The sequence below is a fragment of the Miniopterus schreibersii genome (genome assembly GCF_964146895.1).
Source record: "Miniopterus schreibersii genome assembly, chromosome: X".
Taxonomy (NCBI): domain Eukaryota; kingdom Metazoa; phylum Chordata; class Mammalia; order Chiroptera; family Miniopteridae; genus Miniopterus; species Miniopterus schreibersii.
In genome coordinates, this window is record NC_138104.1 from 15,496,417 (window position 1) to 15,784,774 (window position 288,358).

Sequence of the window (288,358 nt, forward strand, 5' to 3'; positions counted from 1 at the left end):
GTCATCTGCAACTTGGAAGATGGCTCTCACCAGAACCTGACTGTGATGGCACCTTAATCTTGGACCTCCAGCCTCCAAGACTGTGAGAAATAAATTTCTGACATTTAGGTGAGCTCAGCACTGACAATACAGGACATCTATGGTAGGTAAAATTTAAGTAAGACTGAAAGTTTAGTGGAAGCAGGAAATTAGTGGCAGGAGTGACCATGAGAACATATGACTGAGGAATTCTCAGGAATTTTGTGAAGAATACATTTCTTCTAAAACATATTTTATTTGTCTATCAAAGAGTAAGGTTTCTTCAAATAATAACACGACACTGGTAGCTAATGAAATCCAGGGAGCACCAACATTCAGTTCTTGTACTTGACCTGGATTTAGTCATAGGAGAATATAAGCAGTTTAACACATCTAAAGCTGTATCCTAATAATTTGAACCACATAAGCTACAAATACATATATGTATTCATACATATGAATATATACACACAGAATTTTACTAATAAGATGTTTTTAATCTGCTTTGTTTGCTCAATAGTATGTCATGAACATTTTATCTAAAAAATAATTCTAAAGTTATCATTATTAATATGCTCTATTATCAATTTATAGGCTAGCCTATGATGGATTATGGTAGTACATAGTCATCACACTTTAATTCAATTATTCGAAAACAGTTGTGTAATGCCTACATTGTGCCACACAATTCTAGACCTATGGCAGACAGATTACCTCAGGAAGTTTACAAACCTGAGCAATAATTTTCAAGAGTAGGCTTAAGTAAATATTCCCATTTTTATTCCTTTTAGTGTCATTGTCTTTATTTTGTGTTTGCTTTTGTCATTGATTAGCCTCAAGTAAATACAAGGTTACCATAAAATCAAAGGTAAAGAAAATCAATAAACTCTTAAAATTCAAACAAAATATACTGAGAAACACTGATCTAATGAGAGAAAAATATTTATCAGAAAATGCTTATGCAGAACCTTAAACTTCTGGAAACTCTTAATGACTTCAAAGTTCAATCATTTCCTTGCCTCATTGTAACTCCATGGCATGCCTCAGTCACAAGAAAGAAGAGACAATGTGGGAAAATGTTTCCTTACTAATAAATAGAAATGATTATATTTAAGGAAAACAATGGAAGGAAATGGTTTTAAGGTTATTAGCTATTACATTCAAAGTCTTTATGACATTGAAAATTTAATGGTACAAACAACATAATAGATCTTTAGCTACCATGACCAAAATCTCCAGTGGATTTAGGGCTGTGCTTGGCAATTATAAAGTTGCTAAATGACTGTTTAACCAAGGCTACTGTGAACTTCTCTTATCATAAATGATAAAATATTCTACATTTAATTGGTAATAAAATGAACAATTACTAGAAAACCTTATAGATAATACAAAAAAGGGGGGGTGTTAATCTATCTGATTCTTAATCAAGTTATTTATAGTTTAGGACCAGCATTTGTAAGCATATGCAATAGAACTTAAATCCTGCCTTCAATCTAGTTGAGGAAACTAGACAAACTTAGGACAACTTCAAACAATACTGTGTTGTAAGTATATAATTAAGTCCTAAGTTTTATGATACAGGTTATAAGTAGTCAAATTGTTCAGAAAAATAAAAAACAACAACAACAAAGAAACCAGGAAAGATTTAATTAAAAGTATAGTATTGTCATTGGCTCCTGATATATGAATGATATTCTTGTGAAAGTAGATGTTTGACCATGATTCTGATCCAGAAAATACCCTCAGTTACTTATACACCATTGCTCATTTTCTGTTTTTGTTGGCCTCCTGTTCTGCAAACTGGCTGTCTCCAGGAACTGCCTCCACTTTCTCCTCCATTATGCTTATATTTAGCTCAGTTATCATTTTATAGGAGGAATAGCCTCAAGAATCTATTTACATTAATGCAATACTCATTGAGCTCCTATTGTATGCCCTGAATCAGGAAAGGTAGAAAGAAGACATAAACACAAAATCTATGCCATCAAGAACTTTATCATTTTGTTGAGAAAAAGAAGACTAATGGAGATAATGCAATGGTATATCATGTTGCAAATCAAAGATCATAAACCATGGCACATATACCCCTGGAGATACATGAAAATCTATCCAAAGCGTTTGTAGGAAAATGGAGATTTTTTTGATAATTAATTTTAAACTTTCAACTTCCATATGAATTCTTTCTTACTAGTTATCTACCTGAGACTACACCTACAATCTGCAGATTCTCTTTCTCCAGCTCCCTATTCACAAACCCCTTCTCCCACTTCAACAAGGAAAAGCATACCTCTCAGCCATCAATGATTTTACTATTGTGTATTGCCACAGGATGGAAAAACTGATGTGCCAAACAAAGAGACAATTTGAAATTATGTTAATGAAGTTGATAAAATGAATGACTAATAGCTGAGTAATATCCTTGTGCAACGTAGGTAATTTCTAATTCTTTGCTTTTAACAAAATTGAAGGAGAGCCTAATTGAATTGTCAACTGACAGATCATTAAAAATAATTTCTGATGATAAATTAGTCCAGTCATGCATCACTCAACAATAGGGATAGGTTATGAGAAACGCATTGTTTGGCAATTTTGTTTTATGAACATCAAAGAGTGCACTTACACAAACCTAGATGGTACAGCCAACGACACACCTGGGCCATATGGGGTAGCCTATTGCTCCTAGGCTACAAACCTATATAGCATGTTACCGTACTGAATACTATAGGCAATTACAACACAAGGGTAAGTATCTGTGTATCTAAACATATCTAGATATGGAAAAAATACAGCATAAAAAATGAAAAATGGTATACCTATATAGGCCACTTACAATGAATGGAGCTTGCATGTCTAGAAGCTGCCCTGAGTGAGTGAGTGAGTGGTGAGTGAATAAATGTGAAGGCCTAGGACATCACTGTGTACTACTGTAGACTTTATAAACACTGTCCCACAAACCCTCCCCCTACTTCCTTCTGATGGGGTCAGAAACAGAACATTGCATCTTGTCGATGTGGCTCTAGGAACAGGGATAAGGGCTGGACTGACTGGAAATATTGACAAACTGGGTGGGCAAGGCATAGATCACCATAAGTGACTGTCAGAAGGGAGTGAAAGGTGGCCTGAAGGTCAGTAGGAATAAGAAGTCAAGATGGAGTGATAAAGACACATATGGGATTGCCATGGCAATATAATTTTGGGCTATTGTATGTCAGTATTCTTTCTGGTATTCATAAAAAGAGGGTGTTCAGTATGGAGGTTCCTCAAAAAATTAAGAATAGAGTTACCATATGACCCAGCAATCCTCTCCTGGGTATCTACCCGAAAAACTAAAAAATATGTATTTGCAAAGATATTTGCACCCCTATGTTCATCGTAGTATTATTCACAGTGGCCAAAACATGGAAACAACCAATGTCCTTTGATAGAGGACTGGATAAAGAAGATGTGGGCTCAGCCATAAGAAAAGATGAAATACTGCCATTTGAGATAACATGGATAGACCTTAAGAATATCATGCTAAGCGAAATAAATCAGAAATAGTTAAAAACCCATATGATTTCACTCATATGTGGGATGTAAAGTGAAAGCGACAAATGAACAAACAAGAAAAATAAACAAAAACTTGTAGACACAGATAACAGTATGGTGGTTACCAGAGTGAAGGGGGCCGGAGGTTAGTAAAGGGTAAAGGGGGCTAAGTATATAGTGATGGAAGAAGATTTGACTTTGGATGGTAGGCACACAATGCAATATACAGATCATGTATCATAGAAAAGTATACTTGAAACCTATATAATCTTATTAACAAATGTCATCCCAATAAATTTAATTATTTTTTAAAGGGGGTATTTAACATGAAGAGGGTGTAGAAGTTAGGACTCAATATTTTTTGACTTTGGACATTTGTTTTTGGTTCCATTGATCCTATCTGGCACAAATGGCTCTCTCTGGCTTTGAATTGATGGAAGAAATAAAACTTATCTGTGCTTTATGTCATTGCAACCTGAAAATATTTCCAAAGTTCAAGGACAGGTTGGCTCCTCACCACAGAAGGCTTTTACTATGTGCAGTGGTACTTAATATTTGTTAAGGTAGCTCCTGTGGACTTGTGTCCTTGTACAGAATCTTAGGCCCTCAAGAAAGAATTTACAGCAATGTCCTCTGAAAACCATCAAGCTAGATCTCAGAGGACTGACTGTAGCACCCTCTGAATATGTAGTGATAGGAGAATAGGCTCCTCTGTGCTGAAACAGGTCAGTGGCTGACTGATGGGGATGTGATCTGTGCACTCACAACTGAGGTGCTCTGAGTGAGAGGGAATCTGTTGTCAGGCTCCACAAATATTGTGCCCATCAGGGAGAAAAATTCCTCCTGAACCACATATCCTTCTATTTCTTGCAGGAAATTCAGCTCCATTATAATCTTATGAGTCTACAGTAGTATATAGGGTTCATCAATGACCAAACATTATTTTACAGTGCATGACTGTATATGATTTTGGGAATTCAAAGGATTAAAAGATATGGCTATGAAAAAATTATTTTCATTCACATCTAATTGTCTAGGAGAACAATTTTCTCTATGCTTACATATTCTATCCAGCCTGTGGCTGGGAGCAAGGGCATACCACTTCTTGTCAAAGTGCTGCCATCTTCCCTTCTCCCATATTCTAAAAATAAATGCAAAATTAGAAAAAAGATAAAATCTTTCTCATGCTCATAAAAAATAAAATTCATCTACAAATTTAAAAAATTAATTGAAAAAACAACACCTGTAATTTCATTAAAAGATACATTTCCAAAAGAGTTTTATTTTTTAATTATCTCTCAAAGGGTTGATAAACTTCAGTTGTTTTGATCAGCTGTGCACTAAAATTTTGTAATGATAGCTCATTCTAGTACAAAAAAAATCAACATATAACTTTATAAACACAGAGAAAAATTAAATTCATATACATATTTTAGAAGAGAAATATAACCAACATGGTTTTCAAAGCACTAAAACATATAAATTAAGATAAAATACTGTAGGAAGTGTAAAATAAAAAAGTAAGTTAAAAAAAAATGGCCCTAGCCAGTTTGGCACAGTGGTTAGAGTGTGGGCCCAAGGACTGAAGGACCTGGGTTCGATTCTGGCCAAGGGCACATTGTACCTCGGTTGCAGGCTCAATCCCCAGCCCCAGGTGGGGAGCATGTGGGACGCAACAAATAGATGTGTCTCTCTCACATTGATGTCTCTCTTTCTCTCTCCCTTCCACTCTCTGAAAAGCAATGGAAAAATATTCTCGGTGAAGATTTAAAGAAAAAAGGAAATGAATGATGTAAACCTTTCAAGTGTTAATGCATTTTGAACTTGTTCATGTATATTTCAAATAGATGATGGTAAGAATCAAACATTTTAAAATTTTAAAACATTTAAAAGAGGGATATAATTATTTTATTTCAAAATATAAATACTTACACTATAACAAATCACATCCTGTGCAACTATTTAAAGTTATGATGAATATTTTTTAATATTATACTAGGTATCTTCCCTGTGCCCACATAAATCAGTTCACTACTCTTTTCCACCCTCTTCTACAAATAGTGTCTATACATAGACTTACTCCATAAAATAATGTTTCGTTGACTAGATAGTATCACTTTCTCACTTAGCATTTCGCACACACACACACCCCAACATATTGGTAAAAAAATATGAAACAAAATAATAAAATATTACTTTATTATCTTAAAGCAGTCATTTCCCTCTTTTTAAAAACAATGTTCAGTATAGAGAAGTACATATAAAAATGGGGACTTTCATAAACTACCATTCAGAATGTAAATTAATAACTCTCCCTGAGAGATAATTTGAAAAATGAATCAAAAGATTAAAAATGCCCATACTCTTTGACCCATAAAGTTTACTTCTGAGATTTAGCCTAAGAAAATCACCATGGATAATCACAAATATTTAACTATAAATGTGTTTATCAGAACTACATATAACATTTAAAAGCAAACTAAATATCAGAAATAAGAAATGAAGGCAGTAGCTCCAAATAGGGGGATATTATGTTAGTCACAAAAGAGGCCACAAATATGCACAGCATGCTGCCAGTTTTATAAAATATATTCAGTATATATATGCACAGGCATAGGCATAGAAAATAACCCAGAAGGACAATGACCAAAAAATTAACACTGGCTAACTCTGTGTTGATTTTCTTTTGATTCCTTTTGTTTAACTGCATTATTTAATTTTCTCCTCCAATGAGCATGTATCACTTGTGTATTTTAAAAATTATTTTAGAAGTATGTATTTTAAACTTCCATCAAAATAAATCAATATACATAAGATAATATTCCATGAAAAGTTACATTAAAATGTAAACTGTTTATCTCTAGTTGTAAGATTATGGATCACTTTTTAGGTTCTTCTTGCCATTTATCTCTGTTTTCTAAAATTACTATGTGTTATTTAGATATTTAAAATAATATAAATTATAAAATATAAAGCCATTTACCCTGGGATCTATTATTTAATACTATTAAGGACTCATTTAATTTTGTTAAAACAGGTTTAGAAAGACCCACTCCAATATTTTGTTTTGGTGGTGATGGTGGTTCTGTAAAAGAGAGAAGGATGGAAGGAGGGAGGAAGAGAAAGGGGAGAGAGAGAGAGAGAGAGGGGGAACATGTGTATTTTGTATCAGAATTTGAAAATGTTTAGGTGAGGTATTTTTCACAACCAACTCAGGTATAAAACCAGCTTGGCATTCTAATTGTACAGGTCACAAACTCAGTTCCAGAATCCTAGAAGTAAAATAATTCTGGTCCAGACAGGAACAAAAGGCTATGGTTACTATGGTGAAGGATAGTATTGTTCCCTACTTTGGGAAAGGAATGAAGAATTGGAGTAATGTATTTACAGATACATTTTTCATTTAAAGACTGGCACAGGACTTGAATTAGAAGAAAAAGAATAATATAAGGTGTTATAATTCCTGTTCTGTAATGTAGAGGAAAGGATAAACAAAATCAAATCAAATAGTTTAGGAAACAAATGAGAGGTCAGCATATGGTATAGTATAGTGTAACAACATAAGCTCTACAACCAGACTTTTTGGATCCAAATACTGCTATTGTTTCTTATTAGATATATAATCTTGGATAATTTGGTTGACTTATCCAAGTTTATAGAGCTTATTTAACTTGTTATACAAAACTGTGCCTCAGTTTCCCTATTTGTGAAATGGGACAATAATAGTAGTTACCTCTTAGTATAGTCAAGAAGATTTGATTCAACAAATGCTTGCTAATAATAAGTTTTGCACAGAAAAAGTACAGAATGATATGCATGAGCCCAGACTTGAGTTTATTATCTGTGTAATCCAGGTCAAATGAATTAAACTCGTTATGCTTCAATTTCTAACCAGTAAAATTGGTCTAATAAAAAATTCCCTCATGACATTATTATAAGAATTAAAGGAAATAATATATATAATGGATCTGACACACCATACAAGTTAAATAAATATAATTGCAGACCTAGCTTCACTCTCTATTCTTCTCTATCTGGCTTTCTGCCTCAGAAGGCTGATGTGTGTGGACATCATTGGACTACATCATTGAAATCACCTACCCTCTGACTTTCAGTTGAGTTCAGCCAATGGATAGCACCAGCAGAAGAAAAGAGGGAAAAGGAGTAAGGTCAGAGTATTCATTACCTTTGTTCCCCCCTTATGAGGTTTTACTCTGGCTGGCTGTCTCTCTCAAGAGAAGTCACTGTTCTTAAAGTATCAGCTTTATGTGAACCTCTCTCCATCTGGATTACAGTAACCACCCCCTACCTTTGTCTCTTAGAACTAGGGATGGTAATATTGTCAACTTCCCTTGGTTCTTGCACTATCTCTTGTGGTTCTCATATATTCTATCCATACCTTTGTGAATAGCTCGTTTTTAAATAAACCCTCCTCAAATTACTGTACTATGAATGTTGCATTTGTTTCCTGTTGCAGTCCTGACTGACTCAGAGAGTATGCTGTAACACATAATGAATCCTGATCATTTTATTATTCAATAATTTGAAGATTTTTTGTTAATGAGATTTACGCATTTAAGAGGACTTGAAAATCGCTTTGGCCGTACATTTGCTGTATGAGAAAAGCAAACAAAATGGGCTTATGGACTCCAAAAGAAAATCAGTTTAAGGTGGAGAAGTGATGAAAGGTCGAGATAAACTGAAATCGATCAGCCAGTTATCCCATAGACTGGAGGATTTCATGGACATCTTACTAAGAAGACCTGCATAGTAAAATATCCCCACTAAATGGAAGATTACTGCTGATACCAAGATCACATCTCATCAGGAACATCTGAGAACCCTGTCCTTATTAGTAAGCAGAGACACTTTAAAATAGCTCATAATAAATAAATAAAAAGGAAGGGCAGCTTGATTGATGTCCTGGTTTCCTGCAATTTTATTGTCACTCTCTGGGAACCATTTTGTTATTTTCATCCTTGCTAAAGAAAACACTAGAGTAAAGAGTTAATGTGGCTTCCATAGCAAGGGACCCAAAAGTTCAGATATGCTCAGCGATACTTTCAAGGTAAACCTCTCAACCTTTGTTCTTGATGTGGTACCCAGAGAAAAGACCTTCATTTAGAATTGTTTTTTATGTATTGCTAAGTTAGTCGATACCTTTAAATGCATTAATAATTACTAAACTCCAGTGTGTCAAATTATCTTCTTTATATAAATAGTTTGTGTGGATTACACTTGCCACTGGCAACCTTGTCGAGGTAGAACATAAGCTCCTCAAGGGCATATGCATTTTCCTCTTGTTCAATGGAGCATTGCTAGAATTTAGTAACTGCAACATTGTGTGCAGGTAAGTAACCTTTATATTGCATAAAAAGCCTCAAATCTTTTAAATCTCCTAAATGAGGTAACTGCAATCAGCAACCAGCTTTTGTGCATAGGGAACAATTTGGTGATTTTCCCTAAATGAGCCATTTCTGGACTTTACTAAAAGCCAGGAACTGGTGTAAGTAGATGTCTCAATAAAGAAAATCTGACAGAAAAGTATACATGCCAGGAAAAATGAATTAGCACAAAGTATGCATGGGGAGCACCTAAAAGACAACATTAAAAGGAAGTAAAAAGATGAGATAAAGTCCTCTGACTTTTGTGTACATTAAATAAATATTAATTGAGTATACTTTTGGCAAATTGCCTCTTATAACAACTGCCATCTGGAGTCATACATGCAATACTAATCCTAAACAAAGAATAGTACACTATGATTCAAAGCATAGAACTCATAGCATTCTCTTTAATGTATGATTTATAAGTGAGCACCATATTAAATTAAGCTACAGTTAAATGTACTTTTATAGAAAATTTAACTTTTGGATAGCTTTTTTTCTGCCAAGATAAGTGGATACCTCCAAAATCAGTAAAACAAAGATAAAACTGTCCATCACTTCAACTTTGAATTGTAAAGTATTTAAATGCCTCTTTTACTTGCTATTCATTAGAAAAATATTTTATGGATTTTCAAGACAGGAACTCTATATGTGTTTTAAAACATTTGCTCAGTTTTGTTATCCAAGAAATACTTACTTCATTGGTTCCATGACACTTCTTAACTGTAATTAAACTGTGTCCCAAATCATACTATACCTGGAAATTGAACTATTCATGCTGCAAATTGAATTCCTCAAAGTGAATCCTTTATAAATAATGCACATTAACATAAAAAAACTATTTAAATTAAATGAGGTCATTTCTATTTCTCAGAGGAAGCTTGATTTGCAACTCCATCAACTCCAATAAAACATAACAGAATCAGCAAATGGCAAGATGAACCTCGATCCTATGGAAATTAAAATCTAGCTCTTTCTTAAAGGGGAAAGTTACTGCACAACTACTGTTTACCAAATTTTAGAAATTTAAAGGCCTTTAGAAGTCATACATATGACATCTCCCCCCATTTTACAAACCAAAGGACCAAGAACAAAATAAACCATAAAAAGCACATCTATATAAAACATCTACCTAACCCCCACAAACACAAACAAGAAGAAACAAAAATAGATACTAAAAATACTAGTGTAAGATTAAATTAGGAAAGTATACAACCTAGTGTCAAAAATGGAAAGAAAAATAATGACATATGAACCTAGTAGAGAAAGCAGACTGGAAACAGATACGTAAATCCTATGCTCCTGGACACACCCATGCATTCTGCCATTACTTCAGTACAAAACAATATAAAAATGCATTATAATATAGTACTGGTAATAGAAGAGAAATTGCCAATTGAGGGACACTTTACATAACTCTGGCCTAGGGCAAAATGTCTAATAAATATACGTGTTGGGATTGAGGAGAATAATTATGGGGTAATTTGTCAGGAATGGAGACTACCATATCATTTTTCTGTTTCCTATGTCAGATCTAAGAGGAGAGATTCAGAAAATTATATTATAAAAATATTAAGCCAAAATATTCAGCTACTAAGTATCCAAATCCTACAGATATCTAGATACATTCTCTGCATGATTCCAGATATTCAGCTTGATTTATATGGGCCTTGAATTAGCCAAATGATTCAATTTGTACTATTCCTCATTTGTTTTATAATTGTTTTTAAGCCCTATTATGAGCTTGTTTTCCCAATCCAAGGAAAAAAACTTCAATGTGTAGTTCCTATATGGCAAATAAAGGACTAACTACATGATGACAATCACTACCAGAAACTCAGTAAATGCTTGATTTAATCATATTACTTCATTCATTTATTAAATAATCTCTTATTGAAGGCTTCTCGTGTATCAACTACTATACTAGTTACTGCTTTTTTGTTGTACTGTTTCTGTAACCCTTCTCATGCTTTTCACTGGATATAATTTCATGACATTGTTTTTACAATCTATCAGAGGAGAAAGAAACTGTGGACATTTTATAGATTCCCTAACTCCAGGGTATCCAGTACCAAGTGAAGTAGCATAAGATCTTAGAGAATACTCATCATACTAGGAGAAATCTATGACCATGATTGTCAATCACAAAATAAATACAAACTTACAACAGAACAGAATATCTTGAGAAAGAAGAACAAAGTTGGAGGGATCACAATACCAAATATAAAACTATACTACAAATCCATTGTAATCAAAACAGCCTGGTACTGGCATAAGAACAGGCATACAGATCAATGGAACAGAACAGAGCCCAGAAATACACCCATGCCTTTATGGTCAATTGAAATTTGACAGAGGAGTCAAGAGCATACAATGGAGTAAAGAGAGTCTCTTCAATAAATGTTGCTGGGAAAATTCGACAGGTACATGCAAAAAAAAAAATGAAATTAGACCATGAACTTAGACCATATACAAGAATAAACTCAAAATGGATAAAAGATTTAATGGTAAGTTGCAAAATCATAAAAATCCTAGAAGAATACATAAACAGTAAAATCTCAGATATTTCCCCCAAGAATATTTTTGAAGATATATCTCCTAGGGCAAGGGGAACAAAGGAAAAAATAAACAAATGGAGCTACATCACACTAAAAAGCTTCTGCACAGCAAAATAAACTATCAACAAAATGAAAAGGGAACTTACTGTATGGAAGAACATATTCACCAATGATACATCAGATAAGAGGTTAATTTCCAAGATATATAAAGAACTTATATAACTCAATACCAGGAAGACAGTCAATACAATTAAAAAATGGGCACCCCTGGCCCGGTAGCTATGTTGGTTAGAGAGTAGTCCCATACACCAAAAGGTTCCAGGTTCGATTCCTGATCAGGGCACATACCAAGGTTGCAGATTCAATCTCTGGTCAGGGAGAGCATGGGAGGCAACCGATTGATGTTTCTCTTTCACATCGATGTTTCTCTCTCTCTTTCTCCCTTCCTCTCTAAAATCAATTTTTAAAAAAACATATTCTCAGGTAAGGATTACATTTTTTAAATGTTCAATGTCACTAATCATCACAGACTTACAAATTCAAAGTATAATGAGATATCACCCCATACCTGCCAGAATGGCTATCATCAATAAATCAATAAACTACAACTGCTGGCGAGGATGTGGAGAAAGGGGAACCCTAGTACACTGCTGGTGGGAATGCAGACTGGTGCAGCCACTGTGGAAAACAGTATGGAGATTCCTCAAAAAATTAAAAATCGAACTGCCTTCTGACCTAGTGATCCCACTTCTGGGACTATATCCTAGGAATCCTGAAACACCAGTCAGAAAGAATATATGCACCCCTATGTTCATAGCAGCACAATTTACAATAGCTAAGATCTGGAAACAGCCCACGTGCCCATCAGTAGATGAGTGGGTAAAAGAGCTGTGGTATATTTACATGATGGAATACTACACAGCCATAAAAAGGGAACTCTTACCTTTTGCAACAGCATGGAAAAACCTAGAGATTATTATGCTAAGTGAAATAAACCCATCAGAGAAAAACAAATACCATATGCTCTCACTTATATGTGAAATCTAATGAACAAAATAAACTGACAAACAAAATAGAATCAGAGGCATGGATACATGGAACAGACTGACAGCTGTCAGAGGGCAGAGAGGAGGAGGAACTGGGTGAAAAAAGGTGAAGGGAATAGCCAAAGAACATATATGCATAAGCCACAGACACTGACAACAGTGTGGTGATGGTCTGCGGGAGGGGGGAGCAAGGGCTACATGGAGGTAGGCAAAAGGGGAGAAATAGGGACATCTGTAATAGTATCGACAATAAAAATAAAGTAAAAAAGAGAATATTATATTTATATATATTTATATATAATAGTATATCTATTTTATGTGTATAATATGTATAATATATATATGTATTTTCCTTTGCACCCAAATTCTCTTAACTGCTCACAACATAGAAAACTTGTCCTAATTACCTGCCTCACAATCCTGAATAGGATTAGAAAACTTCCATTTGAAAAGTAACCATGGCTCACCCAGAGCATAAAAATAAATGGTACCTGGAATGAAGTCAGCTGGAAAAAAAATGGACCTCAGTTCTTACGTTAAGAAAATAAACAAAAAATTACATTCTTCCTGGGGAAATCAGCAGCAGCTTTTTGCCAAGCTCTTCCAGGGAGGTTGAATATTTTGATTCAAGTAAAAAGACTGTGGATTTCCTGAGGTGATTAATTAGCAGAGCAAGCAATGCAATTTGCTATGATTTCAAAGCAAGAACATCTTTAATTTATATTTCTCAATAAACAGAACACAGCAAAAAATCCCAGTGTCACCAGATCTAGCGTTAATATTACTTGTCATTACACAATTGTAACAGCAGTATTTTCTGATACAGGAGGACAGCAGTTATGGGCCCTATGTCCATCCCTAAGACTTCTAGGTCTCTAGCCTATTAGTTATGATGGTCAATGTTTTGGCTTTAAGACAGACTGAAAATTTCACCATAGTTTATTGTGCACCATTATTCCATAGGGGTAGTTCTCACTCCTGCCTCAACTGGTCATCAGGATAGGCACTATACCTGATGTGATGCTTACTCACCCTAATACTTCCATTACTTTATATGTGAAACATATATGAGTAAGTTACTACTAAAGCTTTGGGCCTACCTTGATTTGAATTTTTGTAACACTTGAAAGAATTAAAGCAAAAAAATGACATTACTTTTAAAATGTCCTTGTGAGGTGAACTTGATTGTCCCTGCTATCCATTTTAACACAGAGACTAAGTACTCTCATGAGAGTGGGATATTTTAGGGCCAACCTTGGCATGTTGACAGCCCTGAGGATCTCATTTGGCTCAGAACCACAGAGACCCACCAGAAATTAAAAAAACAAAACAAAAAAAAACACCTCCTATTTTATCTCAAGAGAAAGAATATTATTTTAGAACAGGCTTTTCAGCATAGGAGGCTCTTCGACTAAGAATAACCCAGGGCCAAATTTATGTCCTATTATTTAACAGAGAGCTTTTAATAACCTTTTTATTCATAGACAGAAATTAGAAATGTAAATGAAGTTGTGGGTTCACTTCCCTGTCCCCAGTACTAACAATAGGGTAAAGAAACCACTAAGATGAAAATGAGGGGATGAAAAGCAGACTTTCACCTTCTCCAGTTCTATTTTTAGCTCATAGCTCAGTCAGCAAGAGGCACAAAACAGGACTATCTCCAAAGACTCTTGGCTTCAGGATTAACCATGCCCAAAAGAAATATAAGAAAACTGAAACACTAACAGGACGAAAAGATCATAGAACAAGACCAGCCAACCAGATATAAAAGATTCAGAATAAGAGCTCTGAGCTTTTTGGAACCTTCTCTAAGAAGTCTTACCTTACTACAAGCACTCTATGTTAATGTCACTTACTCTCAACACATTGTTACCAATTAGTACAACATGGATTGACATTTATACTGACTAGTATGTTTTTAAAAGAAAGCAAACTACTATTTTGTTGTGTGCCTATGACATACAAGACCTTGTTAAACACTTTATCTTATTCATATTCATTCGTATTCATTTGTCTTTCATATTCATTCATTCATCTAATATTTATTGAGTGCTTACTATGTCCCAGGAACTATTCTAGGTGCTGGGGTTACAGCAAGGAACAAAACCACCAAAATTTCCTGCCAGTAGGAACTTACATTCTAGTTAAGACAGATAGACAATAAAAAACATAATACAGATAAATTATATTGTATGTTAGAAGGTGATAAAAGTAATGTAAAAAAATAAAATGCAGGTAAAGGGAATTAAGTGTATGGGGAGAGGGTGAGTTACAACCATAAAATAAGGTGAACAGGGTAAGGAGGCCTTATTGAAATATTTGGGAAAGAGTATTCTAGGAAAAAGGAACAGCAAATACAAAAGTTAGCATGCAGAGAGGAATGAGCAAATAGAAGGAAAAACTGATAATGTGAAAAAGAAAGGAGAAAATTGTTGAAGTAATGTTCTTGACAAAGTAAAAACATTTAGGGTCTAGTATGAAATTGGAAAGATCGATATTATTAATAGCACTGGGAGTTCATCTATTCTAACTTTCAGAAAGGCAAAGAATAGGAGTACAGATTCTGGTAGGTTGGTAGATATGGTGATAAGAGTCAATAGAACCTACTCAGAGGCCAAGACCAGGCTTTATGTTCTTTCCATCAATCCTTATATCCATGCTCCACCAGAATGACAAATAGTACTAGCATAGAAATAGCTACACAAATCAATGCAACAAAATCAAGACCCCAAAATCCACACATGTATGGTCAACTTATTTCTGACAAAGTCACCAAGAAATGTTCAATGGGGAAAAGATAGTCTCTTCAATAAATGTTGCTGGGAGAAGTGGACAAGAATGAAAAAGAATTAAATTGGACCCCATGATACATCATACACAAAAATCAAATCAAAATGGATCAAAGACTTGAACATAAGATCTGAAACCATAAGACTCCTAGAAGAAAACATAGGGTATAAATTCTTTGACATTGATCTTGACAATGATTTTTTTTTTTTAATTTGATACCAAAAGCAAAGGCAACAAAAGCAAAAATAAACAAGTAGGACTATATCCAACTAAGAAGCTTTTGCACAGCAAAGGAAACAAACCATCAACAAAATTAAAAGGCAACCTAAAGAGTGTGAAAAAAACATTTGCAAACCACATATCTGATAAGAATTTAATATTAAAAACATAAGGAACTCATAAAACTCAATAACAAAAACAAATAACCCAAATTAAAAAAAATGGGCAAAGAAACTGAACATACATTTTCCCAAAGAAGACATACTAATGGGCAATAAGTATATGAAAAGATAATCAACATCACTAATCACCAAGGAAATGCAAATCAAAACCACAATGAGATATCACCTCATACCTCACACCTCATACCCTAACAGGTCTATAATAAAAAAGACAAGAGACAACAAATGCTGGCAAGGATGTGAAGAAAAGAAAAACTTTGCGCACTGTTTGTGGGAATGTAAAGTGGTAAACTATTATGAAAACCAGTATGGAGGTTCCCAAAAAAATTTTTTTTTAAGAACTACCATATGATACAACAATCTCAATTCTGGGTATATAGCCAAAGGAAATGAAATCACTAGGTCAAGGAGATAGCTACATCCCCAATTTTTTTAGTATATATTCATGATATAGCCAAGATATAGAAACAACCTAATTGTCCATCAATGGATAAATGGATAAAGAAAATGTGATACACGCCCAGCTGGGCATGGCTCAGCGGTTGAGCGTCGACCTAGGATCCAGGCGATCAGGGTTCAATTCCCAGTCAGGGCACATGCCGGGGTTGTGGGCTGCAGCCAATCAATGACTCTCTCATCATTGATGTTTCTATCTCTCTCTCTCCCTCTCCCTTCCTCTGTCTGAAATCAATAAAGATATATTAAAAAAAAAAAAAGAAAATGTGATACACAAAAAACACAAACACAAAATGGAATATTATTCACCCTTTAAAAAGAAGAAAATCCTGCTACTTGTGACATGTTTGAACTTGGAGGGCATTATGCTAAGTCAAATAAGCCAGGTAGAGAAATACAAATACTACATGTCTCCATTTATATGTCAAATAGAAAAGAAAAAAAAAACACAAAACAGAAAAAAGTCAAATTCATAGAAATAGGTGAATAGTGGTTGTCAGGGGCTGAAAGGGGAAATGGAAAGAGATTGAGAAAAGGGTTATAACTCTTAACTATAGCAGCCATAAGATACGTAAGTTATGAAGATTTAATGTATAGCATGGTGGTTATAGTTGGTAATACTGTATCATATAACTGAAATTTGCTGAGAGTAGATTTTAGGCTTTCTCACCAAAAAAAGGGAGTAACTATGTGAGGTGATAGGAATCCATTCATAATGCATACATATATCAAATCATCATGTTGTATACATTATATATATATTACAATTTTATTTGTCAATTATACCTCAATGAAGCTGGAAAAAATATTTAATGTAATACACATGCACACACACACACACACACACACACTGTCCACAGGTAGCCATCATCAGTAAAATGGAAAGAGGGCTGGACAATTAAAAATAATGTGTTTGAGTTCCAGCTCCACAATTTACTATTTTGTGATTCTAGGCAAATTACCTCAATTATCTGATCTTCTGTTTTCTCAACTGTAAAACGGGATAACTAAGACAATTACTGGGAAAATATATGAAAGTACTTAGTGACTAAAGCTAAATGATTTTGAAAATAATAAAAACATTCTTCTAAATCCAAACTGATGTAAAAAAACATAACACCAAGAACAATGTGTAAGGAATTGTGCTTAGCATTTGAGACATCATTCCATTTAATCTTCACAACCTTTCAAAGTCAGCATGATGATAGATTATCATAGATTTTTTAAAAACTAAGGTTCCCAAATATTCATTCATTTACAAAACATCTGAGCACCAGCTATAAGTTTTGTGCTAAGAAATCCATTATAGTTGACATCTGCTGTTTCTGCCTGATTTTGACCCATTCTTCTTTTGACAATAGCACTTCTATTGTTCTATAGAAGATCACTATACTCCAGTCACTGTTCATAGATTTCTGGTAGACTGACACCACTCAACCCTCACTCTAGACAAGAGCATGTGACCAAGACTTGGCTAATTGGCATATTCCATCCCTCTAGTCTCAGAGACTGGTTCAGAATTGGGCATCCCAGGACATTTTATGGAGCTTTTGGCAATGAGAACTCTCTTCCACTGCAACTCTGAGGTTATAAGCCTATAGAGCTAGAACCAGCAACCTCATGGAGAATGTCAGGTAAATAATGAAGCAATCCAAAAGAGGTATGGTCACTAGATTGCAGTGAGGGCTTGGAAAAGCATAGGAAGGACCAGAGACGTAATCTGGATTTCTCATTTGAACTTCTAGATCAGACTATGCTGAAGTCAATACTACCTTTGGATTTCTCACATAAATAAAGCAATAAATTCCCTTTTTACCTAAACTATTTTTGAAATTGGTTTCTTTCACTGAAGCTAATCAATCCTAATTGGTTATACATGCTTCAGGTATAAAGCTATCAGATAATAGTGACTTAATTTGAACTAAAATCACTGGCTTTAAAATCTCTGCCTTTTTCTATTTTGCAATAGTGAATCCTCAACATATTTACCAATATGTATCTTTATTCAGTTATTGGTGTGCTGCAAGAAAAATCTAAGTTTAGCATTTACTACTCATTCTTTCATTTGTTTAGCATGAATATTACCTGTTAAGAAACCATTGTATTTGGTTCTTTGGAAAGCATAACAAAACAATATTATAGTTGAGCTGAGTATATGTGTTCCTTACCCTTAAGGAGTTTTTAGACTTGATGAAGAGAAAATTTGCAGAAAGTTAAACATGTACAAGCAATACAGGTAAAATATGGAACAGGCTAAGAACACAAGGGCTAAAAGATATAGAATAATTGATTGGTACAAATATTGAGCACAGACCTCCTTGTGAAGAGAATCAGATAGAAAAAGGGCAGCTAGTTAACACCCTGAAATTCAAATCCAAAGACTGCACAACATATGGAAGTTTATTGCCATTTACCATTCAATGTGAAATTAACACCATAGTACACTGTCACTCATTCAAGTGATGATACTGTCTACAAAATCTTTGCTGAAATCACTGTGCTTTAGTAGGCCATAAGCCCTACCTGTCAAACATTTTCTTATAAAAACTATTACCATCAGTTATGAAGAATAACTTGTAATTGTGCCCTAGATCTTATTAGCCTCTTTTTATAGCTCATTATATATCCTCTGTTTTTATTTTATTTTTTATTAAAAGAAATAATGTCCATCACTTGTGAGTTTATAAAGCAATAAACTGCTCGTGATTACTCAGCATTTTCACAGAAACCATTCCTGGTAAGTACATAGTAGTCAAAAATAAGTAAGTAAAAGTATCACCCTTATACTAAATTTAACTTAAAAGAGACACTTCCCTCTGTATTTTCTTAAAATTTGAATTATCATGAAAGTTGGATTAAGAAGAGTTAGCTGATTTTCATCTCCATCAATTAAAACTAAGCCAACTGGAAAGAAAAGCTACAGATGGACTCAAAAGGAAAAAAGGCTATACCTTTGTGAATAACTGAAGTAAACTGATTTTAATAATCTTTAAAATACAGTGGAAGTTTGCACTTGTTTTCTCTGCCTGGAATCTTCTTTCCCCAGATACTCACATGCCTCGCCTCCTAAATTGATTCAGGTCTGTGCTCAGGTGTCACTTCCTCACAGGGACCTTTGACTTCCCTAACTGAAATAGCTAAGATATACATCACTCTTTATCTTCTGACTTGCTTTATTTTTCTCCTTAGCACTTATCATTAAGAGATCTTATATCACCTATTTCTTCAATTATTTGGTGGGGGGAGGGGATCAGGAACTTTGTCTTTTTCCCCAAGAGCTAGAAAAGTACCTGGAAAATAAAAAAATAATAATAATAAATATGTGTTGAGTAAATACATAAATTCAAGAACCTAGTTTATGGATAATTCAGCTCTATAGTTTCTTCTAAATTTTTAGTCCCTTCACTGATTATTAGGATCCACATTTAAAATTCAATAAAGGAACTAAAAGAAAAGAAAATAAGCTCTTCACTAGGACTGAAACAGGGATTTTAAAAACACAAATATGAAATGCCAATAAAGATTTTCAAATATCTCATCACATTAGTACTCATATGAATGACAAATTTTAAGAATAAATTACAATCTTTCATTTGCCAAATGACTGAAGTCTTTTTCCTGTGTTATCAAAACTCCCAGTGTTCTTGAATGTATGAGAAAATGGGCAACTTTAGACACTGATGGGGACTGTATTATCAATGCAATATTTCTTCTGTGAAATTTGACAATAAGTTTCAAAATATTAAGTGCATAGTGCCTAATATATCCAGCCTAATCTATACAGGTTCTCCTAAGAAAATTATTGTTCATATGTTCAAATATTAAGCTATATGGACATTCCTTGTAGTACTGTTTATAACAGTTAAAAAATTAATCCAGCTGGTGTGGTTCAGGTTGAGCACCGACCTATGAACCAGGAGTTCACAGTTTGATTTCCAGTCAGGGCACATGCCCAGGTTGCAGGCTCAAACTCCAGCGGGGAATATGCAGGAGGAAGCTGATGTATGTTTCTCTCTCATTGATGTTTCTGTCTCTCTCACTCCCTCTCTGTTCCTCCCTCTGAACAGGTGCAATTACAGGAATATAAACTATGTACAGAGGAAAGAGCAATTAACTCTAGGTCTGGGAGGGCACTTCCCAGAGGAGGTGATATCTCAGCAGGGTTTTTAAGGATGAATAGGAGTTTTCCAAGTGGACTGACAAAGGGATCATTATCATTGCTTGCCTCCTGCTGACACCTCTGGCCACACATTGCAAACTTCCCTTTCCCTTTTGCTGACTATGCACTTTTCCTTATGAGTTCCTTTCAACAGTCTGTGCTGTTCCAATTGCCCAAAATGTTCTTTCCTTCTTTTCCTTGACTATTCCCTATTCAACCTTCAAGTCTTGCCTTAATGAACTATCCCTTCCTTAGACAGAGCTACAGTTCCCTCTTCTTTTTAATCAAGAAGTTTACATTACCTCCCTCAGTCACTAGTTCAGAAAATCTAACTTTCTTTAGAATTTTCCCTGTCATAAGTCATGCTTAGTGATTTTCACTGGGTCACGGTAAGTGAATAGATTGGGGAATCTGATTAGATTAGAGAATTTGATTAAATTAAGGATCTGATTATAATAGAGGAGTTGTTTGGATTAGAGGAGTCACTTAGATTAGAAGGGTTGATTGAATTAGAGGAGTTTATTAGATTAAGGAATTGGGTAGTGAATTTTTGCTAAGTCATGGTTAGCAAATTGCACTGTCATGGTAAGAAAAAATCGCTGAGTCATGGTTAGAAAAAAACACTGAGTCGTGTTTAGCGAATTTTGCTGAGTGATGGCTAGCAAATTTTGCTGGATCATGGTTGGGGGAAAAATCACTGAGTCATGGTTAGAAAAACTGCTGGTGTACAGTCAACCGACAGATATTTATTGATCATTTTCTATAAACAAGTTATCTTCTGAGGGAGATGGGGTCAAAATAGATTTAAGATGTCCTCTACTTCATGAAGCACTGAGAGGTGATCCGAACAAACACATACCAAGTCTAAGAATAAGAAGACAAGCCAGTGTGTACTAAGTTTCAAATGGGAGACACCCGGAAGAAATGCTTTTAGTTAGTTGTTGAAAGGAAGGCAAGATTAGTGAGGGCTGGCATAGTCAGAGAAGACTCCCTAAACAAGATGAAACCAATGGAATCTTAAAGAATAAGTAAGATTCAGAGAAGCAAAGAGGAGAGTAATGGAAGTTTAAGAGGGAAAGAAGCCAAGAGAAAAATCACAGGGTCATCAATGTGTTTGGCATTCATGAGGCACAGTGAAAATATGACTATGGTCAATGTTAGAAAAATTTTAATAATTCAGATATCATATTAAAAATCGTAAATGGGCATAATTTTGCAAATAATGCTTTCTTTTGTAAAGTTTCAAGGTCTCATTTAGAAGAACAATTCAAGTCTAAAATCAGTATCTTTCATAAAGCAAAACTTGATAAATTAAGAATACCTTCAGCATGCTTTCAACTGTGTCCTGTAAGTAATTACTGTATACTAATAGGATCCTTTTTAAGTTTATTATTTGATGTAGAATTAGTCTGAATTTTAATTTTTGCATTAAATTACCTCATTCTGTTTATTAGCACCTGTTTATATCAATCTATAACATGTGGTATATTTTAAAATTAAACATTTTAAAATTGCAATTTAAGCCAGACTGGCCTTTCCCTAAGATTCTGAAGTAGGAATATTTGTCTGTAACTCAAATTCTCCATCTGTAAAACAAAGAAATTAGAATAGATTTGTGGGTTTTAAACCATTTTTTAAAAACCAATGCAATAGCTTTTTAAAATAAAGCTTATTCAAAGATACAATAGAGAAAATAGATTAAACTATATCTGTTCTACCTAAACAATGGGAAGCGAATCCAGAGCTATCTCTGTTATTCCTTTTCTCTGCCCCTATACTGGCCCCAAGACATTTTTTTTTTTTTCTCAGAATCACAAGGTTTCAGGGAACATAATTTGAAAACCACAGAGTCCTTGATGCTTCCTAAGGATCCTTGCAGTTCTAAATGTCTCCCATCTTAAGGAAATACCTTCAAAAGATTCAGTCAGTGTATATCAATATGTGTACATTTTTATAACAATCTTTTGACTAAAAGCTAGCTCTGAAATCTATAAAGAGTTTGGCAAAATCTATTACACGGATGATTTGTCATGCTTCCTCAGGAATTCATAAAGGGAAGATTGTATAGGAGGAAAAATCAGTCTTTGACTGGGCTCACTTTCCTTTTTGTCATATTTGGACCTGGCATCCCAGAGTACACTCCTCCTTCACCCCTCATCTTATCTCAACAGAGGTGGCTAGTTAAAGCCTAAAATACCCTAGAAAACAATCCATTCTCCAGAACTCTCTTTTATACCAAAATATCTTTGTCCTACGTAATATTTCCTCTGAGAATTACTCCATCTGACTACAATTAACTATCCTCAATGAACATTTGACTGCTAATATGACAATGGACATTGATGAGTGAAGGCCTTAGTCTATCCTGCTAATGTTTATAGACTAAATACAATATTGCTATTATGAGAATTTTTGAAACTATTCTTGGTCTGTGGAGGAGAAAATTTGGAGAGGTAGGTCGTTCAATGACCCTCAAATCATAACACATTGGTGGTGATCTGCTTTACTTGTGCATAGGAGACTTTGTTTAATAACTAAAATGATTGAATCTTCTGGGGAAAATGTAATTATTTAATTTTCATTTTTCAATTTTATTGTATATATATATATATATATATATATATATATATATATATATATCCTTAAAAGCCTTTGTACATGAAGACATGGCATCATCCATAGATAGTTCCCTCTTCTTTTTAATCAAGAAGTTTATATTACCTCCCACAGTTACTAGGTCGGAAATCTAGTTTTCTTTATAAAATTCACATATGGTGGGGATAGTGTGGACTGGAGTATAGAAAAGAACTTCCCAAACAGGCACACGATGTTAAAACCCCATTGCTAGTGACCTGGTGCAAGCTGTTATATGTACCATGCCATTGTTGCACAGCACACGTACATGAATGAAGAAAATCTTTCTAAAATAGGATATCAATATCAAAGCAAAGATGATTTTTCAGGAACAACAGGAGAGTTTCTGCCAATATCTAAGTTAAAATACACATATACACACACATACACTTAGGCATTTAAAGAATGATAAGTACCAAGTAGTCATCTTGACTTACTCTATCACCATATGGGGCCAGAAACAGAAAAGTGAGCTGAGATGTCTCAAATGATATAAAGGAGATTCTCATAAGCATAAACCAATCTCCATATTATAATTTTTGTATAGGGATACGACAGATACTTACTATTTAATTAGGGAAACTAGTCAAACAAAATGAAACAGCCCAGCTGGGCATGGCTCAGCAGTTGAGCATTCACCTATGGTCCAGGAGATACGGGTTTGATTCCCAGTCAGGGTACATGCCCAGGTTGTGGGCTCGGTCCCCTAGACATGCAGGAGGCAGCCGATCAATGACTCTTTCATCATTGATGTTTCTATCTCTCTCTCCCTCTCCCTTCTTCCCTCTGAAATGAATAAAGATATATTTTTTAAAAATGAAATAGTGTTAATTTAAATCAAGGAAAACTTTCAGGGATGGATCTCTGGAACCTCTGATTGCATCCGGTTCCCCTACTTGTGATTCCCTCTGACACTGACCTCAGCTTATCTAATTACTTCTTATCCACATGGATTTCCTTAAGGCCTACCTTCTCTGCAATTCATTCACTTCTAGTTCATACTGATAAAACATTTTCTACAAACTGCTACTGAAACAGAGAAATAACATACCAAATTTTACTTTACTGTTCTCTGTTTTCAGTGTGATATTTACCTCTCTATTCAAATAGATTACATGATCCTTAAGAACAAGAACAATTTTTTAAATTTTAATATGCTTAATAGTACTATTTAATGAAACCCAATTAATAGTTTTGAACTCTACCTTAAGATTTATGCTCAACCTCTACAAGTTGGGAAGCATCAGAAACCAAAATGCTGAACTAAAGTTAGCTTATACATGGCATACAGGAAACTACACAGAATCTTGGATTCTTACTGCCAGTAAGGACTGCAAGAGGTTATTTGGCCTAGCTCATCTTCAGGCAGATGGGTATCTAAGCGAATTTGTTTTCTTACTAAAGAACACAGAGACAGAAACATCCAAATCTCACCTCAAATGTCTATTGCAATATCCCCCCACCACTAGGTAAAAAGTCCTACCTAATTGAAATCTCATACATTAATTTACACTATCTCAGTGATTCCTTGATTATTTCTTCTTCATTTAAATTAACTGATTCACTTTGATATTGTTGGCAGAGGAATTAATGGGCCAAATTTCTCAGACATGAGTGGGCATGAGGTTCTTTGGGTACCACTGAAATAAGCATCTTCAGAAGCCCCCACGGAAGAATGAGATGTGGTAAAGGGCTTTATTTGCATGGAGTTACATTCTTTGGGTTGCAAAGTCCCATGCCCCTTAACCCAGTCCTGAAAGAGGTACAGCTGGGTGGGTAGAGTCAACAGTAAGTCCAATGTCCAGAGCTTCCATTCCATGTTGCAGCTGGGTCCAATGAAGCATCAGTTAATTAAAGTCCATTAGTCCATTGTGTGAGTCCCACATGGCTGTGGGCCAGATAGTTGCATGCGAGAGTGTCCCCTGCAACAGAAGTCACAGAAGCGCAGGCTAGCAGGAGAGGCTAGAGCCAAAGGGTGTGCTCCTTTGTTCAGAAGTTTAAATATTCAGGTTTCTGCCCTTGCAGTGGCCACGCCATGACCTCATTCCCAGGTGTGGTTGACAGACATGTAGGCACCTTTCCATGTCACTCAGACCTTACTGGGCATGCCTCTAAACTGCCTTTGTCCAGCCCCTTCCCCCATTGATCAGAGGGGAACAGACTTAGAGAGTTCTAAATGCACCTTTTTGACAAAGCTGTATAAATGGCATGCCTATATTATTTGATCTCCCCTTACTCCTTTCCTGTTAAATAATAACCAGGTTATTACAATGGTATCAATACAAAATAGGTTCCCTTTTCATTTTAATTACTTTCATTGAATACATGTTTACTGAGCTCCTAGTTATATACCCACCAGTGGGTTATACACATGGGTAATCAAAAGAAGATATTGCCTTTAACAATACAGTATTCCCAATATTGTAAGGGAGATGAGGCATTTCACATGCAACCATTGCAGAACTAATATATTACTAAACTTTGGGTATAAATTTTCTATTTCTTGACTAAAGCACATAGGCATACTTTTCAAATAATCTATATTGAAAAAGAAATAACAGACCCAAAATGGAGCCATTTTCCACAGGGATGACAAACTAAGACTTAATTGCAGTTTCAACCTCTCCCAAGAATGTGACCATTAAAAAGTCAATCTGAAATTTCCTAATGGGCACTAGTAAGGTGATCTGCATGATTACCCTTCCCTTCTCCCTAAAAAGATGATGTCCTGGCTTGAAACAATCCTTTCTTTTCTTTTGCTGGTAACTTCCTTTCCCCACCCTCCTCCCGCTTATAAAAACTTTTCATTTTGTACAGCCTTTCGGATTACCTCTCTACTTGCTAGATGGGATGCTTCCTAAAACATGAATTGTTCAATAAAGCCAATTGGATCTTTGAATTTACTTGATTGAATTATTATTCTTTAACAGATTGGTGGTCCAGTGTTTGGAAGTCCTTTTCCCCAGTTCCAGTCCACTATCTCCATTTACTTCAGTCTGCGGTTTTAGTCTGTGGATGAAAAGGGGCCACATACTAAACCTGACAAGCTCAGGGGAGGCCTGCATGGTAGCCTTATAAACTAGGATGATCTGAAATTAAAACTTTCTAGCTAAAAGCAGTTTATGGTGGGTAGTCATGTCCTAGGCTAGAATCTTCCCTGAAAAAAGTCAATCTTTACCTTAACTGAGCCTGTCTATTATCTTTTTGCATCTATAAAAACATATTTGGAATGTCAAAGTAATTTCCTTTTTCAGGACCCCCTCAAAGCATAGGCACTACACTAGCAACTTGAGACCACAAATCCCCTCATTGTTATTGTTATTATGTTAATTGTTGACTGTTAACTATCCTGTATCACCTATTTAAAAGAAGTATGTGTCAATCATTTTACTATTTATCCAATCTTAGAGCCCCTCCCCCCACACACTTTGGTTTCTCCCACCTCCCTAATCTATCACCAGTGGCTTTCATGTAACCCACTTACACCTTCTCTTTTGATTGTAATGGATAAAGCACAGTACAAAACTGCCATTTTCTAGAGCATTTTTTCAGTCTGTTGAGATTTTGCAATTGTCATCAGTTTGGCTCAAATAAATTCACAAAAATTCTCTATAGGTTTGAATGTTTCTTACATTGACAAGTCCATGCTGGGAATGGCTAGAAGTGCACACAGAGCCTTATATTGGCCAGCCTTCAGTAACATCTAAACCTTGGTTCTATCCCCAGATACTATGTTGGAAACTACTGATGGCAGCTGCAATTCTCTGTTTGGTTGGAATCTGTCCAGTCCCAATTCTTTGAGGTCTGCTGGTTCAGTCCTTTCCCCTGTACCTAGTTCTTTGGTTACTGTTGCTCTACACAGTTCCATTTCCCCAGTTACTGTTGTTTATTGTTAATGTGCACATAAGGTAAAGGCTATTGCTAAATGGAGACCTCAGAAATAAAAAACCCTTAGGTATTAATTTGGCTGTGAGAAACACATAGGCCTAGCTAAAAGAAACAGGATGCTTTATATCCAAAGAGTTGAACACATCACCTTCTGGCACACCTGCATATTTTGTGTTTAAGAACTATACTCTCAGAAGCTGCAGATATCTATAAAGTTGGCAAAATTTTACTAAAAATAAACTAGAATTACCATGATCATTATGGGGAATCTTCTAATTAGACAAGATCGTTCATTTAAGAAGAGCACTTGAGAGCAATGGATCCCAAGTTGAACAAACAAAATGGAACACCTATTCTAATTGGTATGCAGTAGCTTCCAAAAGGCTTCAAGACTCCAAAACAGATTCATTAAAAGACACATTATAAAAGGCTAATGAAAAATTAAGGACACAAGAAGTACCTAGAAGAAAAGCAGATGGGACTGATGTAATTCCTACTGCTTCCCCCATCCTTTTTACCTGAGCACTCATGTTTTATTAATTCTCTGTCTGAATTGTTTTTCTACTCTGAAAAGACTACATGACCATAAACAAATGTCCATCAAGTTATCCAATGGCTAATAAATAGCACCATAAATAGTTACCACAATATCATTGACTATATTCCCATGCTGTACATTACATACCATTGCTATTTTGTAACTACCAGTTTGTACTCCTTAATCCCTTCACCTCTTTCTCTAAGTCTGACCCCCCTCCGGCAACCACCATCTGCTCTCTGTGTCTATGAGTCTGTTTTGTTTGTTCATTTATATTGTCCTTTAGATTCCACACATAAGTGAAATCATAGGGTAATTGCCTTTCTCTGACTAATTTATTTCACTTAGCATAATACTCTCTAGGTCCATTGGGGGGAATACTTCATAAAGTATATGATTGTCAAACCACTGTGCTGTACACCTGAAACTGATCAAAATAATATTGAATATAAACTGTAATTGAAAAAAATAACTTTTTAAAAAGGGCTGTCAAGTTAGTGGTCTTACAGGCACCCCTATATCTACCTTTGAAGGAGGGCCCCATAAGAGCAACTCCCAGAGTTGGCAAAACTATTCCCTTAAACAGCCAAGGAAAGATAAAATTAAAATTAAAAATAATTTCATATTTCCCCTTCCTTTCCAAATACAGACCCACTGATTATATTGATCCTTTCTCTCCCAGGAAGAGCTATTGCCTTCTTATTTGTCTCATTCTGTGTCCTATAAACTTGGTTTAGCCTTCCACTTGCCTGGAACATGAAGGCTGTCAATTCCTTCTTTTGGCTATCATTGAAATAACTCTTGATCTTGATAAGGTAGTAGCCTCTGTACCCCTTTTAAGCATACCTCTTGGGTCCATTGGATGTTTAATACTGCTGATCCCAGCTGAAACTTGAGCTTTATTATCAGAAATGTGGACAAATTGGAAGTTGATATACAAACCCTAATAGGAATTTTTTAGGCACTCGTCCTTCAGCTAAAATAAAACTATGTACCCAGAGGTAAAGAAGCAATTTGGAGGTAATGTAATTGGAAAGGTAGATCAGCCTCTTCATCATTGAGGTTGTAATCCAGTTCCTTAGGGAACAGGAAGCAACTATCTTGTCTTACAAATCTCTGTATGGCCAGAGATGTGGTTCTCAAAAGTGGTTCAAAATTTACCTGTCTTCCTGCCAAACCCCAAACCTCTCCTATTCATTTTAAAATGCTTGTAGATATTGGGACATTGGAAACAGATTTGTCTTGCACTTAAGAAAAAAAAGGAGTCCGGCCAGGCGTGATTCAGCGGTTGAGCATCAACCTAGGATCCGGGTAGTCAGGGTTCGATTCCTGGTCAGGGCACATACCCAGGTTGCAGACTCGATCCCCAGTTGGGGACATGCAGGAGGCAGCCGATCAATGACTCTCTCATCATTGATGTTTCTATCTCTCTCCATCTCCTTTCCTCTCTCTGAAATCAATAAAGATATATTTTTTAAAAAGAAAATAAAAAAAAGGAAGGATTTAAATTTCCCTACACCTCTGATAATAGGCAAATATACCCCCAAAACTCCATTTTAGAGAACACTCTCAGATACTTATTTGGTGCCTTTGTGATACAGGATTTCTGCTACCATCTTCTCTAGTTCCTAAGAGTCATTCTTTAAAATGCAAATATTTTCATCAGTTAAATAAAGGAGGCTTTAGCCATCTGAGGGATAAACAAAACTTTTTCCAAACTGTGAAAACAAAATTTAGATCCAGCTATTCTTTTGTGACTGGTGGTTTTGTATTATTGTACCTGATTACATGATTTATGGCTGGTGTGTGCTGTGTGCATTGTACATATGTGGTATTTTCTACCTCTGGATGGTATTACTAAAATTAATTTTAAAGAGTCCTATTTAATTGGCTCAAAAACAAATAATTGATTATATATATTAAGAATTGGGTAGCCCGGCCGGGCGTGGCTCAGCGGTTGAGCGTCAACTTAGGATCCAGGCGATGGGGGTTCGATTTCCGATCAGGACACATGCCTGGGTTGCGGGCTTGATCCCCAGTCAGGGGCGTGCAGGAGGCAGCCGATCAATGACTCTCATCATTGATGTTTCTCTCTCTCTCTCTCTCTCTCTCTCTCTCTCTCTCTCTCCCTCCCTCCTTTCCTCTCTCTGAATTCAATAAAGATATATTAAAAAAAAAAAAAAAGGATTGGGTATTCTAAAACTCTCAGGAATAGAAAAACTAACCCAAAGGTTTCTCAAGTTCACATAATCAGGATTAATCTTTGGTAAGCAAAGGCTAGTTGAAGCTCATTGGTTCTATTATAATAGGCATTTCTTCAGAATTATAGCATTAAATGCAATGCAGATAAACAACTTTTATTCTACCTGGGTTTATTTGTCAAATTTACGTTATCTATGTTGCAAATTTGTCAGTAAAAAATAACTTAGAATGATGGCTGATTTTGTCTAAAGTCTCATGAAGTTTTCATTTTAATGTAAACAAAATTTGGGGGAACAAATTATTTAGATAGATGTAAGTGGAATAAGAGTTTACAGAAAAAATTTTAGAAATAATAATATTGTAGAGTATGTGTATTTAAAATGGCCCCCAAACAAAAAGAAAATTTAAAAAAATAAAAATAAAAAAATAAAAGGGCTCCCAAAATATTTTTGGTATCTTGAAACTTGAGAGTTTTGCAAAGTTAAACAAAGGAGAGTAATTCACTGCCTAGGTAATTTCCAAATAAGATGAAATAGTGAAACATTCTTTACTAGGTTTATCTACTTTTGGCTTCTTGTTACAGAGAACTAAAGATATTGGGTCTGTTAGGAAACCTGTCTTGTTCCACATTGAAAGACTATACAATTTAAAAAGGCAGATTTTTCTAGAAATTATAAAATGTATTCATAAATTTGCTTAGAAATCTGACACATCCTGGTAAAATGTTATCACTCAGAATTCTAGTTATTACCTTAGAATGTTGTGTGCTACAGAAATACTTATCATTTCCATTGAAAATCTTCAACTTCGGCCAACAAATAAATAACATATTTTCTAACCTTCTAAAAGTGCTGTCATCAAAATTGAGGCTCACGCCCAGCTGGCATGGCTCAGTGGTTGAGAGTCGACCTATGAACCAGGAAATCACGGTTCGATTCCCAGTCAGGGCACATGCCTGGTTTGAGGACTCAATCTCCAGTAGGGGGCATTCAGGAGGCAGCTGATCAATGACCCTCTCTCTCATCACTGATGTTTCTATCTCTCTCCCTTCTCCCTTTCTCTCTCTGAAATCAATAAAAACATATTTAAAAACAATAAAAATGAAAAAAATTGAGGCTCACACTAAAAGGACTGAACCTAAGTATCAAGGAAATACCCTAGCTCACTTTCATGCAAAGGCAGTGCAACAAAATCTATAAATATTATGGCACGTGTAGATGAAGTCTATTCTGCTAATGCAAATATTGACCCCTTATTACCAGACTTTTACCATTCTGAAGTCCTTGTAACATGGCAGCAGTCTGCTTCTGAATCAGAAAAATGAAGATGGGTAAACTATGGCTGTACATTAAACAAACAGTCAGAGCTATGGGAAACTCAAGATGGCCACTGGTTCTTCCAAGTCCCCTGACAAACCCCATTTTTCAGGTTTTTTTCATTCCTTTATGCACTATAGTATATTTAAGATGATTCAAAATGTGAATAGGCATTTCTAGGGCCAACACCACCTGATGCACCTGGATTAACACTTCTGGGGAAGTTGAAACTCAGTTACATAAGATCACTGAGCACGCCACTTGACTTAAAAAATGTGACTTTCAATGGGGTCTTGCTTTGACTAATTTGGTTTTGATTGGTTGAACTCTTGGGGACCATTGCTCTGAAGTGCACTCCAAACACTGGGAAGTGTCTTGCTTATAATTATATTAATCTCCTTAGCATATTGTATTGTCTCAAAAGCTTTAAATGTATATTTGCAGCTGCTGACAGGCTAATGTTCTTCCTAAGACTAGAACATTAAAAAAAGGAAAAAAAAGAATGAAGAGAATGATCAAACTAAATATTATGAACCTGGAAGATGACCTGTGAATGTCACAGGGATTAAACAAAATATCATGACCTGTAGATACCACACCAAGGATCAACAAAGCTATGAGAACTATAGAGTAGTAGCTGAGAGTGGCTCTAATGCCTTACATTTTGATCACATCTCTCGGTTAGGCTGAGTTTGGTCTAAAGAGGGGAATTGTTAAAAAAGAATTAACAAGTGCTTGTAGATGAGATGTTGTCCAATTCATGGATCATTTAATAAAGCCAATTAAATCTTCAAATTTACCCAACTGAATTTTGTTCTTTATTATCCTTCTTTGAGAAAGCTATATTCATTCCACATTTAATTGTATTCATGAACTCAACTGCTTCCTGAATTTGACAGACAAGAAAATGCCTCCAATAGAGCACCATACTTATTGCAATTTATGTGTTTTAAGATGCATTTTACTATTGCAGTCTCTCCAGATATAACAACATTGTTGCATCATGCTCAAAGTTGTGTTTTTATAACATTCCTTAAAGTTATCAAATGAACCCGGTCATATAAATATATCAAAATTCTCATCCTCTTAATAATCAGTTAAAAAATGTAGATGCCATTTTTGCTCACAAAATTATGAAAAATGTTTTTAATTATATTATTGGATTGAAGAGGGAAAGCATACAGAAATTTCCTTAATCACTAATAGTTCGATAATAAAATGTTATAATCTTCTTGGAGAGTAATTTAAAATCGATAACACAAACATCTACTAAACGTGCATACTCTAATAGCTATTTCAGCATTAAATTCAGCATTTAACTATCATGGAAGACAATATCTAGTTCTCCTCCACTTTGGGGCAAATGGGAGCACCGCCTTTCTCTACCCCTTTGAGGTTAAATGTGGCCATAGGACTAGTTCTAGGCAGTGAAATGTGAGCATCTATGTTTCACTTCTAAACAAAAGCATTTAAGAGCCAGTAAGCTATTTTTTATATCCTCATCCCCTGCCAAGGTGTTTGTGAAAGCACATGTTGAAAGGGAAGTGTCAGAAAATGATGGAACCTCAGTAAGTTTGGGTCTCTACTTGATGATCAGAATGCTCCTTTCAACCTGTAATGTAGTTGTATAAACAAGAAATGAATAACTGCTGTTTAAAGCTATATAGATTTCCAGCTGTTTGTTATCAGAATATAACCTAGCCTATCCTGACAGATAGAGCAGTTTATCCTAATACAATAAGTATAAAGTTGCATAAATCCATTTTTAAATAATGCTAGAAAATTGGAATCAACCAAAAAGCCCCACAATATTGGAATTTAAGATTACATATTGTTAAATACTATGTACCCACTAAAAGTGATATTGTAGATATACTTATTGACAAGGAAAGATATTTATAATATAACATTGAGTGAATGAAGCAAGTTATTAAAAACACACAATATGATCCAAGTTTTGTTACATATACATATACATACATACAAACATATACATATATGTACACACACACAACCAAAATGTTAACACTCATTATCACTATGATGAGCTTATGGTGATTTTTTTCATCTTTCTGCTTGTCTGATTGTTTTTTAATCTTCACCCGAGTATAGCTTATTGATTTTAGAGAGAGGGAAAGGGAGAGAGAGAGAGGGAGGGAGCCTGACAGAGAGAGAGATTGATGAGAGAGAGTACATTGATGAGAGAGAATACATTGATTGGTTACCTTCCATATGTGCCTGGACTGGGGATCATACCTACAACCTGGGTATATGCCCTGACCGGGAATCGAACCGGCAATGTTTCAGTGCACCGGACTACACTATAACCTGAGCCGCACAGGCCAGGGCTTGTCTTATTTTTTAGTTGTCCAGAATGAACATGCATTACTTGTATAATAAAACAAAATAAAACATTAGTTTTTTTAAATGAGCCAGGGTATAAGACTCAGTTACACAAGATAAGTACTAAAAACCTACTGTACAGCATAGTGCCTATAATTAACAATATTTTATTGTATACTTAAAAATTTTCTAACAGGGTAGATCTTATACTGTGTTCTTGTCACACATACACACCAAAAAAAAAAAAAAAAGAATAATAAATAGAGAGCAAGAAGTCACCTCTGGAGGTGATGGCATAGATTATAGTGGTGGTTTCACTGGTGTATATTTATCTCCAAACTCATAAAGTTGTTCACATTAATTATGTACAGCTCTTTAGGTAAAAAATAAATATATATAAATAAATAATAAATAACCAATTAAAAAAAGATCTTGGTCACTAGTTATTCAAAGACCTCACTGAGGTTGATTCATTTTAAGAAACTAAGATTTTTTTGCCTTTATGACTAGGAAATAAATTCTATCTTCATATAGTTTAAGGAAAGGTAAAAAGAATTTTTTTAAGGCTACCCCAGATTATAGATTTTCAGCATAAAACAGATAAGTCTGATTTATTTCCTTTCATTTTCCTAGCAGATGGGCAGCTGTTCTTTTACTCATGAACCTCCTGTTACAAGTAGGAGATTCAAGCCAAGACCCTGAGGGGTGATTTTTAATAATTTATGGTGAGCTCTGGGGAAGAACAGAGACTATTGTTATGCAACTCACAGAATCACTCAACTTTCTCTTTGCAACTTCATTTTGGCTCCACCATTTCAAGTTTCACATACTAGCTGCATTTTGAAAGGTGATTCTAATATAACAGGTATCTTTTAGTAGGCATAAAAAATTCCTTCTAGCCCAGCTGGTGTGGCCCAGCGGTTGAGCATCGACCTATGATCCAGGAGATCATGGTTTAGTTCCCAGTCAGGACACATACCCGGGTTACGGGCTCAGTCCCCAGTCAGGGGAGTGCAGGAGGCAGCCGATCAATGACTCTCTCATCATTGATGTTTCTGTCTCTCTCTCTCTCCCTTCCTCTCTGTGAAATCAATAAAGATATATTTTTAAAAATTCCTTCTACTTAAGAGAGTTATGCCACTGAATGCCCATATCAGGGTGACAAATTATGCCTCCTACTATTTCCACAATGCTTCACTACCAATTCCCATGGTGGAGGGGGAAACATTACATGTCATATTTGAAAAAACAGGACATATTATTATAGCATCAGTGGATATATACACATGAGCAATTAGTTTGATGCTTTTATTTACCACCACCACCCCCAAAATCAGAAATGCCAAGAAAATTGACACACTATAAAGAAATTCACAGAGTGAGAATGTCTAAAGTCAACAAGAGCCATACTTGGGAATATTCTACATTAACATAATCTTCCCACAACTAAAAATCTGTGTTGATGCTCAGATAGCTAAGTTAAAAAGGGGAAGGTTGTCTGGCTGGTATGGCTCAGTGGTTGAGCATCGATTCATGAACCAGGAGGTTACGGTTCGATTCCCAGTCAGGGCACATGCCCAGGTTGCAGGCTCTATCCTCAGTAGGGGGCATTCAGGAGGCAGCCGATCAATGACTCTCTCTCATCATTGATGTTTCTATCTCTCCCTCTTCTTTCTTTCTCTGAAATCAATAAAACATATTTTTTAAAGGGGAGGAAGCATAACAGTCATTCAAAAAGCATTTACTGAGTATCTACTATGTGATACAGTAGTAAACTAAAATAGACATGACCCCTGTCCTTCTGGTACTTACAGGAGATAATAAAAGGTTATAATAGCTATAAACCAAAATATATACATAGAGTTATGGGTCTTTGGTGATGAAGGGTGATGAGTGAGGAGCAGATTTGTGATGCATAAATATCACTTTGTGTGAAACTGTGGAGAATAGGTTGAAGAATTGAAATAATAAAATCAGAGAGACTGAATTAGAAAGTTATTGCAATAGTTAAGTCAATAAACAATGAATGCCTAATATTAAAAGGCATTGGCAGTGGAGGTGGGGGAGGGATGGGAATGGAAGATATATAGAACATTGATTTCAACAGAACAGTTGTATACTAAAAGATTTGGGACAGACAAAAATTAAGTACACAACATAGATTTCTCGATTTGGCAACTAGTTGGATCTAAGTGTCCTAAAATAAATAAGACAGTACTGGGGGGGGGGGGGGGACGGCGAGGAAAGAGGTTATACAGAAAAAGGGAAAAGATAATGAGTTCAAGATATATTTATATGTACTAATTACCAACCATGATTCTCAATGTTGTTAATACAGCTTGTCCTCCTCCAAACTTACCATCTTTCATATAACTTCATTTCCTTTCAAGCATTTAACATATTTGGTGACTATCTTATTTCATCAAATAGTTCATTGTAATGCTTACAAATATTTTATGTATTAATAGAAAAGAAAGAAAATGCTCTTGTTACAATAATTCTAGGACACATCCCAATTACACAGATTATATTGAAATATGAAAGAAATGGGGATCTCAGAATGAATGAAATGAAGAATTACGTTTATATATTTATTTTGTTATTTGTTATGTTCCACTTGAAAGAAACATAATGGAGACATAGGCATTGTTTTTTTGCTTATTTTTGCATTCATAGCAGCTAGTACAGGGACTGGCACAATAGTATCTGTTCAATAAATATTTGTTGGCTTTGAAGAAGGGAATGGAGAGGAGGGTGGGAGAGAAGAGTAAGCAAAGATAGGCATGGTCTCTGATCTCATGGAGCATATATTTTATTCAGCCAATCTGAAGGACAGATGTGATCAGGTAATTTTAACGGACCAATGCAGGATGTGGGGAATGTATAAAACAGAGAACAAGCATAATTTGAAGGGAACCAAGCAAGGATGGTTTCCTGAAAAAAGTAGTAGTACTTCACCTTCATCCTGAATAATAAACAACAGTGAGTTAGATAAGGAAGATGGGAAATGAGTGTTTTAACCCACAATATATGCAAAGGTCATGAGATAAGAGAGAACATGGTATGTTTGAGAAACTGAGAGAAGACCATTGTAGCTGGAGTATAGCAAGTGAGAAAGAGTCAGGAAATGAGAGTAGAGGGTAGGCAAAGACTAAATTTTTAAAAATTGAGGTATATTTAAATACTATAAATACATGCTTTAAAAGTATACAATTAATTGCTTTGTAGCATGTTCATAAATTTATATAACAGTCAACACTATCTATTCCCAGAACATTTTCATCATTCCAAAAAGAAATCCCATACTCATTAACATTTACTTCTCCTTCCTCCCAATCTCTGTCTCTATAGTTTTTGGACATTTCTCATAAATGGAATCATACAATATGTGACCTTTTGTGTCTGGCTTCTTTCATTAGCACAATGTTTTCGAGGTTCTTACATGTTGCAGCATATATCAGTAATTCATTCCTTTTTACAGTTGAGTAGTATTTCTTTGTATGAATAATATCACATTTGTTTATTCATCAGATGAGGGACACTGGGCTGTTCCTACTTTTTGACTATTATGAATAATGCTTCTAAGAGCACTTGTATACAAGTTTACATGTGGACATGTTTTCAATCTCTTGGGTATAAACCTAGGAGTGGAAATGTTGGGTCGAATGGTAACTATTTAAATTTTTCAGTAAGTAAAGGGTCAGATTTTATAGTTTAAGGTAGACTGTGGAATGATTTTGCATTTTACTCTATAGGACAATAGGAAGCTAGTAAAGGATTTTTAGAAAAGGACATGAATGATTTAACTTACATTTTTAAAACCTTCTTTGACTACTGTATGGAGAATGGGTTGAGAGGCAAAAATGGATAAAGAAAAATTAATTAGAGGCTCATTGCAAGACTCAGAAACTGATTGTGACTAGGGCTAGAGAGGGTAGTGGCAGTGGATCTGGGAAGACACAGATGTATTTGAGAAATACATGGCAGTAAAATTAACCTAATGTCATCATTGATTAGATATTGTGAACAAGAGAGAGGGAGGTGTTAAAGATGATTCACAGGTTTACAATTACTAGTGACCTCTGCCATAGCAATTTCAATAGATTGGTAGGAGAAAAGGCCAGATTAAAATGTGTTCATTCAACAAATATTTATGGAGTACCTATCATGTACTAAGCACAGCAATGAAGACAATAGACAAAAATCCCTGTACTCATAGAGCTTATAATTTGTCATGGAAATAGAAAGATTGTGAAAATGAAGTCAAATCAATCAATCATGCAATATGTTGGAAAGTGATAAGTGCTATACACACAAATGAATTGAAGTAGTAAAGCTTATCTGGAAAGGAATTATAACAACAAATATTTAAATAAAGCTATGTGCTTTGTATATATTCACTCATATAAACCTTACAACACTATGAGATAGGTACAATTATTTTTCCCATTTTACAAATGAGGAAACTAATGCACAGGTTTTTTCTTAAGTAAGCCCAAGTTTACACAGTTTGTAATTGGAATGACTAAAATTCAAACTAAGACATCTGGCTCCAAAGTTTGGGCTTGTAAACTAACTACTACTTATACTGAAAAGAGAGGTAGAATACTATCTATCTTAAAATGTAGCACCAAAGGAAGACTTTATTTTTAACCAAAGCTATATAAGTATGTTTACAGGATAAGGTATAGGAGGTAATAGAGACTGAAATCATTTATAAAGGAAATAATTTATAGGAAAAAATATTAGGACGTTAAGAGGACTTAGAGAAGAAGATGGAGTTTGGGACACTTCCTAAGGGTAAAAGTATCTTATGTATATTACCTATTTCTAATTTTTGAATATGGAGGACTAAAAGAAAGCTTCACTCTGGCACTTTGGGTATCTTTCTGGTCAACTTCTCTAGGTTTTTCTGTCTAAATTTTTTTATTTCTCAAAAAATCCACATGGAAAAAGGAAATATATATAAGAAAGAAGAGATAAATTTAAGAACAGGCCTGAGTTGATGCCCAAGCAGAATAATCAGTTAAGTTACAGTAAGATGCCACAAAGGGAAGAAAAACATTGGATGCAAAACTTTTCTCTCTTCATGATTTTTTTGGGGAAATCCTAGAATAAGGTCCAGAGGTGTGAGGATCAGTCAAGGACTGTCTTTCCCCACTTCAATTCCTATGTCCCATTTCTTAGCCAATATTATAACTAATATTACCAAGATGACTCCCAACACACCAGACCTCAATTCAGCTGCTTTCTTTGATTTTGGAATGCTGTGACTTTCTCCTTTATATACTGATCTGGATATGCAGAGGGAGTGAAGGTGAATAGTTGTGGTCAAATGAGAGGCCACAAAAACTCAAGAAAAGAAAAGTCCCCCCCCCCCAAAAAAAAAAACTGCACTAAAAATTAAAATCTACTACAGTAAGTGAAGGTTTGCTAGATGTTAACTCACAAACAGGCATCTGTACTACCAAGCTAGAGAAAAATGCTGAGGCACGAATGTGCCCTTTTTGGTCTCGCAATGTTCAACCCACCATCTGTCTATTCAATGCATAATTTCCCGGAAGGACCAGGAGAGAGCAAATCTCTTGATTTAAAAGGAACAGGGAGAAAAAAAGTATGACAAACATGGGGATATGCTCTATAAAAACTTTGTGGATATTAGTACTCTCTATTTTTATTCTTAAACTGACATGAATCAGCCTCCCCCTACCAGAGGAATATGCTTGCAAAGCTGTCTGCCTATTTAATCACATCAAGATTTGAAAATCTGAAATGAGTTTGGAAAGAGTTGATTTTTATTGAGGATGGGTAGGTGAAGGGGATGTATAAGGAATGGTAATGGTAATTCTCTTCCTCATATGGCAGACTTCTATAACCTGTATCAATTGCAGGCTCTCAGGTGTTGATCTCAGTGATTGGCTAGTCCCAGTCTCAGTAAACCCAGGTCACTTTAAGAGGAAAATAGGAGCAGCTGCCAGTATGACCTGCAGCAGGCAGGTTTATTTACTCCAAGATAAACAATTCATTGCTTGGAAAAATATCATGTGTAGAATAATAAAGGAACAAAAACTGTTGTAAAAATGAAATGCTTGCTGCATGAAAATATAACTTATACATATTTATTGCTGAAAGACTAAGGGCTGAAAGGATCTATACTGTGGGAAGCTATTTTTCTAACAAGAATATTAAGAATTTTAAAACCTACAAATACTAGTGTGCATTTTTATAAACACCTCTTTTCTCTCTTCTCTCCTCCACTCAACTAAATGTTAACCTGCCTATCCCAATTTTATTTATTGTATTTGCTTGGACTATATAATAAAAGGAGATTAGTGGGCTGAAGAAGGTGTGTTTTTTGTTTTGTTTTTTAGTGTTGCAGGTAAGAAATTTGAAACACAGAGAAAATATCTTATTGGCTTAAGATCTGGTAAGAAATTAATAAATTTTGACCCTCAGCCTGTTTTTACTTTTCTTGATTTGAGTAACAAATCATACTATGTGAAATATAAGAGTATGAATATAACCTAAAGAACATGGACCTGAGGTATGAGTGCAAAAAAAGAAAAAGGAAGAAAAAAGGCTTCCAGAATCTTCTTTCTTTTCCCTCCAATGTTTCCAGATTGTATTTGCAGTTATTGTTGCTTCAGTATAATTCTTTCTATCTCTGTAAAGGAGTATGGCTATTCTGCTATGAGAAGGCAAAAAAACAAACAAACATATAGATCTGACTGCTTTTTGACTATTATTGTCTATTATCTGAGAATAAAAAGGACATAATTTTCTCACTCCTTGACCCCGCCCCCTAGAAGAGCTGTAAATTACTTTATTCTTTTATTTTTAAGTTGTAGGTAGATAGTTGAGAGTGTTCCCTCTGGTTTTTAATCTTGGAAAGACATCCAAAGTGAATTGAAAACAAAAGGAATTCTAGCCAAGAGCTGCAGGCAGATGCCTCATGTTTGCATCTATGGTGACATAAGCTTTGAATCTGAGGTTGTCTCTTTATTAAAGAAGTAGTTACACTCACTCACTACATCTGGTTTTTCATATATAATAGTCATAATGGTATTTGCATTGGGAGAAACGCAAGTTTAGAGTTGCTATGATTTTTTGTATTTTGTTGGACAACTATACTTGAGTTCTCCTTCACTATCCAATGATTTCTTTATATATCCATGACAACTAAAATGAGCCGTTTGGTTAGCTTGTGTGCATATTTATATTTGCATGTGCAAAAAGCTCCAGCCAGTTATATTTCTGGAACAAGCAATTTAATAATCTAATGTTGAAATTGTATGCTTGTTTCAACTGATAGAACTATTTTTCTTCCTTACTGAATTTTTAGTTCTGCTGCCATCTCAATAAAACTGAAATGCTTCTTGAGTGGAGCATAATGCTCATAATAGGGAGAAACAGGAAAATACAATATAATGACAAAAAATTTTGGGCTGATTAGATTGGTCCTTAGTTCACAACTGAAAATGTTTCCTGTTTGCTTTCTTCATGTGTGTGTTTATGCAAGGTTGTGTGTATTATGGGGAAATGAATTTTGCAATGTGATGAGTGATTCACAAAGAGAGAGGCTCCTAGACCTTTAAGATGTCTTCCCTTTGCCTGTCTTATTGGCTTCTCAATGGCACTAGCCCTGCTGATATTGTAGGCATGTTTTAAGAACTGCTTCCTCAGACAGGAAGAGAATCAAAACTATCTTCTATGTTACAAACCAAATCCTTCTTTAGGCTTGTCATACTGTAAACTTGAACCTGTGTTCCAGAACAAGTTTCGTTATTTGCTTAGATTTCCGAGCAAATAACATTCATATTCTTTTGTATTTCACATTTTATGATACGTTTCCCTAATAGTTGAATGTAAATGGAATTTTGTTACTCAAATCATGAAAACTGAAAAATAGACTGTTGCTGGGGTCAAGAATTTATTAATTTCTTAACAGATTAGGCAAATCACATATATTCTCTGTGTTTCAAATTTCTGACCTGCAAATTTTTTTAAAAACACACCTTCTTCAGTCAACTGATCTCCTTTTTATCATGTAGACCAAGCAAACACAATCAATAAAATTGGAAGCAATCAGTAAAAGTTGTGAAAGAGCAGATAAAATAATCTATCTCGTCATTTTAAAATAAATAATATGGCATAATACTAAAAGGGGTGGGGACTACCTCTGGTACAAGTGAGTCTCCTGTCACTAGAGGTATCCAAGGACAGGTAGATTAACACTTAGCAGGAATTTAGTAAAGCAATTCAGTCATTGGATGTATGGTAACTTTTGAGGTTTTCACACTTTATGATTCTTTAATTCTATGGGTGCTACTATGAATTACTTTCTAAAGTGAGAATATTTTTTACAAAGCAAATACTTATAAATTTTATAAACCTACCTTTTCACATGTTGGGTCTATTTAAAGATAGAAGACACTGCCCTGGCTGATGGCTCGGTTGGTTGGAGTATCATCCTGTACAGTAAAAGGCTGCAGGTTCAATTCTGGCAGGACATGTACCTACGTTGTAGGTTTAATCCCCAATTGGGGCATGCATGGGTAGCAACTGATCAATGTTTCTCTCTCACATTGATGTTTCTCTCTCCTCTCTCTCTCTCTCTCTCCAAAAATCAATAAAAACATATCCTTGGGTAAGGATTTAAATAAAATAAATAAATATAATAATACAATATAATTAATATAATATTATAATATAATATGGCAGACACCTATAATTATATCTTGTCTTTATTCTGTTTTATAAGATAGATATGCATAATACATTTGATTAAAAAAAACAAACAGGATTATCTTAATAAAATGTATTCTCTTCAGAATAAAAATCAAGGTTAAAATAAGCATTCAGAAGGCAAGTGGAGGTATAAGGTTTAGGAGACTAGTTTGTAAGAAATTTGGGAACAACTAAAGTGAAGATTCAAATACATGTATACAGAACCTCCAGAACTGAAAAGAAGGGAAGAAAGAAAAGAAGGGGAGAAAGGAGGGGAAGAGAGGAGGAAAGAAAATGAAAGAAACTAACCAACCTTGGTTTGTTACACGTGTACAAAGTTGTTAAATAAGAGTATGGATGAAATTGTTCACTAAAGCTACCTGGTGTCTCTTTCAAACGGAAACAAAATAATTAATTGGGGGGAAAATCCTGGATACTTGCTTACCTCTTAAAGGATGTTCAAAAATCCTGGAACACCTCTGGTGCCAGGATATTCAAGCTGTAGCTGTCAACTTGAAGGTATTTACCACTGAGACTTAGGACTTCATACCCTTTGATCAAAGTGCATTCACAACAAAGAATCACCAATTGCCTTTTCAAAAAAATAACTAAGCCCAAAATAACTAATATCCTTTCTTATGCTTCAAGTATTATTGGTTAGAAATGCCAAAGAATTAAAACCTTATCAATAAACATTTTGCTTGTGATCAATCACCAAACACAACAAAATTATTTTTCATATAAAAATAAGTTCCAAATCCCATGATTAAGCAAAGAGGAAAAATGTCTTGAAAGAACCTGTTTTAGATACCCCACACCAAGCAATATGACTGGGGAATGATAACTTAATTTTAGGAATTTTACAATCAAGATAATATCTTCTATTACTCAATGCACAACTTTTTATATATGTTTTTATTGATTTCAGAGAGAAGAAGGGAGAGAGAAAGAGAGACAGAAACATCAATGATGAGAGTCATGGATCAGCTGCCTCTTGCACGCCCCCTACTGGAGGTGGAGCCAGCAACCTGGCCATATGCCCTGACCAAGAATTGAACAGAGATCCCCAGGTTCATAGGTCAATGCTCAACCACAAATTGAGCCACACAGGCCAGGAAGGCACAATTTTTCTTTCCTTGTTCCTTAGTCTCAAAGATATGAGAGGAAAATAAATTGCTGTATATCTTTTAAAGCAATCAAAAGGCTAATCAGACCTAATTCCAAGCTCTATCCCAGAAAGAAAATCAGTATATGTCTGAGTTTCAAATCTTCCTTAAACTTTTGAAAGCAGGACTTCTCTCCCTAGGATTAGAGCAGCATTGAAATACAGATATTAAAAGGGTTTTTCCCCCTTTTCAAGGACTATTACTCAGAATAAATAAATAAAAAAGAAAAAGAATATGCAGTATTTTTCCCTAAAAACAAATAGTTCTTTGAGTTACCAAAATCTTAGAAAATGCCCCAAATTACTTATTGGCAGATCACCCAAGATACCCATGCTGGTTTGATCACTCATCTTTATCTAGAGTCTCGCTCTTTTCAGCAACAAATCCATCTACTTGCCTACATGTCTCCCCCGACTTCATCTCTATTTCAAAACCCCATTGCTCTTTCCACCTCCGGGCCACGCTGCTTACAGAACCCTCAAAGGGCACCCATATTCTGTGTAATTCCTTCCCCCTCTATCCTGACAAATTTTTCTTTAAAGTTTCCACTCCCTTTAAACCATTTCTTCACTTCTGTTGCTTCTTTGCTTGTTTCAAGCCCCAAATCACACCACTACCACCTCTTCCAGAACACCTCAAGTACCCAAACTCCAAATCTCTGGTGTCCTAAGAGCTAGTCTAAAACACACACTAAATGGATAAAATAGAATTGTTTGGTACATTCAGAACTGATATTTATATGCAGAGATAGTCCTTCTGATCCACCAGCAGTGAGACATGTGCAGGGCTTTTCTGGTAATACTATGACTGTACATTGTCATTGTTTTTTTTCTCTTCTGGATAGATTTCTGTGGGTTGAAAGGCATATATATATTATTGAGATACCTACCTTGGTTTTAAAGTAATTAGTCCATAAATGTTGGATTTGATTCCCCTAAGTAGCTTGCTCCAACAACAAAAAATAGCATTGTGGTAGGTAAGGCAAGATAATCAGTCCAACTTCTACAAAGTTCTTCCCTCACTCATTCAGCAACTATTTATGAAGTGTCCACCTTTGTTAGGCACTGAGCTAGGTGTTATGGATACAAAACCTCCAGGATATGATCTGTATTAGACAGATTTCTGCTGCAATAATGCTGTACCACAAATAATTTCAAAATCTCAGTGATCTATAACCAATGTTTATTTCTCACATTCATGGGCCTGTGGATTAGTTGGGGTTTGGTTGACCTCAACTGGGCTCATCTAAGCTAGACTGGATGTTGGGCTTCAGCTTAGGTTCAGGTCTGCTCTGGTCTTCATCCCTAGACCTAGACTGAAAGGGCAATGGATACCTGGAGTAGGCTCTTATGGCAGAAGTCAGAAGCACAAGAAGGGTGTATGGAAACTCGCGACGCTTCTTTTAGCCTTGACCCATAATTGGCAGGCTTTTATACCTGATGCTAGAGAAAGTAAAGGACAGGACTTCCCAGACACGAATGCAATATCTTCAGAAAATGAATTTTCTAAGACTTGCATGGGATGATGGAATGTGGAAGAAGCCTTTATTTGTGTAGAGCTACATTTCTCAGGTTGCAATGTCCCATTTCCCCCAGCCAGTCTTGAAAGAGGGACAGCTGGGGCATCAGCAAAGTCAGAAACAGGGCCAGTGTCCAGAGTTTCTGTTCCATGTTGGAGGTCAGTGTGGTTCAGAATTCAGGCCAGATTAAAGTTCATTTAGTCCACGTGTGGAGCCCAACATGGACATGTGCCATGTGGGTACAGCACAGCCCTCTGCAGCAGGTGTCCCAAGAGGGCCAGTGCATGAGAGAGTGAGAGAGGAAGGGCCAAAGTTGTTTGGAAGTTTATATATTTAGATTTTGCAAGCTTGTCGTGGCCATGCCCCTCATGGCCAATTACCTGTTTCCAGGTGTGATTGATGAGCAATTAGCTTTCTGTGCCACTCAGACCTTACTGGGCATGCACCTAAATGGCCTTTGTTTATGCCCTTCCCCCAACGATTGGCGGGGAATAGACTTGGAGAATGTTAAATGTAGCTGTTTGGCAAAGCTATGTAAATGGCATGCTTATATTATCTGATCTCCCCTTTCACTCCTTTCTTGTTAAATAATAGCCATGTTATTACAACAGTATTATGACTTCATTGGCCAAAATCATATGACCAAGCTCAAACTCAATGAAATGGGGAAATATATTGTGCCCACAAGGAGTCACAACCAGGGTAAAGATGAGAGGAAGTACTGTGAGCAAATAATATAATCTATCCACATGGTGTCTATCATGAACAACTCCTAGGCCAGTAAGAAAGATATTTGGGTAAAAAAAAACAACAGCTAAAACTTACCTTTACCATTTCATAATTTTTTTTTTTTAACTTTACTGCATCTACTCTAAAGAACTTCTTTTCCTAAAATTCCCCTCGAAGAATTCTGGATCATTAGTGGGTATCATGAATGACTCTCAAACCTGGCATTCTCAACTATCACGTGGCATCTGACATTTTTCTCCTGTCCTGATCAAGCTAGCAAAGGAAATGCCTTATGGCTGCCAAAGGCAAAAGTTTCAGTTATATAATCTATGCCCACCAAAGATACTTCAGTCAGTTGCTCTAAATTCTGTACCAAGGTAGGGTACTAATGTCTGTACCATGGACACTTATGCTCCATGACAAAACTATGCTAAAGGTACTATTGCCATCAATGATGTTCATATTTTAAACTCTCAAGAGCTCATTTGATTACTAAAAAAAGAAAAGAAGGGAAAGAGCTGTTCAGAATTTTAGTCACATTTATTTCAGGCATGAAATAAAAAGATATGAGTAATAATGTATGATCTCCAGAAGTTGCCCCTTAAGTTCATAGGGTTGAGGAACTCACATTACTGCCTTCATTCTTTCTACCTCTATGATAAATTATTTCCCAGAAGTTCTTAATCCTACATAATATAGATCTCTAGTGGGCCAAAACTTTTCTGAATGCTTTCTTGAACACAAGTCAAGGCTGGGGTCAGAAATGAATAACCCTAATACAACATGATGAATTCTATAATAGATTTAGGTTTAAAAATACTAAGGAATAAAAAGGAGAGGGTGATCTATTTGACTGAAAAGGTCAGGGAAAGCTTTACACATGAGATGACATTGATTAGTTCACCAGGTACACAGAGGAGAGAAGGTATTATAGACAAAGGGAAGGGTGCAATTAGTGAGCATTAGTGGGAAATACTTATCATTTCTTGACCTGCATAATGATCAAATGGCAGGTAAGATAAATGCATATTTCTTCCTGTCAATTAGTTTTTCTCCTGGGTAAATTTATGTTAGCAAAAAAAAGCCAGACACTGTACATAACAAGAAAAATAAATATAAAAAGTGCTATTAATTAGTCAAGGTGTAAAACTTACTGTTTCTAGCTACAGATGTCATATCTGGCCATCATTGCCAGAATAACTAGAATTTTTAGTAAAAATTCTAGGAAAAAGAGTTGCTTTGGAAAACATAACAAAATTTAAGAATAATTTTATTTTCTAAGAAAGTACCAAATATCAAGAGTTGAAACTTGTTGGACGCATTCCCCCAAGGTCTCTAATAGTCCCTTAGTAAACAAAAATACCTCTTCCACTCATCCCCCCCATATCCACCATGTTAAAATAGATGGAGCAGAGAATGTGAGCATTCACTAGCTCTGCTATGTGTGGTTGATGTTCTGCAATGTGTGTACAAATGTTGCCAACTGTCCTCAGAACCACCAGTTCCAGCTTGAAATCATAATGCCAACTCTTCCCTGAAACTTCTATGAAGTTGGAGGTATTGCTTGAGTAAGATCTAGGTTTTTCCTGTGTAATAACTATGCTTTCAGGCCCTTAATACTTCATGCTTGAATTTCTATAGTAATCTCCTAACAAATGCCCCCCATATTTATTCTCTTTCATCTCTAAAATGTGGAAACTATCCAAATGTCCATCAACAGTAGAATGGATAAATTGTAGTATATTCACATAATGGAGTGCTAAGCAGGTAAAAGAATGAACAAACTATAAATACACACAAAAATTGGATGACTTTCACAACCATAATATTAAGTGAAAGAAGCCAAAGAGCCCATGCTGAATATTTCATTTAAGTAAAGTACAAAAAGAGGCAGAAAGAAATTGTTGTTCCAAATCAAGACAATGGTTTCTGCTTTGAATGCAAAAAGAAGGCAATGGCATTATAAGAATCATGAACCAAGAAATACTATCTTATTCATGCTACTTCCTTATATTATCCAATCATTCATGCTGAAAATGATCATATAGAAAAAGATAGGACAACTCATAGTTTCTTTTCCTTCAGTACTTCTTACCCATCAGTAAGTCAAAGCTAGACAGTCTTGATAGAGTGTGCATCTATCAAGAAATGAAATTAAAACAGTTGAGTTAGTTCTGTGCAAGTGGTCACTGATCTGGTAAGAGTAAAATATATATGCATGCATCAGCTATAAAATACAAACTGTGTGATTTTGATGATTCTACATACAAGTTAAATACTTATATTTTCATTTAAAACTGACATTGTATAATATAAAAATAAATGGTAAAACCCATGCTAATAATTTAAAATTTTAATTTTTCTTTACTTATAATAACATTAAATAGTAAATAAAACCACCATAATGAGATAGAGATAGAGTTAGAGAGAGAGATGAACAGACATCAAGGAAGAAAGGAAAATGCTTTATATTTAACACATACTTTTTAAAAATATATTTTTATTGATTTCAGAGAGAGAGGAAGGGGAGGGAGAGAGAGATAGAAATATCAATGATGAGAGAGAGTCATTGATCGGCTGCCTCCTGCACGCCCCCCACTGGGGATCTCACAACCTGGGCATGTGCCCTGACCTGGAATTGAACCACGATCTCCTGGTTCATAGGTTGATGCTCAACTGCTGAGCCACACCAGCCAGGCTACTTATTACATACTTTTTAATGGCACGTACCTCTTGCATTTTGAACAAGAAGCCTCACAATTTCATTTTTTATGGGACTCCTCAAATTAAGCAGTCTGTCTCCATCTGTAATGCAATCTCTGAGGGTTAACCATAGAAATAGTGCTAGTTATAAGTAAATTCTCTCCCTTCTTTTATTTATCCAAAACATTTTCTTCTACCTGCCAGATCAGTACAAAGAAGGCATTTTTCATGTGTGGATTTTATAGATTGTGAATGTGACAGCTTATTCTCTCCTCTGATAAAATTCCCATACCATTAAATACTTTGCTATAATGAGCAGACATGACTAATAATAATTCCCTTCAAGAGAAAATACAGGATCAAAGGAATACATTGCTTTGAATTTCTCTATGGTGCAGGTATGAACAAATTATAATAGTAGAAATAAAACATTTAGCTTCCCCTATAACTAGCAAAATTCATGAATTACCACAGAAAAAAATTATATAAAATGAATTTCTTAAGAGACTTAGGGTGTTAAAGGGTTGATAGCTGCAGAAAGCTGTCAGGCAGAGACAATTGGGCCTCTTCTACCATGCCTGTCTAATGACTTGTCTCATGACCTGACAAAGCAAGCCTCAGAAGAGAGCCATAAAAAGAAATTTAGTTTGAACTTTATACACATGTTGCTCATTAGACAAATTGCAGACAGTTGAAGGTAAAAAGAAACAACAAAATCATATAGTTCATGCTTCTCATTTTACAGAGGGAATAACTGAGGTACATAGAAGTAAAGTGACTAAAAAGTGAAACCTCAAGACCTAAAAGGTCTTGTTGCCTAACTCTCCATCAGATGTTTGAATTCCCTCTACAACAATCCCTCCAAGCACTTGACAAATTCATTTTAGGAAACTCAATGAGAAAAACATCTATTTCTTTTTTTTATACTGCTTTTTCATATTAAGTCAAAGTCTATATTTGCCATAGCTTCTATCCATTGGTCCTAGATATTATATTTTTAGGTGACTGTGTAAAAGTTACATGTTGAAAGACAGCTATGTTGTCCTAACTGAATCTTCCTCTTCTCCGACCCAAATAGCACCAATTCCTCCCCAATGCCTACCCTAAGGTCATATAACTAGTCCATGGCAAATAAAGAAGGAGAGAATTTGACTTTATTAATTTCTTTTATTGTTCTCTTTCCCTTCCATCCCATAACTTTAAAACATGGTGGGCAGGTGTTCATTTCAGCAGCACATAAACTAAAATTGGAATGATACAGAGAAGATTAGCATGGCCCCTGTGCAAGGATGACACACAAATTCATGAAACATTCAAATTTTTAAAATTGAAGGTGACATAAAGAGCTTCCCAGACAAAATAAGGCTAAAGGAGTTCAGTACCACTAAACTAGCATTGCAAGAAATGCTAAAAGGACTGCTTTAAGAAAAAGAAGAGCCCAGCCAGGCGTGGCTCAGTGGTTAAGCGTCGACCTAGGATCCAGGCGATCAGGGTTCGATTCCCGGGCAGGGCACATGCCCGGGTTGCGGGCTGCAGCTGATCGATGACTCTCTCATCACTGATGTTTCTATCTCTCTCCCTCTCCTTTCCTCTCTCTGAAATCAATAAAGATATGTTAAAAAAAAAAAAAAGAAAGAAAAAGAAGAAATGTTGAGAGAAAGGTACATTGGCATAAAGGGGGGAAATGGCATTAAATAAGTATATATCAATGGGAACCTTAAATGTAAAAGGAATAAATGCTCCAATCAAAAGACATAGGGTATCTGAATGAATAAGAAAACAGGACCCAAATATATGCTGTCTACAAGAGACCCACCTGAGAGCAAAAGATTCAGACAGGCTGAAAGTGAAGGGATGGAACAAAATATTCCATGCAAATGGAAACAAAAAAAAGCTGGAGTAGCAATACTTATTTCTGACAAAATAGACTTCAAAATAAAGACCATAACAAGAGGCAAAGAAGGTCACCACATAATACTAAAGGGATCAATTCTACAGGAGGAAATAACCCTTATAAATATATATATGGACCCAATAAAGAACACCTAAATATATAAAAAAATTATTGGTGGACTTTAAGGGGGAGATCAACAGCAACACAATCATAGTGGGGGACTTTAACACCCCACTGTCTTCATTAGACAGATCATCAAGACAAAAAATCAACAGAAAAATACAGACCTTAAATGACACACTAGATCTAATCGATTTAATTGACATTTATAGAACATTTCATCCCAAAGCAGCAGAATACACATTCTTCTCAAGGGCACATGGAACATTCTCAAAAATAGACCACATGTTAGGGCACAAAGTAAGTCTCTCAAATTCAAGAAGATTGAAATCATATCAGGCATCTTCTCAGATCACAATGGCATGAAACTAGAAATCAACCAATGTAAAAAACTCAAAAATATTCAAACACATGGAAGCTAAATTGGATGTATTAAACAATGAATGAGTTACCTATGAGATCAAAGAAAAAATCAAACACTTCCAGCAAAAACAAAACAAAAAAAAAAAAAACCCCAAAACACGAAAATGAACAGACAAACGAAAATAAGCTGGAGTAGCAATACTTATTTCCGACAAAATAGACTTCAAAATGAAAACCATAACAAGAGACAAAGAAGGTCACTACATAATACTAAAGGGATCAATCCAACAGGAGGAAATAACCCTTATAAATATATATGCATCCAATAAGGAACAGCTAAATATATAAAAAATTTCTTGGTGGACTTTAAGAGGGAGATCGACAGCATAGATTTTGTGTCCCAAAATCTATGGGACACAATGAAAGCAGTTCTGAGAGGAAAGTTAATATCAGTACAGACATACCTCAAAAAACAAGAAAAACCTCTACTAAACCATCTAACACAATAACTAAAAGAATTAGAAACTGAACAGCAAGAAAAGCCCTGAGGAAGTGGAAGGAAGGTAATAATAAAGATCACAGCAGAAATTAATGAAATAGAGACTAAAAAACCAATACAAAAATCAATGAAATCAAGAGCTGGTTCTTTGAAAAGATAAATAAGATTGATGAACCTTTAGCCACACTCACCAAAAAACAAAGAGAGAGGACCCAAATAAATAAAATCAGAAATTAAAGAGGCAATACAACAACTGACCCAACAGAAATACAAAGGATTGTAAGAAAATACTATGAGCAACTATATGCCAACAAACTGGACAACCTGGGTGAAATAGACAAATTCCTAGAAGCATACAATCTTCCAAAGCTGAATCAGGAGGAATCAGAAAACATGAATATGCCAATAACAACTAATGAAATTGAAGCAGTTATCAAAACACTCCCAGCAAACAAAAGTCTGGGACCAGATGGACTTACAGGTGACTTTTACCAAACATTCAAAGAAGAATTAACACCTATCCTCCTCAAACTAGTCCAGAAAATTCAAGAGGAGGGAAAACTCTTACATTCTTTTTATGAGGCCAGCATCATCCTAATCCCAAAACCAGATAAAGACAGTAAAAAGAAAGAAAAGTACAGGTCAGTATCCCTGATGAGCATAGATGTTAAAATCCTGAACAAAATACTAGCAAACTGGATCCAGCAATACACTAAAAGGATCATACATGATGACCAAGTGGGATTTATTCCAGGGATGCAAGGCTGGTATAATATTTGCAAATCAATAAATGTGATACATCACATAAACAAAATGAAGGAAAAAATCAAATGGTCATATCAATAGATGCAGAAAAAGCATTTGACAAAATCCAGCACCCATTTTTGATAAAAACTCTCAGCAAAGTGGGAATAGAGGGAACATACCTCAACATAATAAAGGCCATATATGACAAACCTACAGGCAATATCATACTCTATGGTCAAAAGCTAAAACCATTTTCCTTAAAAACAGGAACAAGGCAGGGCTGTCCACTTTCACCACTCTTATTCAAAATAGTACTGGAAGTCCTTGCCACAGCCATCAGAGAGGAAGAAAACATAAAAGGTATCCAAATTGAAAAGGAGGAAATAAAACTGTCATTATTTGCAGATGACATGATATTGTACATAGAAAACCCTCAAGAGTCTACCAAAGTACTGCTAGATTTGATAAATGAATTGAGCAAGGTAGCTGGATACAAAATTAGCATCCAAAAATCGACGGCATTTTTATATACCAACAATGAACTCTCAGAAAGAGAAACTAAAAAAAAAAAAAAAAAAAAAAATACCATTTACCACTGTGACTAAAAAAATAAAATACCTAGGAATTAACCAAGGATGTAAAAGACCTGTACTTGGAAAACTCCAGGTCACTGAAAAAAGAAATAGAGGAAAATATAAACAAGAGGAAGAATATACCATGTTCGTGGATTGGAAGAATTAATATCATTTAAATGTCCATACTACCCAAAGCAATGTATAGACTCAATGCAATTACTAAAATGCCAACAACATTATTTCACAGAGCTAGAACAAATATTTCAAAAATTTATATGGAACCAAAAAAGATCCTGAATAGCCACAGTCATCTTGAGAAAGAAGAACAGAGTGGGGGGGATCACTTTATCGGCTATCAAACTGCACTACAAAGCATTGTAATCAAAACAGCCTGGTATTGGTACAACAACAGACATATAAATCAATGAAACAGAGCAGAGACCCCATGAGTAGAACCACGCAATTATGGTCAGTTAATATTTGATAGAGGAGGGAAGAGCATACAATGGAGTAAAGAAAGTCTCTTCAATAAATGATGCTGGATAAATTGGACAGGTACATGCAAAAAAATGAAACTATATCACCAACTTACTCTATAAACCAGAATAAATCAAAATTCGATAAAAGATTTAAATGTAAGTCACGAAACCATAAATATCCTGGAAGAAAACATAGGCAGTAAAGTCACAGACATCTCATGTAGTGGAATTTTCACCGATACATTCTCCTAGGGTAAGAGAAACAAGAAAAATAAAGGAAAAAAAATAAACAAATAGGACTACATCAAACAAAAAAGCTTCTGCACAGCAAAAGAAATCAGCCTCAAAATACAAAGGAACCCCAAGGTCTGGGAGAACATATTTACCAAGGATACATCTGATAAGGGGCTAATTTCCAAAGTGTACAAAGAACTCATACAACTCAACAAGAGGAAGACAAATAATCCAATTAAAAAATGGGCAAAGAACCTGAATAGACACTTCTCCAAAGAGGACATACAGATGGTCAAGAGACATATGAGAAAATGCTCAACGTCACTAATTATCAGAGACATGCAAATTAAAACCAGAACAAGGTATCACTTCATACCTGTCAGAATGGCTACCATCAACAAATCAACAAGTGACACATGCTGGTGAGGATGTGGAGAAAGGGGAACCCTAGTACACTGCTGGTAGGAATGCAGACTGGTGCAACCACTATGGAAAACAGTATGGAGGTTCCTCAAAAAATTAAAAATGGAACTGCCTTTTGACCCAGTGATCCCACTTCTAGGAATATATCCTAAGAATCTTAAAACACTAACCAGAAACCATGTATGCACCCCTATGTTCATAGCAACACAATTTACAATAGCTAAGATCTGGAAATACCCCAAGTGCCCATCAGTAGATGAGAGGATAAAAAAGCTGTGGGACATTTATACCATGGAATACTATGCAGCTGTAAAGAAGAAGGATCTCTTACCCTTTGGGACACTGTAGGTGGACCTGGAGAATATTATGCTAAGCAAAATAAGCCAGGCAGAGAAAGACAAACATCACATAATCTCACTTATATATGGAATCTAAAGAACTTAATACACCGATGAACAAAATATATTCAGTGACATGCAAACATGTATCCGACTGATGAATCTCAGAAGGAAGGTGGGGGTGGGTGGGTGGGGAGAGATTAACCAAAAAGTTTATATGCATATATGCATAACCCAAGGACACAGACAATAGTGTGGTGAGGGACTGGGGATGGCAGTGGGGAGGGTGTGGAATTGGCCAATGGGGAGAAAAGAGGACATCTGTAATATTTTGAACAATAAAAATAATAAATAAATAAATAAATAAATAAATAAATAAATAAATAAATAAATAAATAAATAAAAATAAATACAAAAAATAACATGGAGGGCAGAAAACTTGGATCAACTAGAATTTGCCTAATCAAGCAAATTCCGTTTTCCACCTAAGCAGGGACTACCTAAAAGCCTCTATAAAATCTGAATCATACAAGCGACCCCCATCCCTACTTCCCTCTCTTACATCTCATAGAAAGCCTTGTGTTGCAAGTACTACACATTCCCAAAGAGTTCCTAGCCACTAAGCTTCTGTTGGGATGCTATTTAATTTATTTGACAAATTCAGTAATTGAAGAATTTTACATCAAGATACCCACAGCAGAATAAAAGAAACCAAAGCTAACTACAGGTGTATCATCACTAAAATAAAGAGATGTGAGACCTAGGAAATCCAGAAATTGATGCTAAAGTGGATAAAGGAGCAGAGCAAAGTCTGACTGAACTGATTAGCTTGTTTAGTACCCTGTGATGTTTGAGTATGTGAAGCCTTAAAATCAAAAAGGGAACATTTGTAATACTTTAAACAATAAAGATAAATTTTTAAAAATCATAGTCACCCAGCCGGCATGGCTCAGTGGTTGAACATTGACCCATGAACCTGGAGGTCAGGGTTCGGTTCCTGGTCAGAGTACATGCTTGGGTTGCAGGCTCAATCCCCAGTAGGGGGCGTGCAGGAGGCACCTGATCAATGACTCTCTCCTATCATTGATGTTTCTATCTCTCTCTCCCTATCTCTTCCTCTCTCAGAAATCAATAAAAACATATTTTAAAATAAATAAATTATAGTTGTCTTGGGCATATGCAACATCATAACAATAGATACCATTATGGAGCACCAAAGGCTACGCATCTTACTTGCAAAATAACATTATTAAAATTCCTCACAGCTCACCTCTGATGTGCTTGACATTTTCCTCATTTTACTGATGAGGAAACTGACGGTCAAAAAGATTAACTAACTTGCCCAAGTTCATACACCCAGTGAAGTGACACAGCCAAGATTTATCTCCTTATCCAGGATTTTACCATCCTCCACTCTCTTACATATAGGATTCTATGAAGGTTTGACTGTCTGAACTCTAGGAAAGGGGTGAAAAGAAATACTGCACACTCTTTAGGAAAACTGGCAGAATAGGATTGGAATCTACTCTGAATCTACTATACCTCAGGATAAGGCAGCTCTTCAGAAACAAATTAGGAAGAAATCCAGATTTAGTAGGTCAGGTAGATTGAAGCTGAAGCAACATTAGTAAGAGGATCAAGATAAGCTTGATCCTATGTGGGGATAGTTGGAGCAGGGATAAAGACTCCATGAGTACATTCACTGGTTTATCATCAGTTGCCTAGAACACTGCATGGCACAAAAGAGGTGCTATGCAGGCTCACAGTAGGCATACTTGTTGAATGACTGAATTATAATCAAGTCTTACAACTAGTAAATATTTCAAAGCAATGTAAGTGCTGAAATTATTCAGAGCCAGGGAATGATCCTGTGGGCTGGGCTTATTCCAGAATGCACTAAGAAATGTCCCCTTGAGAACAATAATTAGACTGCTAGGTACAACATATATGAGGTGTTATCTGAAACCAGCCCTTTTCACAAGCAAGCACTCCAAACTTGCCCTTTGGGAGGAATTTTTTTTTATACCCTTTTAAGGATAAATTTCTTTGCCAATTGTTAAATATGAGTATCCATAAACCCAGTGGTCTCATGTCACTTAACAGGAAACAATCAGCCTAGAGATCTAAAGACAAGGCTTAAGGGTGCTTAGTTCCACCCAGCTGGGTGTGGCTCAGTGGTTGAGCATCAACCTAGGATCCAGGAGATCGAGGTTCGATTCCTAGTCGGGGCACATGCTCGGGTTTCAGGCTCGATCCCCAGTTGGGGGCATGCAGGAGGCAGCTGATCAATGATGACTCTCTCATTGCTGATGTTTCTATCTCTCTCTCTCCCTCTCCCTTCCTCCCTCTGAAATCAATAAAAATATTTTTTTAAAAGGGGTGTTTAGTTCCTCACTGATTTCCTAGAACCCAGCACAGGATATTTTCTGGTGTCCAAATGTTGTGGAGAAAATGAAACTACTTGAAATGAATTACATTCTATTTGGTTAAGTAGGAACTTTGATTTACCACCATGCTCATTTACATTCTCACTAATTCATAAGAATTAATGAGTGGCGATGGGCTTCCTTGTCATTTATTTTAATTCACTTCTCAACAATGTTTTTAGCAGATATTAAATAAGATTGTGCCAGGATGACTGTTACATTATCATAACAAATACCATAAAATCTCAATTAATTGGAACCCAACTAACAGTCCTTTCAATTAAATTGTTTTTCCCCTGTGTTCACATTTTAGTAGAAAGATTATTACCACAGATAAGCTTGTATTAGAGGTTTATTAAAAACAGTAGCAATGCCTGGCCAGAATGGATCAGTGGTTGAGTGTCAACCTATAAGCCAGGAGGTCATGGTTCAATACCCTGTCAGGGAACATGACCAGGTTGCAGGCTCTATCCCCAGTAGGGGGTATGCAGGAGGCAGCCAATCAATGACTCTTTCTCATCATTGATGCTTTTATCTCTCTCTCCCCCTCTCCCTTCCTCTCTCTGAAATCAATAAAAACATATTTAAAAATAAATAAATAAAATAAAATAAAAGTAAATTTTAAAAAAACAGTAACAGTAACGGGCCAAATTCCAGGGAAAGCCCTGAGGTCAGTACAGATTCAGCCCAATCTCCTGCTTGCTAATACTAATCCTGGACCATGATCACTGATTTTCACCATGTTATCCTTAAGGCCCTGACCAGGGGTTTAGATTAGAAAAAGACAGGAGACTAAGGAAGTGTGAGTCCTAGAATTTAGGGGCAAAAGAAGCCAAGGGCCGGAACTAGGGAACACTATCAGGTTTTACTACATTTGACAGACTGGCACAAGGATATCCAAAACCAGATATTTCTATGAGGAAGGATAGGTAGGACAGTTGGAAATAAAGCAGTCCCAAAATGCTGGGTATTAAATTAAGCATTAGGTCAAACAGGCAGCTCGTTGGAACATCTGAGATCCTAAAGCAAATAAACTGAGTCCCAGAGAGACTAGGGTTCAAGAAGTCAAAAACTTCAGTTTTTTAGGGGATTGATTTTACTGATTCATCCATTAAAATTATATATATATATATATATATATATATATATATATATATATATATGCAAAAAACTTAGATGCAGGGAAACAAGACAGGATCCTACCAGTGGTTACTAATGGAGGTTTTATAGCCAATCACAAAAAGGTTCACATTCCATTTCTTTGACTTACCACTTGTGATAGTTAATTTTGTATCAACCTTGTTAGGCTATGTTACTCATTTAGTCTGTTAATCTAGGTGTGCCATGAAGGTATTTTGTAGATGTAGTTAACATCTATAATCAGTTGCCTTTAAGTAAAGCAGATTATCACTGATAATGTAGGTGGGTTTTACCCAATCAGAAGACCTTAAGAGCAAAAAGTGAAGTTTCCCAGAGAAGAAGAAATTTTGCTTTGAGACTGCAGTATCAACTCTTGCCTGAGTTTCTAGCTTGCCAGACAGCTCTACAAATTTCAGGCATGCCATACCCCACAATTTCATGAAGAAATTTCTTTAAAGAAATCAAATAAGTAAATAAATATCCATCCATATCCTCTATTGGTTCTATTTCTCTGGAAAATTCTGACTGTATACAATATTTATGTGAACTTAAGCAAGTTATTTAACCACTCTAAGCCTCAGTTTTCTTGTGTATAAAATAGGGATAATAGCTAATTCATAGAGATGTTGAGATTATTAAAGAACATATATGCATAACCCACGGACACAGACAACAGTGTGGTGATGGCCAAAGGGAGGGGAGGTGGAGGCTGAATGGAGGTGGGTAAAGGGTGACGGGAAAATGGGGGACATCTGTAATAGTGTCAACAATGAAAAAGTGGTCAAACATTTTATATGCTGTCTTGCATACATTGTGTTAATAAATGCTATTTTCCCTCCTTTTGAGATAGATCTGACATCATAACTTTCACCTTTTTGCTTGCTGTGACTCCTAGTTCTTCAAGGTCATTGAGAATAAGAATTATTTATTCTACATCTGTGAGACCTTCTAGAATAATAATTCTGGAAGCAGACCAAATGGAAATGGTGACTGAAAATGGTATATATAAACTAGAAGCAAGCACAGGTATAAGGATGGGGGACCTAGACATAAAGAGAAAAGAGGAGGCTGAGGAGGTGGAAGAGAAAAAAGAAAAGCTTGAGTATTCTGGAACCTAACATACAGGAAAAAAAAAAAACTTAAGTAAGAAAAAAATTAGCCTCACTCACCTCAGATAGACACATGTACATGCACATGCATATATATACATATATATACCAAATATATTAAACCCTTCAAAATTAAAAATAAAACAAATAAATAATAAAAATTTATTAAAATACTAGAAAATATTTTTAGGAACTTGAGATAAAGGTTCAAGATGTCCTTTGTAAACAATTATCAGACAACCCACTGAATGGGAGAACATATTTTCCAATGATACATCTGATAAGGGGTTAATATCCAAAATTTATAAAGAACTTATACAACTCAACACCAAAAAAAACACAAACAAACAAAGAAAAAAACCACAAACAACCCAATTAAGAAATGGGCAAAGGACCTGAATAGACACTTCTCCAAAGAGGTCATACAGGTGGCCAGTAGACATATGAAAGAATCCTCAACATCACTAATCATCAGAGAAATATAAATTAAAACCACAATGAGACATCACCTCACACCTGTCAGAATGGCCATCATCAATAAATCAACAAACAACAAGTTGGCGAGGATTTGGAGAAAAGGGAACCCCCATGCACTGCTGATGGGAATGCAAATTGGTGCAGTCACTACAGAAAACAGTATGGAGTTTCCTCAAAAAATTAAAAGTGGAACTGCCTTATGACCCAGTGATTCCACTTCTGGAAATATATCCAAAGAAACTGGAAACACTAATTTGAAAGAATATATGTACCCCTATGCTCATTGCAGTGTTATTTACAATAGCCAAGATTTGGAAGCAGACCAAGTGAGCATCAGTAAATGAGTGGATAAAAAAGTTGTGGTACATTTACACAATGGAATACTACTTGGCCATAAAAAGGAAGGAAATCTTACCTTCTGCAACACCATAGATGGACCAGGAGACTATTATGCTAAGTGAAGTAAGTTGGCCAGAGAAAGACAAGTACCATATGATTTCACTTATATGTGCAATCTAATGAACAAAATAAACTAACAAACAAAATAGAAAAAAAATGCTCACACTTAAAACCCATAAGGGAAGAAAATGATAAATGTGATTCTCCCAAAATACAAAAATAATATGAAAAAAGGTTACCAAAGTTAAAAGCAAGTAACAGAGTGGGAGAAAATATGTGCAATGCATTTAACCAGCCAAGAATAATCAAAATGACTCCTAAAAATCCATAATATAAAAGATGACCCAGTAGAAAAATAGACAAATAATTTATACAGGCAATTTACCAAAGCAGAAATACAAATAGTCAATAACAATATAAAGAAAAACTCAGTTACCAGGGGATGCAAATAAGAAATATGAGCTATTATAACTTATGTGCCAAATTAAAAGTCTGATTTTGTTAACAAAACCTTAATTTGAGAAAATGGCACGAAGAGCTTTGGAAGGCAATTTCATAATACATACTTTTTGAGATTGCTTGTAGCCAAAGATATAGTAAGTTAACCCTCTGCATGTACTCCTCTGTAAGGTACAGAAATACTTGAACCTATACACACAGAGCCATACACAAAATTGTTGAGTGTGGCCCTGTTTCTACTAGCAACAATTTGGAACAACCTAAATACCCATGAATAAGAGAACAGTTAAATAAGTTATGGAAAGTTCATATTATACAATGATATAAAGCTATTAAAAGAAATGAGTTATATATACATGTAACAACATAAATACTTTCCCAAGACATTCTGTTGAGTAAAGAAAAAAAAACAAGTTGCAAGACAATTTTTACAAAATTATACCAATTTTGTGATCATGCAAGTGGACATGCACAGACACCTACACACACAGACACACACACACACACATGTCAAAAGGAACATACATATATTAGCATGAAAAAACATGGCAAATTTTTGGAAGGATAGAAAACAAACTCAAGGGTAGTTAATTCTGAGAAGAAAGAGTGGACTGAAGTTGGGACTACTGATCAAAGAGGATTTTGCTCTCATAAATAATGTTTTAATTTTTAAGAATAAGGTTGTAATTAAAACATTAATTAAAATGAGAAAGAATAGAAATCCCATAGCCCTGGAATAAGAAGACAAAATGCTGAGTAATTCTCCCTGGCAGGAAATAATTATATTTGTTCACAGTCACCAACTACTTAGTCCTGCACATTTACTCTGGACATGGCTCCACAGCTCTACATTGCCTCAACACCAGGCCACAAATTGGTCCAAGCCAAGGACTTCTCCCTTGGGCTCACAGTCACAAAACCATGTCCAAAAAGGAAACTGGTCTAGGATCAGAACAATTTGAAATGAAAGTTCATTCCAACTTACCAAACTGTCCAAAGTTCTCCATCTTCTAATAGAATGCAGGGCTGAAAGCTAAAACGAACAAAGAGAAAAAGTCAAAATAAGTATATTTTGAGAGCTCATGATTCTCTGCTTGTGACACTGCACATTTGCCCTTCTTCAACTATTTTAATAGGATTTTTCCATTTAAAATTTGCAAAGTTGTAAATTGCCAGCTCTTCTGCCTCTCCATCAGTGAGTTAGCTACAACTTGCCTCTCAGTTGCCAAAGCTTAACTATAAATTTAACTTATTACATTTTTAAAGAAAAATGGTCTCTGGGGTTTTTCTCAATTGGCACTAGTATATATCTCATGCTGCATCTAAAATAATCATACTCTAACAATGATAAAATGACTAGAACTTGTTTAATCAAACAATTACCTTTAATGCAGATTGTGTTTTGCAACAAAGGAACCATTTCATGGTTACACAAGGCAACTAAACTGCAACAGTGCTACAGTGGTACAGTATTTATGTACATGTCTTATCTTCACTGTTAGATTGTAAGACATAAACGCCATAGGAAAATTTTTTGAAGGTACCAATTTTGAGCACTTACTATGTCAGTTACTCTATCACCACTTTATACACATTATTGCTTTTAAATTATTATCCTCATAGTGAATTGTAAAGAATGTATTATTTGCTCATATTTTAGAGAAAGAAAGGGATGCTTAGAGACAATAAGCAACTTGCTCTCAAGGTCACACATCTAGTAAGTAGCAGAGCTAGGGTTTGAATCTGGGTTTGTTGCATTTCAAAGACAGCAGCAATTGCACACATGCTACAATCTTTTATATATCAAATGGAAAAGCTAAGTCTGAAAAAGAGGTGGAGAGAGTGACCCCACAAGAGTTGGCTCTGTAGTAGGGACTGACTCTATGTCACTCATATTTGTATGGTCCAGGATACATAGTCCATCCAGTTACTTGCACATAGTAGGTACTCATTAAATGTTTGTCCACTAAATAAAAATATGGCTCTGGCCAGAGTTGCTCAGTGGTTACACTGTTGGCCCATGCACCGAATAGTGGTGGGCTTGATTCCCAGTTGAGGGCACATACTTGGGTTGCAGATCCCTGGCCCCAGTCAGGGCACATGTGGGAGGCAACCAATCTATATGTCTCTCTCACTCCCTCCCTCCTTCCCTCCCTTCCACTCTCTCTGAAAAGCAATGGAAAAAATATTTATCGGGCGAGGATTAACAACAACAAACAACAATAATAACAACAAAAATAGGTGAATGTTTTTGCATGTACATGTATAATATAGATTTTAATATATTAATCCAGCTATATGTGTGTTTATGCATGTAGGTGTGTGCATCCTAAATAAAATGTTAATATATAGAACACTGGAACATAATTTTTTAAAGTATGAAATATGACTATTCTTATTTATTTCATAAACACAGGCTAGTATAATGTGTCAATGAGAAAATATTTTAAATCATTTTTCAATAGCTACCAAGAAACACTGGTAACATTCAACATGTTTTCTTGATGAACAAAATTAAATGCTTTCCATCCTAACATGAAAAGGGCACATTTAAAAAACAGAATCAACAATATATTTAATGGAGAAGTATGCCTGGAATTATTCGCTCTAAAATCAAGACAGGCAAAAATAGAATTCCACAAATGCTAGCTCTTCTTCTTTTCCTATTTGCCACTCTCTTTTAATAGAATATTGACTGTGGTTATCAGAGAGAAAAAAAAAGGAATTGAAGGTACATTTAGGAAAGGAAGATATTAAAAATTATTTTTTGCTTATGACATAAATATATACTCAGAAAATACAAAGAAGTCAACCAAAAAATTACCAGAGGTAATAAATGAGTTCATCACAGTTGTGGAGTGAAATAAATCCACAAAAATAAATTAAATGCATCCCTATATACTAATAATACAGACAATACAATGAACAACTCAAAACAGAAATGAGATTCCATTCATGGTAGTTCCTAGAAATATTAAATGCCTGTGCATTAATCAAGTTTGTGACACAAAGAAAACTGATACCCTAATGAATAAAAAATGGAAGATTTAAATACTATACCTTTCTCATTGTTAGAAAAACTGAATAAATATGAGAGTACTCAAACTCACAAATACATACAGAGTGGGGCAAAAGTATGTTTACAGTTGTTTGTATGAAAAATAATACAACAATAAATAATAATACAAGAATAAACTCTGTGTTTCACGTACTCACAACTGTAAACCTACTTTTGTCCCACCCTGTACTACAATAGTTGTCAGGATTATGTGATATTTTAACTAAATGAGGAAGACTAATCAGTGTAATAGAGCATCCAGTAATAGATTCAAATTATTATTATAAGAATTAAAACTATTGTAAAAAATGTAAGTAATAGAGCAATGGAGACATATGGAGCAATGGAGAATAGAATCATTAATAAATGTTTTGCCAGCTGGTTAAATAAATGGTAAAAAAATAAATAAATAACAGACCCATGCTTTACACTGTAGATTTGCAATAAATTCCAGATAATAGTCAAAGCTTTAAATGACAACGTGTACTTTGTTGAATTATAAACTTAAATTATGTTTTTAAAATTGAAATTCAGTGTCAGGAGAGGTCAGACAAACAAAGCTAGTATCTGAGAATAAAATGCATTCACTACACTGGGGCAGGACAGATTCAGCAAAAGGCAATGGGTAAAAAATTAGCCAGGCAGGCTAATGCCTGGAGAATCTGGAGCTAAGAGATGACCATCTAGGTAAGCAGTCAGCATTAGGGAAGGCCAGAGGGTAAGGTGTTCATGATCTGGTAGACTGGTAAAGAATGGCAATGTGAGTGGCAATGCAGATAGGCACTATTTGGATAGGCAGTAGATGTCTGGTGTTACGGCAGCAGGTTCTGCAGTCCGACTTGCTAGTTTTGGATTTAGAATCAGAATTCAAGGTCCTGAAAGAGCTGGGAGGCAAAGGCAAAGTCCCTGTCTTAGAAGAATCAGAGTATTAGGTAGATTGCCAAGTCAGAGGCCCTGTCATGGAACTGCTGTGCAAGTTATAGCACAATTTTAGGAATGAGGCAGAAATCAAGTTAGTAGAAAAGTGATTGATCCAGTTCAGGCTTCATGTACAAGCAGAGGTTAAGTGGTTCTAACTGTGAGAATTTAAAGAGTTTGGGGAAAGTGTACCAGGTAGCTTACTATGAAATGGAATTTTATTCTAGCATGGAAGAAGGGAGATATATTTCTGACTTTAAAGAAACAGAATATACTATCATATACAAGATAAATGTACTCAAATGCCTTAAAAACTGTTAAGCTATGAAAAGTAATAGAAATGAATATCAGCCCTGGCTGGGTTGGCTCAGTAGTTAGAGCACTGGCCAGTGGACTGAAGGATAGGTGGGCTCGATTACCACTCAAGGGTACATACCTAGGTTGCAGGCTCGATCCCAGTCAGGCACGTGCAGGCAGCAATCAATCAATGTGTCTCTCTCACGTGATGTTTCTCTCTCTCTCTCTCTCTCTCTCTCTCTCTTCTCCCCCCCCCATAAAGAAATCAATAGACAAAATATCCTCAGATGAGGATTTAAAAAAAAAAAAAAGAATATCAAAAGAAGGCAAAATAAGCCAATCAGAGAAAGATAAGTATCACATGATCTCACTCATATGCGGACTCTAATGAACAAAATAAACTGATGAACAAAATAGATCCAGAGACAAAGAAGCCTGGAACAGACTGATGAATCTCAGAGGGAAGGCAGGTGTGGAGGGTGCGAGGGTGGGAAGAGATTAACCAAAGAACTTATACATATGCACATATGCATTGCCCATGGACACAGATAATAGTGTGATGAAGTCCTGGGGCAGGGGCGAGTGTAGGGTGGAGGGGATTAATGGGAGGTAAAAGGGGGACATCTGTAATACTTTCAACAATAAAGATAAATTAAAAATAATAATTTTAATAAATTAAAAGCAACACCATTTACAGTAGCATCAACAAATATGATTAGGGATAAATCTCACAGAAGATATGGAAGACCTGCACACTGAATACTATGAAACATTTCTGATAAAAAATTATGGACAAAAAAGAAAGCATCATAATGGGAAAAGTTCATAATAAAAATGTAACTGATAAAAGTTCACTATCTGAACAACAAGATGGCAGCATAGGTAACTGTGGTACCCGCTACCTCCCACAACCACATCAAAATTACAACTAAAATATAGAACGACCATCACTTAGAAATCCTGAAATCTTGCTGAACAGAAGCCCTACAATGAGGAAACTGAAGAAGCATTGAGACCAGTAGGAGGGGTGGAGACATGGGCAGATAGGTGCTGAATCGGGGAGACTCAGCCACAGTCCCACACCCAGGTGCTGCAGTTTAAAACCAAGAGGGATATCGCAGCAGTGGAGGTTTCTTGGAGGAGCAAGGTGTTCCAGCCCCACATCAGGCACCCCAGCCCAGGGTTCCAGAGCCCAGAAGAACTTTCCTCACAACTTTGGGCTGTAAAAGCCAGCAGGAATTGTGGCTGAGGGAGCAGAGGCTGCGGGAGTCCCAGGCAGCTTCTCTTAAAGGGCTGGCACGCAGACTCACTCAGACACACTTCCTCTGAGGTCCAGCACTGGGCAGCAGCTTGAAAGGAACCTGGGACATTCAGGGAACAACTAACTTGCCTGAAATCGGGGCAAGGGTTGGAGAGGCAGCTTTCTCCAAGACAGATGAGCTGGTAGAGGCCATTGCTCCTTTGGTAAGCCCTACCCCCACAGAACCAGCAGGCAGGTGCCTTCTCTGAATCTCCAGCACCCGACTCACATCCTTGGCCTCGCTCTTGTGATTCCCAGAAACCCTGCCCGTCCCTATTTGCAAGCTCATCCAAGGCATTTCCAGTGGCTTTTCTATGCAAGTAGCCTCTCTAGCCTCATGCTTGGGACTTTCCTAAAATCTCTCAAACAAGCAGCAGCTGGCCTCAGCATGCCCCATATGTCTTGAAAAGTGGCCCCAAGACTGGCACTAGTAGCAACCTGCATTGGTTCACAGCTTGGCCTCTCCTGAACATCTCCAAGCTCAGCACAAGCAGCAGTCAACTCTGGTTTGATGTGTAGCTCATGCTGGGTGATCCTGGGAAAGGCACTGGCAGAGGCTGACTTTGCACCTCCCGGGAGGCCCCAGAGACAGCACACCTGGTGGTCAGCCTCAACCATACAGGATTACAACCCTACCACATCCACCTGTGACACAGTCAAGGGGCACACTCAGTGAACACCAAAGCTCCACTGAAGTAAATCCTGCTCCATAGGGGTGTTGCCAGCACAGCAGTTCTTTGGTTGTAGTTTCAGCTGGTCCTCACAACTTATTTGCCTGGGGGTCAATTCCTCCCAGTGACGCCAACAGCAACCAAGGCTCAACTACAACAGGACAGTGCACATAGCCCACACAGGGGAGAATCTAGAAGGCCCAGCTCAGGTGACTGGGGAGGCTGAGCCACTGGGCCCTACAGGACACCTACTACACAAAGCCACTCTACAAATTCCAGGACACACAGCAGCTCTACCTAATACATAGAAACAATCACCTGGAAGCAGCCAAAATGCGGAGGCAAAAAACATGTCACAAAGGAAAGAATAGAAGAAATCTCCAGAAAAGAACTAAATGAAATAGATCCAAGCAAGCTACTAGATACAGAGTTCAGAATAATGGTTATAAGGATGTTCAGGGATCTTAGTAAGACTATTAAAGAAACTAGTGAGATCATCAATAACATAAGAAAGAACCAGTCAGAAATGAAGGCTACATGAACTGAACTGAAGAATAATTTACAGGGAATCAACAGTTGAGCAGAGGACGCTGAGAATCAAATCAGTAATGGGGAATATGAGGAAACAAAGAACACCCAACCAGAAGAACAAAAAGAAAAAAGAATCCAGAAATATGAATATAGTGAAAGGAGTCTCTGGGACAACTTTAAGCAGTCCAATATTTGTATTATTGGGATGCCAGAAGGAGAAGAAAGAGAGCAAGAAATTGAAAACCTATTTGAAAAAATAATGACAGAAAACTTCCCCTACCTCTTGAAAGAAATAGACATACAAGTCCAGGAAGCACAGAATGTCCCAAATAAGAAGAACCAAAAGAGACCCACACCAAGACACATCATAATTAAAATGCCAAAAGTTAAAGACAAAGAGAGAATCTTAAAAGAGAAAAGCAGTTAGTTACCTACAAGGGAGCACCCATACAACTTTCAGCTGATTTCTCAACAGAAACTTTGCAGGCCAGAAGGGAGTGGCAAGAAATATTCAAAGTGATGAAAAGCAAGAATGTACAACCAAGGTTACTCTAACCAGCAAAGGTATCATTTAGAACTGAAGGTCAGATAAAGAGCTTCACAGATAAGAAAAAGCTAAAGGAGTTCACCACCGCCAGAGCAGTTTTACATGAAATGTTGAAGGGTCTTCTTTAAGAAGAAGCTAATGAACAAAAAAATCTGACAAACTAAATAGATCCAGAGACCTTGAGGCATGCAACAGATGGTCATACTTCAAAGGGAAGAGGGAAGGGGGGTAGAGGGTGGGAAGAGATTAACCAAAGAAGTTATATGCATATATGCATAACCCATGGACACAGACAATAATGGTGTGAAGGCCTGGGGAGGGGATGGGAGGGATGTGGATGGGGTCAATTGGGGGAAAAAATGTAATACTGTAATACTTTCAACAATAAAGATAAATTTTAAAAAAAGTTCACTATCCAATTTGAATAAAACATTAATGTACATATATCAGGCTAATATTTAGATTCTACTTCAAAAATTAACAAAGAAGATGAACAGGCAGTGTCTATAAAAATAAATTGAAATTGGATATCATCATGTAAAAAAAAGATAAACCTCAATAGCAATTAAATTAATAAAAGCAAATTTAAACAAAATTACCATTGCTTATCTGTTAAACTGACATAAACATACAGTTTATAAAGTCAATTGCTAGTGAGAATTTGGGGAAATGGGTGCCCTTATACATTGCTATTGGCTCTGTAAATTGATTCAGTTTTGCAGACGGGTGATTTGGCTATATATGAAAAGAAAAGAGAAACCATTCGTAATTTTTCTCCTAGTAATTCCATTGTAGGGCATATACCCTCAAGGAAATAGCCAAAGGGAAAAAGTGATTTGTACTATGATTTTCATGGCCATGTTCTGTTCAACTATAAAAAAATAGGAAAGAGTCCAAATGCCCTTTATTACTGACATGTTAATAAAGAGGTTTTCTATAGGCATTAAAAGTGACATGTAAAAAATTTGTTGTTATATATAATTACATATGTAAAAGTTATAGGAAAAAAATCAGAGTAATAAATGGTATATACACAATAATACAACCATGTTAATAGATGGAAGACAATTAATAATTTTCCATTTCTCTGTCAGCTTTGGAAAGCTGTATTTTCCTAGGAATTTGTCCTTAACATCTAAATTTTCAAATTTACTGAGATCAAGCTGTTCATACATATTTTTTACATTTAAAAATCTAATGGGCCCTGCCCTAGCCAGTTTGGCTCAGTGGTTACAGCATCACTCCAAGGACTGAAGGGTCTTGGGTTCAATTCTAGTCTAGGGCATGTGCTTCAGTTTCAGGCTCGATTCCTGGCCCTGGTCATGGTATGTATGGAAGGTAACCAATCGATTTGTCTCTCTCATATCGATGTTTCTCTCTCTCTCTCCCTTCCACTCTGTCTGAAAAAAGCATTGGAAAAATATCCTCAGAAGAGGATTTAAAAAAAAAGTCTATTGGGCCCTGGCCAGGTGGTTCAGTTCGTTGGTGCATCATTCTATACACCAAAAGGTTGTAGAATTAATTCCTGGTCAGAGCACATACACAGGTTGCAGGTTTGATAACCACTAGGGGCGCATGCAGGAGGCAACTTATAGATGTTTTTCTCTCACATCGATATTTCTTTCTTTCTCTCCCCCTTCCTCTACATGCACCCCTATGTTCTTAACAGTACAACTCACAATAGCTAACATCTCTCTAAAATCAATAAGAACATATCCTTGGGTGAGGATTTTAAAAAAATCTATTGGGATGGTACTTTACTTGGGTTTTTCTTGGACAATGATAAGAGCTTATTTTATTAAACTTTTCAAACAAAGAACTTTTGGCGTTGTTGAATTTCTCTACTGTATTTTTGTTTACTACTACATTTCTGTCCTTATTTTTATTTCCTTTCTTCTATTGTTCTTGAGTTTAATTTGCTGCTCTTACTCTAACCTCATGAGATGGATGCTTATCATTGCTTTTCAGTCTGTCTTCTTTCTAATCTATGTGTGGATACAAATACCCCTCTAACCACAGCTACATTACACAGTGTTGATATATATTCTTATTGCCATTCAATTAAAATATTTTCTAATTCCCATAATTTTTTTCTTTGACTTACAAGTTACATAGAAGTATGCCACTAATTTTGCAAATAAATCATGATTTACTAGTTATTATTTTGTTATTGATTTCAAGCTTTGTTCCATTATGGTCAAACAACATATTTGTGTAATTTGAATCCATTGAAATTTATTCCGACTTGCTTTATGGACCAGCATATGGTCAATTTGGGAAAGATTTCCATACATAATTGAAAAGAATGTGTAGTCTCCAAGTCTTAGATGTAGTGCTCTGTGCATGCAGTGGGATGTTGTTAAATGTTTAACTGGATCTCAAACAAACAGAGACTTGGATGTGTACTGTTGGTCAATTTCCATGGTGTTAATGCTCCCACCATGGCCAAATGCAAGGTAACAATGTGAGATCAATGAATGCAGAGTTGGAAAAAGATGCACACATGTGACTCTCACAAGTCAGTATAAGTTCACACCAGTATATATGTCTGATTAGGTAGTTATTAATTTTGTAGTTTAAATTCTATATTAGTACTGATTCTTTATTGCTATGGATTAAGTATTTGTGCCTCCCCGATACATATGTAGAAACTCACTTTTTTCATATTGTAGAAACTTAATGCCCAATGTGATAGAAAGTGGAGGCTTTGGGAGTTGCTTTGGTCATGAGGGTGGAGTCCTCATAATTTGATTAGTGGTTTTATGCAAGTGACCTCCAAGATCTTCCAAGTCCCCTTCCACTATGTGAGATTGTAGTAAGAAGATGGCCATCTGTAAGGAAGAGGGCTCTCACCAAATACCAAAACTACTGATGCCCTGATCTTTGACTTCCCAGCCTACAGAACTATGAGAAATAAATGCTTGTTTTTTGTAAGTCACCCAGTTTATGTTATTTTGTTATACTTTCCTAAATGGATTAAGACATTTATCTTCTTATTCTATTATTTATCAAGAGAAGTGTGTAAAATCTCTCACTATGATTGTGGATTTGCCAAATTTCTCTTGTATTTCTGTTAATTTTTGTTTCATATATTTTGAGGCTACATTAATAGGTACATATAAATTTACAGTTGTTTTAACTTCCTGAGTGGCTGATATAAATATCTGGCTTACACACTAGTAATTCTTCTTGCCTTAAAGTTTACTTTGTTGGGGAAGGAGGAGATACTTACTAGAAGAGGGATGGGGTTCCTAGATATCCTAAACACAACCATACAACCAAGACTTGACGTAATCATGTTTGTTACTATCTTTGAATGCACTACCAGATATTTACTCAGATGAAAAACCTTTTTATAATTATCTGAACCAAGAGCTCAACTTCATTTTATATAAAATACTTTTGCGTGGTTTTACCATACACTGAGTTTTCAAGGAAAGCACCAACTATATAGACAGAAGATTGTTCTTTTTGTTCATAACATAAGCAAGAATTGTTCATCATTTAAGATAATTAGGTTACCAATAGCAATGAAGCTCATTGTACTTAAGTTATCAACACACCACTGTACATTTTGTGTTTGTGGATGTTTTATTCATAGTGGTTCTACGTGAGGATGAAAGTGTTTACTTGATTATAACTTCTAGTGTAGGAGTACTTGAACATCTATATATTTAAATACACATTTCATTAAAAGTTGTTTCCTGTCCTTTTTTCCTTTATAGTACATTTAGGAATATATATATATTCCTAAAAAGAAGGAGGGTTATATTATCCATGGGTTTCATTATAGCATATTTAATGGATAATTATACAATATTTGTTATAATCGAAGCTATTTTACCTGAATAGTTAGGAGAAGAGGAACTTTTTGAGTATGGACAATTTTTAAATAGAAATTGCAAATAATTCTAAGGACATATGGCTTCAAAGCTTCTGGGTACTAAAGTCTGAACCGAGATCATTATATCAACAAAAGAGATGGCAGATTATCAGTAGAATTTTTTTTTTCAGTTGTAAACACCAAGGGATTTCTCATTCCTGGGACACTCAACAAACCTGGTGTCCTAGTACCAGTAAGCCAATTCCAAGATTATAACGGCCATTTGAAAAGACTCACACAGTGAGAGGAAGGTCAGGTAACCCATCCAATGCCAACAGTTTTGGCTTTTGCTGACCACCAATCCAAAGGTTATAGTCTTTATATTAACTGGGTTGTGAAAGCAAACATGTCTGGCCAAATAGAGTTAAATAAAATTTAAAAAATAGGTGTCTGTCTGTCTTACAAAAAACTAAAGAGCTTATGAACATGGATTCTAACAATAGTTTAAAACTCCATAATGTGGACTTAGGCACAGTCTCCCCTTTCTTCCATTTTCTGAAGTAAGTATAATATTTTAAATGTTATTTTCAGCACAGTAATATTTGAACATTTTACATCTTTTCAGTCTTCCATGTTCTTCCTTGGCAAGAATGTCGCATTTACTGCAAAATTAAAGTCCAGAAATTCTTTTGTGAACTTTACATTGACTTAATGTAGCACACAGTTTCTGACAGTTTCTCATGGAACTTTTGGATTTTTTCCATATTCCTATGACAATGTAAGAACTCCCAGATACAAAAGATTTTTAGATCTTTAAATTTCCTTCTGGGATTAGAGCTTCAGGACCTGACTGGTGATATCCCTCATATTCAGTCCAATAGAGGTCAAATATCATTTTAACAAATCCTATTAAAACAAAGTCATATGTGTGTGCTTTGTCATCTTTAAACCTTGCATTACAGTTATTGCTGTAGGTGTTTGTCCTATTACATTATAAGATTACTGAGAGCAAGGACCATATCTTTGTCATCTTTGTAATTCATAGCACCTAACACAGCATCTATATTTATTAATAAATGTTTATTGATTGAGAAATTGATGGGTTAAATAAGTGAATAAAAGTTTTGGTAAAGGCACTTCATATCTCTATTTTAAAACCTCATAGATTCTATTTAAATATCATTCTTAAAATGCTTTGTTTTAAAGAAATGGTAGCACATTTAGAAAGCCATTTTGCTAATAAAAGAAGATTGGATAACTGCAAGGTTTTTCAAAAGATGAACTGATTCTGAAAGCAGATGTACTTGATTTTGTGTGATGGTTGCTAAGGAAACACCTGAATGTAAATTTCATTTTACATAAGACTCAGTTAAAATATTAATCAGATGAGAGGGAAGAAGCTTCAAACCAAGTAATAAAGTGATTGAGAAACTGCTTTCTGATTGGAAGGGGGAAAAGATTATGTTTTATATAAATCAATCTCTGTATTTCAGCCACTGTGCATAGATGTAGAGAGGAAGGCTAGTAGCAAGGAAGCAGAGAGGAGATGCTGTCCTTCTCGTGTTCCCTAACAGTTTCTGTCTCATGCTAAGTTTCAGAATAGTGGAAAAGGAAAAATAGCTAAATGCTAGCAATTTAATTTGTTCAGCACTTAGTGATCTAGATTTCAACTGAGAGGTCACATCTTATGGTAAACCTCCCCTGCCCTCACAAGGGTGTGGTGCCTTAATAAGTGTTCTTATAGTACACAGAATCTCTCCAGCCAGAGCACTCAATATACTGTATCATAATTTCTCTCTCTGTCATTTTTGGACCTTTTCACATAGTACTGTTCTATCTACCCTGAGCCCCTAAACCCCATTATTCCCTGACAAAATCTTTTTCATCTTTCAGTTATCTGCTTATGAATGATTTCCTTCAAGACCTCCCTGATTCTCCAAGTCTAGGTGAGGGGACCTTCTTATGTGTTTCAGGTCTACCCTGACATGGCGCTCATCTCACAGTGTTGTAATTATTTCATGGTGGAAAGTACCTCATCTCATCCCCCTGCACCTAGCACAGTACCTGCTACATCATATGAGCTTAATAAATCGTTGATAACTACATAAAAAAATGAATGCGTACTATAGACAAAGAGACCTGACAGGTGTTGGGTAATGCAGGGATGCAGATGACAACATCAGGAAGGATCCAAACAAATACATAATTAACACCCACACAAGGCAGACTGTAATGAATGCTACAGTTAAGAGAAACATACACTCTGAATTTTCTAGAATCATCTTGATTTCAAATAACCTATCACATTGTTCCTGTAAGTACAGTTATAGTTGTCAAAGCATGTGTTCTGATTTTAGAGTTGAGCAAATGCAGTGGCAGTAGTTATAACTAAAGTATAAGCAAAATGCTATGGGGATATATAAAATGAAAAGACAAGTTCTGAGGAAGAATTATTAGAGGAAGTGTGATTTGCACTGGGTTGTGACTGGGGAGAGTGACAGGCAGAACTAGGTGAAACGGACAGGAATTTCAGGCAAAGGAAATCAGCTTAAACTAAGCAAGAGCTCTGAAGCAGGAAGGCGAAGAATGGTGCCAAGAAATAATGAATAAACCAGTATGACTGGAGCAGGGAACAGGAGGTCATCTTAAAGCATAAGGAACATTAGAAATGGCACAGGAACTCCTGACCTTTGATTAGTTGTAAGCAGGTAGTTATCTTTCTCACAGGGGAGCTAAATTGGCTGTCGACACAAGAAATGCTGCTGGGGCTGTGACAGTTGGTAAGGTTCCAGAGGTGTCAGATCTGTGAAAACTTCTGGGGTATGGGGAGAAATTGTAACTCTAAGAAGAGTTAGAAAGAAGCCTGGTAGGGTAGGAGGATGGGAAGAATGAGAATGCTGTACTTATTTTTTAAATTTACCTTAACTGTATATCTTTAATGGTGATATATAACTATTTAATAAAGAATTCCATTTAGAGGTGGACAACAATTGAGTAGAAGAACACCCTAATCTATTTTTCAGTTAAGAATGCCTACATAAAATATCATTTAACTGAAAGCAAGCAAAGTATCTAAGAGAAAATTGCCTTGAGTCTTAATATAGTGATATTAATATCTCAAAACTTAAATCTAATTTATCTCTACATATCATCAACCAAATTGTGTCCTTAATTTATCGATGGACAGCACACACAATTCTTGCTTAATTAATTGCTTCATTAAAATGGGTTTTTGTAGACCTCAACAAATTTACTAGAATATCTGCTTTTGAATCTATGGTGTTTAAACTTAATTTTCATTCAGTTCACATCATAACAAAGAAAGACTTTCAAATCCATTCGCTTAATCATATCCCTACTCCTGGGGATATTTGAGAAAGGGACATTCTGTTTCTGCTGTTCTGTGCATCAGCTGCAGATATAAACTGTGCCTTCATGGCATGGAGAACCTAAGCAGGGGACCATAGGGAAAGATTAGGCAGCTCTCCTAATCCTCCAGTTCCCGGTGTTCCCAGTGCCATGTCCTTATTTGGTTTATTCTAGGGCTTCATTTCATCAGATAAGCACAAATTCAAATATATATAAAACTCTCCAAAGAAAATTAGAAATTATTTTTGAATTATCCACACATTCACACTAGATCCTCAGCTAGAAGAGGCCTAATAACCAATTAGTTCAAACCTTTCATTTTAGAGACAAGGAAACTAAAACACAGATAAGTTAAGGAACTTCCCCCTTGACCACCCATATGACTGTGCAGGCTATTCACTGCATAGAGCCCATAGGAGTAGAACACCCCTTGAGTTGTTCAGTGCATAACCTTCACAAAGATATGGGTACCTTTTATGCCCCTGGGCATACAGGTACCTAATTGCAGAACCAGGAAGGTAGTATAGTCTCATGGTTCAGCATGGAGGTTCTGGAGTCAGTCTTTCTGAGTTCAAATCCTACTTCTACCATTTGCTAGCTGTGTTACCTTATGCAAGCAGCCAAATCTTTTTAAACCTCAGTTCCCCCATATTTAAAATAGGTATAATGGCATTACCTACTTAGGGTTGTGAGTATTAAACGTGTGGCAAAGGCCTAATAAATAATTTTTATTATTGTTGTCATCATTATTATTAATCATACTAAAGTACAAGCCTCCTAACTTCTACTCATTATTCCTTTCACTACCTTCCTTCATATGAGTAGGCAGAAATTTGCCATATAACAAAGTATTGGCTAGTTGTACAATGATTTCTTGTACTATTTCAATAGCAGTCACATTACCAATAAAAATAATAAATATATATTGAGTACTTTTGCCAGGCCCAGTGCTAAGCACATTTATACACATCACATTCAATCCTCATAATAGCCCCATAAAGGAAATAGTTTTATTATCTCCATTTTACAAATGAGGAAACCAAAGTTCATTAAGATTAATAACTTAAGACCCCATCAGCCAGTAAACGGCAGCACTGAAACTCAAACCCCAGTCCATTTGACCCTAGAGTCCACACTCTTAATCTCTGTGCTTCCTCAGTATAATGAAAACATTTCAGCCTGTTCTATATTCATTACGAATGGCCTTTGACCTGGCCCAATCAGTCCCTAGGCCTCTGCTCACTTGCTCACCTGCCCAGCAGCTAGTCCAGCTCTGAAGATGTATATACAGCAACCTGTTTCCTTTGCTATATTATTTCTTAACAAATGATAAAATCTCAACCTGCAATATTATACAAGAGCTACAATGAAAGGTAAATATTTCTTAGGTCCTAATTTCCTAATCCCCTCATCTTTCTTCAGGTGCTCCTTTGCTGTTTAATGTTTTGAAAAATTAATAGTTTAATTTCCTGTGTTGATTTATTAAACCAACACTGACAGAAACATCTTAACTGAATACTTTTGAGCTCATCATCTCTGCATAGCAGGTAATAGTACTGCTGGGAGAAAATTCAGGCAAAAGAGAGCAGGGGAGAAAAATCTTCCCTTTCTTGGCTTGGGAGGAAAAATTATAGCCACAGTTTCAAGTCAGAAGTGTTTTGAAACTCTGGAAAAGGAACACAAAAAAGTAAATCAATGTCTTTACTTTTCAATTGACTCAGTGGCTTCTCCAGGGTTAACATCAGTCATAGTAAAGCCTGAATGCAAACTCAAGTGAACAGAAACATATAAAATATATACATTGTATCTATGTATTACATATGCTACATAGGTAAATATTATCAGCTAAAATATGAATCCTAACATAAGTGCTTGTATCTTCTAATTATCAGCAATCAATGGCTATTGATTATAGCCATGATAAAGAGAAGTTTTAAAAAATGTCTAGGAAGACTATGACTAAAGATATCATGTAAGGGTTTTCTTAACTTTAATAGACACTGAAATTCCATGTGACTTGAAATCAGTAGATCAACTTGCTTTTCTATTATTGTTTTCTCCAAAACATAGTACTGATAATTTCCAGGAATTGTGAGCTTTCCCATGTATGTGTTCTATACACAAGGTTATCCCCTTCCTCTAGTCCAGAGGTGAGCATACTCTTTTCATAAAGAATCAAATAGAAAAACATAAAGGAATGAGTATGTTTAGGTTCTAATAAGACTTTATGTACACTGAAATTTGAATTTTATAATTTTCCCATGTCACAAAATGTTATTCTTCATTTGATTTTTTAAAAACCACTTAAAACCCTAGCTGGTTTTGCTCAGTGGTTACAGTGTTGGCCAGTGGACTGAAGGGTCCTGGGTTTTCTTCTGGCCAAGGGCACATACCTCGGTTGCAGGCTCAATCTCTGGCCCTGGTCAGCTGTAGGAGGTAACCAATCAATGTGTCTCTTGCACATCTATGTCTCTCTGTCTCTTTCTCCCTTCTACTCTCTCCGAAAAGCAATGGAAAAAATATCTTTGGGTGAGGGTTAAAAAAATAAAATTAAATAAATAAATAAAATAAAAATAAAAACTACTTAAAAATGTAAAAACTATTCTTAGCTCACATGCTATTCAAAAACAGGCAGCAGACTGGATTTGGCCTTTAGGCCATAGATGCCAACTCCTAAGCTAGGTATGGACCAAGCAGATCTTAAGAGGAGGTGATAGCTATTTGTCCTGTAGAGTCAGAAATTGATCCTGGGAAGACTTAATAGGCTATACTATCTATCAGGGTCACCTGATGCATTATGTCTCTTAATACTCTAAGGCTCAGGTTTGGAGAGATACAAGCCCCCACCATAATAGCTTTAAATATGAGATCTTAAGTTTGACAGTGACTGACAACAGGGGAAAAAAGACTTGTAAATGACAAGAGATCCATGTCAATAGATATCTTTTGGTTCCAAAAAAATACCACTAATAAATGTTTTTCAATCATTTTCTTTTTGTTTGATATATAATAGGAAACTCACAGAGAACAATCACCTTCACTTTCCTATTTGATCAGCAGCTGTTCATCTTGGTATAATTAATTTAGCTTCCTAAAACAAGGGTTTTATCCTTCCAGGACTAGTCAACAGCTGGCCTAGTCACTTCCTATAATTGCTTAGGCACAAACATCAAGAAATAACATGCTCCTCTCTCTCTGAAATTCTGATTCACATGATAAAGTGGCATTCATGCAACTGTAAAGATTTTAAAACAAAAAAATGCTATTTTCATATGGGTCATTCTAACATAGAGTGAAGCTTTAAGAGGGGAGTGATCATGTGTGCTTTGCTCACTGCTCTATCCCAAAGATATGGCACAGTGTTGGGAATATAGGAAAATATAGAAAGTTCTCAATAAATAAGGCAATATCATATGGTGGTTAAGAGAGTATACTTCGGCCCTGGCCGGTGTTGCTCAGTGGTTAGAGCATTGATCCACAGACTGAAAGGTTGCAGGTTTAATTCCTGGTCAAGGGCAAGTACCTGGGTTGTGGGTTCGCTTCCCAGCTCCAGTTGGGACACGTGCAAGAGGCAACCAATCAATGTGTTTCTCACATTGATGTTTCTCTCTCTCTTCCCCTCTCTCTACCCTTCCTTCACCCCTCCCTCCCTTTCACTCTCTAAAAATCAATGGGGAAAAATATCATCAGGGTGAGGATTAAAAAAAAAAAAAAGAGTGTGTACTTTGGTGTTAGATATGGATTTGAATCCTGGCTCCACTTGATGTCACAAGTCACAGAGTTCTCACTGAGCCTCAGTTTTCTCATCCATAAAATGAGGATAATAATGGTGGATTGAATTAGGTGATATCTATAAAATAACAATATGGGTACTGGCATGTAGAAAGCATTAATAAATACTAGCTCTGATTCCTTCTTCTCCTCTTCATCTTGTTCTTTTTCCTCTTGTTCTTTTATCAATATTGTTCATCCTCCACTTGGTGTGTTTCAGTGTATTCACTGAGTCTCAAGAATTTTGTTTTGTTGTGGTCTGGGGGACCTATTGATATAGAGACACTGCCCTTTAGCCTGCCAAGGTTTTTCACAGGGAACTTAATTCATGGTTTCCTGAATAATGCTACTTGATAGGGGCAATTAGAGTCATCATCCTGGTGTGCACAGAACTGAGGGGGTTCCCAAGACTTCCAGTGTTAAAACTGGGATAAATCTATCAAACTACCCTTAAATTTCCTTTCTTTGTCAGCCTAGCATTGAGATGCCACCTATAAAGAATCAATTTGCATCTTGGGGTGGGTGGATGAATAAGAGAGGAAGGAAGATAAGACTCAATGCTTCTGGTGGGGACCAGAATAGAAGGCCAAACAAGAGTGCATAATTTTCCTCATCTTGCAAATAGTAGTGGTTAGCACTTCACACAATGGTTAATCAACTAGCTCCAGCCTATAGAAGAATTGGTATTTACATTCAGCCCCCTCAAAAATGTTAATTGAAATTATTTGCAGCTAAAGGAAGTTTGGAAACTCCTTTCATTATAGAGACAAAGCCTAGAAAGGTGGCATTTCTCTCTCTTATTTTTCTTTATTATAAGCGCTTATTCCACAGATTGAACAGTAGCCTTTTGCAGCTGGCTGTTTTATCTTCTGAAGTATTATTCATATGAAAATCCAAATATAAACTTCATGTTTGGCAGCTAAAAGGCGAGAATCCCTTCTTTGACAAGGTTTCCTCCATGCAGCTGCAGGAACTGCCCAGGACTGCCTTTGCGCTGCATATAACTTCTCAGGACTGTCTTTGGGATGGGGATGGCCTCAGAGGAAGATGTCTGTCATTGAAACAGAGGTTACCTCTTTTCCTTTTTCCCCAACCACTTTACAATTCCTGCAGAAATACTCCAGAATTAACTGAAGAGTGTAGGCTCCAGTTAACGGAAATGTGAAAACCTGCTGCACCCAAGGTAACCAGGCATCTCAGGAACTAGTTTCATAATAATAACAACATGTTACATAATATATCATTGATATGAGGCAGGATAGTAAGAATCTAAGAAAATTCCTTGGCAAGTGGAATGGGGAAACTGAAACAGATAGCTGGTTCAAACTGGTCCTTTCCAGCACCCTGACTCACCTGCCTCCTTCTCTCTTGCAGGACCACTCCCTTAAGCATTAAGTCCTCAGGACATTGAGGTTCTGCTCACATAAAGTAATCTTAGAAACAAAGCCTTGGGTCTGTTTACCACAGAGACAGAGTTTTGGTCAAACTAGAGATAATATCTAGGCCTTAGTTGTGTTTCAGCTCCAGGCCCAGAAAAGCAGTGAAACCAGACAAAGTGATGCCATGGCTGACATCTGTACCAAATGCAAAGGCCAATCAGTAGAGACCACAACCCTGAAAGGACACACCTGGAAAGCTGATGAATATTCTCTTGAGATCTTCCCCTGATACCTCCAGTAAAATTCCTGCCTTTAGAGAACAGATAAAAACCTTTAAGGCAAAGGATGCAGTGCATGCTATCACTCTCTGGAGCATGCCCATGCCTTTCTCTGACTTCTTTCCTCAGGTGTGTATCTTTGCTTTTCTTTCTCTAAAGCTCTAAAGGTTCCCAGGGGACTCACAACCAGGGGAGCAGCTCATCCTGGGCAAACCCCCTGAGCCAGTCTCCAAGGCCCCTTCTTCTGCCTCTGTAACTTTCCTTCCAAAATGCCAAGGCAGCTCCACCTAGGCTCACACCTGTTGCTATGATCCTGCCTCTTCTATCATAAGCCCTCCCTTTGTTTGACTGTCTCCAGCTTTAATAAACGTACTCTCAAAATCACCTGGACTCCTACTGTGAAATCTTTCCTGCTCAAAGAACAGAGAGCCCACATCACCATTAACTGATATATGATAAAATATGTTATTATAACAAGTGCTAATATTTATTCAAAGTTTACTATATGCCAGTAACTTTGTAAACAATATCTCATTTAATCTTTCAACGAGCCTGTGAAGTAAAAGGGAACTATTATAATCCATATTTTACAGTGAGGAAAACTCAGGCTCTAAGAAGTTAAATAATCTGTCCAAAATCACACATCTAGTAGGAGATTTACCTTAGATCTTAAATCAAAATTATATAACTGTAGAGCCAATAATCTTAAACAGAAAACTATGACAATTTCTCCATTTATTTTCATTAAAGAAAATGAGATTGGAGGGAGAGACAGTTGTGTAACCACAAAACCAGCTCAAACTGGACTTATGCTGTTTCTAACAAGATACTGAGTTGTCTTTTTCAGAAACAACAGAATAAAACTAAAGTCATGCAGCCAAAGCATACACAGAGGAGAGACTTTTGACCTCCAATAACATCCAGAACCAAAACTACTTCCCACCCATGAAACCAAAAGACCAGGACATGACCAGAACCTGAATGCTGGAACTGTTTCAGAAGCAACAGGTCTGTTTCCCAAAGATCCTGTGCTGAAGCCCCTTACCATATTTTACCATAAATGGCTAGGTTCCAAGCCCTCCAATTGAATCCTGCCCCTGAAAGACACTTCCACATACTAACTTGTTCACTCAATCCGTTAAATCTCACTCTAAACCCTGGATTGGGGGGAAAGATTTGAGCTATGCCTATGTCCTTGCCAGTTGACCTCACAATAAGGTTTTTTTCTTTTCTCAAAAGCCAGTGTCATAGTATTGGCTTCAATGTACCTCTGGCTGTGAACCCTTGGTCAGTAACCATTGCAAGATGATGGAGGGTGGGGAATATAATATAATCACAAAGAGGCTTCAGAATGTGCTTTTTCATGCACTACCTAAAGGTCAAGAATGACATCTGGGCAATCTGTAGCCTACAAGACAGTCATTGGCATTTTTAGGCAGAGTTTTAGCTAACAAGGTTATATTTCCCGTGGCACTGCATATGATTTTGCTGAAGAATCAGTGATATGGCAGGATTGCAATGATTTCTGAAGGTCGCCTAATCCAGCCTTCCAATTTATGCTGTGGGGGGAAGAAAAAACTTTCCTCTACTCCCTTAGGTTCTTTTGGCAGGTCTAATAAATCTATATGAGACAGATTAGATTGACAAGAGAAAATAAAGAAATTTAATGCATACATATGTATGGGAAGCTCACATACTTGAGAGTCAGAGACCCCACATGCAAGAGAGCTTCAGAGATAGAAAGGGAACATGGGTGTATAAGACATCCTGAGCCAGGGATGAAGTAAGGTGCTTTGGGGGCTTCAAAGGGTCATTGCAGGATGATAAGAAGAGCAGATGCTTAGTAAATAGAAGTTTGTCCTGCCCTATAGATAGGTCAAAAGAGGCTATCTCTGATAACATTATGGGTAAGGCCCCTAATTCAAGTTCTTCTAGATAGTTAAGGGAGAGGTAGAAATTTCTCTAGAGCCTGTGGCTAAAGTTGTTTTCTCCTCAAAATAATCTGCATACCACAGGGGCATACCATCTTGGGGTGACTTGTTTAAACCCCCATAATCACTAATTTAAATACTTTAAGGAAAGGGTAAAATATTTTTTTGTGAGCCCATAGCATCTTGATTGCCTTCAGCTCAAAGTAATTCACATGCCAAAGTGGAACATCTTGAGGAGGCCTGTCCTAAAGCGCTTCAATGCTTGACTCTGTATGGTACTGTAGTGTAGCAGAATTTGCCACCCCAAATATGTCTCTTTGGCATAAGATTATTTTAGGCCAGTTATTAATTTTTTTTATGAAACAGTAGACATGGGAAAAGTTCTGAAAACCAATCAGAAGTTACACTTTGTAAGAGACATTTACATTTGTAAGGGAAATCTCTATTTGTAAGATTATCTCCCCGGCTGTACCAGGAAGAGGGGTATGACTCTAAATCTCTAGAAACTCTTATTAATGAAGAAGGCAATAACTTAGATCAACACAACGACCCCACCCTGTTTACTGTGCTGTTCCAGATAACCTCCTATAATTGACTCTTCACCCTTAACATCTTCTTTTGTCTTTAACTGAACACAATGTTTAAGGTGATAGCCTCCACCATTTTGGAAAGTTACTCAGTTTTCTTGGGTCTCTCCCATGAATTTGGGAGGTATACAAATTATTAAACTTTTGGGAGTTTTTCCTGTTAATCTGCTTTATGTCAATTTAATTATTAGACCAGCGAAAAAACCTAGAGGGTAAGATAGAAAACTTTTCCACCCCTACAACATGACTTTTCATTTAATTTAAATTTGAACATCTGTAGGACAGAGAACTCACTACCATGGAAGATCATTTTTTATTATGTCTATGAGACAATTTATCTATACACTGAATGAAAACCTGTCATTTTAGAGTTTTTACCAACTAGACTTGATTTAACTGCTTTCAGAACACATAGACCCACTCAAATTTCTCTACCATGACTCTCCCCAATTATATAACTTATACAACATTTATAAGGTACCAAGCACTGTTATTTTCTTTTATTGAATTTATTGAAGTACAGGTTTCAAGTGCAGAACTCAATAAAACATTATCTGCACACTGCATCATGCACCCATCACCCCAAGCAAAGTCTCTTTCTGTCCCCATCCTCCTCTACCTACTTTTGCCAAACCCTGTTTTAAGTGCTTTGAATATTAAATTATTTAATTCTTTTAACAGCCCTATGAGGTAGATACTATTATTATGCTCAATTTTACAAGTGAGAGAACAGAAGCAAAAAATAAGCTACGTGGCTTGTCCATTGTCACCCACCTAATAAATTTAGAGCTGGCTCCAGGGTCTGTACTTTTAACTATGAAGTTATATTGACCCTCAGACCCTCAAATATTTTCTTTTCTAGAAGTAACAGTCCTACTTCCTCTAAACGTTTTTATACGTAATGCTTTTGAGTTCGCTTATTGTGTTGGTTTTCTTTCTTTGAACACATTTGCTTGACTACAACCCTTTTGTTCAGAACTAATTACTGTACTCTAGACATGCTCTGATGGAGTCTAGGTAGAAAGGTGTTGTCATCTCCATGCTGAATATCTTCCGTTTCCCTCTTCCAATCCACTTCTACCCTGCTCTGTGCCCTACAGACCATCTGACATCCATTATTCAGACCACTGGTCATCTAGAAGATTATCATCTTGGACCAATCCAGAGGTTAAGAATGCAGGACTGATTCTTCTCAAGAATGTACTCATACTCTAAGAATCTTTACTTTTTCTTTCTTTTTGGAGCATTCTCGGTATTACATAGTTGTGTTTCACTGTGCAAATCCTAACGACCCTTAAATAAATCTTTATCATTTATTTCTAGCCAAAGCCTCCAGACTCTTTTTGAATTCATTTAACACATGAATAAAGGAGATATACATGTTGTTAAATTTCTGTTTGTTTTTTTCCTGTTAATCTGTTTTTTAATTACAGAAGCCAAGAACTTAGAAGGGTAGAGGAAAAATTATCTTTCCTCCCCCACAGTTCCATATTATTGCTAGTCTCTGAGTGCTTCACTATCTCTTCTTAGTATCTATATGCCTCCTCATACCTTTGTAAATACCCCTTAAGTAAACTCTTCTCAAATTTGTCTTCAGAGGGTATCATCTGTTTTGCAGCAAGTATCTGAATAGTTCAACCTCTATCCCCCTAAATATTATGCTTGATTTAATCCAACATAAATTTGAATTAGCTTGCCTGGGATCCTATACAAAGGACTGACTGAAGCCTCACATAAGAGGCTGAACTATACAGGGGTAGGCAAAAGTAGGTTTATAGTTGTGTGTACATGAAACACAGAGTTTATTCTTGTATTATTATTTATTTATTAATTATTGTATTATTTTCCATATGAACCACCCTGTATATCTTTAAGGTTTTTTTCAGTCCTGAAATTCAATAATGCTATGGCTTATAATTTGCCATTTTGTCCTTAAACATTTAACAGAGAATTCATTAATTCCCTAAGTCCAGTGTGCACTGAAGCTAAAATGAGTGAGCAGAAATCAATAATACATAATACAGCTGAACCTAGTTATTAAATGATTTGGGACATACATAGGTCAAATTAAGTCCTCTGGGACTTAAAAACCCTATATAATAAAAGTATAATACAATTCCTCTAAGAGAACTTGCCTTACCTCAACAGCAATATTATAAAAGGGTTTCACTATACAAGGAAAACACAAATAAATCAACATCTAAAAAGAAAAATGGGGAAAAATTTCCTCTGAAAACTATTCCTGGGCAGTCTGTATTTGTAGTTATAGATTCAGAAACACTAGTATCTAATGATCTGTTACCAAAGTGAAGTGTGGAGCTGATATTGATTTAGCTTTAGTTACTTAGAAACAATATTGATCTTTAAGAGATACATTCCAACATTTTGCATTCAGGGCATAAAGTAGTTTGATACAATTGATTAAAAGACACTGTATATCATTTTTGTTTTTAATGAGATCTTTTTCTCCTGGCTGAGATATTAGTATTCCAGTGAAAGATTAAAAGTGGATTTTATAGCTGAAAAGTTAACATAAATGAGTTCCCATTCCATGTTGTATAAAGGGAAAAAAATGGCAGACTCATTTTTAGGAAATGAGTGACTGGTAAAAAACGGGTAAGTTGGCTTAGTGCACAAGGAGAAATAGCTACCTCTCTGTTCCCCTCACAATCATACCATTTTCCATGCACATTTTGAAATGTGCAGATAAAATAAGAGACTCAATGCCTCCCAAAATTTCCTCAAGTGTACACCACAGAACAATGAAAACATCATGAGAATTTTCAGGTTTCTACATTAGTCAAATGGGTTTTCGGCTCCTCTTGTTTCCAGTTAAAGAACTGTGATTCCTTTCTAACATTGCAAACTAACAACGATATTCTGGGTCATTTCTCCATCAACTGAGATACAGAGAATGGCTGTACTCTCCCAAACATTTGGAGAAATCATAGAGCCAGATAAAAGGGAGTAAAGGGCACCAAAAATTAAAAAGCAGAAATGTGTGATGGAAACCCCTTACTTTGAATCCCAGCTCATCATTGAGTGGTGGTGTGACCTTGCACAAGTTTACTTAAGATCTCAGCATTTCATCTGTAAAAAGAGATAAAAATTATATTTCACATGAATGTTCTGAGAAGTCAATGAGATAATGTTTATTATAGAACCCAGCAAAATAATCATTGCATAAAATTTTTCTCAAAAAATGAGTTTCATTTAATAAAAAAAGATGTTTTAAAGTCACATGATCTAATTTGAGCAATAAACTAAATGTACTGAAAACACAGAACACTATAAGGCAATATAGACTCAAGTGTCACATAGCATAATTTCAGGTTTCAAATTGGTAATTTGATGAGAAATAACCACTCTGTGGATTAGTCAGAGTAATGTTTAATTCCTAAACTATCAATTTTCTCTAGCTTATGTACCTGTGCTCAGAGACAGACAACTGGTATTTCTATTGGTTTCAATAAAACACAAAAGTAAATCTGTAATATGATGCATCTCTAAAGTATCAAGGATGACTAGATTATCTGCTGCTCTTAAATTAACTGTTCTCCTCCAGTGGGTAGAGATAATAAGAAATGTACTCTTATCTCTGTACCTGGCCCTGAGGTATTTTCAGGGGCTATCCAATGTGTTTAGGTATTTGCTAGCATCCTTTCCATTTATAAAGTAGATTACAGTTTTCACAGTACTTTGACATGCATCTGAATTTTCTACCAAGCATGGAAAGTCGAACTTAGAGATTTGGTTGTTATTAGATTATTTAAATGTATAGAGAGACATTTACACAAGCCATCCCCACCCGCTGACATACACACTTGCAAGCACATGCACACACAATAGCAATTGAGTGCATTCCAAGTATAGATTTGATTTCGATTCATACATCTTGGATCATTTACAGCAGACAGCACCCTCACTGAAAAAGAGTCTAAACAATCTAACTGAAGAATGTCCATGTAGCCTGGCTGCGCATGGCTCAGTGGTTGAGCATCGACCTAAGATCCAGGCGATCAGGGTTCAATTCCCAGTCAGGGCACATGCCCGGGTTGTGGGCTCGATCCCCAGTTGGGGGTGCACAGGAGGTAGCCAATCAATGACTCTTTCATCACTGATGTTTCTCTATATCTCTCTCCGTCTCCTTTCCTCTCTCTGAAATCAATAAAGATATATTTTTTAAGAAAGAATGTCCATGTAGCAGGAAACAAGGGAGCATCTAATATTGCAGCAAGCCACAGAAGTATCTCCTGCTGCCACAGACACCTGCAATTACTAAAATTGATACCAACAATACATTGAAAGTAGGGAAGATTAATACAATGAATATACTGTGTACAAGCAACAAGCAACTAAAAAAATAGACTCTCAGAACACTCAAAAAAAGGTGTCAGCTAGGGAAACAAGCAGCCTCTCTCCTCACCTCACTTACTATTTATGCAGGGCACTCAAATCCAGCTTAACTGTCCTGTTCTTCCAGTCTTTGCTGCTACGAGAAAACATTTAGATTCAAACTTTGCTATGGCCTTTTTTCCTAAAGGCCATAATATATCCACATTTCACGTACATAGCCACCAAATTCCCAATGATCAGAGACTGGACCATGCTTCCTTTGGGTACAAAGTCAATTCTGAACAGGACCTGGACAAACGTAAAGTGTATGTCTATTCTGTCAGCCAGCATCCTAGGATACCACTGCTTTCCTGCTGCACCAGTCACCTAGACCTGCAACTAGTGGTACTAGAACATGAAAAACCCTTCACTTCCCTCCTGAAACATTTTCAGACTTTCCAAAGTGATAATTGAAAACATAAGTAACTCATTTGTGCTGAGGTGTCAAAGGAGAGTCAATGTGATACATGTCCTGTGGGTTATTGATATTTTTCACAAGAGTTTATTTCCAGGAGGCACTATACCTGGAGCACAACAGACAGTCTCTAATAATAGGATTTTAGCTGCTTGAGCAGGTCAGTGGGACAAAGATTTTGAATCACATCTTCACCCAACTCTGAAGTCTTTGCCCCTTGTGACTTGGCCCTGACTTTTGAGCCCTAGCTTTCTCCTACTGACTTTGGTTTGCCTCATACCTCTGATACCTACTATTTTCTGGTGCCTGCTCCAACACTGGTCCCTCAGAACTCACAGTCCACTCATAGCAGCCCATCAAATCTGCCTACCCCGCTTGGAATAAGACAGAAACAAAAAAATTAAAAGAAGAAAGTCTCCTTTCTGAGGAAAATAGTTTAGTTGTGTGGGGGGGGGGGTAGATATACTCTTAATTATAATCTTAATGTAGTAAGTTCCTTTGTAGCTGGCAATTTGAGAAGGTTTTATGTAGGAAGAGACATTTACTGGATCTTTAATGTCAAAGGAGATTTTTCCAGTTAGGGAAGAGAAGGACATTCTACACAGTTGGGACTGAATATGAATTACCCTGGTGTGCTCAGGAAAAAAGTAAGAAGTTTGATGATTTGGAGAGATGCCTGACACTTAAAACATGCTCAATAATTTTTTTTTATTGTGGTAAAATATACATAACATAACATTTATCATTTTAACCATGTTTAACTGGAAACTTCAGTGACATTACATACACCCACATGGCTGTGCAACCATCATCATCAACAGGTTTTTGGGAATGAATGAATGAATGAATATAATGAGATTGTAAAGGACCTTGTAAGCCATCCTAAGGAATATGACGTATATTCTGTAGGCAATGAAACAATATTTAAGGGTACATGTAATGGGCATAAAGGAGGGAAAAGGAATCAAAAAGTATTTGGAAGACAAAGTTTACAACAATGATTCTCAATCCTAACTACATATTAGAGATTTGTTAAAAATCAACCATGCTTGGGTCGCACTCCACACCAAATCATTCAGAACCTTTGAGGAATGAGGCTAAAAATTTTCCAGGTGATTACAATGTGCAGCTAAGGCTGAGAACAGACACTACGCTAGAGCAAAGATTCTGCTTAAAATCAAAGTGTGGTCCCCAGACCATCAGCATCACCTGGGAGCTTGTAAAAAATTCAAATTCTCAGGCCCCACCCCACACCTACTGAATCAGAAAATCTGGAACTAGGTACCAGCATTCTGTGCTTTAATTAGACCTGCAGGTGATTCTGGTGCTTACTAAAGTTTGAGAACCACTGACATATAGGAATTGTAGGAACTGTGTTTTTACTGGAGAGAATAGGAAGTGAGTGACAGAGAAATAGCCAAGATAATGCCCAGGCTTTACAGCTTTTACTATGATCACATGGCAGATGGAGGAATTTTTTTAAAAAATATATTTTTATTGATTTCAGAGAGAGGAAGGGAGAGAGAGATAGAAACATCAATGATGAGAGTCATTGATTGGCTGCCTCCTGCACGCCCCCTGCTGGGGATCCGCCCACAACCCCAGCATGTGCCCTGACTGGGAATCAAACTGCAACCTCCTGGATTATAGGTCCATGCTCAACCACTGAGCCACACAGGCCAGACAGATGGAGAGATTATTATTCGGGGTAAGAGACAAGGGAAAATGGGTCCCATGAAAGATCAGAGTTAAGACACTCTTGGGAAGAAAAATAGAATTTATCCAGAACCAATTTACTTGAAGCCCCTTCCCATGCTTGTGAGGAAGAAGGGTACTGTTCCTGTTCTTCACATGAACAGAGCTGGAAAAGAAGCCAGTCAAATAATGTAGCTTAGCCAGGGTTAAAAAAAAGACCTGTTCCGAAAGGGTTTAGATTAAACTCTCTTTAAGGAGTCCTGCAAATACTCTGAGGCTTAGCCCTTCCTCTCCATATTCTCTCAGTACCATATGCCCTAAATAGCCTGTTTTCTTCTACAGTCCCACTGGCACCCTTTTTCTAAAAGGCAAGCTTACAGAATGGGAAAAAGCAAGCTTTCTAAACATATTACCTCTGTTATTATTGTTAAATGCAAGAATTGAATGTTCATCTGATTTTTCCCATAGTTTGTGATGATGGCATATTTACTTGATCTTGCTGATTTCAAAAAGCAGTTCAGAATTCTCTGGGGGTTAAATCTTAAATTACTTCACAAGAAATTTAACAGCAAGTCTTCAGACAAACTGGCTGCTTGAGGTGTACTTCAATGTGTGTATGCTGTAATCAGTCAAATTGACTGACAAAGATTTGCAATCAGTTTATCAGGAAAAACTTCAATAGTCCTTTGGTCTTGAGAGTTCCTGTTGTACTTATGATTTGCTCTTAAAATGAGAATATTTATTAGTAAAGTCATTTCCTCTTTCAAAATAAAACTGGCAGCTTTGATTTTTCCACAAGTTAGTTAGAGACTCCTCTTGATAAGTAAATGTAAGCTCCATGGAAATTGATCAACGTAGTATCAACGTGACTTCGACAAGTCTGCAGTGAATATATACTGTGAGTTCCGCTACATGCCAGATTTCAGGGCACTGGTTCTCAAATGTGGCTGCACATTGGAATCACCTGGAAAGTTTTAAACATGAATGATGCCTGAGCCCCATCCCTAGAGATTCTGATATAATTAGTCATGGCTGGGCCTGAGCACAGGGATATTAGGAGCTCCCTAGGTCATTCTAACTCTAACATACAGCCAAGGTTGAAAACCACTTTATAATAGATTTTTTAAAAGAAATAAATAGAACCTATTTGATGGAATAGCAGATACATAGGTAACAGTGAAGAGCAATACAAGACAGTTTATCAAAACATCGGTTTGAAGATGAAAAGATATCAAAATGTAGGGCCCTAAAAAGTACAGTTTAAGTTCTAAAGTGGGCATAAAAATGATGGAAACAGTTTAGTGAAAATTAGTCTAGCAGTGCTATTCAGGATGGACTGAGAGGAGTATTAATGGAAGCATAGAGACAGGTGCGGAAGCTATTAAAGAAAAAAAGCTGAAAAAAATCATCCCATTGCTTATACAATGAAGTGGAATCTTCTTAGCATAGTATTCATGACTGTCTGTAACATGTTTTCAATCTTTATTTCTAGTTTTATCTCTCACCCTACCTCTTCATGCAAGCCGCAGTCTAACCCAGCATTCCCCAAATGGAAATACTATGTTAACAGGTGTTTAGAAACAGTGATTGAAAAAAAGTTAAAACGGGCTTCTTTACTTCAAGATTCCTCAGAACCTTTACCTTCTCTTTGATAACCACTGTTTTATAATCGAGATTTTCTCACTGGACCATGTTTCTAAGATGGTTCTTTCCTTAGCATCACTCTTCAATTCCACTTTGTTTATAAATAAAAGATACAGAATAACATTTTTATGTTCTATGCTCTGGTTCGTTTTCTTTTATTTAAATGTGAGACATAAACCTTCAGAGACCATGTGAAATATTGAGTGAAACCTGTATGCTCTTTAAACTGGATGGATTTTCTGGTTTGTTTAACACCTATTTAATGTATCATAAAATAGCACTGAAAACCATCCCCCATAACCCAACCCCCCCCCAACACACACACATACACACATCTCGTTATTTGTTTTCAAAAGACAAATTAAATCAGTCATTACTTAGAAACTAAAAAAGGACCGTGGCACTGAAACATATGTAATACTTTAACACCGGGCCCTATCAGGACTTGCTTGAAGAGGTAGCAACTGCTTAACAGTTAAAGTTAAAGGGCTACATCAATTCGCAGCTCTAAATATTCCATTGGAAGTTAGGTCCTGTCAGCACACTGGTTCTAAAAGACAATCTTCAGAGCTTTCTAATTTGCCTGGGAAAGTTGTTTCTAGATGAGTTGTCATTCAAGGTTTTACCCCAGGGGAGATTTTATTTTTTAAATGTTGCCGTAGAAATCACCAAATGGAGACACATAATTGGCACTTCCACTGGCAGCAGCTACAGAGAGGTGAGATAGGTTGAGCATTCTCAAAGGCACAATCTGATTTGCACTCTGTTGTAGGGGCACAAGGGGACAATTCACTGCCTTCACTTAAGTGAAGAGGTTCAAATGGGAAGATTTGCTGGAGGCTCTAGGGGTTTTCTTTTGTTACATTCCTTCAGAGCATTTCATGTCTATTAAAAGATGAGCTTTTAATTACTTTTTCATTGTTTCTCACTGGAATTACCCATCACCCTTTGGATATATGTATCAACCTATAAGTAATAGTTGGGTGCCTAGTAAGTGCCAAGCACTAGGCATAGTTCCCTGAAGACATGCATTTTAGGCCTGACTCTACCTCTACCTAGCTGTGTAACTTAAAGCAAGCCCCTTTCCCATGTGAGGCCTCAGTTTCTTTAGCTTTCAAAGCAATTATCACCACCACTACTCATTTCTGACATGTGAATGTTATAGGGAACAAGGGAGATAATAGATATGAAAGCCCTTTGGAAATATACCATAAACATTTGTGTAGCAAATTCAAATTATTCCTACTCACAGATTGTAGGTTGTAAGGAGCAGAAACCTGCTGAAAGTAGATTTATTTTTGGAAAAATAAAAGATTTATTTTACAAATTTATTGGACCTCACAGCAACTAGAAAGTCAAAAGGCAGCTTTTCTCTCTCTCTCTCTCTCTCTCTCTCTCTCTCTCTCTCTCTCTCTCTTTCTCTCTCTCTCTCTCCCCATTGTACTATATATCTGCCATATTATTTTCCTGCTAACCAACTTCTGCATGTTCATAAGTCAACAGCCTAATTGACTCAATCTTTTTAATCCCAACTCCACAGTTCCTTGAGAATCTGATGTTCATCCAAATATCATCAGCCATAGCAAGGAGGACCTTGTGAAAGCAGGCAGGGTGCTCCTTTCAGATGTGAACAAATCACTAAGACGATGATGTGGTGGTGAAGAAAATGGTTGGCACTTTAGTGCAGAATTGTGATAAGCCTAAAATTACATAAATAACCTACCACCTCATTACAGTCCCATTAAAAACAGGATATTACTCTTCCCAAAAGCTCAAACGAGGATGTCTACTTTTAACAGGCAGATAGATGCCCCTGCATCATAGGGAGAGGACAGGCATGTTTCCTTACCTATAACTAGTGCTAGAGGGGAAAAGTTAAACATTATCAATATCTTTCTATTTCTCTGGCTTGCAAGATTCAGTTTTTAAAAAGCCTCTATGATACATTGACCTTACCTGTCACCTTTTGCCACTGAAAAACCAATAAAATTACTAAAGATGATGCTTTCAGATGTTTGAAAAAAATAACTTAATTGAGAATTTATGCTTTTTAAAAATATATATATCTTGATTTCAGAGAGAGAAAAGGAGAGGGAGAGAGAGAGATAGAAATATCAATGATGAGAGAATCATTGATCGAGCCCACAACCCGGGCATGTGCCCTGACTGGGAATCGAACCCCAAATGCCTGGATCCTAGGTCGATGCTCAACTGCTGAGCCATGCCCGGCCAGGCGAGAATTTTGCTTTTTAAAATCAATGAGTGAAATAAATAAAACATTTTAATTTGATTTTTAAGTTGATATTTTTAAGCCTGAAATGAAGATTTTCTACACGTAAATAGGTGAGTGAATTTGCCAAAGGACTGATCTGTTTGAAAATGGGTCAATGTCTCCAGCTCAAATTTGATAAGCACCTATTACCACCCCCCCCTTTCCTATATTGACCAGGGCAATCACCAGTTTCACTCCCTTGTTCAAAATCAGCAATGTGCTGTGAGCAAATCAAGAATCCCAGTAAAATCTTCCCAGTAGAGAATTTTTAAACACGGGATTTAAAGAAATATTTCTCACAAATTCAAAATCAATTATCTTATTTGATGGATAATGGATAGAGGGTGAAAAAAAAATGCCTTGCAAATGATATGGGATGAACCAAGGGTGACTTTGGTGTCACTGATCACCCTTGCACAAGCCGCAGCATGGCTATAGAGTAGCTCTGCTGTTTAGATTCAGAGCAAAGATTCCTTACTTAGCCGAGCCTGGCTTCTCTGCAATGAGTCTATCTATCCACTGCATGGACATGAAATTCAATAGATAAGATATGGCACCAATTCTAAGAACAGGCAGGAAACAGCCCTCCTTGGCATCAAGGTGGCATTTGAGTCATATTTTTATTTACTATGTCTCTCTTCAGTGAATCCAGATACCTGAGTTTTTAAAACATCTGCCCAGGTGAAAAGATTACACTGAAGCCCAGGGGAGAAACAGCTTTATAATCTATTCTCATTTTCTTCTTTTTCCTATCTCACTTTTCAGGACACCCATAAAACATGAATCTCCCCAGAGAGGAGAACAAGACTACAAGACGGGAAATAAAATAGTCATCTTTTGAAGACTTCCCCATTTACCTACCAACTTCCCTCTTTCTTTCATTATTATGGTGCTTTTGTTATGGTGAAATAGAGTGCTTTCTACCATGTGGAAAACACAGTTGTACATTCAATAGATACTTATCAAACACAGTGTATGGCATGAAGTGTAGCTAGACATGGGAAGTAGATTTTTTTGCAGAAAAAAAACACTCATTACAGAGCTCACAGTTTATGCATATATACCTTCAGTATACAAGAGAAGAATCCAAGATTCTTGGAAAGACAAATCCAGACTCATACAAAGAGTCCAGTCCACTATATGTACTTGGGATGGGGATGGGGTGGAAAGTGGGGAACAATGATACGTGAAATGTAATTTTAAAGGCAAGATATCATCACCCAACCCAACAATGACCATTGCTACCTACTAACATGTTTACACACCTGCAGCAAATGCTTTAATTCTAAGCACAACATAAAGTAGTAACTCAATTGTTAGCATGTTTCAGAATCACCTAAGAATTTCCTTAAAATGCAGATTCTAGAATCCCAACCCCTTGAGTGTCTAATTTAGGATATTTGTGGTAGGTCCAAGTAATGCACATATTTTTATCAAGCACTCTAAATAGTTTGGGTGCCTTCATTTAAGCTATTGCCCATTGTTAGAATCACATGCTACAAACATATTGACCCATGAGCTCCTAGTGTCTTTTTAACAAAGGTGGACTCATGTAGAATTCTGCTTAGAATGGAGGCAAGAGGGAGACTGAAACTTGGGGTGCTGCTGGGGTAGGATAACAGCAATAGGGGGACCTTAGTCAGCCCAGTGGTAGCCTGAGGTAATTGTGTATAAGCATAGGATGAAGGCAGTTACGGTGAAGCCAAATGAAAAGAAAGAGAAATGGGAGAAAATGATAGCGAACTGAAATTCAACTTGATTTCCTTTGCATCAAGCATGCCCCACAAGAGAAAAAGGTGTCAGGGGAGTATGGCTATCTGGTCAAGAAATCAACCTATCAACCTTGCCTTCATCTCTGCTGCCATTTCTCTTGGTTGCCTGGCAAGTACTGGGGGTAGCAGCACCAATAGGCAAAAGATATAGAAGACAACAATGGCACCATCAGAAACATTTCAATGAATGTTGCCAACACAGTGGTGCCACAGAAAGAGACATGGCCTGGGGTCAAGAGACCTGGGTTTCAGACCAGGATCACTATTCTCACTTCACTTCTTTGAGTCTCATTTGTAGCACCTTTAGCTAGAATCCATGACTCAGTCCCAACAAGCATGGCAGCTGAGAAAGCCAGACTGAAGTAAGAAAGAGGAGGGCTGAGGTGATGGGGGGCCAAATCATATCCCCTTAAGCGTTGCTCATGAACAGAACTCCTTGCCATGCAGCCAGCTGGCCAACTTCGATTTCAAACTTCAAATGGAAAAAAAAGGAAAAAGACACACAGGCAGATTTCTTTAATGCTGTGTATACCACAAGAAGTGCAGAGGAATTTATCAACGTCCAGCCTTCAGAGAGAAGTATGTAAAAACCACATCGCCAATAAAGCATTGCACAGAAGCCTGCAAAAGCAGAAAAGCAAACTAGAGAAAAACTGGAAGGCAGAGCTGCCCCTGGGGGTGGGGCTTCCAGGCCAAGATCTGTGTCTAAATGGGAGGAGGGGATACAGGTTCTGGCCATATGGATAATCATTCTCTGGGCAAAAGCCTGAAATTGCTAATTAGATAATGCGGGCCTCCAGCAACTCAGTTACTCCTTTTACTGGATCCCTGTAGCCCTTGTGGGCTCCCACCCTCCATCCCCCAAATATCCACTGCCCTCCTGCTGTCCATCCCCTGAGTTCCCAGGAAGCCCTCTGGCTTCAACACCTGCTCTCTGCTAGGTGATTGCAGGTCAGAATCAGATAAACAGACATCTCTAACCAGTGAAAATGCACATGTTTTGAAAATACCTTCAAAAATTAAATCTAATAGGTAGAAATTTCAGGCTCTGTAGACCCTGGTAGAGGACAGAGCTGATCCAGGGTCTGACTGCTAAATAGAGAAATGGTCTATGGTCTCAGTCTTCCCTTTCTGTACTTTTGTTCTTCCTAGTTGCCTAACCTCTAAAATCAATTTTAGATTAAAGAGTGAACTAGAGTCTTCATTCTCTCTGCCCTCCTTTTATCAAATTCTTCTTTCATACAAGAAACTGCAATGTCATTAATACCTCCATTAGAGTATTTTCCCAGTGGTGGGTGAATTTCCAGGCCTCTTTCTCCTTGTGGAATGACAGGCTTTGTCATCCCCTACTGAAGGGATTTCTGGATTTAGTGAGCAATGTGTGTCAGGGGTGGGGGAAGGAATTGCAACCTTTTTCAAGTGCCCTGAAGTCAGAGACACCATCCAAAGTATGACTGATTTCTAGTACAGACCTGGCACATAAGGTTCATCTTGATATTACTCATGAAAGTTGGAAGCAATAAAATTGCTAAGCCCTAAATCACTTACTAAATTTATTTCCATGTAATTTCTAATCACTAATAGAACTGGTCTGTAAAATAATGACCCTTATAATTGATAGTTATATGCAAAGTACTTTGAAGTAGTAAATCAAAGAAAATCTATTGCCAGAGTGATTCTTGATTGTATCAAGGGATTTTATTTTATTTTTGAAATGATTCACAATATATATTTTTTAGAAAGAACTTGTATCCAAGATATAAAAAGAGGTATTATAACTCAGTAATAAAAAGAAAACCCAATTAAAAGTGCCTTAGATTTTTTATTTCAAAACTTATTACAAAGCTACAGTAATCAAAACAATGTGGTACTATATTAAGGAGAGACATATAGATCAATATCAAGGCATTTTAAAAAAGTAACTTCATGATATCCTTATGGGAAAGATGAAGAAATATAGAATGTCTAGATAATGATACAGTGAGGTACAATCCTAACTGATCAATGTCAACCTCGGAGGAGGTCTACAGTAACACTCAGTCTTTCCCTTTGCCTAATCCTTTTCAACACAGTATTCAATAACTTGAATGAAGATATAGAGCGCTTGATGGTCAAAATTCCAGGTGATAAGTGGTTTGAAAGAACAGCAAATACACTGGTTGACAAACTCAAAATGTAAGAAGTCAAAACAGAATAAGAATAAAGTACAATTGTATTCCAAAAATCAAATGTATAGGTACAAAACAGGGAGCTCTGACACATGAAAATGTTGTAGAAGTTTCTGTTAACAACAAATCCAATTAAGTCACAACAGTGTGCTATGGCTCCTCAAAACTGCCAATATAACCACTTTAAGAGAAATGTACTATCAGCCATTACAAAGGCAATAAATGGGTGACATTAGGCAACTGATCCAAAAAATACAGTGGTTCTTCTTCACAAGATTCTGTATTTGATTTATGATTACTGTTATCTAGAGGCAGTATTGCCCCAGTGAGCATATGGAAATATGGTGAGGGTTTGGGGGAGTTGTCACAATGACTGGGGAGAACTACTAGCATCCAGTGGGTAGGGGCCAAAGTTGCTAAACACTTTGCAGTGTGCAAGAGGAGTCCTACATGTGTGCAGAACTTTCTCCTCTATAATGTAAATGGCATCCATTCTCAATGAGAAACATTTATTAAACTAACATGAGAAACCAGGATTGGGAAGAGTCTAGGAACCATGTCACAAGAGGCAGTGTTGAAATGGCTGAGAATGTCTAGCCTGGAGACAAAAAAGGATCTCAGGAAGAATAACTCTTTCCAAATATATGAAGTGCTGGGTTAATTGCCTACAGTTTCATAATTAACTACTAGAGAGGCAGGCCAGGAACTCAATCCCTAGAGCAAGGATGGGGAACCTTTTTTCTGCCAAGGGCCATTTGGATATTTATAACATCATTTGCAGGCCATACAAAATTCTCAACTTAAAAATTAGCCTGCTATATTTGGTCAAACATTTAATTAACTCACCCTTAATGTGATGGCCGGAACTGCTGCTCTTTGGTGAGGCCTTGGCAGGGCCAGGCCAAATGATTTCACAGGCTGTGTATGGCCCTCTGGCTGGACGTTCCCCACCCCTGCTCTAGAGGCAGGTTATTTGAGGGGTGGAAGGGAGGGAATTTGGCCTATGGAACCTGCCAGATATGGTTGTTAGGCCTTATTGCCTCTGCTTATATTGTGTACCAATATTGCAGGGCTATCATAAGTATTAAATTAGACAATGAAAAGAAAGCCCTTAATTTTTGTCTATCATATCATGATAGCTTAATAAATATTAGCTGCCAGTATTTTGAGGCAGTGTAGCATGGCAGTTGGTTTAGACAGTAGATTCATGTTACTTTGGTTTACTATTACACAAGAAGCTCTATGCAGAATGGTTCATAGGGTGGCTTCTGAAGCTAGATAGCCTGTTTAAATATTACTTCTGTTATGTTCTAGCTGTGATCTTAGACAAGTCACTTAATCACTGTGCCTTTGTTTCCACATCTGCTGAACAGCAATAATAATAGCACTTCCATTGGGCTGTTGTGAAGATTAAATAATTCTTTAAATCATAGTAGGAAAGTGAATGTCACACAGTGAGCATTATATAAGTATTTGCTAAAATTATGTACTGTGTGTGAGCTTTGTAATCTTGAATAGCTTATTTAACACAGCTTTAAGTTCCTTGTCTGTAGAATAGGGAAAATGATAACTTTGTGAGGATTAAGGAAGGTACTACACATAAAGCTACTAATATAGCACCTGCCAGCATATCATAAGTATGAGAATTATTAACTATTATTATCAGTGGTGAAAAGCACTAGTAGCACCAATCAATCAAATCAATCGCACCATCATTCTAATAAACTGATCATTAAGATGTGTTATCACTTCTCCTGGACATCATTTGTTAACAACAAACAATCTCTGGAGGTGAGCCTCAGGCCTCAGTATTTTTTCAAAATTTTCCGAAGTGATTCTAATATGCAACCAAGGTTGAAGATCACTGCACTGTACACTCTACTGCCCTGACCACCTTCAAATCTTAAAGAGAGGTGAGGCAAAAGAGATGACCAGTTCTGCTTGTTCCAGAAGGAGCAGAATGCTGGGGAACACAGAAAAAAATGCATACACCTTAGCAATGCATATATTCATTTTGAAAAGGAATATTTTCTTCTTTGATCTGAGAATCACTGCAGTAAAGTCGACAGAAATTCTGGAGGCAGTACAGTCAAAGCAACAGCCACAAACATAAGACACCTTTAGAATTTCATGTTTTTATTTATTTTCAATCTGTGTTAATTTTGCCTTTTATTATCTGGTATAGTTCCATTTTAAATATATATATATATATATGTTTTTATTGATTTCAGAGGGAGGAAGGGAGAGATAGAAACATCAATGGTAAGAGATAATCAATTGATTGGCTGCCTTCTGCACGCCCCCTACTGGGGATTGAGCCCACAACCCAGGCATGTGCCCTGACAGGGAATCAAACTGTAACCTTCTGGTTCACAGGTAGATGTTCAACCACTGAGCCACACTGGCTAGGTGGTATAGCTCCGTTTTGACCTGAGATTGCATTTGGCGTATAGTGAAACTGCCTCTCCAAGAAGGTGCATCAGTTTTACCCCATGGAGACTTCTCATACATCTCAGCACAATGCTACCTACTTGTGGTAGGCAGCTTTCAAAGATGTCCCCATGATCCCTGCTTCCTGGTATCCCGGCCCTTTTATTATCTCCTCCCCTAGAAACTAGCTTCAAATGAACAGAATGTGGCAAAAGTAATGGGATGCCACTCCCATAATTATGTTACAGAAGACTGTGACTTCCGTCTTTGCTAGCTATGTTGTGAGCTGTCCTGTGGTGAGGCCCAGGAGTAAGGGAACTGACAGACACCTCCAGCCAATAGTCAGCAAGGAACTCAGACCTATTAACAGCCACATGAGTGATCTTGGAAGCAGATCTTTCCCTCAATAGAGCCTGACTATAGCCTGTTAGAGACTCTGAGCTGGAGGACCCAGTTAAGCTATTCCCAGATTCTCCATCCACAGTAACAGTGAGAAAGTTAATGTGTGTTGTTTTAAGCCACTAAGTTTGGGGGTAATTTGCTATGCAACAATAGATAATATAATACTATACCCATACTATACTTATATCTCAATTTAATGCTGCTTCTACTATTTCTAGGTCTACTATTAATAATTGTAACATTTGTTAAACCCTTCAATATTCTAGGCACTTTGCTAAGCACTTTACACATAAGACCTTTTTGAACCCTTCCAGCAGTCATATAAGGTAGGTACTGTTACTATCACATACAGTCCTACATATTTCAGTTTAAGAAACTAAGGCACTGAAACTGAGAGGTTAATAACTTACACAAAATCAAAGAGCTAGCGAGTAGCAGAGGCAGGATTCTGACTAAATTAGTATGAATCCAAAGCCTATTATATACATTCAGATAGACTAAGGTCTGAGTTTCAATCTCAGTTCTGCCACTAACTCTTTCTTGGACCTCGGATAAGTTATCTCAATTTGCTGAACCTCAGTTTCCTTATCTGTTAAATGGGGATACTTAAAGTTGTTATGACCATTAAATAAAATTTTGGATCTAATGCACATGGCATAGAACCACATTTGTTAATCTGTTGCCATTACTTGTGGAGCCTGGGACAAGAGTACAAATGAAGGCCTACATACTAGATGTCTACATATTTAAAAATAGAAACCAAAATTTTAAAATAGTTAAATAAAATGTTTGCTCCTCCTACCTTGAAAAATAAAATTCATAACAACTTTGAAGGCCAGGTTCAATTTTGAATTCTCATTTTCCCCAGAGTTCTGCACCAGAATATGCCAGTGTAGAGAGAGGTGACCCCATGTCCCTAGTCTGCTCCCTTCTCTTCTGACTCCACACTCTGTCCTACAGACTGAAAGGCCTCACACACATGTATGTGGACATTCCAGCCCACAATTCCAAGTTCTAACTATAGTAGGGTTGCCATATTCATCAAATAAAAATACAGGGTGTAATATATTTTATCTCGTTTACCTAGACTCTACTCCCTTCCACAAAGAATTTCTCCCAGGGTTAAGAGTTCACACACTGGCAGCACTAAGTCCTCTCTGTGGAGAGGTAGCCAGAGTGGAGACGTTTTAGAACATGGAGCCCAGGGCAGTTGCATCCCTTGCCCAGGTCTAAAATTAGACAGCCCTAAGTGATTAAATAAGTTTTGATTTGGGGGTCTCCTTTGTAACCTCCATTTATTCCTTCTGTACTGATTTCTCTTACCAGTGCCCTCAAATAGCTTCTAACTTCCCAGTTCCCTAGATCCTATGCTCCTGATTTAAGTCCAGCCCAGAAACACTGACAAAAATCCTTGTCCATAAGATTATATTTATTCGTCTAATGTATATAAGCCAGACCTCAAGTCTCCCCTCCTCTTCTCCAACCCCATTTCCACTCATGATTCCTCACCCTCTGAATTGTTGTCAAAGATTTCTGGAGAGCAGTGAGGGGAGGTGAAAAATTATACATGTATTTGTGTGTGAATCCAAAAAAATAAAATCAGAAGTTGCAATCCAGGTGAAGACCTAAAACAAAATGATAGAGCAGGCAAAGGCAGCCAAGCCATCATTAAATGTATCACATTAAGAAATGGGATTAATTTTATTCAACAGTCATCTTATAAAAGCATATTCATCAAAGACTTACTAAATGTAATGAAGCAAGGCACAAATAGAATGGGTAACACCCCCGCCCCCCTATTACTTGAAGTGTAATACATAATCTATTCACCTATATAAAGATTCTCACCCTGAGGAAGGCCATAAGCCACATTTCCATATTCATAGCAAACCCAGAAATAAAGAAAAGTCAAGTCAAGGACATCAATCTTGGCACTGAAATTACATCCATCTCTCAGAAAGATGACATACAAGCCAGTCAAACAGATGGACTTGGTCAAAATGTATCTCAAAGAGGTTGATAGAGTCTTGACATCTGATTGCAGCTCTGGAAGATTGAAGTAATTTCCCAGGAAGACAGAAAATGGCTTGGGGGTTTAGAGTAATTGTAACCTCAGGAGGCAATAATAGAAGAATGTATCTGCCAAAAATGCTAATGTCATCTTGGGCTGTTTAACAAATATGAAGAAAATGATGTTTTATCCTTTATTAGGCACTTACATGTCAGGTACTGTGCTTAGTGCTTTTTTAAAATATGTTTTTATTGATTTCAGAGAGAGGAAGGGAGAGGGAGAGAGATAGAAACATCAATGATGAGAGAGTCATTGATCGGCTGCTTCCTGCACCAACCCCCCCCCCCCACTGGGGATCAAGCCTGAAACCTGGGCATGTGCCCTGATCCGGAATCAAACCGTGACCTCCTGGTACATAGGTTGATGCTCAACCCCTGAGCCACACCAGTCGGGATGTGTTAAATGCTTTTTATGTGTATTATCTTTTTTAATCCTCACAACAGTCCAGAAAATACTATTATTCTTCCCATTTTACAGAAGAGGAAATGGAGCCCCAGAGAGATTAAATACTTTGCTCAATATAACACAATTAGTAATACATAGAGCTGTTACTTGATCCTAGATATGTCAATCAATTGTTGGGTCACTTCTGATTTGAGACCCATACTCCTTAGAGGGAAACAAATGACATGTCCAAAAGAAAATGACCAAGGCTGAGAGGGGATTCCAAACTATGCCATGTGTGGAAAAGTGTGAGAAACTAAGTATATTCAGCATGAAGAAAAAAAGGCTCAGGTAGATACATAAAATCAGGGACTATGTGTCTTTTATTCACTCATATATCCCCAAATCTACCACAATGCTTACCAATATAGTAGGTTCTCAATAAATATTTGTTGAATAAATGGATGAATGATTTAATGAAGGAAAAGATGAATGAATGACATATAGAAGAGATATTCTAAAAATCTATTTGGCTCTAGGGGCAAAAATTATATCAATTATTAACTAAAAATAGGAAATATTTTAAGGGTTACTATGGTCCAGGAAGAGAATGGGGATATCTTGAGAAGTTGTAAACTTCTTGATAGATAAAATATTGTCTTTTATTTAAAATCAACAGATAGAACAGTATTGTATTTTTGTTTCTCACATACAAACAAAGAGCGAAAGAATAGGAAGGCTTGCTGACTTCCTAGAAGTCATCAGGTTGACCACTTAGCTTCAGGCCATAATCCTTACCTTTTTAAAATTAAATTTAGCCCAGCTGGACGTGGTTCAGTGGTTGAGCATCAACCTAGGACCCAGGAGATCATGGTTCATATTCCCCGTCAGGGCACATACCCAGGTTGCGAGCTCGGTCCCCAGTTGGGGGTGTGCAGGAGGCAGCCGATCAATGATGACTCTCTCATCATTGATGTTTCTATCTCTCTCTCCCTCTTCCTTCCTCTCTCTGAAATCAATAAAGATATATTTTAAATAAATAATTAAATTAAATGTATTGGGGTGACATTGGTTAACAAGATCATAAAGGTTTCAAGAGTACATTTCCATGATATATGATCTGTATATTGCACTGTGTGCCCACCACCCAAAGTCAAATCTTCTTCCATCACCATATATTTGGCCCCCTTTACCCTCTACTATACTACCACCACCACCATACTGTTGTCTGCATCTATGAGTTTCAGTTTTATATCCCATATATGAGTGAAATTATATGGTTCTTAGCTTCTTCTGTCTACCTTACTTCACTTAGCATAATATCCTCAAAGTCTATATTGCAAATGGCAGTATTTCATCTTTTCTTATGGCTGAGTAGTATTCCATAGTATATAAGTACTACATCTTCTTTATCCAATCCTCTGTTGAAAGACACTTTGGTTGCCTCCATGTCTTGGCCACTGTGAATAATGTTGCAATGAACATAAGGGTGCATATATCTTTGCAAATAAATGTTTTCAGTTTTTTGGGTAAATACTCGGGAGAGGGATTGCTTGGTCATATCATAACTCTATTCTTAATTTTCTGAAGAACTGTCATACTCTTTTCCATAGTGGCTGTACCAGTTTACATGAGTGTTTCTTTTTCTCAACAACCTCTCCAACACTTATTATTAACTGTCTTGTTGATAATAGTCATTCTAACAGGTGTGAGGTGGTATCTCATTGGAGTTTTGATTTGCATTTTCCTAATAGCTAATGAAGTTGAATGTCTTTTCATATATCTATTGGCCATTTGGATGTCTTCTTTGGAGAGGTGTCTGTTCAGGTTCTCTGTCCATTTTTCAATTGGATTGTTTGTTTGGTGTTGAGTTGTTCGAGTTCTTTATATATTTTAGATATTAACCCCTTGTTGGAGCTGTTGTTTGCAAATATCATCTCCCATTCAATAGGTTGCCTTTTTGTTGTTTCTTTTGCTGTGCAGCAGCTTTTTAGTTTGATATAGTTCCATTTATTTACTTTTGCCTTTACTTCCCTTGCCTTTGGGATCAAATTCATAAATGTTCTCTGTAACCAAGGTTCATAAATTCAGTACCTATGTTTTCTTCTTTGTAATTTATTGTTTCAGATCTGATATTTAGGTCTTTGTTCCATTTCAAATTAACTTTTGTACATGAGGACAAACCGTAATCTACTTTCATTCTTTTGCATGTGACATTCCAATTTTTTTCAGTACCATTTATTGAAGAGGCTTTCTTATTCTATTGTGTGTTTTTGGCTCCTTTGTCAAAAATTATTTGCCCACATACATGTGGTTTTATTTCTGGGCTCTCAATTCTGTTCCATTGGTTCATGTGTCTGTTTTCCTGCCAATACATGCTGTTTTGATTATCATAGCTCTGTAGTATAATTTGAAGTCAGGTAGTGTGATACCTCCAGCTTCATTCTTTTTGCTCTTCATTCTTTTTACATTCTTCTTGCTTTGTTGTTCCATACAAATTTGATAACTTTTTGTTCTATTTCTTTTAAAAATGACATTGGGATTTTTTTTCTGATACAGATACAACTTTTTTTAAAAAATTTATCTTTATTGTTGAAAGAATTACAGGTGTCCCTCTTTTTTCCTCATTGACCACTTCTACCCTGCAATATTGTTTTGGGTAATATGGCCAATTTAACTATGTTAATTCTTCCAATCCATGAACATTGAATATCTTTCCATTTTATTGTGTCCTTTTCAATCTCTTTTAATAATGTTTTTTAATTTTCAGTATATAGGTCCTTCACATCCTTTGTAAAGTTTATTCCTAGATATTTTATTCTTATTCTTATTGTTGCAATTGCAACAATTTCTTTGTCTTAAGTGTCATTGTTAGGATATAGGAAAGCGGTGGATTTTTAAACATTGATTTTGTATACTGCAACTTTACTGTATTTGTTTATGGTTTGTAATAGTTTTTCATGGAGTCTTTAGGTTTTTCTATATATAGAATCATGCCATAGGTATTTTACTTCTTCATTCCCAATTTAGATGACTTTTATTTTCTTCTCTTCCTGATTGCTCTGGCTAGGACTTCCAGAACTATGTTGAATAAGAGTAGTGAGAGTGGACGTCCTTCTCTTGTTCCTGATTTTAGAGAAAAAGCTTTCAGTTTTTCATCATTGACTATGATATTGGCTGAGGATTTCTCATATATGTCTTTTATTACTTTGAATTACTTTCCTTCTGTACTCATTTTATTGAGTGTTTTAATCATAAATGGATGTTGTAACTTATCAAATGCTTTTTCTGCATCTATAGATAAGGTCATATGATTTTTATCTTTTGTTTTGTTACTGTGGTGTAATATATCAATTGATTTACATAACTTGAACCATCCTTGTGCCCCTGGAATGAACCCCACTTGGTCGTGATGTATTATTTTTTTTTTAATGTATTGTATTTGACTTGCTAGTACTTTGTTTAGGACTTTTGCATCTGTATTCATTAGAGATATTGGTCTGTCTTTTTGTGTGTGTTATCCTTGCCAGGTTTTAGTATTAGGGTTATGTTGGCCTCATATAATATGTTAGGGTGTAGTGTCTCTTCTTCAATTTTTTGAAAGAATTTGAGAAGTGTAGTTATCAAATCATCTTCGAATGTTTGGTAGAATTCACTAGTGAAGCCATCTGGTCCTGGACTTTTATTTTTGGGGAGGTTTTTGATGGTTGTTTCCATTTCCTCACTGTTGATTGGTCTATTTAGATTTTCCAATTCTTCATAATTCAGTATATTTCTAGGAACTTATCCATTCCTTCTAGGTTATTGAATTTGGTGGCATATTATTTTTCATAGTATTCTAGTATGAGCTTTTGTATATCTGTGATGTCTGTGGTAACTTCTTTTTTACTTCTGCTTTTGTTGATATGAGTCTTTTTTCTTTTTTCCTTAGTGACTCTAGCCAGGAGTTTGTCAATTTTATTAATCTTTTCAAATAACCATATCTTTTTTATATTAATTTTTGTATAGTCTTTTTATTCTCTATTTCATTCAGTTTTGCTGTAATTTTTATTATTTCTTTTCTTCTGCTAACTTTCAGTTGCTTTTGTTCTTTTTCAAGTTTTTTAAGATGTGTTCTTTAGGTTGTTTACTTGGGATTTTTTTTTTTTTTCAGATAGGACTGTAATGATATAAACTTCCTTCTTATTACTGTTTTTGCTACATCCCAGAAGTTTTTATATGTCATATTGTCATTCTCATTTGTTTCTATATATCTTTGGATCTCACTTTTTATTTCTTCTTTGACCCAGTAATTTTTTTTTTTAGTAGCATGTTGTTTAATCTCCATGTACGTGCTGGTTTCTTTACCTCCTTTGTGCAGTTGATTTCTAATTTCAGAGCATTATGGTCAGGGGATATGCTTGGTATGATTTCAATCTTCTTGAATTTGTTGAGGCTAATTCTTTGACCCAACATATGGTCTATTCTTGAGAATGTTCCATGTGCACTGGAGAAGAATGTATACTCTGATGCTCTGGGATGAAAGACTCTGTAAATGTTAATTATGTCCATTTAGTCTAGCATTTCATTTAAGGCTGTTATTTCTTTATTGACTTTCTTTTTAGATGATCTATGTAGAGCTATTAATGGAGTATTAAGGTCCCCAACTATGATTGTATTTTTGTCTGTTCCTCCCTTTGGTTCTGTCAGTAGTTGCTTAATGTACTTCAGTACTCCTTGATTGGGTGCATATATATTAAAAAGTATTATGTTTTCTCGATGCAGCATCCTCTTTATCATTATAAAATGTCCATCTTTGTGTCTTATCTTGAAATCTATTTTGTCAGATATGTTTGGCTACTCCTGCTTTTTTGTGGATTTTATTTGCTTGAGGAATCATTTTCCACCCTTTCACTTTGAATCTACCTTTGTCTTTGCAGCTTAGATGTGTCTTCTGAAGGCAGCATATAATTGGGTTTTATATCCAGTCTGCTACTCTGTGCCTCTTTATTGGTGAATTCAGTCTTTTCACATTTAGGGTAATTATTGATGTTTGAGAATTTCCTGTAGCTATTTTATCTTTTGTTTTCTCGTACCTCTGTGCTTCCATTGGTTCTTTTCCTTTGTTTCTGTCTGTTTTGTTTCTGTTTGGTGATATTCCATACTTCTTTCCTCTTTTATAAGCTATGTGTCTCAGTTTGAAATGGGGTGTGTGTGTGTGTGTGTGTGTGTGTGTGTGTGTGTGTGATTACCGTTAGGTTTATGAAAATAAAAATTTCATATATACAGTAGTCCTTTTTCTTTTGAATTCATCTGATTTCCATCCTCCTTTGCAAATTCAAACCTTTAGTCTTTCCCTTTTTATGTTTTTGTTGTCACAAATTATCTCTTTTTATGCTGTAAGTTTGTTGGTGACCTTACGGTGTTGTGACCTGTTGTTCTTTGTGTCAAGTAGAATGATCCCCTTCTGTATTTCCTGCAATGGAGGTCTTCTGGTGATTAATTCCCTCAGCTTCTGTATGCCTGGAAAAGTCTTTATTTCTCCTTCAGATCTAAAGGATAACTTTGCTGGATATATTATTCTTAGCTGGTAATTTCTCTAAGTAGTTTGAATATTTGGTCCCACTCTCTTCTAGCTTGTACAGTTTCTGCTGAGTCTAATGATAACTTAATGGGCTTTCCTTTATAGGTTACTTTCTTCTTTTCCCTGGCTGCCTTGAGAATTCTTTCTTTGTCATTAATTTTTGACAGTTTTAATACAATGTGCCTTGGAGAAGGCCTTCTTGGATTGAGGAAATTCTGTCTTCTGCTTGCTTCTTTGATTAGAGGATCTAGCTCTTTCCATAGGTTTGGGAAGTTCTCACCAACTATTTCAATAGGCTCTCCATTCCCCCTCCCTCTTTTCTTCTGGCATGCCTATTATCCTTATATTGCTCTTTGTGATGGAGTCTGATAGTTCTCATAGAGTTTTTTATCTTCGATATCACTAATCCTTTCCTCCATCTAGTCAGTTCTTTTTCCTATGCTCCCTAGTTCATTTTTTATCTCTTTTATTGAGTTCTTCATCTCCAGAATTTCTGTTTGCTTCTTTTTTAAAGTTTCAGTCTCTTTGGAAAACTACTCATTTTGTTCATTGATTTGTTTTCTGAGCTCATTAAACTGCCTGACTATATTTTCTTGCATCTTGTCAAGATTTTTCAGAACTGCAATCTTGAATTCTTGTCATTTATGACACCTATTTCTGTATCTTTAAGTTTATTTTCTGTATATTTTTTATTTTTCTTTCTGAGTTACCTTGCTACTTTGATTATTCATGATATTTGATCGATTCCTTCTCTATCTAGGCATCTGTGTATAAGTAGCATTTCTCTAGCAGATTATTATGAAGAGGTAGTGCTGAATCACAAGTTTTCCTAGTAGGTGGGTGCTTCCCCTATAACCTGTTCACCTCAGTGTCAGGGTGGGCAATGGGGCTCAAAATCCATGAAATCCCAGTACTGGTCATCGCAGCAAGACACTACTATCAGTGTAGCAGCAATGCATGGGGGTGGGGTAGGCTGGGGGAACCCAGCAGCCTTCTGTGTTGTTTTGCCTTCTTGGTAATGGCAACCTTGGACCTCTGCATGGTGCCCCCTGTGCCCTGACCCCAGGAACAGTTTCAGAGTGAACTGTTTACTCAAGGAAAAAGTGTTTCTGTAGTACCACTTCTCAGGTTTGTAGATAATTTGCTCCACAACCCAACACAAAGGGCAAAGGGAGGTGAACTCTGGGAGATTAGAGTGAGGCCAGACTCCATGGCTTTGTTTCTCTGTCTGGAATGCCAACCACCTGACAGCCATGATTGCACCTCTATGCTGTGTCCTTGCCCAGGTCTCTGGGCTCAGCTGCAGCTCATACTGCTACCTCCTATAGGAGTGCCCACCAAATCTCTTTGCTCCACCAAGGTGATGGGAGTGCCAGCCATAACCTGATTCCTCCCCTCTCTAGGCTGAGCCCTGCCATGAGTTCGCAACTGTAGGGCTGCATCAGTGACTCATTTTAGGCTTTCTCCCTTCTTACCTCCTCAGTTCACTCCCACTTGCCCACCTTTAGATGTTTAAATGAGTGACTTTCTCAGGTGTGTTTGTGCATTGAGCAGGAAATCCTTTGTTGAGTTATAGCTGTTCAAATTTGTTGAAATTTCAAGGGGAGAGACCAAGGATACTTATGACACCATTCCTCTGATGTTACTCCATTACCTTTTGAATCTAAACTATAACTTTGACCTTAAATACTGAAACTCAAGTGTATGTATATAAAGTGGTAGTTTACTTGAGCTTATGAATGTGACTTGTTGAATTTTTCTACTCCAACTCTGTCCTTAAGCCTACATAACTAGTCCATAGAATTACTGATCAATAAATTGCTAACTAATACATATGAAAACAACAACAGATCAGTGCTATTTGAGGGAGTCTGCTTACCTTAGTCAGTTACTTGGAACCCAACCCTTATGATCTGATTAACTGACAATTTCTCAATTTATATCAACCTGGCTTACCATAATGAAGGAATGTGGATAAGGCTAAGAATTCTAATAGCTAACAAAATAAACAGGTAATGCTATAGACCCATCATCAGACAGCTATAGCTGATCTACGATACACACATATTCCATATTTATAAAATTGCCCACCCCTTAACATGTATTTGTAACCCCTAGATCAATACTCATGGTGCCTTTATGGTAATTCAGGGGCATGCACATATACAGAGTGGAGAAAATTCTGAGTCTCCCTAGTGTGTGCATTTTCAGTTGAGATGAAACAAGGAAATTCTCTGTCTTTTTGTTTCAACTTTCATACTGTAAACAAGTTTCCTTTTCATAATGTATTTCATGCCACATTTTTGCTTTTTTTCTTGATGATTTCACTATTTAAAATGATCCCCAAGCACAGTGTTGAAGTGTTGTTGTCTGGTGTGAAGAACAAGAAGCTGCAATGTGCCTAATGGATAAAATACATGTGTTAGATAAGCTTCATTCAGGAATGAGTTATATATAGTGCTGTTGGCTGTGAGTTCAATGTTAATGAATCTACAATACACATTAAATAAGATGTCATTAAACATAAGTGCATATAAAACAAGGTTATGTATTGATTAATTGACATATCGGCTCACAGGAGCCTAACCTAACCTAATTCAGTGTGGCAACTTTATAGAACATAACTACCTTGAATAACAAGAATCAACCATATATACTTTTTGAAAATCTTCTCTTTTTGCCTGAGGTAAAAGGGATCTGTGCTCAATACCAACCATTTCACTCTGGCTTCCTGGAGTTCATATGTACACATCTGCAAGCATCTGGGCAGCAGCATGGGTGACAAGGAATGGAGCCACATAAACAGAGACTCCAAAGTCTCAAGCTTATCTTCAAGATGTATGATCTATAATTTTGAAAAGCTTCTGAACTAAGAAGACCAACAAATCCAAGCCCTTGTTCAAGCTTATTAATCCCAGCCAAGCAGCCACCAATCTTCCCGAGGATGTCACTGCCTGTGGCCTAGATATACTTTCTTCTTCCTGCCCAGGCCTTATGCTGGCAATTAGGCTGCTTACTAAAAAATAAAAGTTTTCAAAGATTTCTACTTGTGTTGAAAAATAAGCCATTCTGGTAAAGGGCTTTGCAGTGAGGGGTAAGGTATAGAGACAGAGTAGGATTTGTCCCTGTATTCAGCTTGACAGAGGATATCTTGCTATTACAGTCCCAACTCCACCAGACGAAGCATGCTATTCACTAAAGGCTGAATGGTTCCTGACAGAGGTGACATGGTAAGTCTCGGGAGGCTCCCTCCCCAAAAGAGAAATCAGTTAAATCTAGGGGCTGCCAAAGTGCTCCTCACTGATAGAGTCAGCAAAACAGCCACCACATCCATTAGGAAAGAATGCCCCCTCCCACCACAGCTGGAAAACAGAATTCCAGCCTACCCGGCAAGATGTCCAACTAAACGCAATTAGCTCCCGAGCTCCTGAAAGCTTCAGACCAACTTGCCACAAACGTATGCCGCCCACCACCAAGAGAAGTTTCTAAAGAAATGAAGTGGAGTTTCAATTTTTTTAATTTTTTGGAAAAAGAGCACTTGACAAAAGGTACTAAAATACTCCAAATAAAATCTCAAGTCAAAGCTGTCAAAGGCATCAGAATAAAGAACTACAAATACATGCAAGAATGTGCAGTGCTTCTTTAAGCCAAACCATACTGCCACCTACTGAACAAGAACACCCTTTTCCTTGGCCTTGGCTATCCTGATTGCTTCTTAAATATTCATTCTGGGAAATGTGGCCATTCTTTTCCATGTTATCAGGGCAGTTTGGCTACTGGCCAGACAGGCCCCTCTGCGAGCCAGCAGCACCGTGTTCTCTGGCACCCACCCACCAGAGGAAACTTGAAGAAACTGGATGGTGAGCCAGCACCAGTAGACACTGACTCATTTGTTCCAAGACAGAAGTTGGGGGAGGCAGAATCCAAATGAATGTGAGGAGACACACACCACACTAAAAACAACTGAATCACCAGGCAACCACAGGGAAGAAACTGCTGACAAGCATTTGAAGCAAGGCACCCATAATCATGAATCACGCAGTATAACAGCTGGGTACCAAATGATATGTAAATCTAGAAGATTCAGAAATAATTTTGCAGCAACAACCCATATGAGATCTAATTCCTAGCCCAGATCCCTTGGACTGAGGCCACTGAAAAGCAGCAGTAGGCTTGGGATTAACTGCCTCTCAAGCTGTTACTTGCCATCAAACGCTCACAGTTAGTGCCCCAGTTTCAAGCCTGAAATCCCAAATTACAGGGGGAAAGAGTTCAGGGGAAAACTAGATACCCAGGCTAAAGGTTGGTATTTCCACAAGCTAGGTAAGTTTTTTCTAGTTGGTAAAGATCATTTCTCTTCTCAAGACAGAGACAAGAGACAAAGGGAGGAAAAAAGGAAAAGGGGGGGAAGGAGGGAGTAACAGTGACAACTCCTTTTACTGAATATATATGCCTAATACTTTTCTAGGCATTTTAACATGCCACTATTTCTAATCCTCTCAACAATATGCCTAGTTTTACATAGTATTTTCCCAATATCATATAGATAATGAGACACAGGGTCTGGATTATAACTAGTTATTAGAAAATAAGGGAGAAAAGGAAAGAAATAACTGGGGCAAAGTAGCTGCATATTGTCACGTGAGCAAGAACCTATTTTCCATACCAAAATTAGTCAGGCAGGAGTGACCACTTGAAATGGAATCAATTTTGCTAGTCATGTAAGTGTCATTGATGTGTCTAGGCAAGACAAAATCATACCTGTGAGAAGTCATTTTCTTCTACTCCTCCAAATGAATAGTTCCCATTATCAGAGAGATAGTAATACTTTCAACTCCTGAGAATCTGTGGAGCAGGGTTTAGGCCTTATTCCACAGAGATGGATAATCTGTGGTTTACGTTTAACTTGTCATCCAAACAATAGGACTGTGTAGTAAAACTCAGAAAACTTCTAAAATCTTTCATCAATTTTTCATGATTCATAACACTTTTATGAATGGATAATCCAAGCTCAAGTGGATCCCAAGAACCATACTAAGAAGAGCTATCCTCTCTCAAACTTTCCCTAGTGCCAAGGAACCAGTTAAACATTTGGATTATATTCAAGTACACACCAACCTAGGATGCTACAGCTGGAGAGGAGCTCAGACATCATCTACTTCAATACCACTGACAAGTGAAGGGACTGGGACATAGAATAAGAAATTCCTCATTCAACTTCTTTCTTCTACCATTTATTCAAGAGTTTCAAAGCCCTATTATACTAGTGTTGTAGCATGTTCTGGGAAATGTAAACAAAGTGGAAGACACAGTTTTTGCCTTCCAAAAGTTTCTGGTAGAGCTCTAGTTATTGAACCTTTTAAAATGATCCTTGTTAAAACATCACAATATTTTGTGGCTCTGCCCATGACAGCAATTATACTTTTAGTGCTCACTGATTATGAAAAAGCTGCTAAAAATTCAGTCATGCTCTCAGATATATTTGTATTTAAATAAAGCCCACACACGAATCTGAAAAAAAAATGGTATGTATGCATTTGGGGGAAAGCACTTATTTAATCTCCAGACAGTTCTTCATAAGTGCACTTATACAATACCTTGTAGCTGCAGGCCACAAGTAGCGAACTACTGCTATAGAGAAAAAAACTCAAGACACTGCAGCTAATCCAACTTTATACTCTGGCAGAATTAAGGTTACCTACATGACAAGTTGTAATGGGTTCCAGGAATATTTACCTGCCCCAATATATTCCCTTCCCCAGTCCTTGAGATCTTTTACTTCCCTTTGCCACACTCCACACTTTCAACTTTCTGAAATTCCAGTGACCAAAGCAGACATGGTTTCCCAAGCAATCACTGCATAAAAACCCCCTCAGAAAGGTGGACAATCACATATTACTTTACATAGGTACCTTATACCTACCTAGCTGAGTTTGAATAAAAGTCATTATGGAAGGTGGGTGAATGAAAGTTTACTTCTAGTTGAGAAGAACTAAAGGGAGTCTGGGCATGGTATGCCAGCAGTTGGGTAGGGGTAAGGGCTTAGAAATTCAAAGATCATAAAGATACTAGATGCAGAAGAATAGTGAGGAGGTAAGGGGAGAAAAGAATATCAAAGGCAAATTTTACTAAAAATGCATGAGTACATCATGGAGTGCTAAGTGTTATGGTAAGCAAACTAATTGGCAGAGAAGTCAAGAAAAGAAACAATGTCTCTTTCTATGTTTGACTATTTAGAGAAGGCTTCATAAAGAAGTATGGTATGAACTGGACCCGAAAGTATAGGTAGAATTTGAAGAGGTGAGGGAAGGATGTCCCAGGTCTACAGCAAATCATTAAGCAGATGTGAGCATTGGGGAGAGAGTGGGAAACAATGATTAAGCCTTCTTGGACAGTTGTAGCAATGGGTAGGTATTGAGAGTCATGAGAAATGAGATTGGCGAGAGATGGTACAAGATCATGGAAGGCCTTGGAACCAGATAAAAGAGTTAACTCTTACTGTAGGCACTGGGAATCTCCATATGTACCTATACAGGTAAGTGACATAATGAAAAGTGATATAAACAGAGTGTAATTAATGCATGGCCTTCAAAGTTAAAACCTGAGGGTTTTTTCACCTTATTACTTATGAGGCCACGGGCAAGTTATATAACCTGTTTGAGCCACAGGTTTTTAAATCTCTAAAATGTGGATAGAAATATATACTTTGTCTGGTTGTTATGAAAATCAAGTAAGATAATCTTCATAAAGTACATTAGTACAATGCTTAGCATACATGAGATAATAAATAGTAGCTATTAATGCCAATAATTATTGGCATTATCATCATTACCAACAATACCAGGAAAGGTAAGTGTGGCAGATTTCTAGAAGTAATCTAATATTTAGGCCTAGATAAAGTCCAAAACTAGGTTATTTGCAGAGGTCATAAAGAGGAGGGATTGATTCTCAAAGACATTACAAGGAGGACTTGGAGATATACTCTACAGGAACAGTGAAGAAAGGAGTGAGAAAGAAGATTTCAAGGTCTAGGAGACTTGGATGATATAAGTATACACAAACAGCAAGAATGGGGAAGGAAATTGGAAACAGGAGGTTGTTTGGGTGGAAGAAAAGATAACAAATTTCTTTTGTAAAATATTAACTTTGAGGTGAATGAAATATACCCAAGTGATAATATTCCACCCATTTCCACAACACTCTACTACAGTCCACAAGAGAGGACTGAAAAGGTAGATTTTGAAAGTAACTACAAGGAGATCATAGTTGAAACCAGAGAGTAGATAAACTTGCCAAGAGGTTGAATATATAAGAACGAGAACAGAGGGTGAATAGCAGAGCCTGGAAACAATCATAAATTATGGAATAGAGTAGAAGTGTAGGAAGTGTTTAAGAAATGGGGGGAGAGAATAAGCATTACTTCTCTTTAAGAATAGTTACAACAGAGTGTAATGAAAGAAATCCAACTAATCATAAAAGAAAATGCCCAAGCTAAGTTTAGAATGGCCTTAAAAAAGGATATACTTATCTGCCTGGAATAATTTATGGTTCACTGGTAATTTAAAATGGAATTGTTACTCAATACATTCATTTATTCAAAAGCATCTACTGGGGTTCTACAAAGGATGAGACTGTTTTAGGAGATACAATAAAGTATACAAGTCCGTCCTCAAGGAAGGGGTAGGAGATATATTAATACATGTATTTACAAACATTTAAATCATAATACCAGCATAAATTAGCAATTTTAGACAATAGTTGTCACCAGGTAATATGTAACTGTCAGGTAATTGCTAATAGTTAAGAAAAGAGAAAAATTTATTTGGTCTAGAGTGCTCAAGGAATGCTTCCCAGAGGATATAAACCTTAATTAGGATTTTTAGCCATAGGATAGTAACTGAACACTTAAAACAAAATTCTGATACTTTAAACTATTAATAGCTACCATGAAATTTATCTAAAGGGTTTTGTCTGGATATTGATCACCAAAGAGTCTAAAGAATGAAAGGTCTCTCCAAGTTGGTGTTCCTAGAAATGTCTCAGTATGGTGAACATCAAGCTTGCCTTCCCTTCTCAACCCTACCTCATAGGGTTCTTCCTGGGCAGTTTACTAACACTAATTAAAATCTTTATTTTAAATTTATTTTTATTGTTGAAAGTATTACAGGTATCCCAATTTTTCCCCCCATAAACCCCCTCCACCTTACTCCCACCCCCCTCACCAGGCCTTCACCTCATTGTCTGTGTCCATGGGTTGTGCAGATATGCATATAACTTCTTTAGTTAATCTCTTCCCACTCTCCACCCCCCTTCCCTCTTCCCTCTGAGATAGGACTGTTTGTTGCATGCTTTAATATCTCTGGATCTATTTAGTTTGTCAGATTCTTTTGTTCATTAGCTTCTTCTTAAAGAAGAACCTTCAATATTTCATGTAATATTGGTCTGGTGGTGATGAACTCCTTTAGCTTTTTCTTATCTGTGAAGCTCTTTATCGGACCTTCAGTTCTAAATTATAGCTTTACTAGGTAGAGTAATCTTGGTCGTAGGTTCTAGGTTCTTGTTTTTCATCACTTTGAATATTTCTTGCCACTCCCTCCTGGCCTGCAAGGTTTCTGTTGAGAAATCAGCTGACAGTCATATGGGTGCTCCCTTGTAGGTAACTACTTTTCTCTTGCTGCTTTTAAGACTCTCTCTTTGTCCTTAACCTTTGGCATTTTAATTATGATGTGTCTTGGTGTGGGTCTCTTTGAGTTCCTCTTGTTTGGGACTCTCTGTGCTTCCTGGACTTGTAAGTCTATTTCTTTCCCCAGGTAGGAGAAGTTTCCTGTCATTAGTTTTTCAAATAGGTTTTCAATTTCTTGCTCTCTTTCTTCTCCTTCTGGCACCCCAATAATACAAATATTGAACTGCTTAAAGAGATTCCTTACACTATCTTTAATTTCTGGATTCTTTTTTCTTTTTGCTCTTCCAGTTGGGTGATTTTTGTTTCCTCATATTCCACATTGCTGATTTGATTCTCAGTGTTCTCTACTCTACTGTTGATTCCCTGTAAATTATTCTTCAGTTCAGTGCATGTAGCCTTCATTTCTGACTGGTTCTTTCTTATGTTATTGATGATCACACTAGTTTCCTTAATAGTCTTACTAAAATCCTTGAGCATCCTTATAACCATTATTCTGAACTCTGTATCTAGTAGCTTGCTTGACTCTATTTCATTTAGTTCTTTTCTGGATATTTCTTCTGTTCTTTCTTTTGTGACATGTTTCTTTGCCTCCACATTTTGGCTGCTTCCAGGTGATTGTTTCTGTGTATTAGGTAGAGCTGCTGTGTGTCCTGGAATTTGTAGAGTGGCTTTGTGTAGTAGGTGTCCTGTAGGGTCCAGTGGCTCAGCCTCCCCAGTCACCTGAGCTGGGCCTTCTAGATTCTCCCCTGTGTGGGCTATGTGCACTGTCCTGTTGTAGTTGAGCGAGCCTTGGTTGCTGTTGGCATCACTGAGAGGAATTGACCCCCAGGCCAATTGGCTGTGATGACCAGCTACAGCTACAGCTGAACAGCTGCTGTGCTAGAGACACCCTTATGGAGCAAGGTTTACTTCAGTGGAGCTTTGGTGTTCACTGAGTGTGCCTCTTGTGTGTGTGACAAGTGGATGTGGTAGGGTTGTAATCCAGCATGATTGACGCTGACCACCAAGTGCACTTACTCTGGGGACTTCCGGGAGGTGCAAAGTCAGCCTCTGCCAGTGCCTTGCCCAGGGTCACCCAGCATGAGCTACACAGCAGTCCATATATGGCTGCTACTTGTGCTGAGCTTGGAAGTGTCCAGGAGAGGCCAAGCTATGAGCCAATGCAGGCTGCTACTAGTGCCAGTCTTGGGGCCACTTTTCAAGGTGTATGTGGCATGCTGAGGCCAGCTGCTGTTTGTTTGATTTTAGGAAAATCCTAAGCATGAGGCTAGAGAGGCCATTTGCATAGAAAAGCCACTGGAAATGGCTTGGATTAGCTTGCAAGTAAGGAGAGGCAGGGCCAAAGATGTGAGTCATGTGCTAGAGATTCAAATATGGTGCCTGCCTGCTGGCTCTAGGGGGGAGGGCTCACCAAAGGAGCAATGGCCTGTGCCAGCTCTTCTGTCTAGGAAAAATTTGCTCTTCCATTTCTTGCAAGTTAGTAAGTTAGTTCCTCCCAGAATGTCCCAGGTTCCTTTCAAGCTGCTGCTTAGCACTGAGCTCAGAGGGAGCACATCTGAGTGAGTCCATGTGCTGGCCCTTTAAGAGGAGCTGCCTGTGACTACTGTAGCCTCAGCGTCACTCAGCCACAATCCTTGCTTGTTTTTGCAGCCCAAACTGTGTGGGGACTTCTCTTCCTGGCCTTGGAACCCAGGGCTGGGGGGCCTGATGTGGGCCTGGGGCCCCTCACTCCTCTGTGAAACCTCCACCATGGAGTTATCCCTTCTTGTTTTAAACTACAGAACCTGGGTATGGGACCATGGCCGTGTCTCCGAGATTCAGCCCTAATCTGCCTGTGTCTCCACCCCTCCTACAGGTCTTGATGCTTTTTCAGTTCCTTGGTTGTAGGGCTTCTGTTCAGCTAGGTTTAAGGAGGTTCTGAGTGATGGTTGTTCTGTATTTTAGTTGTAATTTTGATGTGGTTGTGGGAGGTAGAGGGTACCGTGGTTACCTACACCACCATCTTGTTGTCTCTTCTAATTAAAATCCTACATTTTTTCTCAATGCAACTCCTCAATAACTAGAAAACACACCAGAAAGAAAAACCTCATAAATGGAAAATGGGCTTGGCCTTTACCCATATTTTTCTGAGTTTCATGGGTTTTTTTTATACATAAGGCAAAGCTAGAAATCATTAATTGTCAAAGAGTGATCAGGGAAATAAAATCATCAGGGAATGACCTGATCTGGCTGAGGAGCCTTTCATTTATGGAATGGAAACACACAATGCAGAAAATTAAGCAGTAATGTAATCCATTTAATCCTAATCCTCCAGGAGAATTGAGAGAGATGAGAAAGGGGCAAAAAAGAAAAGGTCTGAGTTCATTTAGCCTGAAGGAATATTGGCTTTGAAAGGCAAAGAAATGGAGAAAGGAGAAAACTGGGACTTTGTTTTCTTGACAAAATCTGATATTAAGATGCAGGAAATGGTTTTCATAGTACACATGTGTCTCATTCTATAGAGCACAAAGTTGCTGACTGTCTGAAGTATAAAAGAAAAGTGGTCATATCCCTAAAAATGCATTACCCTTTGAGGAGAAAAAAATCTGAGTTGTTTTCCCTTGCATTTTCCAAAGACAACCCACTAAATTTCCCATAGCAATACCAGAAGAACTGCTTTGCAGAGAAAGGAACAGCAGGAGAGTCTGTGCTGACAGGAAGATATTGCTTTAAAGAAACTTGATATACGGATTTTTTTTCCATTACAAAAGAGATTATTTGAGACAATTATTAGACTTACAAAAGCATTCTTTGCTATAAATAAATAGATAAATAAATAAATATATTTCTTAAAAGCAATGGACCGAATATTCCATTAACAATTATTCCCCTTGAATTCACTTGGATAGTTACCCAAAGTGAAATCTGGAGGTGAAGCCAAGAAGGGCTGGTGATAGGCTTCCTATCTTTTGTAAAAATCAGAGAAAAACTGTAAAGGATGTGAGAAAGCCATTCCTTAGGCCAACCAGCAGGGCTCCAAAGTTTGGAAGGAAGCCAAGCTACAAGCAAAGTCAGGTGGGCTGGGGGAAAGGAAAGGTCAGAGCAAAGACAGAATGAAGGGAAAGATGGAGACAGGTCCAAATTGGTGAAGGGCATCGGCAGAGCTAATGTGATAGGTGGAGTTTCCTAGATATTCTCATGAAGCCCCCATTCCCTTGCCCCTTCTTGCTCCCCTCTGGAGTTTCTGGGACATTTTGTGACATCTGAGATGACACCTTAAAAAATCTGGCAAATTAAAAAAAACACGTACTCAGAAAATATCTCTGATTTTTTAACACTGGTCTTGTAGAGCCAATGTTCTGATCTTTATCAGCAAACTGACATCAGTGGTGGGACCTTCAAACTAGGTAATGAGGGCCTAAAACATTCAGGCTAAATTAGCACAATACAAGCTTCTCATACCATGGCCAAGGAACTGGCTGTTTCTGGGGAGCAGTGAGAGGTTCTGCAGTTCCAGACTATATATCTCTGTCTCTAAATTATTGAATTTGAGCTTCTTTTCCCCAATGTCTCGTTCCATATCCAAACTATTATAGTCTTTTAGAATACCTTATAAAAGGTTAGAAAAGGCTTTAATATTTGAGAATTTGCTTCTGCTGCAGTTAATTCATTTTACAGCTACCTGCCTGTCAATATCTGAGCTTCCAAATGAGAATTTTAGGGCAGGTCAACTTCTGTATTCACAGAACAAGCAAGTTTAGAAGAAACATCTATAATGTTAATAGTACTGTGAAGAAATATAAAGGAAACTAAAACTAGAAATAGAATAGGAATAAGAATCATAATGTAATGTATTATAATTCAGAAAATCTCTTCCCATATGAATCTGACCACCAAAAGCCTTTCATCCTTCAAGGCCATCATAGGCTTCTACACACATTCTGAAAATCTCCCCAATCTCCAGTTCTAATAATGGATATAAGTACAAATGATATAATTAGAACAGTGATTCTCAACCAGAGGTGGTGAAAAAGTGATAAAGAGAAGGAGAGCAAGGAGAAAACTTCCCATGGAATGTAAAATCTTCCGGGGGAAAAGACAGGTAATTTTCAAAAAGAAACCCTAAAATGGTAATTTCTTTGATGTGTTTTTAGTCACACTAAGTGTTTTTGAAATTTCAATCAACAATAAATGCATGAAATTTTCATGTTTTTCAAAAGAGACGGATTATAAAATAAGAAATAGTTGGACTTCCTTGGAAAAATTCTCCTTTCTATCTCCAGCACCTATGAACAAACTACAATCCTTTTGTTTTCTTAACACTGCTAATACATGTCATTTTTCACTAATAAGATTTAGAAGAAAGAAATGTAGGATGCTGGAGATGACCAGATCCTGCCATCAAATACCAAGTGGCAACACTGAAAAAAGAGAGGAAGACTTCAGAAAGAATGCTTATATTGACTTTATCAGGAAATTTAACTTTATAAACCAGGTCTCAGAAGCAAATTCACAATGGCCTAGACACCAAAAAGACAGTCCAAAGCAAAACTGATAAATGATTCCTCTCTTGTACATAGAGATCTCAAAAAAGTGTGAGAAATGTAGTTAATCTTATCCAAATACTTATTTTTCCCCTCTAACAGGCACATAGTAGGGTTGCTTTTCTTGGCTTCCTTATGGTTTTTAGTGGTTCTACATGAACACTTGCAATGAGTTGTTATTGAAAGTTATATATGCTGATTATGAAACAGAATTGTCATTGTAAGAACTTTCAGAAAACTCATTTTCCCTCTGACACAAAGACTGGCTATGTTATCACCTCATACCTGTCAGAATGGCTATCATTAATAAATCAACAAACAAGTGTTGGTGAGGATATGGAGAAAAGGGAACCCTTGTGCACTGTTGGTGGGAATGCAGATTGGTGCAGCACTATGGAAAACAGTATAGCAGTTCCTCAAAAAATTAAAAATGTAGCTGCCTTATGATCCAGTGATTCCATTTCTGCATATATATTTGAAGATACCCAAAACACCAATTTGAAAAAATACATGCACCACTATGTTCATTGCAGCATTATTTACAATAGCCAAGATATGGAAGCAACCCAAATGCCCATCAATAGACAAATGGATAAGATGTGGTACATATATACACTGGAATATTATTCAGCTATTAAAAATAATGCAGTCTTACTATTTGCAACAGCATGGATGGACTTAGAGGGTACTCTGAAAAGTGAAATAAGTCAGTCAGAGAAAGACAAATATCATATGATTTCACTTATATGTGGAATCTAAAGAACAAAATAAGTGAACAAACAAAACTGAAAGAGACTCATAGAACAAACTGATGGTTGCCAGAAGGAAGGGGGTTTGGAGTTCTGTGTGAAAGAGGTGAAGAGATTAAGAAGTACAAATTGGTAGTTATGAAACAGTCATGGGGATGTAAAGAACAGCATAGGGAATATAGTCAATAATATTGTAATAACTATGTGCTGTGCTAGATGGGTACTTGAAATATCAGGGGGATCACTTTGTAAAGGACATGATTGTCTAAACACAATGCTGTACACCTGAAACTAATACAAAATGAGATTAAATAAAAACTGTGATTGAAAAATAAAATTTAAATTAAAAAAAAAAAAAGACTGGCTATATTCCCTATAGTAGTTTCTCCATCAGCCTGAGTTAGAGGGTGATGACAACACAGAGCACAGCCCCCAAAGATCTGTGATGAATGTGTAGCTTGAATGGACAGGAAATAAACCTTTTATGTTTGAAACCACTAAGAGTTCAGGGTTCTTTGTTCCTGCAGCATAATCTAGCCTATCCTGACTAATACAATTGATTTACTACAGTCAATGTAGTTTATATCCATTAAACTGTTCTGACCCATTCTTCAAAGATTAGAATCTAATCACTGCTAGCAATTAACCTTCTCCCAAGAATGAAATAATATAGAAAAAAGCAATATTGTATTTAATCATTGAAACATGGCATACAGAAAAAGAACAAAGGGGAGGGTGGATATATGCCAACAAATACAGTATTTCTAAAATAAAAAGCAAAGAGATCAATTTTGAAACAATTTCAGGTGGCAGTAACAGACTCTCACCACCCTCCCTTGTAATGGAAATCCATTAAATGCAAAGGCAAATGTCTTGAGAAACTAAAATAGCAGACCACACTCAAGATGGCTCACTGAAAATAAGACTATTTTTGAGACAGTGATGGGAATTCCTTTGAAGAAAAATGAGAGGGAAAGATAGAATATTCAATAAAGACATGTACATGAGTCATTCTAAAGATAAGACAATAATCCTTCTCATCTGTATAGCACTTTATATTACATGAAGCTCTTTCATGTGTATTTCCTCACTTGACTTCCTAACTACCTTATGAGACAGGCAGAGCAGAGAATATTATCTACATTTAACTGATAAAAAATAATAGGCTCAGGTAAGTTGTGAATTGTCTAAGGTCAAATAGCTAACATATGAGAAAGGTGAGTTTAGAACTATGTCTCATAGCCCCTATTCCACCCATCCCTTTTGGATATTACATGTATTTCTAATAAAACCCATGAGGTCACTTATTTTATAGAAACCTTTTCTCCAGAACTGAAATCATACTATTAGCTTCCTGAAATCACTCATGATCTAAGTGTAAGCATTGTTTACTCAATTGCCATCTGAGCAATAGCCAAGTTTATAATTTGTTTGAAGACGAAGCACTTACAACTAAGATGTCATCCCATTCATTCATTTCTCAGTTGATGATGGTTCTGGATGTAAATTAGCATAGTGGTTTTTCAAAACCTACAGATGTTTCTGGGTGCTTATTTTTATAATTTTTTTCACTTGATATATTACAGGGAGTAAGCAGACACTGCACGTACTGACAGACAGCTCTTCTTATAGCAAGGCATGAAGATTAGAACTTAGAGTCCTCTGAGCTGGGGCTCTCTAAAGTTCAGGGAGATCATTCTTTTTTATTATTTTTTTTGCTGTGTTTTTCTTTTCTTTTCTTTATTGTTGAAAGTACTACAGATGTCCCCTTTTTATCCCCATTGATCCCCTCCACCCTATATCCATCCCACCCCCAGGCTTTCCCCATACCAGTGTCTATGTCCATGAGTTATGTTTATAAACATATAAGTTCTTTGATTAATCTCTTTCCACAAACTCCCCCACCCTCGCCTTCCTGCTGAGATCCCTCAGTCTGTCCCATGCTTTTATGTCTCTGGATCTATTTTGTTCATCAGTTTATTTTGTTCATTATATTCTACATATGAGTGAGATCATGTGGTACTTGCCTTTCTCTGACTTGCTTATTTCACTTAGCATAATACTCTCCAGTTCCCTCCCTGATGACCCAAAGGATAAGAGATCCTTCTTTTTTACAGCTGCATAGTATTCCTTGGTGTAAATGTGCCACAGCTTTTTTTTCCCACTCATCTACTGATGGACACTTGGGCTGTTTCCAGGTCTTAGCTATTGTAAATTGTACTGCTATGAACATAGAGGTGCATAAGTTCTTTCTGATTGGTGTTTTGGGTTTCTTAAGATATATTCCTAGAAGTGGGACCACTGGGTCAAATGGCAGCTCAATTTTTAATTTTTTGAGGAAATTCCATACTGCTTTCCATAGTGGCTGCACCAGTCTGCATTCCACCAGCAGTGTACTAGGGTTCCCTTTTCTCCATACCCTCATCAGCACTTGTCATTCATTGATTTGTTGATGGTAGCCATTCTGACAGGTGTGAAGCAATACCTCATTATGGTTTTAATTTGCATGTCTCTGATGATTAGTGACTTTGCACATTTTTTCATGTGTCTCTTGGCCATCTATATGTCCTCTTCAGAGAAGTGTCTATTTAGATCCTTTGCCCATTTTTTAATTGGATTGTTTGTCTTCCTTTTGTTAAGTTGTATGAGTTTCTTATATATTTTGGATATTAATCCTTTATCCGATGTGTCATTGGCAAATATGTTCTCCCATACAGTGGGCTCCCTTTTCATCTTATTGATGGTTTCTTTTGCTGTGCAGAAGCTTTCCAGAGATATAATTCTTTTTTTAATGTTTTAATTTATCTTTATTGTTGAAAGTATTACAGATTTCCCCTTTTTCCCCATTGATCCCCTCCACCCTATACTGCCCCCCTGAGATATAATTCTTAATTTTTCTTTATACATCTATTCTTTGGAGGTGACTTATCCCACAATTGTTGCCTATATAATAGGAATATTGAAAACATAGATGGGCCTTTTTTCCTCCACCTGTAATCAAGTCCTACCTTAAGAGTTCTCTATTTTTAGGACTCAGTAAAGTCTTTAATTAAGTTTATGCAACTAATCACTATGATAGTCTTTCAAATAGTCCTGACATTGAGGAATCATTGCTGACTTTGCCAAGGATTAGGTACTCAAAAATCAGACATGTAGCAGGAAAAAACACCCACACAGCACACAGATGCATAAAGAAAGTGTAGCTTACACATTTATCCTATAACTGATATATTTCTCATAAGCCCTCATCCACTTGATAGCAAACAAAAATTTATCTAGCTCAATTTGTTTATTTTAGCTCAATCTAATAGCTTAAACTCTATAAGTTACATGTCTCTTTACTCAAATTCAGTCTTTAAAATGTGCTCTTTGTCCCCCTCCTCATGCCCAAGATTTCACCTGAGCTTTATGGGAGGGCTTTTATGAATGTAAGAAGATATTAAAATGGGGCTCTCTCAATCTGTTTAACCTGACATCTCAAAAGACTAAAAATAAAAATAAAAAATCATTATTAACAAGTACGTTTACATTCCAAAATGAAGCTCTTGAACCACCAATGCAAGAATTTTGAAGGAGGTGTCCAAGCTTTGTTTTGGAACCCTTAGTGGAATATCCACCTTTGGCTTAAGTGAGTTAAGGTTAAAGAGGGATTGGAAAATGGAAAGAAGCAATCCGTTTCAGAAACAGTTCTTGATTTGTAGTAATATTACTCTTCCTTCTCCCCATAAAAGAGGGGATTTGGTGTTTTCCCTTTACCCCAAGTCAAGTGAGAGGGACCTTAAGAAGAACATTCAGAGAACTAACTTCTTGTGCTGTCATTTAGGGGTCACAGGATCTTACTGTCTACTTGGAAATCTAAAGGGCAGGAGGTTGTGTTGGCTAGCTAGCTGCTCTGAGAGTAGCATGAAAAGAGGATGGTACACTGACAGTGTCCTACACTCTCAGAATCTGTCCATGTATATGATTCAATAGTATCCCTTTTGGACCATATATTTCTTTCCTATTGCTCCTATAACAAATTACCACAAACTTAGTGGCTTAAAACAATACAAGTTTATTATCTCATAGTTCTGGAGGTCAGAAATCCAACATGAGTTTTACAGGGCTAAACAAGGTGTTGACAGGATCCTTCCAGGGGCTGCAGAAGAGGATCCATTCCTTGTCCCTTCCTGCTTCTAAATACTGCTGGCATCCCTTGGCTTGTGGCCACATCACTCTAATTTCCATTGTTACAGTACCTTCTCCTCCCTCTGATCTCCTGTCTCCCTCTTATACTGACCCTTGTGATTATACAGGCCCTCCCAGAAAATTCAGGATAATCTCCTTATCTCAGTATCCTTAATCACATCTGTAAAGCCCCTTCTATCATATTAAGTAACATATTCACAGGTTCCAGAAATGCAGACATTGACATCTGTCATTATGCAGCCTACCATAGAACAGAAATGAGCTTCCTTAAACCTTCAATTCTAAGAGGGCTTTAAGCCTAGAGCAATGGGATCTCAACAGAAAGAAATTAGGAGTGGAAGATAGTTCCTTAATGGCTATCCAGAGAGAGACTTTAACTTTGTTAAAGAATGTAGAGGCAAGAGATCAGCAAATAACTAAAGAAGACAACTCAAGAATAAGGTTTAAATACCTTCCAAACAGGTACATCAAAGTCAAGCCACAATAAGACCTTTCAGGTAAGATTTTTCTTATTCCTGATTTCTGACCCTTTGCCCACTATGACCCAAAGAGTTCACAAAAAAATGGCTAACAAATTAGAGGAAAGGGGAAAAGATGATGCACAATGAGAATGAGAAAAAAAAGGTAAAAATATGCCCCTTTTTCCACTACAGTTAAGTCTGAAACAGACCATTCTCAGGAAGGGGAGAAGCTTTAACTTTAAATGAAGTTCGAAATATTGACTATTACACAGGACTAGACATTGTAATTACTGAAAAGAGACAATTCTTGTGGCAAGTGTGACCAGAGGATTTTTAATTATCCCAAAGCTTTAGGACCTGCCAAGATTTCATCCAGTAGCAAGGGAAAAACCAAACCACCAAACAGATTTGAATAGGCAGTGAGGGAAATGGGACTAATACAGTTGCTTTATGAATTTGCTTTATGGAGTCCCACCTTTTCAGTGTAACTGTTACATAACCTTGTAGCAGAAGGAAATGTGAAGGAAGTTCACAATCATGCACAGATTTGTGTAACTGTCCTCTATCTCTCCGATAGGCTCCACCATGGCACTTGTTAGCGCAATGGACACCCAGCTGTTTGTCTCTGATTTAACGTTTGGTCCTCAGCCCAGGCTAACCACCCCACAACGCTCATCTAGAGAGCTACTTAACTCCAGCCGCTGAACTCCCTCTGGCAAATTCCACAGCCAGACTCTCAGCTAACTTCCCTATGCTCCTCCCAGTGGGGTCATAAAGAAATCTCTTGTTCCACCTCTATAAAGGAACAAAGAGAAAGCAGCCCAGGAGCAGGCCAGCTACATAATTTGGGGGATTAAATACAATATGAAAATATGGGACTCCTTATTCAAAAATTAAGAATTTCAAGATGATGAGAGCAGAGCATTAAGACAAGTACAGGGCCCTTCTGAGCATAGGGCTTTATGTGACTGCCCACAACAGTAAATTATTTCTGTCTAAGCATGCTATGCCACCACTTTTACACTGGTGTGGCCTTTCTCAGCCAAGGAAGTGAAAGGCAACACAATTTCAGGAAAAACCAGGGGTGAGGAGGGGGTCAAAAATATCAGCTAAATATTCTTAAACTATTATCCTGACTTACAAACATTTCAGCTCTATATAGCATTTTATAGTTTTGGGGTTTACAAAGTTCTTTTATATCTATGATCTCATTTGTTCTTTGTGGCATACTTGAACAGTAGGTAGGCAAAAGTCTCATTTTACTTTTGGGGATTTAAAGTTTAGAGAGGATTCATCCAAGAATATATAGTTAAAAAGAAGTTAGGATGATATACAAGCCCAGATGGGCCTGACTCTCAATGTAGCTTTACAAAGTTATAACACCTTTATCTTTCTTAATCATCAAAGTCATAAGATTCTTATAAGAACCAAAAATTATGCCTGCTTTTCCATCTTCCCATAACATATAGCCCCATTCAGCCCACAGTAGATGTACATATAACAGGAGATTTGTTTCCTCTCTCATTATGCTCTTCCTCTTTACATCTCCATTCTCCTCCACCACCTACCACCACCACCCCACACACATACACACAGTATCAAAGATCAAGTCAGAGACTTGGTCAGCTAAGTTCAACTGCCACTCAGCATGGCTACTAGTAAGGATCAGTTTATAGAAAAAGACTAGGGAGACCCCAAGTGGATATTTTGGTGGTTGAGGGGAGGAGAGGATACCAAAAGATATTACTAGCCAATATTCCCTTTCCACTGAAAGACTGATGCTTGAAAATCTCCTAAGAGAGGCTTTCTTTTGGGCTTTGTCAGCTTATTCAAATGCGAATGCACTAGTATAGTGATATGTTAAGCCATTAACTTATTCAGACTTTACTATGAATATGTTTCCAATTCCTTCATAAGACCAAGTTTTGTCAGGGTGTAGAAAGCATGTGAGGTTTCCAAATAAGCAAAGGCGAAAACAAGCAGAGGAGAAAATCAGAGGAACTGGGTGATCTACACTATGTACTCCCCAGTTATACTGCCCTTCCTTCTCACATAGATCCCAAGTGAAATGAAGAGCGATATTTAAGAAACTAACCTCACAATTAATTCCATTCTGCCTAAATAAAAACCAATGGCTCTAACCCTGATACCCCTAAATCACTAGGGCAATTTTAAGGGCTCTCTCTAGAAGTTCTATTTATATTAACTAACATCTTTAAAGGGGATAAAACTCTGAAAAGGAATCCAGTTTCTGTGGAGATGGAAAAAAATCAATAGAGGTTTACAAAATATAAAGTCAAAATTGCATATAAAAGGCTCTCTCCAGGACCAAGTATTTTAGGATAAATATATTCTTGACAAGAAGAGCATTGAGATACTTATCAAGTAATAGTTGCAGTTTGCTCAGATGGTTAGAAAATTAAAACAGTATGGGCCAAGAACGTAAAACATTATGATTTACAATGCAGCATGACTGAATTAATAAAAACTTGATATATTAGTATCCCAGAAGCCTCAAGGAAAACATGATATACAACTAAAACAGGTGAGGGATTTTTTTAAAAAGACTGAAACATGTTAAACACTTTTCCCTAGAATAACTGTCAGAGTACAAAGCACGTCATTGTAGAGCTCTTTGAAAAAGATGACACAAAGCTCTTTCATTGCTGTGTGGCAGCCATATTTGACTAAATAGTACTCTAGCCCCCAGTTTTTTAAACAACTACCACCTACACAATTCTTTTCCCAGAAACAATTACCCTCTCTCCTCTCCTGGCACTAATCTCAAGTGTCTGCAGTATATAGTTCAGGGATAAAAGCAATCCAGCTCTGCAGGTCAAGTCAGTATCTCACCAGAGAGAGGCACCTAGGAACAAGTAGATAAGGGAAGTCAGTGTCCTTATCTACAGCAGGAAGTCTTGTAAAGCCATAGATTTCAGAGAAGTGCCTGAGCCACCCAGTTCCATTTTTTGACGCTACAGCCCAAGAGCATCTAGTATAAAAATAGACACTCATCCATTCCCACATTTACAAGCCAAACACCCATAAAGAATAACTAACTCATTACTACCACTGAAACTGAAAAAGGCATTGAGAGCTATGAGTTAAGATGGTCCCCTCAGAAGTGGAGATCAGTAGTAATAAAGGCCCCTTTTTCTACTATATTCTTTGTTCTCCATTAGAAGAGAATCTCCCTGAGGACACAAACCATATCTTAGTTATTGCATAGAACCTAACACCAAATAGTTAATCAGTAAATAAGCTGATAATTGTAAAATCCAACTTGTGTCCCTTTGCTTCTCATAATTGTCAGGCTCCCACAAACCCCTTTCACCCAGTGGAAAAAAGGGACACCTACTAGCAGCATAGTTTCAAGGTAAATTCAGAGTACTTGCTATTACACTTTCATCTTTGCCTCTGTGAAAGAAGAAAATATTCTAAAAGACAAAGGAGGAAAACATATTTGGATGCTCTCTCCCTCAAGCACACTGTGATGATGGCAGGACCTCAGAGGAAAATGACTGCACAGTGGTAAAAAAAGAAGCTCAATCCTGGGCACTGGGACTCTAAGACAGCAAAAATACATGGAAGCCACTGTGGAATTTGCCTTCAAAGGGTTGGGCAGGCTTGGATGAGGAGTATGTCAGTGGTGATCAGTATGAACCAAAAATCAAAGAACCCTCCCTGCATGCCCTGTTCTGTGCTAGAACTCCTAGAACCATTGCCCAATGTATGAGTCAGGGGGATAGGAGAAAGGACCAATAGTAATCAAGACTAAACTTCCAACCAGTTTTATAAATTAGGGGCTCAGAGTAGATTAAAATTAATTTAGAGGAAACATACAAAACAATTCTTATATACTTAACTTTATGAAATTAAATTAATGTTCACTATACTACCTTGTCTACATCCCCCACCCCTGCCTGAGATTCAGACCCACTGAGTACCTAAAAGATAAAGACTCCATGCCCTCAGGAGTTGCCTAAAATGATTCATGCATTTTTAGCAGACTCATAGGAAAAAAATACTGAGTTCTAAAACTCAGTCACTTCAGTCAGGCAAAATCAGCATCCTGAACAGGCAGGGGAAGTGTAGGTCCTTCTTAATCTTTACTTTTATGCTTTAGGCTCATAGTGACAAATATCTCACTGAGGGGAGTGAGTGCAGGGATTCCTTCAACCGAGCATTAGAAGAAAACAGCTGGATTAGCTGATATTCTCCTGAGGCAGAGCTAATTATAAAACACCCAGCTTGGGGACTACACAGACTTTATACAATCACCTGTGCTTGCTGTACTCCTGGGTCTGCTGCAAAAATCACAGGCAATCAAATTAACACATGTATCACAGTGTGCACCGATGAATTCCCAAGCTTTCAGAACAGCCTGATTAGTATTAACAACAAACCAAGGGAAAGAAGGATTAAGGGATAAACTCTTCAGTCACCATGGTATAAATTAAATCAGTTCAATGGTACTAAGCCTTAGCTTATGTTATTCCATGCCTTTCCCTTCCCCCTCCCTCTGCTGATCTCCAGCTTTCAAACCCTAGTTCCAGCCCTGTCTTCAATGTGAATTCTAAACTATTAGGAGGTCATCCCAACCAATCAAAGCCTCGCACAAATACAGTATTCTACAAATAACTAATTACTTCACCTATAATAAATATGACTTACTAACTAGACACAAAGCTCCTTGATCACAAGAATGAAAGCTTTTATTAGTTTTATATCACCTTAATCAGTGGCTTTTAAATTTATGGCTTATATTGGTAAGTAAAATCTCCACAGAAAGACTGGGGAATCTGATAAGAGGTTTTAAAATTTTATTTGTCCAAATAAGGACATTTTAAAAACAACTAACAGATTTCTACTTTGTGTGAAGGTGAACTGAGTAATAAGGACCAACTTTCCCCCATGAAAAAACTAGAAAAACTTGCATAAATATTTTTACAATCTCTATAAAGGCACTGGAGAATGAGGTGGTCAAATCTTATAGAGAAAAGATACAAAAGGAGAAAGAAACCAAGAAAAGTGAGCTGGACCTTTCACTCTGGAATAGGTAGCTGAGAGGTTGTGTAACTAAACAATGAATCTGAAAATCTTATGAGGTTAGGGAAAAAAAACTGAAGTCCAGAGTACTGGGGAGGAGTGAGTGTATGCTGGTAAATGCTATAGGTTGGGGCCACAAGGATTTATGTCCTAAGAATAAGGATGGACTGGAAATAGACCATCTTGCTCAGGGACTATGCTTCGTAGTCACTGAACTTGGATTAAAATGATCTGGGACTGTAAATTCCCATAGCCATCTATCTGACCCTTTTTAGAAGGATATTGTCATATTCGGGCTCAAATTCATTCTATAATTTTTATGTACAATATCCAGCACTAAATAAAAAATGAGTACACAGACCAAGAGATAAGGAAACAATGATCAAAAGCAAAAGCAACATCAAAAACAAAGATAATGGCAAAATCAGACACAGATTTTTAAAATAACTAAGGTAAATATATTCAAAGGAATAAAAGAAAAGATTAAGGAAACAAGATGGTGGTGTAGGTAACTGCTGTACCTGCTGCCTCCCACAACCACATCAAAACTAAAACTAAAATACAGAACCACCATCACTCAGAACCTCCAGAAATATAGCTGAACAGAAGCCCTACAACCAGGGAACTGAAGGAGCATCGAGACCAGTAGGAGGGGCAGAGAAGGGGGCAGATCAGGGCTGAATACCAGAGACATGGCCATGGGCCCACGCCCAGTGCCACGGTTTAAACCCAGGAGGGATGTCTCAGTGGTGGAGGTTTCCCAGAGGACTGAGGGGTCCCAGCCCCACATCAGGACCCAAACCCAGGGTTCCAGGGCTGGGAAGTGAAATCGCCACAACTTCAGGCTGTGAAAACCAGCAGTGACTGTCACTGAGGGTCGAAGAGGCTGTGGGAGTCCCAAGCAGCTCCTCTTAAAGGTCCCACACATGGACTCAGACACACTTCCTCTGAGCCCCAGCTCCGGGCAGCAGGTTGAAAGGAACCTGGGACACTTGGGAGGAACTAACTTGCCTGAAATTGGGGCAAGAGGTGGAGGGGCAGGTTTTTCCCAGACAGAAGAGCTGGCAGAGGCCATTGCTCTTTTGGTGAGCCCTCCCCCCACAGAGCCAGCAGGCAGGAACCATATTTGAATCTCCAGCACATGACTCACATCTTTGGCCCCAACCCCTGATTCCCAGAGGACCCGCCCCTCTCCACCTGCAGGCTCATCCAAGCCATTTCCAGTGGCTTTTCCATGCAAGTGGCCTCTCAAGCCTCATGCTTAGGACTTTCCTAAAATCTCTCAAACAAGCAGAAGCATGCCCCATACATCTTGATAAGTGGCACCAGGCCTGAGACTAGTGGCAGCCTGCATTGGTTCATAGCTTGGCCTCTCCTGGACACTTCCAAGCCCAGCACAAGTAGCAGCCAACTATGGTTTGCTGTGTTGCTCATGCTGGGTGACCCTGGGCAAGGCACTGGCAGAGCTGACTTTGCACCTTTTGGGAGGCCCCAGAGACAGTGCACCTGGTAGTCAGACTCAACCATGCTAGATTACAACACTACCACATCCACAAGTTACACACTCAAGGGACACACTTGGTGAATACCAAAGCTCCACTAAAGTAAATCCTGCTCCATAGGGGTGTCTCCAGCACAGCAGCTCTTTGGTTGTAGTTGTAGCTGGTCCTCACAGCCAATTGGCCTGGGGGTCAATTCCTCCCAGTGACGCCAACAGCAACCACGGCTCAACTACAACAAGTCAGAGCACACAGACCACACAGGGGAGCACCTAGAAGGCCCAGCTCAGGTGACTGGGGAGGCTGAACCACTGAACCCTACAGGACACCTACTACACAAAGCTACTCTACAAATTCCAGGAGACATAGCAGCTCTACCTAATACATAGAAACAAACACCTGGAAGTAGCCAAAATGTGGAGGCAAAGAAACATGTCACAAAGGAAAGAAGAAAAGAAATTTCCATAAAAGGAACTAAATGAAATAGAACCAAGCAAGCTACTAGATACAGAGTTCAGGATAATGGTTATAAGAATGTTCAAGTATATTAGTAAGAGTATTATGAAAACAAGTGAGACCATCAATGACATAATAAAGTACCAATTTGAAATGAAGGCTACATGCACTGAACTGAAGAATAATTTACAGGAAATCAACAGTAGAGTAGAGAACACTGAGAATCAAATCAGCAATTTGGAATATGAGGAACCAAAATCACTCAACCAGAAGAGCAAAAAGAAAAAAGAATCCAGAAAAATGAAGATAGTATAAGGAGTCTATGGGACAACTTCAAGTGGCCCAACATTCATATTATTGGGGAGCCAGAAGAAGAAAGAGAGCAAGAAATTGAAAACCTATTTGAAAAATTAATTACAGAAAACTTCCCCTACCTGGGGAAAGAAATAGACTTACAAGTCCAGGAAGCACAGAGAGTCCCAAACAAGAGGAACTCAAAGAGACCCACACCAAGACACATCATAATTAAAATGCCAAAGGTTAAGGACAAAGAGAGAGTCTTAAAAGCAGCGAGAGAAAAGTAGTTACCTACAAGGGAGCACCCATATGACTGTCAGCTGATTTCTCAACAGAAACCTTGCAGGCCAGGAGGGAGTGGCAAGAAATATTCAAAGTGATGAAAAACAAGAACCTAGAACCTACGACCAAGATTACTCTACCTAGCAAAGCTATAATTTAGAACTGAAGGTCCGATAAAGAGCTTCACAGATAAGAAAAAGCTAAAGGAGTTCATCACCACCAGACCAATATTACATGAAATATTGAAGGTTCTTCTTTAAGAAGAAGCTAATGAACAAAAGAATCTGACAAACTAAATAGATCCAGAGATATTAACCCTTTGCGGTCGTATTAAATTTGGACATGGGTGTCGTACTGGTCGGAATTAATTTCCATTGAAAGAGCAGTGATACATAACATGCAAATTATGAAGGATAAACAAGATTTATTAATTCTTTTTTGAACATTAGATGTATGTTTAGACAATAATGTGTTTCAATAACATGTTTTTATGTAAAAATTATATTTTATATTTCTCCATTGTGTGGTATCTTTGAAAGCAGTCTCCAATATGCAGTCCTGGTTTTTGACTACATGTATCGCAAAAATAATTAGTTTGGAGTCTTCTGCCCCTAATCTTTCTGTTCGAACATACAGAGCAATCTTCACTTTTCACACTTTCACAGTGCCGCAATATATGCAGTTTCCCATTAAGCCTTTCATCTTTATCTGAGGTTGATGGTCTTCCTGGTTTTGAAGACACTCCTTCACGAAAATCACCTACAAGTTGTTCCACCAATTTTCGAACAAACATAAAATGTGACATAGGTGTCCTGTTTTCTTTTCTAGCCGACATCTTATATAAGATGTAGCTATTTATTGCACAGATCTCTAATCCCCAGAAAAAAAACCTTCTCCACCATTTGCAAGATTTTCTCATAAAACAATATGAACTTGTTAATTGGTCAGCTTTGTCGACGCCTCACATATTCATATTGTAATTTATAATAACATTCGTTTTGCTACTGTTGATGGTGCCACCTTGTTTCACCCTTCTTTCTATAGTTGTAGTGCCCGAGATATCGTAACTGCTTAGTATGGTGACTATTCTCTTATCTTTCCATGCTAATAATAAAATATCACCTGATTGATAGGCAGCAACAGTATTACTTTTTGTTACAGCTGTTTTTTTTTATCACAGCTAGTATATATTTTCTGTTTGTACTAAGTTTACAGTTAAATAGCAGCTTAGTTTTAGCAGCTCCTGCGCTAATGGGATCCCTGTAAAATATCTATCTATAAAGATATGATACCCCTTTGCCTCAGGATTTGCGGTCAAGAGCTTATGATATAATTGTAAAACAATCCTTGAACTGACAGGGAGGTCTGGACGGATGAGACATTCTGTACCAACGCTTCCGTAGTAGGGAAGCATAGCATATATGTATCCTGTACATGCGTCCTTGCTGTGGTGGCTGAGAGCAGACATATGACCCGAACGGTAAAAAAAGCTTTGGTGGCTGAGAGTAGACAAATAACTGCAAAGGGTTAAAGCATGCGACAGACAGTCCTATCTCAGAGGGAAGAGGGAAGAGGGTGGAGAGTGGGAAGAGATTAACCAAAGAAGTTATATGCCCTTATGCATAACCCATGGACACAGTCAATAACGAGGTGAAGGCCTGGGAAGAGGGTGGGGTGAGGTGGAGGGAGTCAATTGGGGGGAAAAAAAATGGGACACCTATAATACTTTCAACAATAAAGGTAATTTTTTAAAAAACAGATTAAGAATATTTGGATAAAACTAGAAAACTAATACGAAGAAATAAAAATTCTAGACCTAAAATTACAATATACATAATTAGTAATTCAATTGATGAATTTAAGAGTAAATTAAATACATCTGAAGAAAAGTTTAGTAAACTAGAAAATAGGTCAGAAAAAAATAGGTAAAAGAAGTATGGCAAGAAAAAAGTGTGGGGAAATTATGTCTCAAAAGGAGAAGAGAGAAAAAGAGTGGAAGAGAAGCAATATTTGAGAAGATAGAAATATCTGAGATAATATAACTGAGAATGTTCAAAAAACTGGAGAAATATACCAAAGGAGAGATTCAAGGAACCCTGTGAATCCAAAACAGGAACTATAATAATTAAAACAACATATGGGTACATCATAGTAAAACTGGTGAAAAACAAACAAGCAAAAAAGTCTTAAAAAGAATCAGAATACTAAAAACCACTAAATTATATACTTTAAGGTAGTTAAACTTGTGAATTTTATCTCAAGAAAAAATAACTCCAAAATATAGATTATAATCAATGTATTAATAATTAGACTTGCTGCTTACCTCAACAGAGACAACGAAATCTAGAAGAAAACTGAATGATAAACTCAAAGTGCTGAAAACAATAAATATTAAATAAAACCAAAATAATTTTTTACCACCCAGATTCACATTGAGAGAATTTGTAAAAGGGTGTTCTTTAGGAAGTATGAAAATAATCCTAGATCAAATACAGAAACGCAGGAAGAAAGAAAGAATGGAAAGCAAAAATTTGGGGGTAAATCCAGATGAATATTGACTCTAAATAACAAAACAATAATATCTTGTGGATTTTAAAATATAGAGAGATTTAAAAAACAATTAGAATAGCATATAATTTGCAAAGGCATTAAATAGTTATTATGTAGCTTGAAGTTTGGAAGAAGCCAAGCATTTGTGCTATAGTATCTAGGGTATCCACTAAAATAATAATAAAATAGTATACAGGTACCATGCTAATACAGGTGAAAAAAACAACTAAAAACTAGTTAATACAAAAGAAGGCAAGATAAGAAAGAGGACAAAAAGAGTTAGAATGGAAGGAAGACATATAAAGGCTTTAGCAATATAGATTTAAATGCAAATATAGATATTAATTTCAGTGCAGGTAAATAAAAAAATGCTCCAATTAAACAATTGTCAGACTAAATATAAATACATAGGCTACATAAGGAGACACATCTTAAATCTAAGAAAAAGAAAATTTGGAAGTAAAAAAGAAGGGAAAGATATGTCATGAACTCCCTAAACAAAAGAAAGCTGATATAGCTTGACTAATATTAGATAGATCTCTTGTTTAAAATAAGAACAGGAGAAGCAGAGGACCGCCCCCACTCCCAGCAATGGACTCAATTTGCTCCTAAAATCCTACGTAGCCAGCTTGGAGAAACCAGAGAAACATACCTAAGTGGATGGAGTGCGAGTGGGGAGCACTGAAGAAACATCACGGAGTCCAGTAAGAGAGGGGGGAATAGGAAGGGGGAGTCCCCCCTGAAGCCTGTGCTGGGCTCCGAGCCCAGAGGCTTGGAGGCTACAAAGCTCCCTCCCCTCAGGAGTGCGGACTGGCATCCGAAGGCGGGGATCTCACACCCTGAGCGACAAGAGGGGAGAAAGCGCCCTATGCACAGGGCAGAGGGACCCAGGGAAGCAGTGAGTCCGCGAGGAGGGGACAGCTTCTTTCTAGGAAACAAAGCCTCTATTGGCTGATGGTGCCTTCCTAGCTAAACAAAGCTTCTAGTGGCAGCTGTGACCAGTGTCTAGTGCTTGGGGTGCCAACTGTAGGAAAGGCTGTCCCAAAGTGTGTGGCACCCAAGTGGTAAGGGACCAGAGGACTGTGCTGAGCGGCCACACACAGGGACCCTCTGACTCCCTGTGGGGCACTGTGTTGAGCCCCAGAAAGCACTGAATCTGTGTGGCATGGGGAAGGGGAGGAGCCCTCCCTTCCTGAGCTCCCACTACAGAGAGGCTGGGACCTGTGACCAGCCCTGAGGGTGTCCTCCTGCCCTGAGCTCCCAGAGCTGAGAGGCTGGGATCTGTGACCAGCCCTGAGGGGCACCATGGTGGCATGTGAAGATTCCCTAGCTTTGCTGAGTCCAATGGTGCGGGGAGCTGCGTGGAGCTGACTTTGAGTCCACTCCCGCTGGGTGCCTTGGCTCACGGGCTGTGGGACCTTGCAGGGTGGACTTTCCGCCTGTGTGTTGCTTTGTGCATTTGCAAGTTTGATTGTGGAACTGGCTCCCACTTTCCCAGCATGCACTGCATGGACAGACCAGCAGAGGCTGGGATTGGTGTCTGCACAGTAGACTGTCTGAGGGGCGGGCCTGGTGCGACCAGCCAACCAGAGCTAGGAGGGGAAGGGAGGAGCCCACCTGCCTCTCCTACAGCCAGGAGCACCGCTCACAAAGGAAAGGGGCTGATCCTGCTCACTGAGGCCCCAGACACACCCACAGGGCACAGTCCTGAGGGGGAAGGGAGAGCAGCTCACTGGAAGACAGTACAAGAATAAGACTCTCAGGGACTGTTGTTTGGAAACTGGAGGAAATGCTGAAAACCCCTGCAGGGGGCTGGGCAGGCAAAGGGCTCACCAGAATGTTTTTTTAATCAAACCCACTGAGCCCAGGCTGCTGAAACAACCCATACAGAAAAGGCAACAGGCTGAAATCAATCTGAAGCTGCAGCAGGCCAGAGCATGGGGAACTAGAATCAGAGGACAGGGTAGGGACTGAGAAGCTGGCTGTGGAGCAGAGACTAACTCCCGCAGGGTGAGTGCCTGACAGCAAAACCTCTAAGTAAGGGGCATGACACCCTGAGCTACACCAGCCATCCTGCACCCTAAAGACTCTACAGAAGACTCTGGAGTAAGACCAGGCAACTACAAGGTAGCAAAATAGTTGACAAGAGGAGCTGGTCCACAAAGAGCCTCAGATTAACTATCTACCCAGGGACACCAGAGCCAAACCTAGATAGCTCCTCACAATGGGTGATACACAAGTACCTCCCAGGAGAACTGAAATCAGCATACAAAAGAGTGAGCCTCAGGCAACATAAGCTGCCCAGAAGAAACCCACCTGATTGACTGTCTTTTTTTCTTCTGTTTTTTTGTTTTGGTTTGGTTTTCGTTTAGTTTTTTTTTTGTGTTTTTTGTTTGTTTTTTGTGTGTATGTGTGTGTGTTTATTTGTTTGTTTTTTCTCTTTTTTCCTTAGGAAGAAGAGAAAGGGGAGAAAATTTTTTTTTCTTCTTTTTTAAATTTTATAATAATTTTTTAAAATTTTTTTAAAAAATATTTTTAACTAAATTTCTTTTCTTTTTTATAAAAGAATTTTGTCTTACTTAGCTTGTTTTTAGTTTTGTTTTGGTTACTTGCTTTGTTTTGTTTTATCCTTGCTTCTACTATCAAGACTTTCTTGATATCCCTGCTTAATGACTGGGACTTTATCATTATAACCAAATTTACTGCTTTTCTCTATAGTTTCCACCGAATCTCTTACCGGACGCCCTCCCTGCCTGAGCTATATCTCTCTCTCTCTCTCCTATCGATCCATTGGCATAACTTTTTTTTTCTTTTTCTTTTTTCTTTTTCTACTTTTCTTTCATTCTTTTGTTATCCTAACTCCTGTCTTTTTGTTCGATTGTTAGTTTCTCTTATTCTCTTTATTGTATTTTTGTTTTCTCATTTTCAACTATTATCCTATTCCTATTCTCTCCCTTAATTTTTTGCTGGCCCTTCTTTCAGAATCTTTTCTCTGCTTCTGTTATCTCCCAGTAGCTTCTCTATTTTTTACATTTGAGTGTATTATTATTTTCTAAATTTTCACCACTATTAACAATATACATCTCTCTCTCAGCATTACTTTTCTTTCTGTCTTTCTTTTTTTAAGCTTTGTGTGTGTGTGTGTGTGTGTGTGTGTTCTCCCTTCACTCTCCCAGTTCTATTTTTACGCTGGTTGTTTTCATTGTGACTGTCAAGATATTTTATAAGATACCTCTTGTTTCCTGGAAGTTTAGTTGTGTATTGTCCTGCCTTGACAGCACCTGTACAACAGCTTACATGATGAGGTTGGGGCTGAGACACAGTTAGCCAACCTGAAAGGAGGGTCCTCCCAAGGATTGATCAATGACGATCTAGACCCAATCACAACAAAAGAACATAAAGAAACCACAAAAGGGACACCCACAAGAGGGGCATGCCTAGAGCAAAGAGCTCAGAAGTATAAGGAAAACACACCTCTGGGCTCCACTGGGCCCACAAGACAAAATCTCATCCCACAAGACTGGGAGACAGAAAATATTTCTAATATATAGATACAAACACTAAGACTTACCAAAATGGGGAGACAAAGAAACAGATCCCAAATTAAAGAAAAGGAAACATTGCCAGAAGAAGTCTTTGATGAGATGGAGTTAAGCAAGTCATCAGAAACACAGTTCTGAGTATTGATGATGAAGATGTTCAAGGAACTTAAGAAGACACTAGATGATAAGATCGAGGACCTTAGTGAAAACATGAAAAAAGAGATACATACCATAAATAAAACTCAGACAGAAATAAAGAGTCTTATATCTGATATCAAGAATACACTGGAAGGAATTAAAAGCAGGCTCAATGAAGCAGAGGATAGAATAAGTGATTTAGAAGACAAGGTAGAAAAAAATCACGCAATCAGAGCAGCAAAAAGAAAAAACACTTGAAAAGCATGAGGACAGATGAAGGGAGCTTTGGGACATGAAGCGAAACAACATTTGCATTATAGGAGAATGAGAGGGGGAGGAAAGAGAGCAAAGGATAGAGAACTTGGTGGAGTAAATAATGATAGAAAACTTCCCTAGGCTGGTAAGGGAGAAAGCCACACAAGTTCAGGAAGCACAGAGGGTTCCAAACAAGAGGGAACCAAAGAGACCCACTCCAAGACACATCATAATTAAAATGGCAAATGGCAAGGACAAAGAGAAATTATTAAGGGATGCAAGAGAGAGACAAGCAGTGACCTAAAAGGGAACCCCCATAAGGCTGACAGCTGATTTCTCAACAGAGACTCTTCAGGCCAGAAGGGAGTGGCATGAAGTTCTCCAAGTAATGAAAACCAAGAACATGCAACCAAGGTTGCTTTATCCAGCAAGGCTGTCATTTAAAATTGAAGGTGAAATAAAGAGCTTCCCAGACCAAAAAAAGGCTAAAGGAGTTCAGTACCACCAAACCAGCATTGCAAGAAATACTAAAAGGACTGCTTTAAGAAAAAGAAAGAATAGTGAGAAAAAGGTACATCAGCATAAAGGGGGAAAATGGCATTAAATAAGTTGATATCAATAGTAACCTTAAATGTAAATGGAATAAATGGTCCAATCTAAAGACATAGAGTAGCTGAATGGATAAGAAAATAGGACCCAAGTATATGCTGTCTACCAGAGACATACCTGAGAGCAAAAGACTCATACAGGCTAAAAGTGAAGGGATGGAGTAAAATATTCCATGCAAATGGAAATGAAAAGTAAGCTGGAGTAGCAATTTTTATTTCTGACAAAACAGACTTCAAAATAAAGACCATAACAAGAGACAAAGATGGTCACTACATAATACTACAGGGATCGATCCAACAGGAGGAAATAATTCTTATAAACATTTATGTAGCCAATATAGGAGCACCTAAGTATATAAAAAATTTCTTGGGGGACTTTAAGGGGGAGATTGACAGCAACACAATCATAGTGGGAGATTTTAACACCCCACTGTCAGCATTGGACTGATCATCAAGACAAAAAATCAACAGGGAAACACAGACCTTAAATGACTCACTAGACCTAATGGATTTAATTGACATTTACAGAACATTTCACCCCAAAGCAGCAAAATACACATTCTTCTCAAGTGCACATGGAACATTCTCAAAAATAGACCACAGGTTAGGGCACAAGGCAAGTCTCTACAAATCTCTAAGAAGATTGAAATCGTATCAAGCATCTTCTCGGATCACAATGCCATGAAACTAGAAATCAACCACTATAAAAAAACTCAAAAATATTCAAACACATGGAGGCTAAATAGCATGCTATTAAACAATGAATGGGTTACCAAGGAGATCAAGGAAGGAATCAAACACTTCATGGTAAGTAACGAAAATAAACAGACAACAACCCAAAATCTATGGGATACAGTGAAAGCAGTCCTGAGAGGAAAATTCAAAGCATTACAGGCCTATCTCAAGAAACAAGAAAAAGATCTAATGAACCATCTAACACAACAACTAAAATAACTAGAACGAGAACAGCAAGAAAAGCCACGAGGAAGTAGAAGGAAGAAAATAATAAAAATTAGACCAAAAATTAATGACACAGAGACTAAAAAACAATACAAAAAAAGTCAATGAGATTAAGAGCTGGTTCTTTGAAAAGGTAAATAAGATTGATGCACCTTTAGCCAGACTCACTAAGAAACAAAGAGAGAGGACCCAAATAAATAAAATCAGAAATTAAAGAGGCAATACAACAACTGACCCAACAGAAATACAAAGGGTTGTAAAAAAATACTATGAACAACTATATGTCAACAAATTCAACAACATGGAGGAAATGGACAAATTCCTAGAAGCATACAACCTTCCAAAGCTGAATCAAGAAGAGGCAGAAAATCTGAATAGGCTGATAACAACTAATGAAATTGAAGCAGTAATCAAAAAACTCCCAGCAAACAAGTCCTGGACCAGATGGATTTACAGGCGAGCTTTACCAAACATTCAAAGAAGAATTAACACTTATTCTATTCAAACTATTCCAGAAAATTCAAGAGGAGGGAAAACTTCTAAACTCTTTTTATGAGGCCAGCATCATCCTAATCTCAAAACCAGATAGACACTACAAAGAAAGACAATTACAGGCCAATATCCCTGATGAACATAGATGCTAAAATTCTCACTAAAATATTAGCAAACCAGATCCAGAAATACATTAAAAATATCATACATCATGACCAAGTGGGATTTACTCTGGCTGGTAGAACATCCACAAATCAATAAATGTGATACACCACATAAACAAAATGAAGGACAAAAATCATACAATCATATCAATAGACGCAGAAAAAGCATTTGACAAAATCCAGCACCCATTTCTGATAAAAACTCCCAGCAAAGTGGGAATAGAGAGATCATACCTCAACATAATAAAGGCCATATATGACAGACCTACAGCCAATATCATACTCAATAGGTAAAAACTGAAACCATTTCCATTAAAAACAGGAACAAGAGAGGGATGTCCACTTTCACCACTCTTATTCAACATAGTACTGGAATCCTCGCCACAGCCATCAGACAGGAAGAAAACATAAAAGGTATCCAAATTGGAAAGTAGGAACGAAAACTGTCATTATTTGCAGATGACATGATAATGTACATAGAAAACCCTAAAGACTACATCAAAGTACTATTAGATTTGATAAATGAATTTTGCAAGGTAGCTGGATACAAAATCAACATCCAGAAATCAATGACGTTCTTATACACCAACAATGAACTTTCAGAGAGAGAAACTAAAAAGGCAATACCTTTCACCATTGCAACTAAAAAAATAAGATACCTAGGAATAAACTTAACCAAGGAAGGAAAAGACCTGTACTTGGAGAAGTACATGACACTGAAAAAAGAAATAGAGGAAGACGTAAACAAGTGGAAGAATATACCATGCTCATGGATTGTAAGAATTAATATCATTAAAATGTCCATACTACCCAAAGAAATTTATAAATTCAATGCAATTCCTATTAAAATACCAACAGTTTGTTCACAGACCTAGAAAAAACGTTTCGAAAATTGATATGGAACCAAAAAAGACCCCGAATAGCTGCAGCCATCTTGAGAAAAAAGAACAGAGTGGGAGGGATCACATTACCGGATTTCAAACTGTATTACAAAGCCATTGTAATCAAAAAGGCCTGGTATTTGTACAACAACAGACATATAGATCAATGGAACAGAACAGAGACCCCATAAATAGACCCACACCATTATGGTCTGTTAATATTTGACAAAGGAGGCAAGAGTATCCAATGGAGTAAACACAGTCTCTTCAATAAGCTGTGCTGGGAAAATTGGACACACATGCAAAAAAATGAAACTAGACCACCAACTTTCACCATACACAAAAATAAACTCAAAATGGATAAAAGACTTAAATGTAAGTCACGAAACCATAAAAATCCTGGAAGAAAACATAGGCAGTAAAGTCACAGACATCCCATGTAGTGGAATTTTCACTGATACATCTCCTAGGGCAAGAGAAACAAAAGAAAAAATAAACATATGGGACTACATCAAACTAAAAAGCTTCTGCACAGCAAAAGAAAACAGCCTCAAAATACCAAGAAACCTCACGGTCTGGGAAAACATATTTGCCAAGGATGTATCTGATAAGGGGATAATTTCCAAAGTGTACAAAGAACTCATATTACTCAGCAAGAGGAAGACAAACAACCCAATTAAGAAATGGGCAAAGGACCTGAGTAGACATTTCTCCAAAGAGGACATACAGATGGCCAAGGGACGCATGAGAAAATGCTTGACGTCACTAATCAGAGAGATTCAAATTAAAACCACAATGAGGTATCACTTGACACCTGTAAGGATGGCTGCCATCAACAAATCAACAAACGACATGTGCTGGCGAGGATGTGGAGAAAGGGGAACCCTAGTACACTGCTGGTGGGAATGCAGACTGGTGCAACCACTATGGAAAACGGAATGGAGGTTCCTCAAACAATTAAAAATGGAGCTGCCCTTTGACCCAGTGATTCCACTTCTAGGAATATATCCTAAGAATCCTGAAACACTAATCAGAAAGAATATATGTACCCCGATGTTCATAGCAGCACAGTTTACAATAGCTAAGATCTGGAAACAGCCCAAGTGCCCATCAGTAGATGAGTGGATTATAAAGCTGGGGGACATATACATCATGGAATACTAAGCAGCTGTAAAGAAGAAGAATCTCGTACCCTTTGGGACAGTATGGATAGACCTGGAGAGCATTATGCTAAGTGAAATAAGCCAGGTAGAGAGGGAGAAACATCATATGATCTCACTTATATGTGGAATCTAAAGAACTTAATAAACTGATGAACAGAATAGATTCAATGACATGGAAGTATGGATCAGACTGACGAATGTCAGAGGGATGGAAGAGGGCAGTTGATGGAGGTGGAGAGAGTAACCAAAGAATTTATATGCATATATGCATAACCCAAAGCTACGGGCAATGGTGGGAAGAGGGACTGGGGTGGGGAATTGGATGGGGTAGATCGGGTAATTGGGAAGAAAAAGGGGCATCTGTAATATTTTAAACAAAAGTAAACAAAAACAAACAAACAAAGGCAGCTAGGATCATATGTAACAGTGATACAGTGGCCATATGGCCTCTAAATTTAAAATCAGATAAAGATTTCATTCTCATCACTTCTATTCAACATTGCCTTTGAGGTCCTATTGAGTGCAATGTAGCAGGAAGAAGACATAAATGTGTAAATATTAGAAATGAAGATAAATAAAACTTATTTTTCCATAGAGGATATAATCATATACACAGAAAATTCTAGCCTGTCCCAGGTGCTCAGAAGTTAGAGCATCAGCCCTCGCACCAAAGGGGTTCAATCTCCAGCTTTGGTCAGGGCACATGCGGGAGGCATCCAATCGAAGTGTCCCTCTCACACTGATGTTTCTCTCTCTCTCTTTCCCCCTCTCTCTCCCTCCCTTCCATTCTCTCTAAAAATCAATGGAAAAAATATCCTCAGTGAGGATTAACAAAAAAAAAACCCACGAAAAAAAAGAAAAAAAAATACTAAGGAACCAACAAATCACTTGAAATATTATTAATTAAAATATTAATGAATTTAAGAGGTCAAAAAACCAAAACTCTACTGTATTTTATCTTAGGAATAAGCAAATGAGAAATCTTAAATTACAGTTTATAGTAACACCAACATAATAATATTTAAGAATAAATTTAATAAAAGTTGTGTAAAGCCTCTATGCAAAAAAGTACAAAATATTGATGATAGAAAATAAAGAACATATAAGGAGACTGAGAGATCTATTATGCTCATGAATTGGAAGACTTCAAAATATCAGTTTTCCCCAATTTAAGCCCCAGATCCAAAATCAGAGGACTTACATTACATAACTTAAAAATAGCCCTGGCCTGTGTGGCTCAGTTGGTTTAGATTCTTCCAGTGCACCGAGAGGTCACCTGTTCAATTCTCAGTCAGGGGACATGCCTGGGTTTCGGGCTCTATCCCCAGTAGGGGGCATGCAGATCAATTTTTCTCTCTCCCTCTCTCTCTCTCTAAAATCAATAAAAATATAAAATAATAATAGTAATAACATACTGTATTTAAAGATGTAAGTATTAGGATGTGGTTATTGGTACACTAGACAAATAGATTAATGGGTAGAGTAAAAATTTGAAAAACAGACCCACACATATATGGTCAATAGATTTTCCAAAAAGCAGCAAAACAATTTAACTAGGGAAAAGAAAGGCTTTCAACAAATGTAGGAATTACAAGACAATTACTTTAAATGCAAATAGATTAAATGCTTTAATAAAAAGTAGGGTTGCTAAATGGATAAGAAAAGAAGGCCCATACATATGCTGCCTACGAGAGATCAACTTCGGATCAAAAGATAGACTAAAAGTAAAGAGATGGAAAAAGATATTTCATGCCAATTAAAACAAAACAAAACAAAAGCTGGGATAGCAATACTTATACCAGACAATACAGACTTTAAAATAAAAGCTATAACAAGAGACAAAGAAGGATCCAGCAATTCTACTTCTGGGTATTTATCCAAAGAAACCCAAAACACTAATTTGAAAAGACAAATGCATCCTTACGTTCACTGCAGCATTATTTACAATTGCCAAGATATGGAAGCAACCTAGTGTCTACTGATAGATGAATGGATAAAGAAGAAGTGGTACATATACACAACAGAATATGACTCAGCCATTAAAAAAAAAAAATGAAATCTTACCATTTGTGACAGCTTGGATGGACCTAGAGGGTATTATGCTAAGTGAAAGAAGTGAGACAGAGAAAGACAAATACCATATGATTTCACTTATAAATGGTATCTAAGAAACAACATAAACTCATAGATACAGAGAACATTGTTATGGTTGCCAGAGGGGAGAGTGTTTGGGGATATAGGTGAAAAGGGGAAAGGGATTAAGACATGCAAATTGCCAGTTATGAAAACATTCACAGGGATATAAAGTATGGCATAGGGAATATAGTTAATAATATTTTAATAAGTATGTATGGTGTCAGATGGGTACTAGACTTATCAGGGTGATCACTTCGTAATCATATAAATATTGAATCACTATGTTGTACACCTGAAACTAATAAAATATTGTATCTCAACTGTAATTGGAATATTAAAAAAATATTGTTCAGGCATCAGTACTAATAGTCAAGGCCCAAGTTTATTCAGATCTGTGTTTCCCAAATATTCCTTAAATGTGCCCTATTATACATTTAGGATTCAAATCACAGAGAACTCGGTTTGGTTCTAAAATACCTTTTGAGTAATAATTTTGCATTTTCTAGGTAATTGAGATTGTCTAGATATAAAATGATATATTCATAAAATAAAATTACACTGGTCTTTTTATAAACCTTATCTATGTTGAATGAGATCAATTTATTCCAATTTTTTTTTTTTTTCAGCAATCAAACCGCTATGGCTTTCCTTTAAACTCCCACCACTGTATCCATCCCTGTTCTATTCATAGCTGGGGTCTGGAATTAATCTTGTTACCATGGGCAAGAGGTCTTTGATATAAGCAATAGACATCCATATACCCTATGTATCCATTATATTCTTCTAAATGGTTGAAACCAAGTGAGATTGGCAGATAAACACAAAGCCTAAAAACATCATATCCCAAGGGATTTGGCCTCCAAACACACTGGGATGTTGGTGAACTATATCTTCATACTGAATTCATATTGAAAATTCCCCATGTACCCTCTCCTCAGAATGTTCCCTTAATTCTCAGGAATCCCTATGGATGCTCACAAGCTACCATTTTTATAACTCTGTGCCCCAAACCTTTCTTCCTACTTTCTTAAATAAAAATTTTCATCCATCATTCCCTAATGGTTTCTTTTCTACTAGATTACATGCTGCATTACAGGAAAAATAAATTTATGCAGAGGCAAGAATAGTTAACCAGGAGGTATTTCCTCTTCAGTCAATATTTTAACATTGTTACAAGGGAACTCCAGAGACAACCATAACACACATAAAATTAGTGGTACGGCCTATTCCACTTGTGGCCTTCACAATGCTAGTTAGTCCCCCCTGGAACATGTATACCACAAAAGAGGTCCCTTCAAGGTAAGGCAATTGTGTCCACTTTCCTTCAACATTTTGAGAGCAAAGGAACCATGTTGCTTTCACACTTTTCCCAAAGAAGTAATTCAGCATTCAGAATCATGTGAAAAGCCTGTGTACTATGTTTGGTGCCACCACCGTGTAGTAAAGGGTTAAGTCAGAAGGCCTTGGTTATTCAAATTCCAAATATTCCAAAGATCTTCAGGACTGATTAACCCTTGTGAGGTTTCTGGGAGATTTCCTCTGTGAACAGAAAAATCTAAAATGGAGTCAGGAGGCCACTAGGAAGTCAGACTTAATGCACTTCCACATCTGGATGTTTGAACTTTTGGACTTTTGTGCTTGCCACAGAAGCACATCCTGGAACTTGTTTCCATGCCAATGTGTACCTCAGTATTTCCTCACCTGGGCTGTTTGAACTAGTCATCAGGCCATGTTAGACAACCAATAGGAAACATTTCCTTTGTTACAACTTGTGATTTGTGCCTTTATAAGCTCTGGCTTTCTTTATCTTCCTTGGAGCATGTATCAGGTCTTCTATGAATCTGGGTCTCCCAGATTCAAATCCTTTAGGGCCCCAAATAAACTTCTGATTTTATAGCCTCTACTGTTTAATGGCCAACACCTCAAAACCCTTGGATAGAATATGCTAACAATGAGATTTATCCTGAGCACTTGTTTTTGTTACCTGGGACCCTGAGCCACACTATACCAGTTTGATCTGAATGGGGTCAGGTGAAGGGCAGGGGAATGGTTGCTGGAAAATGAGTATCTAAGGTCAGTCATAAGGTGCTCCATGTTTATGTGACTAACCTCTGCCTAACAAAACCCTGGGCATTAAAGCTCCTATGAGCTTTCCTGTTTGGTAACACTTTTCATATATTATCATACATTGTTGCTGGGAGAATTAAATGCTGTTTCTGTGACTACTGGGAGAAGACAATTGGAAGTCTGTGGCCCAGTTTGTCCTTGGACACTTCCCTATGTACGTTCTTCCTTTGTTAATTTTAATCTGTATCCTTTCACTGTAATGAACCATAAAGATGAGTACAGCTTTGCTAAGTTCTGTGAGTCCTTCTAGCAAATCATCCAACCCAAGGGCAGTCTTGGGAACTGCGCCCCTCCAAACACACAAAACCATGTTTTCTTAATTTCACAAAACAGATAAAACAGTCTTTTGTTGATAAGTTATGCATGTTCCCACTCTCCCCCCTTCTCTCCCCCCTCTCTCTATATATATGCTCACCAGATATAAAATTAATTTACCGCTATAAGAAACCATTTGACAAACTGCAAGAAAAGACAAGTGTGAAAATGAGAGTTATTTATATTCAGACAAATGGCAGACAAGTCTATACAACAGCCCAAAGGCAAAATATCAGTAGATCTAGGAGGGAGACAAATTAGCTTGGCATTTTTAATTAAAATTGGGCTGCTTCCTGGAATGCATAGATTTTTCCCCCCCACTTCTCTCACACCAAAGACAAGAGCCACATATTTTTAAGTATGTTTCTAGAATAAAAAATTCATGCATTAATTTTGAACATATATTAAAGTACATTAGTTTACATGTATTGGGTTTTCCCTGACACTTTTATTGTAATTTGAATTTTCATAACTAAAATATCCACTTGGAAAAAAAGAAAATTTGAAGTCATAAATTTTGAACTGAGTTTTGACTTCCTGGCATTTTTTAACACTTACAGACTATTTTCATCATCTAAAGCTATTACAAAATATTCTGGCCTATACAAAGGGTCATAGAGGAAAAAAGTATAAAATCCAATGAGTGAGAAATAGAAGCAAAGATAATGTCATATCCTGAAATTCCTACCTCTCCTATCCATCATGGGCCTACAAATATTCTGCCAGCTATGGTAAAGTGACACAGAAGCAGTCTTATCCTTTTGTGCCTTTCTACGTCCTTCTTCTCAAGTTTCCCTAATTTCTCTTCTTTCTGGACAGGGCCATACTCAGGATACTTTCCTGACTCCTGGCCAAGATGCCTAATTTCTTTCCTCTTTATCAAACATTGCTCAATTTACTTCTTGTCTTTTCATAATCCTATACTCTGCCATGTGTCTCTGGGTGGTAACAGGCTCATCAGATAGGGTAGGCAGATTCTGGCTCCCAAACCAGGCAGTCTAACTTTACTGTTCAGTTCAGCATTACACTCTAGAGTAATTTTTCTGTAAGTAGAGTGCACTGGAGGAAATGAGAAAAATCTTGATCTTAAGCTTCAAACCTAGATAAAATCACTATAAAAGAGAATTGTTTTCCTATTCAAATAACTTTCTCAAGGTGAAAATGCGTTGCTGAAACCTGACCTTAACTTCAGCCCAAAACATAAAACTGGGGATCTTTTTTTCCCCTTAAAGATACTCCCTAGTTCTTGTTTGGTCATCCTGGGGATCATATTCATCTCAAATTGGATTAGGGATGTGATCTTCTGTCCAAATGCCTTTTGCAAAATAATAAAAGATACAACACTTTTTTCTTAATTTATTCTATTTGGGATATTCACAGCTCCACAAGCTGTGAACACTGAACACTCCATAAAGCAAGACCAGCGGAGAAGCCATTGGTTGTTTTTGACGTTCTTCTGTCCTACTTTCTGGGCAATTTCTGTTCAAGATTATATTAAAACCTCTCTACCCTTTCATTTAACATTCAAGTAACAAATTAGTTGTCATAAAACTACTATATGCCAGGCATTGTGCAATTTGCTGAATTCCATTTCTCACTCAAACTCAGGTGTTTTTGGATGATGATAGTTTATGATGATTCCCCTCCTAGATATCACATTTGCATTTTCATAGTGAACTTTAATACCCTATATCCAGGAAGTAATTCTAATGGTGAATTCATACATTATAGAAGTTGATGGCAAAAGACATCTCCAGAGAGATATCTTTGATATATTTTCTAATACCCTTCAAATCATAATCTATAAGCTATAAACTAGTCTGCATACTAGTAAAAAAAGCTAAACCTATGGCCACAATTTTGTTTCAGATCACCTCTTCAAATAACTATGCTTATACCCACCCTTGAGATTGAAGCATTCTTTGAAAACACCTTACCAAGCATGATGTATAAAGACCATAGATGATTCAGAACAATTTCTAAACATGTGTTGTATTGTGGTATTGATTTCATTGAGTCTTGAAGCTCTCTTTAGATTAAAAGTAGCCTCTCAGATGCCTTACCTAGGCCTCCAGAATGAAGACTTCATATAGCAATCTTAGGTTAAAGGAACAGAACAATAATTGATACTTATAATCCTGGTTTTGAGTAATTATGATGAAGTTAAATAATAATTAGCATACTATACTTAAGAAGAAGGAAAGTTGGGAAGAGAGTAAGCTGTTTTAGAAATATGTCTCTATAAAATGAAGTATATGCATAAAACTAGGCCTGGAAAGATGTTCACCTGGATGATGCAATGATTATTTCTGGGTGATGAGATTATGAACAATTTTTAGAAACATTTTGTTCAACTATATTTTTTAATTTTCTACAATAAACATATTTTGTAACTATTAAGGTATTTGCAATAAAAAACAATCAAAATTTCTATGAATACTGAGGAGTACTTAAGGAAGTGCTTTCAGGATCATAGACATTTAAAAATAATATTTTATCTAAGTATTGTAAGCACAGTGCCTAACACATAGAAAATATATAATAAATGTTCACAGAATCAAAAATGTGTCTTCCTTTCTACACAAGAAATTATCTTAGCATTTCAGCTGTGCAAAATAAATGTAGCTGAAATGCCTATTTTTTCATTAGTAACCTTTGAAATTGACTGGTATTTTGGATACTGCTCTCTTTCTTCCAAATTTATCCCCTTTGCAAGGAGCTACAGGTCTTGTATAAGTAAGTAAAGGCAAGAGTCAGTGAAATCTGCGTTAGCACTGTTAATGTTCCTCAGTTTCCTCATCTGTAAAACACAGTTAATCATACATCAAAGGATTGTTGTAAGAGTTAAATGGGCTAGTGTACACAAAGCATTTAGAATTGTATCTAGCACATAGGAAGCACTATGCAAGTCTTTGTTGTAGATACTGTTACTGTTGTTATAAAATATATACTGTATATAAATCAAGGGCTGGACTTTAGTTTTAAGATACCCACAATTTGTTCTCTTAGGTTCTACCTAACATAGATATCTAGGGGATTAAATATTATCAGTAACTCCAGTTAATCTTTACAAATCCCAGAGAAATCTATGGCTATATAAATATGAATAGAACAATGATATCATGTTGATTATACTTTTAAAAATTCCATTAATGGGTAATTCACTTGCATTTTAGAACAATTATCTCTTATAATCAAATAAATGTCACTTCAGATGTCCTGATTTTCTCTAACACTCAATGTGTATGGGTTGCAAAGTTAGCTCTTCACCAGCTATTCATTTATTCTTTAACATCATGCTTACAATTTGAGTAAGTGACATCAGGTATGCATTGGTGCCTGGTTTATGTTGAGTTGACAAAGTAGCTAATCTCACCCTAGGCATGGAAAACTGATTCAAAGATCATTTAGTATATGTATTTCTATCATTCCTTTTTCTTCAAAAGTATGAACTCACTAACAAAAAATATATATATATACAAAAGTAAGATTAAATCTTAGAGCAAGACAAAGAAATAAAAACTTTTGGTTCATGAACTCTCAATTGTTACCTGTCATTTCTAACTTCTTGTGAGAGAGAAGTGAAAAGTGATTCTCAGTATACCCTGAATCTCTTTATTAGAATCAAAAGATTTCTGGAACTCAATAGTGTATATCAGGTTTACTGCAGTAATTTGGAGCTATAGGACAAGACTCATAAGGAACCTTCTTCACTCTAGAATTTTCTCACCTTCAAGATTGACTTTTAGCTGCCCATTACAATATCTTAAAGGAGACACTGCAGCTGTTTTCACTAACACCCTAAGCTTCCAATCTGTGTTTCCTCTCCTTCATGGCAAACAGAGGAGAGCAAGAGAAAGGGACAGGCATGGCAGGTTCCAATCTAATGACTACCACCATGTTTTCATTTGGTACAAATGGATATATAAAGTTGCCATCCACTAAAATAGGTAACACTGGAAGACACAGGTGTTCAGGCAAAGATACAAGTTTTCCTTTTGTCTTTCAGCACTCCTCAGCACCAAGTACCCAGAAAATTCATGCAATCATCTGCTAACCCAGGCCAAGACTCTCCTCTAGGTTACCATTCTAGACTATTCCCAACACCTTTTTATTTCTCACCACTGTGACAAGCAGAACTTCCTAATTCTGTGTTCTGTTTCCTGAGGAATCTTCATGGTATATTTCAGAAACAAATCCCAACTAAGGCATTAATCAAGACCAAGTGGTTTTGGATGTTCCTCCATCCACCTAACTACATTGTGCTATAATATAAACTTCCAAAGAATCAAGTACCAATGGGAATTTGGGGTCCTGTAGCAAGATCAGGGGAGGATAGATTTTTGTGCAGGTAAACATTTTGGTGTCCTTCAAATTATAAAATCAAGTTCTTGGTATCAATTTAATAAAACATCAAAAGGGGGGGAAAAGGAAACACAGACATCCTCCTGCATGAAACTTTTCCAGTGGTCATCAGGTAGAAATGATGACTCCCTGTATGAACTCACAGAGAATAATCTTTTAACATTTTTTACAGGGAATTTATCATTTTCAGAGTTGTATCCTATTTACCTGTGCATATGTATTCCCCCATACTGGAAACTGACTCAGGTCATGCACTTTTTTGTCCCTCTCTCCTTCCTTCTCTTCTCTTGCCCTCTTACACACATACTCTCCTCCTGTACAGTGCTTTGCAAATAGTGCATGCCCAGTCAGTGGCCACAGAATAGATTAATAGATTTTCAAAGATAGATTTTAAATTTTTATTTGCACATAAATGAAGGCATTCTATTCTGGGCTATGATTAGAAGGCAACAGAGGCAATCAATATGTCTCTTCTGATTGTAAGCACAGAACCAGCCTATTCTGTCCTTGTCTCGTTCCTAACAAAATACTAAGTTGTTTTTCAGAGATAAAAGAGCAAGGCACAGATCATGTCATCAGATGGTGCGATATGTGCACTATAGAAAGAATTCACCCTAGCCCGGCCTGGTGTGGCTCAGCGGTTGAGCGTCGAGCTAGGGTCCAGGCGATCGGGGTTCGATTCCTGGTCAGGGCACATGCCCGGGTTGTGGGCTTGATCAATGACTCTCTCATCATTGAAGTTTTCTATCTCTCTCTCCCTCTCCTTTCCTCTCTCTGAGATCAATAAAGATATATTTAAATTTTAAAAAAAGAAAAAAAAAAGAATTCACCCTATAATAACCTTTCAACATCACTGGGTTAAAATCCACCAAGGACTACATACGAAACCCCACTAAATTTAAACACACAAGCATGAAAAACTATGATCCTCTAGCACCTACACACTAAGCTCTCATTATACTGAAATAATGTAATCTATAGAATATGCATAACTTCCCCGTTTCTTCCTTTAAATGTAACCCAAAGCCCTGTTTAGTGTGGCTCAGTGGGTTGAGTGCCATCCCATTCACCAAAAGGTCGCCGGTTTGATCCCACTCAGGGAACATGCCCAGGTTGCAGGCTTGACCTCCATTAGGGGTCATGTAGGAGGCATCCAATTGATGTTTCTCTCTCATATCAATGTTTCTCTCTCTCTTTTTCTGTCCCTCTCTCCCTCTCCCTTCCTCTCTTTCAGCCTGGGGGTGGGGAGGATGAGGGGTGGAGGGGTTCAATGGTGGGGGGAAGGGGACATCTGTAATACTTTCAGATTTAAACACACAAGCAAATAAAATTTAAAAAACAAATAAAATCAATAAAAACATATTTAATAAATAAATAAATGTAAGCCCAAAACCCTCAGTGAAGGAGGCAGATTTGAGCTTTACCTCCTGTCTCCTTGTTCAGTTAACTTGCAATAAAAGATTTTTCCTCTCTCAAAAACTAGTGCTGTGGTGATGCCTTCTATGTACACTGGGCAGTGGGTCCTTGCTCATTAACATGCTCATAGCCATAATATGCATCTTGCAAAACTTTGTCTAAACCACATTTGCTTTTATTTTTTATTTCTTTAGCAAACTGAAGAAACTACCTTATAGGATTTAAAGTTATTGACATTTCATCCAATGCCAAGGTCAACAGTTAAGATTTCTCCTTAGGATATCATGTGACAAAATACAAATGTAAATCTAGATTGATAAGAGAATCTTATTAATTTAAATCACAATAATATGAAATTTGCAATCATTTGAAAAAATAATTTGGTATGCAAAATAATAATGTTGACAAAATCTCAAGGAGAATATTTATACTTTTAACCAACAATTTCAAGTATTTTAGAAGCAGTTCATTGTTTGCCAATAAGAGATATGCAAATAACAGATATGAAAATTATAGATCATTAGCTACTCACTAATGCAGCTCTTCTAACAAATCCTATTAAGCTATATTGTTTAATATTTCTAATTCTTACTATATTTTAATTGTTTTAGTCTTACTACTTCCACAAAAATTCAAGCTTGACGGTGGTAAAGTTTCTTCTATTTTGCTCATTGTAATATTTCCAGCACTTAGAATAGTGCCAGGCATGTGGATGTTTAATAAATAGTTGCTAAATAAGTGAAAGAATGAATGATATCATTAAGTGTACTTGAAAGTAATAGCATATCAGTGTTAAATATACTCTATTTTTCAAAATTTTAAACTAATACAATAGTGCTCAAGGTGTTCTAATCAGTGCCACTTATTATCTTTACCCCCAAAGCTTTGCCATTGTGCAAAACATCGATACAGATTAGTAGAAGATTTTCTGTCTTCTACAAAGCTATATGGTAGAATCACTTTCAGAATTGCAATATAAATTAAATACATAGAAAGAATTTAACTCTCTTGGTTTGATTGCTCTGTTTTCAGCAATTCCAATCAGCTCATTGACCACAATAATAAACAGTTAATCTACAAAATAGATATGCCATAACATGTCATGTACTGGAGGAGATGCTTTATGCAATGCAAATTTCTTATAAGACTGAATTGCTCACAAAGCCTTAAATGATATTTTCTTCCCCTCTCTGCCATCTTCCTTCCTACACCACCTCTCACCTACTCCAAGCATTTCTGGAAATTATTGTTCAATTTTCAGGTACTTCACCCAAGAAAACAGGCTGAGAAACTTGTTTAGAGGGTATAGTTTTAAAAGAACAAAACAATTATACCTAATTGCTTCTTCAAACATAGAGAGGTTTCAATGTTGAAAGCATGTGTTCAATCTCCACCAGGTCATAAATTTTAATGTTCTTATTGTCATTTGTTTATTGTGTTCTTTGATCAACTTTCTCTGTATTAATGCCATTTCATGATTTGTAAGTAATACAGCAGAAGCAGAAGTAAACTACCAGCAAGTCAATGGCTTGGCTTTCACAAGTGCACCTGTTCTTACTACTGGTTTTTGCCTAACTTAATTCTTCTATCCCATCCTAGCTCAGGATACTTGTAAAAGCTGTGAACAAAATCATCTGAAAATGCTTAAAATGTTTCTCTATGGACCTTCAAGGAACCAGACCTTTATTATTCCCAAATGCTCCCAGAAATTCACCCCCTACATCTGAGTGTTTTGACTACAAAGACCATTATCAAAATTATAAAATATGCCAAGAACATTTGAGGCTCTAAAACAGAATCAGATAAGATCCCTTACACACCTTCTAGGCCAGTAACATTCAAACAAAATATACACTTTCCCCTCAACCAACCTAAAAAAAAAATTATATAGCAGCTCAGTCTGTGAAATATGAATGGAGTGGCTCTTGTTGAAGCAAGTGTGGAAGACCAGGAAACCCACAAGATTGAGAGCTTGTGAGATCAGGCCTCAGCCACCAAGAAAAAGGCCTAAAGGCAAGGCTATAAAGGACCAAGGACTCAGCAAAAATTTAGGACAACAAGGGTTAAGACTCAGGTGTGAATAAGTTCTCATAAGAGGAATGTAACAAGAAGTAGGAGAGGAGATATGGGTCCAAAGCCAGACTGTGAATCTAGAGCTGCCAGCTGCCTTCCTATACTGCTGTCTCCCAGACCACATACTCAACCATCTCGAGCACAATGGTAACTATTTTGCTACAAGTATTGTGACATACTCAGGAATGTGGATCACCTACAAGGATTAGGTGGCTGTGTGGTGAAAATACCTAGCAGTGTGCTAGATGCTTAAATTAACATGCCCCAGGAGACTGGCAATCTGCCTTCTTTCATCTCCAAAACTGGGTACTAAGGGGCTATCAGTAAGCTGACTTGAGTGCTGAGTTGTCCTTCCAGCAGAAATGGATTTACGTATATTCACTCTGTCTAATTGAGTCCAACGAACATGTTTGTGTTTTTTCCAAAGGATGTCCAAGCTAAAAATATGGTCTAAGATCCTGAAACAGACTCAAACTGCCTAGTCCCCAGTGATAGCTGAACCTCAATTATGGCCCTCATAGGCTTTCTGCATATAGCAAAGGAAGATTTGTTCCAATCAACTGAGATAAGTAGCTACAGATTATGCTATGACTTCTTACATTTGGCAGCCTGAGCCACAGTGAAGAGAATGCAAAAGAACAGCCATAATAGCAAATAAAAGTGGTTTTCACATCGTTGGAGAATAATTTTTTAAAAATCAATTAAAGGACAAGGGGAAGGAAACAAGTGTGTATGAGTATAACTGTGAGTGTAAGTGTGAATGAGTATGTATATTTGTATATTTGTATGTGAAAGAGAGGGAGGGAGTGAGGTATGGGGAGAGAGAGGACAGAGAGAAAGGGAGAGGGAGAGAGGGGAGAAGAAGGAAAGGAGTAGGGAGGGAGGGATAGAGATACATAGGCAGGTTTTGCACAAATTATGATCTGCCTCCTAAAACATGACAAAATACATTTCTGTCCCTGGCTTGTTATAGAAGTTAAACAGGTATTTTCCCTTCTGGGACTCAAGTACCCTAAGTGTAAACTGATGGCTCCTGTCTGAATGGTCTGTGAGGTCTCTTGTAGCTCTCATAGTCTCTGGTTCTATAACTTCCTTTTATAACCTGGATTTCAGCTGTAAGTGCAAAGACCACAGAGGGACTGTATAAGTGTCCTTTTCCTTGTACCCTTTCTTCATTTTCTAATTATATCTTCCTTTACCATTTGTCGTAACAGTAATTTATGTACCCTCCCACAAGGCAATCTCTGCCTCATTTCCTGGCAATAAAGAATAATTTATTTTATTCTAAATTAAGGGCTATGGGAAGCTCTGAATTCATTCCCCAAACCTTACTTTGAGAACCTTTCTAGGGAGATTGGAGAACTGCTGTCTAATGGAGTGAAGAATACCATCCATAATACATGGTGGCAATGCTCACGGCAGTCTCCAGGACCCTTGGATAAGCGGTAAGATGAGACCATATTAAGTTACAGAAGAGAACATGGGTAAAAGAACAAATGATAGTGCGGTAACTAGAAGAGAGGCGACAGTACTATGCCCAAATCACTACTTGTCTCTGGATCTCAAGGTTTCACAGTCATTCCCGAGCAATGATATACCAAAAGTGGGTATGCAGTAAGAGAAGTCTGCCCAGTTGAGAAGACTATATTATCACTGATGTTGTTTTGAATTTTTGGTATATGGTGATAAAATGCCAATCAACTTTTAGTTTCATTACTGTTTCTAAATTCTCTACGGATAATGCCCATGGAAAGTTGACATGAGGAAGTGAAATATAACAGAAACATCTCTATATTGAGAAGAACTGGGTTCTAATAATAATGAGTCACTAAGCATCTGGTAAACTGAATAATGGCTTTACAAAGATATCCAGGTTCTAATCCATGGAACCTGTGAATGTTACCTTATATGACAAAAGAGACTTTGCAGATGTGACTAAGTTAAGGATCTTGAGATGAAGAGATTATCCTGAATTATCCAGGTGGGCCCTAAATGCCATCACAAACATCCTCAGAAGGATGCAGAGGGAGATATTACCACAGAGAAAAGGAGAAGGCAATGTGACTACTGAAGCAGAGATTGTAGTCATGTGGCTACAAGCCAAGGAATGTTGACAGCTACCAGAAGCTGGACAAGGCAAGGAATGAATTCTTCCCTGGAGCTTCCATAAGGAACCAACCATACTAACACTTTGATTTTAGCATCATAAATCTCATTCTAAACTTCTGACTTCTATAACTGTAAGATAATAATTTTGTGTTGGTTAAGCCACTAACTTTATAGGTAATTTGTTACAACAGTAATAGGAAATTAGTACAGCATTGGCTGTATATCAGAAATTGCATTAGATACTTAACATAGATTATCTCATTTCATCTCCATGTCAGCCCTATGAAATATTATCATACTCATTTTACATATGATAAAAGTGAGGCTCTAAGAGATCACTCAACCAGTGGCAGAGCATGAATTGGAACTCACGTATGTCTAATTTCAGAATGTATTTTTTTCTACTACAACATGTAGTAAAAATAACCATAATCATGAGTACTTACACTATACTGAAGCCTGTGCTAAGAACCTCACATGTGTAATTTCTGTTAATCCAATAATCTTAAAACATTGAGATTTAAGTTTACGAAAAAATATTTATTAGCTGGGTGACAATAGAAAAATTACTTATTCTCTGTGACTCAGTTTCTTATCTCTAAATGGGGCTGAAATAATATTACCTGCCTTACAGGTGTGTTGTGAAGGTGAAGAAATTTAATATTTGTAAAGAGCTTATAAACAGTGCCTAGACTGTAGTGAGTGCCATGCTTTAAAAGTAACCATGATGATACATTCCCTCAAAAAGGTGGTCCTACCTAGTCTGCTAACTAGGTGATCTTTTGCTAGTTCCTTGACTACATTCAAGGAATCTCTAGGCCTCAGTTTCCCCAAGCATGAAGTGAGGGCTTTGGAAAATAATGAGTTCTGTCATTCTATAATTGCATGAGAACTCTGGTAGTGACTAAGAGCCTCAGAGGTCTATACATCTGCTGTGCCTCCCCAAAACTAAAACTACTTACTGTGTCCATATACAGTGAGTTTGAGTAACACAGATTAATGAGCACCCAAGGCAATCAGATCATTCCATGTCACGAAGCAGTTTGTCTATAGATGAAAGTTTATCTTCGCCAAGTCCTTTTAATTAGATGCTTTTGCTTCCTAAAATGAGGCAGATCAATAAACTGGTTTTTAAAATATGTACAGACTCTGGAATTTCAAAGCAATAAGCACTGTGACACCCAACACTATTTTTACCAATATGTGACCTTTTGCCATTCCTTTTCTGTCTCCTCATAACTGCTGGGAGAAGGGCCTAATGTTCATGAATGCCTCATTTAGCATGACAGAAAATTGGTAGGAAAGGAGTAAAAGCCCACACTAAAATAACGCATGTGTGAAACAAAGTTTCTCTGGTAGAGTCATGTCCCATGGCAACAAGAGATATCACAGTCTCCCACCTGTGCAGGCACTGCTGGGTGCCATAGGAATGAGGTGTGTAGGAAGACAAGTGAAAACAAAAGACAGAGTCCAGAGTGGTGATCTTGGAGGGGAAAGCAAGTTGCTTCTACTCTCACCATGGCTGAGCCCAATCCTGCTGGCATTTACCTTTTACCCAAAGAGAGCTTCAGATTGGCTCAACCTTCTTTTTTGGTAGACTTTCTCAAACTGTTTATATACTGTGGTATCTTATAGCTAAGTATTATGCACTAAATGTTTGTGTTCCTCCAAAAAAGTTCATACGTTGAAATCCTACCCTCCAAGTGATGATATTAGGTGGGTTTTTAGAAGGTGATTAGTTCATGACAGCAGAACTCTCATGAATGGAATTAGTGCCCTTATAAAAGGCCCCACAGAGCTCTCTCATGCCTTCCACTATGTGAGGACATAGCAAGATGACTGTGTGCAAGCCAGAGAACAGGCCCTCACCAAGAACGAGACCATGCCAGCACCCTGATCTTGGACTTCCAGCCTCCAGAACTGTGAGAAATAAATTTCTGTTGTTATAAGTCACCCAGTCTGTGGTATTCTGTTATAGCAACCTGAACTGACTCAGACACAAAGTTAATACTGTCTAGATATTTTTAGAAAATGTGAGAGAACCTCCCTTTACCATCAAACATTTTCTCACACCTCCACATGACAATAGACATAGTTCATTACTGATGGTTGAGAAAACATGGTGACAAACAGTAACTAAATTCCAGGATATATACATTTGAAAAATGCTACATACATGTGCAAGTAATATATTTAATCAGTTTCTTGTAAGTATTTTGTGAAGTTCTTAAAATAACGTTATGCCTCCACATTCCTGAGGCTGTTGTCAAGTGGGCATTTTGTCTCTTTTTTCCTCCTACTTCCTTGTCCTGATATGGCCAACAAGCCTCCTCCTCAAAGATGGTTGCTATGGGACTGGAATTCAATTCTTTGATCAATCAGGCCCAGTGCTACTTTGTTCTTGGTTTATCAAGCTTCTCTCCCTTGAAGTATACTCATGTACAAAACCTGGGGCAAAATCTCCCTGTAAAATACCAAGGCATCCTTTCAGCTCTGTCCAAACTATCCCATTCCAGTTCTCTGGACTCTTCCCTGAACCCCAGTTCTTTTTCTTTTAACTTTTTTTAAAAATGCATTTTTATTGATTTCAGAGAGAGGGAGGGAGAGGGAGAGTTAGAAACATCAATGATGAGAGAGAATCATCAATTGGCTGCCTCCTCCTTGCACTCCCCCTACTGGGGACTGAGCCCAAAACCTGGACATGTGCCCTGACCAGGAATTGAACCATGACCTTCAGGTTCATGAGTCAACGGTCAACCACTGAGCAACACTGGCAGGGCTGAATCCCAGTTTTTATGCCTCCATATTCCCCATTCCATAGCCAACTTATCTGCTGGGAATAAGGGAAGTGTATCAAAGTGGACTCACTGAAGAGATACCCTTTGAACAGGGCCTTCAGAGATGGGCATGAGTTTCACAGGCAAGGAAAAGGGTTTGGAGAGCGTTCCAAAATGAGGCAAAACTATATAAAGTGCTGAGCAGTGGTTACCAGAATAGGAGCATGTATTGAACATGGAGGTTTCTGGACCCCACCTCCAGAGATTCTGACTCAATAAGTCTGGGTTATAGCCTAAAAAACTGCATATTCAACAAATGTCCCATGTACTTCTGATAGCGATGGTTTACAGGTTACACTTTAAGAAACACTGATCTAGAAACAGGATTAGTGCATCACATAAAATGTGTTCATCTGTAGAACTGTGCAGGAAAATCCTGGTGAGATATCCCTCCCGGCCTTCAGCTGCTGCCTGTGGGAGCCCAGCCAGCCCTCTCATGCTTCTGCACTTCCTACCACTCTATGTGGTCTCCACTTTTCCTCCTTGGTTATGAAGGTACTCTCCAGTTTGTCTTCAGTTGCAGTTGATTATTCAGGATGGTTTTTCTATAATTCAGTTGTAATTCCAGTTTGGTCCCAGGAGAGTGTCAGTATAGCTTCCACTCAGTCTGCCACCATCTTTTATCTCTCTCCAGAAAGGTATTTTTTGCACAAGAAGCAAAACGTACTTGCAAATTGGAGATGGAGGAGTGGGGTAAAAGGAGTGTATTTGCACATGGGAGCTTGTGTATAAATCTCATGGTTAACTCATTATGTTAAGGCATAAAACTTATGAGGCCAAGGTGATGAGTTTAATCCACATATGAACTAGATAGCTATTCTCCATCACTTAACAGACTCTATCCTTCCCCCAGCTCACCAATGAGCAAATATTACTGGTCTGGGCATAAGAGTGTGCCTAGCTCTGTATAAGGTATCCCACCTATGTGTAAATGATGTAAACATGTAGATCACGTTTTAACAAGAATGGATTAAGAGAACTACCTTTTTAAATAATGTAAAACTGTATCTTTTACCTGAGATAATTCAAATATAATGGTTTCATGTGCCATCTTTTGTATCTTTAGATAAGTATATTAAAGCATCCTTCTGAGAGTCAAGCTGAGGGGGAAAAAAGTATGGCTACTGATTGATGCTTTGTAGATGGATGTAAAATGGTGGAAAGTACTCAACCAAGGTAGTTTTAAAATGAAATAGTTGGATATATAATTGTATTTGTCCATCATATATCAATAAAATCAAAATGGAATAATTTGGGGGTGTTTTACTGTCTCAAAAGAAATATAATTTTAACATGATTCATTGGGTTTCTGAATCCTTCTCTGATTTCTGCTAAAGAGCATATGACAAATTTAAAATCCCAAGTGACATAGAAGCATGGAACAGACTGATGAATCTTGGCGGGAAGGTGGGAGTGAGTGGGGAGAGATTAACCAAAGAATTTATATGCATATATGCATAACCTATGGATACAGACAATAGTGTAGTGAAGGCCTGGGGCGGGGAGTGAGAGCGGGGTGGAAGGGGTTGATGGAGAAAAAAGGGGACATCTGTAATACTTTCAACAATAAAGCTTTAAAACAAAAATCTAAGTTAAAGCAGGCTTACGCTCCAGGCACGCTGGGACTTTGGAAGAAGGTCCCATTGTGAATTGGAAAGATGATGGGACTAGTCTGGAAAGAGACTGGGAAACTGGTTCCAAAGGCTAACTTAGGAGGGGGGCAGCTCAGTGTCCTAAAGAGTATGGTGGTTTCTGTCCTAAACCTGAAAACATACAGTATTTGTCTACTATCTAGTAAGGTCAGTGACTAAGTCAGTAAGGATTCCAAAAAGTAATCAAACACTTAAAAGACAGATGGTCAGTAGTCAGGTTCTAATTGAGTCTTCCATATATATCAGGTCCCCAAACTAGCAGCTAACCAAAAGGGAACAGTATCTAACCACCCAAGAAGGTACTGGCAAGTATTTTTAGGGTATCAGAGCCTTAATTAACTGCATCAATGTTCCTGAGAGGATCCTATCCTAGATGGTCCTAGGTAATGATAATAAGATAGAGATCTAGGCTGGACCTCTGAAACAACTGTCTCCAGATGAGTTAATACAAATAATGGACATAGCATGGTGCTTAGCACACACTAAGCCAAGGGTTAGTTATTACTATAATAATTAATGAGAAATCTCTAATGCAGCTGCTTGGTTACCCCTACCTTCTACTAGGCCTATTCTGAAGCCCATTTGTTTTCCAGCTCCTGTTCCTCTCTTGCTGTGACTTAAAGACCATGTAGGAGTCTCAAGTTCACAAGTATACCAGGTCTGGATATCAGAATATGACAACTTCAAATGGTCAGACTAAGGCTGATGAATGCAGTAGTGCAAAGCAATTAAGACTATGGGCTCTGGGATCAAACCACCTGGATTAAGGCCAAGCCTGTTCATACTGCAGCAAGTTGTTTAACTTATCCATGCCTCTATCTGATCCTCTACAAAATAGGAATGATAAAAATATGTCATTGGCCCAGCCGGGCATGGCTCAGTGGTTGAGCATTGACCTAGGATCCAGGCGATCGTGTTCGATTCCCTGTCAGGGCACATGCCCGGGTTGCGGGCTCAATCAATGACTCTCTCATCATTGATGTTTCTCTCTCTCTCTCTCCCTCTCCTTTCCTCTCTCTGATATCAATAAAGATATATATTTTTTAAAAATATGTCATTGGGTTATTATAAAAATTAAATTGATATAGTATATATAAGGTGCTTAACATGTCCTTAACACATAGTAAGCACTCATTAAATGTTCACAATTGTGATTATTGTTTTCTATTCCAGGTCTGGCTCAGGAAGCATGACTAAATCTATAGTTTTGAATGTCTGTGAACTCAACTGGGAAGAGCTGAAGAAAGGGACAATAAAGGAAACAGGGCAATAGCTAGTAAATTAAAATGGAAGTGGCTGACAGTGACTTGAGGTGGCCCCTGTAGTTGGATACATTGAAACTTAAATAGGAGCCTTAGGTCCCTTACCTAGAAGCAATGATTTCAATGCAGGTCTCACATACTTTGGCATATGTAAGGGGGAGATTTGATGGTAATCAAGGACTTTTAACCCCAACCCCCTCACTTCACAGCATGTAGGCAGCCACTTACTCCACTTGGTCATGGGCCCAAAGAGTGCTCTGAACCAAAGGTCAATGGAAAGTCAGGCCACAGCGACTGCCTATGGATCTCCTCACTTTGTAAGGGTGTCCAAAGCTGGTTTGGTTAAGAAAGATTTTTTTTCATTTATGCTAGCGATTTTTCCATTGAAGTGTTTTATTCAATCCTAATCCCACACCCAACTAAAAAGGCAGTTACTACATTTGGCTTTAATGAAAAGGAAACTAATGAGTATAACTAAGGTGATTAACCAAAATGAATCACCAATTTAGGGAAGAGTGCTGGCTAAGCAGGGACACAGCTCACTTCCACGTGTGGGCTCCAAATTGCAGCTTCCAGCACCACTAGAAAGGAGGAAAGGAAATCACCCTGGTAGACAAATATCCAGCACTTTTGTTATGCCTAAATAGCCACCCTTTCCTCTCCTATGCCCTTAGGCCCTGCCCTTTGCACTCTTAGGGTGACTTCCACAAAGAGTATAATGTTTACATTAGGGAGGCAGGAGAGCACTTAAGAGCCTGGGCTTTGGAGTTAGACAAACTTTGGTATAAACCTTCTACTACTAAGTGTATGGCTTGAGGAAGTTGTTTAACTTCAATGAGCTCAGTTTCATCTGAAAATGGGGGTCAAATTGGTAACTGCCCTACACGGCTGTTATAAAGATTTAATGAGATCATTATTTCATTTGAACAATGTTTACGGAATGTCTATTTTATGGCTGGCTGAGACTGTGCTAGATGTTACAGACACATCAGAGAAAAGGCTAGACATGGTTTTTGTCCTCATGGAGCTTACAGTCACAAGGCGGAGATAACAGTGTCCCCTCTATGCTCTAAATTGACTTCCTGCTTACATCAGGGCAGTAGCAATTGGTGGTTGGATGTGTCTTAGTAACTAGAAACTAGGCCTTTTACTCACCTTTAACCCAAACAATACTACCTGTCTGAAATTATACAGAGTGGGGCAAAAGTAGGTTTACAGCTGCGAGTACACAAAACAGAGTTTATTCCTGTATTATTGTTTATTAATTATTATATGATTTTTCCATACAAACAACTGTAAAACTACTTTTTCCTGACCCTGTTTTCCTGAAAAAGTGCTATCTCCATAGGCTGCCTCACTGTTGTGTGCTGCCTGCCTATTAAGACATCCTTGCTGTTTTTATTCACTTATTCAGTACTGTATAATGGTGAAAATGGAAAACGTCAAGTGGGACTGAAATATAGTGACAGAGATGGAGAGTGGATGGAGAAAAAAATGGGGGGAAAAGTAGAAGCAATGTTGGGCCTTTGAGAGCATATTAAGATTATATATTTTATATCAAGTGCAAGTGAAAGCCTTGAGAGTTTTAACTATTATACAAAAAGTTCACTTTGTACTTTCAAAAGATCCTCTTGTCACAAAATTTTATAATGAATACTTTTAAATTTACAGAAAATTTGAAAGCATTTTTCAGTGAATACCCACATACCCACCACTAAGAGTTTATAATTTATATTTGTTAGACTTGCTGTGTCACATATTTATCCATCTAGTGATCCTTCTATGCATCTAATCCATCTTTTTTTTTTTAATATGTTTTTATTGATTTCAGAGAGAGGAAGGGAGAGAGAGATAGAAACATCAATGATGAGAGAGAGTCATTGATCGGCTGCCTCCTGCACACCCCCTACTGGGGATCGAGCCTGCAACCTGGTCATGTTCCCTGTCAGGGAATTGAACTGTGACCTCCTGGTTTATAGGTTGACACTCAACCACTGAACAACACCAGATGGCCGCATCCAGTCCATCTTATTGTCATATATATTTCAAAGTAAGTTGCAGTTATCAATACACTTGGCCCTAAATACTTCAACATGCATATCATTAACTGGAGCTCAATGTTTCATTATTTTTTCCTTCCCCCCAATGATCCCTTTTTAAAATCTCACTGCAAAATAGCAGTTACCTCTGAGAGGGGGCTCAAAGAAACCTTGTGAGGGGCTGTAAATATCCTAGATTGTGATCTGGGAATAGTTACATGAGTATATATTTATAGAAAAATTCATGAAGCTAAACACTTGACATTAATGTACTTTGTATGGCCTATCTCAATTTAAAAAGTAAAAAGAAAAAATTGGACCAAGATATAAACACAGATTGGAAGAGGACAAGTATGAGACCATTTAGAAAGTTATCATAATCCACAGAGAAAGTGATGGTAGCTTCCAATATGGTGTTGCTTTTGAAGAAGGAAATAAATAGATTTAATATATATTTGGGGAGAAAAACTATTAGAATTCTCTGAGTCTCTGAATGTAGGGTGCAATTGAATAGTTGCCAGTCCCATGCACAGTGCCAGGATGCACAGAAGGAAAAGCAGAATTGGGCTGAGGTGGGGAAAGCTGTAGGTGACAGAGTCCAGTTTTGAAAACTTTTGGTTTCAGTTGCCTCTGGAATATTGAATTCCAATGTCAAGTTTTCAGTTAGATATTCCTGTCTAGAGCTCAGAAGAGGTCTATAGTAAAGATAGGAATTTGGGAATCATCAGAACATAGTTGGTATTTGCAGCCAAGATAATGGATGAGATTACTTAGGGAGAGAATGTAGCATGAGAGGAAATGAGACTAGCGATAATTTATGTAAAGCATTTAGCACATACATTGCATAGAGTAAGAAATCAACAAATGCTAGCTGCTATTATTATTAATCATCATCATCATGACTAGGCCTAACACAACAAAAGGGACAGGTTGGTGGGTAGGAAAGATACTGAGCCTGGTCTGAACTTTAAGAGCTCAAAAATACAGCTATCTCTGTGCTTGCTGTTTCTGAATAACACAGAAGGCGGATGCCTGAGAAAGTAGAATAGTTTACTTTCAGACCATTTAGCAAACATACAATTGGTGCTTAATCTAGGTCTAGGCACTATAGATACTGAAATGTATAATAAAAGCATTTCCATTTAGGAGGCATCTACTATATCTGGTACTCTATAAGCATTATCTCATTTAATCCTCACAAAGACTCTCTGCAGTAAATTGGAATAATTATCCCCATTATGCCATGATGAAACCAAGACTCACAAAGGTTAAGTGACTTGTCCAAGATTAGAAAGCTAGTAAGCAGAGCTAGGACTCAAACTCAGGCCATCTGGATCCAGAATCCATACTTTTTCCACCATGTTGCATTACCCCAAGCTTAGTTAAGGAGATAACAAGGAGTTATAAATCCCAACTAAAAAAAATTAAGTGTATCTTGTAAGCCACATTACAAATAATTATAGTAAGAATATCTAATAATTATGGAGCAGGTGCTGACCTTTCTCCCAGGCACCATTTATAGTGTTTTACATATATTAACCCATTTAATCCTCACAACAGCCAACTTGGTGAAGTAAAGACTATTATCATTCTCTTTTTATAGGCAAGATAACTGAGGCATAGAGAGCTTATAGAACTTGTCCAAGGTCATACATTTCATAATGATGAAGCCTGGGTCCAAATCCAATCAGGTTCAGAGATCAAAAGAAGAAAACTGGGGAAAATCACAGAAGGCTTAATGGAGATAGAATGATTTGATCTATATTCTAAAAACAAACAAAACCCAGTAGGATTTAGAGAAGCTAGGAAGAAGGCATTCCATTAGAAACAACTTGTACAAAGAGCAGCAGCTACCATTAACAGACTCGCCAGAGAAGAATTGAAGAGGGTAGAGAAGTGTGATTGCATCTCCCTCATTATCTCCCACACAAAGTTGTCCTCTACAAGTGGGACAGTTCTTTGGTAAGCACAAACACAGGAGAGCCCAAAGGTAAACTTCAGAGAGCTGCAGATTAGGAACAGACCTTAGGACCTCAAAGTCTAAGAACTGTTATTGTTTGGCTTCAGCTCATGTGTGTCTGGGGCTGGTAAGCAGAGATTCACATTCCAAATGCTATGTCTTCCAGTCCCTGCCCACTTCTTTTGTTTCTGTAGTCCATTGTTTCCCTACTTCCTGATGGATAGCTCAAAAAACACTAAGGTAAGTCAAAAAGCAACAACATAGTTAAAAGGGGCAAAGAGTTAATAAAACAAGAAGGGTACCAAAAAGAAAAAGAATTATAACATGCTAAAACTATTAAAAATGAGCTGGGGGTAGCATGATATAACTTCACAGATATAATTATTTACCCAGAATATCTCACTGTTCTTGTGCAGCTCCTGATAAAGTACCTCCATTCCCACCCTCTGGAACCTTACCCTCTAGATTTTTTCCTTCTCTATCTCAAGGGACTCTGTTAAATAAGAAAGTTATCCAGATAATGAACCATATAAAGGAATTTAATAGTATCTCTCTGCCCCATACATGTGTCTAAAAAGATTTGAAATAAATTCCATGTAATAATTCAAATACATTGAAGCCTCAGCCCAAAGGATGGTGGAATTGTAGGCCCTGAGGCTAGTAGAGATCATTTTAGTAAGAGGCTCCTTTCAGAGTCTCAACTCATACCATCTAAGGTGGTGACAGGATGGTCATAGCCCCACTTAAATTGCCTTTCTTTACATCTTATGTTTTAAAGTTTAAAACAGCCCGGCCGGGCATGGCTCAGTGGTTGAGCTTCGACCTAGGATCCAGGCGATAGGGGTTTGATTCCCAGTCAGGGCACATGCCCGGGTTGCGGGCTCGATCAATGACTCTCTCATCATTGATGTTTCTATCTCTCTCTCTCCTTCTCCTTTCCTCTCTCTGAAATCAATAAAGATATATTTTTTAAAAAAATAAAGTTTAAAACAACATTTAGTTTCTTATTTCAAATGTTTTAAATACACACTGAAGAATACTTGAAAAGCATGCACACATACACACACAGAAAGAAGAAAGCAAGCATTACCCCAAGTTACACTATACATTTTTTCACTCAAAATATATTTACTGAGCACCTCCCAGAACAGGCAGAGCAGAATTTCTCACTCCTCAGCTCCACCTACCATTTTTTTTCTTATTAGCTTCTTTACTGGTGAGTGGCAATTTTAGCAAAATAATAAGCAACCAATATTAATAGGAAAATATTTGTCATACAGATGCACCATTCTGCAACTAAAAGATTTAGTCTGCTCCCAAAGAAGGCTTTAAGTAATCAACTATTCTACAAAGTCATCTCAGTCCTCCTTGAAAACAGTTCTCAAATGAAAGTCCATGCTTTGATCACTAGAGAGAGAGCCAGAAAACCGGGGAAGGAGGAAAGCATAGAAAATAGAAGCTGAAATTTCATTAGGGAAAGAATGGACTCAAGAAGCATTCACATAATTCAGAACTGTAAGTTGAACAACATACAGAACAAAAGTACAGAACTGTTTTTTGCACCATCCAAAAGATTCTATGCCTATTCATAATTAGCAATTCATAAGATTGTGTGCTTTCTGGGGATGAGATTCATCTTGAAACCCTTAAAGACAATTTAGGGCATAAATGGCAGGGTCATTACAGGCCAGATGCTGGGGGATGCATCACTGAACAAGAATAATAAATATAGCCCCTGACTTCCCAAAGCTTAGAGTCTAGTTTCCAGATAAACAAACAGGACTTTTCAAACCTGTGTGGTAAGTGGTATAATCAGTAAAGCACTAAAGGCTATGAGAGCTGCATTTGGGGGATCAGTGAAAGTTTCCTAGAAGAATGAATACATATTAGGAAGAAATATTATTTCAATAAGAAATTAATAAACTCGAAATTATTTTATAGAATGATTTTATTATATGAGCTAATATGGATGGCAAGAATGAAATTGCTTACTTGGTAAACCATATATATATATATGTATATATATATATATATATAAATATATAAAATACAGACAAAGGAAGGGAAAAATAAAACTACATTGTAGGCCAGATTGCTCAGTTGGTTAAAGTGCTGTCCCAATATGCCAAGGTTGTGCGTTTGATCCTCTGTCAGGGCACATACAAGAATCAACCAATGAATGCATAAATAAATGGAACAACAAATCCATGTTCTCTTTCTCCCTCTCCTTCTCCATCCCTCCCTCTCCCTCTGTCTCTCTCCCTTCCTTTTTCTCTAGAATCAATTTTAAAAAACTATAAATAAAACAAAGGAGAATCAATACTGATGAAAACTCAGTAAGAAATATATGGTATATAGAATTTTTTAAAGGAAATGAACAGAGTTCAACAGGATTCAAAATAACACAATATAAAAGGTAGACAAATAAACAAAAGAGATTCAATACCAACATAATTGAGTAACATAAAGAATAAAATGAAACATAGACTGGAAAATATTTGAATCTTCCCAGAAATAAAAAACCAAATGTATAGATGAAAAAGGCACACCATGACCCTAGAAAAATTGATACAGAACAATTAACACTAAAACATATCTCAATAAAATAACTGGAGTTAAAAAATAAAGACTCCTTTTAGTAGGTAGCCAAAAAAATGACAAAGACATCAATAGGGAAAGTTATCAGGCTGGCCTCAGATGTCTCCACTGCAACAATTTTCAATCTTTTTCATCTGGTGGCACACGTAAACTAATTACTAAAATTCTGCAGCACACCAAAAAATATATTTTTTGCCGATCTGACAAAATATATGTATAATTTTGATTCATTCACATTTGGTAGCTATTGCTGTGTTGGCTGTTGTCATTTTTTTATTTGACAATATAAGGGAAAAGAAGTCAGTGCCCTTGACTAAATAGTCAGGAATTGCATGTTTCCAAAATTCTTGTGGCACATCAGTTGAAAATCGCTGCTCTAGTGTAACATTTAATACTAAAAGAAAGTGAAGCAATGTCTGCCCACACGAACAACAGAAAAAGAAAAATATAAAACATATTGTGCTATATAGTCTTTCATGAACAAAAGCAAAAAATGTTTTGGATCATACAAAAATTTAGAGAATATCATCCCAATGAGCACATCTTGAAAAAAACTGCTGGAGGACAAAGGTCAGCCTACTCAAAAGAGGGATGGAGAATCTGGTAAGAGAACTAGCGTTGAGCATGGAAACCATTTAACCACAAGGCTAAGACTAAAACAATCCTGGAAATTATGGTTATAGAGTCTAATATAAATCTTACAAATGAAAATGAAAAAATTACATAACTAAAATATAAAGATAGGCAGGGAGAGAGAAGGTAGGACTTAATATAGGTATATTGATTTCATCTTATTTTAAATCTGGGGATCAAAGGATATCATTTAAGGCTAAATCAAGTCAGATGTATAGGCACATTTTAAAGTATAAGGCTAGAAAAGTAAACAAAGAAAAAATGTAACCAACTATAATTGGGAGAGGGAGGGGTAGAATGGAAAGAAAAAGAGGTAGGAGTAAAATAAAATTGATTTATTTGGTTTTTATTCATGCAGAGTCAATAGACACAATGTTTAAAATTAGAGGATTAAGAGGATTAAATCTGAAGAACTAGAAAGAGAATACAAACTTCACAAATTATTGGCAGGAATGATAGCTCTCTCTCCTTCCCTGCCCTCCCTAATGCACATGCACACACATACACACACACACACACAATATATAGATATAAAGCCTTAAAAAAGATGTGTGAGGAGATGATGCAGCAAGTCCATTTTACTCAGTTCTTTATGCCTGTAGCCATGGTAATGACCCTTGGTCAAACTTTGAGACTAAACTATGGGAATGTTCACATAGTTACTGATGAGAGATGTGTATTCTATGACTCTGATGCAATGGGTTAAGTTGAACTAAGGTGTCAGAATGTTTGAAGTAAACATGCAGATTCATAATGTTCACCTGGTACCTGGTTTGGGGTCCACACTATGGCACGTCACTTGTCAATTATATCTATTTTTAAAAAGAACAGAGACTAAATTTTCACCAATTTTTGGTTACAACCAGAATAGAAATAGACCCAAGCTATTAACTCTTACAATTTGTCCTATTAGCATCACTACTATCACATCTGGCTATACCAAAATATATACTGCTTTTGCCTCCTTTTTTCAAAAATCACGCTTAACTACTCAGGTTTTTCTACAAATCTATCATGGTTACATAATTTACATACACCTAAAAAAAAAAAAAAAGATGAAGGATACAAGATGGTGGCAGAGTAGTTGGAAGTTACCCTCATCTCTTCCCAGGACCAAACTGGAATTACAACTGAAATATAAAACAAACAATTAACTGAAGACTAGCTAAACAGAAGTTTTCTAACTATGGGTTTACAGAAGAAGCCACACCAAGACTGGTAGAAAGGACAGAAATGCTAAAAGGGCTGGCCCCACTCCCATGTGCAGCAGTTGAGAATCCAGAGAAAAATCTCAGCTGCAGAGGTCTCCCCTAAGGATCCAGGGGTCTCAACCACACACTGAGTTCCCTAGCCTGGAGTACCAGAGCCATGAAGAGGAGCCCACGTAACATCTGGCTGTGAAAACCAGTGGAGATTCTATCCACCAGGGAGAAATGAGAGTCTGCTAGAAACCCAGGTGCCCCCTTAAAGAGCCAACACACAAAATCTTGTTTGTGGGCATTTACCCTGGCCTCTGGCAGAGGGACAGCAGCTCAGAGCAGACTGCAGTCACACAGGAAGAGACTGGGTTATGTGGCATTGAGGAGAGGGCTGGAGGAACAACCACCAGGGTCCCTATGCTGAGTCCCTCTCCCTTACCACCGACAGACGCCATCTTTCCTGGGTCAAGCACTCCCCACTATATGGCATCAGCCTGAAGAGATCCACTAGCCCCATTCTCCTGACTTTTCGTGGCCCCACCCTACCAAGCTGACACCCTGCCAAGGAGTCAGGTAGCTGCAGGCAGCATGGGCCCATGGTGAAGACTTTCTTGGAAGGCTCTCGAGGAAGTCTGAGCAAACTCAGGGGGTGTGAGAGATGCACAGGGAGAAACTAAGTTGTGTGGCTTTTGGGTTAGGCCCATTTTTCCCCACATGCCCCAACAGGCACCACTGTTCTTGTGCAGAACCCTCCCCTCCACACAGACAAATCTTAATCTGTTTTAGCCTGATGAACACTGCTGGCTTTACCCTGACAACTCTGAGATCACACCATACCACAAAGGTCTGCAGGCCCCAGGCAGGTGGCAGCTCACCTTGGGGTACCCAGAGACTTTTGCTGATTTGCCTCAGACCCAGCACTGGTGCCTAGTGCCCATCAACAGACAAGTAAAAAAAATTGCAATATATATATATATATATATACACAACAGAATATTACTCAGCCATAAAAAAGATTGAAATCTTACCATTTGGGACAGCTTGGATGGACCTAGGGGGTATAATGCTAAGTGAAATAAATCAGACAGAGAAAGACAAATACCATATAATTTCACTGATATGTGAAATCTATAAAACAATATAAACAAACAAACAATATTGAAACACACTGAAAGATACAAAGAACAGACTGATGGTTGCCAGAGGGGAGGGAAGTTTAGGGGCTGGATGAAGGTGAAGGGATTAAGAAGTGCAAATTAGTAGTTACAGAATAGTCATGGAGATGTAAAATACAGTACAGGAAATATAGTCAATAATATTGTAATAACTATGTATAGTTCCAGGTGGGTACCTGAAATATCAGGGGTCCACTTTGTAAAGTATATGATTGTCTAACCACTACCCTGTACACCTGAAACTAGTACAAAATAATATTGAATGTAAACTATAATTGAAAAAATAAAATTTTAAAAACAGAAAAAGGCAAGGAAACAACTTTTAAAAGATGAGTTCTGTTTCCAGTTTTATTGAGGTATAATTGACATACAACATTGTATAAGTTTAAGATGTGCGATATAACGATTTGATATAAATAAAGGTATACCTTGCTTTATTGCACCTTGCTTTATTTTGCTTCACAGATACTACATTTCTAAAAAATTGAAGGTTTGTGGCAACCCTGCATCCAGCAAGTCTATCAGCATCATTTTACCAATAGGCTTAGGTGATGGTTAGCATTTTAAGCAATAAAGTATTTTTAATGAAGGTATGCACATGCTTTTAGACATAATGCTATTGCACACTTAATAGACTATAGTATAATGTAAACATAACTTATATATGCACTGGGAAACCAAAACATTTGTGTGACTCACTTTACTCTGATATTCATTTTATTGTGGTAGGCTGAAACCGATCCCTAAATACCTCTGAAGTATGCCTGTATTTTGCAAAATAATTACCACAGTAAAATTAGTTAACATCCGTCACTTTATAGTTTCAAATTTTTTCTTGTGATGAGAAATTTTAATATCTACTGTCTTAGCAATTTTCAAATACACAATCCAGTATTATTAACTATAGTCACCATGTTGTACATTAAATCTCCAGGATTTATCTTATAACTGGAAGTTTGTACTTTTCGACCACCTTCACTTAATTCCCCCACCATATATGACTTCTCTGGAAACCACCAATCTGTTCTGTTTCTATGAGTTTGTGTGTTTTTTTAATTCAACATATAAGTGAAATTTGTCTTTGTCTGATTTATTTTACTTAGCATAGTACCAATGTGTTGTTATAAAAGGCAAAATTTACTTCTTTTTAGGTCATTTCCATGACTTGGCTATTTTAAACACGGCTGCAATGAGCATGGGGGTGCAAATATCTCTTCAGAATAGTGACTTCACTTCCTTCATACAAATACTCAGAAGTAGAATTGCTGGATCATATGGTAGTTCCATTTTTAATTTTTGGAGGAAACTTCATATTGTTTTCTGTGGTGGTTCTACCTATTTACATTCCTACCTATGGTGGACAAAGGTTCCCTTTCTTTGCAGCTTCTCCAACACTTAAACCTTGACTTTTTGATAACAGCCATTCTGACAGGTATGAGGTGATATCTCATTATGGTTTTGATTTGCCTTCCCTGATGATTAGTAGTATTGAGCATCTTTTCATGTACCTCTTAGCCATTTGAATACCTTCTTTGGGAAAATGTCTCTCAGGTCCTTCGCCCACTTCTTAATAAGATTGTTTTTCTGCTGTTAAGAGTTTCTTATATATATTGGACATACACCACTTACCAGATGTATGGCAAATCAGACCAATTCTGTAAGTTGCCTTTTCATTTTGTTGATTGTTTACTTTGTTGTGCAGAAGCAAACGATGAGTTTTAATTTAAGGGTCCATAATAGAGTGCTTAAATAAGATATGGTATATCCATATAATAGAATATTATAAAGCCATAACAAAAAAATCTAATGAGGAATATCTACATACTGACATAAAATTGATCTCTGTATATTTTATGTGATAAAAACAAAGTGCAGGATGGTAGATATGGTATAAACTCTGTGTGTGTGTTTGAAGAGATTATATATACACATTTGTGCTTATGAAAGCAGTATATTAAATAAAAGTGTATTTTCTAATCAAAATGTAATTTTTACTCCCAACATCCCAGTAAAAATTTATTCAATGAGAGTAATATTCTCTTGTTGCCAAATAAAAACTCCAATAGGCCCTATGACTTTTCTGCTCAATCTTTTCCTGTAATAATGAAAAATCCTAACTTGGCTTATATCAAATTTCCCCTCTTAGCTCAGGGTGGAAGGCTGTAATGCAGAAGCTCCTTCTGCTACACTCTTCTCTCCCTGAGTCTGTTCTTCTCAACTCCCTTATATTATTTTTATTTTATTTTTTGTCCCCTGCCCCCTCAAGCCGTCCTCCACTCCGTTATTACAAACAATGCTGCTATGAACATTTCTGTGCTTGTGCAGTAAATTTGGGGGGATTTATACCTAGGAGTAGAATTGCTGAGTCAGGGCACATGAATATTCAACTTTACAAACTGCTTTTGAAAGTGATTATCCAACTCCCTTATTTTAGGTCAAAGGGGTGGTGGGAGTGAGTGAAGGGATAGAATAGTTCTTACTTGACTGAATAATAGTGCTCTTTTTGGTTTGGGCCTGACAGATAGCTAAAGCTTACCTTATATCATGGGTTGTTTCAACAGGCCATCTCTTCTATTGTTCCTCATTAATCATTAATCATTAATCATTAGAGAAATGTAAATTAAAATCTCGTTAATCATTTGGGAAATCTAAATGAACACCATGAGGGGATAACACTGAATACCCATTGTAATGGTTAAACATAAAACGAATGGCAACAGTCAGAGAAGATATAAAACAACTAAAACTTTAATACACCACTGGTGGCAATGTAAATAGTACAACTGCTTTGAAATATAGTTTAGAAATTTCTTAATATATTAAACATGAACCATATGACCCAGATTATCCACTCCTAGGTATTTACCCAGGAAAAAGAAAACTTCTGTCCAAAGACTTGTTCATAAATGATCATAGCAGCTTAATTCATGAGACCTCAAGACCAGAAATATTCCAAAGGTATATCAACAGGTGAATGGCTAAATAAAACATTCTAGAGCCATATAATGGAATATTATTCAGCAGTACAATGAAATGAGTACTTATCCATAAAACATGAATGAATCTGAACATCATTATGCAGAGTAAAAGAAGCCTGTCAAAAATGAGAATATACTATAAGATTAGATTTGTTTAAAACTCCAAAAAGGCAAATTGACCTAAGATGATAAAAAGGAGGTCAATGGTTACCTAGAGGGAGGAGTAGAGGAATGAATGAATTACAAAGAGAAACAAGGAAACTTTAGGGTAACAGAGACATTCTGTATCTTGATTTCATAGGTACATAAATATGTCAAAACTCACCACATTGTACACTTTAAATACATGTAGCTCATTATATGTATATTGTAGTTCAACAATTTTTTCGTGTTGAAGAAAAAACACATAATTCTGTTTGGGAAAAGAAAATCTACTGGAAAACCTACATTGTAAGAAAAATTTTCTCTACCTTATCTCACATAGCTGAAAAAAGAATTGGGTAGGTTTTGCCCCCATTTCTTTAAGAAAGATTTTTATTGATTTTTAGAGAGAATGGAAGGGAGAGGGAGAGAGAGAAACATTGAAGTGAGAGCAGAACATCAATCAGCTGTCTCCTGTACGCACCCTACCAGTGATCTAGCCTGCAACCCATGCATGTGTCACATCAGCCAGGGCTGTCCCATTTTTTAAATTTTTTTTTTAATTATTATTGATTTCAGAGAGAGGAAGGGAGAGGAAGAGAGAGCTAGAAACATGAATGATGAGAGAGAGTCATCGATCAGCTGTCCCCTGCATGCTCCCTGCTGGGGATGGAGCCCAGGAATCGAACTGTGACCACCTGTTTCATGGGTCAACTCTCAACACTGAGCCAAGTCGGCCAGGCCCTATTTTTTTTAATATGAGAAAATTAAAGCTTGGGGGATAAGTATCTTCCCAGGGTACACATGAAGCAAGTGGCTGAGATGTGGTTTGATTTCTGTTCACCACTCTTCCCACTTCACAGTGAAGTAGGCCTTTATTTATTTATTAAACAATGGGTGTAAAGAATCTACCTTTCCATCATAATTCTAATTATTACCTCTACAAATTCCACCCTTATCACAATCTGAGCTAATCCTTATCAAAATGCTGGGTCCCCCATCCCCGTCTGCTTGGTGAAATATGTCCTTATTGATGTCCATTGTTTTCAAGTGTCTAAATTAACAAATATGATAAATACATTCTGCAAACCTGTAATTACTGATAATATATAAAGTTATGATAAAGAAAGCTTTTCCTTTGTATTTTATATCAACAAGCAAAATGGAGAAAATGCTCATTATAAAATAACATTATTGTAAGTAAAATACTTTTGTAAAAAGTTCAAGAAGTAACCCAAATGTCCATTGATGGAAGAACCGATAAACAAAATGTAGTATATACATACAATGGAATATTTTTCAGCCTTAAAAAGAAATGAAACGCTATCACATGCCACAACATGAATGAACCTTGAAATATTATGCTAAGTGAAATAAGCCAGTCACAAAAAGATAAATGCTGTATGATTCCACTTATATGAGGTATCTAAAGTAGTCTAATTCATAGAAACAGGAACTAGAATGGGCTAGGGAGAGGGGGAAAGAGAACATTGTTTAATGGATATAGAGTTTAAGTTTCGCAAGGTGAAAAAATTCTGGAGACTACACAGCAACGTTAACAGTACTGAACTATACACTTATAAATGGGTAAGATGATAAATGTTGGGGGGGTTTTTTGCACAATAAAAATAAATAAAATTAATGTTTAAGAATTGATGTTTAAAATAAAAATTTTTTAAAAGAATTAGAGCACACTTAATCTGGAAAATTATATCCATGGGAAGGTGCTCTCTTGCTTATCTTATCTGTATCTCATCTTGCTTTCTACTTCTTGAACAATTTTAGCAATTCATGTTTTGAGAAAATTATCTGTCATTGAGATCTTCAAATTAAAAGCATGATGTTGTACAGGACTTCTTTGTAATTCTGAAAATATGCTCGATATTTGAAATTATAGTCCCTTTCTCAGTTTTAATTTTCTGGATATTCCCTCACATTATATTAGGCTAGGATTTTATCCCCCTTTTTGATAAAAAGCATTTGGATTTGCATAGTTGATTACGCTGGATTTCTTTTTTTTAGTTCATCAATTTCTGTTTCTAGTCCTATTAATGTCTCCCTCATGTTTTCCTTATATTTATGTTGTTCTAACTTTAGAAGTTCAATGTTTGTAAAAGAAACTTTGTAAAGTTATGAATTTTCCTCTGATTAAAGCTCAGTGATACCTCCTAGATTTGTACACATAGCATATTCTCATTATTATTTCTCTAAGTATTCCGGAACTGTGGCTTTTGTTTTCCTCCTCACCCAAGAATTATTTTAAAAGAGTGTTTTGCATCTTTTAAGTATGCAGAAGGTTTCCATTTCTATATCTACTATTAAGTGAAAATATTGCTGAATGATGTATTATGTCTGCTTTTCAGAATTGGAGTTTACATCATGGTTTACATCATATTTAATGTCCCATGAGTACTGCAAAAATAAAACATGGTTATTTAGGATAAAGAATTTTATATTAACTGATTACATCAACCTCACTAATTAAAATAATCATATCCACTATATTGTTTTTTGTATCTTTGAAAAAAAGATATGTGAAAGTCCCCCTTTACTACTTGCATTATATATATATTATACTCTTTACTATTACTGTCAAACTGATTAAGGTGATGGGAATGTTTTATGTTGGTGCTGTCCAATATGCAGGCTACTGAGCACTTGAAATGCGGCTAATATTACTGAGGAACAGAACTTTTAAATTCAATTTTATTCTAATAAGATAAAATTTAAATTCAAATAGCCAAATAAATACAAGTGTATCTAGTGATCCTATTAGATAGAGCAATGTTAAATTAATAAATGAACAGCCTCATCTTATGAATGTGGTTGCTTTAGATTCTACTTTGTCTAGTATGTGTATTATGCTTTCTGTTTGCATTTGCTGATATCATCCTTCTCCCTTTCACCTTTAAAAGTCGCTTCTAGATGTATTTTGTTAAACACAGAAACTACAGTTGAATCTTGTTTCTTATTAAACCAAGAATCTTCGTCCTTTAATAGGAATGTTTAACTCACACATATTTAATCGGCATTGCTTGGCCTTACTTCTTTTGTATTTGATTTATGTTTTCTTCCTATTTCTTTCTTTAAATAGGGACTAAGGGTTTTTTTCTGCTTTAGTAAATTGGAAAGTATATTTTTTTCTTTTAATTCTGCATGAGGTTAACCTTAAATTTAAAATAATTTAATCTAACTATAGTTCTCCCTGAAATAGAATCTACTAATCCCTCCTGCACTTTTCTACCCTATCCCCATATCTCCCAGGTAATGGTGGCATATTATGAAATTTTAGACTTAGTTTTGTATTTTAATGTATAAAATGTTATCTACTCTTTCAAGGATTATTAATGATACATGTATACTCTGTTTACATATATATAAACCATATATAATGTTTATCTATAACATTTTTAGAATTATTCTATGTTTAAATGGATTCAATGTATGCAATATTTTTATACCATAGACCACATTCTTAAGGTCTTTATTTTTTCATTGTTTTCCAGTTGCTTTGAGTATCTATTCTGAGTTTCCCCCCTTCATTTTCCAATGATTCTTCAAGGGGCATATTTTCTGAGCCCTTGTATTTCTGAAGGTATCTTTATGATATCAGGGTAGAGAACTTCTTAGCCAACATTATTTTCTATGAAAAGTGTAAATAGTGCTCCATTAGCTTATAACATTTAATATTATGCCAAAATCTAGGTTTTTTATTATTTACAGGTAACCTTTTTTGGTTTTATTGTTGCCTCTTTTTTAACTGGGTACTGGTGGAGTTTTTTTCTGTATCCTTGAAATTTAGGACATTCACCAGAATTACTTAGATGTTGGTCACATTTATTAGTGTGACTGGTACCTGGTGATCCCCCCACTTTTAAAAAAATATATATCTTTATTGATTTCAGAGAGAGAAAAGGAGGGGGAGAGAGAGAGATAGAAACATCAATAATGAGAGAGTCATTGATTGGCTGCCTAGCCCGCAACCGGGGCATGTGCCCTGACCAGGAATCGAACCCTGCTCTCCTAGATCCTAGGTTGATGCTCAACCGCTGAGCCATGCCTGGCCGAGCCTGGTGATCCTTTTTGATCTGCCCATTCTGCTATTTATTTCAGTGACATGTTCTTGTGTTATTGTTTTTATTGCATTTGTTCTTGTCTCTTCAGATACACAGATAAGCCACATGTTCTCCATTCACTGGTCCATTATATTTATTATTGATTTTCTCATTATTTTTATTTCCTTGTTCTTTTTCTCTACATTCTAAGAGAGCTTAAGGTTGCACCAAAAAGTGCTGATTTTATTTTGCACAATCTCAAACCTGAACAGTGTTGTTGATTTATTTTTTACATGTATCAAAAATTTTGATAGTTGACTACTTTTGATCTATAAAAATAGCAATTTCATATGGCTTAAACTAATACAAGAACAGTTAACTGTAGCACCAATGGTGATGACAACAAAATAGAAATACAATGAATGCCCACTAATATGGAAATGAGTGAATAAACTGGTACATTCATGTCTTAAGTTACTATGCTGCCATTAAAAGAATTGTCGAAAACTCACCAAATCCACTATGTTCTGATTAATAAATAAAAGATAAAAATTTATAACATGATAACCAATTCTATAAAATAATGACCAAACAAAATGTGTGTGCACACAAGTGTGTGTGTGCGCACATGTGTGTGTGTGTTTCAATCAGATGGAGTGAAACTAGGATACCAGGTTATTAACTTTGGTTATCTTGAGGAGTGTAATGAGAAGGAAGAGAAGAAGAGGAGATGGACAAGTCCCTCAAAAGGTGCCCTTAACAATAAAGAAAGCATTAGACTATGATGCCATTTATGAAAGTTAACATATGTATAAGTGTATACATATAATGAGCCACATAAGAGGATGGTCACCCTAGTGTTTCTCTCAGAGTGGCAGGGTTTTAGATGCTTCTAACTTCCTTCTTTCTCCATCCCCAAACACACAAACCATTAAAAAGAAACATAGCTATCACATTCACACCCCTAAATGTACATAACTTAAGCTAGTTTCTGGTTCAGTAACCTAAGAGAACTAAAAGTAATGAAGAGAAAGACAGAAGCATAAGCAATGCCAGCAAAGGAACTTTGTCTCTATTTCCTCTATGCCCAGGCTCAGACCAGCACCCTTCTCAATATGATGGGCTCTACCTCATAGACTCCTTCTAACTACCCTTTTAGTCCTGGCTCTTCAAAGTTAGGGAGAGACTGTGAGGTCCTGGATTTCTTCTATTTCTTGTAAGGCTGGGGTTCTCTCTCTGAGGTGTTACAAGACATCTTCCAATGTTTTGTTTGGTTCTTTTTTGGGTGTGGTTTTCTTTTACAAATTGGTTCCATCTGCACTCTGTTAACAATTCCTTCCTTTCTATATTTCAGGCTAAGACAGATTTTCTATGCTTATTTTGAATTCCCCCAGTCCTTCCAGAATATCCCTATATCTTAAACTCAGTGTCTTTTATTTCTTTATTTCTAAGCTCTATTTATTTAAAATTAACCTTACCTACCTAGAATTCTAGCCTCCATTTTGCCTTTCTAGACAATAATTCTGGTGAGTCTTGCTACAAAGATGTTTGAATACTCCATTTCACAGGACCTGACGTAACCAGCCAATCTCAATGCCTTGAGATTGCCACAGCCTTTGACCACATTTAAACTAGTAACAACACTTTAAAAGCCTCTATTCATGTTACTACAGGCCTCGTGAGCTCTCAGCATCAGCCCTCCAACCCCATCAATGTTTTATGGAATCTAAATTAAAGGCTGTTTTCAAACTCTTAATTGTAAAGCATTGCTTTCAATTTTCATAATGACTGAGACCAAATTTAGCTTCTGGGCATTGCGTAGGCTGTCCCCAGTCAGAGAGAGGTGAGGGTTGTTTAAACCTATAATCTTAGTTTCAATCTACACTCTATAATTTTCTGGAATGACAGCTCTGACAAGAAAATGCCTGTAAAGTCACCAACCTCTGGTTCTCACAACTCTGCAAAAGGTGCTTGTTGACACATTTTAACAAAAGGGCCCCACTGAGTACACTTTGGGGCAAATTTCCATATAAATCAGATACACTCTTGTTTTGCTGCAGCTTTTTCAAATGAGGGCTTCTGTGCACTATCCTTTCACCTCACCTTTCACCTCATTGGCATTGGTGCCCCAATCACTGAACACCAGCAGGCAAAAAAACAAATTGTCCAAATTCAACTGCACCTGCGCAGTAGAGGTCTGTTGCCTACTGAGCTCCAGCATGGGAGAATTGTAGTGAGAAACTTTCTGAAAGTAAACCAAATGGACTCTAGTTTGGGGTCAGGTCAAATCATTTCAAGCCAAACTGGTCATCACAAGGTATTGGCAATCTTGACCAATTTCTGACTCAGCACAGGTAGCAGCTACATGTGATAAACAAAGAGTTAAGGTGAGCCATGTTACAAAGAAAGAGAGGATATAGCAAAGCCCTAAAAAACCCTCTCCTCCCACCACCAAACAAAACGTCTGTCCTTCATAGACATGCCAAGATTCTTAAAATTCCCACCATAGGAATTACTCTTGTGGGTTAAAGATATTGAATACCTTTGTTAAAATTTAACTGGGCAACCTGGAAAAGGTAACTCAATCCATTACAAAAAGCCTTATGATCCTAAAGGGATTTGTTTGCTGTACTGGGCAGATTTCCATAAAAAAACTAACAATGCCACCTCATTTGTAAAATGCCTTATAACCTACACATTGCTACTTTATATGTTCATACCATGCAAATGACATAAATAAGGATATATTATTATCCGTGTTATTTGGTAAGAAAATTGAGACTCAAAAAGGTAAGGTGACTCCATCCAGCTGGCACTAAGAGTAGGGCAAAGGACAGAGAAAATCTGATAGAAGGGATCTAGAAAGATCCTTAACACGGGGGAAGAAGCTGGAATAGGGCCCCCAGCTCAGGTTGAGGGGGAGGAGGATGTGTAGACAAAGACTAATTTTTCCTATTCCACAACTTCGCAGAAGGTTGGCTCTGTCAGTGGCCTTAGAGTATACATATCAACATTAAAGGATATTTGTAAAATACAGCATATCATTGGGTCTGCCAGTGTCCAAAAGTGAAATAACACAAATCTACTCTACTGAGAAACAACTTGGGTTCTGGTGCTGGCTCCACTAATTACTAGCTGCATGACTATTTGTGCATTTTTCCATCTATCTCTTTGCAAACTGGCAAAATAAAAGTAGCCATAGAGAATTAAAAAGACCAAGACCCAAGGCACAGACACATGGAATAGACTGACATATCTCGGTGTGAGGGGGGAGTGGGGGGTAAGAAGAGATAAATCAAAAAACTTATATACTTATATGCATAGCCCATGGACACAGACAATAGGGTGGTGAAGGCCTAGGGGGTGGGTAGGGGCTAGGCAAAGGGGAGGAAAATGGGGGACATCTGTAATATTGTCAACAATAAAAATATATTTTTAAAAAAGTCCAAAAGACTTGGAACAAGACAACTGGGGTTTCTTTCAAGATTCAACAAAAGCATTCACTGTACACCACGCACTAATCTAGTCTCTGGGGATATAGAGGTGAACATGACAGGTCAGTTCCCTGTTCATATTGAACTTGCATTCTGTTGGCAGAGAAGATAGATAATAACCAAACAAATGAGCAACTAATATGAGAGATATTTAGTAATGATGTGTGCTAGGCAAAAAGTAGGTTTTGAGTTCTGACTGCAAAAACTTGGGGCCAGTGACTTCTTTTCTCTGAGCTTCAATCTCCTCATCTTTACAAGAGTGCTAATATCTCATGCCAAGCCTACTGCACAAATTTTCTGTAAGGATCAAATAAAGGAATGAATTGGAAAGCTCAATGCATAATGAAAATTGTTTACATAATCATACCAGAGCGGAAGGAAAATTTTCTGACCACTTCACTGCTGTGAGTAAGCAAAGAAACAGCATGCCAGACATTCTGTTGTTTCCAAAGACAAGGTATAAAGGGGCATGTTCAAAAACAACAAATAAAAGGAGACCAATCAATATAGACAAAATGTTCTCCTTAGTGGATAACTAGAATTGAGAGTTAAAAGAAAACAAATTGAGACTCAAACTAAATCAGAGAAAATTCTCGTTTCACAAATTTGGTTTGTATTGCTGGAATTGAGAGGACATGGAAAAACTAAAATTGAGACAATATCAGTGAGTGTTCACAAAGCCTCCACCTATAATAAAGACCAAAGCCCTCTTGATTTCTTTAAAGCAAATCACATAATGCAGACACTCAAACTGAATACTCCCTACCAACTGCTGGAAGCAGAGAACTGAGTCTGGGTAAAAGGAGCCAGAGACACAGACAAGACTCTAGATGTACAGATGGAGGTTGGCATCATAGGCCCATGCTTTGTAAGAGAAGCTGTAACCCACAGGCTAGGTGTCAACTAGAGAAACGGAACACCAGAAACAAATGTTCAGGCCTACCCTACTGGGACGGCACTGGCCAGCAGCTTAGCAATTTGCTAGAAGACAAGTTATTTGAGTCTTATTTCTCTTACTTCTACAAGTAACCCCCTATAGCATTGGTTTTCAACCCCGGTTACACATTACAATCATCTGGTATATTTTAGAAGATGTCAATGCCCACACTCAGAGATTTGGATTTAATTATTCTACGGAATGATCAAGGCATTGTTATTCTTTTTGGCTGCCCAGGGCATTCTAATGTGCAGCCAGGTTGAGAACAACTGTATCTATAACGGTTTGAATGGCCACCTTTGATTTAAACAGCATTTCTCACTACTTGTGAGTGGTATCCAATAAGTCACAATGAAAAGATAGAAAAAAAGGGGGCATTTCATATTTACTAATCAGAAGTCCCTTAAACTCTCTCCTCTGTGCCTCTGTGACCCTACCCCTGCAGTTTGTATCTCTATCAGAATATGCATCCCATGTGTCAATTATCACTAGGAGCTCAGTAAAATTTCTCCACACAAGACCAGGGAATGTGACTTAGCTGTCCCTTGTCTCTTGCCCTATACCAACAGGAATTCCATGTAGTAAGTACTTTCAGAGTTAGTGTCCACCAAATCATTCCCATCCCCACTGGGCTCAATTGTTACCTTATAGTTGAGGCAGTGGGGCAAGGGAAGAAGGAGGGAGGAGGAGGAAAGTATATGAACAAAGAAAGAAGAGGGAACAAAAAATGAAGGTACAAAAATGGCTTGTTCCCATTCCAAAACAGAAGTAACACCACCAGAAAGAAAGAATTTTTAGAGCTGGAAAAGACCTTAAAAACCATCTAATCCAGTTTCTCAAAGAGTGATCCTTAAACCATATAGACCCTTTGAGGTATTTCTTAATATGAAGATTCCTGGGCCTCACCTAAACTTAAAGAATCAAAAGATAAAGAAATAGAGTATGACCGAAAGTATGAATTTTTAACATACTCCTTTGATTAGTTCTTATGTATCTTGAAGTTTGAGAACTCCTAGTCTAAATTCCCTCATTTTACAATAAGGAAATCAAGGCCCAGAGAAAAGAAGGGATTTGCTTAAGGTCATAACGCTAATTAGTCGCAGAGATGGGACTTGAACCTAGGTTTCCAAATCACAGTTTAGTACTATTTTTACTATCCTATGCAAGTGTTGCCAGTGATGCCAGTGCCAAGGAATGTGAACACCATGATGCATTCTGCTTCTTCAGAACAAGTCCCTATCCAGCGCTCATTTCCTCAGATGCTCTGTATCTGTTTGTCAAAATACATCTTTAATTTAAAAGAACAGCAACAGCCTGGCCGGCATGGCTCAGTGGTTGAGCATCGACCTATGATCCAGGAAGTCATGGTTTGGTTCCTGGTCAGGTTGTGGGCTCAGTCCCCAGTAGGGGGCATGCAGGAGGCAGCTGATAAATGACTCTTTCATCATTGATGTTTCTATCTCTCTCTCCCTTCCTCTCTTTGAAATCAATAAAAAATATATATATATTTTTTAAATAAAACAACAGCAACAAAAACCTCCATGCAAAGGTGGCAATGAATGATAATCTTGCTACGTGTTGCCCATCCAAGGGCTAGTTACATAATCAACTAAATTCCCAAAAGCAGCAAACCCCCCAAGTCATGACTCTAAAATGACAGAAATGCAGGAATCAAATGAACCATAGAAGGATGTTTGGGGAGCAGGAAGTTATCTTTTCTTGGTTTCCCTTAACTCCTGTTATGCATGAAGCCAGTCCTGATTAGCAATAATTTTAAAGATAGCTAGTTTAAAAACAGCAATATTTTTGTCATTATTATCTCCTGGGGACTCTATGGATCACATATCTAACATCTTCAGAAGTACTGTGAACTGCTTTCTGGCCACCTTAGAGTTTTTTCATTACCTTTCCTGAAGTGGCCATCTGGTACTAAGAAGGCATTTCTAACTAGATTTATGGCTCTGGAACTCAGTTGATCCATCCAGCTGATTACAATTTTACATTATGCAAGATTTGATGCTTCAGGGGCCTCTTGGCCCAGGAATTTCTAATTGGCATCTGCTGAGATTGACATTCCATTACCTGCAGGGGCACATGTATCTGAATAACCTTCATGCATTGATATAAACTGGCAATCAAGGACTGGCTCTGGCATTTGGGTACATTAAAAACATGCACTGCTTGGGGTTTTGTTCAGAGATCATAAGAAACAATCAGGAGGTTCACAAGCACATGTTCTCCACCCCTACCCAACACCTGAACATTACAGTGAAACATTCTAACAAACTAGAGAAACACACAATTTTGTAACTATCCAAAAGATTAAAATACATGAAGTAAAATATTATCTAAATCAGTTATATAATTGTGAAACATAAATTCTACCTCTATTTGTTCTGTAACTATATAAACATCACAAAGTTTGTATGATTGAAAAATAAACTATGAGTATTACATCATGGAAAAGTCTATTACCATGACAGAATGTACACCACAATGTGTTTAGGGGGAGTACAATCTCTGGTCAAAGGTGAGTTGTCCTCTGGCTGGCAAAGGATCATTTATTGATCACTTACTACATGAAGAAGAAAAAAATTTGGGCCCTTAGCCTAGAGCTATTTATAAACTAATTTGGAAGACATATAAAAAATAAAATTGCATAGAAAGCAGTCAGCATAACAGACAGTGTTACCTGTAGGTAATATTCAATTGTCACCAACAAGATAACCAGATTATGTGCCTTGCCTGAGCATGAATAACTAAGCCATTCTCTCTCTCTCTCTCTCTCTCTCTCTCTCTCTCTCTCTCTCTCACACACACACACACACACACACACACACACACACACACCTAAGGGAATAATCATAAAGAGCAAAGATTGAAACGGGAATATTTGGATAAATTACGTTTTAACACCACGCTCAAATTTCTAAACATTTCCACATTGTCTTTCATAGACTACATTGTATATTTTGTGAAATCCTGGAAACAGACCCACACTGGCTTTTAATGGTGCCTGAAATTTCCACCATTAGTAATATTTTAAGACAATGATTCTCATCTCACTTGAGACCAAGGAACATATTGAAATCTGTATGTGGGGAGGGCATGCTATAATAATCTATCAAAAAAATACATCTCTGATATATACATATGTATAATACATAGTGATTAAGAACATGAGCTCTGTAATATAGCTGCTTATGTTAATACCACTGGAGTCAATATCACTTTCCATTTTCACGGATTCCCTTAAATCCTCTCCAGTCAAGCTTTTGTCCTCACAAGTTCACAAAACTGCTCTTGTCAAGGTCAAGAATGATCTCCATGTTGTGAAATCCAAGGGTAAATTGCTAGTCCTCACCTTATTTGACTACAACAGTATTCACCATTATATTTCTCTAAGTTGAGATATATTCTCTGCTGGACTTCAGGTCAACACCCTCTCTTGGCATTCTCCTACCTCACTCACCTCTCCTTATTTTCCCTCTTTGGCTCTTCTTCCTCTTACTGATTTCTATATGCTTGAATGCTCCATGTCTCAGTTGTGAAATTTCTTTTCTTCTCCTTCTAAACTCCCACTTGCTGATGTCATTCAGTCTCATGGAATCCAATCACTGATGTCTCTCAAGTTTATAATTCTAGCCAGTGCACCTCCCATAAACTCCAAATAGATACATGCAACCACTTCCTTAACATCTCTCACTTGGCTGTCTGAAAGGACTCTAAAACCTAACACATCTAAAATCAAACTCCATCTCTTCTCTGTCAAACCTACTACTCTCACCATCTTCCTCATCTCAACTATTGGCAACTCCCTTTCAATTGCTTACCCCAAAAACTTTGGTGTCATTTTTTACTCCTATTTTTCTCTCATACCCCATTTGGTTAGCAAATCCCACTGGCCTACCTTCATAATATGTTCAAAGTTCAACCACCTCTCAAGACCTCTACCACCATGACCCAGGTCTAAGCCATCATCATCTCTTGCATGAATTATTTACAATAGCCTCCTAACTCATCTTCCCACTTTTGTCACTGCCCCCCCCCCCAGTCTGTTCTCAATACCGCAGCTAGGGAACCTATTAAAATATAAGTCAGATCATATCCCTCCTCAACTCAAAATCCACCAATGAGCCCAGCCAGCATGACTCAGCAGTTGAGCATCGACCTAAGATACAGGAGATTGAGGTGCAATTCCTGGTCAGGGCACATGCCTGGGTTTTGGGCTTGATCCCCAGTAGGGGGCATGCAGGAGACAGCCAATCAATGACTTTCATCATTGATGTTTTTCTCTCTCTCTCCCTCTCCCTTCCCCTCTCTGAAATCAATAAAGATATTTAAAAAATCCTCCAATGACTTCCTCTCTCACTCACAGAAAAAACTAAAATCTTTACAGTGGTCTACAAAGAGCCCTCTTCCCCCACTGTTATTCTTCTAGTTCATCTACTACTCTCCATCTGACTCACTCCACTCACTTCCTTGACATATTGAGCATGATTCCACCTCAGCTTCTTGATACTTTTTGTCCACACCACCTAGAAACTTCTTACCCCATAACTACCTAACCCCTTTCCTTAACTCCTTCAGATTTTTCAACTATAATTATCAGCTATTCCCTAGTTAATACTATAACCACACCTCCATCCCAGCCTTTGATATGCCTTCCTTCAATTATTTTCCTTTGACAAGTTATAAGTTTGATTTTTTTCTGTTTATTGTCTATCTTCCAGATGTATACACCAGAATATAAGCTAAATTAGGGCATAAACTACCATCTTCTTTGTTCACTGCCATATTCTCAGCACCTAGAATTTTTCCTGGAAATTAGAAAGTGCGTACTGCATATTCAGTGGATGAATAAATGGCCTTTGATAAGTTATATAAACTCTCTTGCCATAGCTGAGCCATCTGTAAAAGGAGGAGAACACTGCTGCCTGCCTCATAAACTTGCTGTGAGGATTAGATGAGTTAGTATATATAAGGCACTTGGCAAAGTACCTAGCACACAATAAGCACTCAATATTTGTAGCTATTAGTATTACTGTTATTCATCAAGAGGATATGAATGGATACAGGAAAGGAAAAAAGAAAGACATGTGTCAGGAACTTTGAAATCTATGCTCCTGGTGTCTAATGAGGAGAGGGGGGATGGAATGGGGGGGGAGGGGACACAGTGAAATCAAGTGTCATTGGAGACTTTAAGAAATGTGTATGTCTGTTTACAATAGGTAAGATCTGGAAACAGCCCAAGTGTCCATCAGTAGATGAGTGGATTAAAAAGCTGTGGGACATTTACACCATGGAATACTATGCAGCTATAAAAAGGATTTCTTACCCTTTGGGACAGCATTCAGGGACCTGGAGAGTATTATGCTAAGTGAAATAAGCCAGTAAGAGAAAGACAAGTACCACATGATCTCACTCACATATGCAATCTAAGGAACAGAATAGATTGACGAACAAGATAGGACCACAGATATGGAAGCATGGAACAGACCAACAAATCTCAGAGGGGAGGGAAGGAGGGCGGGAAGAGATTAACCAAAGAACTTATAAGCACATATGAACACCCCATGGACACAGAAAATGGACAGGTGGGGGCCTGGGGAAGGGGGGGAGATGGGTGGAAAGGGATAAGGGGGGGCATGGAAGACATCTGTAATACTCTCAACAATAAAATTTAAAAAAAGAAATTTAAATAAAATAAATTTTATATATTTATCTATGTAAAAAAAGAAAAAAGAAATGTATGAATCTTGCACAAAGAAAGGACATGATATAATTCAATCTGCCTTAACATGGTCACGAGTCTGTCTTTGGGCCTACTTTTCCTTTTGGGGTCCAGCAGCAAAAAGTTCCTATGGCTGAACTGTGGTTCTGATGATGCTGACACCCAGGAACCAAACAAAGGGCTGACTTTAGCTGTCTATAAATCACCAAAGAAATGCCACATGTTAATTTCTGAATATGTGTAATGTCACTAAGTGGTACACTCATGAGTGGTTAAAATGATAAATATTATACACACACACACACATATTTACCACAATAAAAAAAAAAAAGAAGCCTAGATTTGAATTCTGGCTCCACCAAAAATTGTATGAATTTCAACAAGTCATTGAACTTTTTAGCACCCCTTATAAAAATATTGATGTAATTAAGTTCTCTAACCATCAATTTCTTCATCTATAAAATTGGTATATTGATAATACCTATTCTTCAGTGCATAATTATGAGGTTTAAATGGGCTAGTAAAGGACTTCACAGAATATCTGGAAGAAAGCAAGTCCTTAATAAAAGTTAGGTATTATTGCAAAGAAATATAATTTCTTACTCTCTGGAATAATGAGTTCATAATTACAAGGGTCAGCAAATGAATGCTGTCTCAGCATGGATCCTTCTATGAAATACTATTTAGCAGGAATAAGTAAAGTTTTCCTATAAAGAGCCAGATAGTAACTATATATTTTAAGCTTTACAGGCCAAACAGTCTCCGTTGCAACTACTTGACCCTGCTGTTGTAGCATAAAATTAACCATAGAAAATACATAAACAAATGAGTTGACTGTGTTCCAATAAATCTGCTCACAAAAACAGACAGTGGCCAGCCCTGGCTAGTGTGGCTCAGTTGGTTGGAGCATCGTCCCATACACCAAAAGATTGCGGGTTTGATTCCTGGTCAAAACACATACCTAGGTTGTGGGTGCGTTCCCAGTCAGGGCACTTACAAGAGGTAACCAGTCAATGTTCGTCTCTCACATTGATGTTTCTCTCCCCTTCCTCCCTCCCTCCCTTCTTTTCTCTCTAAAATCAATAAACATCCTTGGGTGAGGATTTAAAAAAAAAAAAAAAACAGCCCGGCAGGGTGTAGCTCAGCGGTTGAGCATCTACCTAGGATCCAAGCGATCAGGGTTCGATTCCCGGTCAGGGGACATGCCCCGATTGTGGGCTAGCCAATCAATAACTCTCTCATCATTGATGTTTCTATCTCTCTCTCTCATTCTCCTTTCCTCTCTCTGAAATCAATAAAGATATATTAAAAAAACAAAAAAACGATAGTCGTCAGATTTGACTCACAAACCATAGTTTGCTGACTTGGTGCTAGACACCTGGCTTGCATAAACTAAAATTACTGACACATTTAGGTAAATTCAGACATACTTTTGTTTTCTTCTGAATGGATCACTTTGAAGACTACTGAACCTCTACTTCCCTTGAAACAAATGGTTAACTTTGACTAGTCACCAAAATGTAGGGCTCCAGCAAAAAAAGGGGGTGACTATCTATAGTTTTACTAAAGAATTCCCCTTGGGATTTTCCCTCTAAACCAGGTCTTCAGCACTCTCCTTCATCACCACACTACACAGGTACTCTGCACTATACTTTTAAAAATAAAATGCCTTGTGGGCCTGACCTAATTGAATTACAATCAGAATTCCTGTGATATCTCTCCAATCCAGCACTCCAAAAGTTACTTCACCTGCCATTTCTTACTAAGGAGAAAACAGACAAGCTGTACTGTTCACATTGCTGAGGAAAGATAGCCTCTTTAAGAACCCAGCTCTTTCCTCCACAGCCCCTTGGCATTTATGACTATAGTTTGAAATAAAGTTCAAACTTCATTATATAATTTGAGGACTGTCCAAAGTTTGTGTGTTGATCTGCTCCTCCTTAAGCTGTTCAATAGACAAAAATTCAAACTTATGGAAACAACTCAAGGGGGGGGGGGGCATTATTTGCTTTGTTTTAGGCAGGATTAATCACAGGGTTTTAATAATAGCTTTACGAATAAAAGTTAACAATAATTTAACTGACAGCCCTAGCCAGTTTGGCTCAGTGATTAGAGCATTGGCCTGTGGACTGAAGGGTCCCAGGTTCAATTCTAGCCAAGGGCACGTATCTTGGTTGCAGGCTCGACCTCATGTGTGGAAGGCAAACAATCAATGTCTCTCTCTCTCTTTCTACCCCTTTCACTCTCTCTGAAAAAGCAATGGGAAAAAATATCTTTGGGTGAAGATTAAAATAATAATAATTTAACTGACAAAAATTGGTATTCACTAGTTAACTTCTTGGGACTATTTCTATTTTTCAACAAAAATGCATCTGGAATAGAGATACATCATACATGGTACCAAAAGTAGTGGACTGTCTATGAGAGAGAAGACTCCTGGGTGTTCTCGTGGTATTTCCTGCAACAGGTCTTGAATCTCAGTAAAATCATTTTAATTTCTGTTTAAAGTATCCCTGAAATGGTGTTTACCTTTAATTGGTCATGGAATGTTTGGAAAGTAGAACTTGCAAGTCTACAGAGAAATACTATCACACCTGTGTAAGGATTTGCTCTTATCTAATGACAAAGAAGTCAATGATTTTTTTATTTATTTTATTTTTTTTAAATATATCTTTATTGATTTGAGAGAGAGGAAAGGAGAGGGAGCGAGAGAGACAGAGACATCAATGATGAGAGAGTCATCGATCGAGCCCACAACCCGAGCATGTGCCCTGACCGGGAATCGAACCCCGATCGCCTGGATCCTAGGTCGACACTCAACCACTGAGACACACCTGACCAGGCTCAATGATTTTTTAAAAATATTAGTGTGTATATGTGTCTTGTACCTTCTATTAGACTATAATGTCTCCAAATATGACAATCAGGATTCCTGTATCTTTTAGACAGCAACCACATCTCTATGAACAGACTCTATTTAAGGATTTGATTGTGGAGGATACTCAGACACATGGGGAACAGTAACCCCAGCACTTAGGTAGTTCCAGACACTAAAATGGAGTCCCAAGGTTTAACACAACCCTCCTGTAGTAAAGAGAACTGAGCAAGAGCAAAAGCTTTTGGTTTCAGATCATTGTTGTTTCGATTTTTTTTTAAATCCTCACCTGAGGGTATTTTTTTCCATTGCTTTTCAGAGAGAGTGGAAGGGAGAGAGAGAGAGAGAGAGAGAGAGAGAGAGAGAGAAACATCGATGTGAGAGAGATCCATCAATTGGTTGTATCCTGCATGCACCCCGACCAGGGCAGGGGATTAAGCCCACAATCAAGGTATGTGCCCTCGGCGGGAATCAAACCCATTACTCTTCAGTCTGAGGGCCGATGCTCTAACCACTGAGCAAAACTGGCTAGGGTCCATTGTTGTTCTATGTTTTTTTTGTATGTATGACCTTGGAAAATGTACTTATGCTCTCTGAATCCCAGATTCCCCATCTGTATAATCAGGATAATATACACCACCTACCTCCCAGGGCATTTATAAAGGGAAGCACTGACCCATTTGGGCTCCAATAAGTAGTAGTTGTTTTTAGACAAATATTTTGGAAATAATTTCAACCAAAAGAGAAAGAAAACAAAATTTGCAAGTAATATTGAAAAATCCCACTAATCAAAACCTTCCATGATTTCCTTCTTCCCGTACCCCACCATTCAGATTAATAGAGGTTTCCTTATCACAGGCACAGGAAAGAGTGAAAATAGTTCAGAAACAGCTGACTTCTCTCAAATAACGCATTTAAAAATGGAATACCACTTCCAGCAGCTATTATAACTCAGCCTCCTCTGTTTTCCAAACCTCAGTTTGCAATCAGCAATAAAAACATAGTCATTTCTCCCCTAAAAAAGCTCTCTGTAGATTTTCCAGTTATTTCTTATGCATTCAGGAGAGGCTGAGCCAATCAGACATTAGTTGGGCTCCAGGATTCTTCCCTGACCTGCTCTTGGCTCCTCCTTTAGTTTCTAGACTACATGGTAGGCAGGGAAACAAAAAGTGTAAACTCCAAATAAGAAAACATGGAGTGTTGTTTAACAGTTCCAAGTAAAGGTTTACAGTTACAGTCAACCCTCAAAGAAATGGAATCTGCTTTGAGGGATTAATTTCTCCTTAATATCAATGACTCATTAGTGTGGTTAGTAAAAAAAATGATGACATATTTCCTCCTCCTTTCTAATGTGAGTCTGGAGGTATATAATATTTAGTCATGCATATGAGATAAGAAGAAAATATCTAACAAAAAACTGAGGGTAAATGAGGAAGGAGCTGCCTTGACTCCAAAAAAAAAAATAAAATTATTGACGGTTCCTCAACCAATAAACAATTGTATACTTCCAAGAGTAATATTTTAAGTTGTTTAAAATATCACTAGCCTCCAGTCTGACACACAGGTACCATCTCTTCCTAAGCATTTCATCAAAGCGTTCTTCTGTCAAGGGATACTGAAATTTGACAAATTATAAATTGAGGGAATATTTGATACTACCAGGAGAGATAGCAGATGAAATAGCATCTCTAACCTCAATTCTGTCTCAGCATTATCTTAAGAACATATTTCAAGAGCTCTTACTGAAGTTTTCTCTTCTCATAGAAACAAGAGTTCTTTATTTAACAAAACTATGTTTCTAAGAGAGTGATGAAACCTTTTGCCTGAGTCCAAAAGGGCAAAAATAAAAATGCCTAGAAGTGATTATGGGCTATACCAAGTTCTACCCTGTGATCTTAGAATGTTCAAAATCTGTTCCATTTTCTGTTTTACAAGATTCTGTCACTTTATAATCCTATCTCCCTCCATTTTAGAGCAATTACTTAGGGAAAATGCTGGGATACCAGGAAGTTCAGTCAACCATCCAAGAGACTAAGATAGATGCTTTCCCTTCTCCTGGTATGGGAGATGTGGGATTTTAGTGCTCTCTCAGATCTAAAGATTAAGTCTCTTGGGTTTTCCAGGTTAAGTCAGAAGGCAAAGGGCATAGCACACAAGAGAGGCCACCTGAAAGGAGAGCATTAGCCATCAGCCACAGAAAAAAGGTTTTTTTGAGTAGTGATCCAAATAAAACAGATCTGAGTCAATAATAACTCAATAAATAGTGTATGTATGTACAGAAGAGACCACTTTCTTCTAGAACCAAGTTTTAGAGTTGAAGGAGTAGAGTTAATAAAAGCTAAGAAAATATATTTATGAAAGTTTCCCTGATAACCATCTCTCAGAAAGTCTTATTTCCCCAAGTATATTATAGTCACAATAAAACATTCATAAGGAAGTTCGCTTCATTAAATAGGAGCTATTAAAATTCTCCCTTACAATGAGGCAAAGTCTGCTTTACTTACAACTTTTATATATTAGCTCTACCTCAGCCTTTCAGTCTAAAAGAAAGCAAGCCTAATCCCACATCCTCATTTGATGATCAAACATAAAAGACACTTATCTCCATAAGTCTTCTCTCTGTAGGTGAAACAACCTTAATTCTTTCAGCCATTTTTTGCATGACATGGTTTGCACAGACTACATATCATTTTTATTTTGCTCCATAGGAACTTCCTTAAAAATTAAAGTTCATATTATTTAACATTCTTACTTTAATAAAAAGAGTATTTAAATTAAAAAAGGATACATAGACATTTTGATTTCTGCCTCAAGCTTTATTAATCATATTACTTGTAACTCTCTTCTACTACCTAGTGACAGAATACTGTTTGAAAATTACAGTGTTGGTTACTAAGGAGTAAATAAAATGTTGAAACAATAAAAGCCACTGAAATGTTGAAACAAAAACTACAGTCTCAAGGGGGCAGTTTTCTGACATCACCTAACCTTCTCACACAAGTCAACGCTCTAAATTTCCATTATTAAAAATCAGTTTGAAATTTATTTTAAAAAACCAAGACAACCTTTTCATCAAACACAGGCAATATAGTATGGTTGCTAAAGAGTACAGCCTGGGCTCCAATCCCAGTTCTACCACTTACTAGTTTTTGGCCTTGAGCAAGTTATTTGTCTTTGCTTTACTTCTTGGATAAAATGAGGATAATGCCTACTTCATAGGTTGTTTTGAGGATTAAGTGAAGTAATACATAGTGTTGACAACAATATCTGGCACAAAGTAATTATTATGTAAGTGTTTGCTATTATTATAATCCCAACAAAATTTTAACAGAAAGCTAAATGTATGCAAAAAAAAATATGAAAGTGGTCCTGCTCTATTTAAGTAAAACATGCTAAGCGAAATAAGCCCGTCAGAGAAAGACAAGTATCACATGATCTCACTCGTATGTGGAATCTAATGAACAAAATAAACTATGAACAAAACAAATCCAGAGACATTGAAACATGCGACAGAATGACATATTTCAGAGGGAAGGTGGGGAGGGCAGGAAGAGATTAATCAAAGAACTTAATATATACATATATGAATAGCCTATGGACAAACCACAGTGTGGGGAAGGCTTGGCAAGAGGATGGAAAAGGGGGACAATGGGGGAAAAGGGGGGATATCTGTAATACTTTCAACAATAAAGATTAAGCCTATTTTTTAAAAACTAATAAAACATGCCATAGTCCTAAGTGTACCACAGTCTACCCCATGCCTTATTCCATGTAGGCTCAGAGCAGTACAACTTGAAATCCACACTAATGATTTCATCCTTAAAAACAGTAACATCAGAAACTCCAAGTGAAATGTAAATTATCTACTACTAATACCCTAGAATGAGTTATTTCATCTTGGAAGGATCAGTAACCTTGGAAGTTACAGAGCAGGATCCTCTGAAAGAATACACAGAACAAGGAGTTTGTTGTTGTTATTTTTTAGATAAAGGCAAAAGAAAGAATACATGGAGTATGGCCAACCAGCCAGACAGAGCAGGTGTGGGGAGAAGCACTGTGGAGAAATAATGCTGCAGCTGACAATGGTGATAACTAATGGTCATTCAGAGTTTACAATGTGTCAAGTCTCACAACAAACCTATGGGGTTGTCAACCAAAAAACAAAACAAAACAAAAAGGTTTAAGCTATAATAAAGAATAAAAAACGGAGAGATTCAAGATGACAGCGGAGTAGGTGGAAGTTACACTCGACTCCCCCCATGACCAAACTGGAAGTACTAAACCAAACTAAAGCATAGAACAACCAACCTGAAATCTAGCTGAAGAGAGGTCTTATAACTAAGGATATTCAAAAGAAGACACATCAAGACTGGTAGAATGGGCAGAAATGTGAAAAGTGCGGGCCCCACTCCCACAGGCTGCGGCTGAGATTCTGGAGGGATTCCTCAGCTGCCAAGGTTCCCCCTGAGGAGCGTGGGATCTCAATCCTAAACTGGGCTCCCCAGTCCAGAGCACCAGAGCCAGAAGAGGTGCCCACATAACATTGGGCTGTGACAAAAACAACAGGGATTCTGCTAGAGACACAGACACTCTCTTAAAGGGCCAACACACAAAATTTCACTCCCCGCCACTCACACTGGACTCTGACAGAGGAACGGTGGAGCAAACTAGAGTGACATGAGGAGACAATGGGCTTTGTGGCTCTGAAGAGAGAGCTGAAGGGAAAACCACTAGGACCCCTGTGCTGAATCCCTCTTCCACACCACAGACACCATCTTCCTTGGGCGGAACACTCCCCTCCTTATGACATCAGCCTTGGGGAATGCAACAGCCCCACCCTCTGAACTCCAAGTTGCCCACACTGTGGAGTTTGTGCCCTGCCAAGGAATCAGCTGCCTGGGTCATGGTATAGATTTCTGGGAATACTCAGGGGGTTCCAGTGACTATGTGGCTTTGGGGTAGGGGCCATTCCCCATACTTTCCTGTGAACCTTACTGGTGACTCCCCCACCTGAGAGATAAACTAGCCCCACTCTCTGGGTTCCTGACAACCTCATCCTCCTGACACCTGCAGGCTCTGCCCTGCTGAGGTCTGGGTAGAAATTGGAACAGACTGAGTTGTGTGGCTCTGGGACAGAAGACATTCCCCCCACATTTCCCCAGGACTGACCAGCACCTCCTCATCATAGGAGATCCACTACCTCCACCCTCCCAACTCCCAGTGGCCCAGTCCTGCTAAGATAGTTCTCTGGGTAGAATCTAGGACAAACTGAGCTGTGTGGCTCTAGAACAGAGGCCATCTTTCCCCTCGTACACCCGACCGGTGCAGAGCCATCCTTTCACCCAGCCAAATCTTGGTCTGCTTGGGCCTAATAAACTCTGCTATCCTCACCCTAAAGACTCCTTGAGACTCCACCACAGAGGTGTGGGAGTGCACAGCAGATGGCAGCTAGACTTAGTATACCCAGGGACATTTGTTGAGTGGCCTCAGACCTAGCACAGGCACCAAGTTTGAACAAAACTCACCCCTAAAGAAAAAAGATGAGAAGGAGGAGAAGAAGAGGAAAAAAAGAAACAGGAACATATTTAAAAGAATAAAATAGCCACAACTATGTACCTATCAATAATCACTTTAAATGTAAATAGCTTAAATGTTCCAATCAAAAGACAGAGGATAGATGAATGGATAAAAACTAGACCCATATATATGCTGTCTAAAGAGACCCACCTCAGAACAAAAGATACTCACAGACTAAAAGTAAAGGGATGTAAAAAGATATCTTATGCAATTGAAAATTAAAAAAAAAATAAAGCTGGGTAGCAATACTTATGTCAGACAAAAAAGACTTTAAAGCAAAGGCTATAGTAAGAGAAAAAGAAGGACACAATGTAATGATAAAAGGAGCAAACAAGAGGATATAACCCTTGTAAACATCTATGCACTTCTCATAGGAGCACCTAAATATGTAAAGCAAATCTTGATGCATAAAGAGAGACTGATAGTAATACAGTCATAGCAGGGGATTTTAACATGCATTTGACATCAGTGAATAGATCTTTCAGACAGGAAACCAACAAGGAAATAGGGGCCTTAAATGACAGGCTAAATCAGATGGATTTAATTGATATCTTCTGAACATTTTACCCCAAAACAGCAGAATATACATTCTTTTCAAAAGCACATGAAACACTTTCTAGGATAGATCACATGTTAGAACACAAAACAAATCTCAATAAAATTAAGAAGATCTAAATAATGTCAAGTATCTTCTCTGACCATAATGGTATGAAACTAGAAATCACAAGAAAAAAACTGAAAAACACACAAAGACAAGGAGGCTAAATAACATGATTCTAAACAATGTATGGATTAACAATGAGATCAAGGAAGAAATAAAAAGATACCTTGAAATAAGTGAAAATGAGAACACAATAACCCAAAATCTAGGGACACAGTGACAGCAGTCCCAAAAGGGAAATTCATACCATTATAGGCCTATCTCAAGAAACAAGAAAAATCTCAAACAATCTAACTTTTAAGAAATTTGAAAAGATAAAGTGTAAAGTGAGTAGAAAAAGAAAATAATAAAGATCAAAAATAAGTAAAATAGAGTCTAATGAAACAATGCAAATGATCAATGAAACCAAGAGCTGGTTCTTTGAAAATATAAACAATTTGACAAAGCTTTAACCAGACTCATCAAGCAAAAAAGAGAGAGGATCCAAATAAATAAATTCAGAAATGAAAGAGAAGTAACAACTAACACCAAAGAAATATAAAGGATTGTGAGAAAATATTATGAACAACTATATGCCAAAAAATTGAATAATGTAGATGAAATGGATAAATTCCTAGAAACATAAAATCTTACAAAACTGAATCAGAAAGAATCATAGAATCTGAATAGACAGATTACAACTAATGAAATTGAAGCAGTAATAAAATAAAATAAAAAACTACCAACAAACAAAACTCTTGGTCTGAATGGCTTCACAAGAGAATTTCACCAAACTTTCAAAGAAGACTTAACACCTATCCTTCTCAAGCTATTCCAAAAAATTCAATAGGAAGGAAGACCCCAAGCTCATTTTATGAGGCCAACATTATCCTAAGTCCAAAACTAGATAAAGACAGTAGAAAGAAAGAAAATTGTAGGCCGATATCCCTGATGAACATAGATGCTAAATCCTCAACAAAATATTATCAAACCATATCCAGAAATATGTTAAAAATATCATACACCATGATCATGTGGGATTTATTCTGGGGATGCAAGGTTGGTATAATATCCACAAATCAATAAACATGATACACCGCATAAACAAAATGAAGGATAAAAACCACTTGATCATTTCAATAGATTCAGAAAAAGCATTTGATAAAATCTAGCACCGATTTATGATAAAAAGTCTCAGAAAAGTAGGAATAGAGGACATATACCTTAATGTAATAAAGGCCATATACAACAAAACCACAGTCAACATCATATTCAATGGGTAAACACTAAAACATGTCCCTTAAGATTGGAAAAAGACAGGAATGTCCACTTTCACCACTCTCATTCTATAGATTGCTTTGGGTAGTATGGACACTTTAATGATGTTACTTCTACCAATCTATGAACATGTTATATTCTTACATTTGTTTGTATCTTTCTCTATGTCTTTTTTCAACATCCTGTAGTTTTCCAAGTACAGGTCTTTTACCTCCTTGATTAAGTTTATTCCTAAGTATCTTAATTATTTTGTTCCAGTTGTAAATGGGATTGTTTTGCTAGTTGTTTTTTGTTGTTTTTTCTGAGAGTTCATTATTGGTATATAAAAATGGCATCAATTTCTGGGTGTTAATTCTGTATCCTGCTACATTGCCGAATTCATTAATTAAATCTAGTAGGTTTTTAGTGGAGTTTTTAGGGCTTTCTATGTACAATATCATGTCATCTGAGAATAGTGACAGTTTTACTTCTGCCTTTCCAATTTGGATACCTTTTATGTTTTCTTCTTGTCTGATCATTGTGGCTAGGGCTTCCAGTTCTATATTAAATAAGAGTGGTGAAAGCGGACATCCCTGTCTTATCCCTGTTCTTAGTGGGAATGCTTTTAGTTTTTCCCATTGAGTATGATGTTGGCTGTTGGCTAAAGGCCATATATGGCCTTTATTATGTTGAGGTATGATCCTTCTATTCCCATTTTGCTGAGAATTTTTATAAAAAATGGGTGTTGGATTTTGTCAAATGTTTTTTCTGTATCTATTGATATAATCATGTGATTTTTGTCTTTCAATTTGTTTATGTGATATATCACATTTCTTGATTTGTGAATATTGTCCCTGGAATAAATATCACTTGGTCATGCTGTATGATCTTTCTAATGTATTGCTGGATCCAGTTTGCTAATATATTGTTGAGGATTTTAGCATCTGTGTTCATCAGGAATATTGGCCTATAATTCTCTTTTTTGTAGTGTCTTTATCTGGTTTGGGGATTAGGCTAATGCTGACTTCATAAAAAGAGCTTAGATGTGTTCCTTCCTCTTGGACATTTTGGAATACTTTGAGGAGGATAGTTGTTAATTCTTCTTTGAATAATGGAATACTAGGCAGCAGTAAAAAAGAAGTATCTATCACCCTTTGAGATAGCATGGAGGGATCTGGAGATGGTTATGCTAATCAAAATAAGCCAGTCAGAGAAAGACAAGTATCACATGATCTCACTTATAGGTGAAATCTAATGAATACAATAAACTGATAAATAAATAGAACCAGAAGCATGGAAACATGGAACACACTGACAATCTCAGAGGAAAGGGGAGGAGGGGCAGGAAAAGATTAGCCGAAGAACTTATATGCTCATAATCATTGCCCATGAACACAGACAATAGGGTGCTAAAGGCCTAGGGTGGAGTGGAAACCAGGTTGTGGGGGGGCAAGGGGGAATGAAGGGGGTATATCTGTAATACTCTCAATAATAAAGATAAATTAATTAAATTAAATGTCCATACTACCCAAAACAATCTATAGGTTCAGTGCAATTACTATCAAGATACTAACTGCTTACATCACAGAATTAGAATATTCCAAAAATTTTATGGAACCCCAAAGATTGCAAATAACCACAGTAATCTTGAGAAAGAAGAACAAAGTTGGAGGAATCATAGTACCTGTAATCAAACTATACTACAAGGCCATAGTAATCAAAACAGCATGTTGCTGGCATAAAAACAGACACATAGATATATTAAACAGAATAGAGAGCCCAGAAATTAATTTTTTAAAATATGTTTTTATTGATTTTTAGAGTGAGAGGAAAGGAGAAGGAGAGAGATAGAAACATTGATGAGAGAGAAACACTGATCAGCTGCCTCTTGCACACCCCCTACTGGGAATTTAGCCCACAACCCAGGCATGTGCCCTGGTTGGCAACCAAACCAGTGAACTCTTGGTTCATGGGTTGACACTCAACCACTGAGCTACAGAGTCTGGGCGAGAGCTCAGAAATAAGCCCACACCTTTTTGTCAATTAATAATTGACAAAGGAAACAAGAACACACAATGGGGTAAAGATTGTCTATTCAACGAATGGTGCTGGGAAAATTGGACACACCTGTGTAAAAAAAAAAAAAAAAATGAAACTAGACCATCTCCTACACCATATACAAGAATAAACTCTTTAAATAATAAAGATTTAAATTTTAGACTCAAAGCCATAAAAATCCTAGAATAAACCATAGGCAGTAAAATCTTGGATATTTCTCTTAGCAATATTTTTTCTGATATATAGCCTTGGCCAAGGGAAACAAAAGAAAAATGAACAAATGGGACTACATCAAACTAAAAAGTTTTTGCATAGCAAAGGAAACCATGAACAAAATGAAAAGACAACCCACTGACTTTCTGTGTTGAACACATAATATAATATATAGATGATGTATTATAGGATTGTATGCCTGAAACCTACATAATTTTATTAACCAATGCCACCTCAATAAATTCAATAAAAAACTGAATTGTAGCACAACCATATTGCAACATGGTATAACACTGGTACTTTGGTAAGATTCAACTTGTGTAAATAAGTCATATGACAATACTGATAATCAAATTTATTGAGTGATTGAGATAAAGTCTGTTCAGATGTAATGCCAATGGAAAATAAATCACCTAAAGAATGGGATTTAGCTAACCACCAACTAGTTTCTATTTTAAATAGCTCTGCACAAGTTTATCACAGGTTTTAAATAACAGTAAATCAAGGGAGAGATAAGTATCAAATTAATACAAAAACATGAAAAAATATGTAATGGCTTTAGAGGATGGATTATTTGTTTCCTTAAGTCTATCTCCATATTGACTCTTCCAAATGTTAGGCAAACTTATGCAGATACTGTTGCTGTATCCAACATGTAAATGCTGATTTCCAAAAAAATATGATCATTTTGCTTTAAGAGAGTCTATGCCAAAGGGCAAGGGGGTGGATTGTGTAGAAATGGGTTAACTTAGCTGGCATGGATTGCGCCAACCCTGTGTATCCCCAAGAAAGAGTCCTTGGCTAACAAATATGATTTATAGTGAATATTTGCTCTTATATGTCTGAGGCCTTGAGCCATGTGGTGCCAGTTTGATGAGATAATTTATGCCAATAAATGTGATTTGTGGTAAATTCCTGTTCTTCTCTGAGGGGCTAGAGCCTGAGTAGATGTAGATGTAGTGGGTCCCCCCAATAAAAATCTTAGACACCAAGGCTTGGTTGAGATTCTCTGGTTGACAACACCTTGCATGTATTGCCATCCATCATCGCTGGGAGAATTTAACATGTCTGTGCTATACTACTGGGAAAAGACAACTGGAAGCTTGCACCTGTTTTTTCTGGATATTGCCCATGTTCTTGTTCCCTTGGTTGATTTTAATCTGTATCATTTCAATTAATAAACCATAACTCTGAGTTTAAAAAATAATAAAAAAAAAAAAACACATTCATTTGAGTAGAAAGAGTTGCAACCCAGAAGATGGATATTCAGGTAGCAACCCAAACTGTGCTAGAAGAGAACAAAGACAGCTGGAGCTTATAAAGGTAAAAACCAGAAGCCAGAACAAAGAAAACTTTTCCTGTTAGCTACTTAACATGATGTGATGGCTAATTCAAAAAGAATTATTCAAGTCTGGGTGATATAACTCTGAGGTAAGCATCTACATGAAAACTGGGGGCATGGGGAGTGAGCAAGTTTCAGGATGTACTTCTCCAGCAAGCACGAAAGTCCAAAAGTTCAAATGTCATCTGGGTACAGATGTGTGTAAGTCTCATTTCCCTAATGACCTCCTGACTCCATTTTAGGGCTGCCTGGTATTAGTGACTCTGTTTTAAATATTTCAGTTCACAGGGTAGAGGCTGTTATCATCCCTTATCATCCCTAATTTACAGATGTAGATAACAGGCACAGAGAGATTTAATAACTGGATCAAAGTTATATAGTTAGTAAATGGCTGATCTGAAATTCAAACCCAGATACCCCTAGTCATGCATCAGCTCAGTATTAGTGTATGTCCTAAAGGAAAGCAAGGTAAGAAGAGACACAAATCATTGAGAACACCCAACTGTGCCCAGTAGTACCACCTGATCTAATGCAGCAAAATCATCGCAAAAGGGTGAACTCTGGAACCAGACAGATCTATGTTCAAATCCGGTTTCATCCCTTACAAGCTGTGTGTTCTTGAGCAAGACACTGAATATCTCTGAGCCTCAAATTATTCAATGTTGTCTTGAGGCATGGAGATCATGTGTGCAAATCACCTACCACCCTTGTACATAGCAAGATTATAGCAAATGATATCATTATTGTCTATACTCTCTATATTTTGGTATCCATTACTTCCACCTGCCCCATCTCAATTTAGAAATTAACATCATTCCCATAGCACAGAATAAGACAGATAGAGTAAGTAATTTATATAGAACTGACAGCAGGTTAGCCCAGGGCAGGAACTCAAATCTAAAATTTCCTAGTGTCCAGCCCAATCACTTGCAACTTTCAGCCTCCCCTGCCAAATTCTTAAATTGTTCCTCTTCTCCTTAAATATCCCTTTCTCACCAAAAGAAGAAAGTGAGCACTTGTAACCAATGTCATGAAAATTAGACAGATTTCCTGAGTGACAGGATGATCCTCTTACATCTTCTAGGGGAGATCAGTTCCTGCCAACCAACTGGCAGAGAAAAAGGTGACAGCAAGCCACGTAACTGCAAGTATCAGTGGGTGGGGAAATGTCAGAAACAAAGAAAACTCTTTAAAATATTAAATGCAAACTCATTTACTGGTGGCCACAGATAAGATGGAAGAGTTTACCATCGACAGGGACTGTGACAGTGATGAATGAAACTATTCCAGAACTGTGAAGGAAAGTGGCCTCTGAGAAGGGGGGCAGGCATTTGACGGGGAGCAAGAGGATGTTGTGGGTGGGGGAACAGGAAGAGAACTAGAACTACTTATGTGTGGGCTGAGGCATTTTTGGTGGCAGAACAAAAAATTTAGAAATAATGTTGCTGCTGGTACTTAAAAAGCCCATGCAGGCATCAATTCCCACCCACACCTAGTTCCCCACATTGTAAAATCAGGGAAGCTATGGCTTCAAAGGAAGAATGAGGGGAAAAGGAGAAATGGGTAAGATGCATTTTGACAAATGAAATTAAACAAGGTAGTTATCAAGTCCCAAAAGGATTAAAAGGATCCCGTGGCAGGGTCAGTATAATGGATGATGTAATCAGCGAGTGCACAACCTGCTATCTCTCAGCACTTAAAAGGGACTATTACTGAAGGACTAGAGAAGTTTGCAAGTCATGTTCCAAGTTCTTTTCACTCCCCAGTCAAAAGACTACGTGCTGCCAGAAATAAAGCAAGCCTGAGTCATAGTTGGAATTTTTTTAAAAAGTGTTGAAAGTAGAAGGTGAGTTATCGAAATGGGTTTTTTTCATAAATGAAAATAAAGAATTTTGGCTCACTGCAATGCTCTAAAAGCTACTGGAAAGACAGAGAACTCTGCACACTTCGTTTTTAAGTACTTAACTATTTTGTTAATATAAGCATTTTAGGTTCACTTTCACCTTTATCCCTCAACTTAGCTTTGGTATTTATGTTCCTCAAGCAAAGTTATATCATGTTCCCTAAAATCCTTTCATTCACTCTGCAAGCATTTATCACACTCCTACTGGATGACAAGCATGTCAGATGCTACAGGATTGGAGAGAGTGGAAAGAAGAATAAAACGGAGCCCTTGTCCTTAAGGAATTTTAGAGACTATTTAGGGAGACAATATCAACAGGCATGAAACAGGTACATCCCAATTCAAGGTGAAGTAGTCACCAATTCTAGGTAAGCTGATAATACACAAGAGACCCCAAGGATAGATAGCTAATGAAAAGGACAACCAGAAAGTGAAGGAAGCTCTGAAAACCAAGAAAACCTTCATTGGCTGGAGTGGTCCTGGAACACATATGAGAAGACATGAGCCTTAAGTCATGGGTAAGATTTGTACAGGGAGGGAGAAAGGAGAAAAACCATTCCAGAATGGGAAGATCCTTCTATGGCAAGTTTCTCTTCTTTGACTCCAACTTCCTAGCTTGACAAACTAGAAGAAGAAAATCCAAAAGGCCAAGTTCCCCACACTTTTCAAAACTCTTTTAAATAGCCATATGGGCTACTTTTTTGCCTTTAAATTCAAAACTCCATTTCTTGGTTTTTAATCTTTTCCAACTTGAGTGGTCCTCAAACCTGAGTGTGCATCTGAATTACCTGGGGAGATTATTAAACAGGCAGGTACCTGGTCTCTGATTCATCCCATCTAGATCAGAGCCTTAAACCTATACTTTAAACCAGACTCCTCCCCAGGTAAATTTCCCAGGTGGTCAAAGAGAGCCACACTTTGAGAAACGCTAGTGCTACTCCAACCAAAAATGTGCCCATACTATAAGCCTCTTGATAGCACTAAGTCAGAAGAAATTTGGAGAACAAAAGTATAGATATTTCAGATGTGATCCCACATCCTTATCATCAACCCCAACCTCTAGCAGAAAAAATACTCACAAAACTGGGGAAAAAACATCAAAAGCAATGCATACACATACATACAAAATACTCAATAAAAAAGAACATCAAACTGATATTGAAAAATTGGCTAAGGTTTAGCTCAAAGCCCACAAAGTTCACATAGGTTCAAAGTCCAACAGAAAAATGTAGCCTGCCATTGCAACTGAGCTAGCTGTCTTGGCCTGAGTGGTGACCTCACAGCTATTAATCTAGGAGCAACTAATAAAAGAAAAATATACTTTTTAGTCTCCAAAACCCAATGCATCATATCTGGAATAGCAGAAGCCACGAATCCATTTCTACCTCCCCTGAGGTTAGAGAAAATAGCTCAGTACTTAACCTATACTTCCTAGGCTGCACAAGTAATCCTCCTAAAGCACAGCTCTGAGCAAGGCACCGACCATTCCAAACCACACCACTGGCAACCCAATGTCTACTCTATAGAATAAAATGTGGACCTCTTAATCTGACAGTCAAATGCCTCTTTTACTTGACCTCCAAACAATCTATAAAACATTTCCTACTGTTATTTTCACATCCCATACTCCTATAACACCAGAGTATTACCGTTGTACAGACCTATGCTAGACTTTTACATCTCTATTGGCATAGAACATGCTAGTTCCTGCACCCAGAATGCCCACAATTCCTACCCTTTCCCCCTGTTTCCAGATGCCTTCATGGAGACTTCCCCAGCCCCTACTCAGAAGTAATCGCCCTCTCATTGGTGCTTCTACCACATCTGGTATCTCTTCATGGCACTCAGTACATTTGTCCTGCTTTATATATGAGTGTGTATATGTGTTGTTTCTCCTATTAAGTTTTAAGCCCCATGAAGGCAGATGCCATATCTTATCCCCCACAGCACCTAATACTGCAACTTAATAGATTAGTGAATTCTTCTGTGCTGGTAGAAAAGAGGTTAAACACAGACTCCTATAATAACTGACAGATAGTCTGAGAAAATCTTTTCATCAGTAGAACTGGCAATTCTCCAGTAAGGACAGACTGAATCTTGCTAATAAAGCACATTTTTCTATGGATACTATAAGATGCTACTTTTTTTTTTTTTTTACATTTTTCAATGAAAAGAATCATTTAAAATTTCTGAGAAATGATAGTGTGATAAGAGCAGCCAAGTTTGATGGTTCAAGTTGCTTTCTGTCCATTCTTCACTTCATTTGAACTAACTTTTATTTAAGCCTTAGATTTAGTTAAGCTTGCACTCTGGGATTTGAAGCACAGGACTACTAATTTTGGTTGAACTTATCAGTGTTGCCCTCCACTCTGGTTTAGGCATAATGTAAAAAGAGAAATCCCCCATAAATCAGCAGAATTGTCCAGAATCCTCTCAAAGTCTCTCCAATGTTATTGAGCCCTCTGAAAAACCCTAGACAAGTTGGAGACAGTTTCTCTCCTCAAGGAACTCACACTCTAGCAAGGGCCCTGGAATCAACATTCCCACATTGGTGATAAGTGGGCACTGGGTTCAGGGTTGACCCTAAACAGGCATAATGGACAGCTGCCTATACCATGTGGTATAAGAGCCAAAGAAAATGTCTCTACATCAACATGCCTTAGTACCTGGAATTCCATTATTCCCTAAAGGTAAAGCACTAAGAACACCCATTTAAAATGCAAACTTTCTTAAAGCCAGAAGTTTGATGAATGATTGTATGGACAACTTTTCAAAAATATGTAAGACAGTGAGAAAGCAAGCATCTGCTGAACAGAAAGGAAGCCCAAACCATGGCAACTTCTGACAGGTGCTTAAGACCACTGCCTTGGCCCTCTCTATACTACTCACCACCATCTGAAATATTTTGAGTGCCTTTAGCACCATCCTCAAGAAGGTCTCAGTCTAGTGGGGAAGACAGATATGTAAATAAGTAATTTTAATATAATGGGGTAAGTGACAGGACAGAAGTATACACAGGAGTCATGAAACTCAGATAAGAAACACAGCCCATCTGAAGGGGTTGGAGAATACCTCTTAGAGGAGATGATATCTGAGCACTGTCTTGAAGTGTGAACAGAAATGGTAGAAACAATGTCCCAGGAAGGATGATTTACATGAACAAGGACGTGGGGCAGCCTTTTGTGTGCATAAGTGTATAGTAGGGGAGCAGAAGCAGAATGATCTGTAAGTCATTCAATATTACTGCAGCATCAAGTGTAAGGCATAAAGTAGGAAGAGGTGAGGTGGATCATGGCAAGAGACAGATCACAAAGGGCCTTGTACATCATGTCAAGGAGCTTGGACTTGATGTTCAACTTAATAAGAAAGATTGGAGGGTTTTAGGCAGAGGAATGAGACAATCAGATTTATGTTTAGGAAAATCAGTGGTGGCTGTGTGGAGAATGAATTGAAGAGAAGCAGGACTGTAGGTTGGAAGTATGACTAACAGGCTGATTCAAAAAGCCCAGATACTATCCCTTTAACCTTTCCCTTCTTCCCCTCCTTCCTATACACTTCCCTTCTTCCTCTCTTCTCTCCTGCCTTCAAACCAGTCAGTGCCTCAGGCCTTCCCTTGGTCCCTGGTGAACTGCAAGTGGCTCTCTAGAATGGAAGGAGATGTTACCAATGCTGGGTCTTTCTCTTCATGGAAAATATTCAGCCAACTTGGCACCTACTTGCATGCCATCCGGTGACAGCTATAGAGAGGGTTACAAAGGGAGAAGCAAAAATTATCCACTCACTAGGATGATGCTATTACCTGAAAATCTCCTAAAGACTTTCTTTAGTTGCCTCCTCTATTCAGTGACAAAAAGAATTTGAGTTCAAATAACCTCTGCTATTTGACTAGAGCAATAGAGGACTTTAGAATGGAAGCAAATCCATGTTCTTCATTCATTTATCACAGAAGCCCTGTTTTCATTTCCCCATCTATTTTACAAAGTCTTGGTAGACATTTGATTTTTCCTTAATAATTCCTTACTATCTCCCTTTTTGCTTGCCATTTAACTTGAGTACTTTCTCATAATCAATTTTTCACCTTAGATATAATCTTTAACTGCAAAATATCTGAGAAAAATTGCCCCGGCTGAAGGGTAACACCTCCAGTCTGAGTAATACTGCCACCCAATGGTAATCAATAGGAGAATCTTAAAGTGAAGTTGACTTTGGTTCCATCTCGGCTTGGATGGAGGCATTGCCAATTCACATCCAATAAGAGGATCCAGTGGCTGTCCTTGAAGCTAACCAAACTTAATATAGTGTTTTCCCCAAATAAAATGAGCCACAAGCACAAGGGCACTCCAGGCAGAGAAGAATTAGATTGTATGATAGCATTCTTTCCTCTTCATAGGTCCTTACAAATGGAGTCTATTTTATTTGGCACATTGGACATGTCTTACCAGATTGCATTAGTGAGGCAGCAAAGCTAGGAGAGAGAACTCCTGAACTGTGGAGACAAAAAGTTAACTCCAAACAGTCTCTGCATAAGATGGTAAAGCTCAGAGCCCATTCTTGACTCCTGAATATTTAATTAGTATTTTCTACATGCTTAGGCAAGAGCCCACTAGTGTCCTCAGGTGATTACAATCTAGATGATCTAAGAAACAACACCCATCTATAATCAAAGAACTAGAACTCAATGGCCAACCAACTCAAAAGTGCCAAGCAATGTGACATCCAAGCAGGCAATATGAGATGGGGTTCAAGAAAAGGCCTTCAAAGGTATGATGGATTAGGAGAGACTGGTGAACTTTCGGGGGGAGGACAAGTAACTCTTAAAAAACCTACCATTTATTGCATGTTTAGTATGTTTCAGGCAATATGCCTTCACATTATTCCTGTAAAGCAAGCATCAATATCCTTCCCCATTTTACAGATGATTTGAGGATCAGAGTGCTTAATTTCTTGCCTAAGCTCACATAAGGTGATATTTAGCAGGGCCAGAAGTCAAACCCAAATAGGCCTGATTCTAGAGCCCATACTCCTAACTACACTCTTGCTCCAAAATGATCCTATACCCTGGGGCAAGAGGGATAAACTGAATGGGAAGACTGAGTTAGAAAAGACTTGGAAGGGGATTCACACGCCCATGTATATATATCTCTCTCTTCCCCGGTATTAAGGGTTAATACAGATCTGACTCTAAAAAGTCCGAATGGCCTCTTTCTCCCCTGATCACATAGGCTTCACCAATTGCCAGTAAAATGGAAAGTCACAAATCTCTCCCTCAGTTTTGATAAAGTTAGCACAAGATTCAAACAATGTAAAAAAGAAAACAAATCTAAGAATTTTTAGTTCAAGTAACAATTCTGTTTCTATGGAAACATATAAGGGCAAATTGTAGGAACTACAGCATAGGCAGGCTTCACCTCCACCCTATGAGCTACAAAGCTATTTTTTCCTTTAAAATAAAGGAACCCTATGTATACAAGTCATTATGGTTGGATGGTTGGTGGGTTGTTGGAAAAGAAGGGATTTAACAATAACGGACTTGTAAGAACAGCTTGAATTTAACAGAGTTCCAAGCCCTTTGAATTAATTTAGTTAAGTCTGACCTCTCCTTTGATATATCAAATTTCTTTGGTGTATAAATATAGCCTCCCCAATCTCCACTTATTAATAAAGTACCATGAGATGTGATTATTTGGTAGACAGTAAGGGGCTGATTTGTGCCTGAACTGAGTCATCTGCAACCTCCCTATGAAAGAGCCAACCCTCAATTAAACAGAATCTGATTAAATGTAGTCCTGAAGTAACTGCATTCACTTTTTGCAGAGAGAGGGCCCAATGATAAGAAAAACAAAACAAAACATATCACAGAAATTTAGTACCATATGGGTGTATGGGTGCGATAATCTGTATAGCTCTGTGACTATGGACAACTTTATACTCTCTCTATTTCTTCATCCATGTGGTAGTTGTTAGCAGGACTAAATGAAATAACTGATGTTGGGCACTTCGCACAGCACTTGAAACTTAGTAAGAACTCAATAAATCTTAGCATATATTTATACTCCTTTAGTCCATAAGGTCATCCAAAACCATCTTCTAGGGGATGTTTTGGTGTGAGTTCCCACCCATCCCTCACCTTCTCCATCTCCATTTCCAAGAGTAGACAGAGATCTCTGTTAGACTGAACAATGTCCCTCCAGCTTAGTGAGGACTTTATCGCCAAAAAATCTGACATTACTTTCTCAGGCACAAATGAGAACTCAAACACTTCTAAATAATTGGAAAGGAGTGAAGCCAAAACAACATTCAGGTTCCATTTCCCTTCATATTTTGAATCTCACTGCCCCTTATTCCCCCCAAATGAACTGAGCTGACTTAATACTTCCATTGAACAACACAGTCTCAATAACAGTGTGTTTGTCTTAGGCTCAGTGCAGAAACAGATAGGTCTATGATGTTCTCTAAGTACAGCATCATGCCCAATTAGGTACCTAATTTGGCACCACTTCCTGATGATGATAATTATCATTATTATCCTTACTACAAGCTTGAGGCAAAATTCTTCAAAAGGCAAGTTGTTTTCCAGTCTCAAATACCCATTGGACACTTTTCTTTCCTAGCATTTTCTCTCAAGTGGCCAGTACCTCAAACATTCTCTCACACCCATTCACACTGAGGTATAGAGCACCAATGACAGTTAAAAGTGAATTTAAAGAGATAGATGGGGTGAAGGGTCTTCAGATGGGTTTGTAACATCACTAAAAGTGTTCCAAGAGATGTATAAAGACCTCTGGGAACTCCTGATATCATACCACCTAGGCATGTGTTCCTCCGAAGTAAGAAGAACTAGCCTCATAAACCCATTCTTTCAATGGTAAAATTAAAGCATAAAGCTTCACAGGATATTCAGAACTTATCAAGGAATCAGTACTACTGAGAGAGACAAAACTAAACCCATATGTGTATGATGGCACTTGTTTGCCTGATATCATGTAAGGAAAACCAAAATATCTACCTCACTGGTCATTAAGAATTACAAATAAGTTATATAAGTGATATGTTAAATCATTCAGAACCATCAAACCATAGTTCAGATTTTCTTATAAGTTACCAAGCAAAGAAAATGCCCTGGTAATATGAGGCACCACATAGCTACATTTTTATTTGAAAGACTGGAAGAGAAGAGAACTCAGGAACAATCTAAAGACAAGATAGTGAAAGAGGTATCAGGCTTGTTTGTCTTCCTTTTTCCTTCGAATGAATGTTCCTTCTAGCAGTGGGGAGAACAGGGCAAGATGACAACAAAAGGGAAAACTACTTCACAGTTGATTTCAGACCAGCCCTGCCCTGGACTCAAGTCTTCTTTCTCAAATTAATGGTCTGCTCACATGCTTTCATTCTTTACAAATTCCTCAAATTCACTTAATGCTGTTAAAAATCTCCAGGTGAGCTTCCATCAGCACTCTCTGTGGAAAGGAGATACCAAATGAAAGTAATACTGTGTATATCTGGCCCCATGCAGGGTGAAATATTTGGATAATGTATTGGACATTTCAAATACCTTCCATTTTCTGCTGAGGCAGCTGACTTGCTGGGAACATGTTCTTTGAGGAGTAAAAAGTTAAGTGCTCTATTCCAAATCCTCAGTGGGACAGTGAGCTTGACAGAACGTCAACTAGAGGAAGCCAATTAGCATAGTTTTTACCATGACAACCAGAGCATCTTCCTAAGAATTCAGTGGGGTTCACACACTGAAGGGGGAAAAGGGAGAAGAATGTCAGAGAATCTGATGACTTTGAAAGAACTCCTTTTGAAATAAGTCAATATTATTCATTTTTTCAAAATGTCTAGAGATGGAGTATTATTCCTGTCAATGACATGACATTCATTTAGCTCATGCAGGCATAGTTTCTGGATGGTGGAAAGCATCAGCAAGAGCAGGAGTTTGAGAAAGTGTCCCAATTATATGCATAGTTTATAAATCAACTGGAGGGTGGGGCATTAGGACAGGACAAATCCAAACACATCTCTCAGTTGAGGAGATGCAGACATCACTGAAGTTTTAATCCATAAATTAAAAGAAATCCTCTTCATTCATTCATGAATTACCAGCTTTTCTAAATAAATTCCCCTATCTCTAATGCTCTCCTCTACCCTCAGCTCCCCTACATCAATCCAAAATTCAGCTCAAGTTCCTATCCCTCTATGAAGTTTTCTTTCCCAAATCATCTCAGGTTCCACTGATCAATCATCTTTTCAGAACTACTATTAGATAAAGAGTCCACATCACATAGCTGAGTATTGGATTCTACATTATTTAATAATACTAGTTAGTATATTTATGTCATATTTCCCAATGTGACCATAATTTTTTCAAGGGCATCCTTCTGTACCATCAAAGTACCACATAATATTGGGTTAGAGTAAATGCCTAATAAAAATGTGCATCATGTTTTATTACTTGGAGGGTTCAGGCACCTGTGTCTAATTTAAGGCTGACTACATGACCTTGAACTTAGTGCCTCTAGTATTAAAGCAAAAAATAAGACTGCCAGTCTAAGTTCTCCTTGGAAAATGAAGGGGTGGGGGGGCTCCGGTAGGTAGGAATTTGCTACCATTGTGGATTTCCTCTCTGCTTATTGCTAGGATGATGAAGAAGAAAAGAATGAGTCATTATTTACAATCCAGTTCCAGTAGGTATTTATAGCTGACTTGAGAAATAGTGTTCTTACAACTGCATGCCTTAATTCTATTCTTCTTTCAAGGCTCAACTTAGCAGTCACTTCCTCCATGATTCCTTCCTTGTGCTTCTTCATCCAGAATGACTCCCATACTCTTCAGAAACATTTTGTCTTTTCTCCTTTCATGACATTATACAATAAGTCCTCACTTAACATTTTTGATAGGTTCTGTGACTTTTAAGCTAAATGATGTATGACAAAATTACTTTTATCAGAGACTAGTTGATATAAACAAGAGTTAAGTTCCTATGGCATTTCATCAACATCATAATTAAACAAGGAACTAAACAATGTTAAAGGACCTGCTGTATTAGCTTCTGCCTTGTGTTGTAGTTATGTCATTTTTTTCTCCCCTAGTAGACACACACAGTGACATAATAGGTATACAATACTAGTAATAGCTAATACCTATTGAGCATGTACTAAGTACTTTATGCACAATATTTGATTTAATCCTCAAAGCAATTGTGTTCCAATAAATACTATTCACATATCAATTTTACAAATGGGAAACTGAGGCTTTGAGAGATTCATGCATCTAGTAAGTGTCATAGGTAGAATTTTATTTGAGTCAGTAGTCTTAATTACTATGCTAGAATGACTTAATAAATGGTGAATGAATGAAGGAAGGAATATAATGAATGAAAATATAGAACCATCTTAAGCAATACAGGCTTTTCAGCCTTCTGTACTCTTCCAGGCTATGACTCATCAAGGGTCTGGTATTGCCTATTTGTAAAAGAATAACCAGACCCAATGTCAACATCAAAAAACCTAATTATAGTCTTCCAATCTCACCTGTTATTTTTCTAAGAAGAGTCCTGATTTATGTTTTCAGTGTCTCCTTGATCTTCAAACTACGCAAAGTTCATACCTGAACATTTTAAGTAACTGACCACCAAGAATACACTGAAATTTTGGAACTACCTTCACACTTCAGGCTGGTGATCAAGTTCTGGGCAATGTGAGTCCACCAAGCTCAGCTAAAATTGCATTATTTTTCATGAAACTTCAGAATTGGTGTGCACCATCAGTGTTTAACCCTAGACTCAGCATAAGATGGGCCCTGCCTGCACATATGCCACATTCAGTCTGTCACATAGCAGCATTTTCATTGACTCACTCAAAAGTAGTGACTAAGAGTAGGCCTATAAATGTTTGGTATAAAAAAAAAAAAAGTTGATTGAAAAAAATTTTAACTATAATTCTTAGGCCTTTATCTGAAATCCTCCACAATGGTAGGCCCACAGCTGACCACACACAACATCCTTCTAGTCAGTCAATATGGATAACTAGGAAAAAATACAAATATTGTTTCTCTTAAAAAATTATGCTATCTGGCATTTCATTTACAGGTAGTGTAATACAGTGTTTCACGGGATAGATTCTAATGCCAGCCAGCCTTAATTCAAACCCTGGTACTACAACTACATTGAACAAATTCCTTAACTACTTTGTGCCTCCATTTCCCTATCTCTAAATCGAGATAATAGAAGCTATTTTACCGAATTGTAAAGAATAAATGAGTTATATGTGCAAAATACTTATTCCTGGTTACAAATAAGTGTTATGTATAAGTATTATTATTATTATTCTAATATATATTTTAATACTCACAATCTGTATAGTGCAGTAGTTCTCAACCAGGGACAATTGTGCCTCTCAGGGGACATTTAGCAATATCTGGAGACATTTTTGGTTGTTGCCCAAAAAGGGGAGGAGATGCTACTGGCCTCCAGTAGATAGAGTCCATGGAAAATTATAAACATCCTACAATGAACAAAACAGATCTACAACAAAGAATTATATAGCCCAAAATATTATATTGCCAAGTCTGAGAAAACCTGGTGTAGAGGCAATCACCATTTTATGACAACTCAATGGAGCAAAACTCCAAGGGACAAATGCCAATAAATAATAGGTGATAATTTCATTTCAAAAAGCTTTCAGCAAAGGGTTCTTTCAATACCAGAATTCAATACATTTATGGGTGGTTTATAAATTAATTATAGCTTCCTTCACTTAATAGATTTGTTTATAAATATGTTTTTCACATTTTATACATATATATCAGTGGAATTTTATAAATCCAATCCTAGTTAATATATTTAAGGAAAACTGTGGGTAGAAATCTTGTCAATAATTTCATAATGCAAACAGTTATCCCCTCATTTTAATATTTTGTGGATTTAAGTCTCCTTAAAGAAGTCACCTGTGCCCATCTTGGCATGACTCAGTAGTTGAGCATTGACTTATGATCCAGGAGATTGCGGTTTGATTCCTGGTCGGTGCACATGCCTAGGTTGTGGGCTGGATCCCTGGTTGGGGGCATGCAGGAGGCAGCCAATCAATGACGACTCTCTCATCATTGATGTTTCAACTCTCTCTCTCTCTCTCCCTTCCTCTCTCTGAAATCAATAAAGATAGTTAAAAAAAATAAGTCACCTGCAATTGACAGGGAAGTGGAGAAGATAAAAACTTAAAGATAAGGATCTTATATATCACTGTCAGCAAAGCATACCTGAAATGATAACCCAAGTTAAAGAGGAAAGAGAGGGTTTGCATCAATATCTACTTCTCGGGAATTGATCAACTTATAAAATGTGGCCCATCTATAAAGCTAACTTTAATTATCTAGGTATTGTTTTATCTACTCTATGATTGCTTATTAACTGCATGATTCAGCCAATATAGTCAATGTACTTGTGTATGGGAGACCTGTCACTACAGCAAGAGGACAAACAATCAATGAAGAGAAAAAGCAACCAAATTATACTTCTTGCACTGTCTAGTTCCTTTACCTTACCTCAAGACTTCTCAAGCAAACCCACACACAACAGTTATTTGGATTGTTTTTAGGTTTTATCCAATTGTTTTGTCTTTAACTAAACAAAGACCCCTTGTTCCCGGAATTTCTACTTTCAGAACCACAGCTTGGCTTCCTCCTCTTCAAGATGAATTTTATGCCCTAAGTACCTACTTATATGCTCAGCACTATATATAAAAGAAAACTTTAGTGTAGATGTAAAAAATCAAGCTTATTCAAATGGAACAATTAAAGGATAACTTGTGAGAATGTATAGTCATGTTTTAGATTTGGTAGCTCAGACTGTGCTATGAGTTCAGATTATTAACCAACTGAGCTAGATAGAGTTCTCAAGGTCCACCTTACAAACTGGATCTTGAGGGCTATAGGGCAGTATGTAAAGTGGTCTTCAGAATAATACTGATATGAGTTCAAATCCCAGCTCCACTATTTCTTAGCTACTTGACTTTGAGCAAGTTACTTAAACTTTCTGAACCACTGGAAGAAACTGGGAGAAGGGTAAAATGGATCTCTCTGTATTATTTTTGCAAGTTTTTTGTAAATCTATGATTATTTAAAAATAAAAAGTTTTAAAAATATATTTTAAAAAACACCACCACCAGCAATTTCCACTCACATTAGGTTGGTCCAATCTCCCTTGAAATGTATTACAGCCAGATGAGGTCCCCAGGATCCTGTACATAGAGCAAAAAGGTAGAATTTTGTAAACTGCCAGCTAACTGGTGCAACCCAGGTATGTGAGTTAATATCCCCATAATTCAGCATTTCCTTTGAGTTTCGGGGATTTTTTAAGAATTCTAACAAAATTACCTTTGCAATTTGGTTCACTTTCCTTTCAAATTCCACCAAATAGAATAAATTACCCCAAAAGTTTTTCAATATATTTATTTCTGAGGGGGAGAAGGAGAAGGAAAAGGAGGGAGAGAGAGGAGAGAGAAAGGAAGGAAGAATAAATTTTATATATGAATTAATCTGAGGTTTTTTCTTGGTAAACCAAGCAGATAATATAAAATTAATTAAACTATTTCCCTCAGCTTAAAACCCTGTGTAAGCACTAACTCCCAGCACCCTGACAGCCTACACAGAGCAGTACTGAACAACACAGAGCCACCTCCCAAAAAAGACAACTGATGCCTGCCCACCTTAGCGCCTTCTCTGCTCTCAGTGCTTATTGAGCCACAGACTTCTTGGAAATGAACAGACCAACTCTTCCGGTTATAGAACAACTTCAGATTTAAAGGGCAACAGAGCTGATACTTGGCAAATATGTCATGCAATGGAGTCCATCTTTAGTACCCATACCACCTCCTTAACCCACCTGTGCCCCCAAATTGCCACTCCACTTCCACCTGTACAAGTACTCTCTCATATGATAAAATGGAAAGTATGTGGTCTCTAGAATCAACACTATGGGTCTGTTCTACCATTTACTATATGACCTTAGTCATGTTGCTCACCTCTTTGAGCCTCAATTTAGTAATCTGTAAAATGAAGATAATACTACCTGCTTCATAACATCATTATGTCCATTAGAAAAAAAGTTCTTAAAATGCTTAGCACAAGGTTTGGCACAGATTGTTGAAACAATAAATGGTGGCTATTACTGTCCAACACCACTCTCCTCCTAATAGCAAGGAGTCCTTCCCCAGAAAGGGCTCCATCATTCATTCATTCATTCATTCATTCAGTGGAATGTACTGAAAACCTACCCTGTGCCAAGCAAAGTCCTGGCCACCAGAAGTGAAGCAATGAACAAAACAACGTGCCTGACAGTGAGAGACCACTCTCTAAATGAAGAATTATCATCCAATCTTGTGACAGAGAGCCATAGCCAGAATCTAAGTGTACAAGAAGCACAATCCAAATCCCATGAAGTTGGAGAAGGGGAATTGGCAAGAACCAATCAGAGTCATCTAAAGTTCAGAACAGGAAGGGTTAGCAGGAAGGCTGTGGCTCCTTAAGTACCCAGGGGCCCTGAGATGTGGCCTACACACACACACTTTCAAGAGTTTGGGGAAGCAAAACAAAATAGGGCTCCATTTGGTGATACAGATCCTGCAGTAGTCAGTTTTGAGGCTGGACTGGGCAGGGTGAACCCACTGGTTTAATATACTTCAGTTCTAGTGAGGCTGCATAAAAGCAGGGTCTGACAACATGTAAATAAACAAATGAGGTTCAATGATATAAGGCTTATAAGTATGTACAAAGTGGTATTTAAGCACAGAATCAGGTAGTCAACAAATATTATTGAACACTGCTATAAGTCAGGCACTATGCTAGGTGTTGAGTAAATCAAAGGAAATATTGGTTTTCATGGAGCACACAGTACAGTGGGGGAGACAAACATTAATTACATGGATAAATAATTACAGACAAGGAAAATTCCATCCACCAGATCTCCTTCACTGCCATCCAAATTCATGCATTCCATATATTATATCTTATTTCCAGAAAAATGTAAGTGCCTGATCATTTAGAGGGCTACTCCTATTAGATAATACATATACATTTTAGGAGTGGCTATCTGGATACAGTATTTACTCCGAAGGGATGACTGTGATGGCAGCATTCCAGGCAGTGTAGCATACCAGTGGAAGTTGTATTGTTCAAGCCCTCTTTTAGCATACCTCACAGCACAGTGAGACCATCTGTTCCTGCCCTAATGTTTCCTAAAGTGTTGACAGTGGGGAGATCTCAGTCATGCATGTCAAGTGGAAAGCATGAAAATATTTTCCTACCCTATTCCCTTCACAAAAGATAGCAGTTCTCTGGTATGGGGAGAACAATTTTATTTTGCTGTTCATTCCTTTATTTATGCATTCACATATTCAACAAACCATGAGTGCTTACAATGTGCCAAGCACTGTCAGGAATCAGGGGAAAATAAAGGTATGCTCCCTGTCCTCGGGGATATCAGTCTATCAGGAAGGTGGACTACTAAATATACATAGTTATAGAAGAATATGATAAATTCTTGAATGTAATAATCACAAAATGCTGAAAACACACAAAGGTAAAACACTCAATTTAAGTCCGGGGGCCAGGGGGAAGGGCCTGACAAGGCTTCCCAGAGCTAGGAAGCATTTGAAATAATAGTTAAGAGTGGAGAGACAAAGAAGGAGAAATGGCATTTCAGGCAGAGAGCACAGCATGGGCAAAGATATGGATATGAGAGACAGCATAACATGTATATGTGTGCGTATGGGTAGGAAAACCATACACCCTGGTACCCAAGATAGCCCCAATTTATTTCTGCTATCCAGGTATAATTAGTAATAGCAGCCCCTTTCATTCTCAAAGTTGTCCGAGTTTGGACAATACATTATGCAATCATCTTGTATATATGAGGAACTGCAAGTAGTTTGGAGGCAGCATGATAATGCAGAAGTTGAACTGACTCTGGAGTCAGAATGGAGCCCATAAGTCTGAACCAAGACACGGGAAGATAGTTATGGACTACTTTGAGATTTTATTTTCCATTTTTGAAATTCTAACCACAAAGTGTCAACTTTCCAATTCATGCCCAAGTCTGGGCCATTAGATTATATTTGTGCATTAGATTCTATTTATGCATTCATAGGACCAACCCTGCCATTTACTAACTGTATAACCCAGGGCAAGTTGCTTAAACACTCTGAGCCTCAGCTTCCTAACTATAACATGAGGATTCATTCAAACACTCAGCAAATATTTATATATTGATTACAACATGCCATGTATTTTGCTAGGATTAGCCCTAGACATGGTTCCTACCCTCATGGAGCTTATAATTTACTGAGGGAGACAGATATACAAGAAATTATAAGACTATTGATTAAATTTACCACTTTATTTTATGAGGGTATCACAACTCTGATATCACAACTTTGAAAACGACAGCACATATATGCACGGGCAAGCACACACGTACACTTATATGAAAGGTATTGACTCATCTCAGTTATGAATATAGATCTAAAAATACTAAATAAAATATGAATCAATCTAATGTAGCAGTATATTAAAATGTTAAAACACCATGGCACCAAGTAGGATTAATTCCTCAAATTCCTTTAATATTAGCAATCTACAATGGCAATACATCCCACATCAATAGAGCAATGAAAAAGTATCTATACAGCCATCTTAATGGATATCAAAAGATATTTATTGAATTCCATGTTGTATTCCTCATAAACTCTCTTAGTAAACTTGAAATACAAAAATAATGACTTCATATAATAAGGAATATTTTTATTTCAAACCAAATTAATAGTGAACTTAGAGCAGTGGTTCTGTAATACCTAAATAGAAAGATTGTTTTGAAAATTAGAGTTATTCATAGAGCTGGTGCCTTGAAGATGGTTAATAACTGGTAACTGCTAGTAATATTTGGGATTATTATAATTATTGTTAAAGCTACAATACGAGGCAAATGAATATTGGGATGTGGTTGAAAATTATAGGGATAATGCCAGATCATGGAGGGCCTTGTGTGCTATACTAAATAGATGGCATATTATGCTGTATATGAAAGAAGAGTTAAAAGCAGAGGAATTCCATAAGCATATCTATGTTTAACAGATTAATCTGATGGCTATGTGGAGGTGAATTGAAGGGAGAAAAGGGTAAATTAGGAAAACCAGTTAGTCTCACACATAAAAAAATGAACATGAGGTAAAGAAAATTTGGTAACTCGAAATGGGGTGTTGGCACCAGAGGTAGAAATATACAGCTACATTCACAATATATCTAAGAAGCATAATATCCCTGTCAGTGGACAGGACATGGAGAAAGAAATAAATGGAGAGGACATGTAGAGGTAGGCAGGCTACTCAGGGCTTGTGATAATTTATATTTATTCTAACAGCAATGGGAGGCCATTAAAGAGATTTAAGCAAGAATTTGATAAGATTTGTATTTTAGAAAGTTCTTTTGACTGCTATGTAGAAAATAGTTTGGAGTGAAATAGAAATGGAAGAAAGGTCAGTTAGGAGCCTATTACAATAGTCAAGAAAATGACTGAGATTATAATTAGTGCATTTCTGGAGGCAGGTGTTTATCTACCAAAAGAAGAAATCCTGGAAAGAAAGTGGGTTTCAGAGGGAGGATTATGAGTTTCATTTAGAAGATGTAGTTGAGACATTCTAGAGAAGATGTCATATAGGTAGCTGTATATATGGGTCAGTAGCTCAACCCCAAAGCCTAGACTGGAGATAAGAACAAGGGAGTTAAGTCACACTGGCTGCAGTAAAGAAGGTGACTTTGAGGGTGCAAAGACTGGGGCCAAAGACATCTTTGCTTTTTGTTAGTAGAAAGATAAAAGTGCTACACCCCAGATATACATAAAAATATATTGAGTTTTTAGTTTCATTAATTTCCCTTATAAAGATAGGGAATATATAAGAAAGTCCAACAAATAATCAGCCATGACTGTAGCCTATACAGGAAATTTTAAAAGGAACACCACATAGTGACCCTCTGTACACACAATCTGTTTCCCCAAGGCTCCCAGGTCAAATTATAATAGTTTTTATACTCTTCTCATTAGGAACAAAGGACAAAATTGGGTTGCTGATGCTCTTAGAAATTTCTGAAGGTGAGAGACAGAGATGTAGCATGCTGGATTACAGAGCTGGGAATGTGATAATTGCCAATTTTTATCCCCTCCAGAGTAGCAACCACAGAGCATTTCCAATTGATTATGCTGAAAGAACTGAGGCTTTAGCAGAAGCCATTCTCTCCTTTCCCCAAGATTCCCATTGGAATTAATACTCCAGTGTCCAGCCAAGTACTAGAATTACAATAAGCAGGGTGAAATGTGGGCATTCTGTGGCACTCATAGAAACCATATAGGATAAGATGTTTCTACTGACAATGAGAAGTTGAATGAATACAGGGAAAACAGGTAAAATGTTCAAGAGCACAATCATTGTCTATTAAAACATATCATGGAACTTCAATAATTAAAATTATTTCATAAGCCCTGGCCGGTGTGGCTCATTTGGTTGGACATCATCCTGTGCACCAAAAGGTTGCCGGTTCGATTCCAGGTCAGGGCACATGCCCAGGTTGTGGGTTTGATCCCCAGGAGGGGGCAAGCAGGAAGCAGCCAATCGATGTTTCTTTCTCATCGATGTTTCTGTCTGTCTGTCTCTCTCCCCCTTCTTCTCTCTCTAAAAACTAATTAAAAACTTTTTTAAAAACTATTTCATAATAGAGAAATAGATATGTAAACCACTGAAAGAGAATAGACAGAATGAAAATAGACCTAACCAAATACAGAAATAGTTTGAGATAAAAATGACATTTCAAGTGGGTAAAAAAAAAAAAAGAGAGAGGAATTAATAAATGAGTTTGCATCAACTTGCTAATCATTTGAAATATAAGAAAGACACATCTCTAATCCATTCCTTAAATAAAAATAAAATCAAATGGATTTAAATATTTAAAACACCAAAAATAAGAAATACCAGGTGTTGTGGAAAGAAGATTTCACCTTGAGGTGCCTGTGGGTTATCCATGGGGAGCTGTTGAGGAAGCACTTGAGATGAGGGTGACACTCAGGAAAAAAATAAGAGCCAAAGATAGAGATTTCAAAATCATCTTAGTAACTTAAGTCATCAGGATGGATGAGTCTGAGAAATTATGTGGAGTGAGAAGGGGCCTTAAAACAGAACCTCAAGAACAGCTACATTTAAGAGATGAACAGAAGAGGTATCAACAAAGAGAAAGAGTTCCTAAAAGTAGAAGGTAAACAAGGAGAGGTTTCACCAAAATCACAGGAAAATAGGTTCAAGAAGGGAGAAGCCAATGATGTCAAATGTTTCTAGGAGAAACATTAAGATAAACAAGTAAGATAAAAACAGAAAATTATCCACTAGATAAGGAGGTTAGTAAAAGTAGATTTAGAGGAGTAATGATAATAGGAACTTATTTAAGTGTATTGAGGAGTGTAAGTATAGACAGTGAGTATAGATAACTTGTTCAGCAAGTGTGGATTAAGAGGAGGAGAATGATACAGAGCAATTGTTAGAAGGCAATAAGGGTTGACTTGTGTCCCTCAAAGTGATATGTTGAATTCCTAATCCTCAGTACCTCAGAATGTGACCTTATTTGGAAATTGTCATTGCAGATGTGATTAGTTAAGATGAGGTGATATTGGATTGGATAGGCCCTTAATCCAATATAATAGGTATCCTTATAAGAAGAAAATGTCATATGAAGACAGACAGGCACAGGGAGAATGTCGTGAGAAAAGAGGGAGAGATCAGAGTGATGTAGCAAGTACAAGTTTGTGGGTTTAAAGAGAGGTTGAGGAAATTCACATCTGATGCCTTCTTTTGTTATGAAATGTAGGAGTTGGCGTGTTTTACTGAGAGCAAGAGAATTTATATGGCAAGACTGGAGGTTCAAGGAGAGTGAAGAAGTGGAGAAGAACAAATAAGTCATGTGGTGAACAGGAGAAAGAACTGAGCAGGGTAACAGATTGGCAAGAATCATTGAAGGCCTATAGCGTTTATGTTTACTGACCTACTCTGAGCAAGCACTTGTTCTAGGAGCTAGCGTTACTACAGGAAACAAGACAAACAAGATCCCTGCTCTTATGAAGCTCGCTCGCATTTTCATGGGGAGAAACAAGAGACAAAAAAAAGGATAATATACAATGAAATTATTTATTGAATGAGAATTCCATTTAAGCCAAATATTAATAAACATGTATCTTTGTTGAATCCAGAAGCAACTTGGCCAATGCTAGTAAATGACAAGTCTGTCCTAGACAGGTTTCTTCTATACATTCACTTGTACAGGACATGGGTCTTATCACAAATCTCCAATAAACAAAATAATTAGAAAATATCTTGTATGTCACACATGTCCCAAAGATCACGATGATTTGCACCTTGTCACTCATTAGCTGACTGGGCCATGGATGTGCATCTCACTTAAACACAGCTATTGCTTCTGGCCTACAAGAGAGCCTGGCATGAATGCAACCTTGCTTTATCATCTACCTAGCTTCAAATTCTTTTGAAAGTTCTGCATGTTTGAGCCCCAACGTAGGAGGGACTAGTTGTCCTTGGTTGTCAGTCTTGAATATTAAGAAAAGCTTTAATATCCTTGGTTTCTCTTAATACCTATATAACTCTATCTACTAAGACTTTACAGGTCATCTTGAACCTACTTCATATATGGAGATGTGCACAGGTTTGAGAGTCTTGTAGATTTAGATTTAAATTCTTATTTTGCACAGAAATGGACTCACAGATACAGAGAACAGATGGATAGTTGCCAGGGAGGAGAGAGGTTGGGGACCTGAATGAAAAAGATGAAGGGATAGAAAAGTACAGATTGGTAGTGACAGAATGGTCATGGGGATGTAAAGTACAGCATAGGGAATATAGTCAATAATATTCTAATAACTATGCATGGTGCCAGGTAAGTACCGGAAATATAAGAGGGAATACTTTGTAAAGCATATGATTGTCTAAGCACTATGCTGTACACCTGGAACTCATACAAAATAATATTGAATGTAAACTGTAATTGAAAAAATTAATAATAAAAAGCCAAAAAAATTCTAGTTTTGCTATTTATTAGCCATGTGGCCTTAGACCCATTAACAAACTTTTCTCCAAGCCTTATTATTTCCTCTATAAAATGTGGACTTTCCATCCTAGTTTTGGATGATATATGTTAAACAATCACTTGGATCCTTCCTTTCTCTCCTTACATTTGCAATGTCTCTGGAGGTAATGGACGTCTTCAGCACACTCCTCATTCAGGAAAATCTCACTGCCTTTGATTGGTCCTGAAAAGACCACCTTCAATTCTAATCTAATCTAATCTAATCTAATCTAATCTAATCTAATCTAATCTAAACCTAGCCTTCTAGGATTTGGCAAACAGAACACTTAATAATTTTATATTTTAGGTCTCAGGTTTCTCTAAAGGCTTCATCTTTGTAGAAGGAATTCCTAATTTTAAAAATACATGTAAATTCTTCAGTTAAAATAAAATTTGAAAAATGCCTTCTCAGGGCATTATCTAACCTCAGTTACTTAAACAACATTATACACAATTGCCAATCTGTAAAGAGGCCTCAGGCCCTTGGTGGGAGCCCTTCTTTTCTTTCTGAGGGCATTTGCTTTTGGAATACTTACTGTTTTACCAGAGGTAAAAAAAAGTGGGTTAAAAATAAATGGTTATTTTATAAACTACATTTTAATGCTCTGAAAATTGGAATTTACAAAATAAATTACAGTGGAGATATTGAGAAGCTAGGAAAACCCAACACCCTCCAGGAGTTTTTTGTTTTTTATTTTACAGTCTTTGTCCTTTCTCAAATGATCTACTAAATAAACAGTTCCTACTATATAACATCAGGAGACACATTACAGTTAAAGGAGTCCAATACCTGCATTGAACTGATAACACACATCTCTATAACTTAGGGAAAAAAAGTAATAAGTATGGCTGTGGAGCCCTATTTCCACCGTCTCTTCTGGGAAAGATAACTTTTTACACAAACTCATTTTTCATTTCCACCACATTGTCTTCCTTTTCCAAACAGGATATAAAGTGATTTCACTGGCACCTCTCTAAATGAGTACTGAGAAAAGCTTCCCTTTACACAAAAGCCTACCCACCTCTTGAAAGACTCTAAAATTAGAAAGGCATTCTCTCTCACAAAAATGGAAGCAACTCTGCTAACCTACTTTGTAAAATTCTTTAAGGCAGGCATAACTACCTTTCCTCGGCTTCCTTGAGCTATGACATTCTGCAAAATACTTTATGCTACCAAGCCCCTAATTGGCCCCTTGGAAAGACCACTTTCTCACCATTAATGTTAAGCCTTAGAATGATTCCATCTTCTCAGGAGTTCTTATCAGAAGTAGATCCTGTTCCCTTGACTTGTTTGCATGCATGATGCCAGCTATGTTTTGGGAAAATGAGAATTGTTTTCCTCTTACAATTTGGTCATTTTTAATTTCTCTGGGCTGCATTTAATTTACACCCAAGAATATGCCTGGAGAAGCAGCATTGTGGAGTGGGAATAGGGCTGACCAAGGCATCGCAGACTGGAGTTCTAGTTCTGAGTCTACTAACCACATAGGCATGGAGAGTAGTTTAATACTCCCGAGTTTCCTCCACTGTAAATAAGATAATGAAAATAACAAACACAATATTGGGTTTACCTCACAGGGTAATTATAAGGATCAACTGAGATCATGAAATGATAATAATAATAATAATAGTTACATTCACAAAGTGTTTACAGTTTACAGAAATCTCTTTCATATGCATTAGTTCACGTTGAAAATTATAAGTGGCTATGTTAGGTATTGTGACAATCACATGTATGAAATTGCTCTCAAATCAGCCAGGCCCAAAGATGCATAGCAAACCTCTTTAAATGTTTACAGCATTGGTTCCAATTTATATAAAACCCCATTTGCAGTAGTGTCATTCTTTCTAGTGTCATTTTTTCCTTCTAATATACTTCAGGAAGGTAAAAAACATACCTTTCTATGAGAAGAAAGCTTTATTAAAATATATTAGTATAAACAGTTCAGATTCTAACTTATTCATTTAATTATTTACTGTTTTGCTTACTTATTGTTTGATTTTTAAAATTATACCACATAAGCAAACTTTATGGTATGAGTTATAAAAGAGACTGCTCTAAAAAATGTAAATGTAAACCCATCTCATTGCTTCTTAGATGAAAACAATATTCACAGTCATAATAATAGCTTTATATTAATAAATACATTTGAAAAGTATAGTAATCATTAGTGCTGCTTACCAAATATTTACATTTCTTCTCCTTCCCAGCACTTAGTGGAACTGTGTCTCACACACACACACACACACACACACACACACACACACACACACGCTAGTTATGGCCATGTGACTAGCTTTGGTCAATGATGCATGAGTGGAAGTGACATGTGTCACTTCTGGGAGGAAGCTTTAAGGGCCAGTGAATAATGCATCACATACATCTTTCCCTCTGTCAAGGCAATCAGCAATGCTAGAGATGGCAATTACTCTGTCAACCTGGGTCCTAGAATGATAATGACATGAATCAGACCCTTAAAGCAACCAAAAATATAGAGCAAGAACAAGAAACAAACTTTTGTTATTTTAAGCAATAAGATTCAGGGTTGTTTGTTCCTGCAACATAATGGCCCATACTAAATAATATAGACTTAATGGTTACAAATTTGGGCTCTGAAGTCAAAGAGATTAAGTTCCATTTTAGACGTATGATCTTAAATAACTTATGGAACCTCACTGAGCTTAATTTCCTTATTTGTAAAGCAAGCAAAAGCAATGCCTACTTCATAGGGTTGTTTTGAGAATTAAATGAATAATACAGGGTAGGGCAAAAGTAGGTTTATAGTTGTTTGTATGGAAAACAATACAATAATTAATAAATAATAGTATAAAATTAAACTGTTTTGCATACCTACAACTGTAAAACTTCTTTTGTCCCACACTGTATATGTCTATGAAAACTAGCACATAGTAGGTGCTCAGTCAATGTTTATCATGTGATTCTCATAATAATCTTATACGGTGAAAAGGACTTACTTTTCTAATACTGAAGATTAGAAACTAGAAGCCAACAAAAACTATATTTGTCTTGAACAAAGTCATAGAGTTCTTTACTGGCACAACTATATCCACAATGGATATCTCCTAATGCCTAACCCACTGTTGAATTTTAAAATGGAAATTATCTCCTGAATTTAGGATAATTGTTTTAAGGCAGTAGTTCACAGCCTAAGGGCTCCTAACACCCAAGGGTCCATAACAGTAGTAATAAAAGCCTGTGATCTCTTTTGCTACTTCTAACACCCTAGAACATATCATACACTTCCCCCACAATAAAACTAAACAAATTTACAAAAACATCCAGTTTTTTTACTTTGAAACAATCATACTAGCTCAGTTTGGAAATACTGCTTATCTAATGGTAAACAAATCCTTATTGATAATACATGTGCCTTTGATAAAATCGAGAACACTAATGAGTTGTTAAATGCCATTTATGGCATGAAAAAGGTTAGAAACTATGATAACCATGGTGGGGGGAAAGGGATGTGAATAATAATGGGTAACAATAAAAGGCATGCTAGATAGTAAAAAAGTTGTGGACTAATATTTTTAAATGCCTTTGTTGAGATGTAATTCACATACTATACAATCATCCTTTTAAATTATACAATTTAATGGTTTTTACTATATACACAGAGCTGTGCATCCATCAACACTATCTAATTACAAAATATTTCTATCATCCCAAAAAGAAACCCCACATCCTGGCAAACACTAATCTACTTTCTATTTCTATATATTTACCTATTTTGAACATTTCATATAAATGGAATCATATAATATGTGGCCTTTTTTGTCTGGTTTCTTTCAATTGCCATAATGTTTATTATTTTTTTCTCAACATTTTATAGTTTCTGTTTAGATAACTGGATCATCTTTTATTAGGTTAATTCCTAGATCTTGGATGATTTTGATGATTCTATAAAGATAAGTAAAACTGATAAATTTCTAGCAAGAATAACAGGAAAAAAATGAAAAAACAAATACTAATAACAAAATGAAAGAGGGTATATTATAATAGGTTTCACCAACATTAAAATTATAACAAGCTATACTATGAATAACTCTATGTACCTAAATTTGATAGATAAAATGAACCAATTTCTCAAAAATCACAAACTGACAAAACTAGCTCAAGATGAAGAAATAATTATTAAAGGTAAAGTAAAAAATAAAAATAAATAAGCGAGGGAGTAGTAGGAAGGTAGCAGGAATACCCCACATATATTATTATAGAAAAACAGTCTCTTCCCTAATAATGCAAAATTTTCCCATCTAAAAAAAATTAAATATTTAGTTTTAGAACTTATCCAAAAAATGGTTTATCCAGGCCCAGAAGCTTTCACTGGAAAATTCTATCAAAAACTTAAAGAAGAAATTATGTCAATCTACATGATCTCCTCTAGAAAATAGAGGAGGAAGGAACACTTCCCAACTCACTTTTTGAGGCCAGAATTACACTGATATCAAAACGAGACAATAGTCCAAGAAAAGAAAACTACACACCAATATCCTTCATGAATACAAATGTAAAAATCCTCCACAAAATATTAGCTAATTGAATTAGGCAATATATAAAAATAATACCAGATAACCAAATGGAGTGGCTGGTTCAATGTTCTAAAATTAATCAAAATATAAATACAAAACATAACCAAAAACTGACAATACCACGAGTTGGTGAGAATGCAAAGCAACTGCAATTCTCATATATGTACTGCTTTGTGGAAATGCAAAATTGTACAGCCATTCTGGAAAATAATTTGGCCATTTCTTATAAAGTTAAACATACGCTTAACCATATGACCCAGCAATCCCACTCCTGGGTATTTATACTAAATAAAATTGGTATTCACATGAAAATCTGTATATGAATATTTATAGAGGTTCTGTTCATAACTGCCAAAAATTGGAAATAACCCAAATGATCATTAACAGATGAATGAATAAACAAATAGTGGTACATCCATACAATGGAATCCTATTCAGCAATAAAAAGGAATGAACATGCAACTTGAATAAATCTCCAGAGAATTTTGCTGAGTAAAAGAAGTAGTCTCAAAAGGGTACATAGTATATGATTTCATGTATATGGATTCTGGAAAAGGCAAAACTATAGTGATGGGAAATTTATCAGTTGTTGCCAAGGGTTTGAAGGGGGCAAAGAGTATCACTACAAAGAATAGCACAAGAGAGGGGTTTTTTTAGGGGGGGAGTGGAACTGTATCTTCACTGTGGTGGTAGCTTCATGATTCTATGTATGTATTTAAACTTATAAAGTTGTACACCAAAAAAGACAGCTTCACTGAATGATAACTTAAAAAATAAAAATAAATCCTGGTTCAAAAATGGTTAAGATGGTAAATTTTATGTTATGTATTTTTACCACAATAAAAAATATCACTCGATTAACCCCAGTTCAATCACTTACGAGCTCTGTGACCTTGGACAACTTTACCTCATTTTACCTGTATATAAAATGTGAATTATAAAACTGCCTACCTCATAGGCTTATCATGATAATTAGATGAGAACTTTATATAAAATCCTTAGCATATCATAAAGACAAAGTAAATGTTAGCTATTAGTATTTTTTACCCTGTAGATACTAATTTCTCCCCTGTTGAATCCATCTTACACAAGTCTTTGAGGATATTTTTCTTAATATACACTTATATCGTTTTCCTATCCCTTCATAATGTATTTGTATCTTTTTTATTCAGCATTAGAACAGGTGGGTCCCCAGGAGGAACCCAGGTACCTGCTAATGAGTCTCTCAATCAATTCCTATCCTTGGGCATAGATAATGGTCCATCATAAACAAGAATTTGCTACATCCTCAGCACATCCATCTTGGATGGCTGCTTAGTCTTCTTAGAGCCTTTTAGTCCTGCCAATACCCCTGCATTACAGTCATAATCTCCTCTCCCTGCAAGTTTACCACTGATGTCTCAGTATGGACTTAACAGAGAATTCTAGATTCCCCAGGGGAGAGTGCCAAGAGGCAAGAGGGAAAACCAGTAGGAAGGTGGGAAATTAGACATATTTTGCCAAGTTCACAGTTGGCCAAGGGTCAGCTATGTCAGCCCACTTTTATTTAACAATCCTCTCTCCCAAATTGAGGGAGAGAATATCATACCTCAATCCACCCTAACATGTAAGAAAATCATTGAAAAAGTGGAACACTGTGTAAGGCAATTGGGTTTGATACTGGATGCAACATTTCTGCAGGCCATAGCTCCAACAAATCTGTTCTAACCATCAAATTATTATTTACCCTGTTCATCATATCCTGCCCTCTGCCCCACTTGCAAAAACATATTTCAGATGTTGTTTGCTCCATAATTTTCATCTGAGAAACAAGGCATACATCATGCCCCCAACAATAGCTCCCAGAGCACACAGTTGCCTGCATCAGAACCCATCACAGAGAAAAGAAAAAAAAAATTCTGTCTCCTGCCCCCTCATCATCAAGCTGGGGCTTCAGCCCACACAGATCTGTCACTCTGGAAAGATTCCCCAGCCACAGCATCATCTTTGCCATGGGAGAACAGAGAAAATTATATCTCACAACTACCCAAATTTCACTTTCTTATTCTAGCCTGTATTTTAGCAGCATTTCCCTCCTAGAACAATTATCTCAAAAGTACAAACTTGGTCAGGAGTGGAGACCTGAGTTGGAAAAGGAATCTCCTGGTTTAAGTCCACACCAGCCCCTAAAATCATGTTTGTAAAATAACTAAATGTAGGTTTGAGTGCAGGATTTGGCACTGTTCAAAAAAGAGTTGCTTTAACAGGCCCCTTCCTGACCTTGTCATCTGAGAAATACTCTTTGAAAAAGAATTAAATATGGGCTTTCTATCATGTCATTCTGCCATCCCAGAATATCAGCTCTAACACTGACTCTTACACACTCTGTGATCCAAATCTTACCCATTCTCTAAGGCCCAGTTCAGATGTCATCTTTTAGGAAGCTTCTCTAAGTAGTCTGGCCCACATCTCATTTCTGTCCCAACCTTCCTAGCATGGAGTTATAATTGTGTTGTGTGCTGCTCAGTCATGGTGAACAAAAGTAAGGCTTCTCTTCCCAACTAGGCTGCAGGGTCAAGAGCTAGGAGTCTGCTTATATCCATTATGCAGTAGGTGTTTCACAAGTACTTGCCACTTAACTATAAAATGCTGAAGTGCTAAGGAAGTTCAAGCAACCCGGGCTCCCACTGGATCCAGAGAGATTTCATGTACGTGGGGCCACCAATTAAACCATTTCAGTGTTGAGAAGAAGGCACCAACAATTTATATGATCCTGAAAGCTGTTTGTTACAACCATATAAATGAAAAAATGGTTCAAAATGTTCATTCCCAAACATTTGGGTCAAGAAATTCGGGTGCTCACAGGGACACTGAGGCTCAGGCAGCATAGCTCATTGAGAACCTTAAATGAGACCTGTGTTGGAGAGAAGGGAGGCTATAAGTTGTAAAACCTGCCTCGCTTGTTATGTATTCTTTTACTGTTCATATCCACAAATTAAATATTTTGCAAGTAATATAGTTGAAAGGCCAGCATTTCCTTAAGTCAGGTTTCCTCCCAACAGACTCAAAGTGGGTGTTCTTCTATGTTCTTGAGAAGAAAAGTTCTAGTGCCACAAATCCATCTGCAAGTCCTGCTGTGTCACTGCCAGGACTGTGGGTACAAGGATTACAGAGCAAGATACCTGGACTGGGAAAGCCAAAACAGAGATGGATGCACAGGGTAAGGTATAAGCCTAAGCAAGGGAAGTAACTGAAAGCAGAAGGTCACAATGGACTTGAGGCACAGATAAGCACTGGAGGTCAGAAGATGGCAGAGTGTAGAAATTAGACACCCCACGAGGAGTCTAGAAGTACATGGGTACTAGAGATCAAGGCAAGGATCAGGATTGCACAATTAAATTGCAATGGATGGGGAGGCAATCAGAGTCACAGTTACGCCACGTACTGTGTCTGTGATCTTTGACAGGTCACATCACCATTGTCAAAATTACTTTATCTATGAAACAGGGACAATTAAGTCTACCTCACTACCTAATTCACAGTATAGTAACAGGGATCAGAGGAGATAAAATACATCTGAACATTCCTTGAAAACTCCAACTCACTGTTCAAATGTGAGAAATTACTATTATTAAATTATGTGTATGGACGAGGAACATAAGTAGCACTAACCAGAAAGGCAAGCTGAGTAGTGAGTCCAGAACCTGTACCAGAGATAGAGAAATGCAAAAATAGATCATAGCAACAGAGAAAAGAGTCACAAAGTAGCAGCAATAAAGAGGCCGTGAAGTTAAAATCCTTTCCACTGCAGGGAGTATCTTATATAAGCTAAGGAGGGACACAGAAAAGCAAGACCTTCTCCTCTCTCTTAATAGAGGAAAATCAAATAAATATCATCCATTTTTAAGCACCAATGGTGGGCCCACATGGGATTGCAGGGAAGAGGGAGGGGAGGGGAGGGGAGGGGAGGGGAGGGGAGGGGAGGGGAGGGGAGGGGAGGGGAGGGGAGGGGAGGGGAGGGGAGGGGAGGGGAGGGGAGGGGAGGGGAGGGGAGGGGAGGGGACAGGAGAGGGAGAGCTATCAGGGAGTGGGCTTGCTTCTCACTCTGTGTTTCCTGCCTCAGTGGTTGGCACTACCACCTACTCAGTGGTCCAACCCAGAAACCTCAGATTCATTCTAAACTTCTCCCTGTCTCTGGCCCTTCTTATCCAATCAATCACTAAGTCCTATCATTTTTACTCCCTAACACGTCTAAATTGGTGCTTCCTCTCAATTTATATTGCCATGGTACTCACTCCATCTCAACCTCCTAATCAGCCTCCATGCCATCTACCAAAGTAATCTTTTTGAATCACTAATCAGATTATGTAACTCCTCCATACAAATGTCTGCAGTGGCTCACCATTGCCTGCAGCCTAAAATTAAATGTCCTTAACTTGAAAAGGCCCTCCATAATCTGGTCCCTAATACTCCTCCAGTTCTAACTTTTACTACTTACTCTACCCACCTCCACCCAACCGCCTTTTAGTCATGCCAAATCATTTATAGTTTGTTTAATGTTTCATACTTTTTCAAGCCCCTATGACATTTTTATGTTTTTACAGTTTGGAATATACTTCTTTTCTGCCAAGTAAAGATGGACTAAGCTTTTAAAACCAAACTCAATCAATCATCACCTCTTTTATGCTTTCCTGCTTCCTGTGAGTAGAACTAGCCCCTACTCCTTCCATTATGCTTTTTTCTCTACTCTATTTTGAGTTTTATCATAGCACCTAAATACATAATTGTATTTTTATTTTTGTTTATTTATCTCCCCTACTAGACTGGGCACTCCTTGAAGGCAAGGACCATGTCTTAGCCACTATCTTTGAAGCTCCAGTGCCTAGCACAGGACCTAATATAGTAAGTACTCAATAAATGTCTGTTGAATAGATGAATAAATAAAGTAATCACCAGGAGAAGAATTATAAGACATGGACTAAGCCCTCAGACAGTAAAATAAGAAAATGTTAAAATGTGTGTTACAGACAGTAGGTGCTATAGGAGATCAAAACAGTGCAGGTTCACTAACTGGGAAAGGGTCCTGGAGAGGATGAGACTTAAACTGAACCTCAAAGAACAGATAGAACTTGAAAAGTTGCAAGTATGTATGTGTGTCTGTGTCTGAGGATGTGTGTGGGGGTGGGGGGTGGAAGAGCTGAAGAGAGATTTTAAGAAGGAGAATTAAACTTCAGGAACAAGATGAGCTTCCTAAAGATTCAGGGGGATAATATCAACCCCCACATAGCACCAAATAAGCACATTTGCAGTTAATAAGGTGGCTTGCTCTTTGCTTTCTGAAAATAGAGAAATTAAATTATCTGGTTTGGGAAAGCTGTTTCAGAAGCACTTGGCACAAAGATTGAATATGGAACCACCATCCTGGCAGAAGATAAATCAAATGCAGTGTGGTTCTGACAAAGCTCAGAACATGCAACAAAAACAGAGACAGGACCTGGATTTCAGCCCTAGCCAGTGAGTCAAGGTCTCCAAGGGGCAGCTGCAAGCAGGATGCTAAATCAAAGAGGAAGAAGCAGTAATTTTTTAAGAGACTATCATCTCCAGAAACAACCCCTTCCCCCCCCCAAAAAAAAACAGTAGCATTGGGATGCAATAAAAAAGCACTTGGGTATGGAAGTGAGACGAACAGCAGGCAGATGTGCAGAGACTGACATAGTTGTTTCTCAGGTTTAAAAACTGGGAAGCATTTGGAGAACTGAGTCATTCCAATTCCCAGTATTACTATCATGACATCCACATGATAGTAATACAGCTGGCTGAGAGTTGAGAAGTTCATGCAATCAACCTGATTTTTTTTTTTTTTTTTTTTTTTTTTGCCTATTTCTATGATACGAATAGGTAATGTTCTTTGGCAGTTTTTACTGACATGACCAGCTGTAATGATATTATGTAATCTACCAGTCAAGTCAAATTCATCTTTTAGAGACTTTGTTTTCTCTCTCTGCAAAGCAAAGTAAATATAAAATATTCCTAGTTCATTCTGTTCAGATTGGAGATGTCACAAGCTGGCCTTCCCACACCTTACTCATCAGAGAAATAACCAGGGCCTGAGAGAAACACAGAGAAAAGAGGGATTTGTGGTGTATATAGCATTAGAGATTCTGCCTAGGACTTCTGGAGAATAGATATAGATAAATGATAGATGATAATTAGAGGTGATAGAGATAGATGACAGACATAAATCATGAGATAGAAATAGATGACGATAAAGAGGGTTGAGAGGAAGAGGGGGAGGGGAGAGAGGGGGAGGAAAGGAGAGAGAATGAGATAGAGAGAGAGACTGACTGCTAGCACAATTCATTCTGATTAATTTGAAAATATAGCACATTGCCACACAGGTTGCATCTTGGCCAGCTTGTGAATTTGAACTGAAGTTCCTGTCTGCAGATGTGTGGGTATCTAAATAACCTTCACTTCTCCAGCATAGGTTAGAGAGGCTCATGGAGCTTGGAGCTCCTAAGATAGTACGTGCACCCAAGCACAAACACCTTTGCCCCTGTTCATCCTCTTTTTCTCTGTCTTTGCTCAGGATGCCCTGAATCATATCATTGTTCTATCAAATTTAATATTGATGCCTAGGCTTAGATCTCCCCAAAATATTTCCAAAAATGATATATAATTGCTTTATCAAGCAAGGACCACTCAGCCTTCCCATTTCAGAGTAAAGTTGAAAAATGTGTTTAAACTTGGGAAACAAAATGGAACCTGAAGTAAATTAATCCTTCTTCTAAAACAAATTCTGAACACTATGGCTCTAAAGCCTAGTCAATCTCCAATATAGAAATAAATAAATAAATTGCACATAAGTTATCAACTTCAGGGGCAGGACAATAAAAACCCAGGATCCAGATCCTAATGAGATCCTGCCTTAATTAAGCAAGGCACACTACAATTTCCAGTTTTATTTGCCAAGTGGTGTAAGGAGAGGTCACAGAATGTCATATTATATGAGGTCACAAGGCCTTTAAAAACTATTTCAGCCTTCCTGTTTAAAGATGAAGAACTAAACCTCAGAAAATGAGCATGGCCTTTCCAAGGGCACACAAACAGTGAGTAGAACTTTGAACCCAAGACTCCAGATTCAGAGGCATGTAGTGATATAGTGAAAATTATACAAATACTCAGACCTAAATTTAAATACTGGATTTTCTTTTTACTAGCTGAAGTCACTTGACCCAGAAACTGGGTTCACATGACAGGCTAGTGAAAGTCCACAGGGCTGTGGTACTAATGGATAGTTAAGAACTACCTATAATGTCTATGGTACACATTAAAATCATTTGCTTTGCTGCAATGTAAGTTATTATCTATTCTCCATAAAATTTCAGTAAAATCTATACTGCTTAGAAGTACGTTGGGCAAGTGGATTATTTTTAGGGATCCAGGGGAAGGCTTTGGACTTCCACGGACCATGGAATTGGCAGGAGTTCATACTAGTTTCAACTAAGTCAGACATCGAGGTTGCAGCTAACTTGTGAATCATGAACATCTCAAGCTTTCTAGAATAGGATGTTTATCAATTGAATCCATGTTTCTTAGCTGCCCTGTCCCAATCTAGCCTCTATTGAGAAGGGATTCCATCTCTGGGGACTAAGTGCATTGGCATTAGAGGTAAGTGGTCAAGAGATGAAGACTTGAAAGCCAAAGCTTAAGTACCCCCAAGGAAAGGGGCAAAGCATTATTTCCAAGTATTGTTCACTAGCTCCACAGGAGGATGAAGGGGAGAGGTGGGCAATGGTCAAATTCAACTTTAATGGCTTTCCTAATGACATTTTAAAGAGCCAATTCTAGGTTAGTCTAGTAACTTCTCTCTAAAATGATATATCCCTCTTTTCCTTGATTCATCTTACACAAAAAGTCCCCATAGCCTTGTGCCTTTCTGGAATTTTCATTAACAACTTCATATATTCCAAAGATAACCAGGATATTCAATCTCTGTTTTCTGCTAACACTCAGGTAGAAAATCGCAGAAGAGAAAATAAGACTTTACATGATACAGACATGTGAAAAAGCCCTGCATTCAGTGATCTGAGGTCTCTGTTTCAGTGGTTCTCAAATTTAGTGTGTATGAGAATCACCTGAGGAAAACATAGAGCTTCCTTGAGCCCCACCAGAGAGCTTCTGATTTAGGCTAGGATAGCACCCAGGAAACTGCATTTTTAACAATATCTCTAACTGCTTCTTATACAGCTGATTTTTAGTCTGCTATTGCTGCCATAACAAATTACCACAGATTGGGTGGCTTAAACAACAGAAATTCATTTTTCACAGTTCTGGATACTAGAAATCCAATATAAAGGTGTTGACAGGTTTGGTTTCTCCTGAGGCCTCTCTCCTTGGCTTGCAGATGTCTGTCTTCTTTGCATGTACACCCCTGGTGTCTCTCCCTCTTCATATAATGACGCCAATCCTATTGGATCAGGGCCTCACCCTCATGACTTCATTTACTATTAATTGTCTCCTTAAAGGCCCTATCTATCTCCAAATACAATCAAGTTGAGGGTTAAGTCTTCAACATATGAATTGGGGGAGGGAAATTAGACATAATTCCATTCATAACAGATAGTCGATAACATTTACTTGGAGAAATCATGATGGCTTAGATGTAAAATATGGAATATAATCAGTTAGAAATAGCTACCAGAAGCCACGGAATGCATATTCTAGGCTACCTACTGGAGAAACTGAAGAAGTAACTAAAATGCCCCTTCTTTTTTTGAAACTCCAAGGTAGAAGGAAATTTTTATAAACACACTCAAGACACCGACAAAGGCCAAATAAATACAAAGACAATATAATTTATCGTCCAAATCAGGATACTTGAGAGTAAAACAAGGCAATAGGCATGATCTGGGAATGTCCTGAGTAAACCGGGCCCTCTAATTATCCTGTAGATACCTGCTTCTGTTTTCTTTTTTTTAAATATATCTTTATTGATTTCAGAAAGTAAAGGAGAGGGAGAGAGAGAGATAGAAACATCAATGATGAGAGAGTCACTGATCGGCTGCCTCCTGCACACCCCCGACTGGGGATCGAGCCCATAACCCAGGCATGTGCCCTGACCGGGAATCCAACCCCGATCGCCTGAATCTTAGGTCGACCCTCAACCACTGAGCCACACCCAGCCGGGCTAGATACCTGTTTCTTAAATGTTCAGAGACAAGCCATCATTAAAAGGCTGGCAGTAGCTTAATCCATTTACTTTTACTGCACATCTGATGTGATTTCTGCCCAGGTGAATTCATCTTATAAAATATAAGTGCTACTTGAGAGATTCTTATACGTACGGGGGTTGGAGGGAAAGGAGTGGTGATGCATGAAACCATTATCACTTATTAATGCCTTAGCTTGAATTAGTTTCCCAGATTAACTTAAATTCTCAGTTGAGGCCTCCTAGAAAGTATATAGAATAGGTATGCTTTGATAGAAGGAGAGGGAAAGGGCATAGGATTTGCCCAAGGTTACACAGCTCATAAGTGGAGAGGCTGTTCTCCAACCCAGGCATTTTGTCTCCTATTCTGGTAATCATATCTATCAATTACACTCCAAGGTCTTTAGGAAATAATAGTCCTACATGAGTGTCAGGGATTCTGGGCAGCCAATGAATAAACTAAAAGCCTAGATCACTTGACATGTATGGTAGCAGAATCACACACCCTGTCCCCAGCAAAGATATCCATATCCTAATCCCCAGAATCTGGGAACATGTTAGGCTATATGGTAAAATGGAACTAAAGCTTCAGATGGAATTCATGTTGCTAATCCCATGACTTCAAAATAGAGAGATTAACCTGGATCAGCTGGATGGGTCCAATATAATCAAAAGGGAAAGGGGAAGCAGGAAAATATGTCAGAGTGATGCCACATGAAAAAGATTTGACTGGTCATTGCTGGCTTTGAAGATGAAAGATGGAGCCACAGCCAAGGAAATGTAGCCTCTTGAAGCTGGAAAAGGAAAGAAAACAGATTCTCCCCTAGATCCTGCAGGAAGGAATTCAGCCATGCTGAAACCTTGATTTTTAGCCCACTGATACTCATTTTATATTTCTGGACTTCAGTCCTCCAGAATTGTAAGATAACAAATTTGTATTGTGATAACTTGTTACAGTAGCAATAGAAAACTAACACAACATAGCAGAAGAGTGATAGGGTGAGAAAGGACAGGAGTAAGGGGTGAGGAGAAGGTAGGGGTGTGTGTGTGTGTGTGTGTGTGTGTGTGTGTGTGTGTGTGTGTGTGTGTGTGTGTGTACACACACACTCACACAGCAGAGTTGAGGTAATTTATCTGCTAAGGCAAATTTTGCCTACTTTGCTATTCTGCCCAACAGAAAAAATTAGCAGACACTTTAGATATAGTTGGGTTTTAATATGCTCTTCTCTCTTTTTATATAAGTAACCTTGGAGGAGTTTTCTAATATTCAAAAGCTACCTGAATAAGTCACTCATTTGCTAATTCTGCAATAGCTCATCTGATCCCTAGGACAGGTGCAAATCCCCTTCCCAGTACATCTTTCTGCAAAGAATCAGCATTTTAAAACTAGAATTCAAATAGGGTAAATAAGGGAAGGGAAATTGAAATAAAATGTTTCCCTTCTACACAATTTTCCTCTGAACAAAACATCTCTTCCTGCATGACCTAAAGATGATTTTTGCCAGCGACTTGCACAAGCATGAAATTCTATTTACTCTGCATTTATTTTTCTATTACTTGATTCCATGGGGAAAGAAGAGTGTTAACCAATTACAGAGGAAGCTGACTCTAAAAGTGCTTTTCCCAATTGACAATCAGATTTTCAGGGCCAGGGCTTCAACTGTGAATATATTGCACTGTCTCAGAGAGGGACCCTGAGCTGGGCTCTCACATAGAACTCTGACAATATCAGAATTTTAATAGCTCTTCAATGTTCAGTACCTTGAGCACTATAGCAAAAGCAATGCCTTATCAGTCTATAAAGCAACAATCTAAAAAGGAATTTCTTTTCAGCTGAATGTTAAACAATTGAATGACTCATGGAATTTAAGATTTTCATCAAACACAGTCTCTCACCAAAAAGAATTCAGTTCCTCCCAAGATCTCAGCAGTTAAGGTCCACAGCAGGGAAGAACAATTAGCCAATTCATGAAACAGGGTTCAGCTGATATTTCCATTGGAAAGGGAAATTGTTTTTTAAGTTATGTAAGAATCTATAACTTGATTTCAAGCAAGACAAGCCTTATACAGTGTTCACCCTTAGATAGACACTTCTGTAGTGGATTATAATAGCATCTGCCCAGCATCATATTCCTTTCCCTTTTCTTCTTATAACTAAACCTCTCTTCCCATTGGAAACTCATTCCATGAGGTTCAAGTGAGACCATCATCTCATAATCCCCACCCTCCAGACCATCTATCTGGCCACTATGATTAGTTCATAGATAGGTGCCTGAAGCAAGCTAGAGCAATCAGAGTCTCCCCTAAGAGTTAATATATAAACTATAAGTGTAAACATTTTTTTTCTTTTTCGAGGACTGCAAGATATAAGGATCGTATAAACCTAGAGCTGTTGTGGCAATATTTCCAGCCATATGGAGAACGTTTACCCACGAATTTAACCATATAGAGGAAAGTAGAGTCAAGAGATGTAAAGAGAGTAATATCCCTGATCCCATTGTTTAAGCCCCTAAATCTAGGTACGTCTGAAATAAGACAATCCCTGGACATTTCAAGTGAACCAATAAATTCCTTTTTGCTTAAGCTAGCTTAGATTTGTGTCATTTGTAACTAAAATAATCCTAATACAGCTTCTCAGAGCCTGTTTTATTCTCTCCACCACAGTAGTGGTTCTCAACCTTGGCTGTACATTAGATTCACCTTGGGAGCTTTAATCCCAATGCCCAGGCCATACTTCAGACCAAATTTAAGTGTCCAGGGATGGGACCTAGACATCAGCATTTTAAAAGTTTCCCAGGTAGTTCCAATGTGTAGCCAAGGTTGAGAATCATGGCCCTAAAGAGCAAATGCCACTAGGTGACCTCTGGTGTTAGATCAATATTTCCCCAGCTTGACTGGACATCAGAATTCCCTGAGGAGACTTTTTCAAAATATAGGCTCATAAATTCCAGCCATGGAGACTCTAACTCAATAGACCTGAGGTAGGGCACAAGAGTCCACCTGCCTTTTGAGTATCCAAAGGTGATTCTAGTGCTCAACCCAAGTTTGAGAATGAACAAGAAAGAGTAGTGGTATCAAAAGTGGTTTGCAAGTACCCCATGAATACTAGTAACAATCAATCCATTGTGGTTTGGAAAGATAATATTAAAATTTCTACATATATAACCTATTTAAATTTCTATTTCTGTGTGTTTTATAATGCTCAAAATACATTAAATCAGTTTTATATGTACTGCTTTGTAAATAAATACATATATATTGGGATGCATACTTTTTTTGACGGGGTACATAAACAAGTATGTTTAGAGAGAACTGGATTAGAGTCTTATACACCTCATAATCATACCTTGGCCTTAAGCATGGTTACCCGAGACTCCAAGCATCTAGCACTTATGTCCAGACATGAACATACTTTTTACTACAAAACACAACTTCATATAAATATAGTGACACCTATTAAATGATACACTCTTTAAAAAAATAAGCCAAGAAATACAGTAATAGATTAAAGTTTAAAAGAAATATGATTTCTGTGTTAACATGTAGTACCCTTTGATTTTTAATTGTAAATAAACTGCTTCTCTACTGGTTTCTTTTGTATCCTCTTTGGAAATTTTTGAATTGTCTTCTCTCCCCTTTAGGAAAGTATAAATTTTTTTCTAAAATCCTGACTATGACCTGACCACAGCCATTCTCAAACTGTTTGCCCTGGTAAAAAAGAATCAAAGTCCATTGGGGCTTTGATTTTTCCCTATTTTTTCCTGTTTTCCCTGTAGCATGATGTGAGATATTGCCCTTTAATTATATTTAACCTTATCCCAATCTTAATGCATGGGCAATTAAAAAAGAAATAATTTAACAAAACTCTGAATTTTCTATAATACTTAACTGTTCCCACAGCAATTTCAAAATTACTATTCTTTAAAAGGATCAACATTTTTTCCTACTAAGAAGTCTAAATATTGCCTCTTCTTAGATGCAATATTTTCCTCATTGTCTTCCAAAGTGCACTATTAAAAAGTAAGTGCCCTTGAGAGAAATAAGACATTATTAATTTAGTGAAAGAGAGTTTGATAGTACAAGCTACTTTTCAAAATGCAAGATAGTTAAAAGCAGGGTCCTCAAAGCAGGAGACTCAGAGCAGATAAATGTTTACCGGAGGGTCAGTATAGGGAATGATCTAGACTCAAGAGTATAGAGCAGTAGGTCTCAAATCTATCTCTACTTAAGTGTCACCAAGTACTGGGTGTCTGTCAAACATAAATATTCCTGAGCCCCACCCCAAGAAATTCCAACTCAGTGGTTCTGGAAAAGAACTCAGGAAACTGCATTATTTAAAAAATAATAAAGCTCCTCCAGATGAATCAGAGGCATAATCAGAATTGAAGCCAGTATCAGAGAGCACTGCCTAGTGAAGGTGGGCATTCAGGGGACAGAGTGAAGGTTCTGGGTGCTGGTTGGCCGTGAAGTGAGAGCAGGGTCCTCATAAACCCCAAAGACAAATTATTTTCTTGCAGTTTCACTGAGCTCAGACCAGATTGCAGATGTCAGTGAATGAAAGTATTATTGATTTATTTTATGTGCTAAAAAGTTTCCTGATTTCATCAATTTCAATTCAATATTTATTCAGCAATTACTAATTATAAGGCCCTGGGATGGATACTATGATGAATATAAAGAGAAGTAAGGCAGTAAGTACATGCATTCCAGGGACTCGCAGTTTACTGAGTGAGACAGCATTTATTCACTCAAGTAAACCAAAGTAGAGTCTGATAAGTGCTCTAATACAGGCACAACTAATGTGCTATGGGAAAATAAGGGACAACGAAATTCATTCCAATTAGAGGCTTCTGGGGAGGCCTTAAGGAGTACAGACATACTTCATTTTGTTGTGCTTTGTTTTATTAAGTTTCACAGATGTTGCAGTTTTTTCAAATTGAAGGCAAGACTCTCCAACAGCAAAAAGATTACAACTCGCTTTATTGCAGTAGTCTGGAACCAAACCTGCAATATCTCTGAGGTGTGCCAGTAGTTATTATTTGAGAAATATCTTCAAATGCGGGCAAAATAGGGTATTCCTGGAAAAGAAGACAGCATAAACAAGGGTGCCAAGATGGGACACAGCTGGACCTGTACAAGAAAGGCAGTGTTGTCTCACCTGGCTTGAGTTTAGAGCACCTTACAATACTATCATTTGTGGGTTGTAATTCTGTGGATGGTAGAGATTGTGTTATGTAAAATAAAGTGAAAAATATAAGCAGAGATCAGATTGTGGGCACAAAGGTGGCTGGACATTATGCTACATTCAAGGGGGAACCATTCTGAGGGGTAAAATGACACAGTCAGATATATCTCATTTTTGTTTTTGTTTTTCAGAAAATTAGTCTGGCATTAATGTGAAAGACAGAAAATGAGGAAGACCAGTTAAGAGTGGGGTATAAAAATCTAGACCAAAGGAAATGAGAGTCTCACCCTGAGTTGTGGCACTGAAAATGAGAAAATTAAAAGAGACACCAAAAAGGGAAAAGTCATATAATATGTCTTCTAAATTAATTGTGATGTTAGAAAAAAGAAAATAATGCTAAAATTATAACACTAATTTTTTACTGAGAACTCTAAGTCCTCCATAGGTTACAGTGCCTAGTAAGTTAGGGAGAGGGGAGAGTAGAGGAAGTCCACTAAAACTCTTCTTTATAAAAATAACCCTAAACCACAGAAATGCTAAAACCGCAGGGAAAAAAGAAGGTTGCTTACTTTACTACCACACCATTTTTGGAGGAGGGGGTTGTAAAAAATTAGCCATCTAGATGGTCAACCTTATTCACTTGAGTTACTAACCCCTTTCTTTGGGTTGTTTCTAAACATCAAATCTACTTTTAAAAGACAAAGATTAAATTTCCACTCTAGCCAAGATGGAGTAACAAGGACTAGACTGTTCTCTCCCTTGAAAACCCCCAAAAACAGACACAATGATAAACAAGAGTTTTTAAGACATAGGACACCAAGCAACAAAGAACAGTAATCCCTGAAACAAATGATTGTATCAGTTTAGTACCTGGAAAGAGTTTCCAGGATCCATACAGGGTGCAGGAAGAGAAAAGAGAGGAGAAGCCTACTGGATTCTCTTGAGATAGAGAGGAAGGAACTAAGAGTACAAGAAAAACAAAGAGACTAGAGTTTGCAGGACAGATGATCAGAAAGAGAGAACCCTGGAGCTTGACACACTTTCCCCCTAGAGTATTCAGCAGGGCACTGATCAGAACATGCATGTGAGGAAATTAACCAAGGGTAGAGAAAGAGCTACCTGACAGGACTAAAGGGAAGAGGAGCCAGCACTCACACAGGGCTAGGAATAATGTCTGTTGCCAAAAGCTAGACTAAAAATCTCAGGTAGAGTGGTTGTCAAGAACTGTGAAGGATCTGCAATTTTACCTTACTTGGAACCTAAAAAGATAAAACATGCTTTGTCATGGAAACTGACAGATGAAAGACTCCTGGGTCAGAGGCAGAGCACTTTACTGGTCACAGCACAGCAAGCAGCATAAGCATCTGCATACTTATTTGTGTTGGTTCTCAGTTGCAGGCTGAATGTTTGTGTCCTCCCAGAATTCATATGTTGAAACCCTAACCTCCAATGTGATGGTATTAGGAGGTGGGGCCTTTGGGAGGTAACTAGAATTAGATGAGGGTGGGCTCCATGATGAGATTAGTGTCCTTTTAAGAAGAGACACCAGAGACCTTTCTTAGTCTTCTTCCCTCTTCCATGCAAGGATACATGCAGTGAGAAGACAGCCATCTACAAGCTAAGAAGAAGGTTCTCACCAGAACCCGGCCATGCCAGCACCTTAATCTTGACCTCCCGGACTCCAGAATTATGAGAAATAAATGTTTGTTGTTTAAGCCACCCAGTCTATGATAATTTGTTATAGCAGCCTGAGCAGATTAAGACACTTCCACTTGTCCATGAGTCTCACGGAGGTGATCTGATATAGGCCCAGGTAAATGTTGCACATGCAGTGAATTTCCATCACAGCTGAGTAACACCAAGCTTGGGGAAGTCAACATTTTTACAGTGAGCAGTAAGCCCATGGGTCCCTAAGGGACTGCTAACAAGTCAGAAAGGTAACACAGGAAATCATTAGCATCCATGGAGCATGTAGAAACAAGATGATGGAATCACCTGAAACATGGGTCTCAGAAGTTATGAGGATGGGGAAGGAAGGGCCAAAGCATGTCTCAAAAGTATCTAACCCAGGTGCAAGAAACAACTCTTAAACAGAGCAAGGAGAAGCATCATAGCATAATAGAAAATCATCTCATTTATAAAATGAGGATACTCATATTTACCTTGCAAGGCTACTGTGAACTGTAATGATAATATATAGCAAGCACAGTGCCTGACATATAGCAGATATTCAAATGATAGATAGCTACCTTAAGACAAGGACAAAAGGAAGCTAATATGGTACCAATAACAAACTAAAATCCTTAAAAAGCCCTGAGGCACAATGGAAAGAGAGAAAGAGTACTTTGCCTTCAGGGAAACCTGGGTTTGAGCCATTTGCTGTGTAACCTGTGGAGAGTTGTCTTCTCTTTCTGTTCTTCAGTTTCCTCATTTTTATAAAGAGGAGATAAAAATTCAATATTTCAATATTTAGAAATAATGTATAAAATGTAACTGTCACCTGTTACATCTTGATAACTAATACCAATTATTTTTATTATTCACATAATTGCTAAATTTGCCTCAGGCAAAGTGCCACAATGCGGAGTATTGTTCTAGCAACTCTTTAGCCCTTTGGCTAAAAGCACAGAAAACAGCATTACTGCTGATACCAATTTGTCTTCCATAGATAGCAGGCATAACAAGAGGCCAGGAAGCTACATCTAGAATTACAAGGCATTCAAACGAATTACAAGAAAGGACTGTCACCAGCTACATTAATAACAAAATAGGACATTCTGTAAGGTTCTTCATCAACCTTCATAGCAAATATTAGCATAATTTCTGTACTTAAACAAACTCTAAGTTCCTTTTAATGACTACCCAAGACTACATCTCTCTCTCTCTCTCTCTCTCTCTGCTATTACTTTTTCATGAAAAACTTTCAAATCAGTTCCTTATTGAAGACACCAAGAAAATGAAATCTCTCTCTCTTCTCCCCCATTCTCTCCCTCTCTGCCTCTCTCTGTTTCTCTCTCTCTCTCTCTCTCTCTCTCTCTCTCTCTCTCTCTCTCACACACACACACACACACACAATCATCAAAGGCTATAGTCCATGAGAGAAATAAACTGATACTGAAAGTCCCACCTGACTCATTCACCAAAGTGATCCATAGGTACCAAATTTGTCTAAACTAAATATAAGGATATATAGTCTGGGAAATAAAAACATACCGATAGGGACAAATTATAGAATATCTAAAATCACTGCTATCCATTCAATTTTTCTATCTAGACCTTGGACAAGTCAACAGCCTTACATCAAGATAGAACATTTTTATTGATTGTCTCTGGGTACCGATTTTGCGCACTATGTAATTACTTGGGCAAGGAGGAAAAAAACAAAATGGAATTTCTACCAGCATAAAAAAATGAGCCAATAAAGACTCTAGAAGAGAGAACTCTAGTTGGAATAATGTATCAGGAGAGGACAGAAAACAGTGTCCAAGTCAAAAACAAATGTCTCGGCATTGTCATTAGTCTCATTGAAAAAAAAGATAGTATATCTTACAAAGCAATAATCCAGAGGAAAAGGTAGGAGGATACTCAGGGACAGCTCTCTGGAAAGCAACGCATCATGAAATAAATGTATTTACTAATAATCTGAAATTAAAATACAGATGATTTCTCCAACATTGACCTGTACTCAGAACTTTTCTAGCTGACCATGAGGATAATTTAGTACAGTGGAAAAAGCCTTTCACTCGCAGTTAGGTTACTTGATTCTTAATGCTTCCTCTATCTTGACTATTACTCTGTGGCAATGTGTAATGTGGCACATGTTCAGATAGAATTTGGTCACTTTGAGACTGTTTATGACCTGTTTTCCCTCATTTTAATTAACAAGATATTGATTATAATAACACATAGTGGGGGTGACATCAGTGAAAATGGTGGAGTAGGGCCCATCTCTCCACAAAAAACACCAAAAAACCCCTATCAGAAACAACTTTATCAGAACTTCATAAAACAGTCAAAGCTTATAACAACCAAGCAAACACTTCAACTAGAAGGTGACTAAAACCCAGTAAGAGAGCTTTGTGGCTTTTTAACTTACCCCTGCTACATCCACACCCTTCAAGCTTGGGGGGGGGGTCAGTTAAATACAAAAGTGTTACCCTGGCCGGTGTGACAACCAAGATTACTCTACCCAGTAAAGCTATCATTTAGAATTGAGCAAAGCTATCATTTAGAATTGAAGGGCAGATAAAGAGCTTCACAGGCAAGAAAAAGCTAAAGGAGTTCATCCCCACCAAACCAGTATTACATGAAATGCCAAAGGATCTTCTTTAAGAGGAAGAAGAAAAAAGGTCAAAAATATGAACAATAAAATGGCAATAAATACAATCTATCAACAATTGAATCTAAAAATCAAAATCTAATGAACAAAATAAACTGATGAATTAACAGAACCAGAGGCATGGAAACATGGAACAAACTGAAGAATCTCAGAGGGAAGGGGGGCAGAGGGGCAGGAAGAGAATAACCAAAGAATTAATATGCATATATTCATAACCCATGGTCACAGACAACAGGGTGGTGAAGGCCTGGTGTGGGGTGGGATTCGGTTGGAGGGAGGGAATGGGGGGAAAAGGGGAGGAGGACATCTGTAAAACTCTCAACAGTAAAGATTTAAATAAAAATAAAAAATAAAAAAATGTTTCAAATCCCTGCCTACACCAAAGGAATTATTGATAATTGGTATTTCATATACCAAGTTATTTTTTGCTCACAGGCCAATAGAGCATACATGTTGGAATTTTTTTATGGCCCTTAAATCCTAGTTTTTTTCCCTTTCCTCATTGGTTTATTTTTGCTGCTTTAGCACATGTAGGGGTTTATTAAGGGCTTTCCCAAAATGTGCCACTTTGTCATGTAGACTACTTTGAGCTGAAGACAATCAAGACCCAACAGATTCAAGAAAACTTTTACTTCTCCCTTAACTGCCTAAAAGAATTTAGATAGAAGGCTTGGTCCAGGAAGAGAACTATCTCCAGAATAACTGCAAAGAATATCGGGTAAGTGTGGTAATCTGGAGGGGAGCTTGGCAAGGCCTAGAGATCAAATTCCTATGCCCCACTGTTTCTCCATGCCATGGCAAACATTCATTTACCAAACATTTGCTCTCCCCATCTTCCTATAAATTGTCTTCCTCTCTTTGAAGTCCTAGACCCTTACCTCCTCTCTTTAGCTCAGGATGGCATGTAGGCCTCAATTACCTGAATGCCTGTGGGTCTCATATTCTGTAATTAAATTTGTATTTCTCCTGTTAATCTGTATTATGTTAATTTGATTCCAGCTGAAGAAACTAGAAAGTTAGAAAGAAATTTTCTCCCTAAGAGCTGGTGTAGTCAGCAGAATAAACTTCACTGGCTGGACACTGCTCACTCCAAGACTACTTCATCTAAGAGGTCCTGGGACATCTGACAAGTGCTGGCAGAAGGTAAGAATTATTGTCACACCGGTCTCCTGGATATCTGCCTGCAGAGTCCAATGGGAAAGAGAATGGTGAGTTTTTTTCATTTTCTAAATTTAGAAGGAAAAAATATTTGTGGAACTACTTCCTTGAGCATAATGACACTGGTAATGGTTTCATGTGAGTACTCTTTGTTTTTATTGATCCTTTTCCACTCAGAGATGGTCACTGTTCTTGTCTCTTTCTGTTGTGCTGTTTGTCATAAGGTGGGAAACCATAGGACAGAATACAGGCATAGGCCCTATATGCCTGCTGTTCAAGTCAGCCTCACAACTTGTGAGTTCACTATTCTTACCAGACCAACATCTATTTAGACAAATTTTGCTGTGAATTAATGTGATCCTTACAATTTAATTTTGGCAATATCACCTGGAGGTAGAAATATACCATAATGTACATACATAAACATACAGAGACACACAAACAGGCCGTATAGCTTTCATTTAAAAATGTTAGCCATAAATAAGATATAACCATATAAAACTCACTAGTTTACAAATAACAGTTGGAATAATTTAAGTGTATCTGTTCAGATAGCTGTAGCTTTTTACTATTTGTGGAGAAGACTTTTAATATTTGTATTTGTCCTTGACAAGTATCCTTAAGGAGTCTGTGAACTAGATTTTGGGCAAGAGAGCCTATCCAGCAGTTTTCTAGTCCATGAAGACAACTATCACCAGAAGTAACTAAGAAGAATATGGGCTGCCCTGCCAATGTGGCTCAGTTGGTTGAGCATCAGTCATCCCATGCACCAAGAGTTTATTGGTTTGATTCCCAGTCAGGGCACATGCCCGGGTTGTGGGCTCAATCCCTAGTAGAGGGAGTACACCAGGCAGCCAATGTTTCTATCACTCTCTCCCCTCTCTATCTAAAAAAATCAATAAAAACATATTTTTTAAAAAGAATATGGGCTAAGGGTGGTAAGTGGGGAGGGGGCTCAGCAGTGCCTAGAGATCAAATTCTTGTACCCCACTGTCTGCATAGAATGGCAAACATTTGTTTACCAAACATTTGCTATTCCCATCTTCCTATAAATTATCTTCTTCCCCTTTGAAGTCTGAGATTCCCTAGACTTTCTCCTTATTTCAGGGGGGTGTGTATGCCTGCCTGCCTTTGGGTCTCATAGTCTTATGGGACGCCCATATATACATAATTAATTTTTTTCTATTGTTAATGTGTCTTATGCTAATTTGATTCCAGCCAAAGAAACTAGAAGGGTAGAAGAAAAAATTTCCCTCCTCAATACATGCCTCATGACTTACCCCACTTGGAGTATGACTATGACCCACAATGAAAAACTCTATGATGAGTACAATTATAGAGAAAACATGGTTTTTGTTATTTTCTTCTCACAATTTCTCTGAGTGAAAAAATCAATGTGACTGATGATGTCTCTGTGCTTGTACATTGCTATTGCAGGGCATGTATTTCAGTTTACTGATTGTTTTTATAAGACAATAGTCTGTGCCTATCCCACTTTAAGAGTGACTGTTATTCCCTCAGTTTGGTCCTCTACCCACTTTTTGCAAGCTTCCCAGTTCTTTAAATAGTATTTATTTTTACTCTACTGAAGCATGGCTGATATGGTTTGATCTTAAAACTCTGGACAACATGAAGATCAAAAAGTAGTTGTCACTAAGGTTAGACTGGATGGCAGGGTTTGGGAGAAAAACTAGAATCAACTTCTTGGCATCTCTGAACATGTTCCTCACCCCCTCTGCTGCTTTGTGCACAGAGGAAATGAGTACAGCAAAAGAGTAGGAGAAATAAAGAGAGCTAGCAGCAAAGAGGGGAAGTTACTGGGGTTCTCGGGGAGTAATAAAAATGCAGTCCAGCACTCAGACCAACTTACAATGCAAAACATATTTATACTGACAAAGCACTGTAGCCAAAGGTTTATACACATGAATAGCATATGTAATATATTGGGACATTTTCTCAAATATGCCAAATTTATGAAGTCTGGCAACAATCCTTTTGATTTTCTTATACTGTCCGCTAATTTCCTCTGTGACTTTTAACAGTCCAGTCTTCTGAAAGCTGGATCAGTGTAAATGTAGAGGATACCCTATTCCAAGAAATAAAGTTCAAAAATGGAATTATCCTTGGGTTAAATCTGTCCAGGCCAGAAAGTTGTTCTTCTGCTTCTGTTTCTTCTGCCTTCCCTCCAGAAACAGAGAATCAGCTGTCTATTCTAGGTTTGAGCCTCAGCTCTGAAATAACTTGCTGTCTGAATTAGGGCAAGCTAATCTCCATTTCTCATTTTTGGATTCCTCCTATGTAAAATGAGGATAACAGGACTAGATGATTTCTAAAGTTCAACTCAAAGCTGTCATTATTTATTCTATAGTTCTAATGTTTAACAATTACCTAGAGCTATGTATTTACACAATTCTGCAAAATAAATCTAAAAGGGTAAGAAAGCCAATTTTATTTCCTAATGGACCATGAAAGTCTGATAGAAATAACTGAAAGGATTTTTTTAAAAGAGTAAAACTTTCTTCAGACTTTAAACCAAGAAAAGGCACCAGTGACAATCTTTAAGTAATTCCTGGAAATCAAAAGCAAGTGGTACTTGATTGGTGGATAGCCAGCATATATGAAACCTCATCCCAGGATGGCAAAAGTAAGTGCAGTTCTTCTAAAAGGAGTTATAAGTGAAAATTTAAACAGGACCAAATGAAACCAAAAGCAGAGATTGGGCTCAGGAGCACTCAATAGTATATTTCATTTAATAAATTGCATTCAAAACACCTGGACCAGGGGGATTCCACCCCCTCTCAGACATAAAAAGAAGCAACAGGCAACAGCAGCTTTTTTTCCTAGGCCAGTAGTTCTCAAACTTGAGTGTGCATCAGAATTACCTGAAAAACTTGTTAAAACAAATTTCTGGGATTCAACCCCCAAAACTTATTCAGTATGTCTGGGATGAAATGAGAATTTGCATTTTTATCAAGTTTTCAGATGATGCTGATGATACTGGTCTGGAAACCACACTTTGAGAACTATTGCCCTAGAAAAAAAAAGCCCAAAGACCTTATCTTTTAAACAGTGGGATGTGAGGGAAGATAGAAGAGGATACAGTGGGGATAAATGGTGATGGAAGGAGACTTGACTTGGGGTGGTGAACACACAATACAATATACAGAGGATGTACTGTAGAATTGTGCACCTGAAACATATAATTTTATTAACCAATGTCACCCCAGTAAATTCAATAAAAATAAATAAATAAACAAACAAATAAACAAACAGTAGTCAGTCATACCAGACAAGAAAAAGCTGAAGGAATTCATCACCAACAAAGCAGTGTTATAAGAGATGTTAAAGGGACTTCTTTAAGAAGAGAGGAAAAAATCAGAAACATGAATAAGAAATTAGCAGAAATAAATAAAAATTTCACTGACGAAGGCAAACATATAATAAAAGCAGTGGATCTGCCAACACTAAAGTTAGTACAAAGGTTAAAAGGCAAAAGTAGGAAGGTCATGTGTAATTACAACAGTAAATTAAGGGAAACACACACACACAAAAAAGTAAAAAATAATGACAAAACCAAATGTGGAGAGGGTGAGTAAAAATGGTAGTGATTCTAGAATGTGTTCAAACTTAAGTGACCATCAACTTAAAATAGACTGCTATAAGCATAGCTTGGTATATATGAAGCACATAGAAACCACAAACCAAAAATCTATAAGAGATGTACAAGAAATACAGAGAAAAGAATCCAAATATGACTCTACAGAAAGTTATCAACATACAAGAGAACAAGAGAATAAGAGACGCCCTAGCTGGTTTAGCTCAGTGGTTAGAGCATGGGCCCGGGGACTAAGGGTCTTAGGTTCAATTCCGGTCAAGGTCACGTACTTAGGTTGCAGGCTCGATGTCCAGCTTAAGTCTGGGGAATGTTCAGGAGGCAACCAATCGGTGTGTCTCTTTTACATCGATGTTTCTATCTCTCTCTCTCTCCCTTCCACTCTCTCTGAAAAGCAATGAAAAAAATATATATCCTCAGATGAGGATTAAAAAAAGAGAGAGAGAGAAAGAGAATAAGAAAGGAACAAAGAATGCTCTGCCCAGGTGGCGGGTACAGGAAGCAACTGATTAATGTTTCTCTCTCACATCTATGTCTCTTTCCCTTCCTCTCTCTCTCAAATGAATAAAACATACCCTTGGGTGAGGATGGGAAAAAAAAGGAGCAAAGAATTACAAAAATAATCAGAAAACAATGAATAAAATGACAATAATTACGTACTTATCAACAATTACATTAAATGTAAATGGATAAAATGCTCCAATAAAAAAATAAATGGATAAAGATGTAGTACCTATATGCAAAGGAATATTACATGGCCATAAAAAATCAAGTCTTACCATTTGCAACAACATGGATAAACCTAAAGGGTATTGAGCTAATTGAAATAGGTTGGACAGAGAAAGACAAATACCATATGATTTCACTTATATGTGGAATCTAAAAAACAAAACAAACAAAAATAAAAATAAAAATAATAAGACAGAAGCAAACCCATAGATACAGAGAACAAACTGATGGTGGCCAGATGAGAGGAGTGTTGGGGGGCTAGATGAAAAAGGTGAAAGGATTAGGAAGTACAAATTGGCAGTTACAAAATAGTCACAGCGATGTAAAGTACAGCTTAGGGAATATAGTCAATATTGTAATAACTGTACATGGTGTCAGGTAGGTTCAAGACTTATTGGGGGCTCACTTTGTAAGTTATATAAGGGTCTAATCATTATGTTGCACACCTAAGACTAATATAATATTGAATGTCAACTGTATAATTGATAAATAAAAAATAAAAATAAAAACTAGTCAGTCAATATAGGGATCGCATTTAATATATGTGTTATAACCTATTAGCAAAATAGCTCAGAGCCTGTACTAACACAACTGACAAAGGAAGAGGAAATAAAGGAAAATTGTTTTTACTCAGGAATAATACATATTAAATCACTTCAACCACACCTCAGTAAATCTCATCTTACTTTGGCAATTGTGGATGACCACTGTGAATGTACCTGCCTGATCCCTGATCCCATATGCTACAGGAAGATCTTATCAATACTCCATGCACACCTACACAGAATCAAGTCAGCCTCTTACAAAGAAGAGGTTTATTGATAAAAGCAAATCTATATAACAAGGGGGGAACTAACCTATACTAATCAATACAATTTCTTATTCATATATCTGAGTGGACACTAATGATAGCCAGACACCTGATGAAAATAGTATCAAAGAAAATGATCAAGATCGACAAAAAGGAACAACCCAGAGGAGACAGAAATAGGAGAAAGGAAAACTTGGATAAAGAAATAATTCAGAGGCTAAAGACAACTTTATAAATTCTAATGTATATCCTCATAGATATTCTAAAAGAATATCTATGCATCCATAAAAAAGCACACTCTGATATGTAAAAAGAAAAGCAAAGAACAAAATTAAGTTCTTATACATTAAAATTATAATGGCCCTCTAAAAAATTATTTTTTATATCAGTGGATAGGATGAATAATAATATAGTCATGGCCCGGCCAGGCGTGGCTCAGCAGTTGAGCTTCAACCTGGGATCCAGGCGATCAGGGTTCGATTCCCGGTCAGGGCACATGCCCGGGTTGCGGGCTCGATCAATGACTCTCTCATCATTGGTGTTTCTATCTCTCTCTCTCCCTCTCCTTTCCTCTCTCTGAAATCAATAAAGATATATTTTTTTAAAAAAGAGAGAGAAAAAATAATAATAATAATATAGTCATGGCTGAAATGACTATCAATCTGTAAAATGAAGTCATGGAAATTTCTAAGAACATAGAGAAAAGAGACAGAAGGATGGAAATTATGATAAATGAGTTAAGAGAATAAGGATAGACAGGATTCCAACAAATACAGGTATTTAAATTAAGTTCCAGAATAAATGGAGGCAATGAAAGGAAAAAAAACAATAAAAGAAAACTTCCCTGAACTAAAAACTCAATACTTTATAGTGAAAGGCATTGTCAAATACCAGTTAGTGGGGGGAAGTACACACAGGCTCCTGAAATTTCAGAAAGCTAAAACAAGAGAAAAAATATACAAAAAGAAAGAAAAAGTTATTGACAGAGAAATAAGATTCAGATCAATAGGTACAGAGGACCTGTGCCCTTTTAAATCCTAACTAGAAGTATAAATTTTAAGTACTTAAGTTTTAAAGACCAAACCCTATAGTCAATATCATGAATAGATCAATTCTCCTCAAATTGATCTGTAGGTTCATGTAATCCCAATAAAAAACACAACTTTTTGTATGAGAGTGTGAGAGTGTGTATGAGTATATGTATGTGTGATGTATGTGTGTGTGTATGTGTTTGTGGAATTTTAAATTCTGAACTGAAGACATGTTAATATAATAATATATTCACATTATAATATAATAATTATAGTTATATGTTAATATTGTAGTTATATAATAATTACTAGTCATATATTGATTAAAAGTATAAATATTAATGTGATATATTAATATAATAATATCAATACTATATTATACTAATAAATAATTATATAATGCTAATAGTAACATATTAAAGTTAGAGGAAAATTTAGTAAGTCAATGAAATATACTGAAGAGCCCAGAAATAGGCCTGGGCAAATACAAACACTGAAGAATAGCAGAGGAGTTAAGGAAATGAGGATCTCTTCAATAAATGATGCTGGAACAGCTGAGTGTCCATATGGATACCGCACATTGTGTATGCAAGTAACAAGTGACAACTCAAAAGCTCCTTATGAGATTATTTCATCAGTGCACATTCACAAATCTCCATGCAGAAATGTCCAGGTATTCTCCATAGTCTAGATTTGCATGTGAATGTATATTAGCTCTTAGCCCATACTCTGTATGATAAAATTAGTCCTTGGAGCTGCTAAATTATAAGGCTAGAGGTTTCCATTGGAGGTCTCAGTGTTAGTCACGGCTACAGATTTATGAACTCATAAAACATTAACTGCATTTCTCTGTGATTTGTGTCTTATTCTGTTTTTCACACATGATGTGTAAGTGAAGTATTCTATCTGCAAATGACATCAGTGCCCTGATAAACCTATAAAATTGCTCTTGTGTTTAACTGTCTTCACACCCTAGAGATATAAAAACTGAATGATATAAAGATGAATAGGAAATCTATACATTTCATTAAGACTATTGGTTTCAATGTCCTACGCTGGAAGAAGAGGGTGGGACAAAACCTGACATCAGCTAACTGGGCTCTATCAGAAGAAGTTCAGGTAGGATGATTAGGCTTTCCTGATGATCTCCAAATAACTTTTATTTTCTTTTGAATATTTCCTTCAGAGCCAGTGGTACACATTATTTGGGGGAAAAGTGTTATCAGTATTTGCTGCAGTGAATGAAAGTTAACCATCCCTCAGACCAGGGCTATCATAGCATGTGGGCCATACAAAATTTCACAAATCCTTGGCCATAGAGACATTAGTAACTAATGTACAAGGCTGACTTCCCAATAGAACAAAGAGGTGATTCCTCTTGTTTGTGCATTTGGGCATCAAATTCTAAAATGGCAAAAGGACAAAAATGAATCAAGCATTAGGACCATTGCAGCTTGGTACAAAGCCAGACTCAGGCTACATAATCCCCACAGTCAAAAAAGAGCCACAAATACAAAGAATTTCTCAAAAGCCTGGGATAGGAAAAGGGAAGAAGATAAGGGAGCAGATAGAAGAAGAGGGACCTACCAGAAAGGAAGTAGAGATGATCTATGGGCACCTCAGACAAAGTGAAGTAATTACTAATTGAAGAGCCAGCCAGCAGAGCAAAATGGAAATTCAAAAAGACAAAACAGGAGTATTTGAGATCTTGCTCCCTGGCATATGTTGTCACTTTGACTCAAACTCTTATAAAAATTCTCTTCAGGTTTAGACATTTATTACAATGACATTCACTTGTCATAGTATGGCAGGATTCTGAAGAAGCCCACCCAAGACCACCCTGCAGACCCAGATGTGGTGCTAGGTACAAGCAAGAGCCCATCATGCCCCGCAATCTCCCTGCTTTGCATTAGATAAACTTGGATCTTAGTTATTCTCTGATGTTATTTTTTTTTCTGCCTAAAAAATTTAGCAGTTTAGTACTTTTTGGAGATCCAGGATGGTGGCAGAGTAGGTGGAAGCTACATTCACTTCCTCCCAGGACCAAACAGGAATTACAACTAAAGTATATAACAATTATCCTAATAACCAACTGAACACTAGCTGAAGAGAAGTCGTATAACCAACAATTTACAGAAGAAGCCACTTTGAGACTGCTCCAAACAGGTTGCTGAGGGCCAGTCAGAGGCAGAGTCTTATGTTGTCCTGCACCAGAGTCCCTCCCAAGAGGCTCAGAACCAACCCACCCAGTGGACAGCTTCAGACATCAGAGGAGGATCCAATAAGCTTCACAAGAGCATATCCAAAAAGAGATCTCAACAGGCATTAAATGCTGCTGATGAAAATTCTGCTTCATGTGGTCAGCACCTGCACAGCAGCTCACATGCCATGGTTGGGGTTGAGCCTCACAGTCAGCCAGCCTGAGGGTTGATCCTATGTACAAATGGGCCACCAGCAACCAAGACACAATTACAACAGGAGGGCCCACATAACCCACACAAGGGACACCTTAGAATACCCAGCTCAGGTGATCAAGAAGATTGCATCACTGGACCCCAAAGGACATCTACTACATAAGGCCACCCCATGAAGAATGGGAGTCATAATAGAACTATTTAATACAGGGGTGGGGAATGTCCAGGCCATGGGCTGTATATGGCCCTCAAAGCCATTTGGTCTGGCCCTGCCAAGGCAACTGCAGGCAGGACTTGAAATTCAATAAATCTAGGAGCTTTTTTCATAGCTAATTTTTAAGTTTATAATTTTGTATGGCCCATGAATGATGTTATAAATATCCAAATGGCCCATGGCAGAAAAAAGGTTCCCCACCCCTAATCTAATACATAGAAACAAACACAGAGGCAACTAAAATTAGGAGACAAAGAAACAGGCCCCAAATAAAATAACAGGAGAAATTTCCAGAAAAAGAACTAAATGAAATGGAGGCAAGCAACTTATCAGATATAGAATTCAAAGCAATGGTTATAAGAATGCTCAACAGCATGGAAAAATACATAAAAACCATTTTAAAAAATCAGAAGTGAAGAATACAATATTAGAAATGAAGAATACATTGGAAGGAATAAATAGTGGGTTGGATGAAATAGAGGATCAAATCATCAATTTGGAAGACAAGATAGGAAAAGGAAAAAAAACCCAATCAGAGCATCAGAAAGAAAAAATAATTAAAAGCAATGAGGATAGATTAAGGAACATTTGGGACAATATAAGCATAACAGCATCTGCACCATAAGGGTAACAGAAGGCGAACAGAGATCACAAGGGATTGAGACCTATTTAAAGAAATAATGACCAATAACTTCCCTAACCAGGTGAAGAAGAAAAACACAAACCCAGGAAGTACAGAGAGTCTCAAATAGGATGAACCCAAAGAGGAGCACACAAAGACACATCATAATTAAAATGGAAAAGGTTAAAGACAAAGAGAGAATCTTAAAAGCAGCAAGAGAAAGACAATTTGTTACCTACAAGGGAGCTCCCATAAGACTGACAGCTGATTTCTCATCAGAAACATTTCAGGCCAGAAGGGACTGTCATGAAATATTCAAAATGATGAAAAGCAAGGACGTAAAACCAAGACTAATTTACCCAGCAAGATTATCATTTACAGTTGAAGGAGAAATAGAGTTTCCCAGACAAGAAAAAGCTAAAGGAATGCATTACTACCAAAATAGTATTACAAGAAAGGTTGAAGGGCCTTCATTAAGGAGCAAAAGAAGAAAGAGGAGAAGAGGAAAAAAAGAAACAGGAACATAGTTAAAAGAATAAAATGAACACAAATATTTACCTATCAATAATCATTTTAAATGTAAATGGCTTAAATGCTCCAATCAAAAGACAGAGGGCAGATGAATGATAACAAGAACCATATATATGCTGTCTAAAGAGACCCATCTCAAAGCAAAAGATACACACAGACTAAAAGTAAAGGGATGAAAAAGTATGTCTTATGCAAGTGAAAATTTAAAAAAATAAAGCTGGGGTAGCAATACTTATATCAGACAAAATAGACTTTAAAGCAAAGGCTATGGTAAGAGAAAAAGGACACTATATAATGATAAAGGAGCACATATGAGGATATAAAACTTGTAAATATCTATGCAACTGTCATTGGAGCACTTAAATATGTAAAGAAAATCTTAATGCATAAAGAGAGATTGATAGTAATACAGTCATAGCAGGGGATTTTAACAAGCATTTGACATCAGTAAATAGATCTTTCAGACAGAAAATCAACAAGGAAACAGCAACCTTAAATGACACACTAAATCAGATGGATTTAATTGATACCTTCAGAGCATTTTACCCCAAAGCAGCAAAATATACATTCTTTTCAAGTGCACATGGAACACTTTCTAGGATAGATCACGTGTTAGGACACAAAACAAATCTCAATAAATTTAAGAAGATTTAAAAAATATCAAGCATCTTCTCTGACCATAATGGTATGAAACTAGAAATCAATCATAAGAAAAAACTGAAAAACACACAAAGACAAGGAGGCTAAATAACATGATTCTAAACAATGAATGGATTAACAATAAGGTCAAGAAAGAAATAAAAAGATACCTTGAAACAAATGAAAATGAGAACACAACCACCCAAAATCTATGGGACACAGTGACAGCAGTCCCAAGAGGGAAATTCATAGCATTACAGGCCTATCTCAAGAAACAAGGAAAATCTCAAATAAACAATCTAACTTTACACTTAAAGAAATTTGAAAAAGATAAACAAAGTCCAAAGTGAGTAGAAAAAATAATAAAGATCAAAAATAAATAAAATAGAGTCTAAAAAACAATACAAAGGATCAATGAAACCAAGAGCTGGTTTTTTGAAAATATAAAAAATTTGACAAACCTTTAACCAGATTCATCAAGCAAAAAAGAGAGAGGAACCAAATAAATAAAGTCAGAAATGAAAGAGAAGTAACAATTGACACCAAATGAAACTAAACCACTTTCTTACTCTATACAAAATAATAAACTCAAAATGGATTAAAGATTTAAATGTTAGATTTGAAAACATAAAAATCCTAGAAGAAAAAAAGAAGGTAGTAAAATCTCAGACACTTCCCATAGCAATATTTTTTCTGATAATATCTCCTTTGGCAAGGGAAGCAAAAGAAACAATAAACAGCCCTGGCCAGGTGGTTCAGTTGGCTGAAGCATCATTCCATACACCAAAAAAGTTACAGGTTTGATTCCCAGACAGGGCACATACCTAGGTTGTGGGTTCGAGCCCTAGTTGAGGTACATTCAGGAGGCAACATTTTGATGTTTCTCTCAAATCAATGTCTCTCTCTCTCTCCCTTCCTCTTTCTCTAAAGATCAATAAAAACATATCCTCGGGTGAGGATTAAAAAATAAATCAATAAATAAACAAATGGGACTGTATCAAACTAAAAAGTTTTTGCACAGCTAAAGAAACCATCAACAAAATGAAAAGACAACCCACTGAATGGGAAAATATATTTGCTGATACATCTGATAAGGGGTTAATAACCAAAATTTATAAATAACTTATAAATCTCAACATAAACAAACAATCCAATTAAGAAATGGGTGGCCCATCTGGGCATGGTTCAGTGGTTGAGCGTTGACCTGGGATCCAGGCGATCAGGATTCTAATACCCGTCAGGGCACATGCCCGGGTTGTGCGCTCGATCCCGTCAGGGGTGTGCAGGAGGCAGCCGATCAATGACTCTTTCATCATTGATGTTTCTATCTCCCTCTCTCCCTCTCCTTTCCTCTCTCTGAAATCAATAAAGATATATTTTTTTAAAAAGAAAGAAAGCAAGCTGATGTATGGAGTCGATAAATATTTAAAAAAAAAAAAAGAAAAGAAATGGGCAAAGGATCTGAATAGACATTATCCAAAGAGGACATAGAGATGGCCAATAGACATATGAAAAGATGTTCAACATCACTAATCATCAGGGAAATGTTAATTAAAACCACAATGAGATATCACCTCACACCTGTCAGAATCGTTATTATCAACAAATCAACAAACAACAAGTGTTGACAAGGATGTGGGGAAAAGAACCCTCTGCACTGTTGGTGGAAATGCAGATTGGTCCAGCCACTATGGAAAGCAGTATGAGTTACATCAAAAACTTAAAAATGGAACTGCCTTATGACCCAGCAATTCTACTTCTGGGAATATATCCGAAGAAACCTAAAACACTAATTCAAAAGAATATATGGTCCCCCGTGTTCATTGCAGCGTTATTTATAATAGCCAAGACTTGAAAGCAGCCCAAGTTTTCATCAGTAGGTGAGTGGATAAAAAAGATGTAGGTACATTTACACAACAGAATACAACCTCAGCTGCATGGATGGACCTGGAGAGCATTCTAAGTGAAATAAACCAGTCAGAGAAAGACAAGTACCATATGATCTCACTTACATGTGGAATCTAATGAACAAAATATACTAAGAAACAAAATAGAAACAGACTCATAGGTAGAGATCAGGCAGACAGCTGTTGGGGGTGGGGTGGAGGGATTGAGGGGGAAAAAGAGAGAGAGAAAACTCATGGACATGTATAATAGTGTAATGATTGCTGGGGGAGGTAGGGTGAGTGGAGATGAAGGAGGGTATGGGAGGACAATTAGTGATGGACTGAGCCTTGACCTGGGGTGGTGAATACACAATACAGTATGCAGATGATGTGTTGTAGAATTGTGCGCCTGAAACATACATAATTTTGTTAACCAGTTATCACCCCAATAAATTCAATAAAAAGGGAGGAAAAGAAAAACAACATCACCCAAGATTTTTTGCCATATAATTTGCCATCCAATCCAGGAGAATTTAATGAGTGAAAAGAGGTGCTCTTAATAATTATGCCAGAACTATATATGCATATTGGGTTTATCCCTAGGACATATGGTCAACCTTCCTGTAAGGTCCTCTCTTATTAGGGGCCTACTTATTTTTCTCCTCACATTTATTGTACTCAGGTACCTCAGCTACCCTAAGAGCAAGAGACAACTTCTTTCCCACAGAGAATCTCCTGCCCATGTTACATATGCCACATTCAGGACCCCTACCTGACTAGCTCAAGTTCCCAGGCCCACCACACTAACAAGGCTAAAGTCAAATTATCAGATCTCACCACCACCTTCTCATAGGTCATTCTGATTTGAGGACAAAAGATGAAGCTATCTCATTCAGGATCATGAGGCCTCAGCCTGTGGGTTAAGCCAGTGAACAGCTTGGTCTTATGCATGCTTCTAGAAAGCACAGTAGAGAGGATAGCTAAATATAGGTGGAATCTTTATTGCCTCCACTTCTCTCTGTTCCATAACCACAGAGTTTAGCTGAGCCCTGACTGGTCAGTCACTATTCTGTCCCTACACCCTGAACATAACATCTAGGAAAGGAATGGACTAAAGGAAACTTATTTAATTTAGGAACTTGTACATATCTATCCGTTTATTTTGGTCAAATCTTATTTATATCAAGACATCTGAACTACCAGCTACACTTTGAAGAGGAAATGAGAAACTAGTGTGCCATCCAGTGGGTAAACTTCAGAGTCCAGGAATAGGTAATGGATGCTATCTCCCTCCTAATGGTTAGAAGGGCTCTGATACTTAGTCCTCCAGTGCCTATCATTTCCTCTCTTGCCATAGCTCTTTGCTTATCCTTCCCAAAGTTGATTTTCATCTCCTACATTTCCTTAAAATTCCAATATAAGCTGTTCTGGTCTGTTGCTTAGACCAAAATGTTCCAATTATCTTTTTGCTTTGGATTCTGATTATCTTTAGCAAGACTTAGGTATTTCTTTTACTATGGCCTCCTAGTACCACTCCTATGGCAAGTTCATGTGCCTGAATCCATTTTGCTTAGGAGTTCTTTTCCAAGAGACTCTTTATGACTGACTCCTGAAAAATCTGCCTCATAGTTCTTCCAAATGTGCCCAGGCATGTCTAACTGGCAGAGTAATACCAGCTTATAATCAAACTGGGAGCATTAGCTACACTGGGAACATTAGCTACACTTCCTATCAGTGAGGAAGATCAAGATCAAGGTGTTATCTCTTTTTACAGTTAACTGAGACTAAGAGAGTAAGACTTATCCAAAGATAGACTGTTCAGAATGTATAGTGGCAGAGCTGCAATCTAAAGGTACTTTGTACTCACCAGTAGAGAAACCAACAACCAAAAAAAAAGTAAATTTTGTAAAAGAAACATAACAAAGTCAGTAAACCAGTCGCATGCAAGCATAATCTATATGTTCAACATTTTTACATCTTCACTTTTACCCCACAGTGTCTAATACTTAGTAGATATGCAATAGCTACCTGTCATGTGTCTAATGGGCATGTTAATTGCAGCAGGGCCTTATCTTATGTTAAACATATCACAAAAGACACTGCAGGGTTTGTCAGACTATATATCTTCCTCTGACTTGAAACAACTCACACTGAAGGACAGAGATGCATTTCATGATTGAAAATGAACGTAGAAGAAGAACATCTAAAAGGGTCTATTAAATCATACCAAAGCTCAAAACCTACAGAGTAAAGAAGTGAAGCAACATAAACATTCATCCCCTAAACAGCCAAAGCCTCATTGCTAAGAGCTAACAAAAACAGCTTAGGGACTCTAGGATAACATGCAGCAATTATCAGTCCTGTGTTAAGGCTATCAAACACCACCTTTTCTTTCCTTTTTTTAAAATTAATCTTTATTGTTGAGAGTATTACAGATACCACCCCTTTTTTCCCATTGATCCCCTACACCCTGCATCTTCACCCCCCCACACTAGGCCTTCACCTCACTATTGTATGTGTCCATGGGTTGTGCATATATGCATATAAGTACTTTGATTAATCTCTCCCCACCCACTCCCTCATCCCTACCTTCCCACTGGGATTCATCAGTCTGTTCAATGCTTCTATGTCTCTGGATCTATTTTGTTTCTCAGTCTATTTTGTATATTAGATTCCACAAATGTGTGAGATCATGTAAAACTGAATAAGGAAGAATCAGAAAACCTGAATAGGCTAATAACAATGGATTAAATCGAAGCAGTAATAAAAAAAATTAAAAAAACTCCCAGCAAACAAAAGCCCTGGTATGGACAGCTCCACATGGGAGCTTTCTAATTCTTTAAGTTGTAGGGTTAGATAGTTTACTAAAAATTTTTCTTGCTTTTTGAGGTGGGCCTGCAGTGCTATGAACTTCCCTCTTAGGACTGCTTTTGCTGTGTCCCATAGATTTGGGGTTGTGTGTTCATTTTCATTTGTTTCCAGGAAGTTTTTGATTTCTTTCTTGATCTTATTGGTAACCCATTCATTGTTTAATAACATGCTATTTAGCCTCCATGTGTTTGAATGTTTTTGAGTGTTTTTACTGTAGTTGATTTCAAATTTCATGCCATTGTAATCTGAGGTGCTTGATATGATTTCAATCTTCTTGAACTTGTAGAGACTTGTTTTGTGTCCTAACATGTGGTCTGTCTTTGAGCATGACCCATGTGCACTTGAGAGGAATGTATATTCTACAGCTTTGGGGTGAAATGTTCTGTAAAAATCAATTAAATCCAATCTAATCTAGTGTGCCATTTAGAATCATTGTTTCTGTATTGACTTTTTGTATGGAAGATCTACCCAGTGAAGTCAGTGGGGTGTTAAAGTCCAACAACTATGACTGTATTGCTGTTGATCTCTCCCTTAAAGTCCTTAAGGATATTATTGATAGGTCCTTATTTATTGCCATTTTAATTCTTTCTGCCTATGTTTCTCTCTCTATTTCTTCTTTTTTTTTTTTTAATTGAAGTAATTTAATTTATTTTTTAAATATATCTTTATTGATTACAGAGAGAAGAAGGGAAAGGGAGAGAGAGATAGAAACATCAATGATGAGAGAGTCATTGATTGGCTGCCTTCTGCATGCCCCCGACTGCGGATTGAGCCCGCAACCCGGGTATGTGCCCTGACTGGGAATTGAACCCCAAACCCTTGGATCCTAGGTTGATGCTCAACCACAGAGCCATGCCCGGCCAGGCTCTCTCTATTTCTTCTTATTATTACAGCAGTCCCTTTAACATTTCCTGCAATGCTGATTTGGTGGTGATAAACTCCGTTAGCCTTTTTGTGTGTGGGGGGGGGGGGGAGCTCTTTATTTCACCATCTATTTCAGATCCTTGTTTTGCATTGCTTTCAATACTTCATGCCATTCCCTTCTGGCCTGTAGAGTTTCTGATGAGAAGTCAGATGACAGCCTTATAGGAGCTCCTTTGTAGGTAACAGATTGCATTTCTCTTGCTGCCTTTAAGATTCTCTCTTTGTCTTGAATTTTGGCATTTTAATTATAATGTGTCTGGGCGTGGGCCTCTTTGGATTCTTCTTGCTTGGGACTCTCTTTGCCTCCTGAACTTGTGTGACTTTTTCCTTCACCAGGTTAGGGAAGTTTTCTGCCATTATTTCTTCAAACGGGTTCTCTAACCGTTGCCTACTTTCAGCTTCCTCTGGCACTCTTATGATGCGAATATTGTTATGTTTCATGTTGTCCCACAGCTCCCTTAGACTATCCTTATGTTTTTTTATTGTTTTTTCTTTTGGATCTCTGAGTGATTTTTTCTACCCTGTCTTCTAATTCGCTGATACAATCCTCAGCTTCCTTTAATCTGCTGCTTATTCCTTCCAATGTATTCTTTATTTCTACTATGTCATTCTTCATCTCTGACTGATTTTTTATAGTTTCCATATCTTTTTTCATGCTGTTGAGCATCCTTACAATCAATATTCTGAACTCTATATCTGATAGATTGCTTATCTATCATTTAGCTTTTTCTGGAGACTTCTCTTGTTCTTTCTTTTGAAGCTTGTTTTTTTGTCTCACCATTTTGGCTGCCTATTTGGGTTTGTTTCTATGTATTAGGTAGGCCTTCTAGGACTTTCAGTCTTTTTGGAAGGTGTCTGGTGCAGGCCAATGTTAGACGCTGTTTGGGAGTGGCCTTGAGTACCTTGTTTTGAGCTATCAACAACCCATGGCTTGAGGTCCCCTCTGTTGGGGCTGGGTGCACTTGGACAGGACCAAGATGCACACCAAAGTCTGCTTTTCCAAAGCCCAGGTCCAGAAGCAGATCAGGCAAAGACTCAAAGCACTCTAAAGTCTGCCTCTGCTGTAGGCTGATTAATCTGATTCTGTTAATGAGCCTCAGGCTGTAGAAACTCCATAGGGTGGGGGACCTGATTGTTATCAGTCTTTTAATGAGCCTCAGGCTGTATAAACTCTGGGTAGGGTGAGAAGTTTTCTAGTAGGGTGAGGTAAATGCTTTCCCCTTAGGCAAAAGCTGCTTGGAAGGTAAATGTCTGACTCTGCAGTATGCGGGAATGACTCAGCACAGGAATCCAGAGGGGTACCCTCTTAGCTCTATCTCCAGAGCCCACAACTCTAGATTCTCCCCACATAGCTCCAGTCCACACTGTGCTCCCTCTGCTGGAGCCCAAGATGAGTGGCTGCACACAAAACTTTGTGCCCTGGCCCTTTAAGAGGCTGCCTGCATTTCCAGCCATCTCTCCCTGGCAGACAGAAACCCAGCTGCTTTTTACAGCCAGAGGCTATGTGGGCACCTTTCTTACTTTGGGTGCTCTTGGCTGGGAAGCCCAACCTTGGGCTTAGGCCCAAGTCCTCAGTGGGAACCCCCACAGCTGTGATATACCTCTGGACATTCAGCTGCTGCCTGTGGGAGCCCAGCCAGCCCTCTTGTGCCTCCACACTTCCTACCAATATCTATGTGGTCTCCACTTTTCCTCCTTGGTTATGAGGGTGCTCTCCAGCTTGTCTTCAGTTGCAATTGATTATTCAGAATGGTTTTTCTATATTTTAATTGTAATTCCAGTTTGGTCCTGGGAGAGTGTCAGTGTAGCTTTCACTCAGTCCACCCCCATCTTTAATCTTCCCAAACACCACCTTTTCCAAGAAAGGATTAGAAATCCACATCTCCACCAGCCTGTGCCCATGGAAACTTTCCCACCAGGAAACAAGCTAACATAGCTCCAAGTTGCTCCTCTAAGCAAAGTGTGAGGTGAAAATGACTCCTCTGGCCCTATGACTCACAAGTGTCCCATGATTTGAACATTTTCTTCCTACAATCACTCCCTTATCAAAATTAAACTTTAGTCTCTCAAAGCAAAGCAAATGATGGGTCAGTCTATCTGAACAAACAAGAGGTGATTCATTGGCTGATATGTCCTCCCAAAGTGGCAGAAGAAAAAAATTTATTGCTTGTCTCATGCATCTTTCCATCTGACCTGCAAAGCAAGCAGATTTAAAGTAACCTTAGCTTAGTGCTGAGGATTTTCTGGCCCAACTCCAAAGCCACTTCCATTATTTGCATTTTATACACACATATAAACACACAAAGACAAGCATTTTTGCCACACCAAGGTCATTCAATATCAGGACCATTAAATTAAATTCTCTCTAAAATGAAGCCCCATTATCAAGACTAATTAAATAATGACTAATGACCAAATACACTGAGAAGTGCCTCTGCTTTAGAAATGCTTACTCACTCTTCTGGCACACCTTACCAAGAACCTGGTTGTCAATAAAGTAAAGTTATTTGTATTATTAGGTTAAAACCCTTCCTACCTTCCCTCAGCCCCACTGCCACTTATACACCTGCCCACTACCACCATAAATTCAGGTTCTAGACAAATATGGAAAAGAATAAGACTTTAAAGTCTAGTGTTTGTTTGTTTGTTTTATATCCATTAGCATTTTAGCTTTAAAATTCTATTCTCTCATTTCCAGCACTCTCTCAGCCAAAGTCAGTTCCCATTCTATAATTCCACAGGCTGTGTCATTATGCATGGCTTATAGAGCTTTAGGGAAAAAAGTAGAATGTAAACAGTTCCATCCAAGCACACATTATCAAAGAGAGCAGACAGCGTGGGCGGGAAATATACAACCTTGAACATGACATCAGTATTTAAAGCAAAAATTTTCCCACCAAATATGGAAAAGGGGGAAGAAGAGAAGGAATTATACCCCAAATCTCATAAAGCCAGGGCAGGTTAAATTCTCACTGCTGGTGGTCATCTTGCTAGTATCAAATTTTGACAAGATAAAACTAACTCCCTTCAAACAAATTTTTGAAATCCAGGAAGGAGACTTTTCTGTCTACCTGGCACCAATACAAGTAAGACTAGACCATTCTCTTTCTATGACTTGATGCCCTTAATAGTCTATGGTTATAGTCCAAACAGGTTGATCTCAACATATTTCATTAAAGTCACAATTAGCCAGATAATGCCCAATACATAATATTCATTCCTACCTCTGTGCCTTTATTCACTCTGCTTCCTAAATCTTCTTTTCAAAAGTCCAACTTGTTCCTATATTTAGTTCATCTCACCTTCTTTATTAAGTCTCCCCTTCCTGAATATCTGGGGTAATAGTTTCTCAAGGTGTTGGGTTGTTTGTTTTTTTCCAATTGCAGTTAACAATTGATATTATACAGCATAGTGGTTAAACATTTAATAACTTATGAAGTGATCCATCAAATAAGTCTAGTACCTACCTGGAACCATACATAGGTATTACAATAGTATTGACTATATTCACTATGTTGCACTTTATATTCCTGTGACTATTTTGTAATTGCCAATTTGTACTTCTTAATCCCTTCCCATTTTTCACCTAGCCCCCCAAACATCGTCGTATGTGGAAACCATCAGTTTGTTCTCCATATCTATGAGTTTGTTTTGTTTATCTTTTTTTAGATTCCACATATAAATGAAATTATATCATACCTGTAAGAATGGCTATCATCAATAAATCAACAAACAACAAATGTTGGTGAGGATGTGGAGAAAAGGGAACCCTTGTGCACTATTGGTGGGATAGCAAATTGTTGTAGCCACTATGAAAAACAATATGGAGTTTCCTCAAAAAATTAAAAACTACCTCATGACAGCAATCCCACTTTTGGGTATTTATCTACCATCACATAGCCTTTTTATTTTTCCCCTGTGTTTCTCTTCTGTGTCTCTGTGTCAAATCCCCCTTTCCTTTCTCTTATAAAGATAACAGCCACTGGATTTAGGGCCCACCTTAATCCAGTAGAACCTCATCTTAACTCTATTATATCTGTTAAGACCCTATTCCAAACAAGGTCACACTCACAGGTACCAGGGATTAGGACTTGGTCTTTTTTGGTGGGAACACAATTCAACCCACTGCAACTGTGTAGGACACCAGTCTTCTCAAAAAATCACATCTGTATGCTTGAAATATTTCATAGCTTAAATTTTTTTTAAAAAGGAATTATGTGAGTAGAAAGTAAAATTAGGTCACATAAATATACCCCCCCAAAACAAATGGGAACACCCACATTTTGCCAGTGATAAATAGTACAGATATTAATGAACACTTATGGAATGTTTCCTGTATGTCAAATCTATACTGAATGCTTTACATACATTAACTCATACATCTGTCAAAACAATCATATATGGTATGTGTGGTAGAAGGAATAGAATAACAATGCAGTCTTCCCTCCCATCCAAGATGGCTACATCTGAATCCCCAGAGCCTGTGAATATGTTACTTTGCATAGAAAAAGGGTCATGTACATATGTGATTAAAGCTATGGGCCTTAAAATAGGGAGCTTATTCTGGATTATATGAATGGGCCCAATCTAATCACATCAACCCTTAAAAGTGGAGAGCTTTTCCAAGCTGAGTAAGCGAGAAGAGAGACAGACAGACACAGAAGGATGTGATAGCTAGATTTTAGTCCAGTTGAGAGCTTTGTCAGACTTCTGACCTACAAAACCGTAAGATGATAAATTTGTGTTGCTTTAAGGCACTAAGTTTGTGGTAATTTGTTATGGCAGCAGTAGAAAACTAACACAGTAGGTAAATAATAGTAGTTATTACTTATTATTATTATTACCACCATTTACAGATCAAAAAAGTAAACATCTCAGGAAGATTAAATAATATGCCTAAAGTCACGTAGGTAATAAGTAGCAAAACATGAATTTAGACAGAAGTATGTCTGACAGCAGAGGCCATGCTTTTGAGGGGGAGCAGAGTTTGCCATCGCAAAGTATGCCTTTTTAGGATATTGATTATTTTATGCTGGTTATTTTTAAAGAAACTCAAGATTCAAGGAAGGCCTTTTACCTCCCCCTTTACCTGCCTAAAAGAATTCAGATAGAAAAACCTGCTCCAGAAAGGAAGATCATCATAGCATCATAAATATGATCTAAGTGTGGCAGACAGCAGGGAACCTAGCAAAGGCTGTCTCTTAGACTCCCCTCTGTGTCTGGTTAGAATGAGAAGAATCTATTTACTACATTTTTGCTCCTTCTTATCTACCTGTGAATTGCCTACCTTCTCTTAGAAGTCCAAACCACTAACCCCCTTTTTCCTTAGCTCAAGATAACATATAAGCGTCAATTGCCCAATTTGTCCTTAGATCCCATATTCTTATGGAACCCCATACATACATGCATAATAAATTTGGTTATTATCTTTCCATAAATAAATGTAATCATCTTTAATATGTTTTATATTCTTCTATGAGTGATCATCACATTCCTTACCCTTTTTTATTTTACTCAGGTCTTTCCTCCAAGTTGTTAATGCTTTATAACACACATCAAATATACCAAGAGGATGTAATATTTAAAGAACCAAAATGAGAAATTTGGAGATATAGAAAGATATTTTATAATGTGACTAATCACCTCCCTAGTTAGTTGGGGCTTTAAACTTTGAACATTTAGTCACAGATAAATACTCTTGTAGACAAATACCATTACAAAGAAGCCTGTATAAAAAGTATTTCGAAGTCCTATTAGATGACCTTGTACTCAGTAAAGGTGCTAATCTATGCAGTACGTCACAAACTAGTGTATCAACACAGAGAGGAGATAAAAGCAAGCAGTGTGCTACAGGATTTGGCACATATCCTGGTGCAGCTTCCTGGAATTTCACTGTTACTCAAAGACTTTAAAGACAGGGAGAGATTCAAGTAATTTAGCTAAGTAATTAAAATCAATAGTTTTATTAAAATGAACAGTTTGTTTTTTTAATCCTCACCCAAGGATATTTTTTCCATTGTCTTTCAGAGGGTGGAAGGGAGAGAGAGAGAAAGAAACATTGATTCAAGAGACACATGGATTTGTTGCCTCCCGCACACACCCTGACTGGGGCCAGGGATCCAGCCTGCACCGGAGGCATGTGCCCTTGACCGGAATCAAACCTGGGACCCTTCAGTCCAGGGGCAATGCTCCAACCACTGAGCCAAACAGGCTAGGGCTAAAATGAACATTCTGAAGCAATAAGTTGTATTCATATAACTTTAAGGTAAAGTACAAGTATTCAAGGAAATATCTTGCTTTCAGAGGAACTTGAAAGTTTCCCTCCTCACCCTCACGTTTATAGTAAAGTTTACCCTTCTCTTCAATTGGGATACTTTGGCAGAAAAATTTGAAAAGTCAAATATACAGCATCTCTGACAAGAAGCTATCCAGTCTCTATTTGAACATTTCATATAATGGGTGAGATTTTACCTCAAAGAAGCAAAGTACTATATTTTTCAAATGCATAAATAGATCTATATGTGTGCATAATTTATGTGGTATGATCTTTATATATCAAAGTATATAAAAACATTAGCATTGCAATCTTTGGGTAATGATATGGCATTTCTATCTTCTTATGCTCTGTGAAATCATATTTTCCAAAACCTTATAATAAAAATAATAAAATGTCATGTTTAAAAAAAAAAAAAACCTTCAAGGGTGGGCTGGCTGCGTTACCTGCCTTGAACCAATATACCTTTAAGTACAACTGTGCCTGTATACTCTACACCGGCCCCCACCACCTGCTGGATTAGTCTCCTTCCAGTTAAAGGCTACTTTTTTCTTGAAGCATAAGAAGAGCAGCCTAAGCAATCTCAAAGCTGAAACTCTTCATTTGCTTGAGAGTTTCTGCCTGATGCACTCACTGGAACGTGGGTAGGTAAGAAGACAACAAAGCTGGGGCAACACAGGCCCACTTCCAGCTCTTGGGGGTCCATATGTAGGGTGCATGCGCTACTTGAGTCAGCGAGGTTCGAGGTTCACTTCTGCTCCCAGTGTATCCTGCGAGCTGAATCATGGAGCGCAGCAAAGGACTACGGTACAGTGAGGGAGAAGTTTACAACTCTCCTAGGGGCAAATTGTTAAGATATGCACAAATATCTCCCACAAGTCTTTTGGGGGACTTTAAGATAAAGGTCTTAGGTAAAAAAGATGATACTCCAATTCATTTCTGTGAAAAATGCGAATTACCCATTAAAATCTATGGGTGGATGATTCCATGTAAGCATATGTTTTGCAATGGATGTACTATTTTAGATGGAAAAGAAGGCAGTAAGGTATGTCCAGACTGTGGTAATCCTGTGAGGCAAATTAAGATACACACACCAGGTTCTATCTTCATGTGCAATTGTGTTCAAGAATGTAAGAGAACGTATCTATCTTGAAGAGACTTAGATGCTCATATCAACTTACATCATACAAGAGCTTAAAGTCGTATTGCCTATAGTTAACTTGAAAATGTTCATTCTGGAAGATAAAACTTGGAACAAAGAGAAGATGGAGTGTATATAGATGGGCTGTTAAAAATGTAAAACGTGGTTGCATTATTAGTGGAGGCTCAAATTTGTGAAGGTTAAATACCATAATTTTTCCATTTGTTCATTTTGATTCTGAAAAGAAAGCTGATTTTGCTTGTTTCTGATTTTTTTAAAAACTTGCTCTTAAAAAAAGAAAGAAAAGAAAATGTTCATTTTTCATATTGCACCACCACCAACTGAAATCTCTGATTGTTTTACAATGCAGACAGACAAGCATCATATGAACTATATTCCACCAAAGCAGTACATTGTACTACCACCTCCTTTACAACATGCGTTGAAGTCATATAATTAGCCAGGAGATGATATTTGTGCTCCTCCACCAGAATTAATTGTCTTTGGCTTCACCTCTACCTCCTTCTGTGAATCAGGAAACCTTCGTATTTCAACAAGAAAATAAAAATTTAATAACTCCCTATCAGAATGACTAAAATTCAGGTGAGCGCTACCACCTCCTGCTTCCACACCTGCTCTCCATCATCCCAAATATTGGGGTCAACCAGTGGCACTGAACTCTCGTCATATTATGTCTCCATAGCAACGTTCTGTACACACTATCTCCTCCACTGCCAATAAGTCATCAAATGCCACTTCCTTCCCAGGCTGAAGATACTTCTCACTTGATTCATAGATAGGCTTCAGGTCCAGACTTCTATTCTACTGCCCTCTCCATAGACATATTATTGTTTAGATGCCACTTTATATGAAATATCTTTCTCCAGGACCTGCTCCACCTCAACAGGATAATTTGCTTGTAAATACACATTCTTCTCATGGTAATTCTCACTCTTTACCCCAGTTCACTGAAGATCAGGGAACTCTGAGCCCTCCACTTATATAACTAGGGGAAATGAGTCATGATATGTGCCCTGCACCCAGAAGGCCATCCCTTTCTCAATGAATGTAGGGTTTGTCTTCTCAAACATCACTTCTTGGACTGCATCATCCAGATCAGACAAGATATAAACCATATTACCAATGATAATATGATTTTGAATGGAAGGCATGACGAGAAAAAAAAGTAAGTATTGTCAAACTTCTAATTAGGCTTTCACCATTTGGGGAAGGAAAAGCACCTCTTACAGAGGTGGCTATAAAACACTTAAAGTCTTGTCCCTTAAAATGGTTTTAAACCTTGATCTTGGGAATGATTTCAAGTAACTTTACTATAGTGCAGATAAGTGGCTCAGTTGAGCATAGCTATCCTCTAATGATTTTGTTCCTCTAGTGTGGTAAATTGACCCAAATGTGACCATTTGCAATACTGTTTCCTTAAAAAAATTGTGTTCCATTTTCAGAGGTGTTGTTTTTATTAAACCAAATGCTTAGTTTTCCTTGTGATATATTTTGTTAACCTGGGTAAAAGGAGTAAATGTCAATATGGTTGTAAAACACAAAAAGGCCTTTGTATACAAATCTCTCCCTCTGTAACCTAATCTTCTTGTATCTAGGCTCAAATTGCTTTTTCATTATTATAGCCCAGGCTCTGTGACTCAAACTATCTGCAGGGAGAGCCCTGCCCTGGATTCAAGAAGCCATAGAAACTAGAAGTATTTAAGCAGCTCTAGCCCAAGTCTGTCAAACCCAGCATCAAATCCATCTTGCTACTGCAACTCTGACTTTATGCCCCAGTTATAATGGGGCACTGCCTCATAGCTGTGTCAAAAAATAAAGTAAGGCATATAAAAATTTTGTTTATGTGAGTAAAAATCGATTTGAATAGTGCAGCATCCAATCTAGCAAATAGAATGGAGCTAAAAGGAGCTTTAAAAAAATGAAAGATTTCTATAGGCAGAAGGGAGGAGGAACAAGGAAGTTATACTAGCCATAAAAGCAGATTGGTTATTGCAAGGTACTTTTCTTTAATGGATGGCAGGGGTCTACCAGGCAGATTATCTAACTAGCACTGATCAGTCTATTCCTGATTGACTGGTTTAAGATTTCATTTCTGGGAAAGCCAATATTGAAATCAAGTCTCGGTTTGGTGACATGAGGCTTAGCATAAGTAACTCATTTTGTTGTCTTGTTTTTAACAACTGAGAGCCATTGCTCACCTCATATTCTAGATCCAGTTACTAAGGCCTTTTCTTATTCCCTATCTAGGTAATTTATTATGTGGTATAGGCCCTCCAGGACTTTTCTTTGCTAGCATAAGGGTAAATAAAAATCTAAATAAGTTAATTAAAAATTTTCCCTAATGTAAAAAAGTAGAGAACTTTCCTTCTCACACTTTTCTTTTAGCATTTCCTTCAGAAAACTTGAGATTATAAATACTAGTTCTGCCTCTTTGAAATGTTATGTAAATCTTTTTCAAAGCTAAATAAGCCTCTTGCAGTTTTGCCTCCTAGGAATGTTGTTCTTGGAGACCAAGGAGCCATCTCTTTAAAAACTAAACACCAAGAAGGGGGTGCCCTGTCTCCTTGTCTGTGGGAATTTGGTTCCAAGATATAATTTCTGGCATGTAAAAAAGATGAGAAATTTTATTTTTCCCCTGGATACAATTAATGTGTGTATAATAAATTAGCATATTTATAAACATCTCTACACAGTAATAGGTTAACGTGTATATAAAAGGGTGATTTATTTTTTGTGTCTGCAGTCTCTTTGGTGGATTGCCTATAATGCACATCGCAGTCTAGTTTAATGCTTATTCAATAATAAAACTATTTTATTCTTTTCTACATTTTATGGAGAGATTTTATAGGGTTGGCAGGAAATTTTATGTTTAATTATACTTCCCCAACAATTTGGCAATGAGGGTAGGATCCATCTGGCAATTCCTAAGTTCAGTGGATCAGCTTAAGGGCTGTGGCCACACAATAGTCAGGTAATAAATCCTGAATTATAAAAATTCTCCTTTCTAGCTCTCTACTCTTGGAATATTAGTCAGATGAATTATCCTCTCCAAATTCAAGATTTTATTATTGAGTAAGCATAGGTGATACCACGTCTAAAATCCTGTCAGATTACCATTAGCTTTAATGGTGGAAAAATATGGGAAGCCAGAAATGTTGCCTGCAGGCCTCTCTCTTAAATTGCTAATATCTCTGTGTCACATTTGGAATGGGTACACATATGAGAATCTTGTCTTACAGTAGCCTGAGGACTGTTTCTTTGATTTGGACAAATTAACATATTTATGGGGGGTTTTAGAACTGCCCCATTCCAAGAATGTGAATTACTAGTATTTATGGGATGACTATCATTCTAAGGAGAAAGTAAAAAATGATTTGATAACCAGAAGGAAAGATTGAGAAAAGTGGAAAAGGAAATGCAAGAATTAAAGCCACTTTCTCTTTCACAGAACCACCCTCTTTTCTCTGTTGTTCCAGCTCTTTCTGAGTCTCTTAATCTACTCCTACATCAAATCTACACTCCTGGGAAGAAGGAGGCAATGATTGTTTAAATGGGCGATTTCCTCCATTAGTAGGTTTCCCTGCAAAAAAAAGTCAAGTCCACAATTTCTCCAGCTACTAATGGATTATCTTCCCTCTTTGAGGGCACATGTTTGTATGTCTCCTGTCCTAGCCTGAATCCACATCAGGTCTCAGCCCTGGAATCCACCTCTAAGAGTTCCTTATCAAACATACACCATGTAACTGGGAAAGCAGACATGATAAAGAGATGTGAATAATTGAGAATTTGGATAAAAGACTATTTCTGTATGAAGTCAGCAGAATAGATTAGCTGCACTGGCCATGTGGAAAAGACAAACCAAAAAAGGTGTTAGTCCTGGTAAATATCAACATGGGAAAACTGAAGCATATGGTTCCCCAGTTCCCACCTCTGAAGTTTCCCCAATCTGTCAATTTTTATGCATCTGCCAATTATTTCCTAGCTGAGGGTTTTGTCCAGTACATACTGGTGCTACTTATTCTGCAGTTAATGTGGAAATTTTTCATTTTGCATCTGGTGATAAATCAATACAGGTTGTTGTTATTTTGTGTCAGCTTTCTGAAGGGGTTCAGAACAAGTCTCCCCAGAATGTGCCACTTTGACATGCGATTATTTTGAGCTGAAGACAATTGAGGCCCAAAAGACTAAGGAAGAGCCTTTTACCTCTCCCTTAACTGCCTAAAATAATTTAGATAGTTCTCTTCCTGGACCAAACCCACTATCACCAGCGATAACTACGAACAATATGGGCTAGGTGTGGTCAGCTGGGGGGAGGCTTGGCAGGGCCTGTTTGTTCACAATCTTGTGTTCCATTGTCTCTGCACGGCATGACAAACATTTGTTTACCAAACATTTGCTTTTCTTATCTTCCTATAAATTTTTTTCCTCCCCTTTGAAGTTTGAGACCCTTACCCCTTCTTCTAGCTCATAATGGCACATTGCTTGACTCACTGTGGATCTCATATTCCTATGGGACCCCCATACATACATAATTAGGTTTTCTCTTGCTGATTTGTCTCATGTCAATTTAATTATTAGATCATCCAGAAGAAGCTAGAAAAATAGAGGAAGAAATTTTTTCTTCCCAACACTTCTGTCCCTTATTCTCAGTTGTTCCCATACAGGTTGTTCCTCTAACTGAGGAACACACTTTCTTACTTTCTCCCAAATCTGTAAACTTATTGGGGAGAGACCTGCTGTGCAAATTAAAGGCTACCATATTCTATACTCCAAATGGAGTGTTTGGTGAACTCCCTTGGAAAAAGTCATATAATTTGGTTACTATAAGCCAGGGCTGAAACAAATTGACACATTGCTTTGAGCCATTATTTGAGGATAATGATACTGACTTAATTTGAGATAGAAAACCAGTAAAAATAGCTTAACAAAAGGATAAGCCATGCCCATGAGTAAAACAGTATCCTTTGTTTATAACTCAATTTGAAGGAATAAAACTAGTCATAAAAAATTAGGGTTAGCCCTAGCTAATTTTTCTCAGTGGGTAGAGCATTGGCCTGCAGACTGGAGGGTCTTGGGTTCGATTCCGGTCAAGGACACGTACTTTGGTTGCAGGCTTCATCCTAGTCAGGGTGTGTGTGGGAGGCAACCAATCAATGTGTCTCTCTCATATCAATGTTTCTCTCTCTCTCTCCCTTCTACTCTTTCTGAAAAGCAATGGAAAAAATATCCTTGGGTGAGGATTAAAAAAAAATTAGGGGTAAAAAAGGAGGGAACAATTTTTAAGTGTACTCAGCCTATAATACTCCTATACTTCTAGTAAAGAAGGAAATAAATTTGATACAGATGGTTGACTACTATATAGATTTGTACATCATCATAAAGTAAATACATTTTGTTTTACATTAACCTATGTAGTTCCTAACACTGCAGCTATTCTGACTTCAGTACCATCATCTGCAAATTTTTCACTACAGTATATCTATATTCTATTTTTTTTCTTTTCCTCTAATGGATGGATCTATACTTTGGTTTGCTTTTACTTATGAAAGAAGTCATAAGTAAGTCCTATGAAGTTAGAGGATTCCAAAAGGGTTTGGGGACACTCCTATTTTCTCTAGTCAGTTACAGGAAAACAAAAATTTCTTCCACCAGGAGGATCTATGATTTTCTGGTAGTTTCAGGAACTAAAGAGTTATGCAAAACTGATACTTTGGCTTCACAGGGGCTTAAGACGTCACTAGAAAAATTACAATATTGCCAAACTGAAAAACAATATTTGAGGCATCTGTTGTTAGGTAAAGGCCACAAAGTTTTATAATACAGGAGCTAATTATGCAGATGAAACTACCTACTACAAAAAAAAAAAAACACTACTTAGACAATTTGGGGGACTAATGGGATATTATAGACAGTGAATCCCAGATTTTACAGAGCAGGCAAAACCTCTGACAATGTAATTACATGTTAATTCTCTTGATCTTCTGGTTTGGTTCCTAAAATCTCAAGAGACATATGAACAATTTAAATTGGCTATAGTCTCTCCCCCAACTTTGGGGATTCCAAACTTTGTAAAACCTTTCCATTTGTTTTGTCCTGAAAATAAAGATTCTGCTAGTAGAAGTTTAACTCTGAAGTTGGGGTTAGACTATAGACCAATGTGGATGCCATAACACTGGGAATGCCTGAATAGCTCTCAGCTGTGGTGGCAGCCACCACACTTACTAAAAACACTTGGCCCTCATATTGGGTCACTTGATTTGAGTATCTTACATGTGGTGGTAGTTATTTTACAAGTGCATAAGACCCAGCATTTGTTGGTGCACTGTCAGACTGGCTATGAACAAACATTATTATACACTCCTAATATTTTGCTTGGAAGATGCAATTTCCTAAACCTGCTACACTTTGACAAGATTTTAAACAAATAGATGATCGTGATTGTACAACAGTAATAGGAGAAAACACTAGGCCCCAGTCTGATTTATTTGATAATGCTTCTCAAAATGCAGATTTCATAATGTTTACTGATGGTCATGTACTCAGGACAAAAGTAGGCAACTTGAGGCTTTCTATGCTGTGGTTACTTATTATAAAACCTCAGAAGCTTATGTTTTGTCTGGAATTAAATTAGCACAAGCAGATAAGTTAATAGCAGTTACTAGAGCTAAAATTCTTAGTTCTGGACTTAAAAGCAAATATGTAGGGTGTCCCCCCAAAAATGTACACACCATGTCTGTAGATTCTATTACATTTTGAAAATGAAACGTATTTTAATAAACACTGCCTTCATAATTATTCAAAGTGTGTATACAGTTTTTTGGGACACCCTGTATATACGAACGGTAAATATGGTTTGGTGTCTGTCATGCAACAAGGCAAATTTAGAAAAATAGGGGATTTTTTTTACCTCTCTGAGAATTAAAACTTCTCATGGAGAATTGAAAGCTGATTTGTTGAAGGCTTTACAACTGCTGACTCATTATCAGTAATTCATTGTGGAGCTCACACAGGAAATGACGAAATTTTTAAAGGCAATGATTTTGCTGAAAGAGGTGCAAAGGCCACAGGTAAAACATGACAGACTCTAAACTTAGAAACCACACTTTTAATATGAGAAACCTTTGTCCATTTTCAAAAATAAGTTTCACAAATGGAAATGAACAAATAGTTTGAAAAGGGAGCTAAAAGAAATTCGACGGGACTATAGGAATAACATAACAGAAAAATTCCTATACCACAGTCATATTGTTACAGGGAAACTCCAATGGGGTTCAGGCTGCCTGTCATGGTATCCAATTCAGTGGAGGCAGGATTGAATCATATAAGGCATTTATTGAGAAGGCTGGCCAACCAAGAAGATGGAGCATATGAGCATCCAAAGCCTGTCTTAAGGAATGGCCTGAGGGATAGGGTTATATAGGGAAATGGGGTAAACTGAGGCTGGGAACAGAATGCAGCTATTGTGAAGCCCTGGAGGTCCTCAGGCATCAGCTATTGTTCTTGGTCATCTGGTGATGTCTCAATAAGATGATATCTTGACTCCTGGTTGGGCCAGCCTGACCATGTCTGTTTAAGGATACATTGTCCACAGCTGTGTCACCTCCTTAATTGATTTGTCTAGAGTCAAGGGGAGTATAAGGGGGTAAAGGCCTAGAAAAAAGAAACTTAAGGAAAAAGAAACTTATATCCCTGCTCACATAAGTATATGTGTTCTATAATTTATAAATGATATAATATTTCAGGTTAATTCAGGTGCTCAATCTTTGGACATTATAAGTGCCTCTATCAGTATTTGCTCAATTAGTTTATTGTTATGTTGTCAACAAAATCATTTACGTAAAAGAGGGATTTTTAAAGGCCCTAGGTTCTTACTATGCCTTTTTCATATGCCTATCAAAAATGTAATTATTCAAAAAAGAGGTTTGTTATTTGTCAGCAGAATTCTTTATAGACCACTCCCAAGGTAGGTGCAGAAAGTTTTCTTTGACCAATTTTACCAGGAACCTAATGGAAGTTAGGATTTCATAGAATTAATGCCGATAAAAGGTAAGAGATTTATCTGGTTATGGTGTGTATGATGTCTGAATGGCATAAGGTCTTTCCCTCTTCAAAAGCAGGTGCTCAGGCAGTGGTAAAGGCCCTCTTAATGCACATAATCCCCACTTTTGGGACCCCAGAGCATACTGAATGAGGAGAGAAAATCATTGTATGTCCACTGTTGTCCAAGAATGATACAAATGTTCCCAGATTCCTAAAAGTAGAATGGCTCTCTCAAACTCTGACAAACTCATGGGCTAAGATTCAGTAATCTACTGGGTTAAAATGGCCTAGAAATTTACCACTAGCTTTTTTAAAAAGTAGAGTTACTCTTTGCAAGCAATAATGTTCCCTCTCTCTCTCTTTGAACTTATCTTTGGCAGAGCTGTGAATTTGGTCTGAAATGACTTCCTCTGCCTGATTTAACTGAATTCTCTCATAATCATGTTCAGTACTTAAAATGACTTCTCTCTTCCCTAGAAACCCTGAGACATAAAATCAGAATTTCCTGGAGGTACCTACAGGAAGAAGTCTGCTGACCCTATCAAAATGGACAATTTAGTTTACCTGAAAGTGTCCTAGAGGAAAGAGGAGCTGTCACCATGCAGAGAGACCACTTCAAGTGTGGCTGATCGCGTCAAAGTGAAAGAAAACCCAGATGGATTCATTCTCAGGAGGACTGGACTGTGGTTCCCAAAGGACCTGAAACTTAAATTTTCTATAATAACTGATATATAGGGGTGGGCAAAAGTAGCTTTACAGTTGTTTATATGGAAAAAGACATGCAGGTTATGATTATTACACTAGCTTTATTAACCCTGTGTTTCAGGTACTCACAACTATAAAACTACTTTTGTCCACCCTGTACTGGTGATGGACTCAACTGAAAGGAGGTATTCTAAAAAACATTACTATTCTCAGACTGCTTTGTTGTCTTGTTCATTGTAGTAGTTATTTCAGTTATTATAAGAATCAGATTTTACTAGAAAACAAACATGTTATTTGTTCACACCACTCTTCCCTTCTGTACTCCCAAAAATTCTAGAGTTCAATCTGTACCCTTCAAAGGGTGCCTCATAAGTAGGACTTTGATACTAGATAATGGCCATGGGTGTCTTTGTGTTTTACATCTGGGAGAAATAATTTGAGAAGATGGAAGAATTACAGAAGAGCCTAGTTTATCTTATAATTGTAGTTACTTGTATGGCTGATGAGAACTCAGGAAATTTATTGGGCCTTAAGACAACCTCAGTTAAAAATTTAGATTATCAGGCTCTACAGTTAAACAACTCATTAGGCATGGATGGGATATCATTAAAAAACTACAAAATAATAGTCAAGTACTGAATTATTTGAAAGGACAAAAACATCACAATAGTCTGTAAAATTAATGTATAACAAAGGAGATATTTTGTGCATTGTTAAACAAGAATCTGCTTTAACCATTCACCATTAGTATTATATACTTAAAAATTGTTGCCCAAGGCAAATATTATAATTTTTAATTTATTATAGTATAATTCTGATAATTTATTTGTTTTGTATTTTACTATGGACTTGCTGGTTATTTAGACTGTTGCTGGAGAAAAATAGAAATGGCAATGTGTAGATAATTAGAAAACTGTAGTTTTATTAGAAAATAGTTACAGAAATAGAAAATTGTAAGGGCAAACACAAATCTAAAAAATGTAATATAAAATTGTCCCTAGTACAAAACAGAACTTTTCTCCCCCTCCCTTTTCTTTTAGCATTTCTTTCAAAAAATTTGAGATTATAAATGCTATCTCTGCCTCTTCGAGATGTATGTAAATCTGATTAAATGATAAATAAGCTTCTCACCAGTTTTGCATCCCAGGAATGTCATTCTTGGGGGCTAAGGAGCCATCTCTTTGAAAAATTAAATTCAAGAGAGGTGTTGCCCTATTTTCCTCTTCAAGAGTAACTTCCTGCTTGTCAAAAATAAGAAATTTTACTTTTCCTTTGGATAAAGATAATTAACATATATAAAATGGATTGTATCTGCCTGGCTATATAAAAAGGGTGAGATTTCTTTTTTGTCTTTACAGTTTCTTTAGGGGATATAGTCTGGTTTCACACTTACTAATATCATTTCATTGTTTTCTACATTTTCTGGAGAGGTGTTATTGGATTGGCTGGAGATTTTATGTTTGTTTTCCCCCAACACCAGTCACCTCAGGACAAGTGTTTCTCTGGATCTCCATCCTAATGGCATTGCTTTCTTTTAAAGTCAGCTTTGAGTATAACTGAGTGAAATGCACTCACTTAAGTGTACAGTTAAATGAGTTTTGACAAATATGTACACTAATATATACCACAAAACTTAAATTTCCCTACAGCCTCTTTGCAGTCAATCCCTCCCCATCAGTGGCATCAGACAACCACTGACCTACTTTCTATTACTATAAATCGGTTTTGCTTACTGTAGTATTTCGCCTAAAGAGAATCATACACTATGTATTCTTTGGTGTCTGGTTTCTGTTGCTTAATGTAATATTTTGAAGTTAACTTATGTTTTTGCATGTACCAGTGCTTTATTATATAGTAGTACTCTACTGTATTAAGGTGCCACTTTTTATTTTTATTTAAATGTTGCTAGACATTTGGTTGATTTCCAGTTTGGGACTATAATAAATAAAGCTGCTATGAACATTCATGCATAAGTTATTTTGTGGACATATGTTTCATTTTATTTGGAGTATAGAAGCATGCAGAAGTCCAAAATGTGTAACCATGTAGAAAACTATTTCTTTAACGTGCTCTTTTCTCCTTTCTTTCCTTTTGATTCAAACTGGCTTTATCAAGCACCCTGACTCACCTGCTTCCTTCTCCCTTGCAGGACCACTCTCTTAATCATTAAGCCCTCAGGAAAATGAGGTTCTGATCAGCATCAAATAATCTTAGGAACAAAGTCTTAGGTCTGTTGACCACAGAGACAGAGTTTGATCAAACTAGAGATCACATCTAGGCCTTAGCTGTGTTTCAACTCCAGGTCCAGAAAAGCAGTGAAACCAGATGAAGTGATGCCATAGTTGACATCAGGACCAGATGCACTGATCAACTATCCCCTACCCTGGAGCTGACCAATCAATAGAGACCATGACCTTAACTCCCTTACTCACCATGATTAATGATTTAGCCCTATACAACCCATCCCCTAGAAGCCTTCGGGGAGCGAGATCTTTCAGCATTAGCTCACCTGTTTCCAGGTGTGGGCCACTTCCTAAAAATAAACCTTTACTTTCTTTACTGCAAACTCCTGTTCACGTCTTACCGAGTTTTGATGCATGTAGGCAAATGTTGGGTAATATATTAAGAGTATGTTGATGTTTATAAAAAACTGCCCAACTAGTTTTGAAAGTAGCTGTACCATTTTACACAACCACCAGCAATGTACAAGAGTCCCAGTAGCTCCACATCCTCCCCAAAACATGATTGTTGAAGCTGAGCCAGAATCCTTTCTTGGCAAAGCTCCCACCCTTACTCCCCAGTTTCTTGCTCGCAAGAAATCAGACCTGAGTCCCTTTTTCTTACTTTCACCTAAATCAATTTTCTCAGACATAAATCAGGATACTAGCTTCCCCTCTGAAATCATAGATAAAATATTGATGCATACCTTCAGTTGTTTTCCCAGGAAATAAAACCCTCAACCAGATAGAAAACTGCTGACTTGCTGACCACCTCAGGCAAACCTGAGACTAACTGGCACTAGAGGATTGATTACAAGAACTCTTAAAATATGTCTTTGTTTCTCCAGTTCCAACCAATCAGAAGATACCCACGAGCTGAACACACATTGAAGACTCCTGCCCCCAATTTCAGCCTCTAAAACCAACTGCCAATAAGCAGAATGACAGTTGTTTGGGTGTTTGTTTTTTCAGCACAAGCTTCCTGTTCTCTATTGTGTAGTGATATAAAATAAACATTTCATTGTTTCACTGCACCCCGGTGTCAGCGTAACTGGCTATCTCAGCATCAGGTAGACAAACTCTTTGCACGGTTACATTATCAGTCATTTTAATTTTAGCCGTTCTAGTGGGTATAGGGTGGTATCTCATTGTGATTTTGATTTGCATTTTTCTGATGACTCCTGATGTTAAATAAACATCTTTTAATGTACTTTTTTGGCTATTTGTATCTTCTTTTGTGAAGTATCTGTTTAAATATGTTTCACATTTATATTGTATTGCTTGTCTTCTTATTGAGATGTTAGAGTCCTTCATATTTTGTGGGTAAGAGTCCTTTATCAGATGTATGTATTGCAAATATTTTCTCCCTGCCTGTGATTTGCCTTCCAATTTTCTTCTTGAAGAACAGAAGGGTGTGTATGCTTTTCCTTTTCTGTTTGGTGCAAGGCTGCAAAGATTTCCTCCCATAGATTCTTTTAGAAATGTTATAGATTTCATTTTTAATGTATAGTTCTATGATCAACTTAAAATATCATTTGTGTATGATATGAGGTAATGGCCAACACTCATTTTTTTCCATA